At 44.7% G+C, this 288358-nt stretch overlaps 3 protein-coding genes across 14 annotated transcripts; all 3 read left to right on the top strand.

Annotated features, from left to right (window-relative positions):
- Window positions 1–98513: 98513 nt before the first annotated feature.
- Window positions 98514–160358, top strand: TFPI (tissue factor pathway inhibitor). 4 transcript variants are annotated; one of them, XM_084815559.1, is made up of 11 exons: window positions 98514–98563; window positions 98852–98965; window positions 121848–121970; window positions 132988–133188; window positions 142315–142353; window positions 145566–145742; window positions 147021–147104; window positions 148543–148626; window positions 158161–158343; window positions 159110–159206; window positions 159288–160351. In XM_084815559.1, exons 3-11 carry the CDS (start codon window positions 121853–121855, stop codon window positions 159295–159297), a joined length of 993 nt encoding a protein of 330 aa, XP_084671685.1. In that variant the 5' UTR covers window positions 98514–98563; window positions 98852–98965; window positions 121848–121852; the 3' UTR covers window positions 159298–160351. The 4 variants fall into 4 exon arrangements, with proteins under 4 accessions (XP_084671685.1, XP_084671678.1, XP_084671702.1 ...); XM_084815552.1 differs by lacking the exon at window positions 159110–159206 and having other exon boundaries at window positions 159288–160358; XM_084815576.1 differs by lacking the exons at window positions 158161–158343; window positions 159110–159206; window positions 159288–160351 and adding an exon at window positions 151244–151659.
- Window positions 160359–163302: 2944 nt separating this feature from the next.
- On the top strand, window positions 163303–209222 carry LOC146358602 (calcitonin gene-related peptide type 1 receptor-like). The gene is made up of 14 exons (XM_084829887.1): window positions 163303–163545; window positions 166620–166714; window positions 178415–178595; window positions 180086–180196; window positions 183384–183508; window positions 185172–185260; window positions 190449–190575; window positions 194288–194441; window positions 195804–195864; window positions 197655–197721; window positions 201924–202142; window positions 203915–203956; window positions 206650–207232; window positions 208680–209222. Exons 2-13 carry the CDS (start codon window positions 166664–166666, stop codon window positions 206746–206748), a joined length of 1326 nt encoding a protein of 441 aa, XP_084686013.1. The 5' UTR covers window positions 163303–163545; window positions 166620–166663; the 3' UTR covers window positions 206749–207232; window positions 208680–209222.
- A 5487-nt stretch (window positions 209223–214709) lies between these two features.
- On the top strand, window positions 214710–252319 carry LOC146358601 (calcitonin gene-related peptide type 1 receptor-like). Of its 9 annotated transcripts, none has more exons than XM_084815473.1 (13): window positions 214710–214959; window positions 220990–221100; window positions 225701–225881; window positions 229021–229131; window positions 232677–232789; window positions 234903–234997; window positions 237375–237501; window positions 239693–239846; window positions 240063–240123; window positions 240231–240297; window positions 243703–243921; window positions 246829–246870; window positions 248495–252319. In XM_084815473.1, exons 2-13 carry the CDS (start codon window positions 221044–221046, stop codon window positions 248609–248611), a joined length of 1344 nt encoding a protein of 447 aa, XP_084671599.1. In that variant the 5' UTR covers window positions 214710–214959; window positions 220990–221043; the 3' UTR covers window positions 248612–252319. The 9 variants fall into 9 exon arrangements, with proteins under 9 accessions (XP_084671599.1, XP_084671634.1, XP_084671617.1 ...); XM_084815508.1 differs by lacking the exon at window positions 220990–221100 and adding an exon at window positions 219329–219394 and having other exon boundaries at window positions 234906–234997; XM_084815491.1 differs by lacking the exon at window positions 220990–221100 and adding an exon at window positions 219329–219394 and having other exon boundaries at window positions 214711–214959.
- The last annotated feature ends 36039 nt before the right edge of the window (window positions 252320–288358 follow it).

Below are 288358 nucleotides of genomic sequence, written 5' to 3'. Positions count from 1 at the left end.
TATTATTATTATTATTATTATTATTATTATTATTCAGAATGTCTCTAGCTATTAGAAATTGACATTTCTACTTAGCCATGAAGTAATACCTGTATTTTATATCTGCGTTATTGAAAAGAAGCCACCAAGGCCTGCACATAGCTAAAAGTAGAATATTGAATTAACAACTCAGTATTAGTGATGGGCTGAGGATTCAAGAGTGCGGACCTTGCGTGTGCATGTGTGTTTGTTTGTTTGTTTGTTTGTTTTGTAAGCGTACTATACACCTGAATCTGCAAGGCAGCAAAATCCTTCATTTGTGTCCCCAAATGCAATCACTCACTAGTGATCAGCAGGGCTGCTTTTGTAGCTGCATGTATTCTAGTGTTAGATAAAAAGTCCTTGCTTTCGGTTTAGAAGAACAGAATGCCAGGCAGGCAGCAGTGGATCCAACACTATTTTATTGAACGTTTTGCAAAACGGGTGCAGAGCAGTCTGGACCCCGAGACACGTGTGCAAAAGCCTTTTATATCATATCGCTTCTATTGTTCTCACCAGTAACCAATGAAACAGTTAGTACATCGGCTCACTAAGTTAATATCCAATAAACAGTCACTATCAGCTTACCAAGCCGTTAGTCATGAGTGCGTCAGTATGATTCCCTTTTTGCTCCGCCTATATTTTCCCGCCACTCGGGCTCTTACGTAACTTGAGACGCCAATGGTTATGGAGTCTCCTTTTTTCTAACAATTCCCTCCTTTAAGTCTTTATTCACGTCTTAAAGCATTTAAAACGGAGTTTCTTTATCAGCACAATAAAGCAAGAGCATCTGTTTTGACAGAGCGGTTTCAATTAACCGCTGGGATAAGCCTCTAGCGCAGGGGATAATGCAACAACCAAATAACACTAAAACTCCTATCATCACTACAAGCGAAATAAGGATTGAGGCTGCTAGGTGTTTCCATTTTCCAAACCATCTCTCCAACCAGTCAGTCACGGGGTTGTTAATCCCTGAATTCTCGGCTAATTCTTCAGACAAGGCGGTGAGACCCTGCAAAGCCCTTGTTACCGTGCCATCTGGGGCAGTGTTGTTAGGGATGAAGGTGCAACACCGTCCACCTAGCATGACACAAACCCCTCCTTTTTCTGCTAACATCATATCAAGAACACGCCGATTTTCCCAAGCCATTTGGCTGGTGGCATCTAGCTGCTCAGCCAATCCTTTTACAGCATCTCGAGTATAGTTTATAAACCTCTGCTGATTATAATAAACGTAATTGATCCAATCTACATTTTTGTTAATGGTCACCCACCAAAACAGGGTAGATTCAAATCCTGCAGAAATTTGATTTCTTCCTTTGAACTCATCTGGCACTCCCCTTGGTACTCCTATGGAGTCAATATATATTTGATCATCAAAAGGGGTTACTGATCGTTTCTGCCGGGGTTGGCCAGTCTTCTCTGCTGGATGGTATGCAATTGAAAAGGGGACTGCCAACTGAACTAACCCACAAGCTCTGGACCAATTGGAGGGCAATACCTCATACAACTCTAGGCCACCACAATACCACCAGAGATCAGCTCGTGGGATTGAAAGGGAATTATTCCTAAAGCGGGTAGAATTAACACATCTTACTTTACTCGTCAGGTTCCCTATACGCCCCTCTGTGTCTGCAAGGTTTCGGTGTATGCATCCGGTATGGTTTCTTCTTTGCAGGAAGACTGTGGAAGGTCTGACACGATCCTTTGATTTGAGTGGGGGGTATAATTTATTGAGGGTTTGGCATTCCTCCTCTCCCCATGCATCAGGGTGTTGGAACAAACGGATCACGCAGGTGAGGAGGGAAGGAGTGTCCCATCCCAGTGGAAAGGGCAGCACCTTTGCCACAGATCTCCCTGTGGCACAAACAAAACAGTCAGACTTATTTAAAGACTTGGCTGTATACTTTATCCACTCTAACCACACATTATCAGTTTCCTCTGTTATTGGGATCCCTAACCTGGTTCTCCAGGGACGCCTCTCTTTCTCAGGGATCTGTACCAGAAGTGGTCTGAGGGGTGTTGGTGTGACATTTCGGGGTTTTATCTTAAAGCTGTCAAGCCCAAGTCCTTGAGGTATCACCATCCACGTTAATATTTCTTTAACCAACATTACCAACACCACCCACAATACTTGCTTCATATTACAAGTTTTTTGTAATTCGAACCCGAGCTTTTCCCAGATGTTGTGACTTGTATATTACAGGCGATTGTGGCTCCTGGATGGCTTCTTCGCCTGTGTCCTTGGCAGCTTCCAGAGGGGTGCCAGGGAGCAAAGGACCGTTGCCTGTGTCCTCCTGTTCTTTCCAAGTGACAGAAGGAAGCGAGGGTCGCTTAAATGGCTTTATCCGGCTGCAATGTGTCCATTTACTAGAACCCACAAGCTTTACACACGAGTGGCTGGTTGGTCCCACCAAATAAGGCCCCTCCCACCCTTCCTTTAAAGCTTCTTTATTCCACTTTTTCAGCAACACCTCGTCTCCCGTCTGGAAGAGATGGATAGGTGCATCTAACGGCAGTCTCTGAAACGGAACGGAATAAGCTCGTAGCTGTGAAAGAACAGACTGTAGAGAAGTCAACTGATCCCTTAGCATCTGATCACCCACCTCCCACTTGACTTCCTCCCTCCTTCCGCAGTGTACCCGAGGCGGGAACCCAAACATCAGTTCTAAGGGGGACAATTTTATGTCCTTTCTTGGCATCCTTCGAAGCTTCGTTAAAGCTATTGGCAGAGCCTCAACCCAAGTGAGCTTCACCCCTCGTTGGAGTTTGGTTAAAGTCTCCTTGAGGCTCCGATTGATTCTTTCAACCTGTCCACTTGCCTGGGGCCTCCAGGGGCAATGTAAATGCCACTCTACTCCCAGAGCTTGTGCCAGCCCCCGTGTAATAACTGAGGTGAAATGTGAGCCCTGATCGGACTCTATAACTTCGGGCAGGGAGAACCGGGGCACCACCTCCTGTAACACTTTAGCAACAACAGTTTTAGCTTGGCAGTTCCTACATGGAAACGCCTCTACCCACCCTGTCATTTGACATACTATTACAAGCAAATACCTGTAACCCCTACATGGTGGCATCTCAGCAAAATCAATCTGCGCCCTCTGGAAAGGATAGTAGGCCCATGGTCGCCCTCCTTTTGGAGGAGGGGGTGCCCTGGGAGGGTTGGTTTTCTGGCAAACTTCACAGGTTGCGGCTAGTCGGTGGGCGCATACAGTTAAGCCAGGGGAGACAAACAGCCTCTTGCAATAGTCGATCATGGCTGATGCTCCAGGGTGTCCAAGAGAATGGTGAACTTGCTCTAGAACAACCCTCTGCAGGGTCTGTGGAAGAAGCAGTCTTCCATCTGTCATCTGGATCCATCCATCATCGCAGGGACTTATTCCGTGTTCTTGTGCCATCCGTAACTCAGCAGGGGAGTATGTGGGGCGCTCTTTTCTTTTGGGTAGAATGAGGAATGTTTCTTGGATTCCCTCTCTGGCTGCTCTTTTTGCGGCCTCATCTGCCTTCTGGTTTCCCTGTCTCCATTTTTCCTCTTTTTCTTTCCCATGGGCTCAGACGTGGACAACAGCTACTTGTGAGGGTAGCTGGAGGGCATCCAGAAGATCCACTATTAGGCCGCCATTAGCCACTGGAGATCCGTTTGCTGTAAGGAATCCCCTCTCTTTCCACAGTTGCCCATGAGCATGCACAACGGCGAAGGCATTTTTGCTATCGGTATAAATATTTACTCGCTTTCCCTTGCTGGCTTGCAGGGCTCTTGTCAGGGCTACCAGTTCAGCGGATTGGGCGGAGAAATGAGGAGGCAGCCTTTCCTCATGCACACTCTCCTCTAGAGTAACGACAGCCGCGCCTGTGTAGCGCCTTCCATCCAGCATATAGCTAGATCCATCTACAAACAGATCTCTGGCTCCCTCTATTGGTTCATCCTCAAGGTCCGGTCGGCCTTTGGTGTCCAGGTCTAATACTTCAAGGCAGTCATGATCTGGGAGTCCTGATCCGTTTGTGCCCAGTAATGTTGGCAGCAGTGTGGCGATATTAAAGCTGGAGCAAGCCTTAAAAGTGAGGTTTTCGTTTGTTAGTAAACCTATTTCATATCGGGAATGCCGGGCTGGGTTGAGAAATTTGCTTCCTCCTCCTGATCCCAAAATTTGTGGCACTCCATGCGGCACCCAAATTTCAATGGGTCCTCCCATTGTCAATTTCTCCGCTTCAGCGCAAACCAGAGCCATTGCCGCTACTGCCCTCAGGCAACTTGGCCATCCTCGCGCTACGACATCTAGGACCTTGGAGTAATATCCCACTGGTCTCCAAGAGGGCCCTTTTCGCTGGCAAAGCACTCCCGAAGCTATGCCCTTATTTTCATGCACATAAAGTCTAAATGGCCGGCTGGGATTTGGTATGGCTAGAGCAGGTGGTGACACAAGAGCAGCTTTAAGACTGAGAAAAGACTTATTCATTTCCTTAGTCCATTTCCATTTATCCAGTCTATCTTTCTGCAGCGCCTCATACAGCGGCCGCGCTGTCTCCCCATAGTTTGCTATCCATAGTCGGCAGAATCCGGTCAACCCCAGGTAGGCCCTCAATTCGCGGGGGGACTTAGGGACAGGAGTGTCACGGATGACTTCAACTCTTTCTTGCCCTAGGCTCCGAGTCCCCTTAGTTATGTGGTAGCCTAGGAATTTTACAGTTGGTTGGGCCAACTGTACTTTTTCTTTTGACACTTTATACCCCCCCCGCTAGATAGTTGAGGAGGGAAACCGTCCCACTCAGGCACGCATTCTTGGCCTTGGCTGAAATCAGGAGGTCGTCACAGTACTGGAGGAGATGCACCTCTGAGTGCTGCTGGACCCAGGGTTCGAGATCCTTTTGGAGCTGCTGGCCAAAGACCACCGGTGAGAGATTCAGCCCCTGAGGGATGACTGTCCATGCTAATTGAACTTTTGACCCCCCCCCCCCTGGGCTTTCCCATTCAAAGGCGAACAAAGGCCTTGAATCAGGGTGGAGGGGGATGCTGAAAAAGGCGTCTTTTAGGTCTATGACAGTGAACCAGGCGTGCTCTTCCGGAATTCCTACAAGGAGGGTGTGTGGGTTGGGGACCACAGGATGGGGGGCCTCGATCTGCTGATTAATGAGCCGGAGGTCTTGCACTAAGCGGTAGCCCTGGCCCCCCCCTCCCCTTTTTGGCACAGCGATGATGGGCGTGTTATAGGGAGACATTATCTCAATGAGCCGGCCTTCTTCTCGGAGCTTTGTTATTACTGGTTGTAGGCCCTCCTTTCCTTGGCAGGAAAGGGGATACTGTTTCACATGAACAGGCCTTGCTCCCTCCTTGAGGGGAATTTTGTATGGTGCTGCCGACTTGGCACGAGAGGCCCCTCCAATCCCGGCCCAAGCTAGAGGGTTGACTCTGTTTTCTATTAAGCTCCAGTCCTCGGTGGCCTCTGGGATGGATTCTTCTGCAACCTTCAAAAGGGCCATTTGGTAGTTACTACTCTGCTGTTTAGGGAGCCGTATCTCCATCCTTCCGTCAGGAGTAAAAGCAATCTCAATTTGGAGTTTAGTCAATAAGTCCCTCCCTAGCAATGCCACCGGACAGGAGGGGGTACAGACAAATGCATGTTCTAGGTGTGTTTTCCCAACCTTGGTGAACAGGGGACGAGAGAGGGGCACTTGAGTTGCCCTTCCTTCGACCCCCATTATGGTGGTGAACCCCCCACCTCCCGTTGGGGGCTCACTGAGGGGGAGGACGGACAGGGCGGCCCCTGTGTCCACAAGGGCTTTGTAGGAGTGGCCCCCAACCTTTATTTTGACCATGGGGTCCCGTCTTGCCTCAGAGACGGCTAAGAGGGGGCCGGGCCCCAGTCTGCCCTAATCTCTTTCCTGTTCATACAGAACTCTCTGCGCTTCTCCCGTATTTTCCCCTCTCTCTTTCTGCTTCAAAGCCTCACAGTCACGCTTCCAGTGCCCCATTTTCTTACAAAAGGCACATTGATCTTTCCCCAGGGGAGATCCTTTCCTTCCCCCTTTCCTCCCCTTCCTAGCTCCCTCCTTGTCAGGTTTAAGAACCGCAGCAAGGAGCTTGGCCTGCCTCTTGTCTTTTTCTTTTCCTTCTTCTTCTTCTCGCCTCTCATAAACCTTTTGAGCTACTTCAACTAAAACTCCTAAGTCAGCTGCCAACCCTCCTTCAACTTTTTGCAACTTCTTTCTGATGTCCTGGCAGCTATTTCCCACGAACTGAGTCGTGATGATCCTTAAATTATTTGGATCATTCAAGTCAATGTCAGTATATTTAGCGAAGGCTTCCCTCAGCCTTTGGAGGAACACAGCAGGAGGTTCGTTTTTGTCTTGCTTTAGAGTCAGGACTTTTTGCAAATTGGGGGCCCTTCTCGCGGCTTGCTTCATGCCTGCTAAAATAAGTCGAAAATAGTCAGCATGTAAGCGTCTATGTGCCGCTGTGGCCACCCCCCAATTGGGTCGCCCTGTGGGCAGAACCTCCACCGTCTCCTCCTCAGTTGCTTGGGGATTTTCCTCCCTATACTTGGCTCGTGCCCCCGCAAGGATGGTTGGCTTTTGGCTGAGAAAACAGGTGTTCAATAGCATTTGTGTATCGTCCCATGTGGGGTTGTGAGTAAGCCTCACATTCTCCATCAGAGACAGGAGTGGCCCGGGATCCTCTTCAAAGGAGGGGTTAAATTGTTTCCAATTATACAAATCAGATGTTGTGAATGGGACATAAACAAACATCGTCCCTTGAGGATGTTGGGCGGTAGGGTCGGGGACTTCTCTGATGGGGAAGGTGAACTTCACCGGTGGTTGGGGGTCCTTTCGCAGGTTGTAGTTAGGTCCCCCTTTTGCCTCTCTCTGTAGGACCTCCAATCTTTCCTCTAGGGAATATAGACGATCTTGGAGAGTGTCCTGGCGTTCAACTAGAGGGGTGGGGTCCTCCGGTACTATTTCATGAGAGGGGTCCTTCTCGGGGGCATCTAACCGCTGGGCGGGCCCCTCAGGAGAGGGTGGTGGTTGCAACGAGCGCCCTGCGACGGCTGTCCCGTAGGGAGGAGGAAGCAGTAGGTCCTCCGGTGCCGTGGCCACGACCCTGGGTGGTCCTTCTTTTGGTGGTTTCCTTTTGACCACCATGGGAAGGGCAAGGGACATGCATTTAACAACCCACGGAGCAGGCCTGCCGCCAAGGGGCACACAAGTTGCCCACGAATCAATATAAGGGAACTGGTCCCAACTTCCCCTCTGTGCTACTATTGTTCGCACATCAGATACCAAGGTTGGGTCAAAAGACCCCTCGGGTGGCCATTTGGGTTCTAATATTGGCCATTCCCGGGTGCAAAAAAAGACAAGACGATCCTTTGTCATCTTAGTTCCATAATCCTGCTTAAAATGTGACCAATTGCGCAAACAACACTCCAAGGGCGTATGGGACTTCTTCGCAGACTTAGATTGGGACCCGCCCATGACGGTGGGAATTTCAGTCAGCAATTCTTGCGCTTCGCCCTCCTCTGACCTAGCCCGTCTCCGGGGTAAGGAAATGCAGATCGGGGCTCCTCACTCGCTTCGCCCGTAGGCGTCTCACACAGTCACAAACACACCACCGTCCCGCGTTTATCCCCTAATGTAAGCTGTTTCACTTACCCCAAAAGCCTCTTCTGTCCCGCCCGCAGCTGCGTCCAGCTGCTTTATTGATCCACTGCCGGTGCCTAAAAGGAGTGATCACGTCTCCCTCTTCCTCTGGCGTTGGTCCCCAGGCGCTTCTGCCGCCACCGTCGTGAGGAGAAGGCAGTATAAAACAACCGCCTGTGGCCACTTCTCCTCCGCAGCCCCTCGGCTCAGCGCGAAGGGGACGCGCCCCGAAGCAGGATCCGAGTCACGGCACCAAATTGTTAGATAAAAAGTCCTTGCTTTCGGTTTAGAAGAAAAGAATGCCAGGCAGGCAGCAGTGGATCCAACACTATTTTATTGAACGTTTTGCAAAACGGGTGCAGAGCAGTCTGGACCCCGAGACACGTGTGCAAAAGCCTTTTATATCATATCGCTTCTATTGTTCTCACCAGTAACCAATGAAACAGTTAGTACATCGGCTCACTAAGTTAATATCCAATAAACAGTCACTATCAGCTTACCAAGCCGTTAGTCATGAGTGCGTCAGTATGATTCCCTTTTTGCTCCGCCTATATTTTCCCGCCACTCGGGCTCTTACGTAACTTGAGACGCCAATGGTTATGGAGTCTCCTCTTTTCTAACACTAGCCTGTTTAAAATCCTAGGTTACTGTTCCACATCTGCCTAATTCAGTCTGAATTTGAATTGAATACAAAAAAAAATAAAATACTGAGGTTATCCAATGTAACCGTGGGGTTCTTGCTGCAATATATCCTCAAAAAGTCCAGTCTAATCTATTTTAAACAAAGCTATCACCCTTTCCTTGGAGGCAGGGGGATTTTTTGTTCACAGTTAACCAGATTTCCAAAAAAAAAAAAGTTCTCTTTCATGCTGTTGTTTCTAGTAATATCCCCTCTGGATGTCTCTGAACAACTCCTGGTCCTTCTTCTGGGTTCACACAACTCTTCTGTCAATACATATTGAAGGCAGTTACGCTACATTACACTTCTGCTGAACCTTTAAAATCCATCCACCGTTACTTTGCCATCCTAATGTTCCATGAAGTAATGATTTTGCCTTCTCACTTTGTCCTCCAAATATGCTCTTATGTGCCAAAATATTAGGCCCCAGTGCCTACTTGAAAGCCAAGCAAAACTCTTTAATAAGAGTCTTCCTTCAATAAAAACTCTACTGCCTTTTTGGGAAGGCTAGACTATTTCATTCTGGCCTGTAAAGAAAGAAATCTAATGACTAAAACAACTGACTTTTGATCTCTGCTTTATGTAAGCTGGTTTATCCCCTGAACTTTTGATTCCCTGCAAATGAAGTAAAAAATTTAAATTAGTTCAAACTGGGCTTGTGGATCCCACACCAGGTGAATATTCGGGTAAGGACACATGAAGCTGTGCTAAATTATTCTTCTAGCCCAGCAGTGCAAAACCTCAAACCCAGGGACAAAATTCAGGCTCCCTGGGGTCCCATCTGACCATGCCTCTTTCCCCTGACCACTGATCATTTCATAGTTTCCCAGCTTTTGTGCAGTTTCCCCGCCCCCTTCTAAAAGGTTGAAATGCCTCTCCTACAGCTTCGTTACCGGCTGTAATAGCTCTAAGCTAAAATATGCTGGTATTTGGGGCCTTACCTCTTTTGCCTATGGCTCCACCCACCACTCAAACGTGGCCCCCAAGAAGTTATCCAAAATGGAGTTCAGCCCTCAGGCTGACGTCTAGAACCCCTGTTCTAGTCACATCTAGAACTCCTGTTTTAGTCTAGTCCTCTTGGCTCAAATCAGAATCTTTTCAGTAATTACGATGAACATTTGGGGGAAAGGCTGGCTCATCTGCCAGATCTTAATGTTGGCACATGCATACCATTACTGCCATGAACTTTATATTACCCTCTGTGAACTGTTGTTCTACTTCCTAGCAACAACCATGGCACAGAGCATCATGGATATAGCTGTGCACAAGCAGCCTCTCAAAAATTCTTCACCCTGTTTCTGCTGTTTGTGGGCAAAGAAATTGGTAGAACCATTTCACCAAATTTCTCCAGCGGGAGGAGGAATTCTCCAATAGTTTCTTGGAGGTGGCTCACCATTAGCAGTGGCTGTAGCACAGCTTTTCATTTTTTATAAGGTTTTGTGTGTGTGTACAGCAACTGTGTTGGGAGTCTGGCCCTTATTGTACCACAATGCTTCATACCTGGCATTGTTCCAGGGCAGTGTGGGGGAAGGGGTAAAAGAGGGCACCACAAAGAAAAATTGGCGAACATCCTGCAAATTGGCCTTCTATTTCTGAAGTGGAGTGGGTAAGAAAAAAAAATCCTTTTTTCTCAGAAAAAAATTATTCTGAGACATTTTGGCTCCGCTTTAGTTGTCATACTTCAGGGTTCAGCATCTTCTCCAGGGTTTCCCAAATATTACATTTCTGAAAGCTGATTATGGGTACATTCTTTCCTCTAATGCAGATATATATAATACTGCTACTTCCCTGCAAGTCCCTGTACCTGGTGTGAGCGGGGTGGACAAGCGGTGCTGTGTTCTGCTCTGGGGAAGAGGTGAAGATAGTGCAGTGCCAAGATCGGTCCTCCAAATACCTGAACTTTTTCTTCTCTCCATTTTTCCGCTTCATTCTCAAGGCACTTTAGAATTTCTTTTGATGGCATTTTGAGCTTACGTTATCATTGTGAAGTGGCCGAGGGTGCTGTCTATGTTTTTTCTTTCTAGTACACATCTCTCCATCACTCCGCAGCCTTCCTGGTCACCTGCCTTTCCTGATCTAAAAAAGCCCCATGGAGAAGGAGTTATCTCATGATAACTCGTAGGATAACCTCGTAGGGACACACACTGACATTTGTTGCAGTATATTGGATAGTGTGGAATCAAAAGCCGGAAATAACACTATGATAGTAGTATATCGAATGTGTAATGTGCCCCAACAGTTATCAGTGCACTTCAATACCGCTATAAAGCAGTAGTGTAATCTAGCCCTAGTTGCATCATCTTTGGGACATGAAAAAGGAGTTTCAGCTGTAGCCACTCTTATAAAAACAATGAACAATCAAAATCCAGTTGTTAGGAACTATGTTTAATGTTTAAATATTGAATAAATGCAAATATTTAATACAACTGTTTGTAAAATATATTTATATATTAAATAATGCACATATAATCAATATATAGTATTAATTGCCTACCAATTCAACTGGTATACTAGGACCCATAGTCATTGTTCAGAAACCTACTGGGCAATAATTCTCATTCAGTGATGTGGAACATTTGCTGCACATAATGCAACCTTAGAGGTGTGCATTTGATTCATAATGAATGAAATATGGAACCAGATGGGCTCACAAGTACATACAGAAACAAAAATGGATATGTTTCCCCATACTCCCATTTGTGGTTGCAGGGCTTACCTGTCTCTGGTGGTAACTATGGCAGGATCTGAGCCACCAATGCAAGGACAGGTACAATTTATCTATTTTCATGGTGGTTGCCATTTTTTTTTTTTTTTTGCCAGAAAGTCCCAGAACAACGCAACATCCAGGCCAGGGATGTCCACCCAAACCAAAACAAGAAGACAAATGTGAACAACTAAACAAATATAAATTAACAAATGAAAATATGAAATTGATTTGTACAAGTGTATCATCAAATAAACACAAAATCCATATAGTGAAATACCTTTATTAGGCCATCTCAAATGTCACAAAGATGTGCAGGCTTTTGAGATCTCCTGATCTCTTCATTAGGCAACATGTTACAAAAAATAGGTTGGCAGGGGGCCGAGGATGGTGGGGGGGGGGAGAGAGAGAGAGAGAGCGCTGATTGGATGTAATCAGGATATCTGCATGGTCATAGTCTTCAGATGATATGGAGGAGGAGGATTTGCAAATATTCAAATTGGGCTCTGCCAGGTAATGTGATAGTTTCAGGTGTTGCTGCCCCTAGGACTACTGGGAAGAAGAAACTGGCAGATAGTTGCAGATAATCCATTTTTAAAATATAAACTCCAGCTATTAACTCAAAACTGCCACCATCCTGGGTAAGCCAAACAAGTTATTTGGTTGGTGGAAAACAGAAGTAGAAATCAAGTAGGCAGCTTTATATTAACAAAGCTAGAGATAAATCTAGATGCTTTGCTAGGTAAAGAAGAGGCAGTAGAAAGCCAAATTGGGTCATTTTACCTAGTAGTCCTCAGAGAATAAAGTCCCACCTACAGGTCATGTAAAATCTTCCTCCTCCAGCATAGGATCACACTGAATAGTCTTTAATCACAAAAATAAATACCATTATGAAACATTTTTCTTGCCACCCATATGCAACATGTAAGGGGGAATGTTTGATATATGTGTAATGCCCTGATTCATGCAATTCTTCCCTGTCAAAAAAAGGGGGCATACTATTTCACAAATCTGACCATTGTACATATGGGCTTCTGCATGGAACACCCATCTCATGCACAGCACTGCATTATGTGCATGATGGAGAAAAAGAATGCATGCTCATTCCTCCACTTATTGCTGCCTGCCTATGGTGTTTGGACCAGAGGTGCCAATGCCTTAGGTGCATGTTTATACAAGGGAATGTCAACTTTATATAACTATAGCATGTATCATTGAACTGATTAACTGTGTGTTTATGACCAGCCATTGCAGAAGATGGGTAGAACACAGACTAAAATAAAAATATTACCATCTCAGTGCCTAACAGAAGGGAGCCTATACAAAATGGAATATGCTGAGGAAGGCAAAAGACCAGAGAAATTGGAGCATTACATAGGAAGAATGAAAGAAAAACAAAACATTGGAATAGGAGGAAATGTCCAGGAAACAGGAAACCTTGCAGCTAGGAAACAGTATATATTGCTGGATATATCAATCTTCTTTCTTTAAAGAAGAAGTAATTCTAGGAGATATTGTGACAGAGCCCATGAAAATAATGTAACTGCTCGTGCAAATTATTTTCATTTCTCTTGCTTAAGGGAAGTCTAGGCCTGACATTTTATAATCCATAGGATTGAATTGGCCCTCAGAGTGTCTTCCTGAACTTTGAACGTAACAGTGTGACAGACTTACTGTCACAGAGATACCCAGTGAACTAATTAAGAATAATGATTCATTTTTTTAAATATGAAATTCATCTTGAGTAGAGAAGTGGCCACAGCTTAGAGGATAATATTCCCCACCCCCAAATAATTCATTTGGAAGAAATAGGTTACATCTGGAAGAATCCAAAAAGGTTGGGTCTGATATATGATGTGATACAACATTCTTATTGTGTCATATAGAAGGTTTACCTAGCTAATCTCTAGATTAATTAGACTAAGTTTTGAAGTTAGAGATACTGCAGTACTTGTATTTCCTGCAGTCGTGTAGTAGTAAATTTTGATGTGCAGGCACTCATCGCAACAATCCCCATAGCCATGTCCCCAAGGAGAGTCCAAAACTGCAGCCAGTTGTGTTGATCCATATCAACAAACCAGTTCTTCCTCTTTTAGGAGCAGGTCTTTTGTAAAGCTATTGGGTCTTAATTGCCAATTCAATGACCATCACAACAAGGAACGATATATTGTTGCTGGGAAAATTCATTTGTCCCCAGCTACTGTGAGGATTGCAGTTAAGCTCAGAGAGAACAGAAATTCTGAGAGGGTGGCAGATAATGTCAGCATCCCGGCTAATAAAAAATTACTGGTGCTACTGCTACTTCCTTGTGAGCCTGGGCTCAACAACACCACTGATTTCCTGACTCAGAAATATGAGCCATACAAGATGAGCAAAATGATAGGGCTGGGCAAAGATCGCCCCGCTTTGTTTCCAGTGATGGTGAAGGTTGAAAAATTGGTGATATCCATCTGATGGTTCAAGATCTGAAATGTTATAGTCCAGTCTGCCATAACACAACAGCCAGTTCCAGGGAAATATGGGAGAATGTGTAGAAATGTTTCTTTTGTAACACATTAAAAACATTTAGGGCCCAATCCTATCTAGATAGGTGGCTGCCTCCGAACTCAGAGGCAACCACCTATCCAAAGCAGAGCAGGAGAAGCACGGAGGGGATCATGCTTCCCTCCGCACTTCTCCTGCCCTCCTTTTTCGGCCAGACAGCTGATTGCAGCTATCTAGCCGCAGGAGCATGGAGCAGGGAAGGAGGCTGCTGTATGACACATTTGATGTGTTGTACAGGCAGCTACGATCTCCCTGCCCCAGAACACCCCTAGCCATGCCCCTTTCTGGCCCCTCTGTGTTCCTCTTGTGAGCACAGAGGACAGGGCTGTTCCGAGGTTGGTTCCTCGAAAACAGCATATCCTATGGCCATCTCGCTGCTGTCTAGCAGCCATAGGATTTCTCCCTCCATGTTCAGAAAACAAAACAGCTTGCATGACTTACATTTGTTTGCCCTGATCACAATCTTTATTTTTAATCTACCTTTTCATGATATGCTTGTCTAACGCTTAGGGATGTCAGAGAATTCCGTGACGAATCTCGGTGAGGTCAGAATGCCAGTGCATTCGGCCCCCCGAAATCCGTTGCGGAACGAAGCCCCTGCCCCCCCAAACCACAAAAGGTGCGCGGGATGAAGTCCCCACCGCCCCCACTCCACGAAAGGCGTGTGAAACAGAGCACTTACCTACTCCCATCCGCGCTGCTTTGCAAATGGCGACCGTCCTGGCCGCCATTCACTTCCTCCTCTTCCTAGCTGTGATAGGCTACGTAAATATTTACGTAGCCTATCACGGCTCAATAAAAAGGTAAAGGTGTCCCCAACCAGTCGTGTCCGACTCTAGGGTGTGGTGCTCATCTCCATTTCTAAGCTGAAGAGCCAGCGCTGTCCGAAGACGCTTCCGTGGTCATGTGGCCGGCATGACTGAACACCGAGGTGCACGGAACGCTGTTACCTTTCCTGCCGAAGCGGTACCTATTTATCTACTTGCAATTTCTTGCTTTCGAACTGCTAGGTTGGCAGAAGTTGGGACTGAAGACGGGAGCTCACTCTGTCACGTAGCACTCGGGTCTCGAACTACTGTCCTGCCGACCTTCCGGTCTGCAGTTCAGCGTCTTAACCACTAAGCCACAGCGGCCCCATCACGGCTCAACACAGGGACGCAAATGGCGGCGGCTATGACAGCTGCCATTTGCGTCCCTGCAGGGCTGCCCAGTGGCTGGATGTCCAGCTGCGGGCGGCCGGAGCGAGCCGGCGGCTCCGCGGCTTGGCCGCAGAGCGGAGCTGGCCGGGCAGGATTCCGGGGGGAGGGACGGAGCGCCTCTCCCCCCGTTGAAGATTCCAGGGGGAGGGACGGAGTGCCTCCCCCCCACCGCAGATGCCCCTGCGCAGAGCCAGGTAAGGGATTCATACATCCGTACTAAAGCTTAATGATTTCTGAATTATGACCATGTTGTTGTTCGGTTGTTAAGTCATGTCCGACTCTTCGTGACCCCATGGACCATAGCACGCCAGGCCTTCCTGTCCTCCGCTCTCTCCCGGAGTGTGCTCAAGTTCATATTCATTGCATCAGTGATGCTATCTAGCCATCTCATCCTCTGCCGTCCCCGTCTCCTTTTGCCTTCAATCTTTCCCAGAATCGGGGTATTTTCCAGGGAGTTTTCTCCTTGCATTAGGTGGCCAAAATATTTGAGTTTCAGCTTCAGTATCTGTCCTTCCAATGAGTGATGGGGCCAGATGGCATGATCTTAGTTTTTTTAATGTTGAGTTTCAAACCAGCTTTTGCACTCTCCTCTTTCACCCACAAGAGGCTCTTTAGATCCTCTTCGCTTTCTGCCATTAGGGTGGTATCCTCTGCGTATCTGAGGTTGTTGATAATTCTCCCAGCAATCTTACTTCCGACCTGTGATTCATTCAACCTGGCATTTCTCATGATGTACTCTGCATATAACTTAAATAAGCAGGGCGGCAATATGCAGCCTTGTCATACTCCTTTCCCAATTTTGAACCAATCGGTTGTTCCATGTCTGGTTCTTACTGTTGCTTCTTGACCCTCGTACAGGAGACAGGTAAGGTGGTCTGGTACTCCCATCACTTTAAGAATTTGCCAGAGTTTGTTGTGATCCACACAATCAAAGGCTTTAGCGTAGTCAATGAAGCAGAAATAGACGTTTTTCTGGAATTCTCTTGCTTTCTCCATGATCCAGCGTATGTTGGCGATTTGATCTCTAGTTCCTCTGCCTCTTCGGAACCCAGCTTGTACTTCCAGTAGTTCTCAGTTCACATACTGCTGAAGCCTAGCTTGTAGGATTTTGAGCATAACCTTGCTGGTATGTGAAATGAGTGCAATTGTACGGTAGTTTGAACACTCTTTGGCATTGCCCTTCTTTGGAATTGGAATGTAAACTGACCTTTTCCAGTCTTGTGGCCACTGTTGAGTGTTCCAAATTTGTTGGCATATTGAGTGCAGCACTTTAACAGCATCACCTTTTAGGATTTTAAATAGGTCAGCTAGAATACTGTCATCTCCGCTAGCTTTGTTGTTAGTAATGCTTCCTAAGGCCCACTTGACTTCACTCTCTAGGATGTCCGGCTCAAGTTCAGTGACCGCACTATCATGGCTATCAGGGACATTCAGATCTTTGCTGTATAGTTCTTCTGTGTATTCTTTCCACCTCTTCTTAATCTCATCTGCTTCTGTTAGGTCCCTGCCTTCTTCATCCTTTATCATGCCCGTCTTTGCACAAAACGTTCCCTTGAGATCTCCGATTTTCTTGAAAAGATCTCTAGTCTTTCCCATTCTATTGTTTTCTTCGATTTCTTTGCATTGTTCATTTAAGAAGGCCTTCTTGTCTCTCCTTCCTATTCTCTGGAACTCTGCATTCAGTTGGATATATCTTCCGGTTTCTCCCTTGCTTTTCACTTCCCTTCTTTCCTCAGCTACTTGTAAAGCTTCCTCAGACAGCCACTTGGCTTTCTTGCATTTCTTTTTCTTTGGGATGGATTGAGTTGCTGCCTCCTGAACAATGTTACGGGCCTCCGTCCATAGTTCCTCAGGCACTCTGTCTATCAGGTCTAATTCCTGAAATCTATTCCTCACCTCCACTGAATATTCATAAGGGATATGACTTAGGGCATACCTGAATGGTTTAGTGGTTTTCCTACGTTCTTCAATTTAAGCCGAAATTTTGCAAGAAGCAGCTCATGATCTGAGCCACAGTCAGCTCCAGGTCTTGTTTTTACTGACTGTATGGAGCTTCTCCATCTTTGGCTGCAAAGGACATAATCAATCTGATTTCGATATTGACTTCTGGTGATGTCCATGTGTAGAGTCATCTCTTGTGCTGTTGGAAAAGAGTGTTTGCTATGATCAGCGTCTTCTCTTGACAAAACTCTATTAGCCTTTGTCCTGCTTCATTTTGTACACCAAAACCATGCTTGCCTGTTATCCCGGTGATATCTTGACTTCCTACTTTGGCATTCCAAATCCAATCCCCTGTGATGAAAAGGACATCTTTTTTTGGTGTTAGTTCTAGAAGGTGTTTTAGGTCTTCATAGAACTGATCAACCTCAGCTTCTTCAGCCTCCATGGTTGGGGCATAGACTTGAATTACTGTGATGTTGAATGGTTTGCCTTGGATTCGTACTGAGATCATTCTGTCATTTTTGAGATTGTACCCCAGTACTGCTTTTCCCACCCTTTTGTTGACTATGAGTGCTACTCCATTTCTTCTAAGGGATTCTTGCCCACAGTAATAGATATAATGGTCAGGTCACCTGAATTAAATTTGCCCATGCTTGTCCACTTTAGTTTGCTGATTCCCAAGATGTCGATGTTCAATCTTGCCATCTCATGTTTGACCACCTCCAGCTTACCTTGATTCATTGATCTGACATTCCAGGTTCCTAAACAATATTGTTCTTTACAGCATCGGATTTTCTTTTCACCACCAGACACATCCACAGCTGAGTGTCCTTTCGGGTTTGGCCCAGCCGCTTCACTCTTTCTGGCGCTACTTGGAAATACCCTCTGCTCTTCCCCAGTAGTATATTGGACACCTTCCAACCTGAGGGGCTCATCTTCTGGCATCATATCTTTTAGCCTTGTGATACGTTCCATGGGGTTTTCTTGGCAAGAATACTGGAGTGGGTTGCCATTTCCTTCTCCAGTGGACCACATTTTGTCAGAACTCTCCGCCATGACCTGTCCGTCTTGGGTGGCCCTGCACGGCATAGCTTATGGCTTCACTGAGTTACGCAAGCCCCTTCGCCACAACAAAGCAGTGATACATGAAGGGGTATGAACATGACCCTGTTAATAAAATAATCCATTTTCCCTTAAGAGATAAACTACTAAAATTTTGCTTTATTTTGATGGCCCACACCTTCATTCAGCTAGAACATTTTCTCAAATAAATTTACTGTTTGAGTATTTATTTTATTATTGCATTTCTATAGCTGAAGCTCTCTGGGTGGTTCACAAAAATACCTCTGCCAAAAATTAAAATAGATTATTTCTACCTAATTAGCTCAGCTGCTTTGATAAAACCAATTTCCACTCTAATCCACTACTTAGGTAAACTGGACATCTTGAATTGAAGCAATACTGCACTTAATTTCAGAGAAATAGTTATGGTTCCATCTGAGTCATTTTGTTTCATTTAGGTTAAATATTTGGCTATATGGTTGCAGACATTGAACCATTAGCTTCGATTTTGTTACCTATCTTTCCTAGGATCTTTTTTCCAGGATAAAGGGATTCAAGATTGGTCTTCTAATCTTCATATCAGTCTTCAATCTGATATAGCAAAACAGGCTATAGCTGGAAAAAAATATGGTTAACATTCATATACGCCAGGGGTGGGCAACCTTTTTTTCTGTCAGGGTCCACAGCCCCCCATTGATAATCTGTTGGTGGTCACATGTTGGTGGTGGGCAGGGACAAACCATCAATGGGCAGGGTCAGAATCAAAAGTGGATGGCTCACCCTTTTTCTCCCTCTATCTCATTGCTACCTACTTTTCTCTCTCCTTCTTCCTTCCCATTCAACAGGCTGCCAGAGAAGGGACAGGTAACTCTTGCCATAGATCTGAACTGAACACTCATAGAGGGCTTTTAACATCAGGCTGAGGGCAGCATGAAATTAGGCTGAAAGCCATGATATGTGGCACTAGGGCTGCAAGCTGCCCACCCCTAATATACATGATAAGTTGTTTTATATGTGAGCAAAGAGTCTGTGGATTTTGGCTATCATATTTAACTTTGAAGCATAAACCCATTGCAGCCAATATAAAGGTGAGGACCACATTTCATAGTGCGAGTAAGCTGAAGTCAGGGCCAGTCCAAGAAATTTTTCTGCCTGAGGCAAAAGACAAGATGGCAGCCCTTGCCCAGTCCATGTACAGAAGCTGACAGAATTGGCAATTGAATCTTACTGCAACACCGGTGATGGGATAGCAACCTCCATCACTGCGGGGGGGGGGTGTCCAATAGAGGTTGTCTCTCATATGCCGCTCTGTCCTCCCACAGACAGGGACATCCAAAGAATTCATGAGAACATCCAGGGGGCTGTGGCTGCTGCCCCCCTGCATCTGCCGCCTTAAGTGATTGCTTCACTCGGCCTAATGAAAGGGCCAGCCCTGGCTGAAATATTAGACCAGTGGTGCAGAACCACTGCCTGTGGGCCAAATCTGGCCCTCCAGGGGCCTAATCCAGCCCTCTAAGGATCCCCAGATGATCACATCCCTTTCCCTTCAACACCATTTAGTGGTTTACTGCATTTTGGTGCAGTTTTTCCCCATTCAAAATGGTTGAAATGCCTCTCCTAAGGCTTAGTTACTGCCTGGCAGTAAGAGCTTAGCTTTATTTAAGCTAAAATATGCTGCTATTTGGGCCTGCCTCTTTTTCCTCCCCACTCCCCACGACCACTGGAATACGCCTTCTGACATCTTCTCCAAAATGGAATTTGGCCCTTAGTCTAAAGGAGGTTCAACACCAAATAAGCCGCTTTTTGCACACACTGATTTAAATCTTAGAATGGTCTCTTACCTGTGTTGTGGTTCATGCTGGGAGTGATCTTAAATTGTGTCTGTGCTAAACGAAAGTTACAAAAGAACTTGCAGAGACAAAAATGCTATTGCTATCAATTTTAACATCGAACAGGTTGCATTTGTTCTAATAAGCTGTCAACAGCAGTATAATTTGTATCTACAATTACTATACTGTTCAAATAATTATATACTTCTTCTAGTAGAAAACTTCCACTTTCATGAGATAAGATGAAAGGGAAGTTGAAAGAAAAGAACAATAGTGCCTGGAATAGAAGAGCAGGGAAATCAAATTGCTTCCCAAAATGGATCTGTGCAATATTCAGAATGTTCACTCTTTGTGCCACATCTGGGACATCATAACAATTTTTGTTATCCGCAATGTTTTTGCAGCATCTGGATCTCTGGAAATCAAAGGCACAAACTAAAGAGAATTTGCTTGGTATCCAACCCTCTGATGTTGTAAAACGTATCCCTTTGATTCGGGCTGAAGACACTTTGATGCAGAGTTATAGCTAATTTAACAGGATTAGTGATGATAGTAAAGTTTATTGCTTTCATTAAAAGACAAATGGATAAGCAAGGTAGAAACAATCCCATTAATGAAGAATCAGATTTAATAAGATGAAGGGAAGTAAGGTGTAGTTATCCTTGTTTCTTATGCATGATGGGACTTTATTCCTCTTACCTGAGAGTTTATTTGAAAGGGAGGTCATGCTAATTTTTACTCCTGTAGCTCTCTCAATCAGCTGACTGCAAAATATACTGCAGACGTGTAAGAAATCACCAGGGACCTGTTTACCTTTGCCTGGTGGAGGATTTTCCATCTGTGGTGGAAGATGTGCATATGTGCTCTTGTTCTAACCACACATGAGGCCATCCAATTCAACTCAGGGACCAACCCCAAGTTGAGATTCAGAAATCCAAAGCTTCTGCTCCCCTTTGATTATCATGGGAAATCAAACAATGCCTATCACTCTTTTTTTCCTTATTAGAATTGTATGAAATCTGCTGGCATAGGGGACTTACATCTATAAAACATGAAACAAATAGGTCCAGTAGATTTTCTGATATGCACCTTCATATTTTGATTTTTTTAAGGGAACTGCTGGTAACTTTTTTATTTCTTTGCAGAATTTGATCAAATTTGCAGGGATAGTTGGCCCTTCTGAGGGAAATCAAGCCTGCTAAGTTTTGAACAAGTAGGCTCGGGGTTTTGTGTAAGAGCAGCCTTTACATTTTGAGGGTATGCCAAAATAATGCTTACCTCCCTATGTCCCTTGTGGACCATTGTTCTGAAAATGACAGACTGTTTAGGGGTGGCTCTAAGTAAGAAAACTGCAAAGTTTCAGAAGGATAGGTGCAGCAATTCATGTGGAAGGGCAGTTCTCAAATTTTGGGTGGCATGTTTTGCTTCCCCTTCCTTTCCCTATGGTTTAAGTCAGCAGGGAGGGAACTTGTATGAAAATGGCACATATCATAGAGGTGTCACTAGGAAAGAAGCATGCAGAGTTTCAGAAGAGTAAGTGCAGGGGCTAGGAAGTTATGACCGAGGTACTTTTGGTGGGAGACAAGGGGAGGTTGGGGGATGTTGACCTGGTGTTGAATAACTCAACAGTGGCGGCGGCTGCGGTGGCCGGTCTTCCGACCGGTTGCCGCCGCCGCCATTTCCAAGTAAAACAAACAAACGTGATAGGCTACGTAAAGATTTACATAGCCTATCACGGCTAGATTTTTAAAAAACACCGTGATAGGCTACGTAAATGTTTACGTAGCCTATCTAGGGATGGCTGTGAATTTCTCCACGAATCTCCACGAATTTCCCCCCAAAATTGTTGGTGAAATTCTCCGCCCCCCCCCCCCGGGATGGGACTTACCTCCCTCGAATGCCCCTCTTGGAGGCGGGTCCTGGCGGCGTTTCAGCGGGGGCGGGGGCAGTGGCCGGTCTTCCGACCGGCTGCCACCGCCATTACAAAGTGAACGAAAAAAAAAACACGCACGTGATAGGCTACGTAACAATTAACGTAGCCTATCATGGCTAGATTTCCAAAGTCAGCCGTGATAGGCTACGTTAATCGTTACGTAGCCTATCACGGGTGACTTTGGAAAAAAAAAAGCGCGTACACAAATGGCGGTGCCCATGGGCGCCGCCATTTGCGTATGCGCTTTTTTTTTTTTTTAAGTCAGCCGTGATAGGCTACATAAACATTTATGTAGCCTATCACGGCTGACTGCAGGGATGCAAACGGCGGTGGCTACGGCCGCCGCCATTTGCGTCCCGGCAGGAGAGGAGGTTTCGCGTCCAGAGGGACGGGGCTCCTCCCCCCCAGCCAGAATTTCGGGGGGAGGGACACAGCGCCTCCCCCCCACCGTGAAGCAAGCTTCGGGATCAGGTAAGGGACTTTCGTCCATCCCTAGTAGTACATGCCCTGGTCTCCTCTCATTTAGACTACTGTAATGCACTCTACTTGGGGTTACCCTTGAAGACATTTCAGAAGCTGCAGCTGGTGCAGAACGCAGCAGCTCGCCTGATTAAAGGCAGCCGCCAGCGTGATCACATCACTCAAGTGCTGAAAGAGTTGCACTGGCTACCAGTTGTTTTCTGGGCCAAATTCAAGGTGTTGGTTTTGACCTTTAAAACCGTATATGGTTCAGGCCCAGCCTATCTCAAGGAGCATCTCCAGCAACACCAGCCAGGCCACTCAAGAAGATCAGCCTTGGATGGCCTTCTGTCTGTCCCATCAGCCAGGACAGCTAGGCTGGTGAGGATGAGGGAGAGGGCCTTCTCTGTGGTGGCCCCCACTCTCTGGAACTCCCTCCCTAGGGATCTCCACCATGCCCCCTCTTTAATGAGCTTCTGCCATGCACTGAAAACTTGGTTGTTCTGTCAGGCATTTGGGGTGGGTTAGGGTATTTTTAGACAATGTTTTAATGTATGATTTTACTGTTTTAAATTGTATTGTACATTGTCCAGAGTGGCCAAGTGACCAGTCAGATGGGCGATTAAGAAATTTAAATAAATAAATGCTTGAAAATCAGTTTAAAGCTTTTTTAAAAATAATGCAAAATATACTAAATGAAATGAGGGACACAAGGAGAATGGAACCAAAATGGATTGGGAATAATAACAACAACAACAACTTTTTCCCAAATTCATCAGTGGGGAAAAAGGCATGTTCTTGTTCTATTAAACTGCTTGCCTCACATTACGTTCTGCACAAGAGAAACCACAGCAAAACACAAATTGACAAATAGGGAAATAATAATAACATGATGATTAATTAGAAAGAGAGTGAGTGAGCGTGCTGAATGACAACAGGAACTGAATTCAAATGAATAATTTATTATCCTTAACTAGGGGAAGGGAGGATGGATTCACTGCCTAAATTCTACACAAAGTCACACAAACAACAACCTCAACTAAGAAAGTTAAACAGCAGCAAACACAGGGTATCAAGGAAGGATTTCAGTGCAGGAATAGGTTTGCGAGAAGGATTGATCTGATATTTGAGGAGGGGAAAGGAAAGGGTTCTGAAATCATGAACAAACAGAACTTCAAGCCATCTCACAATCACAACCAAACACAGAACCACAGACTTGTGCTGCTGCTTGCTAGCTACAGAGCAACGTAGCAACTGAAGAAAGGAAGCTTTAAGAAAGGTTTGCTACAATCCCACATCCAAAGCACAGTGATTGGAAAGCCCCTGGTAGAAGTTTCCCTATGATTAGAAGGTGGACCTGTGAGTCACTCAGTCACACTCCTTTACTCCTTCCTCTCCATCAACGTTTAAAGAGACCAGTTTCAATGCTATTTTGGCAGACAGTCTGCATTTCTGAAGTCCAAATCACAGACAGAAATTTGCACAAGGTCCAGCTTCAGTTCTGCTCCCTTTGGAGGGAAGCCTACTTCAGCTTGGAAAGCAACAGAACCATAGGAATATAAGAGCCATGCTGGATCAGACCAAGAGATGTCAGAGAATTCCGCCACGGATCTCGGTGAGGCCAAATGCCAGTGCATTCGGCCCCCTGAAATCCGTGGCAGAATGAAGCCCCCCGCCCCCCCCCACGAAAGGTGCGTGAAATGGAGCACTTACCTGCTGCCGTCCGTGCTGACTTGTGAATGGCGGCCGCGTCTCCGGCCGCCATTCGCTTCCTCATTATAGCCATGATAGATTACGTAGCCTATCACAGCAAAAAAAACAACAACAGCGAACGCAAATGGCGGCTCAAATGGCGGCCATTATAGGCTATGTAAATACTTACATAGCCTATCATAACAAAATACAGGGACGCAAATGGCGGTGGCTACGGCAGCCGCCCTTTGCGTCCCTGCAGGCTGCCCAGCGGCCAGATGTCTGGCTGCGGGCGGCCCTGGACAGCGGTAGGGGTGGACGAAAGTCCCTTACCTGTCGTCGAAGGACGTTTGCGGTGGGGGGGAGGCGCTTCGCTGCTCCCCCCGCAAAGTTCAGGCCGGGAGGGGGAGGCTTCCCGCCTCGCCCCGGCCGAAATTCAGGCCGGGGGGGAGGCTTCCCGCCTCGCCCGGCCGCGAACGCGAAAGTTTTTTTTTTTAAAAAAAACGCCCCCTGATAGGCTACGTGACGATTCACGTAGCCTATCACGGCTAGATCTGCAAAGTCAGCCGTGATAGGCTACGTCAATCGTCACGTAGCCTATCACGGGTGACTTAAAAAAAAAAAAAAAAGCGTGTACGGATAATGGCGGCCCCCATAGGGAGCCGCCATTCCCGTTCCTTATTTGGTCGCTGTAGTCTACGTAAATGTTTATGTAGACTACGGCGACCAAATAAGGGCAACGCAAATAGCGTTGCCCTTATTTTCGCCGTAGTCTACGTAAACATTTACGTAGACTACAGTGACCAAATAAGGAACGGGAATGGCGGCTCCCTATGGGGGCCGCCATTATCCGTACGCTTTTTTTTTTTTTTTAAGTCACCCGTGATAGGCTACGTGACGATTGACGTAGCCTATCACGGCTGACTTTGCAGATCTAGCCGTGATAGGCTACGTGAATCGTCACGTAGCCTATCAGGGGGCGTTTTTTTTTTTTCTTTGATTGCAATGGCGGCAGCGGCAGCCGGTCAAAAGACCAGCTGCCGCTCCCGCCCCGCTCGAACACCCGCCGAACCGCCGGCCGGACCCGCCACTGGGAGGGACATTCAGTGAAGGTAAGTCCTGTCCCGGGGGGGGGGGTGCGGGGGGCGGGGGTGGTTCGGAGGATTTCTCCCCGAAACTTGTTCGGGGGGCCGAACACGTTGGCGCTCGGCCCCCCGAAGTTTCGGGGAGAAATTCTCCGCCATCCCTAGCCAGCGGCTCTGCAGAATCTGCACGGAGTGGAGCCGGCCGGAGAGAATTTCGGGGAGAGGGACTGAGTGCCTCCTCCCCACCGCGAATGTCACCCTTCAAAAAGGTAAGTGACTTTCGTACATCCCTACTAAGGATCCATCTTGTCCAGCATTCTGTTCACACAGTAGCCAACCAGCTGTTGACCAGAAACCCACAAGCAGGACACAAGTGCAACAGCACCCTCCCACCCATGTTCCCCAGCCACTAGTGTACATATGCTACTGGAGGTAGCACACATAGCCATCAGGACTTGTAGCCATCCTGCCTTCTTCTCCAGGAATCTAACTAACCCCCTTTTAAAGCCACCCAAAGTGGTGGCCAACACTTTATCCTGTGGTAGCGAATTCCATAGTTTAAATATGCGCTGTGTGAAGAAGTGCTTCCTTTTATCTGTCCTGAATCTTCCACCAATTGTCTTCATGGGATGACCCCAGTTTATGAGAGAGGGAGAAAAAAAATCTCCCTATCCACATTCTCCACACAATGCAAAATTTTGTACAACTCTATCATGTCTCCCCTTAAACTCTTTTTTTCCAAGCTAAACAAGCCCAGATGTTGTAACATTCCCTCATAGGGGAGATGCTCCAGCCCCTTGATCATTTTAGTTGCCCTTTTCTGCACTTTTTCCAGCTCTACAATATCTTTTTTTAGGTATGGTGACCAGAACTGGACACAGTATTCCAAGTGTGGGTGTGCTATAGTTTTGTGAAAAGGCAGTATGATATTGTCAGTTTTATTCTCAATTCCTTTTTCTAATTATGCCTAACATGGGGTTTGCCTTTTTTACAGTAGCTGCACACTGGGTTGACATCTTCATTAAGCTGTTCAGCACAACACCAAGATTTCTTTCCTGATTGGTCATCACTGGCTCAGATCCCGATCAGGCTATACTTGAAGTTGGCATTTTTTGCCCCAGTGTGGATCACTTTACACTTGCTTACATTCCACCTTTGCCATTTGGATGCCCATTCTCCCAGTTTGGAGAGATCCTTTTGGAGCTATTCACAATCCCTTTTTGTTTTAACCACCCTCAATCATTTGGTGTCATCCGCAGACTTGGCCATTTCACTGCTCACTCCTAATTCCAGATCATTTATGAACAGGTTGAAAAGTATTGGTCCTAATACAGATCCCTGTGGGACCCCACCATTTACTTCCCTCCATTGGGAGAATTTACCATTTATTCTTACTCTCTGTTTTCTGTTCTTTAACCAGGTACTGATCCATAAGAGGACCTCTCCTCTTATTCCATGACCGCTAAGTTTGCTCAGGGGTCTTTGGTGAGGGACTTTGTCAAAAGCCTTTTGGAAGTCCAAGTAAACAATGTCTACCAGATCATCCCTGTCTACATATTTATTGACACTCTCAAAGAACTCTAAAAGGTTAGTGAGACAGGACTTACCTTTACGGAAGCCATGTTGATTCTTTTTCAGCAGGGTTTGTCCATCTATGTGCTTACTAATTTTACCTTTAATTATGCTTTCAACCAACTTACCCAGAGCAGACATTAAGCTAACTGGCCTGTAATTTCCTGGATCCCCCCGGATCCCTTAAAAAAAAAACTGGTTTGAAGGGGTCTAATTTGATCCAGGATTTGGGCCTTGGCCAAATCCGATGCAGATGCTTACATTTAGCTCTTGCTCTCTATTCCATCAGGGGGTATAACAACTTATGCAATGTCACTATTATTGTTGGGAGATGATGATGTGTGCATGTGTGTATGGAGTTTTCAGTCAACCAGTGGAATTAAGTGAACAATTCCAAGTTGTTTAAATGCTAGAATGGTTTGCTGATATGTTTGAATTCTGCATAGCAAGCTAAAGCTGGGCAGTTATTTTTCCAGACAGTTGGAAGTGGTATTATAAAGGCATTGTTCATGCGGTGTGCATACTACCAAGACAACACTCCATTCAAATAATTAAAATGTGCTCTATGGTCAACAATCCTTTTTTTATACCACCTGTAACACTAATTATATGTCTAATTATTATTTCTAAACTTTGTAGAAATGCCAAGATGTACTGTGAAGTTAATAGAAATGCAAAGTATGGAGCTCCTGGTGAATATATTTATTCTTGCTTCAAACAGTGCTTAATTTCTTTACCCAGGACAGATTTGCCAGGGCTCTTATAGTATAAGATAAAAGACTTCCTGAATACTTTAGCTTTGTAAATCTGATTCCTAGCTACCAATAATTGCTTTCATGAGCATTCCCTGGAGTATTTTTTTTCCCATCAGTGAAGTCAAATGCACAGCAATTTCACTTTTATAGATGGTTTATGCTCATTATAGAACAGTAATTAGGCCATTTAAGTAGCACGGTAGCTTTGGTATATGACACTTGAAAATGCAAACAAAAAAATTGGACAATTCGATGTAAGGGTTTTAATATAGCCTTTTAAAAAATCTTTTGGCTTAATTATAGCTCCTACAACCACTGACAAGCTGCTTTGTTCATATTATTTTTCACTCATTCCTCAGATTTTCATAACTAAAAAAGGTCACCAGATACAGTGTAGGCAGGCACCTGTGACTACCACGAAGTGTCAATGTTAAATTATTAAGCAATTTCATCTTAAAACAATCTGTAACATATTATATTTGTCCCTTAGGTATATCAAACTTTTACCTTCTATTAATATCTTGAGATATTAATCTTGAGGGGAAGAATTTTCCACAAAACCTCATTTCCTCATCTGTGGGTGGTCATAAAATGGCTCTTAAATTAAGCCTTCTTAAAGATGTGGAAACCTATTTCACCACACATTTACTTCTCTATTTTTTTTTTTTACACTAATACCTTGTATATGTGAGATCTCATAAAGCTTCTACACCCAAATCCACTGATACCGTCTTGGACCAAAGAGCCCCACTCCAGCTAAACTTAGCCATGATTTAAATCCAGGTTAGTTGTGGCTAACTTCTGCAATTAGTATCTACTGGCCTTAAAACACAACTAACTGTAACTGGATTGAGGGCAGGGGCTCTGTTGTCTCCAAGGGCTTACTTTGCACTTCAAGGAGCAGCTCCAAATATGCACTGTGAGTGAAGTAGAGATGGATCTGCCTCCCCCACTGAAATGAACAAAAGAGCCTGTGTCCACTGTAATGTTTTATGTGTATTGTAATGCCTGTGGGACCCTGGACTAGAATGATAAGCTATAGCTAGGTTGGAAATACTGTGCTCACTTAACTGATGTGTACAACTCCCATTGATTTCAATTAGGGATGGACAAATTTATCACTTCTGCTTTCTCCCACATTCACCTTTTTAAAATCTCAAGTTCTTTCCATCCCAAATATAAAGAAATTTGCAAATGTTGGTAAATTCTTTTCAAAATGAACTGAAATGAATTCTTCCCCATCCCTAATTTCAATAAATGAAAGTTCTGCTGTGTTCAAAAAATGGTAGGATGTACATTGGAAGCATCTCACCGTTGAGTTTTAAGCAACCTAATCATGTGCAAAATGGCGGCCTCTAGACCTTCTTAAAGCACTGCAGCCTTTAGAGACACTGACAGTTGGAATCTGTGATGTTTCTACTCTGGAGTTATACCTTTTCCAGCTTCCACCTGTTGAAACTGAAAAAACTCTCAGGACATCTGTCTCCACTTTGGTCAGTTGTCCTCACTCACTGATACACAGAGCTTCAGCTCTTTTAGTTTGGGTCAAGGAGACACCCAATATGGTTAATTGGTTTTGTCTATCCAATACAGGAGAAGTAAGTAACAAGGAAATAGGATTTTAAAAAATCTGGTAGCATAATAAAATAAACAAACATGTGGGATTTTGTATTTATAACAAAACAAATAAAATGTATTAAACACAAAAAAGAGTTACATATACTATAATTAATAAATCTACCTCCCTACTCTATCCCTTTTAAATCCTATTCCCAAAATCCCACTCACTAGATGAACACTCCTTTAATCCCTAATCCCTGTCTGACTGTTTAACTGCCAGTTCACCTATCTTTAAACCTCATTCTCACTCACAAGCCCCTCCCACCTTTCACTCACTGTTTAAAATAGCATTAAACTAGCAAACACAATTATTGGGAAAATCTGAGGCATTATAGTGCATTTTCATCCTAATTTCTTTCCAGTTGCCATTGTTTTAGAACTGGCTTGCTGGCCTTCTCATTTCAGCAGCAGCTTGGGTCTTTCTGTGGCTTTACATTTGCCTACCCAACCAACAAAGTAAGACCTATATTTAGGCAAAACAGGTCCCCTTCTCGTCCCTTCTCTAAATCTGTGTGTGTGTGTGTCTTTGTCTCTCAGAGTGAGTGTTTGGGGCCTGCTTTTAATTGGTGTAACGCTTTCAAGGGTGTTCATATAATCACCCCTCATATGTTGATGGAAGGAATGGAGTTGTGCTTGGTGACTACACCCCTCCCTCCACCACTGTGGGTGCCAGTCACACCCCTATGCCTACCACACATTCAGCCAGTGTGTGAAGCATCCCTATGGGCACCCCCATGCCTTTGCATGAAGGGGGATCCTGACTGGCCCAGGTCCCTCCCCTCCCCCCCGACACTGAAGCACTCTATATACATAGGGCCGCTTCACATGGCTTCCGAATGCATGGCTGGTACAACCCTGCTCCACCTCCCCCATCAAAATGTAAGAGGTGTCCATATGAACACCCCTTGTGTGAGCCCTGTACACTTGATCAAACGCAGGGGTAATCAACACATGGAACGGCACATAAGGGATTGGCTCTTCTGCACAGGACCTATGAGCCTTCACACTGTATGCATGTAGGCTGACTTCACAATCTGCAGGATGCAGACTGTGCATACGGCGTCTACTGCTGTGGAGAAGAGCTACAGTGTGGAGAAGGAGGAATCCTTGCTCTCCCACTCCCCACATTGGTCACCATGCTTTCATGGATCAAGCCTTGTAAACTATTTCTGCTTCAGGAATTTATCAACACTCTTGCAATCCTTTCTGCAACAGAGAACGGATTATCCTGCATTCTGCCTAGGAAAGTGCCTTGGCTGATCAAGCTGAGAAGATGACAGGAGAAGAAAGTGTCAGTCCCTTGAGTATTCTGTCACTGTCTGTTAGCACACCTTCCTTTGCTGCTGTAAGAAAAATCTACATGGAAAATATACCCATTTTTCCAGTAAGCCATCTGGTAATTCCACTGACATGGTCTACAAGGCTTTGCTGCTGCCTGGAGAAAGCATGTTGGAAGCATCACTTTCTGTAAGCAGTTGGCCAAAGCGAAAAATCCTAATTTTTTGCCACTGGCTAATTGAGCTAGTGTGTAGTGCTCTGGCTGCCTGTTATATTTCTCTCCCAGGCAAAGTCACTGAAGCTTCAAGGTCCTTATGATGTTGCCAGTGGGAGGAAAGGCAGGGGGCATGCACTGAATAACAAGAGCTGAAATATAAATAAATAAATCACGAGAGCTCTTGAAGCTACACTGAGCTCTCCGACTGGACAAGTGTAACCCCTTTTATTTATATTGTGCTGTAATATTTAAGATGGAGGCTGCTGACAAGAGGTGACAAATTTGCTGCTGAGGCCTTCTGAATGATGGAGGTAATACGGCTGAAAAATGCACTTCTAGCTCAGTGGGGCTTGCTTTCTTATAAGCAGCAGGGGTAATATATTTTCGTCATGAGTCTGGAATATGATTGTAAACAAATTCTGGTTATATATGTCCTTCCTTTCTTGTCAGGAAAAGTCCATTTCTTCCAGTGCAGAGGATGGTATTGATGAAAGCTCTCTGCCAAAAGCGGAAGGTCTGAGGTGTGTGGAAATGGGGAAAGATGAAGGGGGGTGCATTACATGCTTGAATTACAGCACCCAAATTCTGATGAAACTTACTTTCCTTAAATGCTGAAGCCACTGCTGCCAAATGTTAATTGTTTGATGCCCCGGGCAGCTCAGGGCTGTTGTGCAGATTCCAAGAGGCAGGAGTGGGACTGTACGTTCCATGGTCTGTAACCTGCGGATGGGGAAATTCATCCATCTCTCTATGATATGTGATTTCCCCTCTTAATACTTTACAACGCAAGAGGGGAACAGACAATGCATGAATTAATTAAGCGCTCGTCTTTCACTGCTTCTCTTCCTGTAGCTTCTGTAAGCATCTAAGCCAACCGTAGAATGGCCATGCTGACTGGAAATGTGATGGGAGTTGCAATCCAACCCTTCTGGAGGGTGCCAGGTTGGGGTAGGCTGTTCTAAGCTATGGATTTCACAGGACTCAGCCCTTTTGTGTTGATTTTTGCCATTCTCCTACCTGTACCACATAGTTGTCTTCCGTCTCACTATTAACGATTAGGAACCTGTTGCGAAAAAAGCAGGCGGCAATCCTAATTTAACGCTAATATGGTTGTTTACACAGGGATTTCAACCCAAACTTTTAAGAGCTAAGCACTCAAAGCTCTGGGCCTGGATCCATGAATCTGTCAGCTTTGGTTTCTCCTGCATTCATTCTTTGTAATCATACCTTCTTTACCTTACCTTACTGCCACAGGTGTTGCTCAGAAGAACATCCACAGGTGTCATGGGTACTACAGGTTTTGCCAGCAGTGCTACTACTAGGAGATAGGGATGTCTGTTGTGGGGAAACTCAGGAAGTTTGCTGGCTTTTTTTTTTTTTTTAAATGCAAGTCATCGTGCGATGAGTCGGGCCAACTCTGGGATGCGCGAGATGGAGTCGGGGGTGGGGGGGCTGAGCTGGCAAAAACCTGCCAAGCTCTACCCTCTGAATGGATTCCTCCAACATCCCCACTAGGAGAAAGTCCAGGAAGGAGAGTGGTAGATCACCTGCTTTGCATGGGGAAGGTCTCAGGTTCAGTCCTCAGCATATTCAGTTAGGGCTGGGAAAGAATCCTGCCTGAAATCCTGGAGGGCTACTGCTGGTCAGTGTTGGTGGTACTGGGCTAGATGAACCAAGGTCTGACCCAGTATAAGGCAGCTTCCTAAGGACCTTGTGTTTTCTTTAGCTATCATGGGTGTAGTATACAGAGGGAGGGCTACATTCTTCCTCAATCTGCTTTTATGTTTATTTTTTTAAAAAATGTGTTGGGTTGGTTTTTTTAAAGGTTCTTGAGCACTTTGTTTTTGAATGGGAAAGAGCTGATAGAAATGTCCTAGAAAATGTGTCTGTTTAGTTTTAGCAGGGTTCCCAAAACTGACACTTATCACCCTCAAGAAATACCTGTATGTACATTGATCCTCCTGTGCGATGGCTACAAATGTCTAAAACACAGGTGTGTGCTTTGGAATCTAAATCAAAATCTGTTAGACGTTCTCCATAATCAGTACCATTCCTGGAACAGCTGTGGGTTTTTTGGTTAAGGCAGGGGTAGGCAACTTGTGGCCCTCCAGATGTTCTTCCCTACAACGCCCATCAGCCCTAGCCAGCATAGCCAATGGTGAGGGATGATGGGAGTTGTAGGCCAAAACATCTAGAGGGCCACAACTTGCTCATCCCTGACCTAAGATAAGCACATACCAGCGGAGGCTGGTGGCTTCAATTTGGTGTCAGTCATAAACAGACAAAACTGTAAATGAGCTATCCAGGGTGCTGAACCCTATCTCCAAAATTGGTTCAGTGCCTTGGACAGCTCCTTTAGAGTCCTGGCTGATTCAGACTGAAACCCAGAATGGATTTACAGCCCCACCAAAATCAGAACCACCAGCCTCCACTAGCACACACAGTAAATACCAGGGGGGTTGAACCTCAGGCCCGTGGGCCAAACTTGGCCCTCCTTGAGTTGCAATTCAGCCCTCCACAGTCCCCACATTGGCCATATAGCCCCTTCCCTGGCTCTGCCCTCATTCCCCTGACTGACAATCATTTGGTGGTTTCCCAGTTTTTGCACGTTCTTTCCCATTCTAGGAGGCTGAAATGCCTCTCCTGTAGCTTACTTACTGGCAAGAAGAGCTTGAAGCTACAAGATGCTGGTATTTGGGCCCCACCCCCTTTGCCTTTGGCAGCACCCACCACTGGAATGCAGTCCCTGAGAGCGTCTCCTAAATGGATTTGGCCCTCAGGCTGAAAGAGGTTCCTCACCCTTGCTAGGGCAGACCCAGGAGGGCCAAATTTAGCCCCCAGACTTGGGGTTCAAATAAGATAGCAACAGCAGATAAAAAACGTTCTTAGATAGCAGCCATATACTGGGACAAAAAAAAGTTAAGATGAAAGCCCTTCCACCTACCATAATACTTCTTCAGGTCACTGTGTTCTAAAAGAAGTCAGGAAAGTAGGTTTGCACGTTCTGTCACAGGAGCTCTGGAAGGATAAAGTTCAGAGATTTTCTGTAATTAATTTCCCCCTCTTCCCTGTGAAAAAGCAAGAAGCATTCCACATAAACATTTCACATAGACATCATTAACCCTCAGCGTACTTAGGTTGGTTTAGATCTCTCATGTGACCAGTCAGAAAAGCTTTGCTCCAAATCAGCTTCATTTCTTGTTACTGATGACAGTACATAGCTACATCTGATTGGCTATGTAGCATTGTGATAAAATAACTTTCACCATGTGGTCCCTGAATATAACAATAGTTGTATTTCATCAACCCTAATAATCACTGATTTTTGCAGTTCTACATTAAGATACTACAGATTTTAATTATTTAAGCCTAAGGAATAGAAGAAAAGTCAATTTAAGTGACCTCAATATGAAAATGATACATTAACATGTCCCATATTATTTTACTCTAATTTCTGAGAGGGTGTGCCCCATGCATATGTCATTGTCTCTTGTCTTTGTGGGGAAGAATGGTTTCATTGCTGAATCTTGATAGCTGAAATGCACTGAAAACTTACAATTTGAATCTGTAAACTGCAGATTTTACATCTGATTTTAAGTAATAGTAATATAGATCGCTGCAGCTTCAGCTAATAATAATAATAGTAACAATTACTAGTGTGAAGGCAACAGGACAACTACAGTAAGGAGATGAAACAGGAACATATGGATTTTGTTAAATCTCTTCCATCTGTGTTTTGTGGATTGCCAGGTGTCTTTCATTCCTTTGTCCACACATTGATGGAATCAGATTTTTTTTAGGGATGTATCAGAATTTCATTCCATTTACACTAATTCACATTAGTGCTAATTCACACTTATGCTAATGGTGGATTTGTGCAAATCTCTCAAAAACGTAAAAAACTAGTCTGCAATTGCAAACCTGCATAGCTCAGAAAAAGTGAATCTGCTGTGGAATTTGCAGGTCGGATTCTTAGATATCTGAACTCATTTGAATCCATAGTGGATTTCTTCCACCCCCCTAAGATGAAATTGTATTGGCTTCATCCTAAAATTCTACAGCTTCTGTCAGTACAATTGCTGCCTATGAAGGCCTTAAAAAAGCAGGAAAGATGAAGCAGCAAATGTTGGCCTTTTTCCATGGATAAGGACAATTAGACTCAGTAATCTGCCTTCACTTGACACAGTCCACTGGTTGACTCATGAATATGTAGATCCTTTTTTTCTTTGGGGTAGAGTTCTTGCCAAAATTACTCTGGAATGAGGGTGGTATCAGACACTTCAATAACGCAGCAATAGTGGATGAATGAGTTACACTTGCATCTCCTTTTTTGCACATTTTAGTGTAATGTGCTAAGAGAGAAATTGTGTCTCTGTGCTACAGGGAGATCTATGGGTATTAATATTAAGTACCTGTGAAAATCACACATTTGACCATGGGGGAGAAAGCACAATACTGTTATCCTTGCACATTATACTGTGATCATAACATCCATAGTCACTTTGACACAGATGTGTATAGGCAAGGTGCCATCTTTGTGAGTGGATCTGTCTTGATCAATGAAATGGGATCCAAATGTTCAAGGTACCAGGGACAAATCACCAGACTGGATAACGGATAAATGGTTTTCATTATGCCAAAGATAACAACACACAACAGACCCCTGCCCCCCACCCTCATCTGTTGCCGTGGGACGCTTGGGATATTTTGCATGGGTTAATGTGACACATCTGTTGATTCTGATAAAGGTTAACAGGCTGAACATCTGAGATGTTTAGGAGAGTTTTCCTTCAGGGAGATGAGGCATGAAGGTGTGTAAGTAGCATTTTAGCATTATTAAGATGCACAAGTAGCATTGCAAAGTACTGTTGAAATTATGAATATGCAATTAAATATTTTGTAGAGGGCTGAAGCTTGGCCACTTCTCAGCTTACTGTTTAGAGACATGGATGTACTTTTGTGGTTGTATGGGTGGAAGTACATTTTATGCACAACACGGGGTGCTTCTGAAAGCAGCACCACCACACTGAGTTCCCCTACTCTCTCCTGTAAAGTGTAGGATCATTTATCGCATGCCATAGCATCATAACACTGTGTATTTCCCTACCCCACCCAGAAAAGTGGCTTCTGCTTGAAGGGATGGGGAAACATATACAGTGTTGAAGTCATGACAGAGGGTAAGTGATCCTGGATATTACTCTCAGGGCCAAAATAGCCATTGCTTTAAATCTTTCTTTCTTTCTTTCTTTCTTTCTTTCTTTCTTTCTTTCTTTCATTCATTTTTTCTAGGCACAGGGGGCCCAGTCCAGATTTTAAAAGCCTCCCCACCATGCTACGGTCCCAATCTGGATCAAGCCTCCTGCACTTGCTCTAAAGTAAAAATGCAAAAAGATGTAGCTGCAAGATATGAATTTAAAGTAATGTTTGCTTTGGCCCTAACAGAGCAATCCTTGACATATCTATTCAGAAGTGAATTTTAACGTGTCCGATGATGTTTGCTCCCAGATCAGCATGTGTAGGATTGCATACTAAAAGAAGGGTATCTTGACATAAGGTTGCCATTCTTGGCTGCAGCCATGTGTCACATGCATGCAACATGCATTTTCACTCGTAGATATGCAAAAATGCAACAATTAGAATGCATGCATGTATAAAAAATATCTGTGACTCTTAAGCCTATTCTATTTTTTACATTAATGTCACAATCCTATGCATGTTTAGACAGAAAAAAGTCCTACAACTCCCATCAGATGATGGAACGAAGGGCACCTGACATCCACAAAATGCAGATGGAACAGATTTTACAAAATCCGTACATCCCTAATAGGATTGCACCAAAAATATACATTTTCAGACATGGGGATAACATGAAAGGGACTTGGGTCTTATGCATCTCCAGGACAGCCTCTTTCCATGAGTTTTATCATGAACTTTACAGTCAGTCATGGGTGTGGCTTGAATCCAGTACTGGTAACGAGGGGAGGTTGAAAAACATTCTCAGTGGAGGCTTTGGGATTCTTTTCCTTCAAATGTCCATAACCACTTTAACAGCATTCACTGGGGATGTAAGGCACCATTTAATCAACCACTTGGGGGATAGGAGAATTTTAGTGGCTTACAACATTCTGTCATATTATAAAAGGAACACTAGTGAAAGTGTAAAAAAAAATAATAAATCATTTTTAAATAAACTGAGCAATATTGAAACTGTGTAGAACTATAAACTACACAAAATTCCAAAATTACACTACACATTAAATAACAACTTGTTTGCTATTTTTCCTGAATTTTTGAGGTTTATTGAATAATATAATATCTGGCTTAGATTTAGTTATTTAGTTGTATTTTTGTCTCATTATCTAACCAACAACACACACACACACACACCACTCTATTTATGCTTTGGTTTTGCGTTCTTTACTGTTCCTCAGCCCACACCTTCAGGGAAAAGGCAGATTAAACATCAAAATAAATAAATAAAAATATTTTATAAATAACCTGAGAATTGGGCCTTAGTCTTCAAATACTGAAATGTTTTCTACCAACGGAATGTAATGTACTATAGTGTTGATGAACAAGATAAAATATGTGGGTGACAAGAGCGCCTTTCAGGTGTCCTCCATGTAACTGGAGGAAGGGAGTGTGGCCACCCACCCACTGTCCACACCCCTTCTATTGCATCCCCACCACCCACACACTGGGCAGAAAGTCTGATGTGGAAAGCTTGCTATTCATGCATAGGGTCCCGCCCTAATTTGGAACCCTGTATGATTAGAGTTCCAAATAATGGGGAGATTCTATGTATTTAGAGTAGCCCCCCCTCTTCAGAACTCCCCTCTAATATTTGAATGGGGGAACAGCAATGTAATGTGGAACCCCCTGGTCTCTCCCATCACATGGAGGAGATGGAGAACTCCTGAAGGGGACAAAGAAGAAGCGTTTTCCTCAATTCAATACAAATACATTAAGACTTCTGAGACTGTGTTGACACGCATGCCCCAAACCTGAAAGTGGTTCTTGCTCTTTGAGGTGACCCGTTTCAGGCTAGCCTTGTAATGTGGATGTGTTATATAAGCAGTGGCTATTGACCATTTCAGCTTTCCCAAGAATGATAAGCACTGAAACTGAAAGGCCAGGGGGCACCGAAATGGGTGCACATGCTCTGCTGAGCCATGACATCACTTTTCGAAACATGGAAATGAAACATAATATTCCCTTAAGCATCACAATGAAAAGTTAGTGTAGTTTGTCCTCTTCTTTTATGTTCTACAAATAATTACTTAATGCTAGCTCTGTTACTATGCGAGACTTGCTAGAGGAGAAGATGACAGAGATCGTTTATCACTCCCGTCAATAGCACAAATATTTTCTCTGCAGACAATAAAATAGAACTATATGTTTTGCAATGGAGGCAGTGGTTTATGTGAATAATTTAAAGAATGGCAGGCCAATCAAAATACCTTTCAAACCCCCAGATAAATCATTCAGAACAGGAGGCATTTTTATGATTCTAATAATCCTCATTTGGTAACATCCTATAAAAACCCAAAGGCTGACAAACACAGATTTTCACCGTAAAGCCTTCCCGTCTGCTGAATTTTAAAACAGTCTATCCCTGAGCTCAATTCTTTTTCAGGCATCTACCACAATCCAGCATATGGATATACTCTCCCAAGCATAGTGATGTTAGCTCAGAGGCAGGAGCAATCTTCTGCTCTCTTATGATGTAGACAGAAAGAAGGAGCATTAAGCTGGTGTCACCAGATGGAAGATCAGCACAGACAGACATGTCTAACTAGGGATGGGGGAGGAATTCATTCAGTTCTCATTCTAATGCAAAATCACCTACTTTGGGACTTTCAAACTTATTATATGCGTATGCGAACTGAAATTCAGTGATCCTTTGTCATCTGCGGGTCTCTGAGTTTTGCAATGGGGTTAGCCAGGCAAAATATGTGTACAAAGCGCATATAATAGGAGGAAGTGCACACAGAATTGCACGTGTTCGTGAAAAAAATGATCAGAAATGCATTATATTAGGAAAATTGCTTGCAAAAAAATGTGTATACTAGGCAATATTGTGTACAAACATTAGTGCTGTGCCGAAAGCCCATCTGCCCTTTTGCAACCTCTTTGTTTTCCTGTGAAAGGGGCAATAGTTTTTCTGCCTCTTTCACAGGGATTTTGGAGCAGTGACTCAGTGTGCAGGGCTTCAGTGCTTATCTTACTGTAAGAGGGGGAGGATGTGTTCCTTCTTTTACCATTTTCCCCCTTTTGTCCTTGCAGCCTCTCGGGCTGCTTGAGCTTCTTGGAAAGCCCCCTGGAGGACTTAACCAGGACTTCCTCCTTTGCAGTTTTCCAGTGGTGCTGCCTGCTGAGCACCTGAAAGCTGAGCAAGGTATGGTTTGGTTTGGTTGTTGTTAGACATCCTTTTAACAAGAAGAAGAAGTTGTCATCACTTTTGTGTTAGATGCAGCTTCATGTAAGATGGGTGTGTGTGTTCATTTCCACACTGGGTGTTTACTGTGGAATAGCTTCACTTTGTTTACTCACTTTTGATGAGGCATATGCATGACATCAGGAACAAAGCATCTGCTTCCTGTGTTTTCTCCACCCACCCAGAGCTCAGAAAAAAATGACTTTTTAACCCAGTGGAACAGTTACACAATCTCCCCAGGTGCAGACAACCCATCGTACAGCTGTTCAATGGCATTTTTGGCCTTTTTAGACTGCTCTACCATTTCATCTCCACGGTTTGTTCCTAGAAATAAACCCTATCACTTTAATTGTTCCCTTTCCAAATAGCATAGCCTTTATATCCATTTTCCCCACCCCACAAAAGGCAGCCACTCCTAAATTTGCAACTTCTTAAACTGCAACCCTCTAAATTACAACCCTGCTTAAATTTCAGGCATAGGTAGGGGGCAATCATGATTGGAACAGCAGAGTGGAGAAGGCATCTTTGACCTTTCCTCCCTGTGCCATGGTCCCAACAAAAATCCCTTCTTCTCAACATCTGGGGCTGGGGAAGGGAAGACTGCTCACCTGGGTACAGAATATCATTTGGATTCCAGAGGTCTGGAAACTGAGTTGCTCTTTGACTTGCAGCTTGAAACAGAGCAGAAACTGGCTGCATCTGAATCACCCATTTCTAGAAGCACCAAGGGTCGGCTGGGTGATTTAGATACAGCCATAATTGCTGCTCTGTTTCAAGCTGCAGGTCGAAGAGCGATCCTGTTTCCAGACCTGCAAATCTGTTACAATTGCAGAATATGCTTTTAGTTCTTTTTCCAGAGGGAAAAATAATGCGCACGCATGAGAAAGACAACAGAGTATTTAAAAATATATATTTTGAGCTAAATGTTTCAGCTTCCACCCTTATCAGTAGCTGTGCTGTTAAATGGATATCAGGAGTGGCAGTTTGGGGAACACCTGCAGATGAAAGTTCCTTAGGAGAAAAAAAACCAGGTATGTGTGGTATAATGCCTCCAGATTAAGGCCATTGGGACTAAGAGTTCTGAGTCTGTAGGCCCAGAAGTTTTCCCTTTTGTCAAGCATGACAGTGTCTTTTGTTTGTTCTATGGAACATTTTCATTAATAAAACAAAATGAAAATTAGTTCTGTATCTTAAACTGCTTTTATCTGATTGGTACTGCAACTTGTATCCCATTTCATGTAGTGGTAATGATAACAGAGAATAAAGGTCACACCTCTCCTTTCTATGCTTTGCTTGGCATTAACACTAAGATATAGAATTGTGCCATGTAGGAGATATTTGTTCTATGCGGTATTTTCCTGAAAACATAAAACCCATTTCTCCTGCTGCAAAAATAATAACAAATCATATGTACATGAAAAGCTTTTCAAACAGATTTGCATGTAGATATGATGAGAGGGATACAGACATTCTATTTAAGGTATTACCAGAATTGATGCGAACAGGAAACATGAGGCACTTATGCTTCTTGTCCCCACCCCCAACTCCCCTGAATGCCCGTAGCCACGCTCAGGAATATTCTTATGCTCACTCTGCCTTGTTCACTAATTCTAACCTTCTCCTTGCCATCTCTTTCTTTCAGCCTCTTCCTTCTTTCTTTCCCTTTTTCATGCCTTTAATCTCATCTATCCTTGCTCTGACAACTGTGGTTCTACACAAAACATCGACTTTCCTAGAACTGTTTTAATGAGCTGAACTGTCTTTAAAATTATATTGAAAATCTCATATTAATTATTCCTTCCTTCTTTCCTTCCGAGCATGACTAACAGTCACACTGGCTAAATAATTCCTTAGCACCCTCATAAACTATTAAATTTTATAGAGACTCTTTCATACTACCTGCCTGCTTGTATTAAGAACCCCACTGGGGGCGGGGAGGGGGAGACAGGCAAAGGTTAAGTTTCATAGGGTGAAATCCAGTGTTGTTCACACACCTGTGGAACAGCATCTGACAACAGAAGGGAAACTCCCATCCCACTGCAGCCTCTGCACCCTCCAAAATCTGATCCAGAGGGTTAGGAGACCCTCCAGAGCAGATTTGGGGGGCATGTGAGTGGTTGCAGGGGGAGGAGAGCAGGGGAAAGTTCCTCTGCATGAGCAGAAGTCTGCTCAAAGTGATGTTGGATGTCATCCATAATGTCTGGGTTCTTTTCAGAAGTAGCCGAATTTTGACAGAGTGTCATGTCTTCCTCATAATCAATCAGAATCGCTGCCCAGCGTCTTTTAAATGCCTTATTGACAAAATAGCCTTTGCCCACAGAAATAAACAGTGGATTCATTGTATCTTGCTTTGCCTTCCCAGTTCACTAGGGTGTGGGATCCCTCAGCATCCACTGACCTTGTTGCTGCAATGCTTGCTTTGGTAATCAGGATGGAGGCAGGTACCCAATATGAACAAACTAAGGAAGTAACATTCAGTGTTTGTTGCCCTCTTGAGAGAGGAAAACCTGTCACGTAGCAATACTGATGGGATTCCTGTCCATTACAGATGACTCCTCATAGAGCATGCAGAATGAAGGCAAGTAGCTGATGTTAATAAAATGTACCTGCAAGGAAGAGCTGGTGGTGTTTTGTACCTGGTTTCATTTGTAGGCAACAGGGTGGGCAAAGGTGCCTGGTGGATGCATTGTAGAAGATTATTATGGTGCGGGAGGTAATTATATTACAGAACAAGGCAACCAATACATAAGGGATGGTGTGAAACTAGGAGTCTTTAATGTTTCATTCTACAATATCCCTACATCTGAGTGTGCAACACATATACCCACGATGCAATATATGAGTGTGTGATCCTCCCCATTATACACAGGTATACAACTGTTGGAGTATTGTCTAAAGTAGAGAACTTAAAATGGGACTCAGTCTTGAGACTTCTACAAAGCCCCATTTTATTTCATTTGTTGAGCTACTCTTTATTGCTGGCAATGGTACTATGCTGCAATATTTGTATGATGCCATTTGTATGCATTTATCCGAGTCAACTCTTGGTTTGAGTGTTGCTGTATATGCACGAAAGTATATGCAAATTTCTGTGTGGACTAATTTCTGTGTGATATATATCACAGTCCAGCTGAGTGGAAAAATGAGAACGTGTGCAAATTTTTGGGAAAACGCGTTAGGGTCCCAATCATGGATCTCCTGCATTGTCTAGTTTGGCCTTTAGAAAACTTTTTCCTTCACTAACTTGGGACCTCAAGGGGACACTTGCCCCAAATGCCTTGCCTTGTGTCCTAATAACAGCCATATGTAGGTGTTCAGCCTGTTACGTGAGGACTACAGGGGGGTGAAGGCACACATACAACCCTGCTCCCAATGTCCCTACCCCACTCACTCAGTCCCCAGCCTCCCTATGTGGAGCTGGGAGGTCTGAATGGGGCTTCTTTTTGTATTGTTTGATCAGAGTTCCCAATTACACAACGGTTTCTACTCTCATTCCAGCAAATGCAAATAGAAGCCTCCATTCAGACCTTCCCCATCCACTTGGGAAGATCAGGAAATGAGTGGGTGGGAACACTGAGGGTGAAACCTGTGTGTGCACCCCACCCCCTCCCCTTTGGCCCTCACATGCTAAATGCCTAGATAGGTCTAATGCTTATGCAATACAGGTTGACATGCCTTTGGGCTCAGAACTTGGGATATTTTGTAGGGCTGTACACTGCTTCGGAGCTGAATCCAAATACCAAAATGAATCGGGCTGCTTCAGGGGTGCCTCGTTGAGCTCCAAAGTGGGTCCAGACAGCACTGAGGCAGTCCGAAAAGAAGTAGGTTGCCCCCAAAGCACCTCGGTCCGCCTCAGAGATTTGGAGCTATTCTAAAGCCATTCCAAAGCCCACACAGCCTGTCTCTAATATCAACTTGTGGAAGATCAGGGAGGGGGCGAGGAGGATGGAGGGGGGAAGGGGAAAGGAGGAGGGGAGGGGAGGGGGGGGGAAATGGTGAGCCTTGACGAATGGCAACTTTAGTTGCCAAATTAGGGCTGAAGTTAACCCAGCAGTCTCCAATCAGTGACAGTGGTGAGAAGAGGGGTGGGGGGTGGGGAATTTTGTATATATTGGAGATCAGCCTGCTTCGTTTCAGCTGGTTAGAGTTGGTTAAAGAGAGAGCTGGCTAGCTAGATCTGTGTGGTGTGTGTTCTATTACAGCTTTGTCGTTCTTTTTCCTTCCCACCTAGCCCTTCTCATTTCAGCTATTCTTAGTCTTCCCATTCTTTCTTTTCTAGATTCTTTATTTAAAACAACAACAACAAAACCTTTTAAAAAGTGCTTTAGTTTCCTTTCTTTGTTCTTTGGCTTCCGCCCCTCTCAATTCTTGTATTCCTTCCCTTCCCATTTTTGACCTCTTTATCTTTTCCCTAAGAAAGAAAATACAAAAAAAAAACCCTAAAAACCCTTTTCTGTTACAACTATAGATAGTGTACTGTACTCCCCCCGCCACCGCCTTTGCTTGTAGGCAGTTCTATATTTGCTTTCCTTTTGCTCGTGTGTGTGTGTGTGTTGTAGTCAAGCAAACAGTGTGGGGCAAAGCACTAGACACAAATCCACATTTTAAAATACAGTGGGCAAAGCAAGCACTACACACATTAACATATATCATTTAAAGCTACACTGTGTGGCAAAGCAAGCCCAACATAAGGCATCTAAGTGGTCCTCGGAGGGGCAGAGGTGGGCAAGGTGCTGGTGGGACCAGCAGCACCAGTAGCCAGGCTGCCTCGCCCCCAGTCCAGATAGTGCGTCCTGGTCTAGGACAGATCTGTTTTCCCAGGTAATGCGTATTCCATTCAGGCAAAGAGAGGTTGAGGTCATCCAGTGTTAAGCTGAATAGGAAAGTACTAGGGGAGAGGAGTTATTTTGCACTTCAAAAAAAACTTTATCAGAGATTAGGGATAGCGACCTCCTCCTAATCACCACTTAAACACCTAACGCTCTGATTATCCCTTTATGACCTTTGGTTTGAGTTTCTGAGAACAGCACATTTTCAAAAGGCAAAGGCAAAGGTGTCCCCAACCAGTCGTGTCCGACTCTAGGGTGCGGTGCTCATCCCCGTTTCTAAGCCGAAGAGCCAGCGCTGTCCGAACACGTTTCCGTGGTCATGTGGCCGGCATGACTGAACACCGAGGTGCACGGAGCGCTGTCACCTTTCCCGCCGAAGCGGTACCTATTTATCTACTTGCAATTTCTTGCTTTCGAACTGCTAGGTTGGCAGGAGCTGGGACTGAAGACGGGAGCTCACTCCGTCATGCGGCACTCGGGTCTCGAACTGCTGTCCTGCCGACCTTCCGGTCTGCAGTTCAGCGTCTTAACCACTAAGCCACCGCGGCCCAAAACTCCTGGGCCAAACTGTCTGCAGTTTGATAGGTTCAGTCATCTGCACTGGGGCTACCAGGTATCCAGATTTCATGCACTTCTGTAGAAACAGTGAAAAGTTATAGCTCTTTGCTTTGAGAGCTTTTGTTGAAAAAATCAAATTTTACCTGTGCCTAGCACAGGAACTATTGGGCCAAACTGTCTGAAATTTGGCATGTGGAATCACCAGTATGGGAGCTGACAAGTCTCCAAATGTCATGTATTTATTGTAAAAACTGAAATGGTCATAGCTGTTTCTGTTTTCCAATACAAATCAATGGGAAAACATAAAATCTCAATAATTCAGATATCCAAATCTTGCTTCGGATCTGAATCCAAAGCGAAGTGGATGGGGTCTGAAGTGAAGCAGGGCCAATTCAGAAGGTCCAAATCAGCATCGAAAGTGAATCAGGGGGTCCGTGCACAGCCCTAATATTTTGTACCCTTCTCTGGGGAATCCTTTAGGACCTATTCATTTGTGAGGTGATGTAGACCTCATTCAAGGGCAGTGCCAATTCCTAGTTATACAAAAAGGCTTTGTCTCAAATGCCAGTTGTCAAATCTTCCCTGTGACATCGTAATTCCACAATTCTCTTGATAATGATAGGGGAAGGCTGTGTGGTTTCAGACAACCATCTCTCCCCATGAAAACTGAGGTTGTTCCTCATAAGAAGACTTGTACCTCCTCACAAATCCCCAGACGCATCGGTAGCTTAGACTGCACTAGATAATTGAAACAGCAGGTGATCTCCAGCCAAAGGGAGGAAATTGTCCAGCACTAAGGACCACACTGAGGACATTATTCAGTAGAACTTGCTAGTGCATCACTAATGTGCAATCCTATGTAATGTTAATCAGGATGTGGGACATGAAAACTATGTAGCTGCAACTGTCGAAAGAAATTGCTGCTTGGAAGCTGTGCTGTATCCATGATTGCTCTGAGTTACATACTATATTTTTCATGGAAATGTGTCTGGGGTCACAGACAAGATTTTGCGTGTCTGAGAACTAGCTCTCAGTGGAATGGCCAAATGGCAAACATTAACTTTTCTTGTGTAACATAGTGGATAGTTGGCTCCCATTTCCTCCCTGGCTGCTTTCTTTCTCACAGCCCATATCTTTCTTTCTGAGGCTGTGTTGACGAGGGAAGTAGCCCGACGTTCTTTACCTGTGGGTTAGATCCTGAGGAAACAGGGTCATTCCATTACTGCAATTCATCTTTCTATCTTTATGCACTGCAGTCTGCAGCCCATGAGAGCCATGAGGAAGGGGAGCTTTGACAGAACAGTCAGCTGTAATAAAAGCCACTGAAGTAATATGCAAGCAAAGAGACCCCACAACAAGTTGCTTTTGATTCATACCCCCTTAAGAAATAGGTGACTTATAATCGGTTCATCGTTCTCTCTCTCTCCAGTAGAAATAAATCAGGGTAGCTGACTGAAAAGTGCAAAATGCGGAGGCACTGAATATGATCAGTACTTCATTTCCTTTCAGATAGTTTTTCACCTAATGTGGTGACCTTGCCACATTTATTTATCTGTTCTGAGACCAGACGAAGCCTCTGGAAAGATACCTTGTTTACAATAGTTCTGAAAAGCAAGGTAATAATGTTACTGAAGATGGTAAGAAAGAAAATTTCCCCAAAATGAGTTCTTACCATGTTGTATCCAATGTTAGTCCTACTTAGAGTAGACCACTGAAGTGAATGGGACTTAAAGGTAGACTAACTTTGCATACAATTCTCTCTTTGAAATATGTTTGCCATGCAGCAATACACAGTCGAGAAAATTCATGCTATGCTTTTATATTCAGGATGGGTGAATCAACAAGGGTTTTGCTCATCGAAGTTCTCTGAGTTCCACCTTAAAGCTTGGTCCACCTCACTCCTGTCCCCAAATGAGATCTGCTTCTTCTTCTTGTTGTTCAAAAGAGAAAAGTGCACATTTGGGTGCACATGTTTTTAAAGTGCGCTCCCAGTTGTGTTCTTCACCCCATTGGCTGAAGAATGAAAATGCTTATTTTTTCCCTCAAAATGTGGGCTTTTAACATGTGCATTTTTCTAATAAACTCATTTTGCAAACACAATCACAAACTTGGGGATATGCTGTCTTTGCCCCCCAAATGTGTTCATGTTCACATTTGGGGGTGCAAAAGGGGCATATTCTGATGTTTAACAAGTTGAAACAATGTTCTCCTACATTGTCAAGCCCCCACTGGAGGAACCCTCCTCAGACGAAGAGCTGGAGCTCCTAGAAAGTGAGAGTATCCCAATTCAGTCACTGCTGCCAGACCAGGAGGAGCCTTAGGCACTCAAGGGTGCTGTCTATTTTTTTAATTACTGTTTTTGTGTGTGTTTTTATGGGCCTGTTATATGTTATGTTTTAATTAAGATGTTGTTTGTAACCTGTATTTTATTATCGTTAGTCAGTTTGTGTGCCATTTTTGGTGGAGAGGCAGGATATAAATCAATCAAATAAATAAATAAAAGACCATATCTGGCCATACAATTTTTCTCATTTGCTCCTTTTGGGGAGGGGCTGTAGCTCAGTGATAGAGCCCATGCTTTGCATGCAGAAAGTTCCTGCTTTAATTCCCGGCACCTCCAGGTAGGGCAGGAAAATTCCTGCCTGAAACCCTGGAGGGTTATTGCTAGGGACGGTACAAGAGTCCAAGAAGGAGGTAGGTGCCCAGTGGACTCCCCCCCCCACTTGCTCTCTCTGGATTTGCTTGCTGAGCCCCTGCACTCACCCAGACCCTCTGGCCAAGCCCCTGCGTTCACCTGGACCCTCTCACTGAGCAGCCGCACACCCGGCGAGTGGGTCCAGCAGGCACCTGTCCTCTTAGCAAGCCCCCATTTGTGCAAAAATGACTGCTTCGGGATTTCCGTAAATCTAATATTACATTAATGGTAGCCATAAAGGACCATTTACGCAACATTACAGGTGTAAGTGGTCCATTCACACCTGTAATGCTGCATAACTGGCCCCTTTACAGTCCGGGGGAGTGAGTGGCATTGGAGGCTCAGTGAGCACTCAGAGAAACCAGGCAGCGGCGAGTCCATCCATCCCTAGTCATTGCTGTGTTGACAATACTGGACCAGATGGACCAGCGGTCTGACGCAGTATAAGGCAGCTTCCTATGTTCCTAATCCCACACTGTCATTTAGATGTCTATTCATGCAGAGACTATACTGTCTAGGAGGAAAGGTTGGCCTGGCTACCGCCTGTAGGCATTATGTTGCCCAGTCTTGCTCCAAATACATTAAAACCTGATGATTTGATGAATCTCTTTTTCCAGTGAAGTTGCTTCTGAAATGAACATAGGCCAGGATCCAGATATCTACTTTTAAGGGTACCACAAGGACTTTGGCATGCCAAATGAGAATTTTCTGTTTGGTCTGTGAATGTCATGCCCCTGCTGGAGCAAGAGCTCCCAGAGATGGATGATGCCACTGAACCATCTATATCAGGAGACTTGAGGGTGCCTGGGCCCTCAGAGGAGAGGACCATGGGTACATCCCCACAGGAAGAGGGGGGCCCTGCTTCAGAAAGGCTGAGAGCATCATCGCCTTAAGAGGCTAATAAGCAGGGTTCCTGTAAGAAGTGCCCAACTGCAAGGAAAGACTCCTCAGGAGAAAGTGACTCCTCATGAGCAGGGCTCTAACTGGAGAGCTCCAAGGTACCATAGCTGATCTCTGGGTGAGGCTCAGCAGGCTTGGTGTAGGGATGTACGAATCCCTTACCTGGCTCCGTTCAGGGGCATCCACGGTGGGGGGGAGGTGATCCATCCCTCCCTCCCCCTGGAATCCTCCCTGGTCAGCTCCGCTCTGCGGCGAGTCCACGGAGCTGCCAGCTGGGGCTGCCCACAGCTGGACCTCCATCCGCTGCCGGGCTGCGGCCACAAATGGCCGCCATTTGTGTCCCTGCGTTGCTGTGATAGGTTACGTATATATTTACGTAGCCTATCACGAAAAAGAGCAGGGATGCAAATGGCATAGCGGACGCTATTTGCATCCCTGCTCTTTTCGTGATAGGCTACGTGAATACTTACGTAGCCTATCACGGCTAACATAGCGAGGGAAATGGTGGCCGCAGACTGGGGCCGCCATTCGCACCTACAGACGAGGGCAGCGGACAGCTGACACAAGGTAGGGTCTGTCCCGGGTGTTAAAAATCTTCAGTGTCTGCCTAGCCAGTGTTGGAAACAACACTGTTCTTTCAGCTCCCATGTCTTCTACCTTGCCTCCCAGACCTTGCCCTCCGATTGATGCTCTGTGCTACTGACCATTGGACTCCTTCTTCACTCCGCTATGTATGTGTTTTGCCTAACTGTGTTTTGACCTCTGCCTGCTATCTTGATCGCTCTTGCCTAGGGGTGGGAGGATGCCATACCCCTGGGTCTGGGGGGGCATCCACGGTGGGGGAAGGCAATCTGTTCCTCCCCCCAGAGTCTGTCCAGGCCAGCTCTGCTTCGCAACAATCCTGCAGAGCCGACCACCTGCTCCGCAGTGTTGGCGATACAGCCGGCTGCCATTGCCGTGCTGTATCACTATGTTAAGTATCCAGACACAAATGGCGTAATGGGCACCATTTGCAGTCGTAAAGCTGGTGGGTTAGCCTAAATGCAGCCATTTACGGCTGCATTTAGGCTAATCCACCAGCTTTACAGCCACAAATGGCTCCCAAGACACCATTTGCATCCAGATACGTAACATAGTGATACGGCACAGCAATGGCAGCCGGCCATATCACCAGCACTGCGGAGCCAGCGGCTGGCGCTGCAGGATTGCCACAGGGAGGTTGCTGAGCTGACCTGGAAGGATTCTAGGGATGTCAGAGAATTTCGCCACGAATCTCGGGGAGGCCGAATGCCAGCGCATTCGGCCCCCTGAAATCAGTGGCGGAATGGTTCGCCACCCCCCCACCCCCCCGGGATGGGACTTACCTTGGGCGGATCGTCCTGGCGGTGGTGCGGCAGCAGTGCGGCGGCGGCAGCCGGTCTTCCGACCGGCTGCTGCCACCACCATTTCCAGTTAAAAAAAACAAAAAAACGTGTTAGGCTACGTAAAGATTTACGTAACCTATCACGGCTAGATTTTTAAAAAACACCGTGATAGGCTACGTAAATGTTTACATAGCCTATCACGGCTGATTTAAAAGAAAAAGAAAAACACGCACGTACGCAAATGGTGGCGCCCATAGGCGCCGCCATTTGCGTTCCTTATTTTGGCACGTCTTAGTCTACGTAAATGTTTACGTAGACGAAGACAGCAAAAATAAGGGGAATGCAAATAGTGTAGCGTCTACGCTATTTGCGTTCCCGTTATTTTCGCCGTCTTAGTCTACGTAAATGTTTACATAGACTAAGACGTGCCAAAATAAGGAACGCAAATGGCAGAGCCCATGGGCGCCGCCATTTGCGTATGCGCATTTTTTTCTTTTAAATCAGCCATGATAGGCTATGTAAACATTTATGTAGCCTATCACGGCCGACTGCAGGGACGCAAATGGCGGCGGCTATGGCCGCCGCCATTTGCATCCCTGCTAGCCAGTGGCTAGATGTCCGGCCGCTGGCAGAGCCGGCCAGCGGCTCCGCAGAATCCCTGTGGAGCGGAGCCGGCCGGCCAGAATTTGGGGGGAGAGGGACAGAGCGCCTCCCCCCCAGGCCAGAATTTTGGGGGGAGGGATGGAATGCCTCCCCCCCTCGAATCAATTTTGCTAAAAGATAAGTGACTTTCGTACATCCCTAACGGATTCTGAGGGGAGCCAGAGGTGAGTGCTCCATTCCACCACGGGCCCCAATGGGGTCAGATTCTTAGAATCTAGCCTCATTGTGTCCGTGGCGGAATTCAAGGACATCCCTATTCTTGCCTTAACCTGACTCCACATATCTGACTGCTTGCCTGTGCTTTGACCTTTGCCTGGCCAATTTTTCTTCATGGTTAGTCCCTTTACTTAGAGTCTGTTGCAGGCAGCCAATGCAGGACAGTGAACAACTGACCCCATTCCACTCAACATAACCTCACTGCCAAAGGTGGTTTGCCATGGGTCACAAGAAGGGGCTGCTGTTTGAGAAACACAAGCTCAAAGTCCCTTCGGATATGGAAAACTAGTTCCATGTGTCTTTGGAATTCAATTATAGTCCTTATCGGAAGATGCAGTGTGCACATATTTTTAATTGCAAAATCATATTAGTTGCAGACTTATACTTGAGCTCCACCTGTAGGAAATTTGAGAGAGAAGTATATAACCATTTACCTTAAAATTGATTAAAACAGAGGAACTAGATTGAAAAATGCTGAGCTACTGGTTATTATGATGCTCATTTACCTGTTTAGCAAGTTGACTAATTGGATAGTTTATATAAACAGCCAATCTTCCCCTTATATACTTGCCATAAAGCAGACTGAGTCAAAGATTCATTGCAATAAGAAGACTTTGAAATAATATGCAGCTTGGAAATGGCATTTTAGGTTTTAATGCATTTCTTCTAAATCTTAATGGGTACGTTGTAAAACAACATGGTTGTATTGAAAGAATTTGACAGGCATGCTTTCCTTTTTGCTTACTGGATGTTTTAAAAATGTAGCTGATTAAATGATAAAACCTCCTATAGAAATATATGGCTTCAAATGCCAAGTATGAATTTGATTTAGTGTTTCATGTTAAGGGATTGGAGCATTCTATCCGTACTGAGAGTCCACAAAAGCTGCCCTTTTTTTCAGCACAGAATATAAGATTTCTAGCTGCTTGTGACTCAGAGAAGAGGCCTCCAATAATGAGTTCACTGCCTAAAGAACATGTAGGCAGGGGATGGGAGAGAGAATGTATAGAGGTGCTTTTTGGTGAGAGCAATTGAAAAGTAGTTTGAAAATGCAATGTTGTTTCAAGTCAAAAAGAGCCATGCAAAGTATTTGTTCTTGAAACTTGAAATAAGATAAGGTTATCTTGGTGCAGATGAAGAGGTAAAAGATTATTATTAGGGAGGTGCAAAGCCCTTAACACCCAAGAAATTAACATATTGATTGAGGAAGAAGAATCTCTGTGTGCCTAGAATTTCACTTTGTCACTGAATATGACCTAATTTAGGGGCGCTGTTCCTCCACACTGTTGAGAAACTTGTTAGGCTAAAACTAGGCAGAGCGGAGACAGGAGTGGGAGGCAAAAACCCTGCACCATCTGGCCAACCACAGCAAGATCCAGTTGACTTACAGATCCAGGAGTGGTGGGTGGGGAAGCCAGCTCTAGTACTAATGGAGCAGCAGGCCTGGGCTGGAATGTATAGCCCAATGGTGGACCAGAGAGATAACATTCTCTTTCCAGCCTGCCCCAAGGCCTTGTCTCCCAGGGAGCCAATCAGTACAATGACTGGAAATGTCAACCCACCCAGCACTCAAGGCAGGATATAGTCTCAGCAAACTAATTGGGGCCCAGGGTTTAGTTAACCCCACACATTCACTCCCTTTGCAGATCCTTGTTGAGTTCAGTAAAATGTGGCCCTGTTTAAATCCAGCTATGCTGTCTTGACTTACTTCCAGATCAATCTACAGGTGGCTTGATTAAACCTTGCCTAAGTCATGACTTCAGCAGGTGGCCTTAAACAAACCACTGTTCTCTCAGTGTGCATGTGCACACACACTGGCAAGACGGGAATCATAATACTGACCTCACTTACGAGGCTCTTTGTTTTAAACACTTGAAATGCACTATATAAATGCTAACATAAATACGGAACATATGTGTGAGGTTATTGAGGGAAAGACACTGCATTTGCTTGACACTCTGCTATGTCCTTCTTTGATTTCTTCTACAGCTAAGGCCCAGGAGTAAATATGGATTCCTTAGATCACTGTGCTGAAGTAACTGAAAAGCAGTACAAGCAGAGAAGGGCTAGTTAATAATAACAATAACAATAACAACAACAACGTGCACATTTTTGCAAGTGCAAATTTGCGCAAATGTGAATTTACACAATTTCAGGATTGGGGAAAAATCCCATTCTGTCACTGAACAGGTGACAGAACAACAGGCACCTGACAATCCATGAAACGCAGAAGGAACAGATTTTACAAAATATGTACATCCCTAGCTATGCATTATCCAATGCAGATAGTACTCACATGGATTATGACACAGCCCTGGCAACCTTTAATCTTTTAATGGATTAGTTTCTCACATTCATCCTGGTGGTGCTTGGAGATATAATCATATCGTGACGTGATCAGATCAGAAATCCTGAAAGCAAGCTATACATATTTTTTTTTCAGCTCTCATAACTTTGGAATTCCCCCTCCCCTGGAGGGGCTTGCTGAGCTGAAGGCTTTTCACATTTGGAGTTCACCATCCCAGAAGAGATGGTGGTTTGGCTGTTTTGTTTTTGTGAACAGGTGAGCTTAAAAACCTGCAGTAGCGGCATTTGCTAAAGACTCAGAAAAGAGAAGACAAATACAAAGAAGCTGAGATTTATTCCTACCTCCCCTGGCCTAATGTCTACATCTGGAATGATGGTCACAATCTTCAATGTTTTGTGTTCAGTCTAAGGAAATATCCATTGATCCCTAGAACATTTAGCTGCATCTGAAGTCCAGTATGTCTCCTACATTCTTTTCCCTGCCGTTTCAATGGGAGTGTTAGCCTTGGACATTTTCACACCTGGAGCACGAAGTCAAAATGACACCCAGTCTCCTGCTTATTCTATACCCACACAGAGGGAATATGACAGCAGGACAGTGTTGCCTCCTTGGAATCTGCTGCCAAAAGCAACTGCTCCACATCACTTCATGAAGAGGTCAACCCTGTTCTTCAACTGAGAGGTCACACTGCCAATTAACCTTCCCTCATGATTGCTGTTTTCAACTTTGCAGCTTACACAGGCTATTGTGACTTTGGTTAGATGTGTTGTGGTGTTCTTCAGAAGTAGCAGTGCCAGTCAAATCCTTACTGACTTGAAGTAATGTAACCAATGGTGTAGTGGTCCATTTTAAAGAGTAGGTGCCCATCATGATGGACTCCTCCATAACCACGCCCTCAAAAAGAGTCCAAAGATTCATTCAGGAGGCTGTGCTGATGGATTGGATATCAACAAACCAATTCTAGCAGTCTTTGTCTCCAGCAGGAGCAGGTCTTTTGTAAAACTATTGGGTCTTAACTGCCCATTCCAGATGAAGCCAGCCCCCAAATACTTTGCATTACAACAAGGAACAATATAATGCTACTGGGAAAATTTATTCCCCTGCCATCACACCACAAACCAGCTACTGTGAGGATTGCAGCTAAGCTCAGAGGGAACAGAGAATTCTGAAAGGGGATGGCAGATGACATCTGAGTCCCTGCTAATAAAGAGCTGGCACTGCGTCCCTATGAGCTCTGGCTCCACTATACCACTGAATGTAAGTGTAGACTAGGAATGGGTGACTGGGCTCCTGGGCCAGCCAGACCAAGCCCATTCAGGGATAACAGTATCTTTCAGGACTCTGGTATTAACAGTGATAACAGAAAGTTTTAATGTAGTTCTACTAGGGATGTACGAAAGTCACGTACCTTTTCGCAGGGGTGCTTCGCGGTGGGGGGGAAGCGCTTTGCTTCTCCCCCCGAAGTTCAGGTGAGGGGGGGGAGGTGTCCCGCCTCGCCCGGCCGAAATTCAGGCCGGGGAGAAGCGCCCCGTCTCCCCGGCCACGAAACAAAGTCTAACCCCCCCCCGGTGATAGGCTACGTAACGATTTACGTAGCCTATCACGGCTAGATTTCCAAAGTCAGCCGTGATAGGCTACGTAAATCGTTACGTAGCCTATCACGGGTGACTTTGAAAAAAAAAAAGCGTATGCAAATGGCGGCGGCCTATGGGCGCCGCCATTTGCGTTCCTTATTTGGTCCCGGTAGTCTACGTAAAGATTTACGTAGCCTATCTACGATTTACGTACCCTATCATGGCTGAATTTGGAAATCTAGCCGTGATAGGCTACGTAAATCGTTACGTAGCCTGTCACGGGGTTGTTGTTGTTTTTTTTACACTACGTAATGGCGGCGGCAGCAGCCAGTCAGAAGACCGGCTGCCGCCCCCGCCGAAAGGACAACGAACCGCCGCCGGGACCCGCCGCCGGGAGGGACATTCGCCAAAGGCAAGTCCCATCCCGGGGGGGGGGGTGGCAGAGAATTTCACCGCCGATTTCGGGGGGCCGAATGCATTGGCGCTCGGCCCCCCAAAGATTTGGGGAGAAATTCTCTGCCATCCCTAAGTTCTACATGTTTCAGAGTAGAGACTCCTTCAGGAGCTTGCAGAGAAAATGCAGACATTCCAAAATTAGGAATCTCACTCCTGCATACTCTCTCTGACTCTCTCTCTCACTCTCTCTCTCTCACACACTTTAAAATCAATTTAAGAAAACCAAAGGAGCTTTCTCTTTCTACACTTGTAAAGTATCAGTGCAAGCAAAAACAGAAAATAAAAAGACAATATATGACAATGATACATGTAAAGATGCACATGCTGTAGCCAAAAATCAGTAAACAGGTCACATTCACTGAATCCCAAAGTGCGCTGGATCTGAGATGCTGAGATCTCCAAATTATATCCTATTTCATTGCTCCATCAGAACCACATTAGATGCAATCCTATACATGTCTACTCAGAAGTAAGTTCCATTGAGTTCAGTGGGGCTTACTCCTGGGTAAGGGGGTAAAGGATTGCAGTCTTAAAGAAATGTTATCATGGAAGGCAGCTGAAAATAACCCTCTGGCCGCTTGAATATCTCTCCCAAAAACTGTTGTTATCTTTTGAAAGAACATGACTACAAAGAATTAAATTGAGCCGCAGCCTTCATCTGGCCATATAAGAGCCAGCCAATTAAAATAAATACCTAATATAAATGATAAAGAATATCTTAACCTTCCCAGCTGACAATACAGAAAGGTGGACGTGAGGCAGCAGCAAGTGTGGAAATGAGATTTTTTTTTGCTAACAGTCCTTTAGGGTTCAATCCTGTGCATGTTTAGACAGAAAAATGTCCTACAACTCCCAGCATTCTCCATGTCTTTTTTTCTGGTCCATTTACACCTGTAATCTTGAGTAAATAGCCCCTTTATGGCCACCATTTGCATTAACAGGCATTTATGAAAAAGGCCAAACTGCGCATTTTTATGCAAAATGGCGGCTCAGTGGACCAGCAGGGCTGGAGTCTGGGAAGCTGATTGGGGGGAAGTCTGCCAAACTCCAACCTCTTCCTGGACTCCCACGACATCCCTACCCTTCAGTAAAATAGCTGGCCTCATCATGCAATATGGTGTTTCATTTTGTTTATGGTCAAGCAAGCACATCATATTTTTAAGGGCAGCTTGGAGGAAATGGCCAAAGCATGCATGTTTCCAAATTTTGCAGTGGTCAGAGATCAGTATCGTGGAAAATTCCTCACACTTTCAGCCCAGTTCATGGATCACATGCTTGCATTCAGATGTGACAAAGACTTGTGCCTGCAGCCATTTTAAGGACCCCTGCCACCCTAGTTTTCATATCATGGTACAGCTCTTACAAGGCTACTGTGAGAGCAGCAACATTTAATTAACAAACACCGAATAGCAAGTTTTGCAACCTGTGTTTCACCCTGCACTACAAATGAAATCTATTTTTACTCATTCTCTGAGCATTACAGTCCCCTAATGTCATTTCAGGCTAATGAAATGGATTTCTACCAGGTCACGTCTTCATCATGTCAGACTGTAATTGACTTCTGATTAACATTTTACCTGCCCTTTCAAGCTCCGGAGAATGAGATCAGGGTTGTGAAATTTAACAGAGAGAGCTTTTCGCTGTGGTTGCTCACTGAGTTGTTTTGCTGGAACACTTTGGTAGGGATGGCAGAGAATTCTGTCACAGACTCCGGGGGGGGACAGATTCTTAGAATCTGCCCCCCCAGAGTCCGTGGCAGAATGGACCACCCCACCCCGCCACCCCACGAAGTCCGACCCGGCCGGCTCCAACCTGGCACCGCCAGGTAGGGATGTACGAAAGGTACTTACCTTTCGCGGATTATGTTGATGGTGGGGGGGAGGCGCTCCGTCCCTCCCCCCAGAATCCTCACCGGGAGGGGAGGCGCTCCGTTCCCTCCCCCCCCGGAATCCTGGCCGGGCGGCTGTGCTCTGCAGGGATTCTGCGGAGCCGCCAGCCGGCTCCACCAGCAGCCGGACATCTGGCCGCTGGCTAGCAGGGACTAGGGATGGCGGAGAATTTCTCCCCGAAACTTCGGGGGGCCGAGCGCCAACGTGTTCGGCCCCCCGAACAAGTTTCGGGGAGAAATCCTCTGCCCCCCCCGCCCCCCCCCGGGACGGGACTTACCTTCCCTGAATGTCCCTCCCGGCGGCGGGTCCGGCTGGCGGTTCGTCGGGTGTTCGAGCGGGGCGGGAGCGGCAGCCGGTCTTTCGGCTGCCGCCGCCACCATTGCAATAAAAGAAGAAAAAAAAAGTCCCCTGATAGGCTACGTGACGATTCACGTAGCCTATCACGGCTAGATTTGCAAAGTCAGCCGTGATAGGCTACGTGAATCGTCACGTAGCCTATCACGGGTGACTTTAAAAAAAAAAAAGTGTGTACGGATAATGGCGGCCCCCATAGGGAGCCGTCATTCCCGTTCCTTATTTGGTCGCTGTAGTCTACGTAAATGTTTACGTAGACTACGGCGAAAATAAGGGTAACGCTATTTGCGTTGCCCTTATTTTTGCCGTAGTCTACGTAAACATTTACGTAGACTACAGCGACCAAATAAGGAACGCGAATGGCGGCTACCTATGGGGGCCGCCATTCGCGTTTTTTTTTTTTTAAGTCACCCGTGATAGGCTACGTGACGATTCACGTAGCCTATCACGGCTGACTTTGCAGATCTAGCCGTGACAGGCTACGTGAATCGTCACGTAGCCTATCAGGGGGTGTTTTGTTTGGTTTTTTTTTACTTTCGCGTTCGCGGCCGGGCGAGGCTGCAAGCCTCCTCCCCGGCCTGAATTTCGGCCGGGCGAGGCGGGAAGCCTCCCCCCCCGGCCTGAACTTCGCGGGGGGAGCAGCGAAGCGCTCCCCCCCACCGCGAACAAGCTGCGAGAAAAGGTAAGTGACTTTCGTCCACCCCTAGGGACGCAAATGGCAGCAGCTGTAGCCGCCGCCGTTTGCGTCCCTGCAGTCAGCCGTGACAGGCTACGTAAATGTTTACGTAGCCTATCCCGGCTGACCAAAAAAACCCACACACACGCGCGTGTACGCAAATGGCGGCGGCCATGGCCGCCGCCATTTGCATTCCTTATTTTGGCACGTCTTAGTGTACGTAAAAAACATTTACATTTACGTAGACTAAGACGGCAAAAATAAGGGGAACGCAAATAGCGTAGACGCTACGCTATTTGTGTTCTCCTTACTGTCGCTGTAAATGTTTACGTAGACTAAGACATGCCAAAATAAGGAACGCAAATGGCGGCGACCATGGCCGCCGCCATTTGCGTACGCGCGTTGTTGTTGTTTTTTAAGTCAGCCGTGATAGGCTACGTAAAGATTTACGTAGCCTATCACGTTTTTTTAAAAAAAACCTAGCTGTGATAGGCTACATAAATCTTTACGTAGCCTATCACGTTTGTTTGTTTTTAACTGGAAATGGCTGCCGCCGCCGAACCACTGCCGGAGCCGCCGCCGCCAGGAAGATCCGCCCAAGGTAAGTCTCGTCCTGAGGGGAGCGGGGGGGGCAGGCCGTTCCACCACCGATTTCGGGGGGCCGAATGCACTGGCATTCGGCCTCCTCGAGATCCGTGGTGGAATTTTCGTACATCCCTACCGCCAGGTCCGGGTCTGGCTGGGACCACACAGCCGGTCTTCAGACACGAATGGCATCCTGCCTAGCAGACGCCATTTGCGTCCCTTCCCCTTACCGTGATAGGCTACATAAGATTTACGTAGCCTACCACAGTAAGGGGAAGGGAGGCAAATGGTGTGCACTACGCCATTTGCGTCCCTTCCCCTTACCGTGATAGGCTACATAAAGATTTACGTAGCCTATCACAGTAGGGGGAAGGGACGCAAATGGCGTCCGCTAGGCCGGTTGCCATTCGTGTCCGAAGACTGGCCACGGCCAGAAGTTTGGCTGCGGCCGGCCCTGGCCGGTGGCTCTGCGGCCTTGCCGCGGAGCGGAGTGGAGCCAGCTGGGGAGGATTCCTGGGGGGGGCACTGGATCACCTCCTCCCCACAGACCCCCCAGTGGACTCCAGGTAAGGGAGTTTCATACACCCCTACACTTTTGGCTATGGGAATTCAGGTACATATTTTATAAAACATACCAATGTGCACACTGATGTTCAGCACTTGGTTCCATCAGCTATAGTTCTTGCAAGGTGATTTTGTGAAGCCAGGATATTCCATATATATATATAAAATCTCAGGAGTGATTGCCTTTGGGTATATTAACAAAAGCCTTATTCAAGTTTTCCCAATCCTTGTATAGCAAACATGTGAGGAGAGTGAGCATACCGGCCCCGGCCCCTCTCATTGCATTCATTGCTCTCTACACATAGAATCATGGGGTTGGAAGGGGCCTACAAGACCATGGAGTCCAACCCCTTGCTACATGCAGGAAGCCAGATTCCCAGGCGGTCTCCCATCCAAGTACTAACCGGGCTGATCCTGCTTAGCTTCCGAAATCAGGCACGTCCAGCCCTTGTGGAGGGCAACTTTTTGAAGAGGAGAGCCTCTTATATCTATGGAGGCTCTTCATGGAATACAAAATGCTGGAGAATCAGTGTTCTGAATTGTGTGGAGAGCCTCCAAAGATAGATCCTCCACAGACACCTCTTCAGAAAGTTGCCCTCCATATGTAGAGGGTGAGTAATGTGACGATGGAGGGGACGGGCCTAGCACATTCCCTCTCTTTTTGTGTTTGGTATAAACAAATTGGGAATGCTTGAATAGGGCTAAAGTCTTTATTAAAAAGAAAGAAGGTTTTGACTGCAGTGAGGGAGAGAGGGGAATGACAAAGCCATTCAGCAAGCAAGTCAATGGCATGCTTTCACCTTGACTGTAGTGTCCATGTCCTCTCTCTTTGTAGAAGAAGGATACAGTCCAGATAAAATAGACATGAGCAGCTAATGCAATTAGTGACATGAAAATCCTCCCATCTGAGGTGAGATTAAAAAGATATTACTGTTTAGCCTGGAGAGGAGATGAATAACCTGCCAGAGGTATAAGAAATAACTAATAATCGAGAGAAGGTCATTTGGGAGTACTTATCCTTTTCTGCAGCAGAAGAGACCATCAAGTATACCAAAATGAAACAAAGTAAAAGCTAACAAGAAATACGTTATTTTAATGACTCAAAACAAAAGTCGGCAGAAATGGCAATTGCATGTTCTACCCCCTCCCTGTAGGCCAGCAACAAGGGACATGGCTATTCTTTGTAGTCAAGGTGACTTTGCATCTCAAATTTTGTATGTCAGAAGTTGGCAACCCTACACTGGGAAGAAGTGGGGGCATCAGGTAAATGGGGTGATGGAAAGGTAGATAGAGTTGTCTGCCTGATCTTCACTTCTTCCCTCTCTTTTCACTGAGCAACAACAGTGTGTGTGTGTGTGTGTAGGGGGAGCAGGCCTGCACCTCCTGGACCACACACCTTATAGGGCTGCCTTGCCATCCCCAAAGTCCATGTGTTGAGCAGGGTGGGGATTTCACATGGTACATCTACATGTATTCAGCCAAATGCAAGTAGGCACCTTTTTGCAGATATCCACACTTCCCATGGATCTGGGTGTCAGGGCTAGTATGGCCAGAAGGCCATACTAAGGCCATACTTAGCTCTACACATGGAGGATAAATTCTAATTATGTCTTCTGTATGGCACAGTATTGTCAGACAGTCAGACTATCGATTTAGACTCAAAGCAGACATTACTTTATTCTTTTTTATTCTAGTGTAACGACAAGCCCCCACCCCGATCTGGATTGGGACCCTAGCATAGGTGTATGGGGGCTTTAACCTTCCCCACCACCAGTGCAGTCCCAATCTGGATCGGCCACCCATGCTTCCAATTCATAGTGATCCATTAAAGCAAATCAGTTAAAGTCCCCCTACTCTGATGCTTGGGTCCCAATCTGGATCAGGCCCATTACATTTAAAGTAATATCTGTTTTGGTCCTTAGAATCATTGCCTCAGATGGTTAAAAACCATTGCCTTTTGTTCAGAACTCTAGCATGGCACTGGGGGAAAGACTCCAACCTTCACATCCAGCCTTCTTGTTTCTTTTGCAGCTCAGCAGCACCACAAACCACATTACTTCAGGAAAGTGCTTTGGAGCAGCACAGTTAGAATAGAATCATAGAATAGTAGGGTTGAAAGGGGCCTACAAGACCATCGAGTCCAACCCCTGCTCAATGCAGGAATCCAAGTATTGCATGCTCCTCAGTGATTTCCCCTACTCTCCTCAGGCAGCAGAGATTTGCTTCCCCACCTAACCTGGATTTAAAGAGTATATGTATGTAGTGGTACAGTGGAGGCAGGGCTTGCAGGGACACAGTGCCAGTACTTTTTGATTAGCAGGGATGCTGATGGCATTTGCCGCCCCCCTCAGGTTTCCCTGTTCCACTGACGTAGCTGCAATCCTTACAGTAGCTGCCTGTGTCTATGTGTGGGTGGGGTGGGGGTGAAATTTCTCGGCAACAATATATAGTTGTGAGCTATCCCTGTTGTAATGCAACACATTTCAAGGTGGTCTGGAACTGAATGGGCAGTTAAGACCCAGTAACTTTACAAAAGGCCTGCTCTTGGTAGAGAAAACTTCTAGAACTGCTTTGTCGATATGGATCAATACCACTGCCTGCATATTTGGCCTCATGGAGTCTCATGAGGAGTATCTGCCCTTCAAAATTAACCACTCCACTACTCAGTATATGGTTCTCCCCTTTCCTCACTCTCTTCTTCCACATCCACTTTGTTACAACCACCACCACACCAGGGGCGGCCAGAACCCCCCCATGCCCGCCCCATGCTTTGCCTGCTGAACCCCTGCTACTTACCCGACCTGGTGAGTAGTGCAGGGCAAGCCAGTGGGGTCATTGGGGGAGGGGGCACAGCAACACGAGGTGTCTGAGCTGCCGATCCAGTCTCCATGTGAGCTCCCTTTTACCGCAAGATGGGGGCTCTGTATGTTTCATAGATCTACTGCAGCAAACAATGGTGGCTGTGAAGGGCCATTTCAACCATATTAGAAGCTCTAATATGGCTGCAATGACTTTTTATGGCCACTATTGTGCACAACAGTAGATCTCCAAAAATACAGAGTCCCCATCTTGCACTAAAATAGGGCTCATATAGAGACCAAGTGGCTGCCATAGTCCCAGCCTCTTGCAGGGGGCTGGGGGGGGGGTGTTGCCAAGCCAGGTTCGGGAGCGTAGATGGGGGGGGGATTCAGCAGGTTCCTGGATCCAGTTGGGTGCCTACGCCATCCCTACCACAAACATCTGCCTTATCTACTGCACTCCATACCACTATTGGCATGAGGGAAACGGATTACAATTCATCAAGACGTCAAGAACTTTGTCTTTGGTGGAGAGTGTATCTTCATCCAGGACAGGTAAAACTGTCAGCCCACCAGCCATAGATTGGGCCACCATCATAACTGCTTTCTTCTCTTCTCTGAATTAAGCTTCTGTGTTTGTTGACTCTCATCCAGCGCATATCATAGCTGTGTTCAGGCATTCATTTAGGGTTCGAACTGATGCTTCTGGATTGGATGAAAATCAGGAATAGAGGTCGTTGTTAATTGTTATCCGTATATTGATTTGGGCTATACATTGCCCTGTTTTAGGATTTTAAAAGTTGACGAGTTCAAAAATTAAACATTTATCTTCATCATATCACTATGCACTGGTGAGAACGGCAAGAAGATTATTTTTGTATGTAATGAAATGGCCACAAATCCATTTTCATCTGTTGTGTCTGTTACAGTGGTATTTTGAAGTCTCCCTCGTGTGTGCCTTTTCTTAAATTATTGAAAAAATAAGATACAACAGCACATTCACTGAGTATTTTATTAACCCCTGCTGAGCTGATGTTATCATTATATATTGGACCTTGCTAAATTCGCCTACCATCCTGATTGTAGTTCAATGCCTAAATTATTAGTACATTGTTGAATGAACCCACTGTAGTCTTATTCAGAAGTCCCCACCCCTGCATGCAGTAAGAATTGCATGAGAGAGAGAGAGAGAGAGAGAGAGAGAGAGAGAGAGAGCAGGAATGAGCCTGTTGGCTCTGACCAATTAGTGTCATCACCCATCCTTGCAACCTTCCTTGTGCTAGAGTGGTAATTTGCAAGCAGGAAGCCTTCTCTACCCATGAAGGTTCTCCACATGATTTAGAAACTGCATAACCAGGGTCTAATCATGGGAGGGGGGAGACTTCTGAATAGGGCTTATTTACACTGAGCAAGGTCTATACGTTCCTGAAACAATGGAAAGTCTTACTGCTGAATTCTAAGGAACAGAAGCTGGGGTTTGCAAAAATAAGCAGCAACCCCCAAATCAATTAGCCTTCTGGTTTAGTGAGCCCTCAGGTGCTCTTACTTCTGAGGGCAGCTTCTCAGGCTGCGTTTTATTATCCTCAGAGAAGGAGTTAGAGCTAGCACTGTGCCAAAAATTTTGACCTGTTTATTTTTGTGTGTGTGGGGGGGGGACAAACTGCACCTGGAAATTGTGGGAAGGGGTGAGAATTTCAGAGAAATTTCTCAGGGTGCAGGGCTTCCGTGCTTACCTTACTGGAAGGAGGTGGCAGAGGGGCTCCTGTGTGCTCTTTCTTTTACCATCCCCCCCTTCCTGTCCTTGCAGCCTCTCCGGCTGCTTGAGCTTCCCAGAAAGCCCCCCTGGAGAACTTAGCCAGGACTTCCTCCCCTGGGGCTTTTCAATGCTGCTGCCTGCTGAGTATTTGTTGTAGTAGTAGTAGTTGTTGTTAAAAGAACTTTTAATAACAATAAAGCATTTTTTTAAAAAATGCCCGTCTTGGCTTTCAGGCATTCAGCAGGCATTGAAAAGCCCCAGGGGAGGAAGTCCTGGCTAAGTCCTCCAAGGGGCTTTCCGAGAAGCTCAAGCAGCCGGAGAAGCTGCAAGGACACAATGGGGGGGGGGGTAAAAGAAAGAACACAAAGGAGCCCCTCTGCCACCTCCTTCCAGTTCCAGTAAGGTAAGCAATCAAGCCCTTCACCCTGAGAACTTTCAGAGAAAATGGCTGCCTCTTTCACAGGGAAACAAAGAGGCTGTGAAGGGGCAGGTGGGGTTTCAGCACAGCACTAGTTAAAGCTCCCAGAGACAATCGACATAGAGGAGCAGCCCATGCCAGAAGACCAGGAGGAGCTTGGGCCCTTGGAGGAGGTGGCCAAAGGTCCATCCCCACAAAAAGAGGGGGGTTCTGCTTCTGAGGCAAGTGACCACCTAGCCCCTGAGAGCATCTAAAGAGGTGGGACAGAATAATCCCTGTGAGAAGACATACCCATTGCCAAAGGGAGGCTCCCTGTGAGTAACTGACTCCTTGTGAGTAGGGCTCTCATATGAAGGACGTCTTCAAGAAGCCCCTGGTGTGCTGCAGCTGAGTCCTGGGTGGGGCCCTGGAAGCTCCAGTTTATAAGCCTCAGTTTTAGGCAGGGAAAGCTGCTGAAGCAATATCTCTATTACAGTGTGTAGTGCCTTGAAACCATGTTCCTTCTTGGACTGGTTTCTTGTGCCACTGACTTCTGTACTTCTGAGAAAACCCTGCCTTTGGACAGTCCTTTATGCTGGTCTAGTAATACTGTGCTTCTGACTTTCTGTTTGCCTCCTTTCTTGGTGGTCACTGCTGTGCATTTTAGGAGGAAAAGCAATTATATATAGGCATGCATTCTTCACAATTTGAATGGAATGTATGTATTTCATATTTAGACATCCAAGTGATAATTCTGCTGAGTATGGAGGGTTGAGAAATTTGCTCCACTGAGGGTATCTTTTAAACGGATTTACCTGAGGACTGAACGCAGAAATGGATGCAGATTGCAGAATGTTTTTGACAACATGTGCACTCTTGAAAAATAAGCAAAAAAGACTACATTTCTCAACTGTATATTAAGCATACTTTAGTCAACAGGGGCATGCATCCATTAAAGCATCCATTCGGGGAAAAAATGCACTCTAGAAGTGCTGGGGGGTTTTCTGTTAAAAAAATACACAGAACTGGTACTGAAAGGATGTGGAGGTGGGAGAAGGAGGAAGTGGACTTGGAGGTTGGATAAGTTGACAGAAACAGACTTGATGGATCTGCCCATCCTTGCTATGGAGGACGATAGAGAATGGTAGATAGAGTATGGTAGAGAATGGCTTGCTGTAATGAGCTCATTTCTTTATTTTTAGTATTTAGTCATCATGTTTCTGATAAAATACCTGCAGTTATATAGAGAATACTTAAAGACAAAGGACATCAGGTGCCCATCAGCTATGTCTGTGCACTGCCCGCAGCTCAGACATAAAGGCACAGAAGGAGCTTACTTGAAGGAGATAGGTCTTCCCCAGTAAAAATACCATTAAATACACTCTGAAATAAGAACCCAAATGATAAAATCATTATGAATTTCCATTTATAATAATTTAGCACAAAACCATTATAGGTAGCATCAATTAACAGAACAGAAATTAACATAACCCATCACAGTCCTGTAAATTACTCTGAAGTAAGCTTACACTTAATTCTTCCAGCACCGCAGCTCTCCGCAATCATCTCAGTGAGTGTTTTTGAGTCTGCAAGGCAATTGCTGTTAGCCAGGTTCATATAATTTCCTGCCTGGCTAAAATATCTTCAGCATCAGTCAATTACTATGCCACATACATTCCACACTTTCATCCAGATATCTTATGTGGAGGTTTAATAACCTTGCATTTCAAGCCGTTGTTTATATCTTATGGGCAAAGCCTTTAATATTAATAAGCTCATATTGGCTGCCATCTTCTAGACAGATTTCAGTTATCTGTAGCAACATTTTCATATGGGTAGGCCTCCAGCCTTTCTTTCCTCTTTGATAACCTTCTCGCACTCTATTTGTAACAAACACAATAACCCTCCATTTCTTTCCTCACTTTCTCTGGGATCAGTTTCCCTAAATCTTCAATGTATTATCCAATTTCTTCTTAACACACCTGTCTTATGGCATTCTTCCTTTACACAGCCACCTATACATACTTTTTCATCACCGTTACTGCTTTTTTTCTTTTTCCTTTTTTTTTTTTTACTGCCTTACTCCTTTTAACTATTTGAAAGAAAGCATTTGCAGGGAGAAGGAATGAACAAGAGACACAGATAGCAGAGATGAAATAGCTTATAACTTTATTAAAGGAACATGCAGAACATACTACCTATTAAGACCGGTGTGGAGGGGATGGTTATAACATAAGAAGAGCCATGCTGGATCAGATGATGGGTCCATCTAGTCCAGTGGCCCAGCTGTCGACCAGGAACCCACAACAAGTAGGGCATGAGTGCAACAGCACCCGCCCGCCCATGTTCCCCAGCAACTGGTGTGCATAGGTTCACTGCCTCTGGTACTGGAGGTAGCACAGCCATCAGGACTAGTAGCCATTGATAGCCTTCTCCTCCAGGTATCTGTCCAACCCCCTTTTAAGCCATCCAAAGTGGTGGCCTTCACTACATCCTGTGGTAGTGAATTCCATAGATTAACTACGTGCTGTGTGAAGAAGTGCTTCTTTTTATCTGTCCTGAATCGCCTATCTTCATAGGATCACCCCAGGTTCTAGTATTTTGAGAGAGGGAGAAAAATGTCTCCCTATCCACATTCTCCACACCATGCATAAGTTTGTAGACCTCTCCCCTTGCCCCCCTTTTTTCCAACTGTTGTAACCTTCAGAGAGGAGACGCTCCAGCCACTTGATCATTTTAGTTGTCCTTTTCTGCACTTTTTCCAGCTCTACAATATCTTTTTTTAGGTGTGGTGACTGGAACTGTGTACAGTATTCCAAGTGTGGCTGCACGATAAATTTGCATAGCAGCAGTATGATATTGGCAGTTTTATTCTCAATTCCTTTTCTAATTATTCCTAACATGGAGTTTGCTTTTTTTTATAGTGGCCGCACACTGGGTTGACATCTTCATTGAGCTGTCCACCACAACTACAAGTTCTCTTTCCTGGTCGGTCATCAGTAGCTCAGATCCCATCAGGCTGTACTTGAAGTTGGGATTTTTTGCCTCAACGCATGTCACTTAACACTTGCTTAGATTGATCACATTTGCCATTTAGATGCCTATTCTCCCAGTTTCGAGAGATCCTTTTGGAGCTATTCACAATCCCTTTTTGTTTTAACCACCCTCAATCATTTGGTGTCATCCACAAACTTGGCCACTTCACTGCTCACTCCTAATTCCAGATCATTTATGAACAGGGCGAAAAGCATTGGTCCTAATACAGCTCCCTGTGGGACCCCACTATTTACTTCCCTCCATTGGGAGAATTTACCATTTATTCCTACTCTCTGCTTTCTGTTCTTTAACCGGGTACTGATCCATAAGAAGACCTCTCCTCTTATTCCGTGACTGCTAAGTTTGCTCAGGAGTCTTTGGTGAGGGACTTTGTCAAAAGCCTTTAGGACGTCCAACTAAACATTGTCTATTGGATCACCCCTGTCTACGTGTTTACTGACACTCTCAAAGAACTCTAAAAGGTTAGTGAGACAGGACTTAACTTTGTGGAAGCCATGATTTTTTTTCAGCAGGGTTTGTCCTTCTATGTGCTTACTAATTTTATCTTTAATGATGCCTTTAACCAATTTACCTGGAACAGACGTTAAGCTAACTGGCCTGTAATTTCCCGGATTCCCCCCGGTTCCCTTTTTGAAAATTGGTGTTACATTGGCCACCTTCCAGTCCTCTGGTATAGAGCCTGATCTTAGGGACATGTTGCATACTTTGGTTAGAAGATCAGCAATTTCATATTTAGTTCTTTGAGAACTCTAGGATGGATACCATCTGGGCCCACTGATTCATTTGCTTTCAATTTATCAATAAAGTTGAGAACATCATCTTTTGTCACCACTATTTGCCTCAGTTCCTCAGACTCCCTTCCTGAAAAATCAGTTCAAGCACAGGTATCTGTCTTATATCTTCTGCAGTGAAGACAGATGAGAAGAATTCATTTAGCTTCTCTGCAATCTCCTTGTCCTCCTCCAATACTCCTTTAAGTCTAGGGATGTACGAATCCCTTACCTTGCTCCGCTGAGGGGCATCTGCGGTGGGGGGGAGGCGATCCGTTTCTCCCCCCGGAATCCTGCCCAGCCACAGCTGGACTTCCAGCTGCTGCTGGGCTGCGGCCGCAAATAGCGGCCGCTGCACCGGCCACCATTTGCGTCCCTGCCAAGCCATAATAGGCTATGTAAGTATCTACGTAGCCTATCATGGCAAAAGGCAGGGACGCAAATGGCAGCCGGCGCAGCAGCCCGGCAGCAGCCAGAAGACGACCCGGAGCTGCCGCCACCGGAGCCAAGTAGGCTTCGTCCTGGGGGGATTCCACGGGGTGGCGGGGGGATTGCTCCGTTCTGCCACGGACTCCGGGGGGCCAGATTTTAAAGAATCCGGCCTCACTGGAGTCCATGGCAGAATTTTCCAACATCCCTATTTAACTCCATTGTCATCCAATGGTCCAGCTGCCTCCCTAGCTGGTTTTCTGCTTCTGATATATTTAAATAATACTTTATTGTTGGCCTTGATGTTATTAGAGATATGCCCTTCAAATTGCTTTTTGGCATCTCTTATTGTCTGCTTGCATCACCTTTGTGCAAGCTTGTGCTGCATTTTGTTTTCCTCACTTGGGCAAGACTTCCATTTTCTGAAAGAAGCTCTCTTTCCCTTAACACTACTCGATAACCATGCTGGTGACCTCTTGGACTTGGTGCTACCTTTCCTAAACTGAGGTATACATTTTATCTGGGCTTCTATTACTGTGGTCTTGAGTAATCTTCAAGCATTCTGAAGGGATTTAATCCTCTTGACTCCTCCTTTTAATTTCCTTTTCACCAGTTCCCTCATTTTAGAGAAGTTTCCTCTTTTGAAGTGAAATGTGACTGTGTTGGGCATCCTGGGCCAGCAGGGATTTTAGGTGTTCTATTCCACTCGACACTATGCCCTCTTTGACGTACAGGGCAACACCTCCCCCCGTATCCCCTTCCCTATCCTTCCTATAGAGTTTATATCCAGAGATGACCGTATCCCACTGGTTCTCTCCACTCTACCAGGTTTCTGTAATGCCCACTATACCCAGGTTTTCCTTTAAAATCAAGCCCTCCAATTCTCCCATTTTGGCTCGAAGGCTCCTAGCATTTGCATAAAAACACCTCTACATGGTATCCCTCCCCAGATGCCTCTGGTGTGTGCATTTTTTGCTATGGGACATTGGCCCCTTTGATTGGCTACTATGTTTTTCCATGTACTCCTGGCCTATTTCCTCCCCCTCTATATTTGGGCAATCAAAAATATTTTCATCTTCATCCCTTTGGGATGATTTAACACGAACCGGATGCTTCTCATCTTCTGTCGGCTCTCCTCCAGGGTTTAGTTTAAAAGCTGCTCTGCCACCCTTTTTATGTTTGGCACCAGCAGTCTGGTTCCATTTTGGTTCAAGTTGCATTGTACCGGGGGGAACCGGCTAAGATCTCCCCCTGGTACAGTACAGCTCGTGCAGCAGCTGAACCCAATGAAGTACCCATCCCCCTTGCAGGGGGAAAGAAGTGTGATTTCCTATTGGAGCCACCTGAAATTAGGAATGGACAAATATGTGAATTTTGGTTTCTCTCAGTTTATCATTTTTCCAATTTCAGTTCATCCCGAGCTTTCATATTTTTTTCAATGTTAAGTTTGGTTCATTCTGAATGCTGAGGGTTTTAAAAAAGTTTTTATGTTTTAAAATGTGCACAATCCTCCTACTTCATGCATATTTGAACACAATTTTGCCTAATATAGACATTTTTTGCAAGCAATTCATCTAATAAATGCATTTTGAACATTATTGTTTTTACTAATGTATGCATTTCCCCCTAATCTATGTATATTGTACACATCCTTTGATTGGAGAACTCCATTACAAAACTTGGGAGAAATGCAAATTTTGAAAGATAACAGAGTTATGGTTCGGATATTGGTTCAAAAGTGCAAAATTAGTAAGTTATGATTAAAATGAGAACTGAATCAATTTCTCCCCCATCCTCTTCACCACCATGTTAGACAGAAATCCCACAGCTGGGCTTTGTGAGCATATAAGTAACCCCCCGCCCTTCAGTGGAGATGGGCATTTCTGAGCCCCTTCCCAAACTGTCCATATTGCTAGCATCTTCCCACAACCACACTGCTCCTTCCACTATAGGAAAGGGCCACTATAGGAAAGGGCCAGCCTTGAGCTAGGCTCCATCCTAACCACTCCCAGTTATGTGAATACTCACTGTCACTTGAAAACCAACAATATAATTCCTTGTGCCCCAAGGCCTAAAAATAAACACCCCTCTACCAGCATTTGCCTCGACATGCCTCCTTGTCCTGTCCAAACCATCAGGATCAAAGTCACACACCATTTTTTTTAAATTAAATTTATTAATCGCCCATCTGGCCGGCCACCATATCCTCCTAGACACCCTTTTTCCCCAAAACCATTCTAAACCTGGGAAATAAGCACCTTAGAATGCAATCCCTAGAAGCCAAGGTGCCTCCTGTTAGGAGCCAATCTAGGAGGCTTCCAAGTATCCCATGCACTTTGGGGCCACTGCTAGCAGGGCAGGAGGAGCGATGAAGGGGATTTTTGCCTCTCTGTCCTCCTTTTTGATGTTATTCTCTTTTTCTTCTCCCTGCATTTATCTCAGGATGCTATGAGGGTTCAGGGGAGGGATCAGAGCCCAGAGTCCCACTCCTGAGGTCAAGCAGTGTCGATGGCCTTGGGAGGGGGACTCCCAAAAACCCTGTGGTCCCTCTGATGCTTTCCCAGGACCATAGGATTGCTCTGTTAGGAACTCAGTCTCTCTGAAAATAATGTTATAGCTGCTTTTGGCAGAGCAGCAGTAACTGGTTCCATAGCATTCCTTAATAGCCAAACTAATTTTAATAGCTTAAACTTAATAGCCAAACTAATTTTAATCTTGATGATAAAACTCTTTCTTCCACTATTTAACCACTCAATTATCTAGGGATGTAATGCTTGTTTGAGGAAAACTGTGACTGCATTCCATTTATTGTGGGATTAGTTTTATATCAACCCATCTGTTATTTCATCCTAGGCCTCAAGCCTAAAAACTGTTCAATGTCTGGAACAGATGTATTGCAATCAGTGGCACCAACTGGTACCCACTCCAAAGAAAATTCCCTTCATACTTGACTTCCCTCAAGACTGCAACAAAAACAGCTCAGTGAGGATATCGGGAGAGGATTGCAATATGTTCATGACCCTGTAGCATCAGAATACCACAACCAAGGCCATGATCAAGGGTAGGCTTGGGTGGGCACCTGCCAAGGGCTCCCATCCCAGCAGGGGCCCACTGAAAACACTCCCCCGGAGCTTCTCCTTCTCTTCCCCATTACAACCTGCTTGTTCACCTGCCTCTCACTTTAGCACAGAAAATGGTGGGGGGGGGGAGTAGGTGGAGCAGTAGATGCCACTGCCGTCTTGCTCCCTGGCAAGCAAGTGATAGCAATGGTGAGAAAGAGGAGGAGGAGCAATAACGGCTGGTGACAGTGGGGGTGAGAAGGTAGATTCACTGAGCAAAGGAACCTCTTGACCAAGGGACCTCAAAAACATTCAGCCAGAGCTGAGCACAACCATTCCCTGAATCCCCTGCTGAATGCTGATACAAATCCCCATTTGTGCTTCAGTGCACAAATGAAGCTCTTGCATGAGTATTTTTTGTATATTCCATTTCATGCTGAGGTCTCTCTGAGTGCATGCCACTGCGAATGTGAAAATACGTGCACATTTTTGTGAGCATTTCTCTGAATGTGTGCTTTTTTGTATGCCATTTTCCCTATATACACATTTTTGCTATATATTTTCTTAATAATAACGCATTTTAACACCATTTTCACGAACGTGCACATTTTCATGTCCGCTTTCTCCTAATGCATTTTTTGTTACTAGAGAAGTCCATTGCAAAAAAAAAAAAAAAGGTGCACATTTCAAAGGATAACTGAGTTTGAGTTCACATGTTGGTTTGAAAATACAAAATTAAGTAAGTTCACATTAAAATGAAAACCAAATTAATCTATCCCACATCCCTATTCTGTGCACATAGGTGCATGCTTGGGGGATCTGTCTAGGTGCTCTAATGAATGCACATAGGTCACTCCATAGATCGACTGGGAACCACAAGTACCATGCACTGTGAAAGTGAAGAGAATAAGTCCTCACTAGATCCTACTTCTCTAGCCTTTCCCAGTGGCACCCTTTCTGCTTTTTGGAAGCTTAAGAGTCCTGCTGCTTCTAACAGTAAACTGTATAAATGAAATTTAAAGTAATAAAATGCATTTGCTTACTTTTCTTCATTAAAACAACACTCACACATTTGCTGTGCATAAACAGTGACATCCAGTGACTGGTGAAAGAAATGCCTACATGTGAAATGTAACCTAAGCTTTTAAGAATGCCATTCTATCCATGTAGCTAATATGATGAAGCATTGCTCCCAGCAAAAAAGAGACCACAGCCAGATCTATACCTCATGCCATATTGATACAATGCCATCACGGTGATGCTATATCCCTCTTCCGCATTTATACCTAGTAGCACACACAGTGGCATCTGTTGCGGTATTTTGGATAATATGGATTAAAAAATGGGAAATAATGCTAGAAAATCGGTATACTGAAAACATAATGTGCCCCAACAGTTATCAGTGCATTTCATTACCGATAAAAAGCGCTAGGTAGATCTAGCCCCAAACAGAGGAACTCTTGAAATTCTCCACTCTCTTTCACCAAGTATCACCTAGGGGAGGAGAAATTCTCCAACAGTTTCTCAGGTGGGGCTCACCCTTGGCAGAGATTGTAGCACAGCTAGGCATGGCGGAGAATTTCTCCCCGAAACTTCGGGGGGCCGAGCGCCAACGTGTTCGGCCCCCCGAACAAGTTTCGGGGAGAAATCCTCCGCACCCCCCTGCCCCCCGCACCCCCCCCCCGGGACGGGACTTACCTTCACCGAATGTCCCTCCCGGTGGCTGGTCCGGCCGGCGGTTCGGCGGGTGTTCGAGCGAGGCGGGAGCGGCAGCCGGTCTTTCGACTGGCTGCCGCCGCTGCCATTACAATGAAAGAAAAAAAAAAAACGCCCCCTGATAGGCTACGTGACGATTCACGTAGCCTATCACGGCTAGATTTGCAAAGTCAGCTATTTGCGTTGCCCTTATTTGCATTGCCCTTATAGCCCAAAGGGCTATTTGCGTTGCCCTTATTTTCGCCGTAGTCTACGTAAACATTTACGTAGACTACAGAGACTAAATAAGGAACGCGAATGGCGGCTCCCTATGGGGGCCGCCATTCGCGTACGCGCTTTTTTTTTTAAGTCACCCGTGATAGGCTACGTGACGATTCACGTAGCCTATCACGGCTGACTTTGCAGATCTAGCCGTGATAGGCTACGTGAATCGTCACATAGCCTATCAGGGGGCGTTTTGTTTTTGTTTTTTTACTTTCGCGTTCGCAGCCGGGCGAGGCAAGGCGCCTCCTCCCCGGCCTGAATTTCGGCCGGGCGAGGCGGGAAGCCTCCCCCCCGTCCTGAATTTCGGCCGGGCAAGGCGGGAAGCCTCCCCCCCGGCCTGAACTTCGCGGGGGGAGCAGCGAAGCGCCTCCCCCCCACTACGAACGGCCTTCGACGACAGGTAAGTGACTTTCGTCCACCCCTAAGCACAGCTGTCTTTTTTCCCAAGGGTTCATGCTACTACTGCAAGTGGCAACAGCAGCAACTGTTTAGGGGCATAAAGGTGGCTGTCATGCGAAAGTCCCCTTCATGGATCGCTGCCTTGTTGTGGCGAAGGGGTTTGCGTAACTCAGTGAAGCCATAAGCTATGCCGTGCAGGGCCACCCAAGACGGACAGGTCATGGCAGAGAGTTCTGACAAAATGTGGTCCACTGGAGAAGGAAATGGCAACCCACTCCAGTATTCTTGCCAAGAAAACCCCATGGAACGTATCACAAGGCTAAAAGATATGATGCCGGAAGATGAACCCCTCAGGTCGGGAGGTGTCCAATATATTACTGGGGAAGAGCAGAGGGAATTTCCAAGTAGCGCCAGAAAGAGTGAAGCGGCTGGGCCAAAGCCAAAAGGACACTCAGCTGTGGATGTGTCTGGTGGCAAAAAGAAAATCCGATGCTGTAAAGAACAATATTGTTTAGGAACCTGGGATGTAAGATCAATGAATCAAGGTAAACTGGAGGTGGTCAAACATGAGATGGCAAGATTGAACATCGACATCTTGGGAATCAGCGAACTAAAATGGACAAGCCTGGGCGAATTTAATTCAGGTGACCATTAGATCTACTACTGTGAGCAAGAATCCCTTAGAAGAAATGGAGTAGCACTCATAGTCAATAAAGGGGTGGGAAAAGCAGTTCCGGGGGTGGTGGTTGTTGTTGTTCAGTCGTGTCCGACTCTTCGTGACCCCATGGACCATAGCACGCCAGGCCTTCCGGTCCTCCACTCTCTCCCGGAGCGTGCTCAAGTCCAAAGTCATTGCATCATCGGTGATGCTATCTAGCCATCTCATCCTCTGCCGTCCCCTTCTCCTTTTGCCTTCAATCTTTTCCAGCATCAGGGTCTTTTCCAGTGACTTTTCTCTTTGCAGTAGGTGGCCAAAATATTTGAGCTTCAGCTTCAGTATCTGTCCTTCCAATGAGCACTCACGGTTGATTTCCTTTAGGATGGACTGATATGACCTCCTTGCAGTCCAGGGGACTCGTCAGAGTCTTCTCCAGCACCACAGTTCGAAAGCATCAATTCTTCGGTGCTCAGCCTTCCTTATAGTCCAGTTCTCACAGCCATACGTTGCTACTGGGAAAACCATAGCTTTGATTATACAAACCTCTGTCGGCAAGGTGATGTCTCTGCTTCTTACTATGCTGTCTAGGTGTGCCATAGCTTTCCTCCCAAGGAGCAAGCGTCTTTTAATTTCATGGCTACAGTCACCATCTGCGGTGATCTTGGAGCCCAAGAAAGTAAAATCTGTCACTGCTTCCATTTCTTCCCCGTCTATATGCCAGGAAGTGATGGGGCCAGATGCCATGATCTTAGTTTTTTTAATGTTGAGTTTCAAACCAGCTTTTGCACTCTCCACTTTCAGCCTCAGCAAGAGGCTGTTTAGATCCTCTTTGCTTTCTGCCATTAGGGTGGTATTGTCTGCATATCGGAGGTTGTTGATAATTCTCCCGGCAATCTTAATTCCGACCTGTGATTCATCCAACCCGGCGTTTCTCATGATGTACTCTGCATATAAATTAGGGGTGAACGAAAGTCGCTTACCTTTTCTCGCAGCTTTTTCGCGGTGGGGGGGAGCGCTTCGCTGCTCCCCCCGCGAAGTTCAGGCCGGGGGGGGGAGGCTTCCCGCCTCGCCCGCCCGAAATTCAGGCCGGGGAGGAGGCTTCCCGCCTCGCCCGGCCGCGAACACGAAAGTAAAAAAAAAAAAAAAGTCCCCTGATAGGCTACGTGACGATTCACGTAGCTTATCACGGCTAGATCTGGAAAGTCAGCCGTGATAGGCTACGTGAATCGTCACGTAGCCTATCACGGGTGACTTAAAAAAAAAAAAAAGCGCGTACGCGAATGGCGGCCCCCATAGGGAGCCGCCATTCGCGTTCCTTATTTAGTTGCTGTAGTCTACGTCAATGTTTACGTAGACTATGGCGAAAATAAGGGCAATGCAAATAGCGTTGCCCTTATTTTCGCCGTAGTCTATGTAAACATTGACGTAGACTACAGCGACCAAATAAGGAAGGGGAATGGCGGCTCCCTATGGGGGCCGCCATTATCCGTACACACTATTTTTTTTTTTTAAAGTCACCCGTGATAGGCTACGTGACGATTCACGTAGCCTATCACGGCTGACTTTGCAAATCTTGCCGTGATAGGCTACGTGAATCGTCACGTAGCCTATCAGGGGACTTTTTTTTTTTTTTCTTTCATTGCAATGGCGGGGGCGGCAGCCGGTCGAAAGACCGGCTGCCGCTTCCGCCCCGCTCGAACACCGGACGAACCGCCGGCCGGACCCGCCGCCGGGAGGGACATTCAGGGAAGGTAAGTCCCGTCCCGGGGGGGGCGGGGGGGCGGAGGATTTCTCCCCGAAACTTGTTCGGGGGGCCGAACACGTTGGCGCTCGGCCCCCCGAAGTTTCGGGGAGAAATTCTCCGCCATCCCTAATATAAATTAAATAAACAGGGCGACAAAATACAGCCTTGTCATACTCCTTTCCCAATTTTGAACCAATCGATTGTTCCATGTCTGGTTCTTACTGTTGCTTCTTGACCCTCGTACAGGTTTCTCAGGAGACAGGTAAGGTGGTCTGGTACTCCCATCTCTTTAAGAATTTGCCACAGTTTGTTGTGATCCACACCATCATAGTGTAGCCAATGAAGGAGAAATAGACATTTTTCTGGAATTCTCTTGCTTTCTCCATGATGCAGCGAATGTTGTCAATTTGATCTCTAGTTCCTCTGCCTCTTTGAAACCCCACTTGTATTTCCGGTAGTTCTCGGTTCACATACTGCTGAAGCCTAGCTTGTAGGATTTTGAGCATCACCTTGCTGGCATGTGAAATGAGCGCAATTGTACGGTAGTTTGAACACTCTTTGGCATTGCCCTTCTTTGGAATTGGAATGTAAACTGACCTTTTCCAGTCTTGTGGCCACTGTTGAGTGTTTCAAATTTGTTGGCATATTGAGTGCAGCACTTCAACAGCTTCATCTTTTAGGATCTTAAATAGTTCAGCTGGAATACTGTCATCTCCTCTGGCTTTGTTGTTACTAATGCTTCCTAAGGCCCACTTGACTTTACTCTCTAAGATGTCGGGCTCAAGTTCAGTGACCACACTATTATGGCTATCAGGGACATTCAGATCTTTGCTGTATAGTTCTTCTGTGTATTCTTTCCACCTCTTCTTAATCTCATCTGCTTCTGTTAGGTCCCTGCCTTCTTTGTCCTTTATCAAGCCCATCTTTGCACAAATGCCCTACCTGGCGCCAGCTTGTCTGGCTGAAGGGGGGGGGCATTGCGGGTGGGTGGGATGATAAGACGTATGGGCCTCTGATTGGTGCAACCCAGTCGCACCACCAGTCAGGGAGGAGCGGGCCGAGTTGTCTTAAACTCGACCCCCCTCCCTATCTCAGCTCTTTGGCGCGACGCAACTGTTGAGAACTAAAGACTCGCCTGGATTTGACGAGGGATTCTCGCCTGCTGGAGACCGGCTTCGTCGTCGTCTTTCCAGCCACCTGGACTCAGTGTGCTTCTGCGCGCCAAAGCTTCTCTTCACGCGCAGCTATCGAGTTGCCGACACTCGCGGCAGGTCTCATGCGCTCCGGCGCCGCTCCCTTTCGGACGGCGCCTGCTGGCCGTCAGGAGAGCCAACGTTACTGGTGATATCGTCTCCACCCCCCCTTCCCTCCCTCCCTGCCGGCTCCTTTCCTCGAGCGCCCACCGCAGCCCCGGTTTGGCCGGCATCGCAGCGGCGGCGCTCGAGCACGTGATCCCTCTTCTTCGCGTGCCTGGGTGAGGCGCCTTACTCCTTCCTGGGGGTCCGGGTGGGGTGGCGCGCACCCGCCCGCCTGCCCCCTCGGCCTTTGTTCACCCCCCCAATCACCTCGGTCGCCCGCATGCCCCTTCGTTCCTTTGCCTGCCTGCCTGCCTGCCGGCTCGATCGCCCGCCCCATCGTTCCTTTGCCTGCCCGCCCGCCCGCCTGCTCGCTCACCCGCTCGCTCGCTCACCTGCCCGCACGGTCTCTCAATCGCCCACCCCTTTTTTGTTGGCCGGCTGGCTGGCCGGCTCCTGGCCTGTCTGCCGGCCGGCGTATTGGTCTGCCGGGCTAGCCTTCCTCCAGCCTCCGCTGGCCGTGGCCTTTCGCTTACCTCGCTGGGCCTCGGGGGCTGGTGGCGGCGAGGTGCAGCGGCGGTGCGCGTTGAGCACGGCTCACGCGTTTGCCAGCTCCGGCTGTCCCGGCAGCTGCGTGCCTGCCTCCCCCCCCCCAGGTCAACAGTTTAGGCTGCCTGGTGGGGAGGGGAGTCTGGCGGCAGGGCCAGGGACTAGGTGTTTCCCCTCCAGTGCCTTGCTATTCTCCTGTTGGCATCTCCCCCCAAAAAAATAAAAAATTAATTAATTAATTAATTAATTAATGTAATTACTCAAACTATTGAAGCAGCCGCGGCTGCCTCTTTGGCACCTCCTGAGCTAGGGCGCCCTCAGCTGAGGGTGCCCGGGCTCAAGCACGTTTCCTTCAAAAAGAAAAAAAACTTTGCTGCACCTCTTAAGCTTTAATCTTTCGGTCTGGAACGCGTATCTGCTGATTGCGAAGATTGTGTGATAGCTGCCTGTTGCCCGGCATGCCCACTTGCTTACTTCAGTCGGTAGCAGCTAAGCTTAACTTACCTTTTGCATCATGCCTCCTAAGAAGGGCCAAGGTGGTAAGAAAGGTAAAGGGAGGGCCCCTCCCCCCCTCCCCCCCTCCCCAAAAGACCGCTGCCAAGGCCTGATTCTGAGTCTGATGAGGACTCAGACCCAGTATTGTCATCAATTCTTTCTCGTTTGGAAGCTGCTGAGCTTTTCTCAGGGATACCTCTCCCTCCCCCAGCCAGGCCCCAAAAACCCTCAGCGGTCCAACCTAAGCGAATGCGGCAGCAGACCCAACGCTCATTGCTTCTTTCTATTTCAGCTCGTCTAGACGCTATTGAGGCATCCACCTCCTCTTCCTCGGCTCTTCCAGAAGGCGCACCGCCTTCAGTGGAGCTCCTCCCTTCTGTGGCCTCATCTTCCCTGGGCGCACAAGCAGCAACGTCGGTTTTTCCAGCTAGGGATCAGAACACACCTACGATTGATACAGGTGAGACTGCTTTGGCACCTCAATTCGCATGGCCGGGCATGGGACAAATCACCCCATGGGGTTGGTTGCCATGGTTTACTCTTCAGGGTGGCCCAGTTCCCCTCTCTCACTTCCTTCAGTTACTTCAGCCTCCCCAGTTAGTACTCCCCAGCCCGTTGCCTCGGCCTCAACTCTCAGCTCAACTGCTCCGGTGGCTAGCCCACCTAATTCAGTGGGGCCTGGCGCTTCATTCCCCTTAGCAGGAGATGCCACCACGTCGGCTCCGCCACTGCTCCAGCCTCATCCAATTAACGTCGCCTCTGCCAGTGTTTGGCAGGGGCCCGCCAGTTCTTTTCAGAACCCCCTGGCTTCCCTATCTCCTCCTCTCCTAGCCCCACAGTTGTCCGCGATTGACACATGCGCCAACCTGAGTAGAGGATCTATGCCCACTGGTGCTACTTCCTCCCCTATTGGTTTTCACTTAACCATTGCCACCAGAGAAAAAATTCTGCGGGGTGAATTTACTGATGTCTTTGCCCTGCTCTTTCGTGAGCCCGAACCCAGTGATAAAGATAGGTCCCGAGACCGAGATCCTGAGCAGAGCAAAGCCCGCAAAGTGCCTCGCACATGGGCGAACTGGTTGCCAGGTTTTTTAATTTATGCTGGCATCCTCCAACAGAGATTCCCTGAGAGGGCTTGGGTTCTCACCAAATACCTTGACATAATATACAGGGCTTACACCGAATATGAAGGGAATGCATGGCTGGCCTACGATGAAGCCTTTCGTGGAGGGCCGCCATTAATCCCTCCATGCGCTGGGATCTGAAGGACCAGGACCTTTGGCTCCAATTCATGACCCCTTCTAGGCCAGGCTTCAGCGACAGGTCCGACAGTGGCCACATCCTGGCCAAGCTGTCGCCCGCAATAGCCATTAGGCCTATTGCGGGTCCAGGGGTTCAACACCGCTGGCGGTGCTGGGAGTTCAGCTCCAAAGGTTCCTGTTCCCGAAACCCATGCTGCTTCCGGCACGAGTGCTCTCTTTGTGGCGGTCAACACTCCTGCTCCTCCTGCCCGAGAGCCAGAGGTTGGAGAGGTTCCCCAAAGGATGGCCGTGGTGGCAGAAAACATGGTGATGGGCACCCTCCCCCTCACAAAGGGCCCCAGCCCAGTTAAGATTCTTCCGCTCCTTCAACTTCTAAGGCGTTACCCAAATCGTCGGGCAGCGATCTACTTGGAACGCGGCTTTACCCTGGGTTTCAGGATCCCCTTTATGGGTCTGCGAAAGCCGTATTTGACCGGTAACCACCGGTCTGTTCTTAGCATGCGGCGCTTAGTGCAAGACAAAATTAACTAAGAAGTTCAGTCAGGTCGGGTCATCGGCCCCTTTCCCTTGCCCCCGCTACCCAACCTGCGGATTTCCCCTTTGGGAATTATCCCCAAGAAATCGCCTGGTGAGTTCAGGTTAATTCATGACCTCTCTTTCCCCAAAGGTCAGTCTGTTAACGATGAAATCCCAGATTCCCTATGCTCCGTGCGTTACACTTACTTCGACACTGCGGTAGCCATGATAAGAGCCCTGGGCCGCGGGGCATTGATGGGCAAATGTGATATCAAATCCGCTTTTCGCATTTTGCCTATCAATCCTCTGGACTTTGATTTGCTGGGATTTTCCTTCCTGGACAAATTTTACATCGACCGTGCCCTCCCTATGGGATGCTCCATTTCTTGCGCCATGTTTGAAACATTTAGTACCTCTCTGGAATGGGCCATACGGGATAAGACGGGCTGCGGCGATGTGGTTCATTATTTGGATGACTTCTTGTTTGCTGGAACCGGGGACGGCAGTCAATGCTCTGACCTGATTAAGGAATTCATATCCCTGTCCTCAGATTTAGGTGTCCCTTTGGCACATGAGAAGACAGAGGGCCCAGCTGTTACTTTTGACGTTCTTAGGGATCGAGCTCGATACCCTCGCACAGTGTTCTCGTCTCCCTCTTGATAAATTGCTGGTACTTAGGAATAAGATCCAATCCATCTTGCATCTTCGTAAAGTCTCCCTTAGAGCCCTCCAAGAGATCGTTGGCCATTTGAACATTGCTTGTAGGGTAGTGGCCCCCAGCCGCGCATTCCTGCGACGGCTCAGCTGGGCAATGCGGGGTCCTCGACTACCGCATCATCGCACCAGAGTCACCTCCGCTATGCGCATGGACCTGCGAGTATGGCTTAAATTTTTGAGAGACTTTAACGGCATCTCCTTTTGGAGGCGTGAGTTACTTCTACGAGCCGACATGCAGATCCATTCGGATGCAGCTGGCACCTTTGGCTTTGGGCTAATTTGGTGAAACCGGTGGTGCCGGGGCCAGTGGCCAGAGAGCTGGGCTGCCAGCAGTATCTGTCATGACCTCACCTTCCTGGAATTCTTCCCCATTTACGTGGCTGTACATATTTGGGCAGAATTGATGGCCAACTCTGTCGCTGTCTTTTGGTGTGACAATTTGGCGGTAGTTCACGTCATTAATACTTTATCCTCCAGAAACCAAAGGGTTATGGAGTTAGTTAGAGCATTTACCCTCCAATGCCTACGCCACAACATATGGTTCCGTGCCCGCCACGTGCCGGGTCTGAGGAACCCTGTAGCTGATGCTTTGTCACGAAACCAGATTGACTGGTTCCGTGCGTTGGCTCCGTGGGCACGTCCGCTGCCAGACCCCATGCCAGACGAACTGTGGGAGATTGGCGCTCTCAAGTCGAACACGCTATCCTGAATTCTATAGCCCCCAGCACTAGAGCTGCCTACGAGAGAGCAGGTAGGGAGTTTAGCGCCTTCAGGTGTGGACTGCAGTTGCAGGATGTGTGGCCCTTACCTGTGGACCACTTGTTACAATTCTGTGTACATCTGCATAATAAGGGACTATCTGCTAGGACCATTTCGGGGAAGCTCGCCTCTGTGGCCTTCTGGGCCAAAGTGCAAGGGGTGGAGGACTCCACCTCAGATTTCCGAATCAGGAAGGCTGTGCAAGGCTGGGCACGGATGTCTCCTGCCCCGCCAGACTCCAGACATCCTTTGTCGCCAGTTATTCTTATAGGGCTTTGGGCATTGTGGCCCTCCATTTGCTCTTCTCTGTACGAAGCCTCCCTCTTTCACGCTGCAGCCGTAACAGCCTTTTTTGGGGCCCTTAGGATTTCAGAACTGGTCTGGGCATCCAAATCCAACACCATCGGGAGGGCCTTGAGGTATTCCGATATCCTGATCCATTCTAACCTGATTCACCTCCATATTCGATGTTCAAAAACCGATCAGTCAGGCAAGGGAACATTGGTGACCCTTAACCAGGCCCAGGCTGACGAGTTATGGCCTGTCAGGGCCTTGCAGGCTTTCTTTGAGCATCGCGGGGCAAAGGAGGGTTCCCTATTTTGCCATGCTGATGGTTCACCACTGACAAAGTTCCAATTTTGGGCAGTCACCAAGTTAGCCTTGACCACACTGGGTCTGGGTAGGGGTGGACGAAAGTCACTTACCTGTCGTCGAAGCTTGTTCACGGTGGGTGGGAGGCGCTTCGCTGCTCCCCCCGCGAAGTTCAGGCTGGGGGGGGAGGCTTCCCGCCTCTCCCGGCCGAAATTCAGGCCGGGGAGGATGCTTCCTGCCTCGCCCGGCCGCGAACTCCAAAGTTTAAAAAAAACCAAAAACGCCCCCGTGATAGGCTACGTGACGATTAACGTAGCCTATCACGGCTAGATCTGCAAAGTCAGCCGTGATAGGCTACGTTAATCGTCACGTAGCCTATCACGGATGACTTTAAAAAAAAAAAAAGCGCGTACGGATAATGGCGGCCCCCATAGGGAGCCGCCATTCCCGTTCCTTATTTGGTTGCTGTAGTCTACGTAAAGATTACGTAGACTACGACGAAAATAAGGGCAACGCTATTTGCGTTGCCCTTATTTTCGCCGTAGTCTACGTAAAGATTTACGTAGACTACAGCGACCAAATAAGGAACGCGAATGGCGGCTCCCTATGGGGGCCGCCATTTGCATACGCGCTTTTTTTTTTTTAAGTCACCCGTGATAGGCTATGTGACGATTTACGTAGCCTATCACGGCTGACTTTGCAGATCTAGCCGTGATAGGCTACGTTAATCGTCACATAGCCTATCACGGGGGTGTTTTGTTTTGTTTTTTTTTACTTTTAATTTTGCGGCCGGGCGAGGCGAGGCGCCTCCTCCCCGGCCTGAATTTCAGCCGGGCGAGGCGGGAAGCCTCCCCCCGCAGCCTGAACTTCGCGGGGGGAGCAGCGAAGCGCCTCCCCCCCCACCGCGAAAAGCTGCGAGACCAGGTAAGTGACTTTTGTGCACCCCTAGTTACCCCTTTGCAAATATTTCAATAAAATGTGGCCCAATTTTCAACCCAAGCTTGTTGTCTGTGTCTTCTTTGACCCATCTCCACTCGCAAATGCCCTACCCAGAGCCAGCTTGTCTGGCTGAAAGGGGGGGGCATTGCAGGCGGGTGGGGTGATAAGACGTATGGGCCTCTGATTGGTGCAACCCAGTCGCACCACCTGTCAGGGAGGAGCGGGCCGAGTTGTCTTAAACTTGACTCCCCTCCCTATCTCAGCTCTTTGGCGCAACTCAGCTCCCTCCCACCCTCCCCTTAGCAGTGTGGGTTTTGCCGGTTGCCCCTTTGGGAGCCATGTAGGAATTTTTTGGTTCACAGCCAGATTGGCCTAGGACTGTGAGTCTTTTTTGCCTACGTCACACTGTTATGCGGGTTGTGTGTGTCCTGTAAGGGAATACAGTCTATATCATCGGTCACATTCCACTTGGTGGCTAGGACAGGCAAAACAGGAAAGGGAGTAGGGATGGTATGCACACAGAGGCACCTTATGGTGACAGGTGACTTCTGAGGCCCCCCGAACGGGTTGTGCGGCTCGGCGGGGGGATAAGGGTTGCCTGGGAGACCAACCCTACTCACTCACCCAGGTGTTTCGCGGCACCGGGTCGGGGGTGACACCGGAAGGTCTACCTCCCCCAGAAGGGGCAGTCCGGAGGGATGGCGAGATCACCGTCACCCCTCAGGCTGGGTGTGTTTTCGCCCTAGAAGTGTCAGCTAGACGCTGACACAGTTAGATGCCTGTCCTAGTTACCCCTTTGCAAATATTTCAATAAATGTGGCCCAATTTTCAATCCAAGCTTGTTGTCTGCGTCTTCTTTGACCCATCTCCGCTCGCAAAACGTTCCCTTGATATCTCCGATTTTCTTGAAGAGATCTCTAGTCTTTCCCATTCTATTGTTTTCTTTGATTTCTTTGCATTGTTCATTTAAGAAGGCCTTCTTGTCTCTCCTTGTTATTCTCTGGAAATCTGCATTCAGTTGGGTATATCTTCCCCTTTCTCCCTTGCTTTTCGCCTCCCTTCTTTCCTCAGCTACTTGTAAATAGGGATGGCGGAGAATTTCTCCCCGAAACTTCGGGGGGCCGAGCGCCAACGTGTTCGGCCCCCCGAACAAGTATCAGGGAGAAATCCTCCGCCCCCCCGCCCCCCGCCCCCCCCCCGGGACGGGACTTACCTTCCCTGAATGTCCCTCCCGGCGGCGGGTCCGGCTGGCGGTTCGTCCGGTGTTCGAGCGGGGCGGGAGCGGCAGCCGGTCTTTCGACCGGCTGCCGCCCCCGCCATTGCAATGAAAGAAAAAAAAAAAACGTCCCCTGATAGGCTACGTGACGATTCACGTAGCCTATCACGGCAAGATTTGCAAAGTCAGCCGTGATAGGCTACGTGAATCGTCACGTAGCCTATCACGGGTGACTTTAAAAAAAAAAAAAAAAGTGTGTACGGATAATGGCGGCCCCCATAGGGAGCCGCCATTCCCCTTCCTTATTTGGTCGCTGTAGTCTACGTCAATGTTTACATAGACTACGGCGAAAATAAGGGCAACGCTATTTGCGTTGCCCTTATTTTCGCCGTAGTCTACGTAAACATTGACATAGACTACAGCAACTAAATAAGGAACGCGAATGGCGGCTCCCTATGGGGGCCGCCATTCGCGTACGCGCTTTTTTTTTTAAAGTCACCCGTGATAGGCTACGTGACGATTCACGTAGCCTATCACGGCTGACTTTCCAGATCTAGCCGTGATAGGCTACGTGAATCGTCACGTAGCCTATCAGGGGACTTTTTTTTTTTTACTTTCGTGTTCGCGGCCGGGCGAGGCGGGAAGCCTCCTGCCCGGCCTGAATTTCGGCCGGGCGAGGCGGGAAGCCTCCCCCCCCGGCCTGAATTTCGGCCGGGCGAGGCGGGAAGCCTCCCCCCCCCGGCCTGAACTTCGCGGGGGGAGCAGCGAAGCGCTCCCCCCCACCGCGAAAAAGCTGCGAGAAAAGGTAAGTGACTTTCGTTCACCCCTACTTGTAAAGCCTCATCAGACAGCCACTTTGCTGTCTTGCATTTCTTTTTCTATGGGATGGAAAGTACTGGGGTACAATCTCAAAAACGACAGAATGATCTCAGTACGAATCCAAGGCAAACCATTCAACATCACAGTAATTCAAGTCTATGCCCCAACCACTGATGCCGAAGAAGCTGAGGTTGATCAGTTCTATGAAGACCTACAACACCTTCTAGAACTAACACCAAAAAAAGATGTCCTTTTCATCATAGGGGATTGGAATGCCAAAGCAGGAAGTCAAGAAATAACCAGAATAACAGGCAAGCATGGCCTTGGTGTACAAAATGAAGCAGGACAAAGGCTAATAGAGTTTTGCCAAGAGAACACGCTGATCATAGCAAACACTCTTTTCCAACAGCACAAGAGGTGACTCTGCACATGGACATCACCAGATGGTCAATATTGAAATCAGATTGATTATGTCCTTTGCAGCCAAAGATGGAGAAGCTCTATACAGTCAGTCAAAACAAGACCTGGAGCTGGCTGTGGCTCAGATCATGAGCTTCTTGTTGCAAAATTTCGGATTAAATTGAAGAACATAGGGAAAACCACTAAACCTTTCAGGTATGACCTAAATCATATCCCTTATGAATATTCAGTGGAGGTGAGGAAAAGATTTAAAGGATTAGACCTGATAGACTGAGTGCCTGAGGAACTATGGACAGAGGTCCGTTACATTGTTCAGGAGGCAGCAACTAAATCCATCCCAAAGAAAAAGAAATGCAAGAAAGCAAAGTGGCTGTCTAAAGAGCCTCTTGTTGAGGGTGAAAGGGGAGAGTGCAAAAGCTGGTTTGAAACTCAGCATTCAAAAAACTAAGATCATGGCATCTGGCCCCATCACTTCCTGGTATATAGAAGGGGAAGCAGTGACAAATTTTATTTTCTTGGGCTCCAAGATCACTGCAGACGGTGACTGTAGCCATGAAATTAAAAGACACTTGCTCCTTGGGAGGAAAGCTATAGCAAACCTAGACAGCATAGTAAGAAGCAGAGACATCACCTTGCCAGCAAAGGTCTGTATAATCAGAGCTATGGTTTTCCCAGTAGTAATGTATGGCTGTGAGAGCTGGACTATAAGGAAGGCTGAGCACCGAAGAATTGATGCTTTCGAACTGTGGTGCTGGAGAAGACTCTTACGAGTCCCCTGGACTGCAAGGAGGTCAAATCAGTCCATCCTAAAGGAAATCAATGCTGACTGCTCATTGGAAGGACAGATACTGAAGCTGAAGCTCAAATATTTTGGCCACCTAATGCAAAAACTCCCTGGAAAAGACCCTGATGCTGGGAAAGATTGAAGGCAAATGGAGAAGGGGACGGCAGATGATGAGATGGCTAGATAGCATCACCGATGCAATGAATATGGACTTGAGCACGCTCCGAGAGAGAGCAGAGGACCGGAAGGCCTAACGTGCTATGGTCCATGGGGTCACGAAGAGTCGGACATGACTTAACAACTGAACAACAACAACATGCGAAAGTATGGTGAAAAAAATGGGGAGAAAATTATGCAAAGTGGCATTTTATTTCTAGGGGGGTAAGGAAAGAAAGTATTCAGAACTTTTTTGAGAAAAATGTCTTCCTGAGAAGTTAATCCCACAGGAATAAATGATCTTACTATTAAACCAACATAGCATGACTGAGATGCATGTTTCTCAAATGTATACAGCTTTTTCTGTCTCTTCAGAACAACTTTATCTTCAGGAACATATTTGCATTAGCATTTCCAAATCCAACAAATCCTTACCAAGGATGTTTATTATGTTTACTAATACAGGGACATTTCACATGAAGGTAAAACACCATGAATATTTGGCCTTTAAATCTGCTTAATTGCTTCCATTTTGTGCCAGCCCTAGGAACATTCTTTGAAGTAAATGGACTAATTTTAAGGAGCCATTAAGAAAATGGGTCATTTAAAAAAGCTATTCCATGGAATGAGGCAATTTAGATAAAGCACTAGGGAGAGCCAAATTACATAAATAATTGTATTCACTGTTCTCATTTTTAATGTTCCAATGATGCTCCTAGATAGAATACAGGAACCACTAAAAGGGCTAGCTCCAGAGGTTGGCAAGTTCAGGCATTTACTGGAGCCCAAAGAACAAAACTGGAGGCACAAAAATCCACCCTGAAAAATAGGCTAAAAAAATGAATTCCTAAGCTCCTCCCCTAAACACATTATCACAATATAATTAGAAAAAACATAATGATGATATTCAATGAACATGACAAAAGATGACACACTGAAAATACAAATATCTCTAGAATGCATGCAACACATAACTAGAAAAATCAAGGTCTACAAGTTAATGTGGGTGTAGAATCCATGTGTGGATTTCTCTAGTGTTCAAAGGTGGGTGAAATGCTCAGTGCCTCATCATTCTGGTTTAAAGGGAGCATGGAAAATGGCCAAAGGACAGAGTGAGTGGAGTCGCAGGTTCCCTGCTTTGCCTCTTGCATGTTAACGAGCCCCAACAAGGGAGCTTTACTTAAGGTTCCTCACAATTCTGGTGCCAGCACTGTCGACTAATGATACTGAATGAGACCCCTAGAAATCCATGTGTGGAAGAGCCAAATGACACGTTGCGGTTGCATTAATCATGTCGCATGAGGCTTAGGGTTAGATTTTTATTTACTCCAATGTAAATGTTCTGGAGGTGACGGACTCGAGCTTGGGGGAGCTTGGTGGCGACGGCCGACAGGAAGCTCTGGCATGGGCTGGTCCATGAGGTCACGAAGAGTCAGAAGCAACTGAGCGAATAAACAAAAACACAAAGTGTGAATGGCCCTGATTCAGACTGGGACCACTGCACACTGGGATAGGAGGATTAAACCTCTCCCACAACCTTTTCCCCCAAATCCCCCTCTCCCTCAAAAAGACTTCTTTTTTTTCAATCCCCCTCAAAGGTGGTGGAAGGGGGAATTGGGAGACAAAAACTTTGTGGGGAGGAAAATTTAGTTCTTTCCTCCTCATGTGCAGTGGCCCCAATTCAAATCGGGCTCACATGTGCTTATTCTTGAATAAATAAAATGCTAACCCTCAGCTACGTGCAACACAGTTGGTGTAACAGGTAGTTTACCTCTCAGTGGATGAAATATGCCATTCTCCTTTTTAATTATTTCTGTGTAGGCTGTAACTGTGTTCTTGTTCTCTTAGATTATTCTTTCAGAATTCATGAAGATGACCCAATTACCCTGAGGTGAGCTAAGGCTGGACAAAACTAGGGATGTACAGAAGTCACTTGCATTTTCACAGATGTGATTCGTGGTCCATCCCTCCCCCCGGAATCGGCCCTGGCGATTCCTGCGAAGCTGCCGTGATAGGCTACATAAGTATTTACGTAGCCTATCACGGCAAGCCAAAAAAAAAAAAACAGCATACGCAAATGGCGGCGGCTGTGGCGGCCGCCATTTGCGTTCCCTATTTTAAGCCATTTTAGCCTATGTAAATATTTACGTAGGCTATTATGGCAAGAGAGAAAAAAAGGAATGCAAATAGCGCCCATTACGCTATTTGCACTACCCTTTTTTTCGCCGTCATAGCCTACGTAAATATTTACGTAAGCTAAAATGGCTAAAAATAGGGAACGCAAATGGCAGCTGCCATAGCTGCCACCATTTGCGTACGCTGTTTTTTGGTTTTTTGGCTTGCCATGACAGGCTACGTAAATACTTACATAGCCTATCACGGCCTCTGCAGGGATGCAAAAGGCACCCTGTGTTAGCCGTGATAGGCTACGTAAGTATTTACGTAGCCTATCATGGCTATGATGAAGAAGTGAATGGAGGCCGCAGGGCGGCCGCCATTCGCAAGTCAGCATGGACGGCAGCAGGTAAGTGCTCCGTTTCGTGCACCTTTCGTGGGTTGGGGGGGCGGTGGCTTCGTTCCACCATGGATTTCAGGGGGCCGAATGCACTAGCATTCAGCCTCATCAAGATCCGTGGCGGAATTCTCTGACATCCCTAGACAAAACACCCCCCTCATCTTCATTAGAGATTACTTCCCCATGAGGATTAAGGAGGAGCTTCTTTATTTCTTTCCCTTCTTTCTACCTCTTGAAAGTGCTGCTACAACCATGTTTTTCTTCATGCAATGCTATGGGAATGATGTAACATAATCAGGCAGCATCTTCACTTGGGCATTTGCAGTCCTGTTTCCAAAGCCTGAAAATTCATATGCATTTTTCCTAATATAAGCATTGTGATTAAATGTCTGTCTGTCTACACTGATTCTCTACCTATTTTTTCCTTTTTCTTGGCTGCTATCTGATCTCATGGTATCCTGAATTGAGTCTGTTCTTCCCTTTCTGCCTCATGCCTCACAATAAATTGCGCAGAAGTCTCTAAGCTGCTGTGATGATGCCATTTTAAAATGTTCAAACCATGTGGATACAGATGTTATGGAGCATTACCTCATTCACTTACTTTGATTTAACAGCCAACCTGACTGATTATAATTTTTGGGAAGTGTACTAATTAAATTTATATGTGGTCTGTTGAGAAACCAGCTGCCTTTGGCTCTTTTCCAAGTGTCAGACAGTAGCCATTCCATCAGGCTTCAGCAAAGGGAGAGATGGGAAGCAAGGCACTCTAACAGCTCTGCTGAGTAACTGGCTTTGGGGGGGGGTCCTTCTCTCTCTTAATTGTTTCCATTCAAGCTGGTCATTATAAGAACTTCATAATGTTAAGAACTGGTGCCTGAGTTTGCTTGCTTTCCTCTTCCCTCCTCCTTCCTTTTTCCTTTTGCGTCCTCTTTTAGAGTATAAACCTAAGGGCAGGGACTGCCTTATTTGTTACCTACCTTCTGTAACCTGCTCTGGGACCCTTTTCAGCTGAAAGCAACAACAAAGAGTCTTGTGACACTTGAAGGACTAACCAATTTATTATGGCATTATGGCATAAGCTTTTGTGGACTATAGTTGTTGTTGTTGTTCAGTCGTTAAGTCGTGTCCGACTCTTCGTGACCCCATGGACCATAGCATGCCAGGCCTTCCTGTCCTGCACTCTCTCCCGGAGCGTGCTCAAGTCCATATTCATTGCATTGGTGATGCTATCTAGCCATCTCATCCTCTGCCGTCCCCTTCTCCTTTTGCCTTCAGTCTTTCCCAGCATCAGGGTCTTTTCCAGAGAGTTTTCTCTTCGCATTAGGTGGCCAAAATATTTCAGCTTCAGCTTCAGTATCTGTCCTTCCAATGAGCACTCAGGGTTGATTTCCTTTAGGATGGACTGATTTGACCTCCTTGCAGTCCAGGGGACTCGTAAGAGTCTTCTCCAGCACCACAGTTCGAAAGCATCAATTCTTCAGTGCTCAGCCTTCCTTATAGTCCAGCTCTCACAGCCATACGTTCCTACTGGGAAAACCATAGCTTTGATTATACGACCCTTGTTGGCAAGGTGATGTCTCTGCTTCTTACCATGCTGTCTAGGTTTGCCATAGCTTTCCTCCCAAGGAGTGTCTTTTAATTTCATGGCCACACTCACCATCTGCGGTGATCTTGGAGCCCAAGAAAATAAAATCTGTCACTGCTTCCATTTCTTCCCCTTCTATATGCCAGGAAGTGATGGGGCCAGATGCCATGAATTTGCCACAGTTTGTTGTGATCCACACAATCAAAGGCTTTAGCATAGTCAATGAAGCAGAAATAGATGTTTTTCTGGAATTCTCTTGCTTTCTCCATGATCCAGCGGATGTTGGCGATTTGATCTCTAGTTCCTCTGCCTCTTGGAAACCCAGCTTGTACTTCTGGTAGTTCTCGGTTCACATACTGTTGAAGCCTAGCTTGTAGGATTTTGAGCATCACCTGGCACATGTGAAATGAGCGCAATTGTGCGGTAGTTTGAACACTCTTTGGCATTGCCCTTCTTTGGAATTGGAATGTAAACTGACCTTTTCCAGTCTTGTGGCCACTGTTGAGTGTTCCAAATTTGTTGGCATATTGAGTGCAGCACTTTAACAGCATCATCTTTTAGGATTTTAAATAGCTCAGCTGGAATACTGTCATCTCCGCTAGCTTTGTTGTTAGTAATGCTTCCTAAGGCCCACTTGACTTTACTCTCTAGGATGTCGGGCTCAAGTTCAGTGACCGCACTATCATGGCTGTCAGGGACATTAAGATCTTTCCTGTATAGTTCTTCTGTGTATTCTTGCCACCTCTTCTTAATCTCATCTGCTTCTGTTAGGTCCCTGCCTTCTTTGTCCTTTATCATGCCCGTCTTTGCACAAAACGTTCCCTTGATATCGCCGATTTTCTTGAAAAGATCTCTAGTCTTCCCCATTCTATTGTTTGTGGCGAAGGGGCTTGTGTAACTCAGTGAAGCCATAAGGTATGCTGTGCAGGACCACCCAAGATGGACAGGTCATGGCGGAGAGTTCTGACAAAATGTGGTCCACTGAAGAAGGAAATGGCAACCCACTCCAGTATTTCTGCCAAGAAAACCCCATGGAATGTGGACTATAGTGCCTTTCCACAAAACAGTTGGTGGGCGCATTCTACATAGGACACCCAGACCTGTCTCTATACAAAAGAAAACAACCAGGAGGAGGGCACTTCAGCCTTTCAGGACATCCTGTCATTGATCTCAAGGTGGCCATTCTTGAACAAAGGAACTTCAACGACAGATTGCAGTATGAACCAGCTGAGCAATAATTCATCAAGCAGTTCGGCTCTATCTCTTGTGGCTTGAATTGGGTCATGTATTGGATGAAGTGGTCTGTATTCCACAAAAGCTTATGCTGTAAATACATTTATTGGTCTTTAAAGTATCACAAGACACTTTGTTGATTTTGCTGCAATGCACTGACCTGGCTACCACTCTGGAAATGAAGAAATGGGGCGGGGGGGGGGGGGATGCTCGAAATAAAGAAATTAAAAATGAAAACCCATGATTTAAAAGTATGCAACATTATATATGGCACTGAATTAAAAAAAAACCCTAGGAATTATTCATAATAATGACAGTGTGTTGTTTTTTGAATCATGAGGTAACTCACAATCATTAGGGTTAAGCTTGCATATAGTTCTGTGTGTGTAGAAAGTAGCAAGGGGTAGAAATCTTGAATCTTTAAAGTAACAAAAGAACTGTGGTGCTAAAAGCTGTCAGCAGAGGGCCACAAAAGGTAACAAATGTATGAAGACAGAGAAATATACAGTGAGAGCCAAACTACTTTTACCTTAATTGTATATTGTGTAGCTGAGGCGAGGGGTATGTGGGAATGTTCGTTTTGCTCACCAAACATGTGAGCATGGCCCATTTGAAGCTCCAAACGTGAGCGTGAGCATGTTTCCACCAAAAATATTCATAAATTGTCGAACACGTGTTCACAGTTTGTCTCGTTTCTGATTCCCAGTTTGATTTGTGTAAATCTCCTCTATAGACTGCATCAGCCCCACCTTCCTCTATGGAGGGAACTTGCACACATTTGGGGAAACGTGCACAAATCACCCCTCGATCGCTGCTCAATTTGTGCTAGTTTCCTGTTCACACAGAGCAAGCAGCGATTGCGACGCAAACACGAACAGGAATCTGGCACACAAGGTGAGTGGCAAGACAATGTTTGGAAAATCCTCGGAATCTTGAACATCATGCATTTGGCCATCCCTCGCTGGGGCTTGCCATTTTTTACTCTAGCATAAGCACTGCCCTGATTTGGATCACTGTGCTCCAGGAAAGGAGGGTTAAACCTTCCCTACAGACCATTTTTTCCAAACTCCCTCCCCCATTGGGGGGAGGTAAAAAAGAAAAAAGTCTCCATTGACATCAATGGAAACTTTGTTTCTTGTTTTAATTCCCATACGGGGCGGGGGTGAGGTCAGGAAAAATGGTGGGGGGAAGGTTTAACCATCGCCTCCTGGAGTATGGTGGTCTAATCCAAATTGGGGCCGCACATACTTATGCTAGAGGGGTTTTTTTAAGCCTCAGCTACACGCTACATGATTAGCGTAACATGTAATTCTGCTCTAAAGGTACATCCAGGCAAGACTTTTATCAGGCCATTACCCTGCATCATTCATGGGGGGTCCAGATATCCTCTTCCACGTGCGACCCTCTCATGTTTTCCCACCGCTTCTTCCATTGTTTTTCTTATTGTAGAAAATCTATTAAGGAGGAAAAGATGGAATAGCAGCAGCATGCCTTCTGGTAGCACTAAGAGCCCTCTGTCTGGAAGCACCCTGAGTTAGAAGCAAACTACACTTTCTACAAATATGTAAGAAAGCCCCAATTGCAGTAGGGATGGGGAAAGGATGTTGTTCTATTTGCATTTCAGTAAGAACTTACGAAGTTTGTACTTCCCAAATCAATATACGAACTGGAACAAAGTTACCCTTTCGTATTTGTGCATCTCAGTATTTGGCAATACAGTTGTCTGAATCCCCCCCCCCCCAATGCATTCGAAATTAGCATATTAGGGAAATGTGCACAAAACATTACATCCCGGCGTAGGGATGCAAATGGCGTTCCCTACACAGGACGCCATTTGCGTCCGCACCAGCCCAGCAGCGGCTGGAGGCCCCACTGCGGGTTGGCCGTGGAGCAGAGCCAGCTGGGCAGGATTCCGGGGGGGGAGGAACGGATCACCTTCCCCCACTTGCAGAACCCGTAGGAGCCAGGTAAGTGGGGTTTTATACACCCCTACATACCACCTGAGCCCCCACTGCTGCCAATCAGTTTTCCCTCCCTCCCTCCCTCCCTCCCTCCCTCCCTCCTTTCTTTCTTTCTTTCTTTCTTTCTTTCTTCTTTTTAACCTGGTAGTGACAGCTCTGTCTCCTTCCTCCTCCAGCTGGCCCAGCTGGCCAAAGGAAGTGCACCAGCAGCCCGCCTGCAGGGCCTGTGCCACTCCGTTTCAGAATTATTATTATTTTTACCTCACATTTTGAGTAGCACAGATCTGAACCAATCAGATGCTGCCTTGGGGCGGGGCAGGGGCAGCCAACAAGGGCACAGGAATGGTGAACAGACAGTCTCTGTGCACTCCTCCACCCTTCTTGACTAAAGCAGGAAAATGCATTATTTTTTGAAAAATGCACATGTCAAAGTGCACATTTTTCAACAATTCAAATGAAGTCATAACTTGGGAGTGTACTAACATTTTTTGAAAAAATACACTTCCATTCACATTGCAAACAGGGCAAGTCCGGGTGATTTGTGAACTGAAAATTCTCATATATCCTGCCCATTCAATGGACCTGTGTTAGTTGTGCACATGCCAACACACACATTCCTTCATTAAAAAGGGAAGGGTGGCTTTTTGACCTGATATTTTTAACACTGCAATAACTATGATGAGAAATTAAAAAGTAACCACAACAAATATGGACACTTTTTCCCCTAATTAATCTTGAGATATCGTAATAGCAAGGCTTTCAACCCTACTGAGAATCTTGTCCTCTCCCACTGAGATCTGAAATGGTGCCTCAGTCTCTGCCCTTCATTCCACACTTGATATCCACAAAAAGGAATTTAACCTCTGCCTTTCTTTTATTGTTCCTCATGATCCATTCCCACTACCCTGAAGATCAGTAATATTTCACTCACTGCTATGACGCTGTGAATGTGTGTGAGAGTAAAATGATGTGAGGCTGAAAATATTTCAAGATCACAGGGTTTCTGCTTAGTCAGGTTTAAAACAGGTTTTGTGTAACTACCTCATCCAGTTTTTCTGTTTCAGTCTTGGGCTGTATATACATAATCCATTTTTCCCCTTTGGGGTTCTATGAGGCACTTGTGGGGGGAAAATGTTCACACGTGGACAAATAACTAACCTTGTTGATTCTGGTGGAATTATGCTGTTATTTTGTACATTCCTTCTACCTCAGATCAGCAGGAGGGCAATGTTATTACTTAAAATGTGACCTCTCATATTTGTTCAGCTTTTAGTCCATCATGGTGCTAGCCAGGTTTAATGAGTAAATGCATTTTCTCACATGCAGCTCTTGCTATCATTTTCTTTACCTGTCCCCCATTTATTCCTATTATCTATTTTAGATAGTAAGCTGCTTGGGGTGGGTGGGCAGGGCCAGAGAGCTGTATGTGCATGTGTGTATTCATGTAAATGCATAAGATGTAAATGTTTTGCAAAGCATCATGTTTGTTCACTTAAATACATAAATACATTTTCCGTTTCCATTTTATATAATTGCATTAAAATAAATTGTTCAGCTTGTGTGTGAATGGGTGTTCCAACATCCAAAAGTATGCATATCTTTTTAAATAATAAAAGTTTTCTTCCTTCTGTTGTTTTAAAGAAGCCAACATATTGTCATGCCTGACCCAGACCCAGGCCAGGAAGACTCTGCAGATGAAAAGTCTGCCACTGAGAGCCTGAGGACCACATGGGCCTCTCAACACCAGTGCTACACCAGCATCTGGGGAAGCTACACCAGGTCCTTCAACAGTGATGGACCCTGAGGAACCCATGGACCCTGAGCAATGTGCTTCACCCACGGTGTCAGAGGAGGAGGCTGAGCCTGAGGGAGCGCCAGCGCCAGAGGGAGCAGGTACTAAGGATGTACGGATTTTGTTATATCCTTTCTATCTGTGTTTTGTGGATTGTCAAGAGTCTTTCATTCCATCATCCTCTCATAGACAGAATCAGATTTTTTTTTACCAAAATTCTGTTCTATTTGCGCTAATTCACATTAGCAATAACATGCATTAGCACAAATTCACATTAGCACAAATGCAGTAATGTGCATTAGTTAACACGAATCAGTGCTGATGCACATTAGCGCTGATGTGAATTAGCACAAATCCACCACCCCCCAAAGTGAAAAACTGGTTCACATGTCTACAGAATCTGTGTGACTCAGAAAAAAACAGATCCACTGTGGAATCCACAGGTTGGATTCATAGAAATCTAAACTCATTTGAATCTGTTGCAGATTTCTTTGACATCTGTACCAGGTACAGGCCAGTACTTGGTAGCAAAGCACATGCCTCAAGACCCAAAACAACCAGGCCCCTTGAGAGTTAATGTCTACTCATGCACAAGGGTTCCTCAGAAGTAGGAAGACTGTGCAGCTTATGCTCATGGCTTGAAGCTGTACCTGGGTGTGGACTAGGAGACCTGGCTATATAGGTCTTCAGTTGAGACCTGCCAGCTGCTGGAACAACATCTTATTTCAGCGTACTTTGAAACCTTGCTTCTTCTTGAACTGATCTCTTGTGCTGGACTGTGCTTTGACCTTTAGCCTGCCTGCTGACTTTGCTAAATGGGTTTTCCTCATGTCATAGTAACTGGCCTCAGGGCTGAGCGTGACCCAGCCATATCAGGAGGACACACATTCATTTAAATTAAAAAACATTCATTCATTTTTTTCATTTGTTATTACTGTAGTTTTTTGTATTTGGTGTTTTAACTGGTGTTACACTGCTCCAAAATCTTTTGATGTGGAGCGGTTTTTCAATCCCATAAATATAAAATGCAAAAATATAGGATGCCATAAGGATAGATCCTCAAATAATGCCTAATTTCCCCCTGATTCTCCACTCCCATTGCAGCTCCCCACTTCACATCCCAGGCCTCTCTGACATTCAGGAAAACTGGACTTCCAAGGGGAGGAGGTGGTGGGGAATTCTCCTTGTTCATACCTAATTGCCCTTTCGTAGCATTAGAAAATGGAACGTCACAACAGACTGCGGTTTCCCTTTATTTTTGAACAATGCTTACAGCCTTTTTGCCATCCTATTTTTCACATACTTTTCTGCAACTATGGAAAAAGACACTGATGGTCAGATGCTGAAGCCAGGTAGCTGTGGAACCTCAAGCAATAGATGGCACAGCTCCAGGCAGAACGATGGCTGAATCAATGGCTACTGATATCCTCTGCTAGGGAAACTCTCCTCTCAACTCCTCCTGTAATCAGTCCTACTGTAGCTTGCTGAATCTTACCCTGCCATGAGGTACATGGAGCTGGCTGCCTCAAGCAGCAAATCTTGGGTTCCACAAAAGGGGCAGTATATAGTTGTTGTTGTTTTTAAATGTGATAGATCAGGCACCGTCATGACTTGAGCTGGAGGTCTTGAGGCTGGCACAGGTTTGCATAGTTTTCAGTGACTCTGGTCCACAAAAGGTCAAATAAAAGTGCTATATGTGCCCTCATCCAGGTGATGTGGCAGCAATACTTTTATGTCAGGGATGCTCTGACTTGAAGTCCTGCATTGAGCAGGGGGTTGGACTTCCAACCCTACTATTCTATGATTCTATGTGGCGCTACTGCCATGGGGCTACAACTGGGTAACTCCCTGTTTTCCCTGAGTTCTGGTGCTGTGCTGACACTGGAATCCTGATGTTTTTCCTGTGAAGGCCAGAGCAGTTGCACGCCAAGTCATGCTATCAGTGGTGTGTTTTTCCTCCTAATGGCGATGCTTGCTGTTTTAACAAGCCTCTGTGGGCTGTGTAAAACAAGAGCGTTGTCCAGAATGAAATCTCATCTAAATTCCAACTTTTCACCATTGAAAACAGGAGTGCATATGTATTTATTAACATCTGTTGACACACGAATGACAACTACCAACTTCTCTCTGCATCCTTGCATTTATTGGCCCCGTAACAACCTGTTTTGTCCTGGCTTCTGAAGGAAGACTTTTTGTTTGTAGCCATCTTCACAATTTCCCTTTTTCTTCCTGAATGTAAGAATGTTCAGTCTCATAAGTATTATGCATAATGAATGTGACTTATAGGGCTGCTGCAACTAAACACATTCAGCAACATTTACTCTTTGCATAAATATGTGTGGGAGGAGGGGAAAGGAAGGCGTACACCTGGCATTTTGTGTTTTGATAAAGATGACAGTTACAATAAATTCATGATCACATTTAATGTGTTTTCCTTTTAAGTAGCAGCTCTGGGGAGACCACCACCCCCTCCCCACCAGCAGGATTAGGAGTGTGTTGTACAGGGAAAGGGTGTTAACTCACCTGTGGCACATCATTCCCAAAAGAAATCAACAATTTCCCCTCCATGACAAACAGCTGTTTCAAGGGGGGTGATTTTCATCATGATTGTCATGGGGAGAAAGGTTAAATCCTTTTCCTTGCATACTGTTGTTCTGATCCTGATTCTCTCCCCACGTACCATGGTTGCAATGAAAAAAAGAGAGAGATTAAATGCATAATGTGTTCTTTGGCACTGGGTAAATCTGCATTCATGCAGAAGTGCCAAGATGCATCCATACTAGAGATGGGTGAGTCTCGGTTTTGCTTTCTCCCGCAATAATTTTTTTTTTAAAAAAAAAAACTCAACTTCTTTCTCTCCCAAATATGAAGAATTTTAAGAATTTGGTAAATTCTTCTCAAAAGCAGAGTGAAAACATTTTCTCACCCATCTGCACCAGCCAAATAGCCAAATTCAGTAGGTACAACCACTCCCAGTTTGAATAGGACCATGACGTATCTGCCTGCCATATAGCTGTTACAGATGAGGATCCCGTGTCCCCCCCAAAAAAAGAGTTGGCAACTCTCATTGAGCACTATCATACACAGGGATTGAAACCTCGACTTCTAAGAGCAAATCACTCCAAAGTGTGGTTCTGGATGGACAAATCTTTCGATTTCGGTTTCTCTCACAGCCAAATTTGTTTAATCTCAAGTTCTTTTTGTGGTGAACATGGAGAACTTTGCAAAAATCTTGGTAAATTTTTATCAAAACCAAACCGAGATGAAATGTTTACCCATCCCTGATTCACATTCCTGTTAGAGAGCTCAGGAGCATAGGGCCGAAACCAGAAGAGCTCCAACTGCAAGTGTGTACATGCTCTGTGCTAATTTCTTTAAGGACAACACACTGTTCTTTCAAAAGGCGAAACAGGAACAGCATTTTGCCACGGACAGCTACTAGAAAACATAGGCTGCTCCCTGATAAACAGGGAGAGCTGGAATTCATGGAATCCAGTACAGTGCAACCCAAGCCTGAACATGTTCTAAATGTAGCATTTATCCTGGGACCAGAGATCTGTTTACATTAACTCTTTGGGAAACAAAGAGGGGGTAACTGGGTATGCAGCCTGAAGTTCGTCAGCAGGTCTTTGTTCATCCTGTTTCCCATACATCGAAGACATGCTATAGAGAGAGAGAGAGCAGGAGGGGAAGGGGGTGTTTATCCCAGAGGCTGGGTCACTGAGTTCTGAACAGGAAGTTGTAATGTTTCCTTGTTGCAGCTGATCCTTTGGAATCCCAACGCCTCTCCAAGAGGGGCAACTTCAGAGCTGTGCAGCCACATCAGGCTTTTGCAGCTGTACTAACAGAGCTCAAGCAGGAAGATCAGATTACATTTCTCACATTGTCTTCTCTCTCTCCCTCTTTCTCTCAGTTCTCCTCTGCCCCCAAGGTCTTCTTTCTGGAGCAGAAAGGGGAAGAAGCAAATACAGCACTCCTGGAATTCTCTTGTCCCTCTTTGAAAGTCTTTGGCACTGCAGATTGCTTGGTGAGTAGCTTGTGATATTCTGTCTGTCCATTTCAATTTGCTGGATAAGCATCTTTTTCTTTTCCCATGTGGATTTCAGATATTGGATGTGAGCGTCAGTGTTTTAATCTGCTTGCTGTGTATTAGGTGCAACAATTAAAGGTGCAATCATGCCTATTTATTTATTTATTTATTTATTGTTTCGTTTCATTTCTGTACCGCCCAATAGCCGAAGCTCTCTTACCTGGAAGTAAGCCCCATTGAACACAGTGGGACATATTTAAAAGTAAACAAGGTTAGGAGCACTTTGGCTAATGGGTGGGATAGAAATGTAATAAATAAAATGAACGAATACATAATTCGACAAGCTTAGGATGCAAAATGCAAACAGTGGCAGAAAGGCAGACTTAAACCCTTAGTTCTGGGGGAGAATGGGTTGCTCATGCAACTACTTGCATATTTTGAAGCAGTACTAAACAGAAAGGTCTGAACTGGACTTCTAGGGAGAAAGCTGTCAATTATTATATATACTTATGGACAACTGCAACTTTATAAATGAGAATTGCTTTATTTAGCTGGAGATAGGTTAGTGGCAATCCTTACTGGGGGGGGGAGGATCCCATTGAATTGAATGGAGCTAGGCACCTTAAAAAACTGATATTTTAAAAAAGCAAACTGCCAATAACTCTTTTATTTCTTGGCAGAAATGGATGAAATTTGCAGGCATAGTTGCCCCTTCTGAGGGGATCATGCCTGCTAAGATTCAGATTAATAGATGCAGGGTTGTGGTTTTTCCCCCCCAAGAGCTGCATGTAGAGATGGAAGGTGACAAAAAGATCATGTACTTATCACTCTGTGTTCCTTGTGGGCAATTGTTATGAAAATGTCATACAGGATAGAGGTGGCCTTAGTTAAGAAACCTGCCAAATTTCAGGATACTTGCATTGTTTTTTGTGGAAGGGAAGTCTTCACATTTGGGGGCAGGGAGTAATTCTTTTCCCCTTCACCTACTCCATGGTGTTTCCTGTTTTGCTTTTTTCCCATTTCTGTGAAAATTGTGTACACCATAAAGGTGTCCCTAAGGAAGAAGCCTGCAAAATTTCCAAAGGACAGCTTCAGAGATTAGGGAGTTATGGTTAATTTTTTTTAAAGACTTCTTTGTTTTCTGCTCAGTTGGCGCCAAAGTCACCAAAAGTACAATAGGATGCACCCAATAGGTGGGTGATGGATGTGGAGCATAGAGCAGCAGAGGCAGCATCTCATGAGTCCACAAGATTGCACCCTAACACTCTTAGGGCGGGGCACAATCCTATGCATGTTTAGACAGAGAAAAGGCCTCCCAACTCCCAGCATGCCCTAGGCAGCATGGCTGGTTGAGAGGCATGCTGGAAGTTGTAGGCCTTTTCTCTGTCTAAACATGCATAGGATTGAGCTTTTACCTGTGGAATTAAGGCAAAGTCTGGAGGCAGCGTTCTGTATAATCATTCAGCAAGAATTAATCCTGACTTCCAGTATCCCAGCCAATAAGTACAATTCTACAGGAACAAGCACTATGCATTTAATTGAGAATGTTATGAAATCATATTTCATTGTATTAAGTATTAATGCAATAATTTTAAACATATTGATATTAGGCTACCTGTACTTAGGCTCAGGTAGCTGTGTCCTGCGGCTGCCCCTGCCACCCATGTACCATTAGCCACCCACATTACAAAATTTCTGTCTATGGACCTGCCTTAGCAGGGAAATATGTCAAAGTCTGAATGACTCATCGGCCTTGACATGTACCGAAAATAATTCATGACAGGAATACAAATAATTAACAACGTACGTGAGTATGACACAGAACGACAGAGTTAATAAAAAAGGAAATAGGACATAAAAGAAAGGTTAAGCAATATGATTCAGTTTTTCTGGAAATTGGTCATAAACGTACATCCAGAAGATATGTCAAACTGTATCCCCATGTATTTTAGGGACAGAGGTGGATGGAAGGAACAAGGAAGCTCAGCAGTCTATATATATTGAAGGAAAGGGGATGGGCCACCACCAATAAATAATATCTAGAATGGTGATGTAATGGCAGAGTTTGACTGGAAACATCCAGTTTAATGTGCATAAACTATTGGCGGGAGCTCTTGGACCTTTATAAATTACTTCCCTCTTTTACAATCACCAGCTCCAATCCAGAGAAAGATATTTTTGCTTCAGTCCCAAGGGAAAAAAGAATGAGACAAATTCGTGGAGACTCACTGTTACTAGTCAAACAGAGCTAGGAGAGGAAAAAGAAAATGTAATGATGGTACCCCCAAATGCTGCCAGGGTGAGAACATAATTTCAGAGGGCAGTATCCAGGGGTGTCATTCTGCAAACTCAAATAGCACTAGCAGAGCTCTGCCGAATCTTCCTGTTGCACAAGCACTTGTGCACCCACTTTGACTTTAGTAACTTTTGTTGGATTCTGTTCTTGCGCATAGTTCAAAAGTAGAGCTGTCAGCTGTGCAGGGACCCCCCGATCTGACTCGGAAGCCACTTTGCGGCTTCCAAGGTGGGCCCAATTCAGCTTGGGCAGATTCGGGGGGGTCCCAACCCAACTCAGCCCCAAACCCAAAGTGGGATTTGGATGGCGAACCCCACTTCGGGTCCCCCCCGATGCCCCCACACAACCCCCCAGCTCCTTACGTGGGCCACCTCCTCCTCCGCCACAGCCATCGCCTTCTCCGCTGCTGCCGTGCTGTCACCTTCTCCATTGCCACCATGCCGCCTTTGCCACTGCCGCTGCCTTCTCCGTCATTGCCGCTGCCAGCTCTTGAGGTCTGGATGCACAGCAACTCTTCTTGCAGGGAGTTGCCATTTTAGAAATGGCAACTTCCTGGAAGTTCCAGGAAGTTGCCATTTTAGAAATGGTCACTCCCTGCAAGAAGAGTAGCTGTGTGTCCAGGCCTCAGGAGCTGGCATGGCGGCGAAGGCAGTGGCAGCAGCAGCAACAGAGAGGGCAGAAGCGGTGGTGGAGAAGGCAACTCAGGTAAGGAACTGGAGGCACCAGGGGGGGGGGCTGGGCTGGGGGAGGCGAAGTTCCGAAGCACACCGAGTGCTACAGGTCACTTCGTGCCCCCTCCAATTCACCTCAGAAGTGACCTGAAGCAGCCTGCTTCGACTTGGGGTTTGGGCCTCGGGCCGAAGTGGTGCACAGCCCTATTCAAAACCTAGTTTCTGCTAGCTCAACATCTTTTGCGCTTGTGGAATGGCACAGTTGGATACTACCCAGAGTACCATCTCTGTGTCTCGTTATGTAGCTGGGCCTGGAAGTGATGGTATAGCTATCCTGTCAGTTAAATTCAAAGATTACTGTCTGTGCATTCACGATAGAATGCTTAGTTTTCTATCAGTTGTCTTACCATAAATAATTATTAGGGATGTATGATAAATTCATTTCAGTTCATTTTTAATCAGGATATACCTAGTTTGCACATCTGGGACTGAACATGGACTTGAACACAATCTGCAGTCCATGTCTGTACATTTCCCAAGGTTGCAGTGTGATTTGCAGACACCCCCCCCCCCTGTAATTTCACAGAGTACCTTTGAAAAATGTGGACAAATGCTTTAGTCAGTGGGAGAAGGATGTGTTCAAGATGCACACAACTGATGTGTGCATTTGGGGAAAAAAAATACAAAGATACGCATGATTTTTCATGCAAAAGGTAAAAAAAACCAAAGCTCACAATCTGATATGCACAAGAGACAGAACAAGCTTTGAAGTAGAATTAGGAGAACTTTGACAAACTCAAGTTTTGTACTTGTTTGTATACACATCCCTAATTATATCTTTTTGTGACAATTAGTATTGCTTGCAGAGTTGCTCTGCAAAGGAAGCCATCTTCAGCTGTGAGATGCCTTTTTGTGCTCTACCTTTATATCAGTGGTAGGCACGTTCTCGGGAACATATAGTGGTTTTCCAAGGAAACAAGGTGCACGCTCCCATACACTTTATTTGCAACCAGGATCATACTCCCGGGAAGCTTCCAAGAGCAAGATTGTGCTTGCAAACAAGGCGCGTTGGGAGAGCACACCTTGTTTCCATGCAAAATCACCACCAACTTCGCTACCACCCTCACAGTAAATTCAGCAGGGGGGGGACTGCAAAAGCAACCAGGGGGCACCACCCCTGTTTTATATCAAGATGATTTTGTCTCATTTTAGATCAAATTAATACATTATGTGGTTGTGACGTATTCCTTGTGGCAGCAGCCAGTTCCTGTACTGCAGAAGTGCGATGTTTAAGTCAGGTAATCATGCAGGATTAGCCTCATACAGTACCTCTGGCTTGCAGGGAAGTACAACAATGGCATGATAATGTGTCCATTCAACATGATTATTGAATTAATCTTATCCTATACTGCAGTAATGTGATCTCTCTGGTCACAGGGAAACACCAGACACACTGAAAAGGAAAAATATAAATTGGCCCAAAGAATCCCTACCCTAAATCTCGTTTAACAGGTTCTCCATCCTGAACATGTTCATTGGCAGATGCAGAAGTATCTAAAAGGTTATAGGGGATCTCTACACCTCAGGTTTATTTATTGAGCATTCAGGGTTGCTCACTCACTGAATTGTGCGGGTTCATTACATGACATCATCATTGTCCAGTCATTATTCCACTATTTCCTTCACCTATCCTGTGTTTTCCTCAAATGGAAAAAATGGGGTAATTTTCCAGATATGTGCAAATGGAGCGCCATGTCCTTGCCATGTATTTCTCCCCTAGTGTGAATGAAGCACTGAGTGTGGGTGTTTGGGATGTGGTCATGATGTCCAAGGTGGTGATGGGCATTCAGCCTTCCCACTCGTGCGCCATTTTGGCTCCTCGACATTTTCAGCCTGCCTGTTCAAAACAGAGCGGCAGATTGGCGGAGCAGCAGAACGGCAGCGGGGGGGGGGGTAGAGCAGAGGAGCAGCAGAGGGGCTGAGTGGCAGGGATTTGCCAAAAGCATGGAAAAGGGAGGCAGGGCCCGGGGAGATCCGTGGGGTGCTGTTTGTGTCTCAGTCCCTAAACACCAGTGATGCACAACAGGAGGGAAGGGGGCAGAAACCTAGGAGCAAGTATCCTAAACCTGGAACATGTGTAATGCCTCTTCACAGAAACAATGCTGAACAGCCATCTACAGAGAAGTGGAAAGTGGAAAGCCCCGTTTTGAATGCAGGATTTTAGGCTGGTGTAGAAATCCCCACAGCCTGAGGGCCAAACTAGAACCTACTCACACTATTAACAATTGTGTGAATTGCTTCTTTAAAAAAAAAAAAAAAGTAAACTGAACTGTGGGGGCCCTGATCCAGATCAGGAGCCTTGTGCAGGTTAGAGGCCTTAAACCAGACTGGGCTGCACAGCTGCTATTGGGAGCGGGGCGGGGGGATGATTCTCATTTACTCGGGACTGCAGTGGGGGGCAAAGGGTTAAAACCTTTCTAAGCTCCACACCTGGGTCCTAATCCAGATTAGGGGCCCCCAGTATCACAATTTGCTTTTAAAAGGATATTCACACAGTTGCTAATAACATAAATGCTGTTGCATTCATGGTCATTCTAGTTTGGCCTTTACTGCTTAAGGTTTAAAATCTCTGTAACTACACATCCAGAATGCTTTGAATATTGACTTGTTGGTATGTATGTTGATTCTCGCTCTGTACGAAGCATCATTTCTATAGACACGCCTTCAAAAAGTAGACTGCAATTTTATTTCAGTGGCAAATTACCTTGAAGTGTTTTACCAGAAACAAGGAGAAATAGGTCCTTTGGATGGGAGGGCTATCACTCACTGGTAGAGCACCTGCTTTGAGTGCAAAAGGTCCTAGTTTCAATCCCTGCCATCCCTAGGTAGGGCTGCCAAAGACCCTTGTCTGAAACTGTGAAGAGCCAGTCAGCGTGGACAATACTGAGGGCATGGTCTTAAAAGCATATTAGGCCACCACCTTGCTGAAGCTAAGCAAATCTGGGTCTGGTCAGTGCTTGGAGGTGAGACCACCTGGGAACCGCATGTAGCGTAGCCACCTTGAGTTCCAAAATGGAAGAAAGGTGGGATATAAATGTAATAAATAAATAAATAAATAAAGACCAATGATTTGACTCAATGCAAGGCAGCTGCCTATATTCTTAAGATGGGCAGGCATAGTAGAAAGTATATGGCGTGTTAGCACCATAAATCCACATCTAAAGCCACTCCCAGCTCCTACATTTTCTAGTCATTGTTAATTTATTTGTATACTGCATTTTCCACAGTAGACTGTGCTCAGTGTGGTTCACCCAAAAATAAGACCCAGAAAAACAAATACAATAGCTGTAATTATAATACAATATTAACTCAATTACAGTTCATTTAAAATGTATCAAAAATTTAACATCCAATCCTAGCGTTGGGAGCAGAGCACCGTGCTCTAATGGCCCGTGGTCTGATTATCACCATCTGTGTGTAACTTTCCTAACTTCTTTAGACTGACCTTGTTTGTTTAGAAATAAATCTCTATAGAGAAAACGAAGTCATACATGAAGACTTGTTTTCAGAATCGAAATATTAGTTCCAAGTAGAACGGAAAACCCTAAAGGATGCTGCTAAAGGTTTTTAAGTCCATTTAAGTTCAGTCTAATATTTAACCAATGTTAATTGGTGATTAATTACTAACGAAAAACACAGTCTGCTTTAAAACAGAGGCCTCCTTTTCTCCTTATTTATTTTCTGATGACTCTTTCCCATTGCAAAGTGAAGTGATGATTTGTCTGTGTGAATGGGCCACCACAGATAAACCCCACACATTAAAAAAAAAGAAATATCTCTTTTTTACATCACTTTGAACACAATCTCTTTCAGTAGATTCACTTCACACACATCTTTCCACACCATTCTCGAAGTGCACAGTACTCAAATGTAGAGAAATCAAGGGATATACGTGCATGTATGAACTGTATCCTGGTTTTGCCAACTATGAATTGGGGAGGGGGAGCTTAATAGACCCCATGGCCCAGCACTATCCTAAATGCTTCTTGTCACATACTTTGGGTAGTTATGTGTAGTATTTTACAGAGGACAGTCCTCCATTTGAAGGGCTTCCAATGGAGAGTCCTTTATTTGAAGGCATCCTCTACTTGCAAGGCTGTCTCAGTTCAAGTCTCATTTAAAGATAAAGAACCATAAGAAGGGAGAGCAAACAGGAGCCTTGAAGTTGCCCATCAACAGGGAGCACCTGGGCAGCAGACCAAGCAGCAGGCCGACAGATTATCTATTGACCTGGTTCATACAATCACCGCAGCCCACTGTGGGTTATTTAAGCCAAGGTGGGTTGCAGCACTCATGGGTGCTGGTTTGCCAGTTCAAGCCACACACACACACACACACACACACACACCATAGCTTCTCATGTTGTCCAAACCTGGCAAGGGTGGCTTGTTGGAGTGGTTAACAAACGACCACACAACAAGCCATGAGTTCTGGGTGGTTTGTTAACCACCCCAACAAACCACCCTTGCTGGGCTCGGATGACACAAGAAGAAGCTGTATCCAGGGAGGGTAATTATGTAAATCAGAGTGGCATGTGCAGGGTGGTCAACAAGCAACAGTGGATTATTAACCACCGGCGTGGCATGCAAACCGGCCCAGTCACAGTCTTCCCCACTATGGTGGGATGTATTGCATTTCTAATTAAATGATGGTACTTTTTTTCTAAATGTGTATGTATGCAAATACATTAGCACATGTATGCAAATCTGTGTCCTCCTGTGTCCTTTTTCTGGGTGATGGGTTTTCTCTTTGGGGTAATGTGTAGGGTGGCCGCTTATGCATCTTCCACACTGCTGGAGACTAGTCTCCCAAGAAGAAGCCCAAAAACTATTGCACCAGGATCCGATTTATTTTGCAATATTAAAGTAAGAGGTAATGAGTGATGAGGGGGAAAGTATGAACTGTTCTTGTAAAAGATATCATCCCAGCAAATTAGAGTTGGTAGGAATAACACCTTCTGAAAGAACAGTTCACATTTTGTTGCAAGTAGGGATGGCGGAGAATTTCTCCCCGAAACTTCGGGGGGCTGAGCGCCAACGTGTTCAGCCCCCCGAACAAGTTTCGGGGAGAAATTCTCCGCCCCCCCCCCCGGGACGGGAATTACCTTTGGCGAATGTCCCTCCCGGCGGTGGGTCCGGCCGGCGGTTCGTCGGGTCTTCGTCCGGGGCGGGAGCAGCAGCCAGTCTTTCGACCGGCTGCCGCCGCTGCCATTCCAATAAAAGAAAAAAAAAAACGCCCCCGTGATAGGCTACGTGACGATTAACGTAGCCTATCATGGCTAGATTTGCAAAGTCAGCCATGATAGGCTACGTAAATCGTCACGTAGCCTATCACGGGTGACTTAAAAAAAAAGCACGTATGGATAATGGCGGTCCCCATAGGGAGCCGCCATTCCCATTCCTTATTTGGTCGCTGTAGTCTACGTAAAGATTACGTAGACTACGGCGAAAATAAGGGCAACGCTATTTGCGTTGCCCTTATTTTCGCCGTAGTCTACGTAAACATTTATGTAGACTACAGCGACCAAATAAGGAACGCGAATGGCGGCTCCCTATGGGGGCTGCCATTTGCGTACGCGCTTTTTTTTTTTTAAAGTCACCCGTGATAGGCTACATGATAGGCTAAGCTCCGTGGCGGAACTTTCATACATCCCTAGATGAATTTGTCAGTTTAGGGTTTTTTACCCACATTCAAAGTTTTTAACTCTCAAGTTTAATTTTTCATCCTGCTTATGAAAAAAATGCCAATGTTGGTAAATTTTTACTGAACACTACCTGAAACATCCATCTCTACCAGCCAAATTCAATAGGTACAGGATGAAGAGAGAACCCTGGGGCCGATGTACACTTACGGGGTTTTTTTGTTTCCAATGAGGTTTCACTTCACACTATGCAGTACCCACCTGGAATTGGAGCCGGAATTCCCGCTTCCGTGCTCCCTCTTTCAATACCCTGATGTCCCAGTATTTCCCCTTAACGTGCTCTGATTTTCCGCCTTCGCTACCATATCTGGTCGTAGTCCCCTCCCCTGCCTGTCCATATACAGCGGTGTTTCTATTTCCCTCCTGTCCAATCACAGCTCTCAACAGCCCCATGTCGTCTTCCACCTACTGATCACATAGCTAGGGATGTCAGAGAATTCCGCCACGGATCTCGGGGAGGCTGAATGCCAGAGCATTCGGCCCCCTGAAATCTGTGGCAGAACGGTCTGCCCCCCCACCCCCCCGGGACGAGACTTACCTGGGGCGGATCTTCCAGGTGGCGGTGGCTCTGGCGGCTGTGTGGCGGCCGGTTTTCTGACCGGCTGCCGCCGCTGCCATTTCCAGTTAAAAACAAAACAAAGACATGATAAGCTACATAAAGATTTACGTAGCCTATCACGACTAGGTTTAAAAAAAAAAAAACATGATAGGCTACGTAAATGTTTACGTAGCCTATCACGGCTGACTTTAAAAAAAAACAACAATGCGCGTATGCAAATGGTGGCGTCCACTATGCTATTTACGTTCCCCTTATTTTCGCCATCTTAGTCTACGTAAATCTTGACGTAGACTAAGACGTGCTAAAATAAGGAACGCAAATGGCGGCGGCTGTGGCCGCCGCCATTTGCGTGCACGTGTTGTTGTTGTTGTTTTAAGTCAGCCGTGATAGGCTATGTAAACATTTACGTAGCCTATCATGGCTGACTGCAGGGACGCAAACGGCAGCAGCTACGGCCGCCGCCATTTGCGTCCCTGCTAGCCAGCGGCCAGATGTCCGGCTGCTGGCGGAGCTGGCCGGCGGCTCCGCAGAATCCCTGCAGAGCACAGCCGGCCGGCCGGGATTCCGGGGGGGGGGGAGGGACGGAGCACCTCCCCCCCACCATCAGCATAATCCGCGAAAGGTAAGTGCCTTTCATACATCCCTACACATAGCTTCCTCAGCACTCAGTGTTTCCTCGGCAGCAAGCAAAGGGCTGGTTGTGCACATGCTTGTCTGATCTCAGAAGCTAAGCAGGGTCAGCGCCGGTCAGTAGTTGGGTGGGCGACCGATGGGGAATCAGGCTTCCTGCACTGAGCAGGGGGTTGTTCTATCCCTTCAAATGAGACTAAGTTTTACCCCCTCCTATCCCCCACTTCGGATTTTTTTTTTTTAATTAAGGCGTTATCTTCAAAGAATCATGGCTTCTCTGCAGTTTTTTTTTCTAATTCAGGCATGATCTTCAAAGATTCGAAAATTCAAAGATCATTCATTGCCATGGCAGGTGCAATGTAGATCGGCCCCTGGTCTACCTGCCTGCCAGGTAGCTGTTCATGTTGATGAACCTGTCAGAAAAAAGAGGTAGCAGCCACAATTCGGCACCACAAACCTGGTTGCATCCACAGGGATTCAAACCCAGACTTTTAAGAGCTAAGGACTCAAAAGCCCTGGCCCTGGTTTGACTAATCTCTCAGTTCTGCTTTCTCAAACATTTGGTTTTTTTTAAATCTCAAGTTCTTTTTGTCCTATTCATGAAGAAATTTGCACATTTTGTTTTCCCTAATGTTAAACCATTGGGAGTCAGAAATCCTTGCTGATCTACTCCAGTATATCTCACTCTACCTCTTTGCACCCCTGACTCACTGCACTGGTAGCTTTTATTGCTCATATTACAGTTCTTAGGATTTGTGTGCTGCTTTCAAAAGGGTTCAGACATTAAATGTGCTATCTGAACATGCACCTACTGGGCCTACTGTTCCTTGTGCATGGTCATCGTAACTCTTGAGCAGAGCTTACATATGTACAAGCTGTCCACAGGGGCATGAGCAGAACCTATGAATGTACATGGTGTGCATTTCAGTTCTGTTCTGAAGCTATGATGAATGTGCATAGGGAGACAGGCCCAGCAGGCATAATCCATACCAACCCCCCATTCCAAATATGCATTCTGGGTGCTTCCAGATTAGGCTTTTTTGGGCCATTGCTCTACCTCACTCACAGAACTTTCCAGAGGGTCCAAACATCATTATGTTCCCCTCGTAACCCTCCCACATTTTCGGACCGCTGTTTTCTCTTTTTCTTATTGCAGGAATTCCATTGGGGATGGGGCGGGAACTACTGTACAATACCTTTTGATTGGTAGTGCTAATACCCCTCCATCTGGAAGCACCCTCAGTCTATATATATGTGTCTGTGTTGTCTCAAAAGGACTTCTAGCTTGTTGTGGATTTGGACACAATCCATTGTGCGAGCTTCATTAAAATGCATGGGGTTTTGGCAAGAGCACAGTGGCATTGCTGTTTTAATGATAAAGAATTCCTCCTAAAGGAATTAGTCCTTTTTTTTTTAGAGGACTGAAGTCACATTTGTTGTCTGCATGGACCTTTTAAAATCTTTAAGTTGTCTTTGTGGTGACTTCAGACTTTGGTCATGTAATTCCATCTCTTATCTTTTTTTCTGTTTGTCCTTTTACCATATCCTTTCCTCTGAGCCTTGGCCACAAAAGTGACTCATTCAAAGTGACAGTACAGGAAATGGAAACGAAAAAGAAAAACACAACCCAGTATCATCCAGTAACATTTGCTAAGGCTGTCTGCTGTAGGCTCATAATCAATGTGGGATCCTTTGTTTTGCTTTCCATTCCATCCAACAGGAAACACACACACACACACACACACACACACAGAGAGAGAGAGAGAGAGAGAGAGAGAGAGAGAAGAAAATGGCTTTTAATGTCTCCTTACTATGGAAATGAGACCTGAACAAAGCTGCAAAAAGAAGAACATTCTAAAGGCTTGTCACCGCGAGACACCAAAGGAACATTCTCAAAGCATGTTGCTAAGGAATGCACCAAAATGTTCCATGTATTTCTCTCTAGAAAAGATCTGTACACATTTTCTACAAATGGAGATGTGGAAGCCATTCAATAAGGGCAATCTCCTTGCCTGCACTAGATTTCCTCAGTGTTTCAACTGAAAGGAGATAGTTAGTTGGAATTGCATTAGCCCGATGCAGGTGTTCAGCCTGCTTATGCAAGGGCTAAAAGTATAATGAGATCATATATGCAAGCCCCACCACCAATGCCCATGCACACCCAACTCCTCTTTAGACCTTGGCATTTTTTAGTTCTAAGGTCCAAAGGGGGTGTGTAAGAATGTTCAACTGAGTGCACACACAACCCCCTTCATCCCCAATGCTAAATTCATGACAGTCTAATGAACAGCCAATGTGCGCATGGAGCCAGGGTGTGTGTAACCTTTCCACACATCTTTAGCCCTCATGTGAGCAGGCTGAATGCTTGACTAGTAGGGCTACTGACATCTGGCTGACTCGGGGTGGGTGAACATGCAATGTTTGAGCTTACTGAGGTTCTTCGAATTCCTCCTCAAAGCTCAAGTTCACCTTGTTTTTATTCCCACATGTGACAGTGAGTGTTTTCCTCCTATGAGGAAAAAATGCACATTTTCAAAAATGTGCATGTTTCGCAATTGTTAAAAAAACACATCTTTTAAAAATGCATATTTTCCCTGATCAAAAAAGTACATTCTTCCCCATAGGCTAAAATATGAAAATGTGGATTTGAGGGGTAATGCACAAGTGCACACTTTCAAACATGAATGCAAGTCTGGGAAATTGCAAACATTTCCTGAGAAATGTGTTCCTGCTCACACTCATGTTTGGGGAGGCAAATGGGACATGTGCACATGATTTGCAAACAGGAACGGATTTCTTGTACTTCCGTATGGCTGATCCAGAATTTACCTGGGTAAGCAGCATTCAGGCTGAAAAATACAGTATGTTGTACTTGGGCATTACAGTCTGAATGGCTCCATTCTGGCTCTAATGATTTTGTGAGGCAAATCCATGCATCCTTAGTCCCTATCTGCCCTGGGTTTTAAAGGGACATAAAAATATGCTAAAACTTCATTACTAAGTAATGGAGGGCCATTTGGAAGTCCACTGCCTAATCAGTAGGATGTTCTTCCAGGAAAATATGTTCAGGATTAAGGCCTAAGACTGTAGTGAACAGAACTATATATTCCCCCAATGACCCTGCTGACAGTTGTTTCACAGACACTTTTTAATACTGCTTCAAGACGTACAATTCACATTCTTTGTCTTATTTAGCTTATCATTTATTTGGATTCCAACATTTGACAATATTCATAGGAACCTAGGATGCTGCCTTATGCGGAAGGAGACCATTGGTCCATCTTGCCCAGTATTGCTGACACTGGCAGTGGCTTTCAGGCAGGAGTTTCTCCAACTCTGCCTGGAGATACCATAGACTGGAGCTAGGACCTTCTGCATACAAAGCAGGTGCTCTACCACTGAGGTACAGGTCCTCCCAAACAATGTTAGGCTATCTGGAATTTTGTGTTGGTCCAACAAGAGAAAAGACAACACGATGAGCCTGTTTGGATGTCGTGTCAACTATGGTTTGGCATTATACAAACAAGACTTGTGCTCATGCTCTCCCACCTTTCCCTCCTCCCCTCCCCTCCCCTGCCCCATTATGTCCTCCTGACTTCTGATTTTGCTGCAAACCTTTACATCCAAACTCTACAAACTATGGTTTGCCCAAAACATCGTTTACCTGTGAAAGAGAATTGCGAACCACAATAAAAACAACAACATGGATTCTACTTCTGAGCATGTAAAGGGAGAAAGAGGGTGAGCACATGAATTCAAAGCCTGTTCACATAATGTTAGACCATGGTCTGAAACGAGTCTGCTCCAGTTCTAGAGAAGAAAGACTGAATTATAGAGAATTAGGCCAGGTAAGGATAAAGGTTCTCTCATTTCTTCTGGGCTTTGAATTATTTCTAGGGATGTGCAAATCAGCAAAACATGAGCTCATCAAAGTTCTCTGAATCCCATCTCGAAGCTCATTCCAACTCAAGTCTGTATCAGATTGCAAGCTGCTTCTTTTTTTTTACACAAAAATCCATGCATATTTTTGTGTGTATTTTTCCAAATGTACACATTAACTGTGCGCACCTTTGAAATGTATGGCTTTTTCTCCCATTGATTAAAGTGTATTTGTGTGCATTTTTCAAAGGTGCACTTTTTTTTCATGCTCGTTTTTCAAATGTACACAATGCTATTGAATGCCTGTGAATCACACTGCAAGTTCAGAAATATACGGACTTCAACCACAGATTGCATCGGAGTCTGTGTTCACTCTGGAAGGTGAGAACTGGGTAAATCCTGATCAAAAAAGAACTGCCATTAATTTCTCATACATCCCTAATTATTATGAAGATCTGCAGAACACATTCATCTCAGTTAAGCTGGGGACATGTGTGTGCAGAAGCAGGCTTCCATTCTTAGCTAGATCTGGAATTACATGCACAAATTAGTGTTGCATGATCAATTCCTAGCCTAATCTAGCAATGACGGCTACATGTATATAGTAAGAAAATTAGTGATATATTGCTGACCTGTCCTCCTGAATGAGCTAATCAGTGCTATCACCAGAGCCATGGGCATATGCAGCTCAGGGCCGGCTCTGCCATGAGACAGAGTGAGCTGGCCACCTTCGGCAGCAGATTTTGAGTGTGATGGAAGGGCAGCAAATTCTGATTTAATTTATTGTGGTTGTTTACTGCCAAGAAGGGGAAGAGGCACTTCTGAGATTTTCTGCCTCGTGTGTCAAAACAACTTGAGCAACTCAGAGTACAATGCACCTTGACTTTGGGTGGGGGGAGGCAGCTCCATTTGCTGCTCTGCCTCAGGCAGTAAAATGTCTTGGGCCAGCTCTGACGCAGCAGGATTCGGATGAAAATGTCAGAAAATGCCTGGATATATTCAATATAGAACATAGAGAGCCACCTTATGTGCCCCATCATTGCTCCCCCTGACCCAGCAACCTGACTGTGCTGAAGTACATTATTTTTAAACCCATTGTGTGGCCCCGGCTGTAGGCTTCCAACTCTTAATTTAAAGGTGCTAATATAGTGATAAACCAGACTCAAAGGTTTGCTTACAAGGAGACTTTATTGAGTAAATTACAGCACACAGGCATACCCAATGGTTGGATCAGACAGCTTCTCTGAACCACGAGCCACTGGGTGCAATGGGTCTTATACTCTACAGGTTAGCAATAAGCAGCGGTTCAGCAGCACACGCCTCTAGCGTTCATTCCCCGCAGAGCAGAGGCTAGCAGTGTTTGGTTCTCAGGCACAGCCACCTGTAAACAGACTTTGCTTCCCAGGCACATCAGAGATAAGACATTCTCCTCATTAGTAAGGAATGCACTGAGAAGGCTGTTATTGGCCTTTTGCCTCATCTGCACATGCTCAGAGGCTTACTGGCATGGGAATTGCACCAATAATGAACTCAATTAAGCATTATGGATCTCTAGGCCCCTCTAACACTACAAATGACTTGGCTACACTCCTGGGGCCAATACACCCATGCTTTGTGCAAATATGTGAATGCTGGTTTTAGTTTCAACAGTGTCTTACATAAGACTAGAAGAAAGCCCAGAGTGATTAATTTATGGATTCCTCACCTCCCTGATCCTCTTCTTCCCAAGTGGTGCAATAGTTCAGGAATCTGAGATGAGGAAAATGAGTAAGAAAGATAAATGAAGTTTCGGTATCAACTTGTGCAGTGTCTGACAAATGCGTAATTTACTGATTTCCAGAAATTTATTCACACACCCCCCCGCCTTCTCTCCAACCAACATAATGCATTTTGAAGGAACACAAATGTTGCACAACATTCACAGGAATAAATGAGGCAATTCCTTCATGAAATCCAGCTACTTGTAATGGCCATTAGATCTATTCCATGAATGTTGTGCAATTTATCCTGTTCTTGCTTGCAAATGTCTTTTCATTGTGTGCTACTGTTGTTTTAAGTTGCTGGACTAAGAATTACCTCTGCAATCCTTCTGCCACATGCAATCCAAAATCTCCCAAGGAGTAGTTTGCATTATGTGTTGCATCCACTGGGGTCTTTAGGTATCACTGGCAGATTGAATTTCCTCTCCCCCTCCAACACCCTCACTGTGTACCTCCAAACCTGTTCTGGAGCAGATCTGGGAGGGGCATGCAGGGGGCTTCAAAGGGGAGGAGGGGAAGGGAAGTTCCAGCTCCATGTGTGGAAGTCCACTTGTGTAGCATTGGATTGAGCCCAATATGTTCAATATATGATCTAATATGAAATGGTCATTAACAATAATATGTTACATTAGTGGCTGGTTCAAGCTAATTCTGCTCCTCAGTACATTCTTAGGAATATTTGTTCCCAGATAATTTCTTTTGAAATCACAGCTGACTAAGTAAAAACCTGAAACCGTATCTCGGACTTTCATAGAATAGAAGGTAATCTTAGCATTATAGTGCCTGAGCATGGTTGGGGTCTAACTGTTCAGTAACATGGTCTAGACATTTGATCAAGTTATTTATGACTAAACCTTCTTTGGGAGCAAATGAAAGGACTTGTAGTAAATAGAAAGTATGTAAAAAAAAAAAAAAGAAATAGGAGGGGGGGATCATAAGCTCTTGTTGGGAAGACCTTGAAGTTTAGGATTACAGTTTGGGAATCCCTTTAAGGAATTTTGAGAGGTGTGGCTTCAACATGCTTCCCAGCATGGAGAAGCTGGTTAGTTTGCCACACAGGGGCATAGGAGGGGGCTCACAAGAGCGGCTTGAGCCACCATGAGCCCTGACACCTGAGCTCCCCGTCGTGTACCCTGCACAGTGAGGATATTGACCAGCAGGTGGGCTGGCCAGTGGCTGGATCCATGCCCTCTGCCCCACCAAACTTCCTTTTTTATGCTGAAACCAATAAAGGTGCAGCCAGTTTATTGACCACATCAGTCTCAGTATGTTTTGTCACCCAACACACCTTTCCTCCAGCTTCCCACTAGGTGCTACCAACACAAATTCCTTGCAGATTTTTCAAAGAGCCCATCTATATTTCCCAGTTAAAACCATTCAAAGTTCTGTAATGGGAGAATTCAAATTGTCCGGAATAACTTATTCAAATACATTCAAAAATGCTTAATTTACATATGTTCTCATTGTATCGTCTAGTCAGAATAAATGTTGTCCACCATCAAGAAATACAGGATGGCATAAGAAGTCATGCGGAGGGATTTGTGGGGGGATGGAGGTAGCGATATAACAATTTCTGCAAGTTTTGAAGCCATGGAAAAACCCTGAAACGTTGGTAAACATGTAAAGTTATGCTGCAATACTTATTTTCTTATCAAAGATTGCTTATTTTACTGCTTTAACAACATAAGATGCAGCATTTATAATTTTGTTGTTTGGTATATTTATAAAATTTACAGAACTATTTTTGTTTTTTTTATTTAAATATTTTAGGCCACTTTTTCGGTTAAAAAAAAACAACCCTCCCAAGGCAGTTTACATAAAATAATCCTGTTCATGTTTACTCAGAAGTATGACTCACTCTGTTTAATGGAGCTTACTCCAAAGTAAGCAAGCATAGGATTACTTCTCCAAAGGTATAAATGCCTTACAATGGCATCCTATACATGTCGACTCATAAGCCCAATTGAGTTCAGTGGGACTTACTCCTAGGTAAGTGCGTTTAGGATTGCAGCTTTAGTTTGGTACAAGCAAAATTGTGAAAATATACCCAATATGAGAGCAGAGGAGGGGAGTGAGGGAGCGAGCTACGAACTGCAGAACCCTGTACATGTAACTTACCTTTTGCTAACTGAGAAGCAGCAGGTGGGTGGGGGATCAAAAACAGAAGCCACACGTTTGGTAGTAAACAAATGAAAGTGTGTTATTTAGGCAGATGCACTCTCTTACAGTCACAATATTAAGTTTATAAGAACATTAGAAATATTGTACTCTACACTATACATCAGAATTATCATTGTCTAATGCTATAGATTGTATTACATAAAATGCTTCAGACTACATACTTTGAGTGAGTAAAATCTTTTCTAAAACGACATTCATTTATTCTAAAAGAGAAAATATTTCATCGGAGTTTTTTTCAGAGTTCTCCCAAATATCCAGTTTTTCCATTGGAAAAACTGGGAAGAGAAGCCCTTGGGAAAAGACTGGGGGTTTCCTCTCAATTTTTTCCCCAGTTCTTTTCCCCAGGCCTTTACATCTCTAGATGGGGGTCAAATACCATTGTAAAGTGCACCCATCTGGTATATGAGCTTGATCAAACACTGTCCAGGTGATTCAATGTATATCCATGCCATTATGAAAACTACTAATTTTCCAATATTTTAGAATATTTTTTGAGATACTGAAACTACTGAAAGATAGTTCTTTAATACACAAATCTATCAGTCATTTGTGTGCAAAGATTGTGTGAATCTGTCAGTTTTGTGAATCTTGTCAGTTTTGTGAATCTTGTCAGTTTTGGTTCCTCACACATCCAATTTTTTAAAAGTCTGAAGTTCTTTCTGTCTTGAATACAAAGACATTTGCAAATCTTTGTAATTTCTTATCATAAATCAATGGAAACAAAAATCTCACCCGTTCCTGGTTCTTTTCTTCTTCTTTTAGCTTAAATTGTATACAAACAAACTACCTCATTGGGTCATTTTACCAATTTGTTGCAGCCACCTTCAAAGAGGCTTGGTCAAAGTCTTGACAATTCTCTTGAGCATGAAGAACAGAGAGGGACAATGTTGAAATGAATGGGCTTCCTGCCTGATTTTTTTCATGCACTGGGCTTCATTCAAAGAGAGAAACAGATTATTTGCCTTCTTGTCTGATTTAAAGTCTAAAAATAATGGGTGAGCAACCATAATTTGGGGGGAGGGGCTTCCGAGCCATATAACATCAGAGATAAGGCCATGCCCCCTGATATCAAAGGTCATACTCATACATAATTTGGTTCCTGGAGGTTGCATTGGGAGGATCATCCCACATCGGGATTAGCACAGGAGGGCAACCTATCATGGGCCTATTGCAGCATGCAGAAGTTGCCCATCTGGCCCATGGAGACTTAGACTCCTCCATGGGTTCCACCCCCTCCCCTCCTCAAGCCCCATGTCCTTTCAAAGCTCCACCTCCTGGCCTGGAGGCTACCATGGATAGAACTTGGCAAGGTGGGGTGGGGGAGACGAATCCCCTTGTTATCTCCAATTTCAGATTGGAGTTAACAAGGGGATTGGAAGAGGGGCAGCTTCCCCTGCCCTTCCTTCTGCCGTTAGTGGGAGAAGGTGTGGGGGAGGCAAAACTGGTTCCCAGTGGTCATATTGGGAGGATGGTCCTCCTGATGCAGCCACCAGGAACTGGTTTCCCCTCCTGTACTAACCCCTTAACTAAATAGCTCTGAATGTCTCCCAAAGACATGGGTGCTCCAGGCAATCCTGACCCATTCTAGACAGTATATTTTCACTTCATGATGGTGGATAGCTATTTTCTCTTCAACCTTCAACTATGATCCAGTCTTTGCATTGAATGAGAGGGCAGTTTCCAGGCTTTTCTTGGAACATGCATCTAATTTTAGTTTTCATTCCTCATCAGCAGCCGTCACAGAAATGACATCAGTCAGTGTCTTCTTTCTATAGGCCAGTTGTGCTTGCTAATACCAACACTTGCTGTGCATCCGGAGAAGCTGTGTGCTTGACAACAATACCTGGAAAGGAGGGGAAGAAATAATGTTGTAAAGCTTCTGCCCCTTCCTCTTAAAAAAAAAAAAAATCATGATGATGATGGGGAACTGCCATTCTAGTGGCTTTGCCTTGGCATCATTCCTGTTCAGGGCTTGCTATTTATAGGTTTCAAGGATCGTGCTGGAAATGGTGCAGGCGGATACAAGAAATAGCCCTGAAGCACTTCTCAAAGTAATTTTAGAAACAAGACAATGGCTGGGGCGATCAACTTGGTGGGAACAAGTCAATGCAGGACAATGCTGGAAATTGCTAAATCATATCTAGGTGTGATAATTGCATGGTTTCCACTAATTCAATTAAACTGTTCTATTTAGGGAGTGGTTCCAAGATATCTGTGTGGTAGGTCATTTAAAAATCCTGGTAGTGATTCCAGAAATCCAATATGCTCAATTCACTTGTGAATCTAACTCACACACACACACAAATGAGTTGGATATTCCCACAATGATATCTTATGATACTTTACTCATTTTGCAGCAAACTGTTTACATCCTTGAAATATTTTAAGCTTATTTGTGCCAAACCACAAATCCTCTCAAACCATCCCTGTTCTTCCATTAGTAAAATATGCTGAGTTAAAATGACTGCAAGGCATTATAATTTTTGCTGTCATGTAGGAAAAAAAAAATCTGGGAGCTTTTCTATTTGAGGCATTTATTGTGCACTCATCATTCCCTACTCATGGCTATTTACAGGTTCTTTAGACAACATTGTGACTCTCCAATTTCTGTTCTGTGTCTAAAAAGCACCTTCGGCAGGTTTTTCTAGAGCAGGGAAAATGCAGTATTATTTGTGGAAGTGAAAGTAAAAGTATTTTCCTACTTGTGTAATTATATTTTGTTATCACAGTGCCACCTAGAGGTTACCTAGCAGAAAAGCAGGAAAGGAAATGCATTTCATGTAGTGCTCAGATTTCAATTCTGCAACGAAACTGAAAGTAGATACAGTGCCTTGTGTAAATAAGCCCTGAGTTTTGTTTGTCTTTTGGCCACTTTTTTGGCAGTTCTCTTGGTCTTGTTTCAAACCATATTGACTTGTGTCAGGTGTGTGTCAACTAGGCATCAATTAGAATGTGATGCATGTTGTTGGATTTGCCGTGCATCCAGATTGGCAATGACAGAGTGGCAAATTCCGCCCCCTCCAAAGCGCCCTATAGGAGGTTTGAGGATAGGGAGGTAAATTCCTCCTCCGCTACTCCACCTGCCCTGCCAGCTTCAGCCCAGAAGGGCATAAGAACCTTGGAAGCCCCCAAGTTCTAGTATTGTGCCCCTAGTTTGCTTTATTGCCTTATGTCTTCATTCATTCTTTGCAAAGAATAGAAGGTGAGAGCAGCAGAGACCTGTATTCATATATACTTCGCTTTTATGTGAATAAACTGGAGTGGCTTCAATCTATTTCTGAAGAACTGATACCACCAGAATGTATGCCAGACAGTTCTGTTGGCAGCACGTCTTATAACAAAGAGAGATTTACACATTTCCATTTATAATCCAGTGCACAAGCTCTTGATTTGGGATAGATGAATTTGTCAATCTCGATCTTATCGAGGTTCTAGTTTTTCCAGTAACAAGCTTGGCCCATCTCAGTTCCATGCAAGTTTTCCTTTTTCCACAGAAATTTGTATGTATTTTTGTGTGCATTTTTCAAATGTACACAATTTTGTACACATGCACCCCTTGACTAAAACCTGTTTGTGCACATTTTAAGAAATGTATACATTCTTCTTTGTGCATTTTTCAAATGTAACAATTTTGTCATTGGATTTCATTTATTACATTACTATACCACCCAATAGCCAAAGCCAAAGTTTACAAAGATTAAAAACCTTAAAAATACAATATTATACATGGTATAAACACCATTTACATACAAACATATAAGAAGACAGCACACACACACACACACACACCCTAAGCAATTTATTGAACACAGGTTATTGAGTGGGGGGTGGGGATGGCATTGCAAGTTCAGAAATGTACAGATTTCTAACTGGAAATTGCATTTGGGTCCATGTTTGGTTCCAGGAGGTGCAAATTGGGCAATCTTGCATAAAAATGTGAACTAAATGAATTTCTCAGCCGTCCCTACTCCTGATGTGGGGAGAACTTGCATGTTTGACCATGAAAGGAGATATACAAGCGCCCTTTGAATGCTACAAGAAGTTCTGTTAGCTGATGTGACTGCAAATTCAGCTTCTTCATTCCAGTCTGAAGCCACTCTCAGCAGTCATTGGCTTGGATCAAGAGTTGCCCATCTGCTCATGGAAGGTCTTTTAATCTAGTGGAGGCTCCCACTGATGGAACAGGGAGAGGCAATTTTCACTGATTTCCCCTACTGTCCTTATGCCACCTCCCATGCTGTTCCAGAAGGTCCCTCTATCCTTAGGAGCAGATGTTCATGGGTACAAGGTGCTAAATTTCCCACCCATACCTCAATGCTAGCTATGCCTACACGGACTTTGCTCCCCTCTCCCAATCATTGGAAGGGCTTCACCCACCCCCAGCTCCAAATGGGGAGAAATTCAGCTGTGTCAGCAGTTCCGGCCCATCTCGAAATATGAACTTGCTTCAGTTGCACATGCTTAGTTCATATAGCTCCTTAAATATGCTATTTGTTCAACATAAAATAATGAATAAAGTCATTCATTAGCTAATGAAGAATATATTTATAAATTCTTAAGGTAAAGAATTCATGACCTAGCCACAATGCATTAGGCCATTTATTGTGACAAGAAAAAACATCTTTCTACATTCACCAATCACATAATACAAAAACAAAAAGGAAAGGAAAGGGGAAACCCAAAACAAAGCTAGCATGTTGACTTGCTTCTTATTTACTCGGGATTGGGGACACCTCTCTCCCAATCCTTTTATTTCCCTCCTCACCTTCTAAGAAGGCAGTGGTTTCTCTTGCCAAATCTGAGTATGTGATTCTAGGGTCATTAACATACCTCATTTGGATTGTACAAACATTCTGAGGATAATGCTTCAGTAATGTTATTGTTGCTAGAATGATCCAAAGAGAAAGAAGATCCTGTCAGTTACTATAATCAAGTTCTTATATAATACTTCTCAGAGCAGGAGTGTCTTTGTGTCATTATCTTCATTCCAGGCCAGTGTGATAATTAGGCTAAGCTGAGAGCCAGTGACTTTCCCAAGGCCATTAAAACTAAGCCACAAAAATGAAAGTGGGTACTTCAACCAAATTTGAGTTTTTAAATGTATCATATACATCTGCATTGTATTCTCTTCTATTCACTCAGGAAAGATGAGCAAAATGAGAATGAATGTGCTCCTAGCTGCCACCTTATACGTTCTGTTCAGTTTTGTGACTTGTCAAGTCATTGCAGCTTCAGAGGATGGGGAAGAATATGAAATCATTGAAGGTAAGAGATTTGACTTCTTCATTATCATAATCTAAGTTACACTGAAATAAAATGTCCCTGCTTAACATATAAAGTCTATGCCAAAAAGAACACCACTTTGGGCCAATTCACAAATTACCTTTGCTTAGTTTTTCTGTTTTTTAGGGATGGATGGATCCATCTGTTTCTGGTGCCAATTTTGCATATGCTTTCATTAATAATTTCATTCAGTTTTGGTTCTGCATTTTTAAAATCCGCACCAAAATTCATATTTAAATCTGTAGTTAAATATGTATTTTTGAACGTATTCTCTCACAAAATATGTATTCTAAACATATTTTTGAGATAAACGTATTTTATATCAAGATATGTATTTCTAGAGGTATGCTATCCTAAAATACAAATCCATTTGTAAATGGATTTTGGTACACAAGTAGAACTCAATTTTGATATATGTGTGTTTTTTATGTAAATGGCTTTTAACCTCTGTATACTGTATTTTCAATGTTTTTAATCTTTGTAAACCACCCAGAGAGCTTTGGCTATTGGATGGTATAGAAATGTATAACAATAACAACAACAACAACATCATCAACAACAACAACTCCTGTTGAGACCTTGCCAGTTCAACATGGCAGGTCCAAACTGAGGGAGGCAGACCCAGTATGCTCAGGCACATAGGGGGCGGGGCAGTTTGCCCAGCCCTGTCCCAGTACACACTTTAAGCCCTCATACCTGAACAGGGCTATAGTGTTGTAGCATTCAGTTCTGCCTCACTCGGGTATCCAGTAATAGTTTGAATAGTGCTTAATGCCAACACGATATGGCAAAAGGCAGGAAATTACTATTGAACTGTGCTGAGGATACAGATGTATGCCAAGTATTATAGCTAGAATAAAAAAAAATCCTATGAACGCACATTATTTTATTCATTGCAAAGAGAACCCCAAAGTACACTAGGTATGTCCAAGCAACCTTTATTGTTCCAGCCACAGGGAATGAGTCAAAGCAGTTGAAATGCTGCCTTTCTTGTAAATGAAGTATTGGCATCACAGTTTGAAGACTCAGCTTGTCTAACAGGAAAAGGTTTTAGCAGTGCGTGGGTGGGTGAGTGGGTACGTGGGTAGCAGGATGTCAAAGCAAGCTGGGGTGGGGGGGAGAAAGAAGAAACCCATTTTCTCGCAATGTGACAAGCTGTTTTGCCTTGATAATGTTCATCCACACCAAGTATTTGATATTTGAAAACAGCCGCATAACTGTGGCAGACTATAGTATCTGTATAAATACAAATATTCTAGTAGGACTAGAATATCTCATTCTAGTCAGCAGAAGGATAGGAGTATTGAATTGTTCCTATTTCAAGCCGATTTCTCATTGACAGATGAGCATTTAGTTTTACCTGCAGAATAAAACTGCTGGCATATCCAAGAAATAGGTTTGGTTTGGCCAGATGGGGAAGCTTGCAATGTAGCAACAAGATGATGTACGTGGTTTGTTTTATTACACGTTATGAGAGGCGGGGAGAGAGGCAAGATGGCTGCTTTTGGTGACAGCCACATGGAAAGTCTAGTCCCAGTCTGTCTTCTATGATAAATTCTAATGCAGTGCTCCCACTATATTATATGTTATTAGCTGGTTTGTGTACAATTCTGTATAGCCATGCTTATAATGACCAATGGGCTTAAGGAAATAACTTTGCCTCTACTTGGCTTGGCTTGAGTTCCAGCTGTAACGCATTCAGCAGCCTTATGGAATCATTGGTAAATGATGTAATCTACTTTCATCACTGAACTGCACATTTGGCGGCGGGGGGGGGGGGGTCCTTAACCACATACACTCTATGAAGAGCCAAGGCTCACTTTGGCTCCCTGCAGGGTGTTACTGCAGTGTGCATGCCACATGGGTATGCGTGCTTCATTTCTACAGAGTACATGCTATGGTTTTGACTTGTTCTGTAGCCAGTAAAGTACCCTCAAAAGGCTTGCAGCTGCTCAGAAAAAAAATAGATACTGAATCAACCATTCCTTCAGTCGCCGATTCAAAATGTAGAAAGTGATATGATAGTACTGCAGACACTCTTGGTCAGATGCAGACTAAGGCTGCAGTCCCATACATACATACCAGGAGTTAGTCCCATATTGAACTCCTGAGTAGACATGCATAGGATTGTGGTGAAAATTATATGAATTTAGGTTCCACTGAAATCAGTAAGACAACTTCGTCATCATGACACAGGCCCCATTGATTTCAATGGGAACAAACTTCAGATAGTCTGTATCCAAACCATTGTGTGCAATTAAAATAATAATAATCTACCCCAAGGAACAAGAAATACAGAAACCCTGCATACATGTGTACAAATTAGCATTTTTGCATCCATTGCCTGATTTTTCATACCTTTTTCTGCCTACATTAGTCATGGAGAGGCGCCCAGAGAAAGATAGCTGCAAACAAGAATAAAAAACTGATAAACATTTGTGTAATTTAGGGCTTTTTAAAAGAAAAAAGAAAGGAAAGGAAAGAAAGCATTTCATCCAATCCCCAACACTACTTTTATCACCACCCCCAACAAAGTGAAAGGGATAAACATTCAGCACAGCCCTAATCTTTACAAAGCATAAGAGCTAGAAACTTGCTTTTAAAATTGAAATCTCAGATGCTCAGGATGCTATGTTCTGTGTCTTTCCCTTTGTTTTCCGTGCTTCTACACATACAGTCCTAACTATAAATTCATATTCAATAAAGTGGATTGTTTCAGGTGTAAAATACTATCCTAATCAAGAGCAGCAGATAGATTTTACTAATCTGGTGTGGAGTTGAAAATGCCACCTCACTTTTACAGCTCCACATATTAGGCTCAGGCAAATCTGTCAGTTGTGCTTTCTCCTGCGTTCGGATTGTTTCAGTCTAAAGTTGCTTCTCTCCCGAATGTAGAATGTAAAGGATTTTGTAAAGTTTAGTAAATTTGTATCAAAAATTAACTGAAATATGGAAAATGTGAATTTTGGTAAATTCATATTAAAAAAAACAAGTGAAACTAATTCCTCCCCCATCTGCACCAGCCAAATTCAATTAGGACATCTATAAGAACATAAGAAGAGCCCTGCTGGATCAGACCAAGGGTCCATCTAGTCCAGCATTCTCTTCACATAGTGGCCAACCAGCTGCCCAGGGGAAACTGGCCTGCCATAATATAGCTGTTAAAGATGAGGAGCCTGTCTGAAAAAAGGGGTTGGCAACCCTAATTAAACACCAACATGGTTGAATACACAGGGATTCAAACCTGGACTTTTAAGAACTAAGAACTCAAAGCCCTGGGCCTAGATGGACAAATCTGTCAGTTTCGGTTTCTTCCACATTCAATTTTTTTTTTTTAAATCACAAGTTCTTTCTGTCCAAAATATGGACAAAATTGCAAATTTGCATGGAGAACTTTGCGCATTTTGGTAAATTCTAATAAAAACTGAAATGATTCTCACCCATCCTTACCTGGGAGGAGCTTACTGTGACACACAATGGTGGTGGCAGCAATAGCTCTGTGTGTGTGTGACAGGAGGGGGGGATATTTCTTTAACAAATTGTTCCACCACCACTTGCAGCATGGATAGAACTGTAATGGTTGGCCTGGTTGGCTGCCATCTTCCTCTCCATAACAGTATTCAAAGAGAGGCATTGCAGAGGAAGATGGTAGCCCACCTGGCCACCCATTGCAACTCCGCCACTGACACCACCATTCATTATGCTAAGGCCCCCTGCCCCTAGACCATTTTTAAAAAATATTTCTCCCAACCCTGGAAATGTTATTTTTCAGCCCCCCCTTTCTCCCTGCTGTCACCCCATTGTGGTGTGTGTAGGGTAGGAAGCTGAGCCTACCCCAAACTGGCCCAACTCTATATTCTCAGCAAGTTCATCTGGTGTCTTAGGCCCTGCAGGAAAAATCTATTATCTCCAACCTGCAGCTGGTTGAACACAAATGCTTTCCCCTGCTAAGCACTGGGAAAGGGAGTCTTTTTCAGTCTAAATCAAGGAAAAGCATTTTTCTCTCATCAACTTCTGGTTGGAGTGAAGAGATTTCCCCTCCATGGCAGAGTGGGTGAGGCCAAGGGAAGAAGCTGCCAGGCTGGATGAGGAACTACCATGACCTGAGTGTTCCCCATCTCTGACCTAGTCAAACCCTCATTTATTAAGGTTTTTATTACCAAGGATGTGTTGACCTCTTGTGTCTCCTTTGTGTTCACACTGAGAAGGTGGGGCAGCGGGTGGGGCAGGGAGGACTTTAATTCTTGAAAAACAGTTGCGATTTCATGCGCTGCCCAAATACTGGCCAGTACGGTATGTACATTGGTGGAAATAAGGCAAAGTTAGGAGAATGCTGATTCTAGTAACTCCCACGAAGACAGAGACAAGACTTTGTTTTATGCCTTGGGATACAGACTAAAGTAAATGTTGTTGTATATGGTTTACTGGGACAGCCTCCTGTTGAATAGCAAAATTAATCTCAAACTATTTGGGAGTGAGATTTTATTTACTGCGTACTTGCTGTGTCATAAAATCACACTGAATACATTGGAAATCGTGTAAGCATTACAGGAATATGATGCTATATATGAGGTAAGTGAGGCTGGATTTGTGTATCAAATTGCCCTGAGCCTATGGACAGAAATAGGACATGGAAGCCCTTTGCCACAGAATGAAACTACTGTGAAAACCTGCAATAAATCAGTAACAGTTTCGGGAAAGTGGAAGGCAGCAGTTAGTCCTATCTAGACAGTATGTCTAGTAGTATATACCCAATAGTGACTAATCATATATTCAGAGGTTGGCAACTCCTGCAATTGCTGACCATTGGCTGTGCTGGCTGGGGCTGATGAGAATTGTAGTCCAAAACATCTTAAGGCCACCAGGTTTCCTTCCCCTGCAGTAGAGTATCAGGAGTCCCTTGCCTTCACAAAGGTTGGAACGGATGGGTCAATACTAGGGATTTCAGAAAAATCTACAACAGATTCAAATGAGTTTGAATTTCTATGAATCTGACCTGCGTATTCTGCAGTGGACATGCTTTTTCCAAATCATGCAGATTCCACAGACCAGTTTTTTGTTTTGTTTTGTTTTTACTTTGGAGGGGAATTGCAGATATGTGCATTTGCACAAGTACACAGTTGTGCTAACGTGCATTGGTGCTAATGCATACTTGTGCAAGTTTGCATTTGCAAACAGGAATGAAATTCTTGTACATCCCTAAAAAAATCCAATTCCATCAGTGAGCGGATGACAGAATGAAAGACACCTGACCTTGACAATCAGCAAAACACAGGTGGAATGGGTGTAACAAAATCTGTACATCCATAGTCAACACCATAACCTTCTGCAAAGCAGAAGTTAAAATGCCAGCATATGACAAGGGGCACTCTAGAAGGCAAAGGCTTGGATCCAAAGAACCACGAGCAGAATATATTAGGAGTTGTGTAACAATATAGAATTGAATTATCTTTATTGCTAGAAGTGATAAGCCATCACAATTTGATATATGTAAAATAAAAAATAGAACTAAGACAGTAAGCTAAAATGGAATGCCAGAAAAATAGTAAGATAAAATACAGTAAAAATGGTAAACAGAAATACAAGAGTAAAAAGAGTATGAAAATGCAAGATTACAGTGATATGGCTCAAAAGCTCCACAACAGGATACTAGGCTGACACATATAAAGGAGAATGAAATTTATATGGGCCCCACACTGGGATGCAATTATGGATAGTTTTGGTGCCTAGCTCTTAACTTGCTTGCAGGCTGCAGCCAGGGCAAATTTTGCAACCAGAGTAGTAATATATACATTATCATCAGCCCACAAAATACAAATTTGATCAAGGGGAGGTCAATTAGATAAAGAGCAGAGAATGTATTCAAGGAATTTTTGTCTAGGGGAGGTATATAGACGGCATTGTAACAAACAATGTTGAATGTCCTCCACTTCCCCTGGGTCACAGATGCAGAGTCTTTGGTGCACAGGAATATTAATTCCTTCGAAATAGACTCCAACTTACCCAATAGATATTTTGAATACAGTTTAGACACAATATTCAATAGACTAATAGGTCTAAAATTCTTTGGGTGTGCCTTGGAACCCTTTTTTATGAATGGGGACAACTATGCTTACTCCCCATCTCTGAGGGATTTTCCCATGCTGGTTAATATGAGTAAACAATGTAGCAAGGACTGGAGACCACCAGCCAGGTTTTGATCTGAATAATTCTCCAGGGAGTATATCTTCTCCGGGGGCTTTTTTAACCGATAAAAAATTAATCAGGGTGTCTATTTCATCAGGGGTTACTGGTTCCCATTCGGTACACCAGGAAAGCACAGATATGCCCATGCTATAAGGTGGGTTCAAAATGGTCCCAGATGACTGACTAAAAAGGGAGACCAAATGAGTGTGCCATTGCGCAGAGGTGATTTGGTTATCAACAGAACCGTTTGCACTTCTTGTCCCTGTTGCCACCAGAGCCCAGAATCTAGTTCAGTCCCTTTCCATGGTTGCCCAGCCTAACTCCATCCATCCAAGAGTATTGAAGGTACTCTGCGTTGTTTTTTTGTTTTGTTTTTTGGCCTGAGTAATTTGTTATACTATCTACACAGATGTATATAGAGCCTGGCTAATGAATCTTCCTGTGACGGTTTTCTTATAGCTCTGACTAAGATGTGCTTCTGAGTGACACATTGCGCAACAAACCAGCCAAAGTTGTATTGTTTAACTGGATACTTGGCTTTAGGGCTAACCACAAAGGGTCTAATTTCTTGGACTAGTTTATCCAAGGAATCTGTGTGAATCAAGAGTTGGTCTCTTAGAAAAAGAATCTTAGGGGACATTAGAAAGTAATTTATAGTTGTCTGTAACCTCCCATTCCAGCATACCCTTTTATCTCCTTGAATTATTAAATTCTTAGTTGGAGTCATCAAATTATCTGGAGGGGGAATTGAGCTAAACAAAGGGGGAAGAGTTAGCTGCATTGGCATATGATCACTCTCAGGTCCGACTAGAACTTTAAAATTGACAAAATAAGAGATGGCTCCTTGCAAGAGGATCAGATTATCTATCACACTTTTACCCTTGGGTCCTATGTAAGTACATAAATCCGATTCAGGTTTTCTGTCTGACACATTACATAGAAATAGATAGAATTTAAAAACAAGAGGAAAAAGAGATTGGCCAGCTTCATTGATCCCCATATCCTTAGAATTCCTAATGGCGAGATGGTTCAGGTCCTCTAGTGTTCAGCCCATTTTCTCAACCATTTTATGATTATTTATTTGGACCCACTCTAGCATTCATATCCCCTGCTATTAAAATTAATGGATCAGCGTAGGACTCAAATAAAGATGTAAGCACTTGGTCTAAATCAGTCCACCTGAAAACTTCCTCATATTTGGAGTTCAGGGAGGGGGGGCAATATACATTAATCAGAAAAAGTTTTACCCCACTAGGCCAGTCAATTTGAAGAGTTAGGATTTTACTGCTAGATCCAACATCCATCTGTAGAATAGATGGGTTAGAGACAGAGTCAACTGAGATCATAGTTGCCAAACCGCCGAGGGGTCGGCCCTTACCATCTGATTTGGTAGCAGGGAGAGAGTGTACTGGGAGACAGGGAAAGTCTGTTGAAACAACCCAAGTTTTTTGGATGCAAAGAATTTCAAAGTTTCTGCAAAACTCTATAAAATTCCCACCTGCTAACTTGGAAGAACATCCCACCACATTCCATGACAGGACCTTAAATGAGTTAGAAGCTTTAAGTTGATTGTAGGGCTGTCCTGCTGGGTTCCTTGTGGAGGCTTTAACTTAATGGTGTAGGACAAATTTTGAACTTCATGTTTTTCCCAGAAACCGGGGTAGCAAGGGAAGTGGGGAACGCTATTGAACTGTTCATTACTGGGGATATTATGTCAATCTAACTGTTTGATTTGGTTTATCTCACCTCTTTTGTCCACAAACACAGACCCACTGCCTATTGTAAGACCCCTTTTTAATGGCTGTAATTTGGTTTCTTGATTTAGGGTCAGAATGTCCTAATTCTTTAGGACTAAGAAATCTTCTTTGCTGCCATTCAGCAGTGGACATAGGACGGTTTAGAGGCCTACTGAAGTTATACTCTAGAGGGGGAGGGTCTCTCTTACCAATTTAGTTATCTTTATTTACAAGAGGATTTTTCTTGACATGGATTTTTCTTAACATCCTCCAGAAAAATCTTGAGGATTTTTCTCTATAGTGATGTACAACCCCGCCCCCACTGTCCAGTCGGAGTGGGGGAGGTCCATGGAGAGGCAACCTGGGCTACCTGAAGCCCCACGAAATCCTCCAGAGCCCAGCTGTGTCTGCTGGAGTTGGTGGAGTGGCTCTCTGGCTCCCTGTAAGGTGCAACATGCTAATGGTGGCTGCCATTAGCCTATCACGGGAAAAAATACAGCCATAAATGGTGTATTGTACACCATTTGTGGCCGTAAAGCACTGATTTTGACCTAAATTGCAGCTATTTACATCTGTATTTAGGTCAAAGTCAGTGCTTTACGGCCACAAATGGAGTACAATATGCCATTTATGGCTGTATTTTTCCCCGCAATAGGCTAATGGCAGCTGCCATTAGCATATCGCATCTTATAGGGACCCAGACAGCCACCCCATGGGAAATCCTCCGGAGCTGGAGGTAACTGCAGCCTCTCCGCCGTGGGCTCTGGAGGTCAGATTCTTTGGCAGAATTCTCCAGCATCCCTAGTTCTCTATGTTCAACTCTAACTTCATTGGGCATTATTTCCATAATTCTATCCAAGGCTGTATTAGCTTTCTCAGGGGGCTGGAGATAAATAAGAGTGTCTTGCAAAGAAGTCAGTCTGTTAATAATTTCATCCTGCGACTGGAGAGTGAGGGCTAAAAAAGAATTTAATCATCTCTTTTCATCTGAGGCAAGAGAATCACTTGACTCTTCTGTTGAGTGATATATTTCTTGCTTTGCACTGGACTGTTTTACTTGTGTAACTATATAAGGAAGAGTAAATAAGGAAAATACAGGCAGTAGTGGGCCATAAAAAGGTATTGAGAATGAGCCTGTCCAAGGTATAAAAGTTTGCACAAACTGTAAAAACATGCACAAACTTATCTAGTTTCGGAATCACTTTTCTCATGCAACACCCTTCTCCTTCTGTTTCCTTCAAAAATAGCCCTTCCATGAGCAGAAAGCCTTTCCACTAGTTGAAGAGTACCTTTGGAAGTAAGCCAAAGAGGATATAAAATAAGGGGAACACTCAGGGGTAAAAATGATATTAAATCGTTGTCTGGCTCCCATGACATGGCTGGTGGTTCCCATGACTCCAACCTACTGGTATCCATCCAGTTTTTCTCATGTAAGGAAATGGTCCACTTCAGTCAGCCTTTTGCAGTTCACCAGAAGCACAAATCACCCAAGCTGCTGTGTGAGACAAATCCACGTAGCTAACTGTGGTAAACGTAAACCACTCAAGGCTGATTCACAGGTCTAGGTCAGAATGCAAACCACACACTCCAGTATTCACAGGAACAAGTAGGTAGTTCAAATTTGCTGGTGCTTTCAATCCAGACACTGTATTTTTGTCATTTATTGTTTATTGAAAGGTTTTTGAGATTTTTACAACAGAAAAATCACCCCTCCCCCATTCCCTTTGCTACAGGTAGTAACCTTGTGGGCTGGGGATGGTGGGAGTTGTAGTCCAATGCAACTAGAGGGCACCAGGTTGGGAAAGGCTATAGACACTATTTTAAAGAATAATTCAGTCAACATCAGAAAAATGGGAAAGATCTCTTGCTCAAGAAATACAGAAGCACCTGTGCACATGAGCAGTCTTTACCATTTTTGCAGAGCTTCCATTCAGAGGCTGCCCCCTCCCCATCTCCCACAAAAGCCTCCAACAATTTAAAGGAGAACCTCTGAGGAAAACACCTCAGGCCAAAGCAGCAGTTCCCTTAAATTGCTCTGATGCCTCAAACTGCTTTATGAACTTGGGCCTGTATTGGAGGGCAGTTTGAGATCTGTCAGCTTCTAAGTAGAAAACTGCAAAAACAGTGGGTGTGACTCTTTAGTTCTGTATGTTCCAGATGAGTTTTTTATTTTATTCATGCCTTCCTGCTGATGTGTTATTTGCTGGGGTGATACTGCCCTCTGGAGAACGTTTCATCAAAATTCAAGGCTGATGCATGCTCATTTGACTTGTTCCTAGCCCCTCACAATAAATGCATGTATATATTTGGAATATAAAGCATAATCTGTATAATTTTCCCTGGAAAACTCGTCACACCAGATTACAGTATTGGTGTACTGCTAGTGATACATCAATAGTGTAAGCAGACCGGCAGTGTGGGTTACTTTCCTAAGGCTATAAGTAATGGATTTCAGTGTTCTTTGGGAGTAACTGGTAGTGAACAGGATGGAGTAGTTGGTCTGCTAGTCTGGTGTAGATGGTATAGTCTTTTCATATGTCATAATAAGCATCCATCTTCTGCTGTCTACAGCATATCGCCAGCACATGTAAGACAAGTGGAGACTTTCCTCAGTCCACTGATGGATTGATGGGGTATCTTTATCTTTCCAGTGCTGCTGAATGATATGCTTGGTGCGCAATAGAACAATGTTCTTTTCCTCTAACTGGGCATGAGTTCCTAGAGTGCAGTTGCTGGGGAAAAAAACTGATCCTAATGACCAAAATGAGGGAATATGAACAAGTGAACCCAAATAATGACTGCACTTCCAGCAACTGGTATGCTAATCAGTTGCTTATGGAACAGGCATAGTGGTGCCCAATATAAGTGGAGTTTTTGTTGAATTAAAAACAGGCTTAAGTCATGTGTGGACATTTTACAGATTTTCCAGTTCTTCTAACTGGGAGCAAAATCAATTTCATTGCTCATCATAGATGCTAAAAAAACAAAGCATACAGCATGTAAGCAAGATACTTTCAGGATGATGAATATCCTTGTAGGGGTAATGCCATGCCTTGCTTTCATTTACCATCTTCCAGGTCCTGTTTTGCCCCCATTGAAACTTGGTCTGTCAGTCTGCGCCTACAAAGCTGATGCTGGCTCTTGCAGAGCAATACACACCCGGTATTTCTTCAACATTCAAACCCGCCAGTGTGAAACATTTAACTTTGGTGGATGCGAAGGCAATGCAAACAACTTTCTAACTCTAGAAGAATGCCAGGAAAAATGCATAGTACGAGGTCAGTATGTTCCTTTCACCAGTTCTACCTTTTTAAAGGTTTGTTTGTTTGTTTGTTTGTTTGATTTGTATCCCACCATTCTACCAAGAAAAAGTGGCACTCAAGGCTAAATCCAGTATCTCTTTTTATGTCTACTGTTAGAGCCAATACATACGACAGCTTACAATATGGTAGGGTTGTCTTCAACATGGCTGCTTGGTTGCATAATTACAAATGTGTAAGTGGTGTTTGTTTGTTTATTTGTTTTCCTGATAAACATGTTTGTCTGTGGTAAAGACTGGAATCTTCACCATATGATAAGGCTTCCCCACATTTCTCATTTGGTAAAGTAGTCGTATGTATGTAATGTATAGGTATGCATTTCAAAAATGTATATGCCTTAATTTAAAAGGTGGGATGGAATAGCCATTTATTTTATCAGTCATGGCATTTACATGCTGACTTTCTGCTTTTCAGTCGCCATCAAAGCAAGTTATATAAAATTACATAAGCATCCATAACAATAATTTTATTCTAACTATTTTATTCTAATAATTTTACCCTAACCCCTAACCCTAACCCCTAACCCTATAATTTTATAATCATAGTAATTTTCAGCTGAATATGTGTATTGCTTCCATGAAAAGGTATTCTGTTGGAAGTGACATCAGATTACTCCAGCCCTTTCTGTGATCTAGAACAGCCATTTCACCATTAATCATTAATCATCATTAATATCCATGATCATGAAACTATGCCACACACAAAAAGGCACATAAGACAGGAAACTGTGGTCAAATTCATATTGTAGATAAGCTTTTGACAATCAGTCAGGAATTCATAGCATGTGGGTTTGGGAACTGTTTTAGAACACTCTGGCTGGGCTCTGGATTCAGGTTTCAGCTGAAACACCAAATTCTGTTATCACCTCCCATTCACCCCTCTTCTTGCACTAGACTCAGTATGTCCACTTATACCACAGTTGAGTTGTTGGTATTTCATATGAGCCCTTAAGCCTTAAACCTGATCAGATATGAACGCCAGAAGAATTATGATACCACAGTGACCCAAGAGGAAATTCTCATGCTTGGGAGAAATTTGACTGAACCCACTGTGAAATTAGGTGATGGAGGCTGCAATCCTATATGCACTTACCTGGAGGTATGTTCCATTGAAAATTACGAAACGTACATCTGAGGAGACATGTATAGGATTGCACTGTTAAAACTCGGTTGAGATCTCTAACTAGGAATTTGAAAATTAGGGATGGGTAAGAAATTCACTTCAACAAGGTTTGTTTTAAAGAATTTACCGAATTCGCATCTCTAAGCCTTTCAGTGACACACTGTGTTCTGGAATCTGCATTTCTGCAAACTTTCTGATACAGCTCATCTAAGTCATCTTGGGGGAAATGCACCTAGAAAATGTGCATTATATGGAAAAAGTGTGTAGAAAATGCATATATTTGAGGAAAGTGTGCTAAAAGGAGCATATCAGCAATATAAAATACTTGGGAAATGCATAAATTTAAAATGCACACAAAAATGCAAACTTGAATGTGTTCGTTAGGGAAAAAGTACACACAAAAACCCTACAAATTTCTGTATATTTATTTAAGCACAAGCTCATGCAGAATAAACTTGACCTAAGAATCTGACAATTTTGGTGAGAATGTGATTGACAGATCCATCAATTCCTATTGAAAATGGAGAGGATCCTTGTAAGGTTTGGCCACTTGCGGAAGTAGTTGTGTGGTTTCGTGAACATATACTCCTCTTACATCTCAACCCAGTGTATGGATGTTTATAGGGATGGGGGAGAAATCCGCCACAGACACCAATGAGGCTGGATTCCAAGAATCCGACCCCATTGGGGCCTGTGGTGGAATGGAGCACTCACCTTCACCTCTGTGCAGAATCCTTCTAGGTCAGATCCATTGCTGCGTAGCCTATCATATTTGTGTAGCCTATCACGTCTAAGAACAGGGACTCAAATGGCATAGTGGACGCCATTTGCGGCCGTAAAGCTGGTAGATTAGCCTAAATGCAGCCATAAATGGCTGCATTTAGGCTAATCTACCAGTTTTACGGCCGCAAATGATGCCCACTACGCCATTTGCGTCCAGAGCCTGACTTACAGTAATACGGCATGGCAATGGCTGCTGGCCGTATCGACATTTGCCAGCAAAGCAGAGCTGGCGGCTGGCTCCACAGGATCAAGGCAGAGCGGAACCAGCCTGGATGGATTCCGGGGGGGGTAGGAATGAATCGCCTCCCCCCCGCGGACCTCCCCACTCCTGGAACAGGGTAAGTGATCCGCCCATCCCTAGATGTTTAAGATGCGTGCGAATAGGGATGGATGAAACTGTCTATTCCAGTTTCTCTCAATTTCTCATTTTGCCAATCTTAAATTTGGTTCATCTCAAACTTTGATAATTTCTCCAGTCTTAAATTCAGTTCACCTTGAACTTGGAGAATTTTTGTTTAACTTTGCATGAAAATCCATAAGCATTTTAGAGCAGGTTTCTCCTAATACATGCATTCATGTATGCCTTTTTGCCTAATGTACACATTTTTGTAGGCAATTTTCCTAATACAACACTTTTTAACATTATTTTCCCTAATATACGCAGTTTTGTATGCATTTCTTTATTGGAGAACCTCATTGCAAAATTTGGAGAAGTGTGCATTTTGAAGGAGAACCGAGTTTTGGTTTGCATAGTAGTTTGAAAGTGCAAAGTTAGATAAGTTCACATTAAAATGAAGGAATTCCTGCACCATCCCTAGTTGTGAGCTACACGTATACTGATTCAATCAAATGACCTCTTTAAAATGCACTAAAAATGCAATAAAAATCTATTTGGCCAACATTCATGTGTGAATCAATTGAACCCCAGTGTGAAAAAATAGTCATGTTCACAGGGCTGATATGAAGTAGCATGAAGTACTTGCTGTAAAGAACAAATTCTGAAGGGGGAATCATTTTACTGTCTCTAGTCTCCATCTCTGAGATTATGAGATGATTGTAATAAAAAATGCACTCTAGAGCAGATCAGGGTTGTGTGTCATTTTGACGTTTTGCTTCTGGTGCAAAATAATATCTTTTCCACTTTTTAATTGCAGTTAATTACAACAATATAATGGCAATTCGTTATTTTATACAATATGCAAATACCTCTTCCAATAATCTTCGATTTAAGAATAGACTTTAATGGAATAGAGGAATTTTTAAAATATAAGATATAAATTGTTAACACAAAACTTTCAACAGGAATGTAAATAAAATAGTAGTTCATGTTAGAATATACTGAATTCATTTTCCAATAATCAATAAAAGTTTCCACTTTTCTTTAAAGACATAGACATCCCATCTTTTGTTCTAATATAATGAGTTAATTTAGCCATCTCTGCTAGGTCCCACATTTTATCATACCACCTTTTCACAGAAGGAAGTTTTTGAGATTGCTAGTTCTTCACATACAATATCCTAGCTGCAACAAACATATAAGACATCAATTCCTTGTTATTCTTGATCTACTGACCAATTAATAAAGTTCAAAACAAAAATTACCGGGTCTGAAGGAAATACATATCCAAACATCTTTCCTATAAAAAGTTTCATTCATTTCCAGTAATTTCTGAGCTAAGGAACATCTCCATCCATCATAAATGAAAGTAGTCTACTAGAGCTGGGGTGCACAACCTTTTCTGTCCCGAGGGCTGCATCAGGTGTCTGCTGGGGTGGTGGGGGCTGCACATATATGCTGATGCACACACATGCACTCACACAGAATACACACAACCTTCTCACACACACATCTAAGCAGCAGCACATCTTGGTCTTGGAGCAGCGACATCAAAGTACTGAAGCCTCCTCTTTGCTCCAGTCACCACAACATGATCACCAACAAAGCCTTTTCCTAGAGTGTTTTTTCTTTCTCCTTCGCACCTCCAATTTTTTCCAACAGGTTCTGGGAATCTGGGGGCAGCCAGACAGGGCTTGCAGGCCACCCGCAGCCTGTGGGCAACACTTTTTGCACCCTTGCGCTAGAGGTATAAACATACCTGAGGTCAGCACTACATATTCAGAAAGGAGGGAAATCTTCTTGGGAGTTTGTGGACTTATTATGCTCATCGATGTTAGGGAGGGCATATTCAGGATGGTATTATGGAATAAAAAACAAAGATTAGCATAAGACTTTGGGAAAGCATTTGTTAGCTTGTGAGCCCAGGGCCATATCTATTTTCCCATCAGGAAAATCCATAGAGTGATGTGTATCTATCTGTTCTTGGATGTCATGGGCATAACGGAGGTCAGGAGCGCAGACAGCGTAAAGGAAGTCTGTCAGAAATGTGACGCACCACATTATCTACAAATACTGATTTGGCAGTTTGCACAATGAGCTATTTCAGGACTCTTTGCTTTGCTTTCAGAGTACTTAAACTTTAGAGTTGCCCCCTTGCTGTCTAAACAAGATGACTCATAGTGCAAGTAAAAAATCAGTTCTTATCACAACTCTGGTGATCATAAAACCAAGCTGGAGAGGGAGGAGCTAATGGGGAATGTAATTTACTTACAAAGAAGAAATTAACTCTGCAGGGATTTGGTTATTCCAGAGTTTCCAGCAAAGAAAATAACTGTCAAATTGGCTGCTGATTCAGAAAGCCCAGATGTGCAAGTTGCAAAGCAATAAATCTTTCTGCCATAAAAACCAAATACACTTGCTCAAGCGGGGCTGACGAGAGCTGCTCCACACTTTAAAGGCCAACCGTGTGGTTGCTGATAAAGTGTGAATGAAAGACATGCCTTCAGGTGCAGGTGTTGGGAAGCTAAACTAAGTCAGGGTTCCCAGCCATATGCACATGGGTGGTTAAGGATATGTGACTGTGATCTACACTTTAAGCGTCTAACTGCAGATGATGTTAACAACATGAAGAATCACATTGGGTGTTTTTACAAATTAGATGCCAGGCATGGGGTGGCATGGAGTGATAATGATTGCAGCATAGAGGGCAGTTTAAATGCCCTCCCTCAGCCGTAATCTCCATAAAAGTACCTCGTGGATGCAGTAATTAGCATGAGAAGAAACACTGCCATTATAACCATGGCAAGTACAACTGACACATTAAAGTGTGGAGCCACTCCGAATGTGGTATGAGTCTTCTACCCGAAAAAGATGGTGCAGTAGAATTTTCTGATGCATCTGAAAGGAAAAATGGAAAAGCATCCATTGACTGAACAGGATGTGTGTTCATCCTGTGTGTGTGCGCGTGTGCGCACATACATACAAGTCAACAAATATGCTGATAAATGGTAAGGGCCCAGTTATTCTTGGAGTTTTCTTCACTGGAACTGTTAAGGAGTCAGACCACTTTTTTTCCATGCTGGGCTGCACATTGGCTATCAGCATTAACCAGTCCATGGGCAGCCAATCCTAGTCATATATGGATGCTGAGAGATTGGAGTCAACTAGATTTCAACACTATTGAAGTAGGAACTTCCTTCCTGGAGATAATAGCAGCTTAGGGGGAGGGATATTTATTGGGACAGTGCTGTAAGTCGTTAACCCCCACTCCCTGGGTGCCATGGTCTCAGTTCTGTTCAGCTCCCTCTACAGCTGCTGATTTTAAAAAAAAGAAAAAGAAAACAAAAGAAAACAGATATGTTAAATAAAACCACATATTTGATGTATTATCTAGTTTGGCCTATATTTGGCTGTAATCTGGGGCCAAAGGAGACATCACTTTAAGGTAATGTCTTTGACTTGTTACTCTAGCGTAGGCAAAGGGAGCCCAGTCTGAACTGGGACCCTAGCAGGAGGGTAGGGGGCTTTGACCCTTCCTTCCACTGCTATGGGCTCAATCCAGATCAGGGCCCCATGCCTGCAATTTCTTTTGCAGAATAGTTACCCACAAAGCAAGTGGCAGGCATGATGCTTTGATCCAGAATGGGGCCAATAGCAGTCAAGGAAAGGATTACAGCCCTCATAAACCCCATGATAGGGTCTTGGTCCAGATTAAGGGCCCTGCACTTACTCTAGCATCTAAAGTGATGTCTGCCCCTAGTTCGTGTTCTCTGTTGCAACTTGCAAAGAAAACTTGTTGCAAGGATAACTTGTTGCAAGGATAACTTCAAGAGCAGCATAAATATGAATGATAGGATTGGCTTTTCTGTAAATTAGGAACCTTGAGACATTCAGTTGTGATCATGTTCAGTACCTATAAATTAAAATATGCAATTCTCACTCGTATAAACATTCTGGAAGCATGAGAAAGTGTTATATTCACTGTGTAAAGCATGTGCATGAGCAAAACTGTTTGCTTGTTTGTTTGTTTTGCTTAGGTTCTCCTTGTATGTTTTGTATATTAGGCTGATGCATGTCACTGTTTTATTCCAGGACTGAAAATTCCACATTAAATGTAACTATTGAAGGCCTGATGCATATGGCCCACTAAAGCCAGCAAGAGCCCTTTCAACATTAATGGTGCTTAAGATGTTTCTAGAAAAAGAGAAAATATTTAGGGTCTTGGGAGAAATCGAGTAAGGGCACTCAAAAAATCAAATGTCCCTGCTCAATTTCTGCAAGGAAATCAAATGTCCCTGCTCAATTTCTGCAAGGAAATCAAATGTCCCGGCTCGATTTCTGCAAGAAAATCAAATGTCCTCACTTGATTTCTGCAAGGAAATCAAATGCCCCTGCTCAATTTCTGCAAGGAAATCAAATGCCCCTGCTCAATTTCTGCAAGGAAATCAAATGTCCCTGCTCAATTTCTGCAAGGAAATCAAATGTCCCTGCTCAATTTCTGCAAGGAAATTAAATGTCCCTGCTCGATTTCTGCAACGAAATCAAATGGCCCTGCTCAATTTCTGCAAGGAAAATCAGCGTGAAAAGTACAGCCTGACTTGAGTGGGCTGCCCACCCCGGTTCAGCTCATGCACCCACACCCACTACAGCCACTCCTGTGATGCAAGAGGTGTGTTTGGTCTCTCCCTCCTTCCCCAGCACTTGCTTATTTCAAAACATAAGGAGATACTTGCAGCATCTCCTAATTGCCTACGATCGTGGGGGTCAAACTACAACTGTGATCACCGGCCATAGGCATTTTCTGCAGAGCATGATGGGAGTTGTAGTTCAATACCCACAGGCCAAAGGAACTTCAGGACAGTGCAAATGTCTTCAGTTTTGAAAGAAGGAAGCATGGAGGAAGGAAAGAGAGGTTAGGCAGGCCTGCCCTGTCAAAGGTGGAGGCAGCTGCCTGGCCTGTAAGGTAGGGATATCAGAGGAATCCTCAACAGATTCAAATGCATTCAGATTTCTATGAATCCAGCCTGTGGACCATTTTTTTCCCCTAGTCCTGTAGATTTGCAGACTGGTTTTTAACTTTGGGGGGAGATGTGTGCAAACAGACATCCCTACTGTAAGGTACAGTTTTTTTTCCCTTGTGGGCCAGTTGGGACTGGCGGAGTGTCTATTCCTGAGCTGAACCAGGGAGGGCAAGCTGCTCAAGGTTTCCTGTGTTGCCCACCCCAATTCTGCTTGCAGAAATTGAACAGGGGCTTTCACCTGTGTGAGAACTGCTACATTTCCCATGCTGCTTCTAATTAGGTTCACATCTGGGGCATTGTGCTAGATCTACACTAGTGCTTTTTATCAGTATTGAAGTGCACTGATAACTGGTGGGACACATTACGCATCCCATATACTACTTTTCTAGCATTATTTCCTGCTTTTTATTCCCTATTATCCAAAATACCACAATAGTTGTCACTGTGTGTGCAAAAAGGTATATAAATGTGCAACAGGGATATGCCATCACCATGATGGGATGGTATCGATATGACATGATGCGTAGATCTGGCCCTAGAGAGGTATTCTGGAGGACTATAGACAGTTTCAGTTTCCACACAAGCACTGAGGCCAACCCAGAGCAGTCAGTCATACCATTGGCTCAGTCAGAGACAAATAAACAATTGATGCTACCCTCAGTGAGCATTGTCACATTAGGGCTCTTCAGATGAACCCCTTCCTGCATTGAGGAGGGGAAGGGTCTCATCCACCAGCCGTGCCCCAACAGTGTGCCTGCTGGTCATGTCCCCTGTCAGCCACACATTTGACATCAGTGTGAAAGGGGGCTTAAGCACAGGGCTCCTCCAGAAAAACAGGAAAGCTGTGGAAAGGAGGAGCCTTACAATATACATGCACGCTGATACCAAATGTACAGCTGCTGGGGACTTGGCCAACAGGCATGTCAGAGGGGTGTTCAGCCGGCTCCGCTCCGTGACAATTCTGCGGAGCCACTGGCCGGCTCCAAAGCGCTAGCGATATGGCCGCCATGCCATATCGCTGGCTGAGGAGTATTGACTGCGGACGCAAATGTCAGCTAGGATGCCATTTGCGGCCGTAATGGTCTTAGTTTAAGGTAAATGCAGCCATAAATGGCTGCATTTAGCTTAAACTATGACCCTTATGGCCGCAAACAGCATCCTGGATGCCAATTGCATCCCTGCTTTTTTTTCACGCAATAGGCTATGCAAATATTTGTGTAGCCTATTGCGTGAAAAAAAAGCAGGGACACAAATGGCGTCCAGGACACCATTTGTGGCATTAAAGGTCTTAGTTTAAGCTAAATGCAGCCATTTATGCTTAACTAAGACCTTTACGGCCGCAAATGGTGTCCTGGATGCCATTTGCATCCACAGTCAATCCCCTTCAGCCAGCAATACAGCATGGTGGCCGTATCGCTGGTGCTCCAGAGCTGGAGGATCCAGCCGAAGAGGATTCCGCAGGGAGGTGGAGGTAAGTGTTCCATTCCGCCACAGACTCCAGGGGTCCCTGGCGGAATTCTCTGCCATCCCTAGGTGTGGCTTACAGCTGAAATCCCGCTCCCGCTTCAGTGCATGATGGCATTTGTCCAAACAGCTCTTACGTGAAGATTTTGTGAAGCAAAGTTAAAAAAGAAAAGTGAGAAGAGACATTTGCATGTTTGGTAAGAGCCTTTCTGGATGTTCTTACCCCAACATGGCATTATATATATATATATATAGAGAGAGAGAGAGAGAGAGCAGGTTTGAAACTAAAGGTACACAGTATGACTCTTACTTTCATATTTCCAGGCCTACTCTAATGATATTTGGTTTCAATTGCAGATGTGCCTGAAAAGATAAAGAAATCAAAATTTAAGACAGGTAACTTACCTTCTGTTGTGTTTCATAGCATTTTGTCACCAGTGTGTTATCATCTAATTTCCCAAGAGGAGTTTGGTTGAGCTAAGTTACTGTAAAGAGCTCGCCCAAATGTTTCCAGGACAATTGCAGTGGTTGTAACAGACTGTAACTGGCATGATACTTTTCATTTCATTTCTTCAGTAGGAAGGACAAGTATTTGAGGGAGCAATTCTATTCAGATAGGCAAGTGCCTCCGAAGTTGGAGGCAACTGCCTATCCAATGCAGGGCAGGAGAAGCACAGAGGGGATTGCTCCCTCCGCGCTTCTCCTGCCCTGCATTTTCAGCTAGACAGCTGACTGCGGCTGTCTAGCCACGGGAGGGTGGAGCAGGAGAGGAGGCTGCTGTACAACACATTGGATGTGTCGTACAGGCATTTCTGTCCCTCTCCCCGCCCCAGAACACCCGCAGACACACCCCTTTTCAGCCACTCTGCGCTCCTCTTGCAAGCGTGGAGCACAGGGCTGTTCTGTGCTGCCTCTGAGGCAGCGCAGAAGTGAGGGAAGGTCAGTTCCCGGAAAACCAGGTATCCTATGGCCGTCTAGCTGCTGTCTACCAGCCATAGGATTGCTCCCTAAATTGATTTCTCAGGAACTGTTCTAAACTGAAATAAGAGACAGAAATGATGTAGTGAACAAAATGTGGACTAAAAAAAAAAAAAGCCTGGATTTTTTATTTCCAGACTTTCATAAGTTCAGTTTTTAGTTGAGAGGGGGGAAAAAAGAATATGGTATTATGTCACCATTTTGCAACTTGGACAGTAAAAAAAAATCCACCTGATACACCAATGGTATTCACAGTTCCACCTCCATACTCTGAGTGTGTATATGAGAGCCTTTTCTCTTGATGTTGTATTTGGAGACATTTTACAGGAAGAATTGTAGCCCAAACTACAAGTTATGGTGGACTACATAACTACAAGTTATGAATGCCATGAACCCATGTCCACTCCCATGTCTCCCAGTAATATGTAATTCTTAAAAAAAAAAAAAAGTGTCATCACTGCATTAACATTTCCCTTCCCCCAATTCTGCTTCATTGTCTGCCACTTGTGGGTGGGACAAGCAAATACTATGTCACATGATGTGAAGTTTTCAAATAAGTGTCACTACAGAGACCTGGAAGGGAACATAGGCCAGACTCTTATCCACATGACACATTGCCTCAGTAGCTGTTTCCCAGATAGTCCAGGAAGAGCGTCTCTCCAGTTGCCAGGACCCCAGACGCTTCTGCTGAAGTAGACTCTTTGGGTCTGGCTCCTTGCCTGGAGGGTCATGAAACTAAACAGCACCCAGACATTTTCCTACAACATATAATGGGCCTGATTGCCTACAGCTAGGGATGGATTCACCTCCCTCCGGTTTCGCTGGACGATCGCTTGGCTGCCCCTCACCCCTGCTTGCTGTGCAGCACGAGCTACTGGATGGCCCAGCGAGGGCCTGACAAGTGCCATGGGGCTGCCCCTCCCCTTAGCGAGCTGTGCTGGTAGTGCCCTTCCTGCTGCTGCTGGTCATTGTGTGGAAAAGTCTCCCTTCTTCACTGTCGGCATCCCAGCAGGGAGAAGAAGAGAGACTTTTATACACCATGGCAGGCGCTGGAATTGCCCACTCCCTCTCATTGTGCTTCTTCTCCCTCCTGGGGGGCCGACAGGGAAGAAGGGACACACGCAATGACTGGGCACTGGAATTGCCCGCTGCTGGTCATTGTGCAGAAGTCTCCCTTCTTCCCTGTTGGCCCCTCAGCAGGGAGAAGAAGAAGAAGACTTTTATGCACAATGACAAGTGAGAAGAAGACTTTTATGCACAATGACAAGTGCTGGAATCTAATGGGGACTAGAGAACCTGAGTATCCCAAGTCCCAACCCAGTACTCTAACCACTACACCACACTGGCTTTCTTTAATGCCACCTTAATTTTCCTCTCTCAATTAATCTGAATCTGAGTAGCTCTCCTCCTGGCTTCTCATTGAGAGTGTCTTGCCCATGGGCCTTCAAAAACCTAAAGCCGGCACTGTTGGGTTATGACACCCACAGACTGTAGCATAAGAAGCTTGATGGCTGAATTACAGAAGTAGCTAGATATCATGAGGAGGTAGGGATGTTGGAGAAATCCACCGCAGATTCAAATGAGGCCAGATTCTTTTGATGGACACATAGACTTATACGCAAGATTCATGGCTCTATCTGCGTATAAGTCTATGGGCACATCCTGCTGATGGCCTTTTTTATTTTTTTAAGAAATAGCGATTGGCAGGGAGGAGGCGAATGGCTCTGGCCGGCAGGCAGCAAGGTAAACGGCCCCCAAACCAGGATCCCCCCCCCCCGGAATCCTCGCAGAGAGGAGCCACTCCAGAGGATTCCAGAGGGGGAGGAATGGATTGCCTCCCCCCACACACAGATTCCCCACCGGAACTGACGGTGGGGAATCCGTACATCCCTATGAGGAGGACATCTTACACATGATCCTTGAAGCATTTGGCCAGGATATTTTGAGTTATTTCGGTTCTTTTCACACTAGATGGAACAGTTTTGAGAGTCCAGGAAATTGTGGTAGGGTAAAGTTCACTGTTCTGTTCATGTCAGAACATGGGTAGCTTGAAAATTGGGGTAAGGGGCACACAATACAACTCTTTCTCTTTTTTACTTACTTGCCTTTGCGTAAAAAAAAAAAAAATGGAACCATATGGGCTGTGAAATTAAGTATTAAATGTTATGGCAGCATCAAAGATTTACTGTCAATTGTGGGTGATTGCATAAGTGTGGCTAAAGGTAACAAAACTTAGCCTCTAAACCAGGCCTGTGCAATCTGTGACACACCAAAGCAAGTGCAGTTCACTAGTCATAGATTATAGCCTTCCAAGAACTCGACCCACCCACACACTTCATTTTGCAAAGCTAAGCAAAAGGCTTATCAAGTGCCAGATGCTCAATAGGCTGCATTCCAATTACATCATGTACTTGAACTATATGAAAATCTTCCATATTAAATTTGGAGTATTAAGCAATTGCTGAAATCTGTCCCATTGAAATCAATGAAACTGAGAGGAGCATAACTTTATTGATCATGCCCACTTTTGCTAAACAAGGTAATTTAATCAGGTAACGAATGGATATCAGTAATGGTAATAATGGAAAACTGAACATGATTTTTCTTCCTGAATTGATCCTCATACTCAGAAAAACCTTCTTTCTGCCTTCTGGACAATGAACCTGGACCCTGCCGAGGATTGATTTCCAGGTATTTCTACAACAAAGAGTCCAAAGAGTGCGAAAAGTTCTACCATGGTGGTTGCCTAGGAAACCGAAACAACTTTCGCTCAATTAAAGAATGCCAGGATACCTGCCAGGATAGCCGTAAGTGGTCTTGTCTTCTGGTACTACATGTCTTGTATCTCTTGGTGCCAATGGTATAAGGCAAGGGTGGGAACCCATGGCCTTCCAGATGTTGCTGGATGACAGCTCCCATCATCCCTGTCTCTTGGCTATGCTGACTGGGGTTGATGGGATGTGGAGTCCAACATGTGGAGGGACACAGGTTCCTCATCCCTTGTATGCCACTCAAGGTGCAATCCTACCAATTGTGCCCTTGCTGCTCAGAGGCTTCCGAAATCTCTATGCCCTGCCAGGTTGAAGCTGGTAGGGTGGGAGGAGTGGTGGAGGCGATCTTTGATTCCCCATCCTCTGTCTTTCCTGATTTTCACTAGATGGGCTTTTCAGCTCATCTAGCAAGGACACTTTGGAAGGGGAGAGGAGGAGGCTGGAGGTGCCTCAGGATAACTCATATCCTGGCCTCTCCGGTCTCCTCCCCTGCCCATCCACTGGAACACCTCCTTTTGATTTTCTGACCTCAGAGGGCATCTGGTGCTGTTTCTGTGCCAGGTGCAAGGAGGCAGGGGAGTAAGTTCTGATCTCCAGCTCCCCCTTCCGAGGTTGGAGTGCTGTCTCCAACTTTGGAAGGGTTCTTCTGAGCATTCCTATGGGATGCTCTCACAGGGACCATAGGACTGCTCCCTCCATTATGGTTGCAGAAAAATTCAAGTTCCATTTGAAATGGTGCTGTAGGTCTGATAGTCTCTTTTTCCTTAGCACATTGGCCAGTTCCTATAACTCATAGGAGGGACTGTTCCACTTTACATTCCAAGTGAGGGGTCACATTTGAATGCTTCTCCACATTATAGAATTCAAAGCACATCGATAAGTCAGCATGTCAGGGAGAAGGCTTGGCTGCAACCCTGCTCCCTGAAATTAAAACAAGCAACCCCCCACATCTGACATCATGACCTCCTCCCACCTTTAGTCTAAAGATTTTGTACGCACGTGCTGTAGCTACTATGGTTTTTCTTAGTCTGGGATTAAAGCAAAGAGGAAGACGTGTATTTAAGCCCTCATTGAAGAAGCTGTGTGAACAACATGGTAGCAAAGTAATATACTGCTGAATGTAAGATGGGAATGAACTATTGCCTTTGTAAAATGTCACTGAAATGTAAATGAACATAAAATAATGTATTATGTTTAAATAATATGGTAAGGAGAGGGTACCATTATTATATTAAATATATGTCAATCACAGTTTTCTCTGCCTACTATACACCATGTTTAAAACCCCTTTTATTGTTGTTTCATTCCATTCAGTCCCTTCAGCCAATTCCTTGCAAACAGGTGATGACAGCATGCCTGTTAGCATAACAAACAATAGCACTCCAGTTGCTAAACAAGGTATGTATTAAAAATGTATTGTTAAGTAAGATCTAGGGTTACTTCTGAAATTCTTCTTATCCAGATTTTTCTCTGGAATTCTGATTCATAGGAGTTCGTAGGAGGGACTGTACCAATTTGCATTCCAAGTGACTGGTTGCATGTTTGAATGCTGGGCTACAGTCCTGCTCCCTGAAATGCAAACAAGCAACCTGCCACCTTTAATCTGAAATCGTGACCCTCCACCCATCTTTAGCTTGAGTATTTTTTGGACACATGTGCTGTGGGCTGTGGCCACTACGTTTTTCCTTAGTCTGGGAGAAAGCAAAGCAGAAGACCAGTCATTAAATCCCCACTGAAGAAGCTGTGTGAACAGTATGGTAGCAAAGTAATATATTGCTGAACATAACATGGGAATAAAACATTTATTTTTACCTCACATAACCTCACATCGATGTTAAACAGCACTGGGGACAAAATAGTGGCCTGTGGCAAGGCACAGATAAATGCCAGAGGGCTGAAGCACTTTCCAAACACCACTCTCTCAGACTGACCCCATAGGTAGGAATGGAACCACTGAAATACAGTGCCCTTGATACCCATCCCACAGAGTTGGTCCAGGAGGTTGCCATGGTCAGTGGTATCGAAAGCTACAGAGAGATGAAGTAGCCACCAGCCCCCACAAAAAAAAAAAAACTCCTGCTCTCAATGAAGATCATCCAACAGGGTGATGAAGGCCAATTCAGTCCTCAAATCAGGCCTGAATCCAGACTGGAACAGGTCTAGATAATATAGTAAGAAGAGGTTTTCAAAGAATGTTTTGCTATTATATTAATTATAGGTCAATCACCATTTTCTATGCCTATCAAGCACAATTTTAAAAGCCTCTTTTAGAGCAAGCAGGCTCTTTGTTAAGCATAGCAAACAATAGTACCCCAGTTGTTAAGCAAGGTGTGCATTAAAAACTTATTCTGAAGTAAGAATTAGTGATACTTCTGAAATTCTCCTTATCTGAATTTCTCCCTGGAGTTCAGAGGAGGGACCATACCACTTCACATTTCAAGCGAGGGGTTGCATGTTTGACTGCCTCCCCCATTTATAGAATTCTAAGCACGTAGAAAAGCCAGCATGTTGGGGAGAAGGCTTGTTGAAGGCATTGCTTGTCATGACTGAGGTTTTTGTATGCATGTGTTGTAGCTACTATGTGATCTTACTCTGGGAGAAAAGCAAAGAGGAAAACTAGTCATAAAAACCTTACTGAAGAAGCTGTGTGAATAATTTGGTAACAAAGCACTATATTCCTTAACGTAAGGCAGGAATAAATTATTGCTTTTGTAAAATGTAATTGAAATGTAAATAAAGCGCCACTGTTATATTAATTATATGTTAATCACTGTTTTCTCTTCCTATTAAACCCATTTGTTAAAATCTCTTTTATCGTTTCTTTCTTTCCATCCAGTCTATTCAGCCAGTTCATTGCAAACAGAGGATGACAACATACTCATGAGCATGAAGAACAGTAGCATTCCAGTTGCGAAGCAAGGTATGTATTAAAAGCTCATTGTGAAGTAAGAATTGGGGATACTTCTCTGCAATTCATCTCCTCTGAATTTCTCCCTGGAGTCCCAATTTACCCTGTCTTATTTCTGAAGGAATCAATGCATTCCATTTTTTATGGAAGCATTTTGTACTTAAACTGTTGCACATGCAGCAGTTTGTTCCAGCTTTGAATTCTTTCATATCGTTCTCACCTCTACATCATGGGTGGGCAGTCTCTGGGTGATATGCAGTAGATCAGCAAAATTCTGACTCCCTTTTTTTAACAATAGCAGCAATAAAGTGTTTTTCCTCTGCCTAAAATTGGGTTGGTGAAATGAAAGATGCACATCGGTAACCAAGAATGGACACAAGAATGTGTGTGAAAAGACTGTAAGCTCAGTTCAGTTCTGGTACTGAAAACAAATTCCTAGCCCCAGAATGTGCTCAGAGACACCCTGTTCTTGTGGATGTCTTTTGCACCTGGCTCTAGTTGGCAGATCTTGGGGTTCTAGTAAAAAACAAAGTAGATCAGACAATGATGTTGTGAATAGATATTGTGAATGGATATGCTTTTTTGTTATGTTCTTTTCGTTGGTGTTATTGTTTGTTGTTCCCCTGCCCCTTTTGGGGGGGGGGTGTTTATAATTGCAAATTTACAAAGTAGATCTGACAAACCTTAATTCTGCCTATCCCTGCTCTACATCACCAACATGCCTATGCGCTTTGATCAAACATAAAAAAAAAACCCAATCTTGATGTGACTGTATTTATGGTTGTATCAAGATTCTTTTATCTGGTGTGTTACCAATGTGCAGGCACACTTCTGTACATCAGGAAAACACCAGCCTTTTTTTTTTTAATGTAATCATATATATAATCACATAAAAAAAAAATTGGAAGAGATTTTTCAGGCTGTGCTGAAAGTTCCAGATGGAACATTATCAGCACATTCATGGAGGGAGCGTGGAGATGAAAAGGGTGGCAAAGATGCCCACAATCACCCCACGCCCCCAGAGTGCAGAAGGTTCATTGGGCTGTGAAAGTGGGGAGGCAGTGGCACTAGTGTCTTTATCAACATACGCATGCATATTGGTGATATAAAGAGGGAGAAAGATGGAAGTGAACGGAAGAAACTGAAAGCTGCAGCAATTCTGGAATGTCTTTTTTAATCTTTTGGCTGAAAACACGGTATACATAAAATAAAATAAAATAAAATAAACAATTAAAATATATTCTTCTCATGAATACACAGAGAGGATGAACCTTTTCTTTGGCTGTGTCATCTCCCATTTCTTTCCCATCGTTCTTAGGTTAATTAGTGTTGAATTCTGCGTTGCTTATCATCCCGCCAAGAATTTAATCTGACACAACATCCAGTCCAGAAGAGGGCGATGACATTTGGTAGAGAGAATGACTTGAGTTGACCATTAGAAAAGCAGTTTGGCACTGACTATTTAGGGCCCCTTCTGTCTTTCCTCCATGCTGTGAGAGCCACTGCTGCATGTGTCTTTCCCCTGTTAGTCTAGTGAAGTATGTGATCATGTGGAAGGAGGTCATTAATGAGGCACCTCCTCACATCTGCATCACCTCAGTTTCTGAAAGCGGCAGTGTTGAGATGGTAAGGAGCCATGCCATATGATACTGCCATACATTGAGGTGGGCCGTAGATCCATTGGCCCATGTAGGCCACTGTATTATTTACTCTGACTGGCAACAGCAGAGCACATCCACAGCCCTGCTAACTGACAGCAGAAATGCCAGAGATTGAACCTGGAAACTTCTGCCTAGACAGTTCTACCACTGAGCTATGGTTGCAACTTGCTCCCAGCTTCTCCTATGGGACCTCACATTTCTGATGTGCAATGCAAAGCTCGCACACTACAGGCTAACTCATATACTCTTTTTGGATGGATGATTGCCTCTGAATTTGTCAACCTTAAATCTTATTTATGGCATTTGCACATAATGCTAGGCCACTGTTTATGTTAACTATGGTTTATTTCTTTAGCTATGACTTGTCTTGCCGACAAGCAAACAAATCGTGGCTTATTTTTCTGATTTCTGGTTTGTTTCTCTCTGGCCCATTTTGCCAGCTTTCAGAGCAGTTTTCAGGTTGTTGCTGGGCACCAGTGTTTCAGGGTGGACAATGGTGTAAACAAGCCAGAAACATCATGGCTTGAGACATCATGACAAGCAATGGCTTAAACATGCCAGAGCTTGTAAGCCAGCAACAAACCATGGATCCTATTTTTGGTTTATAGGTGGTTGACAAACCATGGTTTGTTTGTGGGAATGGGGTTGGACACAATGACAAGCCAGAGTTCATCAGACCACACCATGGCTTAACGTTAAGTGTGAACCAGGCCGTTATCTTCTGCCTTGACGATTTGATGGTACTGATGAGCCCCTGCTGCCCTTACGTTAATGAAGTTAATGCACATACTCCATAATGCACATAAATGCACATAGGAATTAAGTAAGTGAATTAAATTTATTTTCATCTTAGTTGTTTACTCATTTCTAATCTGAGAGTTTTAATTTAAGGGTGTGTTGCAGATATTTCTCCATGGGTCTTTTTCACTATGTTGGAGATTGAGGCTTGTCATTTTTGTGATCCACAGTTGTATGGGAGGGAGAAAACAACAGCTGGAAAAAGACTGATCACTTTCACCACGTTTTTCTGCTGGCAATCTGCACTTGCACTCACTTGTTGTGCTTCTGGGGACTGGCAGATAGTCTGTGGATTGCACATAGTGACTAGAAAACATGGAATGTGTTTGGGAGCAGTCCAACGAGATTTCCTTAATAAAGTTTGTGCATGCACATGATTGGAAAATGTTCTGTGATTTTCTGCATCGTGGCTCCGTTCATCACAAAGTCTGGAAATCACTCACGCCAATATCATACAACCCAGTAATGGAAAAACATTATATGTTCTTGTAAATACCAAATCCACACGCTGATGGATGGTATATCAATGTTCTAAATAAATAAATATGGCAATGGAATAAAAATTCTGTCTTGAAATAACTGAGCAACATTATGACAAATCAATACTTTTTTCTTTCTTTTTTTAAAGGACCAAATTTCTAGCTTTGGCATTTGCACATGTATAGAGATTTTGCGCATGCACATTTTGATGCTTCAGCATTAATTTTTTTCCTTTGTAGTAGACATGTATCCTAATCCTGATTTTAAAACAGACAGACAGGAGAGGGTCACATGCAACAAGGTGTGCACAGCTAGTATCCCATGTGGGAAAACACAATATATGTGATCACATGCAAATGCTTGTTCATATATCCACAGTAAGGAAGAGATGGGATGTAAATGGTACATTGCACTAGTCAGATGAATGCAGATATCTTCATCTGAATGCACACAGAAACCTACACACAGAAACTTTCAGTGCCAACCTACATGTTAGAAGATTGATCTTTCGATCTTCCCTTCATTGCTTGCACTCAGCAATCCCCTTAGTATATGGGCAAATCAATTGCTGCATTGAGATAATCATATATAAAATAACCAGATGTAATTTGAAGCAAGTTGCTGCGGCTGATATTAAAAAGGTTACCAATTACTAATTGATGTCTAATGGCCCTAGAAAGGCTCTAAAGGTTATACTACCCAAACACAAAGGGAATGGGTGGGAAAGAATGTTGGCAGATGGTTGAAACCAGAATTATCACACACAAATGGATACGCTTGTAAAATACAGGAGAGACCATACCACTAATCATTTCTTGCTTTATCTTTATAAAGACATGGTAGCCATTATAATGACAATAGGTAACAGTAATTACAGCAACACAGACTATTGAAAGTGTCCTCCCAATGATTTCAATCCAGATCTATTTTTAGACAGCAATCCTGGCCAATGTATTCAGCCCAGAGTTTTTCTTCTAATTTTAGAAGAAGGTGGGGTGAAGGTGGGGTGAAAATAAATGTCAAGAAATTCTCATTGTGGCTTTAAACACACAGTGACCAAGGGTCTCCGTTGGTATCTCTTTTAAAGACAAAATAAAAGCTTGTGCTGCTTTCAAACTACAACTTGGCTTCAGCTGCATTCCTGGGATAGAATGCTCCTGGGAATGATGCTAGATTATGATATAATAGCACTGGGTGTTGTTTGGGGAGAAAAGATAGTTGCCTAATTTTGCCACAACACAATTTGCAAGAGAATTGTGTCAAGTTCCCTGAAGTATCCGTGTTTTCAAGAACTGTGGTCTAGAGGCAATTGTTTGCATATCTGGAGTTGGTCTCCAGAATTCCAACTGAACTCTGCTGAACTACTTCAGTCTGTTCTGCTGAACTACTTTAGTTGGATACAATGGTCCCTATCATTCTATCTCACTGGAAGAAGCAAGCACCCATCAGCCATGCTCTTGGGTAGGTGAATATCACAGATACTTTAGTGCTGTGTTAATAGTTAATTGCATGTTTTCAATGACATAACTCGCCGGAAACAATAGGTTGACAAACCCCCTTTACAAACCTGTATTTTGAAAACAGTCTTTTGTGGGAATTAGAGTCTTCCTTGTTTGGTTCACCACCACCACTATCTCATCATAGCTATCACAAGACTTACTAATATGGCTTTGGGGGGTCATTTTAGCCCCAGCTCCAAAACTCCCCCACAGTGTTTTGTACCATACAAGAATGTTGCAGTTGGTGAGCCATTTAGTTAGTGCCATTTTGTAGAAAGTGCCCAATAAGGCTGCCCTGCAATTCCCAGACACCAAACACTACAGGGCACCCTGCCCTTCCTGATTTTTTAAACATTTTAAATAGTTTGTTAGTTAAATAGGGAGGCTGACATGCTGCATAGCAAACTTCCAGGCTCAGCACTTATTCCCAAGAATGTCTCTGAGCCTGTTGTGGCAGGGAGCATCCTGGAGGGCTAGACAGGGTAAGGAGCAAAGGGTGCTTTGCCTGTGTTTTAGATTGTTGGCCTGAGGGCACGGACTATCTTATTATTAATCTGTGTAAGCCGCTCTGGGAACCCTTTTTGTCTGAAGAGTGGGGTCAAAATGCTATAAATAAAGTGTGTGTGTGTGTGCGCGCATGCGCGTGCGTGCGTGCATGCATGTGTTTTAGCTGGTTTGTTTGCATCTTTATCGTGTAGTGGAGATTCTAATGTGATTTAGTGCCTATGAATGGTAGGAGGATGGATGACTGGAATATATTATCCTTTTGTGTGTGTGAAAGTGAGATTGAGGGAGAGAGAGAATATGGGTGGAGGGAAGAAAGGGTGTAGGGGGTGGGATTGTAAGAAGGGAAGAGGAAAGCAGGCTCTTTGTACCTAGAAAAATTGGTAAAAAGTTGAGATGCAAGTAGATAGGCTGAACTAGGGGTACATTTTATTTTAACTTGGTCTGGATAGGAAAATAACTCTGTGGGACTGACTCATTAGTCTAACAGGCAACTATGCCTGATGTTCCCAGAGCCAGCCCCTGCCTGGGGGAAAAGGCAGCGTTTATTCCCCATTCTCCTAAGCTGCTCCTCTCTAGGTGAGGAGGAGGGGCTTCCTATCTATGTCACACACCCCTTCAGAACCCCACAACTTCAAGTGAATGAGGCAAGCTAGCCCCAAAGGTGATCCCTGTCCTGCCTGTGGGTTCTAAACTAATCCCCATCTGGGCCATTTACTCACACATCACTGCTAATGTGACCAATTAACCTATTAAAGCAGGTATCCATCCTCCAACACCAGAATTCACCCAATTCACACTTCCTGGAACTGAACTCAGACCTGAACGCAACCTGCTGTCAAAGTTTGTCAGAGCTTGCAGTGTGATTTGCAGAACAAACACAAAGGCATTCAAAAATGTTTCCATTTGAAAACAATGTGGATGAAAAAATGCATACTTCTGAAAAATGCATACAAATATGCTTCATCAAAGGGTGAAAAATGTGTAGATTTCAAAAATGTGCACAATTGATGTGTACATTTGGGGAAATGTGCACAAAAACACACACACACACACACACACACACACATTTTCACACAGGGAAAGATCAAAACAAAGCTCGCAACTTGGTACAAATACAAAGCAGAACGAGCTTCGAGGTGGAATTTGGGGAACGTCAATGGGAGGACAGGATGGCTGCCACCAAAATGGAGAGGCCAGGGATGGAATATAAACCCCAGCACACCACTGTGTTTGGGGGAAGGGCTGCCTGCTTGTCTCATTCCCTCCCCCAGCTGCAACTCCATCCCTGCCTGCATCCTGTTTGGATTGGATGGGCGAATGGCACTGAATAACAAAATGAGGAAAGGGCAGGAAAGAGGGAGGGGAGGAAGAAAGGAGGTCTGGTCCTTTTGGTCTAGGAGTAAGAATTGGCTTTGGGAGAGTGGCTCACAAAGTGAAGAATGAATCACAAGATAGTATCATTTTTAACATGCTTAAAATAAACAGCTGGATCCGTTTATCTTGGTTCAATCCATTATCTGGAGGGATTGGCAAGAACTGCTGTATGGAAACTTGTATTGAAAAGTTTACCACAGAGGTGGGGAAAATGTGACCTTTCAGGTGATGTTGGACTGCAAATCCCATCAGCCCTAGCCAGAAAAGCCAATGGTGAGAGCTGATGGGAGTTGCAATCCAACAACATCTGGAGGCCGCATGTTCCCAGCCCTGTTTCAGCAGCTGGCTTTTATCCCAAAGTTATTGCAGCCTGCTGTGATTCAGATGCTTCATGAGAACTCACATACAAGTAGTTCAGCACCAAAGTAAATTCCCAATTCCAAGAAAAGTAAAAAAAATAAAATAAAAATAGAACATGAGGGTTAGTGAGAATTGAATTGACTACCATGGATTCAATGCAGGGGTGGGCAACTTGTGGCCCTCCATATGTTTGGGCCCACAACTCCCATCTGCCCTAGCGAGCATAGCCAATGATGAGGTATGATGGGAGTGTTAAGCCAAAACATCTGGAGTTCCACAAATCGCCCACCCCTGATTTAGGGCTTGGCTTGCTTTGTGAACCAGAGTGGCCTGCTTTTCATGGTTCTGTGGCCATGTCCATACATCCCCTAATTATCCAGTGAGTAGGCTTACCTATTCACATAACGTGTTTGTTCTTGCTTTGTGCTTGTGACACAGCTGGAGTGTATTCCAGTGCACATTTACCAGAGAGCAAGTATCATGGAAATCAGTGGCTTATTTCTGAGTAAGCAACATGGCTAGGATCAGGCTGCAGTAAAAATAGTTCCTCATGGGTAAATGCAGCAAAAGGAGTGGGGCAAAGCATAGGACATACTTATTGCAAATATTTATCTCTGGTTCCTCCTGAGTTCCTTGGGTTTTGGTGGTGCTATATCTGTGGCTCTAAGGGGAGTAGAAGCAGGCAACTCTGCATTTTCAGAGGTACTGTATACCTTAACTTTGGTGAGGTGCCATTTGCTGCTCCACCTCAGGTAGCAAAATGTCTTGGGATGGCTCTGGACTGTACATTATATATGGGGTGATTTTAAGCACTATTGCCAAGTTTGTTAAAGTTTTAAATCCTTTTATACCATGTCGGAACAACAGATGTAAGCATGATGATGTTGGAACTAGGGATGCTGGAGAAATTCGAGACAGACTAAAATGAGCTCGGATTTCTAAGAATCCAACCTGCGGAATCCGCTGCAGAGCGACCCTCTCAGGCCACGCGGAGTCCATGGACTTTCGGATATTTTTTACTTTCCAAAAATTTACGCATGTAAATTTGTAGGAAAATGTGTAAGTTTCTGCTGAGGAAACGTTGAATGGAATGGGGGACAATATGCGAAATGTTACGTATTGAGGTAAATTATGTAAATACTTAACGTAACTATTTGTGTATTTTTCCGCATGACGAAAAATAAATATTTGCATCTGTCTGTGGGTAGATGACAGAACAAAAGGCACCTGACAATCTGCAAAACACAGATGGAGCGGATTTTACACAGTCACAGGAACTCAAATGCTGAATTTAAGTTTTTTAAACCCTATTTGGTGTGATATATTTATTAGCGGGCCTTGTCATCTTAGTTCAATTATTTTGCCTGATTTAGTTATTATTCTTCTCCCCAGCCCCCTTACATATGTATATCTGTGTCTTTGGGTAAAATCCAGTGTCGCACTAGCGGACGTTCTGCAGTAGGCATGTACAAGAGTTTCATTTCTGTTTGCCAGCCATGCGGACATGTCCCATTCACAATACCAAACACAAATGTGAGCAGGAGCATTTTTTTTTCAAGAAATGTTAGTAAATTCTCAAATTTATGATCACATTCGAACAATGCATTTTTTAAAAATGTACATTTTGAAATATGCATTTTTCAGCAAATATGCAATTGAACACTTTGGTCAATGGGGAAAGTGTGCACTTTTGAAAAATATGCATAGAAATTTGCACTTTCCCCATTCAAATGAGTGGAAAAACAGGTCAAAAATTAAAACGGGGGCAGTCTGAAATGAGCTTTGGAGTGATTTTCAGCGAATTTAAGCATGCTTGAAAATTACGGGTTCTCCTATCCCTATATGACAAGACTCTCTCCTTCACCCTGAAAATCTGAAATTCTGCTCTGGAAGGTTTCCCCATAGATTTTGAGGGCATACAGAGGTCTCCAGATGGGAGGAGAACAGCCCTCCCTCCAGTTCCACTGGTAGAATAATATAGTTAGATACAACCATTTGTATTTTTATTTTTAATTTTTTAAAAATTAAAAATGCATAGCCATATATATTAAATAGTAATTAGTCTTTTGCCCATCTTGTGAATGTGAGCCATATCAGGGATGGGCAATATGTCTGTGTTACATTTGCATGTTTTTACACAGAAATCTATGCCATTTCTACATTTAGGGATGGCACAGGCACCCAACTGGGTCCAGGAACCCACCAAATCCCCACCCCCACCCATGACCCCAAACTCAGCTCAGTGAACCCCCACCCCCACCCCACACATGAGGCCGGGGCTCACCACAGTCACCCAGCTTCCATGTGAGTGTCCACTTTTGTGCAAGATAGGACTCTGTATTGTAGATCTATGGTTTGTACAGTAGATCTATACAACGGTGGTCGTAAAGGTTCATTTCAGCCATAGAAATGAACCTTTACCACCACTGTTGTGTAGATCTATTGTGCAAACAGTAGATCAATGAAAATACAGAGCCCCATCTTGTGCAAAAATGGAGGCTCGATGAAAAAACGAGAGCTGCCAAGAGCCCCCCGGATTGCCCAGTGGCTCGCCCCATGCTGTTTACTGGGTCAGGTAAGTAGCAGGGGTTCAGTGAGCAGCATTCGGGGCAGACAGAGGAGGTTTCATCTATCCCTGTCTACATTAATCTGTGAACTTTTTTAAAAAAAATCCTCTCAAAATACTGATTTAAATGTGCATTGTTCTCTGAAAATACACATTTAAATGCATATTTGAATGCATTTAAATTGCTGAGAAGTGTATTGCAACGTTTGGAGAAGCACATGTTTTTAGCAGGACAAACCTACAACAGCAGCATTAAAGACTGAGCTGTTTGTTTCTCACAATATTTTCTTCATATGTCTAGAGTCACCCCTGCTCCCCTCCCTCTGTGTGATGCCTATGGACAAAGGTCTTTGCAGAGCCAACGAGAAAAGATACTTCTACAATTACACCACCAGAAAGTGCCTTCCATTTAGCTACACTGGATGTGGTGGGAACGAAAATAACTTCGCCACTAGAAAGGCATGTCTGCGGATGTGTAAGAAAGGTACAGACTGAGCTGCAAGGGTGAATATTTTCTATCCAGCAGGGGGGAAACTTACTACCTGATACACATGTCAAGCTAATTTCGTCCTGTTTTTGACCTTAAGCACTTTGGTGGCCAGGCCACCCAAGGTAGCTTTAAGCAAAGTAGAGTTAGGAAGAACACAGAGCTCCACCCAGGGCCCTGATGCAATTTTGGTTGTGGCAAGCCAGCTATTAGCCTGGCCCACAATTATCTTCAGACTCACAGTTTGGATGGATTATAATCTGCTTGCATGTTCAGTGCTATATAAATTACTTTGATGTCTCTGACATGGAGTCATTTGAGGCAGATCATCATCCAACAACAAGGAAGAAGTCTGCTCCATCTTCTGCATGGCACCCTTTCAGATATTTGAATACCACTATAATGTCCCCCCTTTATCTTATCTTCTCCTGGCTAAACATACCCAGTTCTTTCCACTGTTCCTCATAGGACCTGGTTTCTAGACTCTTCACCATCCTGGTTGTTCTTTGCTGAATGTGCTCCAACTTGTCAATGTCCTTCTTAAAATGGAGCACCCAAAACTGGACACAGTAATCCAAATGCAGCCTGACCAATGAAGAATAGAGTGGAAGCATTACTTCCTGTGATCTGGGCATGATCATTGTCTCGGTCATATCATTTTCAACTAACAATAACTATTGTCTGTCTGCAGCCTTAGGTTATACACAGGTGTATATACACAGCAGCATCTATTTATTACCTTATTTGTTGTTAATTTGTATAGCACCATCCATGAACATGGTATCGTACGATAAATGGGAGCACAGGTCCCTGCTGCAAGGGGCTTACAATCTAGAATTAGATAGAAGAGAAGCAACAAGGTGAGGGAAATGGAGGCAGGGGAAACAGGGAAGAACAGGTAAATGACTGAGTACATTATATGCTTTTCTTGTTCCCACCAGATTCCATTAAAAAGCAAGGTCAAAAAGGCATAATGAAAATCCGCCGGAAAAGAAAGAAACAACCAGTGAAGCTGATCGATCGGGAAATTGTCATTGAAAGGATATAACTTCCACTCTTCCATTAAAATGATCTGGAATTTTTTTCATTTTGAAGCATAGACTCTCATGTGTATTACTTACCTGCCTTATTCAACAGCATACACATTATTTGTACAGCTTTTATACTGTTGCGTTTGTTTGTTTTTCTCTTTCCCTTGTACGTTTTGTAGAAGGTATGAGCTAAACATACTGTTAAAATAATATTGTGGTCCTATCCTATCTTAGTTGCATAGAAGTCAGGGGAACTTATTTACATATCAAAGTTGTTAGAGTTGCAAAAGGTAAAGCTGTGATCCTGAATGTTTGTATCTTCAGTATCCTTCTGACTTGCCTGTCTTAATCAAAACGCTAATCTGCATCTACCAGTAACCCAACCTAATAATCACGGTGAGGGGTGGAAGGCCCACAGCATGAGACTTGCTAGAGAAGTGGCTTTAGGATTGCAGACATACTCCACTTTATCCCTGCTAGGAGGTGACATTTTGTGCTTAATAGGCCCTCATAGAACTCTGTGGATCATAGGGCTAATACAGATTGGGAATTTATGATGATGATTATTTTTTTGTAGCTTGCTAAACTTGTATTGATTTTGGAACTCTAAACCAATTCCAACTCTAATTCACATGTGGGAGCTTTTCTAGTTCCATGTAGTTTTCCACCTTGAAGAGACTGAAAAAATAATGATTTGCCACAGGGCCAGCTCTAGGTTTTTGTGGGCTGCTGGGCTATAGAGTATCAGCGAGCATCCTTTGGCAACCTCCCCTTTCTCTAATAATCACACCCTTCCCTCTTTCGCCATTCCCTTCTCACCCCATTCCTTAAAACTAAAATAAATCATGTCCAACATGACAACTGCCCCCCCGCCCCGCCCCGGCTCCTGTTGACAAATAAAAATACAGTCTTTTGAACTCCACTGGTTGCCTTTTATAATTTTTTGTAAAAAATAAAAAAGGTGGGGGGAACATAGATATGACTACGGCTATCTACTGGGGGTCTATGTGCTATGTGTTATAAACTTTTCAGAGTTTCCAAAAGCCTAGTATTTGGGCTGGTGTCACAATCTCAGCAACATCAAATCAAGTCCAGTTCAGTTTCCCACAGTTGTTGGCTGCCAATGGCAATTTTCTGAATCATGCTGGCAATATATCAAGGATCCTTGACATGCTTCATAATCCTGCTTCATGAAACATCATAATCATCATCATCATTATATTTATATCCCATCTGAAAAATGAAGATTGGTGGGGCAAAGGTAGGTTTAGGGAGTGACCTGAATAACGGGGAGTTGGGAGAGATTCCTACGAGGAATATGGGGAGGCTGCTTTTGCCCTCAAAAATGGGTACTGATATGGGGAAAGGGTAATAATGGGGATTTAATATGGAGTATTGGGTGTATGACAGGATGTGTGTGAAAAGAGAATGGGAGGTTCCTGAGGGGATTATGGAGGAATCTTTGACCAGGAAAATGACCATTGGAGAGAAGGATGCTCTGAGGGGAATATTGGAAACCTAATAAGAGAGTATTGGCAGTGTGTGTGATCAGGGGGCTAAAAGAACAGAATGAGGGGTGGGTGGGAAATATAGGTCTTTGACCTGGAAAATGGGTATTGGGGCGGGAATTTCCTGAGGTGAATATAGTAGGGATTTAATAGGGGATATGGGAACTATGATTGAAGGGGACTGAAAAGATAATGAGATAGGTAGTACAGGTTTCTGGGGAAAATAGGGAGTCTTTGACTGGGAAAATGGGAATTGGTGGGGGAAAGGAAATAATAAGCACATCCTGAGGAAAGTGTTGGGGGTTATAAGTGGAGACTATTAGGATAAGTATAAAGGCTTCTGTCCAAATTATTTTAAAATAATTCACATACAATACAACTAATGCTATATATATTCTATAAAAAGCTTGTCCGAAAGCACATCCTAACTATTACCTGGGTGCCTGGTTGTGTCGCTGCTGTGGCTGCTGCTGCCCCCTTTCACTTCTGGAGTGAGTTCTTCGCTCACAGAGAAATCCCATATTTACCCAGAAATACGTCCCACTGTGTTCCGCATGGGTTCCTCCATAATAAGTGTGTTTGCAGATTGCAGTCAGTCATTTTGTTGTGGATGGGTGAGTGCATGTGCCAGGAATCTAGGGATGGCGGAGAATTCCGCAACGGATTTCAGTGAGGCCGATTGCACTGGCATTCAGCCCCCCGAAATCTGTGGCGGAATGGCCTGCCACCCCCCCGCCACCCCGCGGATCCACCCCGGGACGAGACTTACCTGGGGCGGATGTTCCGGATGGCAGTGGCTCCAGCGGCGGCTTTGGTGGCGGTGGCGGCTGGTCTTCCAACCGGCTGCCGCCGCCATTTGCAGTCGCGTCTTTTTTCTTTTTTTTTTACATAGACGTGATAGGCTACGTAAAGACTTGCGTAGCCTATCACGTCTGGGTTAAAAAAAAAAGTGTATGCAAATGGCGGCGTCTATGGCGGAACGCTATTTGCGTTCCTTATTTTTCGCCGTCTTAGTCTACGTAAATATTTACGTAGACTATTACGGCGAAAATAAAGGGAAACGCAAATAGCGTAGTGGGCGCTATTTGCGTTCCTTTTTGAATCACTGGTTTAGCCTATGTAAATATTTAATTTTTAATCTATGTAACCCTGTTAAACCTGAGCACAGCTCACATTGGTGCCACCAGTTCCCTTTCATGCTGGAATGATGAGGGTGGGGCACTGGTGTTAGGTACCTTCACATTGTGGGGCTATTATCGAGGACCCTGCTATTTCTTAAAGGGAAATTCAATTATTTAGGGGTGACAGAGCCAGTCTTTCTAATTGGAGATGTGATACACTTAGTTGGAACTGCAGAATTGCAGTGTATCATTAAAACCAGGCAAGACAGAGTCAAAAAGCTAACATCCTAATCTAGGGAGGGGCAGATCACTTGGCTTCTGGTCCATGTTTCTTTCACCTGCCCTAAATCTATTGCATCTCATTTCCACAATAATCTGTGATTTTTAAAATTCACATTGAAATATGCACTTAAATACAGATTTTTATTTTTTAAAGGGAGGCTTTTATTTTAAAAGGCTTTTATTTTTAAAGGCTTTTTATTTTTAAAGGGGAGCCTTTTATTTTTAAATAACATGTTTTAAAATGTATTTTGACGCATTTAAACTGCCAAGAGCTGCGTTGCAGCTTTCCAAGAAGAGTGAAATCCAGTGGACAGCTATGTCCCTATCCATATTAGTCCATGTTAGTCTTAAAGATATGGATTACATCAGTTCATATTGCAAACTGCAGAGATTTAATTCCTCAAGCATCCATACAGGAATCAGGAAACAGAGGCAAGGCTTTGGGCAGTCCTCACACATGAGATGAATTGCTTGTACTGAAGGATAAGGTCTGAGCCGAAGGCTTTATATAGCCTGGTGCACGGGGATTGGTGCTTGGGGTCAGCTGACAGTGCTCAGGCAGGCTGGTATTGTGGCCTAGTTGGCACCACTGAAGCACAGAACTCTGGCTGCCAGCATCGAAGTGTGCCATAAGGGAAGGAAGGAAGGAAGGAGAACCAGCATCCTTGGTTCTTACAGCATTTCAGGTGCCAAGGAGGAAAGGGAGACATCTTCATCGTTCCTGCTTGCCATCACCAGAGAACCAGGTAAGTGGAGTGGGAGGGAAAGGAAATGGGGGGGGGGTAGTTTCAGAGCTGTGGGAAGACTTAGAAATAAACTTGGATTATCTCAGAAATAAGCTGAGCTGCTTCCCAAACTTTTGGGTGAGAATTCAACTTGTTCCTAGCTAATCCAAATCAAAGAGGGGAGAGCTCGCCCTTCACTAGTGCTGTTTGAGAAAGATAGTGAATGTAATAGTTAAAATGAAGTGGGAAGGGTCAGACGCATGTGACCAGAAGTAAGAATGTTTCCCTTGTCCTGTTGGTAAGTTACACTCTGCCAATGCTTCCAGGGCTTCTCTCTCAACAGCACAGTGAACGAGCAAGCTCTTCTGATGTTAGGGATGTTGGATGGTGCCCTGCTCACAGGATCGCATTTCAGGGTGTTTTGTTGTCCCATCTGCCTGTCCAATTTGTGTTTGGAGCAAAAACTATAAAGAACAAATTCAACTGGAAGTTATACTTCTGGTTGCTTAGAATATTTCAGGAACAGCCTTGGGTGAGTACAGATAAAGAAATAGTGCCTCTGTTCATCTATCTATCTATCTATCTGTCTGTCTGTCTGTCTGTCTGTCTGTCTATCTATCTAGCTATCTATCAATCTATCATCTATCTATCTGATGCAATTCTTCTAGTTTCTGAAGCTATTTCCTCTAAATGTGTGTGTGATCAAAAAGTGCAAAGACAAAATTACTTTCGAAATGTCAGCATTTGTTAGAAAATATGGAGTGGGGATTGGGGAGGCCTCTTTTAACAAAAAAGTCAATATTTGGCATGTCTAGGAATAGTGCTATCAGGTTGTATGCTAGGAAACAGATGAAATCTTAATATGAACTATTTAATTTTTGCTCCTGTCATGTGGAAACCTTCAGAGCATGAAAGCATGTGAAATCGTTACGTCAAGCAAATTCTGTGTGGAGTAGGCTTTGGAAAAAGAAAATAGCAGCCAAACGGATATTTCGGCCTACTCCCATTGGCCATAATACAGTGTGATCTTCTCCTGCAAAAAGGGTTACTGTATAATGGAGTGTTTCGATTCTACACTCCCATTCCCCATTAGGGATAGGGTAGGACATGATCTCCGCTCAAAATCTCTTCCAAAACTGCTTGTGGGTCTATTTCCAAGATCCATGTCCCTGCATCACATGCCATTTTTCAAAGGAGGCCACCTACCCCAGAGGGAAAGAGGCCAGACTTTACCCTTTGAATCCTACATCTCTAGACCTATTGCAATTGCACACCCATTATATCTGGCAATACCACATCACTGTGTGCTCAGCCCTGCACACATGCTTGTTGCATCTAATATATGCTTCTGTCTAGGGAGTTTCTCTTGCCATCTGGGAAGCAATGACCCAGCTTAATCTACCATGGCATCTGGCATCATCCACTTGTACACCAGATTATGTTCCTCCCCATTACACCCTCCATACATAACCCATTTCTGACCTTCCATCTCAATATTCTAATCAGTCAGTTCCTCTCTCTCTCTCTCTCTCTCTCTCCCCCTTTCCCCCCAACTTGGTGGTGATATTCAGATATGTCTTCCCATTCTTTCAGTTTGCAATTTATCGGTTAGTAAAGCCAAAGCCCCTACAAGGATCTTAATTTGGCCCTATCCAGTGTAATGGCACAATGACCCTCCATGACACTGAATATAGTAGGACTTAAGAGATGGCCGTTCCTCATGCATGCATTGTCAAAAGGTTTGTGTGGAGGCAGCATGGCTGAGATTGAGTTAAAAATGAAGCACTAGGTAAGACGTGATTCTGAGGAATCTTATAGGGGACAGCCTCTGAGCGAGGTGAGGGTGTAATCTGGGGTTATTATGTGCTAAAGCAAGTTGCACTTTTGGCCCAGGATCATCTTGGTGCCTCTTGATGGGACAGTGATGATATGGGAGATGAGTGATATGGGATAACCCCCAAAAGGCCTGTTTTAGGATGCTAGGTTTCAGTTCCTTATTCAGGCTGCTCATTCCACTCTGTGTCAAATGTTAAACTGAGAACTAGGACTGGGGAACTCGAAACTAGGGACTCTGTTCTGTGAAAAAGGTTGGGTGCTCTTGTTTTGCTGCTGCTGCTCGGCTCTCCAGAATTAAAAGAAAGGTGCCCTGGTGACCCAAAGTGCTAAGACCAAAGAGGAAACGAAACGAAGAGGCAAGGTGGGGCAGAAACCCTGGAGGAATGTCCCCTTGTTTATTTTCCCTATGTTACAAAACGCCAGGCTGTCTGAGCAGTCCAGTTAGGACCAGGGGAAGTAGAGCAGCAGCTGTGTGGGAAGGCAGGTGAATCCTAGCGTCTCATGTACTTCGGCCCTCAGTGTGCATCTTGTGAGGTGCTGTCCTCGGAGCTGTGATCTGTTTGGGGTTCATATACCAGAGGTGGTGTGCTGTGAGTGGGTGCTGAGCGACACAACATCCTCTGTCATGGGGTAGTCATCAATATGGGGGCAGATTTTGAAAATTAATTTCTGCCTCCCTTTAAGTCACTGCACAGATAATTTCTTGTGCCAGTTGTGAGGCTGGGATAAAGTTCTGCCATCAATGGCCACTTGGCTGTGGATTGAAAAGGTATGAGACGTGGTGCAAGTGTGCTCCTCCCCCATGTCATCCCCATGTTGGCCACATATCCACCTCATTTTGGTCACTCCACCAGCATATAGTCCCCAAGAGTTCCGCCAGCAGAGTGTTCCACTGGTGCATATGGGGTGAATCCTGCTGGAGTAGTGGTCATGCCAGTGGAGGACCCGGCATAGCTAGTCTTCTGCCAAATTCTGAAGCCCCTCAGCCAGCATAACCTCTGTAAATGATTGTGCCCTTCGTGACCCATTGTCCTCACCCAGTTTTCCTTACCCAATTGTCCAAAACTCCTTTTTTGGAATGAAGACAGGGGGAGGTCAGTCTATTTCTGCATATCCCCATGGACCTATGGCCTGACTAGAGTCCACCCAGAGAAGAGCCTTCAGTGTGGTGGCTCCCTTCCTAGGGAACTCCCTGTCTCTGGAGATCAGGCAGGTGCCAACAAAAAACACACCAAAAGGTGTGTTGCTTTTGGCGTCTCTTGAAAACAGCTGTATTCCAGGAAGCCTTCCCTGACTGACCAGCCATGGTTTTTATTGGCATTCTGTTTTTAAAAAGAATAATTTTAATACGATGCTTTATTCTTTTTATCTTTGTACTATTTTATCTTTTATTGTTCACCACTCCAGAATCTGTGGAGCGCTATATAAATTTAGCGCTATATATATACATGTGGAGCGCTATATAAATTTCATAGAATCATAGAATAATAGGGTTGGAATATCTGTTCTTGCAATGGATTTTTTTTTATACAAGTGCATGCTTCATGTAGATAATCCTAAAACGTAAGATATTTAGCATTTTATTTATTAAATATTAAATGCCCACACCTAGTTAGAAGCAGTCTCTTCTAATAGGGGTATTAACCATATACTTGAATCTCTCCCATTAAAATCAAAGGGGCTTAAAAGTACTTAATTTTGGCTGGATCATGTTCTTAAAGTCTATAATATCTTTTGTGTGTCTGTATACAATTTTATGTTTCATTTCAGCCACACTGTGCCTTCTTTCAAAACTACAGTGCACAGATTTACTGATGGAGATAATTCGGATCACACAGCTCCTACTTCCCTTGGCTGTTACCATGGTGAGTTTCTTCACTGGAGGTTCTCATATAATATGTCATTTTTTAAAAAAGAGAAATTAAAATATTTCTCATGCTTCAGCACTGTTGTATTTTTTGTTAAGTGGTGCCTGGTTTTAACATAGGTAACTGGAGAAGCCAAACATTCCAGTCTTGTGAACTATAAGGCAGAATTCCCATTATGTCCTCCATACTTCTTTCACCAATGCAGTCCTAACTGCTGTATTTCCTTCTCAAGGACATGTGCAGTAACCAATCACATCACATACCATGTTCAAGTGTAAAACTATAAAAATAAAGAGAAGATACTGGGTGGGGTTGCAGAAAGCAGTAACAACTGGTAGTGTATGTTTTTCTAAGCTTTTAAGTTGTGCCTTCATCTTCTTGTTCTAAGCTTAACATGATACCATCTTCTTTCTAGAATTGTTTTCAAAAAAATTACTTTTTGTTAATAAATGTTTTAAAATACAGTCTAGGAATGTGGGCATCTATTTATACAGTGACTGTGCTGTTTGAGGGTGGATTGCAAGCTGTGAATCCAGCTTATCCCCATTATGCAGGGCTGTAGGGATCTGCTTTTGTAGATCACTGTCATTTAAGTTTAAGAAGTCCAAATAGATTTTTGGACCAAAAAAATGTTGGACCTACAATTCATATCCAAAACATGCAAACCATAGCACCCAGTCAATGCAGGCTTTCTCTTTGCTGGCCTCAGATCCCAGAATATTCATCATCTGCTTCACACATTGTTTCACTTGATTTAACACACTATGGTTTCCAGGGGCAACTTCCCTTCTTTACTTGGGGGTCAGAGCTCTGACTCAAAAGGACTGCTTTCCCTACTCCTAGGAGCAGTACTAATCTCAAAAGGGCTCTTCCTGCTAACTAGGAAGAAGGAAAGTGGAACACTGTATCCAGGGAGCCCCTCATCTTTGAGGCACTAACCAATAGCCAAAATAAAGGGGAAGCAAACTACAAAACTGGGGGGAAATCAGGGGACCCATTAAGGGTGGATGAATCTGTCAGTCCTCTTCTCTCCATTTCTAATTTTCCCAAATTTAAGTTTGGCTCATTCAGTCTTAAGCTCGGCTTATCCTGAACTTTAAGCACTTTTTTTTTTATTTTGCAGGAAAATTCATGAGCATTTTTGTGCATATTTCTCCTAATGCATGCGTTTTTGTGTGTGTTTATGCAAATGTATACATTTGGCAAGCGATTTTCCTAATATGTGAACGTTATTTTCCCTAATCTACATGTTTTTTGATGCATTTTTTTATTGGAGATTAGAGAACGCCATTGCAAAATTTGGAGGAGTGCGATAACTGAGGATAACCAATTTTTGGTTCACATAGTGGTTTAAAAGTCTGAAAGTTAGCATTAAAATGTGAACTGAATGGATTTCTCCACCATCCAGAGGATCCATGCACTACTTGGATCTGTATCCAAGTCCAGAGGGATTTAAAAAATGCCTTTCCCAGATCCCTGCCCCAGATAGTATACTAAAGCTTATCCGAGTCAGTTTGATGTAGATATCAGAACACTCAAAGAGGATGGCAGACATTATGCTACTGGAATGGCCTACTACGAGAAATTTCTAAAACACTAAAGTCTATAAATTCTCAGCCCCTTATCTTAAAGGAGTACTAAATCTCTAAAGTAGGAGGCCACAACCTCTAAACAGTTCCTAGCATACCAGTTCTAACAACACAGTTCTAGCAGTTCAGCATTAGCAGATTCTAAAAACACCTAGCAAAGCACTTTCTAGAAGCACATCATCTAGTGAAAGTCATTTAAACTAAGCAAAGCATTTAATGTTTCTTCCCGTTCCCAACTGAGGATGTGATAGTGCACCAGAAACAGAAAAATATTGGATCTCCCTTGCCAAGACTACAGCTATGCTAATGTGTGAGCAGTCTAACATGTGTTTGACTGCATTCTTCCCCAGAGCTCTTACCAAATGTGCTCTCTTAGACCCCTTTATATACTTGTGGATATCCCAACACCCTCATCCATTAAGGGATCTTTTAACCTTGGCAATAGCATGTCTTGGCAGAAGGGGACCCAATGATACAAATACAAACAGGTTTCTTTGAAAATGGGGAAATTTATTAAGTATACAAGAATCAAATCCCAAAATACAGAAACCCCAAAATATCAGCAGATTACAAATAAAACATGCAGACCAAACCACTAAAGACAATCAAGGAATGGATGGTGAGAAGAACCATGCACTGGGTTTGCATAGCAGAGAAAATAGCTTTAGAGGCTAAGCTGAGGGTGGCGGTGTGTAAGCAAGGCCCTGGACATGCATGTAGCAACTGGGCTCATCTGGGATGAGCTTATGATTCTAAGGAGAGTTGGGGAGTTCAGAGCTAGGCAAATCTGGGGCCCTATTGGGGGGGGGGAATGGAGAGAAAAGGGCTTGAAAGAATGAGACTGCAAGAGTGGGGAGGAAAAAGAGCTCATGGCAACTTGTTTTTCATAGCTGGTGGTGTGCCGAGCTAGTTGGTCCACAGGAGCAAAAATTGATAGTTTTAGGAGGCTGGATGGCCAGGGGTCATATACATGCATGCAACACCAGTCCTATCTTAGTGTGCAGGGATGGGGAAGTTTAAACATCCCCATTGAGATCTAGGGATCTCTGGGTGTTGGGAGAATAACCTCCACCAAGACTCCTGATTCCTGCTGCACAGAGACAGTCATAGAACTGTAGGACAGCAACTGCCAGAGTGTCTTCTAGAAGAGGCTCTGGACTCCAGCTTTCAGAGGATAGGCCCTCTAAGACCAGGTCCTAGAGCATCTGTAGCGATGAGGGGTTGCAAGCCCCCTTTTCCCCACTAGCTCAGCCCCTTCAGCTTACCTTGCCTACTAGGGAAGGTGACTCTCAGATTCTCCTGAGCTTGACAACTCACTCCACCCAACATCAACCTGTATCTCTGGCAGTGGCCACATAAGTCAACTCATTAATGAATAGCCTCAGCTTCCAGCAAGGACCAGGAGGGAGGCAACCGGCCATTGCTGTGTCCAGGAGTGAGAAAAGGGCCCTCCATCATCAGCATGACGGAGTGGGGACTGGCAGGGGGAGGGGAACAGACCAAGCCAGATGGGCTGAGGTGAGGCCTATCCAGTCTACCTGGTGGATAGGCCTCACCATCAATGGTGGCTGCAGCCCTGAAGCTCCCATCCTGGTGGAAACCTGTGCTCCCCCTCTCTGCATCTGGGGCCGCTGCTGTCTGTTCTGAGGAATCCAAGGCTTTAGATCGGGGGCCACATCAGTCCCTCCAGGGGTCCCAAACCAGCCCTCCAAGGTTCCCCAGAAGGCCCTCCCCCTCCTCCTGTCCCTGGCCCCTCCCCCACATGCTATCAATCATTTGGCGGTTTCCTGGCTTTCTGCAGTGTTTTCCCCATTCTGCAGTGTTGAAATCCCTCTCTTAAGGCTTAGTTTTCGGCAGGAAGAGCTTTAAACTAAAATATGCTGGGAGTGGAGTTTGTTGGGCCTGCCCGCGTGTCTTCAGCCCCACCCACTGCTGGAGTGCCAGCTTGAGAGCTTTAAACTAAAATACGCTGGGAGTGGAGTTTGTTGGGCCTGCCCGCTTGTCTTCAGCCCCACCCACTGCTGGAGTGCCAGCTTGAGAGCTTCTCCAAAATGGAATTCAGCCCTTGGGCCGAAAGAGGTTCTGCACCCCTGTTTTAAATTAAAAGGATCCAGAGGCCTCTAGGAGGAGAACATTTTCTCCTGAGTTTTGTTGTGTTTTCTAAGGAACTATGAGCCAGCCCCTATTTTCTTTCGTCCTGGTGACAAATTCTTTGTTATAACTCTGTTGTTTTCCTGGCTGCTTCTGAGGCAGGAGACAACTCGTATGTTTTCACTGGGCACAGTGCCCAGCACTAAAGCTTAATTTTGTTTAAATTAACCCGGAGGGAACCCAGCTGTGGCCGTGGGCCCCTGCCAGGCTACAAGAAAGAAAGAAAGAAAGAAAGAAAGAAAGAGAAAGAAAGATGTACTCGCTGTACAGTTTTTTCTGTGGACAGGCCTTTCCAGTATTAGCCTAGAACCAGTCAAAGCATCCTCCTGGAAGTGGGAACAGCTATGCTCAGCATTGTTGGAGGGGACTGGCAGTCCTAAGGGGTGTCTCTACAGTCGATATGCTGCAAGCTGGCTCCATTTCAAGGTTCTTTGGGGCACATGACGTCATGGCCATCCTGCAGCCACCCTGGAGCTTATCAGGGAAAAACCAGATTTCCTACGACTTCTTAAAGTCCGATTCTTTTCCTTAAATCAGTTCTCCGCAGTATAGTCTTGTGTGCCCCAACCCCTGCAGTTAGTTCGGGTATGCCAGCCCTGCCCAGGTGTGCCGTTCACCCTGACCCTGTTCAAGGGATGTTTCCTACCTCAATGTTTCCCGGCCCTGTGTTTCCCAGCACAAATCAATTAGTGTCTACTCAGAAGTAACTCCCATTGTGGTCCATTAAGCTTGTTCCCTGAATGTGCACTTCAGAATTTACAGAGATCCCCTCAATCTGTAGCACATTTTAAAGCACTAATTCCCTAAAGACTATAAAGCACTATCTCGAAACTGCACTTCTCCACTGTTTGGTTTATTGCTGTTCAAAAGTAACTAATTCACACCTTCGACCCTGCACTGCATCGGGTTAGAAAGGCGGCTGGTTTCTCATCCTGTGTTTCCCATCCCTGTCTTTCCCAGAACAACCATATGCGTGTCTACTCAGAAGTAACTCCCATTGTGGAAAATGAGACTTGTTCCCAAAATGCACACTCCAAAAGTTCCCAAGATTCCCATGCATCGAAATAATACATTTAGGAGCCTTATTGTCGAAGCCTATCATGGCAAAAAAACAAAACACCAGGGGCACAAATGGCGTAGCGGCCGCCATTTGCATTCCTGTTTTTTTGCCGTGATAGGTTACGTACGTATTTATGTAGCCTATCACGGCAAAAAAACAGAGGCGCAAATGGTGTAACGGCCACCACCACCTTTCAGCCCCCCGTCCCACCACCCCGCGAAAGGCGCACGAAACGGGACACTTACCTGGTGCCATTCATGCTGCTTTGCGAATGGTGGCCACATCTGCGGCCGCCATTCGCTTCCCTATTTTTGCCATGATAGGCTACGTAAATATTTACGTAGCCTATCACGGCCATCACATGGACACAAATGGCGTCCCTGCATTAGCCGTGATAGGCTACGTAAGTATTTACATAGCCTATCACGGCAAAAATAGGGAAGCAAATGACGGCCGCAGATGTGGCCGTCATTCACAAAGCAGCGTGAATGGTACCAGGTAAGTGTCCCGTTTCGCACGCCTTTCGTGGGGTGGGGGGGATGGGGGGCTGAGTGCACTGGCATTCGGCCTCACCGAGATCCGTGGCAGAATTCTCTGACATCCCTAGCTTTTCAGAAGTAAATAATTCACAGCTTTGATCCTGTGCAGCATCGGGAGCTTCAGCGGAAAGTAGGGATGTACGAAAGTCACTTACCTTTTCGACGAGGCGATTCACGGTGGGGGGGAGGCGCTCCGCACCTCCCCCTGAAATCCTTCTCCAGCCAGCTCCACTCCATGGAGATTCCGTGGAGCCACTGGCTGGGGCCGCCCGCAGCCGGAAATCTGGCCACTGGGCAGCCTTCCTTCCAGAAGAAAAAACAAACAAACCCAAGTACGCAAATGGCGGCGGCTACGGCGGTTGCCATTTGCGTTCCCTTTTTTTCCACAGTGTTAGCCTACGTAAATATTTACATAAGCTATTATGGCGAAAAAAAGGGCAACGCAAATGGCATAGTGGGCGCCATTTGCATTCCTTTTTTCCCCGCCGTTTCAGCCTACGTAAATATTTATGTAAGCTATTATGGCGGGGAAAAAAGGAACGCAAATAGCTCCCACTACGCCATTTGCATTGCCCCTTTTCTCGCCGTAATAGCTTATGTAAATATTTACGTAGGCTAAAACTGCAGAAAAAAAGGGAACGCAAATGGCAGCCGCCGTAGCCGCCGCCATTTGCATACGCGGGTTTTGTGTTTTTTTTCTTGATTTGCTGTGATAGGCTACATAAATACTTATGTAGCCTATCACGGCAAAGGGCAGATGGCAATGGCAGCCACGGCAGTCAGTCAAAAGACCTGCCGCCGGAGCCACCGCCAGAGCTGCCGCCGTCCAGAACATCCGCCCCAGGTAAGCCTCGTCCTGGGGGGAATCTGCGGGGGGGCGGGGGGGCAGGCCGTTCCACCACGGATTTTGGGGGGCCGAATGCCAGTACATTCAGCCTCACTGAAATCCGTGGCAGAATTCTCCACCATCCCTAGTGGGAAGGACAAAGGGGTTGGCGGGAGCCACAGTGCTTCAAGTATTCAGAGGGTTAACTTTCCGAAAGGCTGTGAATTGCTATGTTGAAGCTATTTTCTCAACTGTTAGGGAGTAATTAATGTGAAGGATTGAAGCTTCAATCATTTGCAGCTTTGTCAGGTGTAACGAAGGATGGGGGAAGCCTCTCGCATTGGAGGGAGGGAGCCTCTCACATTGGTTGATCAGCCCCTGCCAGTCTAATGACATTCACCCCAATCCCCCCACCCCACCCAGAAGTATGTTCCTGTGAAGGGACTTAGAATGGTTAGGTGCTCTTGTTCATGGAGCCTTGCACGAACCAAAGCCAGCTCCTTGAAAAATCTGGGTAAACCACCATTGGCTTCTCCTTCTGTTGTCATGGAGACACCTCCCTAGAGACTCAGAGCAAGGTAAAAATTAAATGACTAGAAATACAGTGTTAACCCATCCTTTTGCTTCATGAAATTTAATTTAATTTCGAAATAAAGTTAACAAAGTAAAGGCAACAAAAAGAACATACATAACAATAAATCATGATCACTAAAGAAACAAAACAATTCACTAATTATAATTCTTAGTCTATAACTGATATGCTTATGGAACATCAACAGTAAACAGGCTAAGAAGGAGCTCAATGCCAAATGAAAGAATAAAACTACAGTTTATACAGCATATAAAAGGAGTGTATGTGAGTGCATGTTATTTTGTGCGAATGTGTGCATTAGTCAGAAAAAATTAGGGATGGACGAATCCCTTACCTGGCTCCGCACAGGGGCATCCATGGTGGGGGGAGGCACTCCGTCCCTCCCCCCGGAATCCTCCCTGGCCGGCTCTGCTCCATAGCGGCTCCATGGAGCCACCGTCCAGGGCCATCCGCAGCCAGAGGCAGCTGTCGTAGCAGCTGCCATTTGCATCCTTGCAAGCAGCCGTGATAGGCTACGTAACTATTTATGTATCCTATCACGGCAAAGAGCAGGGACGCAAATGGCGTAGTGGCCGCCATTTGCGTCCCTGCTCTTTGCCGTGATAGGCTACGTAAATACTTACATAGCCTATCATGGCTGCTAGGACGCAAATGGCAGCCACAGCAGCCCAGCCACGGCTGGCTGGGAGACCAGCCACCGTCGCCACTGCTGGAGCCGCCAGCGGAGCCACCGCTGCATCCGCCCCAGGTAAGTTCCGTCGCAGGGGGATATCGCAGGGGGGCGGGAGGCCGTTCCGCCACGGATTCCGGGGGGAACTCTCTGACATCTCTAGAAAAAATATAGGCACTTGATTGGAATTTGATCAAAAGTTTGAAGAGTTTCAACCTAGGAAATAAATGGAAACCATGGTGCCATATATCTTTTAAAGCTCAGGGCAAGGTAAAAAATAATTTAACTGTGACTAGAAAATGCAGTGTTAAGCCCTCTACTCCGCTCATTCTTTTATGTATTATAAAGATTTGCCCTCTCAGTTTAAGAGGGCACCCCATCAGCTATCTGCTTTATAAATTTGGGAATGGCAGTAGGTTCAATAGCAATGGGGGGCTCAGAAACTCCTGGGGGGGCACCTGTGGACCATTGGCCATGGGTTGTTCTTCCCTGTCCTAGGCCATGCTTTCTGGAACAAAATGGATTCTTAAGCCAAGGTGTTTGGTTAATGCCAGTTAAATCCTTTGCACATAATCCATACCAGCACATCTGTAGCAGTGCTATCAGGAAGCCAAACCATTGCCAAATCAATGCTTCCCACCACCATTCTGCAGCCTTGTGTTTTTTTAGAAAAGGGAGTCTCCGTCAGCAGCTGGGACTTCTGGGAGCATGATCACTACTGCCCATACCGTGAAGGAGGTGAAAAGGGTAAACAGGATGGTTTCATGGCTCTTTCAATCCACCCCTAAAGCTCCCACTTTTGAGTTTAAAAGTTCTGTCAATTTATTCAGTTTTGGCTTAATGATTATAATAATAAACATGAAATCTTTATTCTTTAAATGCAGGATGATATTAAGAAGGGAGGGGAAAACCTAAAGATGAGGGGATGGGGGGCGGGGGGGCAGATTTACTGTTCATATTGCATTGGAAAATGAAAAGAAAACTAATGAACTGTTAATAACCAAAAAAATGCGGAAAGTTCCAGCTTTGCTATAGTCATGTAAGTTCAAATCATTTAACAGTGATTTCGCTATTATAACAAACCAAAATACCTCAACTCTATGTGCTCTGTGGTATAGCTTTAAACGCCCCCCCCCCCCAAAGAACATAGGTTGTAGTGGTTGTTTTAGATCCAAAGTACCACGCAACTGGCTATGTTAGCCCTCATGAGATTTTAGACTTTTCATGAACAGCAGCCCTTAATGCCATGTTGCATAAAAAGGCCTTTTGGAATGAAAGGGGGTTTCAAAGTAGACATGATGCAACAGTGCAACAGGTTCGATTTCCAAAGTGAATATTTATTTGTTTACAACATTTATATACTGCTCCACATCTAAACAGATTCCAGAGCAGTGAACAATAAAAGATAAAAGATGAGATAAAAGGACAAATCTCCATGTTATAAATTATTGTTGGTTTTTTAAAAAGAAATGGAATTCCGATCAAACCATCACCAGTCAATTAAGGAAGGCTTCCTGAAATAAAGATATTTTCAGGAGGTGCCAGAAACGGCACAGTGTTAGCACCTGCCTGACCTCCAGAGGCAAGGAGTTCCATACAAAAGGGGCCACCACGCTGAAGGCTCTTCTCTGAGTGGACCCCAATCAGGCCAGGAGCATGGTGACATTGCAATTCTGCTGCTGCTGCAAACAAGTATTCGAAACCCTCCTTATGCCTGATTCTATCTGATTTAATTTTAATTGGGAGTGAGAGTTATTGGTGACTGGATGAAAAAAACCTCTCTTATTCATGTAACTCAGAGCGAGACACGGAGTGAGAGAGAGATAGTTGGGTGTGTCACACATATCCTGTGAAAACTGGAGAATTATGCACAAGGGCTGCAGCAAGCTTTCCATCCACATCTGAGGAAGGTAGAAAGACTTTCCTCCACTTTATAGGTGAAATTGGCACTGCAGCAACCTCTACAGTTCATCTCTTTTTCTCCATGCTGTCCCCTAAGCAGAAGATTATTCCACACCATCTGGCTCTCTTACATTTCCCCCAGTTTGTCAATGGCTAAAGTCTATCCTCATTGTGGGAAACCTTTCTGTATCTGTCCCTCCTTGCTCCCCCAGGTTTCCTACTAATGAGTTCTTCCCTCTGTAAAACCTACTGTTATTTAAATAGATGTATTAGTTACAGGTAGCGCTGTGCCAAAAATTTCTTCCACTTGTTTACCATTCTTGTTCCATTTGATAGAGAGAAAATTGCTTTCAAAAGGAAAATAAAAGGAGAATACAAATTCAGAGATGGGATTCAGGGTCCTGGTGCTTCCTTTACTTACAAGATGGCTGAGAGGAAAGTACATGACTGTCCTGTCTTTCATAGTACGGTCATCTCTCTGGAAACCTGTAGCCTCCTTGGCATTCTGCAATTCAGTTAAAGACCATGGAAATACGTCATGAGGTAACTCCTCTCCCATGAGGCTTTTCCAGATCAGGAAGCATGGGAAGCCAAGGAGGCTGCAGAATGATAGGGTCATATGTAAGGCAAAGAAACAAACAAAAAGCAGCCTCTGCCATCTCACAGTGCTGAGGCAGCTTGAAAACCCCACCCAAAGAACTTGGGAATAAATTCTAAACAGCCTGAGAATGAGGCAGAAAAACAGAACCTTCTTCCAACAGGGGAGAACACTTTTGGGAAATCGGAGGACAGATTTTGACACAATACTTGCTCTACTTCTTTCCCGGAGCCAGACATAACACTGACCCCTACACCTGCTACAGGGCTTTCAGGGAAGGAGCAGTATTAAGAGTAGCTGCATTCAAGACCTTTTCCTGGGGAAATGTCCAAGAATTTCCCTTTTTTGCTCCCCATAGAAATAGGACACCGCTTTGCAGAATTTTCTGCAAATATTCCTCACCATTTTTGTGGGATGTGGTAGCCTTTCTACCCCTCCGCACCGAATACCCTAGAACGACACTAGGTGTGGGAGATTGTGGAGAGTGCAAAATGGGAGTCAGGCTGCCAGCACAGCTGTTGCTGTTGCCATGAGAGGTACCAATACAAAAACCAAAACTCCTCAAGAAAAATGTAAGAAGGGGTGCTACAGCCACTGCTAATATTGAACCCTAACTCTGAGAAACTGTTGGAGAATTCCTCCTCCCCCTGAAGAAATTCAGTGAAATGGTCCATCCCCTACCCCACTTCCTCTGTCTACAAACAGAGTGTTCAAGAGCCCATTTGTGCATTGCCCTAGTTATAATTTCTCCTTGTTAAGCCATTACAGGTCCTCCCCCCTTATGTGGACTACTTACCATACATACATGATGCCAAATTACATAACAGACTTGCATGCAATTAGACCAAATAATCTCATTTTGGTAAAAAAAAAAAAAAAATCATGTTAGTTTTTCATGTAAATCCATCAAATGAAACGTTTTCTGGCCTACAAACCAAAACTGTTAGAATGTTCAGATATGTATAGAACAGGGGAAGACATTCTTTCACAGACTGAGAGAATTGCTCTTACAGCACAATTGTATGGATGTTAACTCAAAAGTAAGGTTTATTGAGTTCTTACACTTCATTAATTGTTGGAGTTTGGGGCTGCAATACTATCCACAGTTATCCAGGAATAAGCTCCAGTGAAAGCAGTGAGACTAATCCCTCAGTAAACAGGCTGTAGCTCAGTAGCAGAGACCCTGCTTTGCGTGTAGAAGGTCCCTGGTTCAATCCCCAGCATCTCCAGGTGGGGCTGGAAAAATTCCTACCTGAAACTCTGGAGGGCCTCTGCCAATCAGTGTTGACAGTACCGGGCTAGACGAGCCCATGGTCTGACTCAGTGTAAGACAGCTTCCTATGTTCCTAGGTGTAGGATTGCCCAATTAAGTAATAGTACAATCCTAAGCATTTTTTTTGTTCAATGAGTGCCAATGAGTTCCAATAGGATGTAGTTAAAGTGTGCTCGGAATTGCAATGTATATCCGCATATACATCTGAAATTCATTCTGAATACCAGACTGGTGTTGCAGCACCAATCATTTTTGAAGAGGTATTGGTCCTGCAAGAGAAGATGGGAGATCCTTTTTACAAGCTGATTCCTCCCATCTGATTTTGCAAATACTTGTACTAAAGTAGTCAATTACTTTTTTAAAAAAACCTACTGCCCAGTTAATTGGGAACAACATTTTGTAATTGCTTGGAAGTTTTTAAATTAATTGATGAATCAACTGAACATTGTAGCCCCAACAACAATGGCAATTTGCACTATATTTCCTTTTGTTTTCAGGTTTGTGTCAAATCAATTCCAGAAGAGTGCAGTGGGGATTTGACCGAAGAAAGCTTTATAAGGGAAGATGGGGCTGTGACGGAAGATCTCCCTTCAGTCGGGCTAACAATAAATAAAATCCTGAAGGCACAGTTTGAATGTTACCAGAAAATTCTACAAGCTCCTTTACATAAGAATGAAGGTTTTAAAAAGTGTTATTTTATGTTTCAAACATATATATTTTTTTATAAAGGCTTCATTCACACAAACAAAGGCAATCCTAAGGAAATCATGCAACTATCATTCATACAAACCTCTTGAGACCACTTTGATAGCGTGTATATTAAGGACCCCTTGAAAACAGTTTAAAAAATTTAGGTGAGTGCAGAATGTAACAGCCACTTGTTGGTAAAGGCGGGTAGAAAAGAGCAGAACACGCCTGGTGTGCTTGCACTAGCTGCCAATTCCAGGTACTGGATTTATTCATTTATTTATATCTGTATTTATTTAATTTGAAATATCTGTACCTCATGTTTCCATCCTATTATCCAAAACTTTTTACAAATAAAACAATGACAACAATCCAAACTTCATAAACCAGTCTGGCAGCAGGAAGAAAATGACAACAATCCAAACTTAATTAATCAATCTGGCAGCAGGAAGAAATAAAACACAAAGACAGCACATGAACAGAAAGCTGCAGCAAACCATGCATGCTCCAGTTCCAAGACTAATGTAAGAAATTCACCCAGTTTAACTGAAGTGAAATGCAGAGTTAGAGTGAACCAAGTTAACAGAATGGGACAAATTCTGTTATCCCTGTGTGTGTTTTTTTCCCCCCTTGGGGGGATTTTAAAAAGTCTCCGAGTCATTTTTTTCTTTGTTTGAACCCCCCTCCTGTGTGTGGGGGGGAAATGGGGGGAAGGTTTAAGCCTCCCTTCCCAGAGTATGGTGGGACCAGAATTTACACTAGAGTAAATAAAACAATCAGGCTCAGCTACACAGCTGAGCTACCCAGCTCAGCTAGTTTTATCAGCTAAATAAAACTATCAGCCTCAGCTTTGTAAACTGCCCAGAGAGCTTCAGCTATGCGGCAGTAGAAATGTAAATAATAATTATAATATAATATAATAATTAAAATAAATATACTATAAATAAACTGGCAAAGGTGAAAACAAAACAAATGTTCTTTTTTAAAAAAGAAAACCAATTCTTGAAGTTTGAGGTTGAAAACACGTGATGTAAGATTTTGTTCCTCTTTTCTCCCTCTGGTGTCCTTTCAGCTCTCTTCTTCCTCCTCTAACTATCACAACTGAATTTTCTTCAGCCCCTTTCCCAATTTTCTGTGCCTGTCCTTTCATTGGCTCAGCACTATAAGACCTGACAGGAGTAAGCATTATTACACATGCGTACACACACTGTGTCACATGTTACATTACATGTACAGTATAAGGCATATGCATTAACCTCCCCTTTGCCTCATCCCTCTCCCTTTTCTCTTCCCAAGCTGCCCAAAGCTCAAGCTTTGAACTTTTTCAAAGTTTCAACATTTTCTGCATGTGTACACTGCTCAAGCTTCAGTTTTAAAAAACATGAGCAAAATCGGTCTGATAGACCTCTAGTAATAAGCCTTGCACTACCATATTCTTATATAAGATTAGGACTGAATGTGATTTATCTAAATTTTTGTAGGCTCTCACTGCAGTAGATCATGGGATGGCTGGCTGTGCTGGGATGATGTTGATGCAGGAACAACAGCAGTGCAGAACTGTCCTGATTACTTTTATGACTTTCATCCTTCTGGTAACTTTTTGAAATTATGTATATAATATATGCACTGTGAGTTGTCCGCATGGGAATCATGAGAAAGAGTAATTAGTAATGGTGTTCTCTTGGACTTTAAAAAAACACCAAATAATTATGACCAGACTTTGACTGACTTGGGTTGTTATTACACCAACATGACCAGAAACAGAAGTTGAAAGTCCATAAAATGTCCTGTTCCTCCACATCATAATAATACCGTAAACACATTTTGGGAACATTTCTCCTAAGCTCCTGGGCAGGGAAAGCTTGTGCAGTGCTGGCTCTAGGTTTTTGAGGGTCCTTGGGTGAGACACCCTCAATGAGCCCTCTCCCTGTGAGTCTACCTTCTCACTGCCATTGTTACCAGCTGCTATGGTTCCTCATCCTCTTTCTCATCATTGCTACCACTTGCTTCCTTGACAGGCAGAGAGCCAGTGAGCAAGCTGGCAGTGGTATCTACTGCTGCTCCTCCTCACTACCATCATTAACTGGGTGAATGCGAGCCATGGCAGCCGCCAGAGACCCTATCACCACGCACCAACCAGGTGAATGGTGAATAGGAAGAGCAACTCCAAGGGGCTGTTGTCAGTGAGCTTGTGCTGGAGTGTGGACCCTCAGTAGAAGCCCAACCATTGTTACCCCTGATGCTTGCCCCAAGCTTGTGCATTAACTGTTGGAGGAGATATGAAAAAAATATTTCAGGCATCAGAGTGGTGTGTAGGAACTGGAAGTGCAAGGCACATGGGGTGTGAGAATTTGTGTTGCACTGTGAAAATTCTGTTTGCTTTTCTTTCTTTTTTTAAAAGAAAATAACCTGTACCCTAAATAGGAGATGACATGCAGCTAGGTAGAGGCTGGATAGTCAGCCTGACTTAATTGCTCATGGATAGTAGTGATTTAAAGTAGAAAATCTCTATTTTTCATACAACAGCCATGGTCTGTAACTGGGTTACCTAACTGTAGGGATGGGCGGACCCGCCCACACCTGGCCTCATCAGCTGCTCGTCGAGCTGCTGTCACCTGCCCCTCCTCATAGTGCCGCATGAGATTCTCAGCAGTTTGGTGAGCAGCCAGTGAGGTTGTGGGGTGCTCTGCCCTCATCGCAAGCCACTGCCATTTTGTGTCAGGTGCTGGAGTCCCTGTCGCTGTGTGCGAACCGCTTGCCCACTCCTCCTTGCAAGGAAGAGAGGACAATGAGCGATTGGCACACAACACTGGGGACTCTTGTCTTGCCCCTGCCGGATCTGAAGTCCTCATGGTCTCTTTCCTTTCAAAACGAGGGCTTGACAGCCAAAAATAAAAAAAGGCCACAAGGACTTGGCAGCTGGCAGAGGCAGGAGTTCCTGTCGCCGCATGCCAGCCACTCAGCCTCTTGTCCTTGCAAGGAGTAGCTACAAAGACTCCTGTCCTGCCCCTGCCGGCTCAGAAGCCCTCACAGTCTCTTCCCTTGCAAAGAAGGAGACACGAGGGCTTGCAAGGAAAAGAGAGGTGAGTGGTCGGCGCACGGTGATAGGGTCTCTGGCGGCTGCCATAGCTCGCAACGAGGATGGACTGCTCCTGGCCATTCACTGTGACCAGGTCCGCAAGCGCCTCATGGCTCAATGAGCGGAGTCCAGGGGGTGGATGTGGGGGAGTCCACCAGACTCCCGGACCCTGGCAGGTGCTCACTCGCTCGCAACATCCCTACCAGTGTATCTGCTCAATCTGCTGTTCTGGTGCTAACCGTTGATGGGCAACTTTAAGGCCTCTGCTCTGTTTTCTTATTGCTGTCTTTAAACTGGACTTGAACTGAACAGCCCTTCAAACAGAGGAAGTAGGGCACATAGCCACCCTAGCAAGTTATTGTTACTCAGGTCTCTTTTCCCTAGTTGCCAACCGGAAAATTTGGTTCTGGATTTGTGAATGCTATGTTGGGGACAGAAACCTTCAGGGACAGTTTCGCATTGTTTTAGGCAGCTGGTGTTTTTCTAGGCCTTACACAGGCCTACACAGGAAGACTCCAGGCTCATGGAGTTGCTAGCTGCAGGGAGTAACTAACAATGTAACTTTTTCTCATCCTGGTCCATTGTTCAACGGCTTGGCCACTGCTTTGTCAGCAAGATTGCCTGCTTCTCAGACTTCAAGCAGCAAAACTTTCTGCCCTCAAGGAGAGACAGGCCTGCTTATGAAGCAAAGTTTCACTCCCATTCCATCCCATGTCTTCCTGATAAGCCCCCTATTCGTAGCACCTGAACTCAAACAGGAGCTGAGTAACAGTTATGATCCATCAAGCCAAAGCAGCCCCACTAGCCACATATTTATTTGTGCCTGTCAAGTGCTTGGTCATCTCCAGTTTGGGTAGTCCCAGGCAGGTAGCAAAAACTGAGCACCAATCAAACTCCTGTTTGGCTATGATGCTTAGCTGTTGGGCTGTGTTCAGCTTGGTGGGTCATACATTGTGTTGGCTAGAACTATATTGTGCACTTGAATCTTTAGTAGCTTTCTCTATAGTTTTAACACGCTAATCCATTAAGCCAGGGATAAGACACCCAGTTAGGACAACCAAGCAATTAGTTCCAATCCTCTTGCAGCTTGTTGGAACCTGTTGGAGGTGGGCACGTATGCAAGACAGACTTATTTGGGACTGTGATTTGGAGCTCAGTCCTCACACTCTCATCCAGTGGAGGCTGGTAGCTCCTTTTTCAGTGGGGCTGTGCATCCACTCTGGGTTTCAGTCAGAACTAGTAAGAACTCTAAAGGAGCCATCCAAGATGCTGAACCCATTTTGGGGATAGGTTTCAGCACTGTAGATAGCTCATTTAGAGTTCTGACTTGTTCTGACTGAAACCCAGAACAGATTGACTGCCCCACTGAAGGAGGAGCCACCAGCCTCCACTGCTCCCATCTCAGGTCACTGCTTGACCAGAAGGACAACAGGTTGAACTTTATACTTTAACTCAAGACTTATTGGAATTTCTTTTGCTATGAAATCTATACTAGGACAAGGAGCTTTCATTTTATTTAACAAGTTGTATTTTAATCCAGCATTTTAGTACATGTTTCACTATTTCAGTATAAGAACTCTCTTTGATATTACTGTATCAGCTTTTCCCCTTAGTTGATTTGTTAAATATTAAAGAATAGAGTATTGACTGGCATATGTGTGTGTGTTCTGTTTTTTCCCTCCTGATTTTTTCTCAACAAGAAAAAGTGTCTAAGATCTGTGAAGAAAATGGACGGTGGTTTGTACACCCTTTGAGTAACAGAAGCTGGACGAACTACACACTCTGTTCTGGAGAACACCTGGGACTAGTACCTGCTCAACTGACGGTAGATTAGAAAATGAATGTTATCAGAAAAAGAAGTCATTTTAACAGATCTGTAACTGACATAGATTTTTGCAACATGAACCCTACGATATGCAACATTTATTTTCCTTGTCACTGAATTTGTGGAGGTTGCAGTGAGTTTTAAAGTGTATTTAGTATTTTAACGAGTGTATTTAGTATTTAACTAATCTGCCAGTTTTGCTTTCTCCTGCATTCAAATTTTTAAAATCTCGAGTTCTTTCTCTTCTCAATATGAAGAACTTTGTGTATTTTGGTAAGTTCTTATAAGAAACGAACTGAAACAAAATTCTCAGCCATCTGCAACAGCCAAATTCAAAAGGTACAGCTATGTTTCCCTTATTTCTCTGTAGCCTATACATTACCCCTCTCAACCAGGCACATAGTCCTGCTTGCTGTACAGTTGAGACTCAATCCAAATATTGGGAGGGGCAAAACCAATGCCCATTCCTGCCACATTATATATTCCTGTGCTTATTGCTAGAGCTGTCCCTGCAGCTGTGTAGTACATACTCACACACTAAGGGAGCAATTCTACCAGGATAGGCGGCCGCCTACGAACTCGAAGACGACTGCCTATCCAAGCAGGGCAGGAGAAGTGCAGAGGGGATCATCCCCTCCATGCTTCAGCTGCCCTGCATTTGCAGCTAGACAGCCAATTTCAGCTGCCTAGCTGCAGGATGGCAGAGCAAGGGAAGTGGCAGCCAGACGACTCATTGGATGTGTCGTACCAGATTTCTGACTTCCCTGCCCCAGCACGCCACCAGGAATGCTCCGTTTTCACTGCTCCACGCTGCTCTTCCAAGCACTGAGTGCAGTGCCGTTCCGTGCTGCCTATGGGGCAGTGTGGGCCGAGAGGGGGTGAAGGTTGGTTCTCAGAGAACCAACCTTGGAACGCAGGCTCCAAGGTCAGTTTCCAGGAACCAACCTATCCTACGGCCATCTAGCCGCTGACTAGCGGCCATAGGACTGCACCCTAAGGGATCATAGGGGGAAAGAGAAACGTTCAAGGAGATTAGACTGGGAGGGGGTGATTGAATGCTCTGTGACCTCCCCCTCCGATCCTAATATACCCTCATGATCCTTATGCCAGCCTCCTCCATGGAGGAGGAAGGCACCAGAAGCTGTTCATACCACTGCCATGTGGCTGCTAAATCCCAGATTGTCAGCCCCTGGGCCAAGCAGCCCTGCAGCAAGGAGAGAAGAAGGAGCACAGAGGTTCCACGAAGCTGAAGAGTAGAAGACTTCCCCACTTTGTTACAATGAATATGATCTCTGGGAGGGAGGTTCATTTACCCCTTTTGCCTACTTTCAGATAGGCTCTTAACATTCTTGTATTCCAGTGGACCCTGTTGTCTTAAGAGAGGCTATTCTGCGATAAGCAAAGGGTTTCAGCTACAGAATGCTAAATATGGACCCATGCACAGCTTTATGGAGAGAGATTCGCACGTGCTTTAGGATTTAATTGAGGTCATCATTTGACCTTAAGTATTGATAATGTTCTTCTACTAAAGAGGTAAATTATTGTAAATGTACTGTTTTGATAAGTCATATTTTGTATGAAATATTTGGAATAGGACCTGCATTGTACTCAGTTAGTTTGCTGTATTTGGGGGCTTCATCCTTATTTCTGTGTTTTATTGCAGCATGCTCTGAATTTGTATTATCTCTCTATCATTGGCAATAGCCTTTCGATTGTTTCACTTTTGATTTCTCTGGGCATATTCTTCTTTAAGTAAGTATAATTTTACATGCAAATTTATATGCAAGGTGTGCACATATTTATATGCAAATTTTAATTTGCATATACCGCACACTGCTTTTGGTTGCAACCTCTGTATGTAATTAAATAATTTGCATACTATCTCTTATACTATGTGAAAAATGGAGGTACAGCAGGGACAGATCAGGCATTACGTTCACACTGAGAGAACATGGTGTTCAGGTTTTTTTACATTACATCAGAGAAGTCAGTGGAACAATATTATTTCCCAGAAATCATCTGACACTGGTGGAGACACCCAGTGACGCGACCATGAATAGTCATTTCTTGATATAGTGATTGGTCCTTTGGCTCTCTCTCTATACATATATATGAGAGATTTTTCAGGCAATGGTAAGTTACTATCTCAACAATTGTTTTTATGGTGTGTCGGCCACCTTGAAAGCTATATTTATAGGGTGGTATATCATTTCTTATACCATAAACAAACAAATAAGCATGTGTTGTTGTTGTTGTTGTTGTTGTTAATTACAGTTCTATACCACCCAATAGCCAAAGCTCTCTGGGCAGTTTACAAAGATTAAAAACATTGAAAATACAGTATACAGAGGTTAAAAGCCGTTTACATTTTTAAAAGAATGAACAGACACAAGGCAACATATATCTAAAACAACTTCAAGCACACAATCTCAAGCAATCAACCATAACCATAAGACAAATCAGGGATCGATCAAAACTCGTAATATTCTGCCAAATTCCTGGGTCTGCCAAAAAGATAACAATGTTGGCGACAGACAGGCCTCATAATTGAGGGGCCACCACTGAGAAGGCCCTCTCCCTTGTTGCTGTTTTCTGAGCTTCCCTCGGAGTAGGCAGCCAGAGGAGGACCTTTGATGTTGAGCATAGTGTATGGGTAGGTTGGTGTCAGGAGAAGCACTCCATCAGGTATTGTGGTCCCAAGCCATGTAAGGCTTTATAGGTTAAAATCAGCACTTTTAATTGGGCTTGGAAACATACAGGCAGCCAGTACAAGTGGGCCAGAGTCGGTCCTATATGTTTAGACCTTCTGGTCCCCGTTAGCAATCTGGCCGGTGCATTTTGCATGTGCTGCAGCTTCTGAACCGTCTTCAAAGGCAGCTCGACATAGAGTGCATTGCAGTATTCTAACCTGGAGATTACCAGAGCATAGACAACTGAAGCCAGGTTATCCCTGTCCAGATAGCAGCATAGCTGGGCCACCAACTGAAGTTGGCAGAAGGCACTCCATGCCACTGAGGCCACCTGAGCCTCAAGTGACAAAGATGGCTCAAGGAGAACCCCCAAGCTACGAACCTGCTCCCACAAGGTGAGTGCAACCCCATCCAGAACAGGTTGAGCACCCTCCATCCAGCCAGAAGAGCCACCCATTAACAGCATCTCAGTCTTTTCTGGATGAGTTTCAATTTATTAGCCCTCATCCAGTCCATTGTTGCAGCCAGGCACCGATTTACCGCATCCACAGCCTCACCTGAAGAAGATGAATAAGAGAAATAGAGCTGTGTGTCATCAGCATATTGATGACAACGCACTCCAGTACTCCAGATGACCGCACTCAGTGATTTGATGTAAATGTTTAATAGCATGGGGACAGAACCAAAGCATGGGTGGAACCCCATAGTAGAGAATCCATGGGGCTGAGCAATATTCCCCAAGCACCACCTCCTGGAGCCCACCCTCCAAGTAGGAGCGAAACCACTGCAGTGCAGTGCCCCCCACTCCCAGCTCAGGCAGTTGTCCCAGAAGGATACCGTGCTCGATGGCATCAAAAGCTGCCAAGAGATCAACTAGGTCACACTCCTCATGTATCTGTCCCAACCTAGGTCATCATACAGGGTGACCAAGGCTGTTTCCGTGCCAAAACCTGGCCTGAACCCGACTGAAATGGGTCTAGATAATCAGTCTCATCCAGGAGTGTCTTGAGCTGGTTGGCAACCACCCGCTCAACAACCTTGCCCCAGGAAAGAAACCTCAGAGGGGTCTACAGTGTCCTTAGGGCCAGCATGTAATTGCCCCCAGACGACCCTGAAAAGTCCTGCTGGGAGGCAGATAGAGCGTTCAATAGAGGCAGCAAGATGTTGGTTTTTGCTGCCTTCACTGCCCCAAATATACTTTACCATAGGCACATGTTGTTGTTGTTCAGTCGTTAGGTCATGTCCGACTCTTCATGACTCCATGGACCATAGCACACCAGGCCTTCCTATCCTCTGCTCTCTCTCGTGCTCAAGTTCATTTTCATTGCATCAGTGATGCTATCTAGCCATCTCATCATCTGCTGTCCTCTTCTCCTTTTGCCTTCAGTCTTTCCCAGCATCAGGGTCTTTTCCAGGGAGTTTTCTCTTTGCATTAGGTGGCCAGAATATTTGAGTTTCAGTGTCAGTATCTGTCCTTCCATTGAGCAGTCAGGGTTGACTTCCTTTAGGATTGACTGATTTGACCTCCTTGCAGTCCAGGGGACTCGTAAGAGTCTTCTCCAGCACCACAGTTCGAAAGCATCAATTCTTCGGCGCTCAGCCTTCCTTATAGTCCAGCTCTCACAGCCATACCTTACTACTGGGAAAACCATAGCTTTGATTATACGGACCTCTGTCGGCAAGGTGATGTCTCTGCTTCTTACTATGCTGTCTAGGTTTGCCATAGCTTTCCTCCCAAGGAGCAAGCACCTTTTAATTTCATGGCTACAGTCACCGTCTGCGGTGATCTTGGAGCCCAAGAAAATAAAATCTGTCACTCACTGCTTCCATTTCTTCCCCTTCTATATGCCAGGAAGTGATGGGGCCAGATGCCATGATCTGAGTTTTTTGAATGTTGAGTTTCAAACCAGCTTTTGCACTCTCCTCTTTCACCCTCAACAAGAGGCTCTTGAGATCCTCTTCGCTTTCTGCCATTAGGGTGGTATCATCTGCATATCTGAGGTTGTTGATAATTCTCCCGGCAATTAAGCCTATCACGGGAGACTTAAAAAAAAAAAGCGCGTACGCAAATGGCGGCCCCCATAGGGAGCCGCCATTCGCGTTCCTTATTTGGTCGCTGTAGTCTATGTAAATCTTTACGTAGAGTACGGCGAAAATAAGGGCAACGCAAATAGCGTTGCCCTTATTTTCGCCGTAGTCTACGTAATCTTTACGTAGACTACAGTGACCAAATAAGGAACGTGAATGGCGGCTCCCTATGGGGGCCGCCATTAGCCGTACGCGCTTTTTTTTTTTTAAAGTCACCCGTGATAGGCTACGTGACGATTTACGTAGCCTATCACGGCTGACTTTCCAAATCTAGCCGTGATAGGCTACGTTAATCGTCACGTAGCCTATCACGGGGGCGTGTGTTTTTTTTTAGTTTTATTGGAATGGCGGCGGCGGCGGCAGCCGGTCGAGAGATCGGCTGCCGCCCCCGCCCCTGACGAAGACCCGACGAACCGCTGCCGGGACCTGCCTCCGGGAGGGACATTCGGGAAAGGTAAGTCCTGTCCCAGGGGGTGTGTGGAGAATTTCTCCCTGAAACTTCTTCGGGGCCCGAACACGTTGGCGTTCGGCCCCCCGAAGTTTCGGGGAGAAATTCTCCACCAACCCTAGCCTCCGGGGCAGACCATTTTAATAGGTCCTCCACCCTTGCAGAGGGGAAAAGCTGCTGTAAGTCTAAACCTCAGCAGGCAATGATCTGACCTTGACAGGGGGACTGATGCAAAGCCCCCCACCTTCAGACCACCATCTACATGTCCACTTGAGAAAACCAAGTCTAAAGTATGTCCCGCTACATGCATTGGGTCAAGGACATGTTGGGACAGTCCCATGATTGATATGGAGGCCATGAAGTCTTGAGCCTCCCCAGACAACAAGGTGTACTCAGCATGAATGTTGACATCCCGCAGAACCAACAGTCTGGGGGATTGCAACTGTATACCCAAGACCACTTTAGTGTGTTTGCGCTAATGATGAGACAAAAAGTTAGCCCTCACCTCACAGCCCTTTTGCCGGTTTTTTTTAAGGGGGAGGGGCTAATTTGTACCATACACAACAGCAGATGCCAAACCAAAAATTGTAATTTGTGGTTACTTCATCTTCCCCACTAGTTTAAGATGGTTGTGTATCTCCACCTTCAGGTTGGCCCAAGCTGTGGAAAGACCTGACAGGTCTGTGAAAGAAAAAAGTGCTCAGACATGAGTCATTCTGGCCTCTGCTTTTTCTGCTTCTCTGTAATATATGAACAAGGCCTTCTTGCCATTACAAAACCAGAGAACATATAATATCCTTCAGTGCAGGGGTGTTGCGCTACTTTGCCTTCTAACCCCTTCCAGGAATTCATGTAAACAGTTCCTAAGGCCACTGTAGAAATCCATCCCATTTTTCCTGGCTAATGTATTTTGAAGAAAGTTTTCCCACTGGGGGTGGGTGGGGGAATGTACAGACTTCGACCACAGATTGCATCTGAGTCTGTATTCAATCCAAAAGTTGTGAAATCTTGATCAAAAAATGAACTAAAATGAATTTCTCATACATCCCTAGATAGGATGTTCACAGAAACAGCTATTGCTGTCGTTTACAAGTTTCCTTGATGGATGCAAGTTCAGTAGTAATATGCATTGTGCCATGAGGCTTTTACAGTTCACACAGGAGCAACTCCAGAGGATATAGCCTTTTTTAGTTATGACTGAATATGGAAGTTGGCTGATCTTTCTTCAAAGGGTCACGAAGGAATATCCTTCTCACCATGAACTGTTATAATTGGGTGAAGTTTTTCTCCACCTCCTTATGACTGCAAAGCCTGGATACAGATGGAGTTAACCGATATTCTCTAGAATTGGCCTGAGATGGCCTCTCTCCATTTCCCCTGTCCCATTTACAAGTAACAAACATGGGAGTTGGCAGTGTAGTCATTTGGAAAGCATGAAATGGAGCTTCTTCAAGGAAGCTTGGCATGAATGAGCTTGCTAGTTAATTCTTATTTTGCAGGACTTGTACCATATCAGTACTGGGAGAAACCACCAGATCAGGATATGAAGCAATTTGGTATTTGGGGTGGAGGCATATGCATGCTGGGGTCACTACTGATACCCTTATCAAATAAGCACATTTGCTAGCAAGTTACTGTTTTGTGCTACTTATGCAAATCAGCAGGAAATCTCTTGACCACCCACATTCGTTTTCTCTTGTGTCTTTACTTTCAGGAACCTGCATTCCCAGAGGATCACTTTGCATAAACATCTCTTTTTTTCTTTTGTTTTCAACTCCACCATTACAATTATTGGTCTGACAGCAGTCGCCAGAAACCCACACCTGGTTGTGGCTAATCCAGTAAGTGGACATAACCTTTGGTTGTTTTACTGCTTCATAAGAAGCAACATTCCAGCGACAGAAACAGTAATGCAGGCTGCAATCCTACACACACAGTTATCTGGGGGTAAATCCCATTGAACTTACTGCAGCTTACTTCTGAGTAGACATGTATAGCATTGCACTGTAAATAAGAAATGTATAATCAGTGAAATGAGGTATGATGACACTAGAGCTTGTTCATACAAGGCCTCTTATGCTACTGTGGCGTTCCTGCCCCTTCCCAGTGAGAATTCACCTTCTCTAAGGCCTTTCTCACCCCAAGCAGGAAACACCTTCCCCACACGCAATCATGCTGCCACTAGGGCCTTTAAGGCTCAGGTCCAACCAAACAAATACACTTTATTAATTACAGCAAATAAGTTGTTGAACCATAAGTAAGAAACACTTAATGGTACTATTAATGTATGTTCTCTCATACACCATATCACACTCTCAAATTACTTCACAATCACCACAGACCTCTTTCTCTCACTTCTAAAATGTTAACATGTCGATTCCCTGTCTCTGTTCTAAACCCTGTCTGACTCACACAAGCACAGCACCCAGCTTTTATAGCACACACACATCACTCCCCCCTTTCACTCACTTAAATATGCAAATCCGCCATTTCTCCTGTCACTCATCCCACTCCCACCCTAGAGAAGCATAGACTTGTAACAGGAATACATTATTATACTTACAAACTCCATATATATTAGTGCTGTGCCAAACATTCCAGTTCTTCCATTTTTGCCATTTCGGGGGAGGGGTGTATGAAATGAGAACTCTGGTGAAAAAGGCTGTGAGAGGTGAGAATTTTGAAAAATTTTCTCCTTGGGGAGAAGGACAGGATTTCAGCTTACCTTTTTAAATGTAGGCAGTGACTGAGAGGTCTTTCTATTTTCTTTTTAAAAAACAACAACAGCAACACCCCCAGCACTTGCAGTGACCCAGGACTCTTCTCCAGCTAGGCAGGTTTTTCTGAACTCCCAGGAGACCACATGGCCTCTCTCTCTCTCTCTCTCTCTCTCTCCAAAAGGCATTCAGGAAAGGCTCCAGGACTGCAGAAGCTGCTTTGCAAAGCACAAGCAATTGGGGATTTTAGAGTTTTAGAAAAATTCTGCTCTTCCTTGCAGCAACACAGAGATAAGCATTTTTCTAAAGCCCGAAAATTCGCATTTGTTCTTTGCGAAGAAACTGTTCGCAAAGACGCTTCTCCAACCCCCGGGGATCTTCCTGAATGCCTATTGGAGAGGGAGAGGTCACGTGGTCTTATGGGAGTTCAAGAAGTACTGTTGGGCTGGAGAAGGGTCTTGTGCTGATGGAGTTTTTCAAGTAAAAAGAAGAAGACTCTTTAGCCACCTTCCAAACTTAAAAAGGTATGTGGAAACCTTCTCCCCCTCCCCAAGGAGAACATTCTCTGAAATTCTCCTCCTCCCTGTGAAAGAGGCAGAAAAAACAATGCCTCTTTTGCAGGGAGAGAGAAAAAATCCCTGAAAATAGGGGGCAGGATTCGGCGCAGTGTGTGTGTGTAGCATCACAGTTACATTCATGCAGTCATGATTATTCCCTAGCACACATTTGATGTGCACAAAATAATATGAAAACTGGGTGGTGACAGATACAAACAATTCCAAATGCTGTGATAGAGCCAGAATGGGCCTTAGGACTGTAGTTGTAACTGATGGCACTAGTCCATACCGGAAGTAAGACTATATGCCCAACCTTCTAGCACCCTGCTAATTCTAAGATGGCTAATCGTCAGGGAAATCATGTGTTTGTAAGTGAAAGCCAGTGGTTGCTAGACCTCTGACAACAGTCCTGAATCTTGGCCATGATGGGTGAGACGGCCACATTTGGCAATTTGAGAAACTGTCCTGGGCACCCCCACAAAATGGCTGCTATCGGAGGTGCGGCTAGTCACAATCAAGGGGTAACCTGCCTAAAAGACTGAGCATAAGATAAGAGGTGGGATCTGAGCCCCATCACACTAAACCACTGCTTTGAACCCATAGTTTGCGGTGTCAACAGAAACCTATTTCACAGAGGGCAAACTCTGCATTCATACATGCCTCATGCACATATGCCCCTCCCTTCTCCTTCTCCCTGCAAGCACACGAAAAACCATACTCTTTTTCAGGATCCCTCCAAAATCCTTTACTAAACCCTTTCTCTCTCCCTCTCTCTTTCTCACACCGAGGCAGCCCCTATCCATGCAGACATACAAGCACGCAACCCTCCCAAATCCTCCCCCCAGGTTGCTCCCAGCTGGCTCCCCCAGCTCCCACTGGCTTCCTCCTACTCTCCCTACCTACCTCCTTGCTGGCTTTCTGCTGGATTCCCTGACCTTCCTGGCTCATTGCTGCCCTCCCTAGGCCCCCCTGCTCCCTTTAGCCCCCAGCTTACCAGACAGAGGTGTCAGGAATCCCTTTTTCTCTTTTCCCTCATTGTTGTTGGCTGGGCACACTGTGCTGGCCAGCAGCCACCCACCATCTTCATATCCTAAGAACGTCTCTGAGCCCCACTGTGTAGCCCAGAGGCATTCATGAGAAATGAAGATGGCAGTGGCTGAAGGCCTTCTCTTCACTTTGAAGTAATCCTAGCTGCCAGTAGGAACAGGATGGATGCTAGATGGATACATGGATAGAAGTGGGAGGCATAGGGCACCTTGGTGGGCACCAAGAAAAGGATCCAAGGGTGCACTGGACACCATGCTGCCTACCCTTGCTTTAATGTGATTCGCTAATAGCATAATTAAAATGGCTTTATGCAGCTTAACATCTACCTCTGTTTGTTATGTTCTGCTGTATTAATATTTTATTAGTTCTGATGATTGGGAGGGTGTCATTTTAAAGTGATGTTTCTTTTCATCGTTAGCCACTCTGGGAACACTTTGGAGTTGAACAGCAGGACATACATGTATCTATACATAAATATTGGTATACATTTTGAGTTCATCATGCATTTGTCTACATCCCAGTGGCCAAAGTATAGCAACTAGCATGGTTTTGTGGCAAATCCCAGCAATGCTATTATTTGCAGTAGTAGTGGGCCACCTTTCTCCCCCCCCCGAGGGCTGCAGGCAGTGGTGGATGGTGGGTCAGGGGGCACATGATGATGGTGGACATGACCGGAGCCGGTGTTAGTGGGGACTAGGCTCCTCCTCTACCCTTTCTTTTCCACACACACACAAAGACACGCACAGCCAAACACACACAGAGCAGGGAGGTGGGGTTCACGTGATAAGATTGCAAAGGGTGTTTCTTCCCCACTGCCTGATTAGCGATGGAAATGGCTGATAAGCACACAGTTTGGTGTGCTCCTCAACTGTGCCCAGTGCTAAACACCTGGGTAGCCAAGCGGAGAAGCAAATCAGCTAGGGAGGGAGGCTTCAGGCCATGTGTGGCTCTCGGGCTGTGAGCTGCCCATATGCAATACATAGATCTGCACTGAATACACTGACCAGTAGGATGGCATCACTGGTATAGCTAAGTCTAGCAATGGTGGTGGCATAGAACAGTGGCTGACAAGGCCGTGTTGGAAAGGAAAGATATCAAAATAGTTTAGGGAAATTCTCTTCACATCTGAGTTGTTGCTAAATCAGCTTATAAGTACGCTTATTACGGAAAATACACATGATTTGAAATGTATATAAAGCCTACTGTATGTTCTTTCTGCCCACTCCCCATAGGTTGGATGTAAAGTGCCTCATTTCTTCCACCTTTATTTCATGACTTGCAATTACTTCTGGATGCTCTGTGAAGGCATTTACCTGCACACTGTCATTGTGGTAAATGAATATGGAAAGAAACAGCTTTTAATATGGTATTACCTTCTTGGATGGGGTATGCTATTTTTCTCCTCCTCCGCCTCCTCCTCCTCCTCCCAATCATACAAAAATTAATGAACTGCATCGAGTCCTTGTTAAAATAAAAACAACAGTTTTTTTAATGGGATCCTCTGTATGAATTTATCTCCTTCCTGCAAATAAGCATGCTACACATGTACCACAGGGCTCTTGGGTCCCGTGTTCAATACGCTAAGTACTTAGAACTGAATTCTGTGTCCTGTTGTGCCCACTGGCATTTTACTTCTTTGATGCTTTGGCTTAGATGCCGAGAACCTTATGCTATGTATGAGAATTTATGTTGCCTAGCTTGGAATATCAAGTCTGTTTTTAATCAAAATGTAAGACATTCACATCAACCTAGCTTAAAGCATACAACCTTCTCGAGTATTTGTTTTTGTTCTTCATATGTTGTTGTTGTTGTTCAGTCGTTCAGTCGTGCCCGACTCTTCGTGACCCCATGGACCATAGCACGCCAGGCCTTCCTGTCCTGCGCTCTCTCCCGGAGCGTGCCCAAGTTCATATTCATTGCATCCGTGATGCTATCTAGCCATCTCATCCTCTGCCATCCCCTTCTCCTTTTGCCTTCAGTCTTTCCCAGCATCAGGGTCTTTTCCAGGGAGTTTTCTCTTCGCATTAGGTGGCCAAAATATTGGAGCTTCAGCTTCATTATCTGTCCTTCCAATGACCACTCAGGGTTGATTTCCTTTAGGATGGACTGATTTGACCTCCTTGCAGTCCAGGGCACTCGTAAGAGTCTTCTCCAGCACCACAGTTCGAAAGCATCAATTCTTCGGCGCTCAGCCTTCCTTATAGTCCAGCTCTCACAGCCATACATTACTACTGGGAAAACCATAGCTTTGATTAGACGGACCTTTGTCGGCAAGGTGATGTCTCTGCTTCTTACTATGCTGTCTAGGTTGGCCATAGCTTTCCTCCCAAGGAGCAAGCGTCTTTTAATTTCATGGCTACAGTCACCGTCTGCGGTGATCTTGGAGCCCAAGAAAGTAAAATCTGTCACTGCTTCCATTTCTTCCCCTTCTATATGCCAGGAAGTGATGGGGCCAGATGCCATGATCTTAGTTTTTTTAATGTTGAGTTTCAAACCAGCTTTTGCACTCTCCTCTTTCACCCTCAACAAGAGGCTCTTTAGATCCTCTTCGCTTTCTGCCATTAGGGTGGTATCATCTGCATATCGGAGGTTGTTGATAATTCTCCCAGCAATCTTAATTCCGACCTCTGATTCATCCAACCTGGCATTTCTCATGAGTTCTTCATATACATTTAGGTTATTTGGCTGAATGAATAAAGCTCCGTTTTGTTTAGGATTTTTAATAAGTGCATAATATTCTGTTCACAGGATTCCCATTATTTCCTGCCTGCATGTATGCTGTAGCAAGAACCATATATTTCAATGACAAGTAAGTCAAAAATAAAAGTTTTGATTACTGCAATGTTCTCTATGTGTGGATGCCTTGGAAGACAGTTCAAAAACTGCAGCTAGTGTTAAATGCAGCATCCAGACTGATAACAGGGACCAGAAGTTCCGAGCATATAGCACCGATTCTGACTCACTTGTGGTGGCTGCCTGTACATTTCCAAGTCCAATTCAAAGTGCTGGTTTTGACCGATAAAGCCTTATATGGCTCAGTCAGGTCTGCAATAACAACGATGGCAGAACACCTCTCCCACTATGAGCTAGGCATGAACGGGTTTTGTTTAATCCATTCCTTATGTGTTTCAAGATTGTCGGGCATCTTTCATTCCATTGTCCACTCATTCGCAGAATCACTTCCCCCCCACCCTTCAGAAAAGTATGCCAAAATGTTCACTGCAAATTTATGAAAGTTTCACTGTCATGTAGCATTTTACATATTTTCCTTACCTCAGCATAACAATTCCTGCAGAGCACGGGGGGGGGGGGGAAGAGTGCTACGCAGTGGAGGCTGAAGGGAGATGAGAGACATTCAAAATGTTGTGTATGTGTGTTTTGAATGGCACCTCTCTTAGGGTATTTTCCACCAACTTCCTTACTTTCCTACAACTACATTTGCGTACAATTATGCAAACTAAAAAAATGGCCTGCGAGTCTGCACAATCCACACAATTTGGAATATTATGATCTGGTATGGAACTCATGGTCCAGATTCATAGAAATCTAAAGTAATTTGAATCTGTTTCGGATTTCTCCAGCTTCCCTAGTATGAACCTTCCCATACACTGCGATCAACACCTGAGGCTCTCCTCAGAGTGCCTCCTCCAAGGGAGGTTTGCAAGCCAGCAACAAGGTGGTCCCTCAGTTTTTGGGAATCCCCAGTGGTGGCCTCCTCACATGGAATGCTCTCCCCAATGAGGACCACCTGACACCAACATTGTCATCTTTTCATCACCAGGCCAAGATTTTCCTCTACTCCCAGGCATTCAAAGGCATTTATTTATTTATTTGTACCCTGCCTTTCTACCAAAAATGGCACTCGAGGCAGCATATGATGAGCTTTTCATTCTGTATTCATGTTTGAGTTGTTTTATTATTTTGCTAATTTAATCGAAATTGTTTCTGGCTATTTTATATTTTCAATGTTTTAATCATTTTGATGTAAGTCACCTTGGGACTTCTTAAAGAGAACGGCAGCTAAGAAATTTGATGATGGTGATGGTGATGATAATGATGATCCTCCCTGCTACCTTTGTTAAAGAAGTTAGTAGGGAAGAGTAGAGATGTGCAGGTTGTAGGGATGTACGGATTGTAAAATCCATTCCATCTGTATTTCATGAATGCCAGGTACCTTTTGTTGCGTCATCTGCTCAGCAACAGATACCCAACAGATTTGGGTAGTTTCCAAATTTTGCAAATTTGCACTTGTGCAAATTCACATTTGAACATATTTGTACTAGCAAAAATGCACAAATCCCCCCAAATGTGCATTTTCACATTTTAGCCTATAGGGGAAATGTGCATTTTCAGCCAGTTTTTGTTTTTGTTTGTTGTGGATATTTCTATAACTAAATTCACGCAGAATTCTGGAAAGTTAAAAAGATGGTCTGCAAGTCCACAGAATCCACCTGACTGGGGAAAAGCCAGTCCACTGCAGAATCCATGAGTCAGATTCATTAAAATCCAAACTGATTTGATTCTGTTCAGATTTATCTGCCATCCCTAGGAGAGAAACAACAAATAGTTCTTCTCTAATGCTAATTTATTTTCCTGCAGCTGCTGGATCAGTTCAGAGACTCATCTATTATATATCATCCATGGGCCTATTTGCACTGCTCTGTTGGTATGATTCTTTTAAGATTATTCCTCTTTAAATATAGTTTTCCTGATTTTTACATGTATGTGCAAGGAACAGTCTAATATTCCATTATGTGTGCATTAGAACCCAGAATTCACTACATTGCAAACATGAATGAACACTACATTTGAATTTGGAAGTTTGTTGTAGAGTATTTGGATATTGATACATGCATCACATCAGTATTGTGACAGTGAAAAAGTCAAACTCGATGGCTGGGACTGAAAGCTCTGCACATGCATTTGGGTATGGAGGGGCGGGGTTCAGCTCCTCCTCCTCGCAGCCTTTCCCTCCAACCCCACCCTAAAACACACAGAGAGAAACAAGATAGAGGGGGCAGAACAAAATATCACAATTTGTGATGACGTGAAAGCCATTTCGGCACATACATGGGGTGGTAGCGATTGGGTCCCAGCTACTGGCTGAATTTATGAAGAAAGAGATTGAAAATAAAATGGCACACACATCATAGCATCGTTCATAATTTTATTTTATAGCATATGAGTTTTTGATTACTTTTAGTAAACAAGCAACTAGGAAAACAAGATTACCAAGGAACGATCATTTATTAAATTTGCATCTTGCTTTTCCGAAAGTGACTTACACAACAAGAAACAATAACACATAGAAAGCAGACAAATATACATTGTCAACATTTTAGTTAAAACAATGGTACAAGCATATGCATGTAGGGCTTTTTTTTCTGTTTAAACAACTCCCAGCATGGCTGGCTGGGGTAGGCTGGAGTTCTAGGAGTTGTTTTTTTTCTGTCTAAACATGCATAAGATTGCACTCTAAATAAATACTATAGAAGTATATTGCAGCCACGATTGAGAATATTGGGAGTTCTAGTCATTCAAACTAAAAAAGGATGTGTCATAGAGCTGGAACTGACTGAGAAAGAAAAGGGACAATGAAAATTATCACAGGCTTTGGAGCTAAAACATTTGGAGCTTTTGACTTTTGAGTAAAGAAAAAGGGATGACTGAGAAGTGATATGATAGAGGTATGATTAGTACTACAGATTCAGAGGAAAAGTGCAGCATTCTGCCTGCCCATGTTCTGTCAGAAACTCAGGATGATCACACTGTTCACTGCTGAGGATATGACTGCTGCTGCTCAGACTCCATTCAGACCATGCCTGTGGTGAGAAGGCAAAAGAAATTCAAGACAGAGTGGACTTCTAACCTGCAACCTTGCAGCGTAGGAAGATAAGGTACTACTTGTCACCCATGGTGACAGTTACTCATCTGTTTCTTTGTCCTCTAATTGAAAACTGGGGTTCCCTTTCAGCAATGGCACTGTGTTTTAAAATACCTTCAGACTAGATCAATGAGTTAAAAAGCCAAAATACATGGGAGAGCACTGAAGTGCAAAGTTCTAAAGATTATTCCACATTTAAAAGGGAAGTGGGAAGAGTGTTAATTTTACCCTAGGGAAAAAAGACATACTGCTGGATGTACAAGAGAAGTTAGATGAAGCAGATAAATTATCTTAAATCCTATGTGAAGGATTAAAGATTGTGTTCAGCTAAGCAAACTTGAGGAGTTTGTCCTGCCCATTGCTGGAACGAGCCCCATAACACATTTGTCTGAAGCCACTTTGATCCTCAGGTCAAAATATGTTCCCTACCCCTCGAGTAGAGGATGAGGAAGCTGTTACCATGGATTATATGTGGTACCTTATCTAACACTACAAGGAACACAACAGGAAGTTAGATTTGGCAGATAAATAATCTTAAATCTCATGTAAAAGAAGTTGGTTGAAGCTTTTGTGAAACAGCGGGACCAATGCCTTCAGTAGCTTCCTATGTAAACATTTCAGGTGACCATGACTGACTTAGATTGGGGAGAACGCATGAACCATGGCAGGATGAATCCCTTTCAAGTAGGGATGTCAGAGAATTTTGCCACGAATCTCAGGGAGGCCGAATGCCAGCGCATTCGGCCCCCCGAAATCGGTGGCGAAACGGTCTGCCCCCCTGCCCCCCCGGGACGGGACTTACCTTGGGCGAATCTCCCTGGCGGCAGCGGCGGCGGTTCGGCGGCGGCCGGTCCTCTGACCGGCTGCCGCCACCACCATTTCCAAGTTTAAAAAAAAAAAAACGTGATAGGCTACGTAAAGATTTACGTAGCCTATCACAGCTAGATTTTTTAAAAATACCGTGATAGTCTACATAAACATTTACGTAGACTACGGCGAAAATAAGGGGAACGCAAATAGCGTAGCGTCTACACTATTTGCGTTCCCCTTATTTTCGCCGTAGTCTACATAAATGTTTACGTAGACTAGATGTGCCAAAATAAGGAGCGCAGATGGCGGCGCCCATGGGTGCCGCCATTTGCATACGCGCAGTTTTTTGTTTTTGTTTTTTAACTCAGCCGTGATAGGCTACATAAAGATTTACGTAGCCTATCACGGCTGACTGCAGGGATGCAAATGGCGACGGCTATGGCCGCCGCCATTTGCAGTCCCGGCAGGACAAGATTCGCGGCGGGAGGGACGGGACACCTCCCCCCCGGCCAGAATTTCAGGGGGAGGGACGGAGCGCCTCCCCCCCACCGCGAATCAACTTTCGTAAAAGGTAAGGGACTTTCGTACATCCCTACTTTCAAGGGGTGAGGAAGATATCCTTGTCTCTCTGGTTCTACAGGCGAACTCTTCGCCTGACTTTGTTTTTTTCCTATACTGATGGTCCAGTCCAACCAGGAATATTCTACGCCCCTTCCCTAAATTTTTAACATTCTCTTTTTTAAGAAAAAAAAGGTAAGGTTCTCCTCCTTATAATTCTGGAAATACAAAGAAAAATATGCAACAGGTAACCAACACTGCTGCTCAGTAAGAAGAAAACCTGCTGCTTCCAGTATTACTGCCAATGGGACTGCTTCATTAGTATTAGTATTATAATTTTAAAAACATGTAAATAGTAATATTATTAAACACTTTCAAGAACTTTAAAGCATATTAATCTGTTTGACCTTGAGTTTTTGCTGTGTTTTTCTATCTTTTTTCTTCACATTGAATTCTGGTGCCCATCTCCATATAGTCACAGTGCTGCGAACATGAAATTTCAGGGTTTGTGTAGGGTGGCCAGTTATGTATTGCTGAAAAAGAGGGCATGCACCACTAAAAAAGAGACCAAAAGGGGATGCCAATTTACATAAAATATACATATGCTGATATGCAGATTGGGAGAGAATTACTAAAAGTTGGACATCACAGAAGACAAGCAAATTAATTTCCCATCCAAATCACCCCCAAGATTCTTAAATTAATTTTAGGCCACCCCAGGTCACCTAAATCAGTTCTCTTATTCAATTAATTTATCCCAGGATAATCCAGATCATGCTTCAATTTCCCTTCGACAAATTTCCCCCCATGAAATTCAAGAATTCATATACTTATCTTCCCTAAATCCCATTAAAATCATGAGTAAAGCAAGTAGGACGAGGCTGCACATGTCTACTCAGAAGTAAGCAAGTCTGAATCCCTCAACAGCGCTTTTGAATAGCATCCCAAATACTAAGCCTCTGCAGGTCTCCTCAGAAGTAAGCATGAACAGCATGTCTACACAGAAGTAAGCAGGACAGGCCTCTCCATGGCTACTCAAAAGTAAGCAGGGAAAGCCTGTGCAGGACAAGCCTCAGAAGGAAGCCGGACTCAATCACTCAGCAGCTTTCTTCCCATGTCCCACCTCCCCTCCCAGGTCTGAGAAAAGCTCTTATCATTAGCTGACTGGAGATAAGAACTATTTCCTGCTGAACACTGAGAAAGGACCCACCTTTTACAATGTAAAGCAAAGGGAAACAACGTCATTTCCCTCCCTACCCAGAAGCATTTGAAGTTATAAGTCATACTTGGCGGCAGGCAGACCACATCAGGTTAACTGCTCTGCTGGCTTGCCTTTCCCTGGCTTAACGGCATTAAAATGGAAAAGAAAGTTGGATCAGCAGCTGTCTCCTTTCCTGTCATCCTTTGTGTTCTGTATCAGACAGATCAAAACCAGATGCTTTCCTGGGCAACTCTTAAAATACCAGGTGGTCTGGTAGATAAGAAGACACCTGGCCACACTGGGCATGTGCCTGCAGGTTTGCCTTAGTGCTTGTATTACAGCATTACCATAGATGTAAATGTTGTAATATATAATTACCAAAATGATCTGACCAGGAAATTTCCTTTCCTTATAGGTGAATCTCTTTTTCTTGTTGAACATCGTTCGAGTTCTCATAACCAAACTAAGAGTCACCCACCAGGCGGAACTCAGTACCTACATGAAGGCTGCCAGAGCCACCCTCATACTAGTGCCACTTCTCGGCATTGAATTCCTGCTGTTTCCCTGGCGACCAAGTGGCCATATTGCCGGAAAGATTTATGACTACGTCATGCATTTCTTTATGCACTTTCAGGTATCAAGTCTCAAGATGCATGAGCAATTTACAGCTGGTATAGGAATGCAAACAATATCAGTGACGGACAAAATTGAATCCATTCTTTACCCAACACCAGCCTGGCAGAATGTAGTCCAGTTTTTCCTTTTGTTTAAATTTGCACTCCGCAATGAATTCTCAAGTTGATATCTGCAGTGTAGTTCATGTAGGGCTGCGCTGACATTTCATTCATTCATTCATTCATTTATTACATTTCTATACTGCCCAATAGTCAAAGCTGTCTCAGCAGTTTACAATTATTCATGGGTGTATATGTGAATTTTCACATATATTTCTCACCTGGAAAAATGCATACCCTTTTAGCACTCTTCAGTAGGGATGTACGAAAATCACTTACCTGTTCGCGGATTATGTTTATGGGGGGGGGAGGCGTTCTGTCCCTCCCCCCAGAATCCTGGACGGGGGGGAGGTGCTCCGTTCCTCCCCCCCGGAATCCTCCTTGGCCGGCTGTGCTCCGCGGCAGCTCTGCAGAGCAGCCGGCCAGGCCAGAGCCGTCCGCAGCCGGATTTCCGGCTGCGGAGGGCCCTGGGGGGGGGAACGCATACGCAAATGGCGGCAGCTACGGCCACCGCCATTTGCGTTCCTTATTTTTGCCAACTTAATCTACGTAAATATTTACGTAGACTAAGACGGCGAAAATAAGGGGAACGCAAATAGCGTAGCAGATGCTATTTGTGTTCCCCTTATTTTCGCCGCCTTAGTCTATGTAATTATTTACGTAGACTAAGACGGCCCAAAATAAGGAACGCAAATGGCGGCAGCCATAGCCGCCGCCATTTGCGTACGCCTTTTTTTTTTCCCCAGACGTTTTAGGCTATGTAAAAACTTACGTAGCCTATCACGTGGGTGTAAAACAAAAACAAAAAACCTGCAAATGGCGGCGGCGGCGGCCGGTCGGAAGACCAGCTGCAGCCAGAGCCGCCGCTGGAGCTGCCGCCGCCCGGAACATCCACCCCAGGTAAGTCTCGTCCCGGGGGGATCCACGGGGGGGGGGGCAGACTGTTCCGCCACAGATTTCGGGGGGCCGAATGCACTGGCATTCAGTCTCCCTGAGATCCGTGGCAGAATTCTCTGCCATCCCTACTCTTCAGGGGTGGGTGAAAGTATTTGTGTAACCCCTGTTCAAACCATGGGCACAGTTGCACAGCTGAAGTGTGACCTGCCCCCAGTAGCTGCCACTCATTGAGGGGTTCCTTCAGTACCTGACATTTAGGTGACATTGTGTCAGAGAAGCTGCTTTTTTGAAGTCCTGGTCAGCTGCTGCTTTGGAGCCATCTCCTCTGCCCCCCCCCCCCACACAAGACCTCTCCTTTTTTCTAATCACACTGCTGTTCTAATCACTTGCCCTCTCCTTCAATTGCCTTCAGTTTTTCCTCCCCCCCCCCGCCCACCATGACCTTGTCACATGGCCAAGGCAGATTAGTGATACTGTCAGAAGCTGGGAAGAAGAAGGCCTACATTTTCAGATAAATAACAGCACAAGAGCAAAAGTCTAACAGGACTACAATGAACAGTGAAATAGGGCCAAAAAAAAAAAAGACGAGTAAATTTTTGAGCGTAATCCAGACAACATTTTAGGGCCCTCTTTTGTGCTAAAAATGTTTCCTCCCTAACAGTTGGCTCAGCCTCAAGTTTATAATTCTGGTTCTGAACATGACTGTTATTAAGTATCTTGTTTATATCAAATCCAAACCTAAAATAAATAAATAAATCCCGGTTTTATTTTGCAGGGTTTCATCGTGTCAGTCATGTTCTGCTTTTTCGATAGAGAGGTACAGTAACTGATACCTGTTTCTGATACTATTGATTTGGGGCCTTGCTTTGAAAATGAGCTTAGTGAGTGGTCTGAGAGCAGGGTAGATAACCCAACTCTTAACTCATCAGGATGGAATGTCTTTCACTGTGCTGAGCATCTAAACTTGGCCAATATAGTTATACATTTTTAAAATTACATTTATACACTCCATTCAGGGATTCTCAGAATACACCAGAACTGTCTTTAAAGACCTCAAGAAAAGAGGTCCCAGGGAAGGGAGGCAGCTCAGTGACAAATATCAGAGCAGTTTGATTGCCCCACACCACTCTGTCAAGACAGCTGTTATGGCGACATGCAACTGTCCAAGGCTAGATCTACACTCACCGCCTTTTTTCGCTTCCAGTGAGGTTTCACCACCCACCTTTCACACTACGCAGTAGCCGCCTCGAATTGGAAACAGAATTTCCCACTTCCGTGCTCCCACTTTCAATACCCTAATATCTAAGGGGATTTCCCCTTAATGTGCTCTGATTTTCCGCCTTCGCTACCATATCCAGTCGTAGTCCCCTCACCTGCCTGTCCATATGCGGCGGTGTTTGTATTTGCCTCCTGTCCAATCACAGCTCTCGACGGCCCCATGTCTTCTTCCGGCTACCGATCGCATAGCTTCCTCAGCAGCCCCTGTCTCCTTAGCAACAAGCAAAGGGCTGGATGCGCACGCGCGCTTGTCTGATCTCGGAAGCTAAGCAGGGTCGGCCCCCATCAGTGCTTGGATGGGCGACCGCCTGGGAATCAGGCTTCTTGCACTGAGCAGGGGGTTGCTATATCCCTTCAAATGAGATTAAGTTTTACCCCCTCCTATCCCCCGCTCTAGATGTTTTTTAAAAAAATTCAGGCATTATCCTCGCAGAATCGGGGCTTCTCCGCGATGTTTTTTTTTCTAATTCAAGCATGATCTTCAAAGATTCGAAGTTGTGAAGCATGTCTTCTTGTCTTCTGAATCCCTTCTGATTCTGGTAGCCGGAAGAAGACAAGAAGACATGCTTTACAACTTCAAAACTTTGAAGATCATGCCTCAATTAGAAAAAAAATGTCACGAAGAAGCCCCGATTCTGTCTGTGAGGATAACGCCTTAATTTAAAAAAAAAAACATCCGGAGCGGGGGATAGGAGGGGTAAAACTTAATCTCATTTGAGGGGATACAACAACCCCCTGCTCAGTGCAGGAAGCCTGATTCCCAGGCAGTCGCCCATCCAACTACTGACCGGGGCCGACCCCGCTTAGCATCCGAGATAGGGATGGACGAAAGCCCTTTACCTGATCCCGACGCTTGCTTCATGGTGGGGGGGAGGCGCTCCGTCCCTCCCCCCGAAATTCTGGCCCGGGGGGGAGACGCCCCATCCCTCCCCACCGAAATTCTGGCCGGGGGAAGGCGCCCCTTCCCTCCGGCCGCGAAACCTCATCGTCTGCCGGGATGCGCAAATGGCGGCGGCCATAGCCGCCACCGTTTGCGTCCCTGCAATCAGCCGTGATAGGCTACATAAATGTTTACGTAGCCTATCACGGCTGACTTTAAAAAAAAAAAAAAGCGCATACGCAAATGGCGGCGCATTCCCCTTATTTTCGCCGTAGTCTACGTAAATGTTTACGTAGACTGCACGTGCCAAAATAAGGAATGCAAATGGCGGCGCCCATGGGCGCCGCCATTTGCGTACGCGCTTTTTTTTTTTTTTCAAAGTCAGCCGTGATAGGCTACATAAAGATTTACGTAGCCTATCACAGGGTTTTTTAAAAATCTAGCTGTGATAGGCTACATAAATCTTTACGTAGCGTATCACATTTGTTTTGTTGTTGTTGTTTTTACTTGGAAATGGCGGCGGTGGCAGCCGGTCGGAAGACCGGCCGCCGCCGAACCGTCGCTGGAGCTGCCGCCGCCAGGGACATTCGAGCAAGGTAAGTCCCGTCCTGGGGGGGGGGGTGGCAGACCGTTTCTCCACCAATTTCGGGGAGCCGAATGCACTGGCATTCGGCCTCCCCGAGATTCGTGGAGAAATTCTCTGACATCCCCAAATTCTGAGATCAGACAAGCGCACGCAGGAAAACAGCAGGAAAACAGCACAGCACTCGAGTGTGAACTGAGCTTGCGCATTCGATGAAGCACTGCAACGGGGAAAATGGGTGAGTGTGAATAATCACGTTTTAATGCAAGAGTGTTAACCTGACAGGACACCAAATTCATTGTGATGGCGGGCGCAATGTAGATCAGCCCCAAGTCTCAGGGCTGTGGAAATGGGAAAGCAGGTAGTTGAGGGGAGGATCCCTCAGGAACTGACAGCTCACTTAGGAACTGCTTAAGGAGGCTTACTCCACAGTTTGAGAATATTGTCACTAAACACACAATCCTATACATGTTTATTCAGAAACAAGTCCCACTGTGTTCAATGAACCTTACTCACAGGTAATGGGCCTAGGATTGCAGCCTTAATTATTTGCATTACTGGGAGGAAGGAGTCAGTCAGTGGAATGAATGCTTCTGGTTCTTGAGTCCTTGCTCAACTCAAATATTTTACTTCTTAAAAATTAGTTGCTGACCATGGTATAGGATAAAGAATGGACAAATTTGTGTCCATTCTTTTTTCCATGTTCTACGCATGAGACACTTTTTCCATTTGACATATCTATCATTTGTTTTCCTCTTTGTTGGAATAGGTCCAGACTGTTCTGAGGCGGTGGTGGAATCGATCACAGGAATCCACTTCAGTGTTTTCTTCTCAGCTTCCTACAGATGAGTTTGAATGCCGGCTCTGAACATATCAATAGGAAATGATGCCACAACATGCGGAATGGTTTTCTATAAGCCAAAAACCTGTTTGTATGATTGCAAAATATACTAGGGGTGGGAGAGAAATTTGTTCCGTTCGCATGTTCATGCAAATCTACCTAATTTTGCATTCAAACCAATATGCAAACTGAAGCTCAGTTATCCTTCAAAATTCACAGTTCTTCAAATTTTGCAATGGAGTTCTCCAATTAAAACAAAAAGAAAGGAAAGGTTCCTCCTGTGCAAGCACTGGGTCATTACTGACCCCTAGAGGGACGCCGCTTACACTGGCGTTTTCATGGCAGACTATAGAGGGGTGCTTTGCCATTGCCTTGCCCAGTCGTGACTACCTTTCCCCCTGCAAGCTGGGTACTCATTTTATCAACCTTGGAAGGATGAAGGGCTGAGTCAACGAGGGATGTACGAAAGTCACTTACCTTTTCGTGGATGTGATTCGCGGTGGGGGGGGAGGTGCTCCGTCCTTCCCCCCGCAATCCTCGACAGGGGGGAGGTGATCCGGGCCTCCCCCCCGGAATCCTGCTGGGGGGGAGGCCCGCCGTAGCCGCCGCCATTTGCGTACGCTGTTTTTTTTTTTTGCTTGCCGTGATAGGCGACGTAAATACTTACGTAGCCTGTCACGGCAAACAGCAGACGCAAATGGCCACCGCTGGAACATCCGCCCCAGGTAAGCTTCGTCCCGGGGGGGAATCCGTGGGGGGGGCGGGGGGGAGGCCATTCCGCCACGGGTTTCGGGGGGCCAAATGCCAGTGCATTCGGCCCCACTGAAATCCGTGGCGGAATTCTCCGCCATCCCTAGAGTCGACCTGAGCCAGCTCCAGAGACCCGGCTTCCGCTGGGATCGAACTCAGGTCGTGGGGAGAGTTTCGGTTGCAATACTGCTGTCTACCACTCTGCGCCACACGAGGCTCTAATTAAAACAAAAACTGTGTACAAAAATGTGTGTAGTAGGGGAAAGTGCACACAAAATGCAGATATTAGTGAAAGTAAATGTATCATATTAGGAACATTGGGAGCATAACAAATTAGGAACATAACAAATTGTGTATATTAGAAAGGGATGTCAGACAATTCCGCCACAGATCCCAGGGGTGCCTAATTACAGTGAATTCGGCCCCCTGGAATCCGTTTGCGGAGCAGAGCCCCCCGCCCCTCCACCCCGCGAAACACAGCCTACCTGATTGCAGCGGCGGCGGCTCCGGCTGCTGCTGGGCTGCTGCGGATGCAAATGGCATCCTGAGTAGGGGACGCCATTTGCATCCCTATGGTAGCCCATGATAGGCTACGTAAATATTTACGTAGCCTATCATGGCTAAAGCAGGGACACAAATGGCGTCCCTTACACCATTTGCATTCCCGTTTTAACCGTGATAGGCTACGTAAATATTTACATAGCCTATGATGGCTAAAAATGGGAACGCAAATGGCGTAGGGGACGCCATTTGCGTCCCTGCTTTAGCCATGATAGGCTATGTAAATATTTACGTAGCCTATCACGGGCTACCATAGGGACGCAAATGGCGTCCCCTGCTCAGGATGCCATTTTCATCTGCACCAGCCCGGCAGCGGCTGGAGGCCCCGCTGCAGGTTTGCCCAGCCAGTGGCCAACTTATGTAGCCTATCACGGCAAACAGCAGGTATGCAAATGGCGTAGCAGCTCTTTGCCATGCTCTTTCCCGTGATAGGCTACGTAAATACTTACGTAGCCTATCATGGCAGCCTGGCAGGATGCAAATGACGGCCGCAGCAGCCCGGCCGCGGCCGGAACTCCGGCTGCGGACGGCCCTGGCCAGCAGCTTTGCGGAGCTGCCGTGGAGTGGAGCCAGCCAGGGAGGATTCCGGGGGGGAGGGACGGAGCACCTCCCTCCCCCACCGCGAATCACACCTGCGAAAAGGTAAGTGACTTTCGTACATTCCTACAGAAACCACAACTAATAGATTCATCCATCCCTGCAAAATACCCTATGTAAGAAATTTACATTTCTACTAAACAAACTGATTAAGACATGTTACAATACACTAAAACAATATTGAAATTTCTGGATAAAATCCAACATAAATCCTACTTTGAGTAGACCCACTGAAAGGAATAGGGCTTAAGTTAGCCATGACAAACTTAAGTCCCATTCATTTCAGTGGGTCTACTTTAAGTAGGACTGATGTTGGATTTCACCCTCTATATATAAAGAAGCAGATTAAAAATCAAAATACAGAAACAAAGATGATGAGAAAACGCAGTAAACTAAAATATATGAACAGATGGAGAGCCAATGTGGTGTAGTGGTTAGAGTATTGGACGAGGACTGTGGAATCCCAGGTTCTCTAGTCCCCTCTCTGCCATGAAGCTTACTTGGTGATTTCGGGCCAGTCACTGGGTGTCAGCCTAATCTTACTGAAGAGGGATTTGTGTAAAAAAATTAATAAATCCGTAAATCTGTATCAGACTTTTGTTTCACCTAGGCAACCATCCTGACTGCGTTCCTATGGGCAAAAGTACATCTGGCTACAATTGCTTGATCTTTGCTTCACTCTGCCCTAAAGCAGATCATGCCAATGTGTAGGGATGTACGAAAGTGACTTACCTTTCCGTGGATAATGCTGATGCTGGGGGGGAGGCGTTCCGTCCCTTCCCCCAGAATCCTGGCCGGGGGGGAGGCGCTCTGTCCCTCCCCCCCAGAATCCTGGCCGGCCGGCTCCGCTCCGCAGGGATTCTGCAGAGCCGCCAGCCGGCTCCGCCAGCAACCGGACATCCGGCCGCTGTTTGCGTCCCTGCAGTCAGCTGTGATAGTCTACGTAAATGTTTACGTAGCCTATCATGGCTGATTTAAAAAAAAAAATGTGCGTATGCAAATGGCGGCTATTTACGCTACGCTATTTGCGTTCCCCTTATTTTCGCCATCTTAGTCTACGTAAATGTTTACGTAGATTAAGACGTGCCAAAATAAGGAACGCAAATGGCGGCGGCCATGGCCGCCACCATTTGCGTACGCATGGATTTTTTTGGGTTTTTTTAAGTCAGCTGTGATAGGCTACGTAAACATTTACCTAGCCTATCACGGTGTTTTTTTAAAATCTAGCCGTGATACATTACATAAATCTTTACGTAGCCTATCACGTTGTTTTGGGTTTTTTTTACTGGAAATGGCTGCGGTGGCGGCAGCCGGTCGGAAGACGGGCCGCCACCGCCAAAACGCCGCCGGAGCCGCCGCCGCCAGGAAGATCCGCCCCAGGTAAGTCTTGTCCCGGGGGGGCAGACTGTTCCGCCACCAATTTCGGGGGGCCAAATGCTCTGGCATTCGGCCTCCCTGAGATCCGTGGCGGAATTCTCTGACATCCCTACAAATGTGGCCATACCCAGAAATGAAGACACAAGACACAGGGAAAGCAGTGTGGATGTTAATGCTAAACTCTTGAGGGGACCTGGCTCAGCCCTAGGGCAGAGGCAGCCAATCTGCCATCCCCAACCTTTGGCCACACCTTGAGGTATGGAGTGGTGCCTTCTTGTGCCACGCCCCCCCCACCTCTAGATGTGTGTCCTACTCAGGCTCCAAATGGGAGTTCTTTCCCTAGACCCTAGGAAGCAAGTCCCAAGAGCCCCCCATTCAAAATGCCTCCAGTTGCTCACTGATGACCCAGTTGCAATTTCCCGACCCACACTACCTGCCCTACTGAGACCAAACAACCTATTTAAAACACGAGCATCTCTGAACAGCCAATTAACACCCTGGTGGTTAGTATGGAGTAGGCCAATCAGGCTCTTTGGCAAAAAAAACAAAAAAAACATTCCCACTTGGCTCAGTTGCAACCAGCACTGCATGCACTAAGTCCTACCCCAGAGTGGGTGCCGGCAAAACAGCAAGTGCAGGAGTGTCGGGGTGGTGCAGGCTTATATAGGGCCTTATGCTGCCCCCCTTTCATGATCACATCGGTGTAATGTGCAGATGCATACCAGTGACATGGTTGCGTCATTGTGGGATCAGCCACAAAGGATGCCTCCCCTGCAACTGATACAGCTCACAGATTAAAATTGGGCTTGAATAAATTCCACAGGTAAAGTCCGGGAATGATACAGCCTAGTGTTCTGTTACAAATTTTCAGGTGGAATTAGCTAGCTATCCGCCCTGGGGAACATGCTTTTTCTTCTGCCATGGATATGGAAAAAAGACCTCTGGTTCCATACTCTGCTATTGCATCCTAAAATGGTTCCCCTTCAGCATGTAAGATACGACCTCCCTACCTACTTATAATACCAGGCAGGGCACATATAGAACCATTGCCTTCATATATTTGATTGGAATATTTTTATATTCCATGTGCTTGGTTAATAAATGTAGCCTTTTTGATTAACTAATCCAGTAAATTTCGATCTGGGGGGAATCTCACCTGTCTTACCTCTCCCATGTTATTGCTTTGGTCCTCTTAGCCAAGCTCCAATAAAAGTGTGTGCTGATCCTCTGGTGGAGATGGGTGGGGGCAGTGGGCAGAGGGATTAGAAGCTGGTAGAGTCTTGACTTAGTTCCCCAGTTATATCTCTTCCCTACCCCCCTCATACCTAAGGGCTCTACTACTCTTCAACCTAGTAGGTGGTTGTAGCTATTGATTCTTTGGAAATTTAAGGGTGGATGTGGTCACAGTGATAAAACAAGAGCCACTAGACATCTAATAGGGTTTAACTAGTGACCCCCAGGGCTGCCATAATGAGGAGTGGTGTAATAACCATCTAAACAGTCCCTGGGATGTTGCAGACCTGCCCCGATCCCAGCAATGGTAGCCAGGCTTTACTCTGCAACTGGGTGGGGTCTCATACAGGTATTCATATATATCACTTGGCCTGTTTGTTTTCTGTTATGTGGACAAAGTGGGCCATTATTTTGTATAAAGGGAATCAAAAAATATTTCTTACTTTCTCCACTGTTTCTATCATAACTTTGAGGTCATTTTTTTTGCTCATCAAATTTTGTAGCTACTATATCACATTGTCTTTAGTAAAGAAAACAAATGCAACCTAAATAAGTATTGTAAAGGATTACAGAACAATGTTCAGATTGACTGTGAAACTTTTTTAAAAGCATTTTATTAAAGAAGGTTCTCTACCAGTACATACAAAGCATTCATTTTACTCTGCTAAAGATAGATAACAGATATGAAATACAGACATTGACCTTAATCCATTGACACTATTTCACTCATTCAGCTAGACCAGGCATGGGAAATCTCCAGCCAGATGTAGGTGGTGGAAGCGGCCTCCTCCAAGTCCCTGCCCAAGCCCACCCCTGGAGACTAGCAGGGAGAAGAAGAAGCCCCACTGTTACCTTCCATCTCTGATCAGAACTAATAGCAGGGATTCCCCTTAGTGCACATCTTGTTGTCCCAGTTGGGATGGCAAGTAGTGTGTGATGCTGTGAAGGTTTGAGGCATACAGAGACAAGGTAAAAAGGTCAGGCCTAGAGGGACAAGGGTGGTGGTGTTGGGAGGGGTATCCCTGAGAGGAGTCCTTTCATTTACCTGGTTGTTTCATTTTCCTGAGTTAGGTTTCATTTCTCCAGGTTTGAAACAGTACTTTCAGTTTGGGGGAAGGAGGGGATAAAAAAGGAGAGAGAGTCAGTGACAGAGATTGGGAGATTAGAGATAGGAAGACCAGAAGGACAGGAAGACCAGAGCATGAAGACAGAGCAGGAAGGAGCAGCCTGGAGAAGTCTAAGTGCAGCTAGGGTAGAGGAACTTGTGTACTTGCAACCTTTATTTTCTCTGAACTCCTTTTGTATCACTCATCTCTATCCTGTAAATACCTTTAGTTGTAATTTGCTGGCTTTAATTTACCAGTAAACTGTTGTGGTTAACGCCCAAGTGTCTGAAGTGCCAATTACCCTATGTCTACATCCTAAACCGCACATTACTGGGAAGGGGAAGTTTAAAAGAAGGAAGGTGGGACTCTTAAGGAGGCCAGAGATCCTTAAGGAGTTGTTCAGGGGGTCCAGGTCATAAGGGGAACCCTGACAGATACCAACTACTGTGCTTGTCCTTTTCTCTGTGTAGGGACTGGTACAGAGCTCCATGCTTCTTTCTGCATGAAAAAAAGCAAGATGGGGGTGTCATGGAGGTTAACGTCATAGAGGGATCAGGCTTTGGGAATGGGGCCCTACCCCCTGACATCCTCCAGCCTGCTGGATTGATCCAAGGGAAATACTCAAAATGATCAACAGCCCTGGCCTAGACCAATGTTTAATTCTCTTGCCAATGTCATTTGGCAGAATCTGAACCTGGATACTTCATAATACCAGATTGTGCATATTTCATAATCTCATCTCAAGAGTCCTTGTGTTTTGTTTTGTTTCCCTTTTTGGAAAACTGGATGAACATTATTTGGGGAGGGGAATAGCATTAGTAGAAGAACTAATCAGAAACAAAGGACAAGGGCTTATTAGCTGGAAAAAGAGCCTTTTTTCAAACCATGTTGGGATTTTGATTTTTCTAATAAAAACAGAATAAAAATTAAAAATTAAGCCTGCATTTTTCTGGAGGAGGAAATGCTATCTACATATTTGGATGGTGAGAAGCAAAACTGATAAAATGCAAGAAGAGAACTGCTCCCAACTGAAACCACTTAATAAGAGATTTATAGGGCTGCAGCCTATAAGAACAGACAATGTCAGTTAAAAAACAAAATCTCTCCCAGGCTTGAAACTTAATAGGCTCTGAAAATGAGGCCTAAAATATGCTTCTCAGTCTTTCTTTCCAGCAGCTAACATGGAACAAAATTTATGGCTTTTCTCTCATCACTTCTGCAGGTCCAACTCTGATTTCTAGGAAAGGCCTGTGAGTCCAAGATAGGGGTGTACAAAACCTTGCTTACCTGGCTCCGTTGGGTTCCGCTGGGGGGGAGGCGCTCTGTCCCTCCCCCCGGAATCCTCGAGGGGGGGAGGTGCTCCGTACCTCCCTCCAGAATCCTGCTTGGCCGGTTCCGCTCCGCGGCCAAGCCGCAGAGCTGTCGGCCGGCTCCGGCCGCCCACAGCGGGACATCCAGCCACTGGGCAGCCCTGCAGGGACGCAAATGGCAGCTGTCATAGCTGCCATCATTTGTGTCCCTGTAGTGAGCCGTGATAGGCTATGTAAATATTTACATAGCCTATCATGGCAGGGGGAAAACCCCAGTGTACGCAAATGGCGGTAGCTGCCACCATTTGCATACGCTGGGTTTTTTTTCCCCATGCCGTGATAGGCTACATAAATACTTACATAGCCTATCACGGCAGGGGGGGGGGAACCCAGCGTACGCAAGTGGCGGTAGCCACCACCATTTGCGTACGCTGGGGTTCCCGCCCCTGCCATGATAGGCTACGTAAATACTTACGTAGCCTATCATGGCCTACGCAGGGACGCAAATGGCATCCCTGCATTAGCCGTGATAGGCTACATAAGTGATAGGCTGAAGAGGTGGAAGCGAATGGCGGCCGCAGGACGGCCGCCATTCGCAAAGCAGCGCAGACAGGAGCAGGTAAGTGCTCCGTTTTGCACGCCTTTCGTGGGGTGGGGGCAGCTGGGACTTCGTTCTGTGCGCCTTTCATGGGTTGGGGGGGCGGGGGCTTTGTTCCGCGATGGTTTTTGGGGGGCCGAATGCACTGGCATTCGGCCTCACCGAGATCCATTGCGGAATTCTCTGACATCCCTAGTCCAAGAAGCAGTAGAGAAAGGCAGATATAAATGGAAATGGATGAAAGGCGGGATATAAATGTAATTGTAAGCTAAGGTGTTTACCAATTTTGGGGGTGAGAACACAATTTAATCCCAGCTAATCCAGACCAAACAGGGAGGGGAGAGCTCGCCCTTCCCTAGTGCTGTTTGAGAAAGATAATGAATATAACCACCAAAATGAAGTGGGAAGGGTCAAACTCATGTGACCAGAAGTAAAGAATGTTTCCCTTATGCTGCTGATAACCTACACTCTGATAATGCTTCCAGTTCTATTCAAAACAAGCCATCTTCTCTCTCAAATGCACAGCGGACTAGCAAGCTCTTATATTAGGGATGTTGGATGGTGCCCTGCTCACAGGATTGCATTTCAGGGTGTTTTGTTGCCCCATCTGCCTGTCCAATTTGTGTTTGGAGCAAACACTATAAGGAACAAATTCAACTGAGAGTTATATTTTTGTTTGCTTGGAATATTTCAGGAACTGCCTTGGGTGAGTACAGATAAAGAAACAGTGCATCTATCTATCTATCTATCTATCTATCTATCTATCTATCTATCTGATGCAATCTTGCTCTAAATGTGTGTGTGATCAAAACGTGTAAGAGGGAGCAGTACCTCTTATAGCAAAAAGGCCAGTCAATATATGGTATGTCTAGAAATGGTGGTATCAAGTTGTATGTCAAGAATCCAATGAAAAGATAGATTCTGAATAGTGCTGTGCCAACCCTTGCCCTCTACTTTCACGAAATTCTTCCCCCTCTGCAAAAGAGGCATTGTTTTTTATGCCTTTTTTCACAGGGAGCAGGGAGGCAGGGCTTCTGTTTACCTTATTCAGTGTACGAGGTGGCTCAGGACACTTCTGCAGAACTTCTTTTATGTTTAAAATGTCTCCCATGCACTCGCAGAATCACAGGGCTCTTCACAACCGGCTTTCAGCTCAGCAGCAATTCTTGGAATGGCCAACGTCACATGGCCATCCCAGGAACTGCTGCTGCGCTGAACGCCTCTGTGAGAGCCTGCATTGCTGCAAGCAGGAATGGGATTTTTTAAAAGCTTTTAAAACTTCAGGAATGTTCCGTTCCTGCTTGCAACACTGGAAACACTTAATTAAGAAACCCACCAGTTTCCATTTCCACTATTTTTGCCTATCAGGCAAGGAGGACATGACACAGAAGATTCAAAAAACAAGACACACAAACAATAGCAGTATACCTCATTTCAATAATCTCATGCGAAGACTTGCACATACACACACACTGCGTTCCCCCTCCTCCCCGCCCATGCCACAGTACCCATTCTTAAGCAAGAAAAGGCCTCGTTTATTTTACAGTTCATGTATGCGAAGGAGAAAGAGAGTAGTTGTGCATGCGTATGCTTCTGCTGATTACTTTGCAGTGCTAATTGGACCGTGAAGGGAAGCTACTTCATGTAAATGGGGGGAAAGTAAAGAAAAAAAGGGGGGGAGAACTGAGCTGAGTTGGTTTGTTCTCTAATCCTAGACTGCAATTGCTGAGCAATGTGTTAATGTAATGCAATAGCAGCCAGCAACTCATAGGAAGTAGGAACCGCCATTGCACAGGCACTTTCATTTTTGCTACTACAAGAGGCAATTTTCTAGGGATGCACGAAATGCTTACCTTGTTCCATTCTGGGGCATCCATGGGGGGGGGGAGGCGCTCTGTCCCTCTCCCCAGAATCTTCCCTGCCTGCCTCCGCTCTGCGGCGACTCCATGGAGCCACCAGCCGGGGCCGGCTGCAGCCAGAATTCCGGCCACTGCCAAGCTGCTGCGGCCTCAAATGGCAGCCACTACAGTGGCCGCCATTTGCGTGGCCGCCAAGCCGTAATAGGCTATGTAAGTATTTATGTAGCCTATCACGACAAAAAGCAGCTGCGCAAATGGCGGTCGCTATGCCATTTGCGTGGCTGCCTTTCTTTGTGATAGGCTTCGTAAATACTTACATAGCCTATTACGGCAAAGAGCAGGGGCGCAAATGGCGTAGCGAAATGAAGGGGCAGGGCGCAGGGGCACAAATGGCGCCAGAAAGTTCGTCACAACTAACTTAAGTCTCATTCATTTCAATGGGTCTAGTCTACGTAGGACTAACATTGGATACTACCCGAGGCACGCTCCCCGGCAAGATGGAAGCAGCGGCAGCTACCTCCCTGCTTGCGCTGGGAGAGCAAGGCCAGCAGCACTGCCTACTGCCAACATGCCCTGAGCTCGCAAAACACTGTCCCCAACTACGCAGTGAGGTGATTGCAGCTGCTTTCCTCCCAACCATCTCCCTGCCTGACAAGGGAGAGATGATCAGCTGACCGCCAGCACACCCTATGTTTGCAAAGCACTCTGTGCTCTTCCCGCTCGGAAGGGGAGTGGCAGCAACCACCTCCCTGTCCAAGCCTTTGCGAGCAGTGCACAGGGACACCGTCAGATCGCCAACACTCCCTGCTCTTGCAAAGTACTCTTCCCTCTCAGGAGCAGGGACATAGGAGGAATCTGGTTGGGGGGTGGAGCCTGATGAGTTTTCATTGGCTGGGCCTTCCAGACTCCATTCCGTCTTCCACCAGCTGGCCCAACTCAGTGACAATGAGTCAGGCCAGCTGGCGGAATTTCCATATTTTTTTTGCCTGTTTTTTTTCACAAATAACGGCTGTAAATTTTGCACATTTTCAGAGTTTGCACAATTTGGGGCCATAATTTGTGCAAAGTATGCAAATTTGCACAATGTGCAGCCAAAATTTGTGCAAATTAAGCAAGTTATGACCGCGATTTGCAGAAATGGCACCCACAGGCACCACATTGGGGATCCTGGGGAAATGGTGAGTTTAGCGGGGGCGGGGAGTTTAAATTCCCAGATTTGGGAGGAAAGGCCATGGCTCGGCTCACAAATGCAAGCCACGCTGGAGGTTCTGGGGAAATCTGATGAACCCCAAAAGGGGCAGATTGCCCTGCGATGGTCATCCCTACTCAGGAGGGAAGTGGCAGCAATCATCTCCCTGCCCGACAGAGGAGAGAAGAGCCTTTGCGAGTGCAGGGTATGCCGCATGTGGAATGTAAAAGGAAGAAAATCGCACACACACAGCTCTCAGCTAGCTCCTAAGAGTAATGTAAGTGTCAAAGCCCCACATCTAGAAAATTCCTCCAAAGATTCTCACACCTCTCCCACAATTCTCATATATGATTAGTTTTCATTTTTCGAATGGTAAAAAAAAGATCAAACATTTCAGCACAGCACTAACTTCGGAAGAACTAATTAAATTTTACTCCTGTCATTTGGAAGCATTCAGAGCTTTAAGGTATCCAAAATAATTATTTCAAGCAAATTATGTGTGAAGAAGGCTTTGGGGGGAAAAAAAGCATCCAAATGGATATTTTGGCCTACTCCCATTGGCCACAATACAATGTGATCTTCTCCTGCAAAAAGGGTTACTGTATAATGGAGTGTTTCGATTCTACACTCCCATTCCCCATTAAGGATAGGATAGGACATGATCTCTGCTCAAAATCTCTTCCAAAAACACTTGCGGGTCCATTTTCAAGATTCCCTTCCATGTCCCAGGGGCATCATATGCCATTTTTCAAAGGAGGCCACCTATTCCAGAGTGAAATGGGCCAGTCTTCACCCTCTGAATCCTACATCTATATAATACACCCATCATCTCCTGCTATCAGCAGTACCACAGTACTGCGGGCTCAGCCCCACCCTTGTTGCAATCTCTGATAAATACATCCCAAACTAGTGTGTCTGCCGATGCTTCTGTCTAGGGAGCTTCTCTTGCCATTTAATCTGGGAAGCAGATTAAAGCTGCTTTAATCCACAATGGAGTCTGGCTTCATCCACTTGTACACCAGATGATATTTCTTACCGTGAACTCCACCAAAATGGAGAAAGTTGCCAAATTTGGCAGATTCTTAATTCTCACCTGTCCCTAGCATTGGGTGAGTTCTGCTGGTGTAGCCGTTATGCCAGTGAAGCAGCTGGTGTTGTGCCAACATAAAAAGGTAAAGGTGTCCCCAGCCAGTCGTGTCCGACTCTAAGGGGTGGTGCTGATCTCCATTTCTAAGCCGAAGAGCCTGCGCTGTCCGAAGACGCTTCCGTGGTCATGTGGCCGGCACGACTCAACACCGAGGTGCACGGAACGCTGTCACCTTTCCTGCCGAAGCGGTGCCTATTTATCTACTTGCAATGTCTTGCTTTCGAACTGCTAGGTTGGCAGGAGCTGGGACTGAAGACGGGAGCTCACTCCGTCACGCGGCACTCGGGTCTCGAACTGCTGTCCTGGTGACCTTCCAGTCTGCGGTTCAGCGTCTTAACCACTAAGCCACCGCGGCCCCTATGTGCCAACATAGGCTTCTTCCAAATCCTCAGCCAGCTTAAGACCGGTAGAGGATGGCAGGTCACCTTTGAGAGTGACCTGTTTTCGCCATTGTAACTTTCTGACTCTATTTACCCAAACTCCCTTCTTGAAATGAAAGAAAATAAAAAGATCCATCTATTTCTGCAGGTGTGTTTTCCAAATGGGTGTTTGTGTCTGTGTTTCCATTAGCTAATTAAAGCTACGATACTTACAATTCTGTTTATTGAATATTATGACACTGCCCACCCTCAGTTAGACCCAGTTCCATCTTCATCTATCAGAACGTTAACCATTTATATGAATCTCTGCCATTGAAATCAAAGGGGCTTAAAAGTGCTTAACTTTGGCTGGATAATGCCTTTACAGCTTAAGTTTAGACTCATGCTTTTAAAGTATTGCGTGTGAGAGTGTGCACATGTGTGTTTGTGATTTTATTTTAAAATTCAGCTTCTTTCAAAGCTTCTTTCATTCAAAGCTACACTTCCTTTCAAAACTATAGTGCACGGATTTACAGATGGAGATAATTTGGATCACACGGCTGCTACTTCCCTTAGCTGTTCCCATGGTGAGTTTCTTCACTAGAGGTCCTGATATGACATTTTTAAAAAGAGAAATTAAAATATTTATCGTGCTTCAGCACTGTTGTGGCATTTGTTGTCTTTTCCCTCAAGTGGTGCCTGATTTTAACATAGCTAACTGGAGAAGCCAAACATTCCAGTCTTGTGACTCCTTCATGTGAGCTATATGGTAGATTTGTCATTATGTCCTCCATAGTTCTTTCACTAATGCAGACATGCAGTCCTAACTGCTGCCTTTCCTTCTCAAGGAACTCTGCTGCTTTATCTTCTCTTCAAACAGTCCCCTTCTTTCTTCTTGTTCCAGACAATTGCTCCTCAGTTCTGACTGAGACACATATGGGAAAGTCCACATTAAACAAAACTGACACTGGTGCATCTTAATGCAGTTCTCATTGTTTTTAATTTTATGTTAAATGTTATGGGAAATTATTCTCAACTTCCCCATGCTGTTCATAGGATGAGAAGTAAGGGCAGCACTTTGATGGTTTTGTGGGTGGGGCATGAACAAGGGTGAAGTGTGCAGTGAACATCCCAGTGGCACCAGTTCCACCATTATTATCAGTGGAGGCTGGTGGCTCCTATTTCAGTGGGGCAGTGAATCCATCCTGGCTTTCAGCCAGAGCTCTAAAGCTCCCCAAACTGGGTCCAGCACCTTGGAGAGCTCCACTAGAGTTCTGACTGAAACCAGAGCAGATTCACCACATCACTGAAATAGGAGCTACCAGCCTCCACTGAGGATGCTGAGGATGACCCACAAGGCTCCAGAGTAAGGGCAGGAGGCAGTTCTCTTGCTCTGATTGCTTCGTGAGGACACCACATGATGACATGTTGTGTTGCCGCAGGTCCTCATTCACATGGACATGTAACTTGCAGGTATTCAAGTGGAGTCTAAGGGGGCTTTAAGGTGTGGTGCACATACAGTAGATGTATCCATTACGTCCGTACTAAAATGCAGAACAGCTAATTCTAAAATGGGGAAGATGGCACAAACGCTCCTTCAAAGTCCCCAAATATGAACTTCATCAAAGAAGGAAAAAATGGCTTGGTTAGTAAGCACACCCTACTACCACATAGGCCGTTATACCCATTCTAATAGGCCTAGCTAGAAAAGATATAGAAAAGTTGAAGATGGGGTAAAATGGCATTTACTCAGTACAAAGGGGAAGGTGGCACAGTGGAAATGGCAGAGGAGGGGATTGGAAGCCCATATTACCAAGGAAGATCAAGTGCTGGTGAAAATGGTGAGCTGCAAGGCTAGAAAGGGACAGATATAGGAGAAAAGGAAAAGAAATAGTGGCTATAATTTCCTGACTTAGAGGAAGGGGAACACAAAGGACTTTGCTTCCTGGTTGGTTGTCAAAAATTAGAAAACAGAAGGAGGTAAGCATCCAAAGTAATCACAAAGAAAAGAAGCCATTCTCAGGATGCCAAAAAAACAAAACAAAATTATTGTAGGATGCCCAACACGTTTGGTTTCTTTCATCACTATGGAGGAGTCCTGTGCTGGATTCATTAGGATCTTCCTTTCCTCGTGCTTGATATTATTCCAGGGATGTGCAGTTGTTTTTTCTATCTTTCCAAGGTCTTGTAGAACAAGATTTTCAAAGACTTGTATTGCTGGATCCACTGGAGGGGGATGCATAAATTTAGGTCTGAAGTACTCCGACAGCTAGTTGACACAGTCTCATGTATGGTATGTAATAGCCGTCCCATGAAAGTCATTATGAGAGATAAAAACCATCCTAGATAAGGGATTATGCCTGGGTTATATAACTGAAGGAGAATACAGGTTTCTATGTAAAACCAACCCAGGAATTCCTGTATTTTATACCTTGCCAAAAATTCATAAGGGAGTCATTTCCCCTCCAGGCAGACCAATAGTGTTGGGATGTAATTCAGTATTGGAACCACTCTCCCAGTATGTGGATCACTTCCTAAAACCTTTCATACCTTTAATGCCATCGTATGTACGTGATTCTTCTACTTTCATTAATAAAATAAAATCTGTTAATATAGAGAAGGATATTTTGATCACTATGGATGTTAGACAAACCAATATACCTCAAAAAGATGCCCAAAACGTTATGCAACAAACATTGGATAGGAGAAGAGAAAAACATCCTCCTACCCACTTTTTTCTCTCCCTTGCAGAAACAGCACTTTGCCAAAATTATTTTCAATTTGATAATTGGTTTTACTGGCAAATTAAGGGGGTTGCCATGGGCTGCTCTATGGCCCCAGAAGCGGCCAACCTATATATGGCAGAATATGGGGGGGGGGACGTTTTTCACCTGAGGCTTTCTATAAATTATACCAACATACAACAAAATGTTTGATGTGGCTGAGGTATATTGATGATATATTTACCATCTGGAGAGGGAGCAAGGAGGAGCTACAACAATTCATAATGTAGGTAAATACCAGGGATGAAAACATCAAATATGATATTCATGTTAACACCTGGAAGTCCACTTTTTAGATCTCAAGGTGAGAAAGGAAGGGGAACAGCTGTCCGCCACAATTTATAGAAAGCCCACTGACATTTGTGCATATTTAAAATATGATAGCTCACACCCCAGCTCCCTAAGGTATTCCTCCCATATGGACAGTTTCTGTGCCTCAAGCAGGGACCCCCTGATCCGTGCAGGGACCCCCTGATCCGACTCAGAAGCCACTTCGCGGCTTCTGAGGCGGGCCCGATTTGGCTCAGGCAGATTCGGGGGGGGGGGAGCAACCTGACTTGGCCCCAAACCCGAAGCAGGATTTGGATGGTGAACCCCCCCCCTTTGGGTTCACCCCTGATGCCCTCGCACAACCCGCAGCTCCTTACCTAGGCCACTTCCTCCACCACAGCCATCACCTTCTCTGTCGCTGCCTTCTCGGCCTTCTCCGCCACCACTGCTGCATTGTCCTCACTGCTGCTGCCACGTTCTCCGTCATTGCCCACCGCCGCACCGCCTTCACCGCTCCCTTCTCCTCCACTGCCACCACCAGCGCCTGAGACCTAGATGTGCAGCAACTCATCTTCTTGCAGGGAGTCGCCATTTTTAAAAGAAGACAGTGGAGAAGGCGGCAGCAGTGAGGAGAAGGCGGCAGTGGCAGCGGCAGAGAAAGCGGCTCAGATAAGGACCTGGAGGCACCGGGGGGCTGGGCTGGGGGGGTGAACCTCCGAAGCACACCAAGTGCTTCAGAGACCCCCCACCCACTCCAGGTTGCTTCGTGCCCCCTCTGCTTCGCCTCAGAAGGGGCACAAAGTGACCCGAAGCAGCCCACTTCGACTCAGGGTTCAGGCCTCGGGCCAAAGCAGTGCACAGCCCTAATACAAACAGAACATCCTCAGACCTAATCAACTGTGCTTTAACATTTGACCACATTACCAACAAATTGCAAGGGAGCATATAAAGATATTGGCATATAATACAACATATTTCAGATTGCCAAAAGAAACTGCTGATTTCTTTTTAAAAAAACAGGAATATCAGAAATTTTCTGATAGGAAATGGATTTAAAGAACACAACAGAAGTTTAGTCAATGTCTTGCCAGGTGCTTACATGCTTAGGGGCCATCACCCACGCGGACACTGCAGCTGCTGTAGGTACACCTCCAAAATTATAGAATTTGAAAACCCCTCCAACCAACAGATAGACAATTTGAAGCATTTCACTACCTGCAGTACAGTAGTGCCTTTGTAGTTTATGCTGTCTGGTGTAAATGCCCTAAGCTTTATGTTGGAAAAACAGTAAGACATTTTTAAAAACGGATAGGGGAACACCTGAGTAACATTAAGAACAAGAGACCAGGTGTCCCATTTGTGATCCATTTTGCAGAACAACAGCATTCTCCCACAGATCTAAAATTCTGGGCACTGGATAAGCTTGACATTAAGGGAGAAAAATATCTGTTGAGGGGAGAAGCTGACTGGATTTTGAGACTGAACACACACACTCTCCATGTGGTTTAAATGAAGACCTTGAATTTTTACCACTCTTATGACCGATGGGTGATTTACACACACTTCCTAACTACCACAGTACCATTCAGTTTGGAGACCTTGGCTGGATTACGTCAACATGGAAACACCTGAAAGAGCTAGAAAAAAATGGACAAAAGAGTATAAGATAAGATTCGAGAAACGTATTTTCCAGTCACCAGTAGATTGACACAGGAGACAATCTTTTGTGAAAAAATTCTGCTGATGTTTTTCTCTAGTAAGTGTGAACTTATATGTTATTCTTAGTAAATAAGCAGGTTTTATATGTTTTTTTATACATGCATAAGCCCCTGTGACAATTTCGATTTTAGTAAAGTTTTAATTATATGTGTTGTCCTATTTGTAATTTTTATGAGGCCTAAAAATAAGAAAAAGGCCGAAATGTGTTGGGCTTACTACAATAATTTTTTGTTGCATCCTGAGAATCTGTTTCTCTTCTTTGTAATTTGCCAAAAAAAATAGAAAAATACCACGGGCACAGACTACCATTGGCTTTTCTCAGCTTTAGTTTCCAATTCAGAAATTTGGCAATAGCCTCACACCATCCTGGCCTTGTTGACAAGGGGCTCCACCACATTGTCCATTGAAACCCAAAATAAAGCTGTCTGGGAAGAGATGATGGGGAGACCAGCTGTGCTTAGGGACCCTGGAGCCCCCTCAATTTTGGTTTAAAAAAAAAAAGATTTAGAAGGAGAGCCTTAGCAATTGGCCTTCTCGCTTAAAGTTTCCAGTTAGATCCAGAAATTGTATGTTCTACTTGAGATGTCTTCGTAGCTGCTTCCCAGTGTTCTCTGCTTCCTGTGGGACCAATTCCACCTTTTGGACTGAGAACTGATGACTCACAGATAGGTCAAATTCCTCTCCCAGGGTGTAAAGATCTGACATGTTGTTGCTGCACACATGCTCATTCACATGCATATTCCTCATTCACACGTGCACAAGGACCTGCATATTTCATGTGTCCATGGAACGTGGGACCAAAAGAGGACCTTTGCCAGTGGTATCATGTGTACACAGCAGATTTATGCATCTCACTACGACAAAGTGGGGAATAGTCTCTTCTTCTGGTTACTGAACTGAAGTACATCATGATGACAAATTAAATGATGGATTTGCATGTAATTAAACCAAATAATCCCATCTTGGTAAAACCGTATTTGTTTTTTAGATAAATAAACCAAATACAATGCATTCGGAGCTACAAACCGAAACTACTAGAACAAGAAGATATGTATGGAGCAGGGAGAATCAGTCTCTCACAAGTAGAGAAAATAGCTCATTCAGCACAATTGTATGGATATTACTGCCTATTGAGTTCTTACACTTAATTAGTTGTAGGAAGTTTAAGCTGCAATACTATGCAGTTACCCAGGAGTAAGTTCTATTGAAAGCTTCTGAGTAGACAGGTGTAGAATTGCACAGTCAGTTAACAGTGCAATCCTAATAGTCTAATCTTTACTCTGATAAGTCCAAATGAGTTCCGGTAGGACTGCTTCTCCAGTCAAGGTGTGTTTAGGGTTGCAGCCTCTAAGACAGCAGCTTCTAAACAGCTTCTGGGGAGCCATAAGATACTTCAGATCTCCTCCACAGCTGTAGACAGAGCTGTGACCATGGAGGAGGAGATCCAGTTGTGGATCTTCCTCCCACCTCCTTCCAGCTGCTGTGGAAACCTGATGGCTCCTCTTCCAAGCTCACTGCTGCAACCTCGGAAGAGGGCTGGGGAGAGAGGAAAGGGGGTGTGATTATGGGCAGGGAGGGAAGAGGAGAAGCCACATCCATAAGATCCACAAGACTTGGTCTTCATTCCCACCCCCAGAAAGGTAAGCAAGCTAGATTTGCTGAGAGGCCTGTCTAGCTAAAAAAAATAGTACGCAGGAAGAACGGGAGATGAATACACCTCCAGCATTCCTCCTGCTCTGCTAGGCATGGCCTGCGGTAGACAGAGGGCTGCAAGATGGGAGCCCTCTGTCTATAGTGCATCAATCCCATAGGATTGCATTCTAAAGCTGCACATACACGTAACAGTTCTGAGTAACAGAAGCATCCACATCTGTTGAGCACCAACCATCCTTGAAGAGGCGTTGTGCAGGAGAGAGTGGGACTTCCTTCTTACAAGTTGGTTCCTCCCATCTGATTTTGCAAATAGTTGTACTAAAGTACTCAGTTCCTACTGCCCAATTAATTGGGGTGCGCATTTTTTGAATTGCTTGAAACAAAATTAAATTAGGTGATGAATCAACTGAACATTGTAGCCCCAACAACGATAATGGCAACTTGCACTATATCTCCTTTTCTCTTCAGGTTTTTGTCAAAGCAATTCCAGAAGAGAGCAATGGGGATTTGACTGTAGAAAACTTTACAATGGATGATGGGAATGTGATGGAAGATCTCCCTTCATTCAGCCTAACGATGAATAAAATCATGAAAGCACAGTTTGAATGTTACCAGAAAATTGCACAAGCTCCTTTATATAAGAATGACGGTAAAAGGTTTTCTTTTCTGTTGCAAGCAGATTTATTTTATTGAAAGCTTCATTCACACAAGCAAAGGCAACTCCCATCCAACCATCATTCATGCAAAAATAACCTCTTGTTGAGACCACTCCAGCAGCATGTATTTTAAGGACCCCGTGAGAACAGTTTAAAAAACTGCAGTTGGTGCAGAATGTAATGGCCCGCTTGATGGTAAAGGCAGGTAAAAAAGAGCAGAGCACTCCACTCATCATGTGCTTGCACTAACCACCAAATCCAAGTACTGGATTGACTGCTTGATTTTGAAATATCTGTACCTCATGTTTCCTTAGTATTGTCCCAAACCTCCAACAAATAAAAGAATGACAACAATCCAAACTTCTTATATCAATCTGGCAATAAAACACAAAGTCAGTAAAAGAGCAGCAGAATCACAAGGAGCTAGAGCAACCTTCCCCAACCTGGTGCCTTCCAGATAGGTTGGACTACCACTCCCATCTTTCCCATTGGCCATGATGGCTGGAATGATGGGAGCTGTAGTCCAACACAACTAGAGGGCACCAGTTTGGGGAAGGCTGAGGTAGAGCTGTAACCGTCAGAATTCAAACCAAAGGCATGAGAAAAAACAATTTTTTTGCATGGCACCAAACGGTTACAATAAATGCCAGGTCAATATCCTTCGGGGAGCATGTTCCAGGACATGGCAAGTATTACAAAATGCCCTATCTCTACTCATACCCAACAACATCAACAACACCACACACACACACACACACGCACACCAACACACACCTGAAGCTGGGAGGATCCTGTGAAGGGCCTCCCATTATGATTTAATTGGATGGGTTCATATTGGAAGTTCATATTGGAGAAGGCGTTCCCTCATATACACTGGGTTTTATCACTTGAAGCCAATACTCTGAAATCAACTGGAACTGTCCCTTAAATTAGGGGATGCTTGAGAAATTTGAGCTCTACACATTCTGATATGATCTGACCTGATCTACTCCTCCCAGATTGGAACTTAGTGAACCTTCACGCATTCCAGGTATCCCAAAGCAGTTCTTAGCGCCTTCTTTTTTTAAATATCAAAATTCCTTCAGAAATGTGCATTTTCAGAGAAGATACATTTAAAAATGCATACTTAAATATGTATCTAAATGTGAATTTTCATGCTGATATATATATTTAGTATACGTGGTTGTGGCAACAGGACAGAACAGACTCATGAACACAACACATATGAAAGCGACACAGAAATAGACGGATTGGTTCATTCCTACATACAGTGCATAACTGTATCTAACATGCAACATGACCAGAGCATGTCAAACAAAACATACTGGTTACATCCAATGTTATGCTAGCATAAAAATGGCAAGAGTTGAAGTTATTCTTCTGACGCTTGCAGAACTACTAGAAAAACAACTAACACAACCAGTGCAAATAGCGCTTAGCCTAATGAAGTTGTAATAAGTGGTGCAATGCCTTGGGCTGCCCCTTATGGAAGTGGAATTACAGTGCTGGATTTAATACTTGTGCAAGGATGAAAATGGGGTTTCCTCAAGTGTTATAAGCTTTGAACTAGCTGAATGACAACATTTGATACAACCCATCATGTGCCATGTTTGGTCAATGCGCATGCGCACTGATAACATAGAGCAGAAAAAAGGTGTACATGAAGAGGAGGAGCTGAAAGCTGCAGCAAACTGCATGCTCCAATTCTTGGATTAATTTGAGAATTTTTCCTACTGGAAGTGAAATGCAGGGCCAGAGCAAACCAAATTAACAGAGCAGGAGAAATCTGTCATCCCTAATTTGACCAATGGAACTGGAAACTATCTGCTTTTTTGTTTGTTTTAAAATATTTTTAGCTCACCTTTTAGGACAGAGTCCTTACAAGGCAGCTTACAACAAATATGAACCATAAAATCATACTGTCAAAAATACAGCATAATTTAAAACAATAAATTAGAAATCTCAAAGCTTTCAAAAATGACCAGTGATATCTACAGTTAATAGTAACCAAGGATCCCAAAACATTTGGGGCATGTGGGCACATTTGGAATGTTTAAGAAGTGTTTTAGATGTGAGCACAAAATGGTTTCCATTGGGGCTGGGTCACAAAACATTTGAGAGCACACATGGCTTCACTGTGTTTGTTTCTCTGTGTCTGTCTGTCCCTCTTTCTATCACACACAGAGAGAGAAAACAGAGAGAACACACTGAGGGCCAAATTAATCACATAGCTGAGGCATATCTTTTATTTTACTCTAGTGTAACTGTGCATGGTTCCAATTCAGATCAGGACCAACATGCTCCAGAAAGGAAGGATTAAACCTTCCCCTGTCCCCCCCACCCAAATTACACACACATGTCCACCGGGGGTGGGGAGGAAATAAATGTCTCCATTGTAGTCAGTGGAGGGTGTTTAAAAAAAAAAAAGCAGTCCCCAGGGGGGTGAAATTTCGGGGGGGGGGATCGTCCCTTCCTGGAGTGTGCAGATCCTGATCTGTATAGATACACTAGAGTAAATAAAACTATTCTTCTCAGCATTAGCATGATTTGTAATTTGGCTTTCTTCAGAAAGAAGACAGAGAAAACATTCCCCTCATGAAAGTCAATGAGACATTTCTCCTTTGACTTGCATGGGATGTGGAGAAGCTGAATTCCTGAAAATGGCTGGGGGTAATAAAACAATTACAGCACAGCTGAAGCCAGCACAATAGCAATCTAAAAGCCAATAAGCCAGCAACATAAACAAATCAGATAATTTAAAAAAAATTAAAAGCCATTAAAAACCGACGTGTCATCAAAATTCTTTTGAAGGGCGAAGTTGATGGGGCAATCATATATCCCTGGGAAGGGAGTTCAATCAAGTTTGCTCTTATTTGCATAGCCCCCCCCCCCCGATCCAATTCCTTGGTCATGCTATAAGGGAGTTCAGTGCTCGAGAGTGTGAGAAACCAACTTCTATGTATGTAAATACTCATGAAGGATACAGCACCTACTCTAGAAAGTTCCGTTGAAACAGTTGTGGCCTTTTGTTGTTGTTTGGTTTTCCTGTGCCTTCACCTTGAAAACTGATGTATAGCAATAGCAAATGTCTTGTAAATTAGAACTGAATGTGATTTTTCTTAACTTTTGTAGTTCCTCACTGCAGTAGATCATGGGACGGCTGGTTGTGCTGGGATGACACTGTTGCAGGGAAAACAGCAGTGCAGAACTGTCCCAATTACTTTCTGGACTTTGATCCTTCTGGTAATTTTTTTGAATTATTTATTTATGGGCAATGTGAGGGGCAAGGCTGGAAAAGGTCAGTTTACATTCCAATTCCAAAGAAGGGCAATGCCAAAGAGTGTTCAAACTACCGTACAATTGCACTCATTTCACGTGCCAGCAAGGTTATGCTCAAAATCCTACAAGGTAGGCTTCAGCAGCATGTGAACCGAGAACTACCGGAAGTACAAGCTGGGTTCCGAAGAGGCAGAGGAACTAGAGATCAAATCACCAACATTCGCTGGATCATGGAGAAAGCAAGAGAATTCCAGAAAAACATCTATTTCTGCTTCATCGACTACGCTAAAGCCTTTGATTGTGCAGATCACAACAAACTGTGGCAAATTCTTAAAGAGATGGGAGTACCAGACCACCTTTCCTGTCTCCTGAGAAACCTGTCTGAGGGTCAAGAAGCAACAGTAAGAACCAGACATGGAACAACCGATTGGTTCAAAACTGGGAAAGGAGTATGACAAGGCTGCATATTGTCACCCTGCTTATTTAACGTATATGCAGAGTACATCATGAGAAACTCCAGGTTGGATGAACCACAGGTCGGAATTAAGATTGCCGGGAGAATTATCAACAACCTCAGATATGCAGATGATACCACCCTAATGGCAGAAAGAGAAGAGGATCTAAAGAGCCTCTTGTTGAGGGTGAAAGAGGAGAGTGCAAAAGCTGGTTTGAAACTCAACATTAAAAAAACTCAGATCATGGCATCTGGCCCCATCACTTCCTGGCATATGGAAGGGGAAGAAATGGAAGCAGTGACAGATTTTACTTTCTTGGGCTCCAAGATCACCGCAGACGGTGACTGTAGCCATGAAATTAAAAGATGCTTGCTCCTTGGGAGGAAAGCTATGGCAGACACCTAGACAGCATAGTAAGAAGCAGAGACATCACCTTGCCGACAAAGGTCCGTATAATCAAAGCTATGGTTTTTCCAGTAGTAATGTATGGCTGTGAGAGCTGGACTATAAGGAAGGCTGAGCGCCGAAGAATTGATGCTTTTGAACTGTGGTGTTGGAGAAGACGAGTCCCTTGGACTGCAAGAAGGTCAAATCAGTCAATCCTAAAGGAAATCAACCCTGACTGCTCATTGGAAGGACAGATACTGAAGCTGAAGCGCAAATATTTTGGCCACCTAATGCGAAGAGAAAACTCCCTGGAAAAGACCCTGATGCTGGGAAAGATTGAAGGCAAAAGGAGAAGGGGATGGCAGAGAATGAGATGGCTAGATAGCATCACCGATGCAATGCATATGGACTTGAGCCCACTCCGGGAAAGAGTGCCGGACAGGAAGGCCTGCCGTGCTATGGTCCATGGGGTCACGAAGAGTCGGACACGACTGAATGACTGAACAACAACAACAAATGTGAGCTATCTGCATAGCAACCATAAGAAACAGGCATTAGTAATGGGCTCTTCTGGAAGTCGAAAAACCGCTGGAAATAGTTATAACCAGACTTTGTTATTATTGTGACCAGAAGCAGAAGCTGAAAATACATTAAACTTCCTGTTCCTCCCCATCATGATAATGCCATGTCTATGCCATATATATATGCGCATTCCTGCTAAGATTATGATGGGGGGGTAGTTTGTGCATCTCCCTGTTGGAGGAGGTACCAAAGAGGTATTTCAGCCCTGACAATGGTGTGATGGAACTGGATGTTCAAGTCACGGGGGCGAGGGGCGGATTTCTGAGGCCACTGAGAATTTGTGTTGCATTTGAAAATTCTGTTTGCTTACATTTTTGAAAATTAACCTACAGCCTAAATAGGAGTGACAGGTAGTTGTTGTTGTTGTTGTTATTATTATTATTATTATTACATTTTTATACCACCCCATAGCAGAAGCTCTCTGGGCAGTTTACAAAGATTAAAAACATTAAAATACAATATGCAAAATTCAAAAACATAAAAAACATACAACAGACAGTATACACAGAGACAACATATATCTAAAAATGACTTTGAGCAATCAGCAATCAGCCAAACCATAAAACGAACCCAGAATCGATTAAAACTCATGACATGCTGCCAAATGGCTGGGAAAAGAGAAAAGTCTTGACCTGGCACTGAAAAGATAGCCATGCTGGCACCAGGCAGGCCTTGTCTGGAATTGGGGGGCAGCCACGGAAAAGGCTCTCTCCCTTGTTGCTGTCTTCCGAGCCTCCCTCAGAAGCTTACAAGCTATACGCTTGATAGTCAGTGGGACTAGATTGCTTATGGATTGTAGTGATTTAAAGCTGAAAATTCATTGAATGGCCATGACCAGAAATAGCTGTTTAGGGTGTATGAGGGTGGAGGGAAGGCTGCCCATACTTCCCTTACGGCAGCTCAGGCACTGAAGAAGTCATTCATTTTTCAACTTTAAAAAAAGAAAGTGGTTTCTGTTTTCAGCAATGGGAACTGCTGTAGCAAAACACTTTGAATACTCTGCTGAACATGCACCTCTAAGTAGTCATTTTGATTTATGGCCTAAGGAGATGGTTTCTATGATCCCCCTTCTACCCACCCTGAAAAGTGGTTTTAAATAGGGCGGGCTGGCCAATGTTTCCATTCAGATGATAAGATTTTAGCTGTAGGAACAGGTAGGATCTGGGCATGGCTGCAAGCATGAGAAGAGGGTGGCATGAATTAATACAACTATAAAAGTAATTTCTTGGTGGACTATAGGAGAGTGGGCAAGAGTGCCAAGGTGGAAAGTATGGAGCATAAAGGAAGAAGAGAGGATCAAGGGACAGGACTGCCTTCACAGTGTAAGCCTGTTCCAGCACAGACTCATTCTTCTTCTCGGGTAGCATGCATCACTAGGTGAGATTTAACTATTTGAAGCTTGCACAGGTGTGACCCAGTGACCCACCAAGCTGATCGCAGCCCCACCAGCCACCTATTGTGGCTAATCAAGTGCATGGGAAATCTGCAATTTGTGTCGTTTCAGGCAGGTAGCAAAAACAGGAGATTAATCAGGCCCCCAGTTGGCTACCATGCTTGGCTGCTGGGCTGTGTGCAGCTTCGTAGGTCATTCATTTTGTCAGCTAGAACTATACTGTGCACATGAATCTTCAGTAACTTTCTGTATAGTTCTGTCATGCCAATCCTTTGCAAAAAATCTTCATTATGTCAGAGATAAGACAGCCAGTCCTCTTGAAGCTTGATGGAGCCTGCAGGTGTACAAGGCAGACTTATGTGGAATGTGACTTGGCGTTCCTTCTTCATAGTCCCATTTAGGTCACTGCTTGACCAGCCTTAACAACAAAGGTTGAACCTTATACTTTAACTCAGCACTTATTGCAATTTTTTTTGCTATGAAATCTATACTAGAACAGGGAGCTTTCATTTTATTTAACAAGTTGCATTTTAATCCAGCATTTTAATACACGTTTCACTATTTCAGTGTAAGAATTCTCCTTGATATTGCTGTATTTGATATTCCCCTTAGCTGGTTGTTAAATATTAAGGAACAGAATACTGACTGCTGTGTGTGTTCTGCTTCTTTTCTCCTTAATTTTCTTCCACAAGAAAAAGTTTCCAGGATTTGTGAAGAAAATGGACACTGGTTTGTACACCCTGACAGTAACATAATATGGACAAACTACACTCTCTGCAGTTCAGGAGTAACATCTAAGCTGCAGGTAGATAGAAAAATGAATGTATTCAGAAAAATGGGTATTTGAAAAGATATGTAACTAATGTAGATTTTTTCAGTATGGACCCTCTGATATGCAAGCTTTATTTTTCCTTATCATAGAATTTGTGTAGGCTCCAGTGAGCTTTTAAGAGTATTTACAATGGATTCCTATTCTCCTATTTATTTTATCTACCCATTTGTTTCTATCCTATTTGTGACTCCGGTTGAGGGAGGGAGCAATCCTATGGCCTCAGGTCAGCAGCTAGACGGCCATAGGATACCTGGTTTTCCGGGAACTGACCTCAGAGCCCACGGTCTGAGGTCGGTTCCTGGAAAACCAACCTTCCCCCCCCTTCCACGCTGCCTCACAGGCAGCATGGAACAGCCCCATGCTCCGCACTCACAAGAGGAGCATGGAGTGGCCAAAATGGGACGTTCTGGGAGGCGTTTCGGAGCGGGGAGGGTGAAAATGCTGGTACGACACATCCTATGTGTCATCCAGCAGCCTCCTCTCCTGCTCCACTCTCCTGTGGCTAGACAGCCAATTTTGGGCAGGGCAGGAGAAGCACGGAGGGCACAATCCCCTCCATGCTTCTCCTGCTCTGCATTGGATAGGTGGTCGCCTCTGAGTTCGGAGGTGGCCACCTATCTGCATAGGATTGTGCCCTGAATCTGTCAAGGTCGATTTTGCCCAGGTTATCATTATTCCAGTGCTTGGTTCATCCCTACCAATTCTGCATTAGATTTAGGGGTGTACGGATCCCCTAGCTTTCTTATCTGGGGGGGTCCATGGGGGGGAGGCAATCCATCCCTCCCCCCCAGAATCCATCTGGGCCAGCTCCGCTCTGCATGTCGATCCCGCAGAGCCGGCCGCCGGGTCTGCATCGTTGGCAATACAGCTGGCCGCCATTGCTGTGCGGTATCGCTTCACTGGGCTAACTAACTCCGGATGCAAATGGCATCCACTCTGCCATTGGCGGCCGTAAAGCTGGTAGATTTACCTAAATGCAGGTGGAGGTGAGTGCTCCGTTCCGCCATGGGCCCCAAAGGGGCCGGATTCTAAGAACTCTTAAGATTTTAAGATTCTAAGAATTCTAAGATTCCAAGATTCTCATTGGAGTCCATGGCGGAATTCTCTGCCATCCCTAACTAGTTGCAGTTATGTTTCTGCATGATAATTGGTACGTATTTTCATGCACATGGTTCTTTAAAAAATACACCTTTTGTGTGCAGCCATTCAAATATATGCATTTTAAAACAATTGTTCAATGAATAAACGTTTTTATGTGCATTTCTCCCACATGTGTGCATTTTTGTTTCTATCCTATTTTTACTTTTTTGTGAAGTGTATTGCAAATTTCAGAACTGTATGGATTTCGACAGCAAACTATGTTCTGGTTCATGTGTAGGTTCAAAAAGTGCACATTCGGTAGGTTGGAATCAAAATGCAAACCAAACGAATTTTTCACCCATCCCTATTTATGATTCCTTCCAAGTGGGCAAATTGCTTTCTGTGCTGTAAGAATGGAGGGTTCACCCCAGCAATCCTGAAGTTTCTATCATAATATTGGGAGAAAGAACCAACTCCCACTCCCCCAAACTTTCTTATGACCTACACACTTGTGATGGCCTAGTGCTAGAAATGTGAAAGATCAGTGGGTCATTCTGTGAACTGGCTTCATGGAACAGGCAAACAAACACGCAAAATATCTGTGCTCTGCCTCTCAAGGGAAATTCATTCACCCCATTTGCCCACTTTTAAATGGGATCTTAAGATTCTTGCATTCCTGTTGGTCCTGTTGAAGAGGCTACTCTATGAGAAGCAAAGGGTTTCAGCTGGAGAATGCTAAAAATGGACCTATGTATGAGTTTATGGAGAGAGATCCGTAAGTGCTATAATTGAACTTATTCAATTCTATGGTCTAATTGAAGATTAGATCTAATCTTCAAGATCTAACTGAATTTATCATTTGACCTTAAGTAACCTCTTATAGTAATGAGTTGAATTACCACAAATGTACTATTTTGGTAAATCAAATTTTGCATGAAATACTTGGGATGGGACCTGCATTGTATTCTATTTGGGGTTTCATGCTTGTTTCTGTGTTTCGTTGCAGCAGCATGCTCTGAATTTGTATTATCTCACAATCGTTGGCCATAGCCTTTCAGTTGTTTCTCTTTTGATTTCTTTGGGCATATTCTTCTACTTTAAGTGAGTATAATTGTAATTTGCATATACCACACACTTTTTGGTTGCAACTTCGATATGTAATTTGAATAATTTGCATCATCTCTTATCATAAGAGGTAGAGCAAAGACAGGTCAGGGGTTATGCTCAAGCTGAGAGAACATGGTGTTCAGATTTTTGGCCATTTCACCACTCAAGACTGGGTGTACTCATAACAAGTTATCATATACTGTAGCCAGAGGGCTGGTAGGTTTGCTGAGGGCTCCGTTGGCTACTAAGGTGGTCAGGTGTCCTCCATTATACCTGACTGCCCTCTTTTTAAGTTTGTGTCAAAGGAAATACCTTGTATCCTTCTCCAGTAAAACTGGAGTCATCTCCCAGCCATCTCCCCTCCCCACACACATAAAAAAGAAAGAATGGAAATGTTGAACTCACTACAAACACGTTTGTCACTTCCTACCCTCCTATGCCTGTGCCTGATGTCTAGCGTGCAATAAAACTGTAAGTCTTTAAGATGATACAAAACTGTTTGTTTTTTGTTCCAGATGCACAAGGTGAAATCTGGACTAAGCCCTTAAAAAACAGCAACAGTGAGCCTTTTGTTTAAGTTGTAGTGAGCCTTGAGGTTTGGTACATTGTATGCTTTCACTTTGGCCCTCTGTGGATGTGTAAATTTCAATATATCTTATATATTCTGTTTAGAAATGTAAATTTTTAACCCCTGCAAAACAGTTCCTTGCTGTACAAACAAGCTAGCTGTGGAGACTAGATTCCAGAGGTACCTTGCTAGTTGCAGATAGTGGAAGGGCTGGTAAAGCTAACCCGGAATAAGGCCCTGTTGAGGCCTTCTCTACTCAGACAGATCAAACACATGAGGAGGGAGAGCGCTCAAACCCTGACCCTTTGTGTCATCACATCCATCACTCTGTACTCATGGAGGGTGAGAATCTGAAGAGGAGAGTCTCCTGTCTATGTGGAGGCTTTACACACAATCTAGAACCCTGGAAAAACAGCATTCTGAGTTTTTCTACATGAGGCTGTTAATCTGCTGTATCTGTATTAGGTTTGGTTGCAGAATTGAGATCTGAGCTCTATGCAAAGAGCTTTTCCTTTCCTACTTTTCTGCTACACAACCTCTAGATGACACTGTTACGTAACCTCTAGATGGCAATTACACAAGTGGGGAAACGCATTTTGTTTCACTTTCACAAATAACATGCCATTTTCCTTTCTCTAAAAAACCCCATGAAAGTGCTTTTAAAAAAACAGAAGCAAAACTGGAGGGCCACTACATTGTGTAAAGCACCAATAAAAAACTTTGAGTGAGGAATGATGAGCGCACAATAAAAGCCTCATGTAGAAAAGCACACTGGCTCATGCGGAGAGCCTCCATGGATACAGGAGGCTCTCTTCTTCAGACCATCACCCTCCATGGGTAGAGGGCAACGAATGCAATGAAAGAGGGAGGGGGACTGGAGCTCTCTCCCTCCTCGTATGATTGACCTATGCAAGTAGAGAACATCTGAATAGGGCTAAACTGAAAGCTGTTTGAGGTGAATTTAAGGTAAGGAACCATAACAAGGGAGAGCAGGGCCTTGAGAAACACATCAGCAGTTAGCACCCTTGAGTGAACTGGACATTACAGAGTGAGAGGATTCTCCATAACCCAAATTTTGGGGGGCCCAGTGGTAGTTTACCTGTGATGCTAGCTTAGTTATTTTTTAAGTACCTTGTCTACATTGAACCAAAACAATCAGTTAAAACCTGGACAGCGGACTCAGCAGGCACCTGTAGGTCACCTAATCAAAATCACTATGGTGACTTGTATTTCATTACTATTCAAATCAAGTAATGATGTAAAAATTTGCATCTATACATCTACATTAGCACAGGCACATTCTATGCAAATTAGTGTCCTCTTTTATCCTCTGTTACGAGGATGCAAATCCTCTTTCTTGGTGATGTGTACTGACATCCAATGTGGCTACCCTATTAGCTACTCCAGAGGGCCTAGCATGTCCTGCTTCTGCCAGGATCTGAGGATTAGCTGTTCTCCTTTCTACAAATGGTCAGGAAGCAACAGCCCTCTCATCATGAAGCATTACAACTGAGTCTTCTCCCTCTGCTGTGTCTCCCATTCTCTTCAAGGAAGCTTGGCATGTATGAGCCTGCTAGTTAATTCTTATTTTGCAGCACTGTCTGGGAGTAGCCACCAGACCAGCATATGATTATGAAGCAATTTGGTATTGGGGGTGCATGCGTGCGCTTCCCGAAGTCTCTACAGACACCTTTATCAAGTGATTACATTTACCAGCAAGTCACTTTCTTGTGTAAAGGAGAGAAACCAGCAGGAGGTCTCTTGACCGCCCACATTAATGTTCTCTTGTGTGCTTACTTTCAGGAGCCTGAGTTGCCAGAGGATCACTTTGCATAAACATCTCTTCTTTTCTTTTGTTTGCAACTCCGTAGTTACAATTATTTGCCTGACAGGAGTTGCCAACAACCAACAGCTGGTTGCAGCTAATCCAGTAAGTGGATGTAACATCTGGTTGTTTTACTGTTTTATAAAAAGCAACATTCCACTGACAGAAACAGCAACGCAGGCTGCAATCCCATACACACTTACCTGGGAGCAATGCCCAGTGATCTCAGTGGACTGTAAGTAAGAGATATGTAGTCAGTGAAATGATAGGTGACAACCCTAGAGCACGGGTGGGCTTAAAGTAGCTCTCCAAACATTTTGGGCTTCAGCTCCCAAGTTTCCTGGTCATCAGCCATACTGGAAGGGGCTTCTGGGAGTTGAAGTCCAAAACATGTGGAGATCTACTTTCTGTCCACCCCTGCCCTCTTATTCTATGCTCATGAAGTCCTTATTATTCCCCAGTGCACATCTGCTGTGGACAACATAACATGAGAATGGGATACAAGCAATAGAAATCGCTATGATAGATCCCAAGTTTTGCCGAATGAGCCTCAGGATAGCAGGTGTACCTGATGACACCTGTCAGTACAGGTGTCAGTACTATAAGCCCAACCTTCTGGCATCCTGCTCATTCTAAAGTGGGCTGATGGATCAGGGAAACCATGTGCTTTTAAGTGAAAACCAGTTGCTGCTAGATGGTACTGCCAGCAAGATCCGGACTATGACGGACAAGATACAGAAGTGAATAACATACATCACAGGGGTTGGCCAGCTGACAGATTGCCCTTCCTCTCACCCTCCATTCCAAGAACACTCTCACATATCTCACCCTGGGCCTGTTGCTAAATTCTACTGCATGGTCTTGTAGGCCTCGTCTAACCTAGGCTCCATAGGCACTCCAGCACCTTGCCTGCCTTGGCTTTTGTCTCTCTGGAGCCAGCTCCTGAAGCTCAGTTGCTTCCACATTAGAGCCTTAATGCTGAGGCATTTCTTGAATGGGATTAGCTGGAAGTAGGACTAAAATGGCTTTTTGCCATTTTAACTTCTCCCTCTGTTTGTTATATTCTGCTGTTTTAATGCTTTATTTCTGACACCTGGTTGTTTTTCAGTATTTGTTTCAATTGGTAGCCAGCCCGGGGGACACTTTGGGGTCGAAGAGCAGGATATAAATGTATCTGTAATGCAGGTGCTGAATTTGTTACTTATTTGCATACATCAAAATGGCCAAAGTGCAGTATCTAGCATAGTTGTGTGGCAGATTCCTTCAATGCTATTTACATCAGGGCTTGGCAAGCTTTTTGCCCCTGACAGCATGCAAGGCCAGGACCAATGCTGGGTGGTGCCTGGATTCCCTCTCCCTCTGCTCCCCACACCTCTCTCTCTCTCTCTCGCTCTCTCTCTCTCTCTCTCTCACACACACACACAGGGCATCCCACTTTTGTGTTGGAAACACGTGAGTGTACTGACTGGCACAATCCTTAGCTGTTCCCACTGCCAATCAATTGGGGGAGGAACAAATCAGCTGGAGAATGAAAAGGGGCCTCCTGGCTGTATGTGGCCCAGAGGCTGTGAATTGCCTACATGTGATTTACAAATATGCAGTACAATGCATATATGCACTTAATTAAATACACTGAAAGAAAGATGGCATCATTGGTGTAGCGAAGTCTAGCAATGAGAGCGGCACAAGGCAGTGGCTGACAAAGGATAGGAGAATGGGCGTCAGGAGGAACAAACCAGGTTCTAAGTGCTCAAATTTCAGAATCCTAATGAGCAAAACCCAAATCTATGCCCCTAGAAATAGTCCTGCTACAAAATGTGATTCTCAGGATTCTAACAATATCAGTCCGTTCAAAAATGTCAATGGACCACCTGTTACCTGTTGCCGGCATTCACTGATGTATCCAATATCTGATGTCACACTTAATTATAAATAACAACAATGACTTGGCATTTTGAGAGGGGGCAATCAAATAAGTCAAAGCTTAGAGAATCAAATCTTTCCCTTCACGTTTGCAATGTCACTAAAATTGAGTGGAGAGGACGTCCACTCGTGCCATTGGACTTTCTCCTCTCCTCCCCCCTGCAGCTCCCCATGAAAATTCGCTATGGTGGCAGATATTGAGGGCACATGGGGGGGGGGGCTGCTGGAGGGAGGGGTGATCATCCCTCCTCCTGGTTCCACTGACAGAAGCATTTCTGTCAGCAGCACAAACCATTAAAATTATCCATATTATATGAAAACTCACATAATTTGAATACCATATAACGCTGATGTTCTTTCTCCCCCCTGATAGGCTGGATGCAAAGTGGCTCAGTACTTCCACCTTTATTTAATGGTCTGCAATTACTTCTGGATGCTCTGTGAAGGCATTTACCTGCACACTCTCATTGTGGTGGCTGTATTTGTGGAAAAACAGCACTTACTGTGGTATTACCTTCTTGGATGGGGTATGCAATTTTCCTCCTCATCCTTGGAATATCAAGTGTGTTTGTTTTCAGTCAAATTTTAAGGCATTCAAAGCAATCTAGTTTACAACATACCGCCTTTGCAAGAATTTGTTTTTGTTCCTCATAACTTTAGATTATCTGGGGCTAAATAAATACAAATCCTTCCTTTTGTTGTACAGAATTCTTAGTAAGGAGTCCTTCTTTTGCTGTTCACAGGATTCCCATTGATTCCTGCCTGCATACATGCTGTAGCGAGGAGCTTATATTTCAATGACAAGTAAGCCCAAACTAAATTCACCCTGCTCCCTTTCCAATAATTCTTTACAGGAGCTATGAAAGAGGCAACAAATAGTTCTTCCTTAATTTCAATTTATTCCCCTGCAGCTGCTGGATCAGTTCAGAAACTCATCTACTGTACATCATCCATGGAACAAATTGTACTGCTGTATTGGTATGAGTTTTTAAAAATGATTGGTTTTTAAATCTGTTTTTCCTGGTTTTATGCCTACACTTTCATCTATGTGCAAGAACTGTCTAATCTTCCAGGGTGTGCATTAAAGCAAAAGATTCAGTGGATCACAGAGATGAATATGAAAATTTAACTCCGTTTGAATTTGGGGGTTTGTTGCAGGGTGGAAATATATGTATCAGGACTTGGATATTTTCTGTCAGTTAGTTTCAGAGGCTTGGATCCAAAGCCCAGAGTGCGGTTTTGCATTTGTGCATGGTGGATATTCAGTTCTTCCATCTTGTAGACACTCCCATCCCAAAAGCCTCCACAGAGGGGACAGTACAAAGTCTCCTGCTTTGTGAACACATGACAGCAGTTTTCACATGTGTGGGGGGCAGATGCACTGACCCCAATCAATCCAGCTACTGACTGGATTTATGATGAAAGAGTGGCAGCCATCATATCATCATTAGTAACATTATTATTTTTAATAATGTTTTAGTCTTCAATTGCTTTTTGTAAAAAGGTAATTAGGAACACATTATAAATGAATGATCACTTATTAAATTTGTACCCACTTTTCCACAGTGATTGGTGCCCAAAGTGGTTTACATGACAGAACAAAGACACAAAAAAGAACAGTAACAACAGCATATGAAAATACATTATGATTGTTTCAGTTAAAACAATAAATAAATACTATATGTTTTTTTAATTTATTTATTGCATTTATATCCCTCCTTTTTCCCTCTTGCAAGGAACCCAAGGCAGCTTACATTATCCTCCTCCTCTCCATTTTATCCTCACAACAGCAACCCTGTGAGGTGGGTTGGGCTGAGAGTCTGTGACTGGCCCAAAGTCACCCAGTGAGCTTCCATGATCAAGTGGGGACTAGAACCCGGATCTCCCGTCTCCCACTCCAACCCTTTCACCACTACACCATGCTGGCTCCCCACTATTGAGAATATCGGCTACAGCTGTGGTCATCCTGTCTAAAAAAAGGATACAATAAGAGCTGGAAATACAGAAAAAAATAGTAAAATGACCAAGGGGTTTAGAGCTAAAACATTTGGGGCATCTTAGGTTAAAAAGGAGATTGCTAACAAGTGATATGATAGAGATTTACATTATTCATACAGAGGTACAGTGTACCATTTTGTCAAAGTTCTGTCAGAAACTCAGGTTGTTCACACAGTGATATTAAGCTATGAAGGTACAATTGCTGCTGCTGTTAGGCTGCTAAGACCCTGCCGTTCTATGAGAAGACTAAGGAAAATCTAGGGATGTATGAAAGTCTTACCTGGCTCCACGTCGGGCAATCCGCGGTGGGGGAGAGGTGCTCCGTCCCTCCCTCCGGAATCCTCCCCGGACTGGCTCCGCTCCGTGGCGGCTCCATGGTGCCACCGGCCGGGCCAGCCGCAGCCAGAGTTCCAGCCGCAGCCGGGCTGTTGTGGCCGCAAATGGCGGCCGTCAGAGTGGCTGCCATTTGTGTGCTTGCAGTCAGCCATGATAGGCTACGTAAGTATTTACGTAGCCTATCACGGCAAAGAGCAGGGACGCAAATGGCGGCTGCTACACCATTTGTGCCCCTGCTCTTTGCCGTGAAAGGCAACATAAGTATTTACATAGACCTATCATGGTAAAGACAGCCACGCAATTGGCCGCCATTTGCAGCCGAAGCAGCCAGGCAGCGGCCGGCCGGGAGACCAGCCGGAGCCGCCGCATCCGCCGCCGCATCCGCCACCAGGTAAGCTCCGTCCTGGGGGGATTCCGTGGGGTGGCGGGGGGGGGAGGCCGTTCCGCCATGGATTCTGGGGGGCCGGATTCTAAAGAATCCAGCCTCACTGGAGTCTGTGGCGGAATTCTCTGACATCCCTAGGAAAATCAAAACATAGCGGGCTTGAATGCTCTCAACTTTGCAGCATTGGATAAGGTGCCACTTGACATCCATGGCAGCAGCTTCCTCATCCATTTCTTCACCTTCTGCTCTAGTGGTTGGGAACCTATTTCAGCCTGAGGAGCAAAGTGAGCTCCAGACAAACGTGGCAGGGCTTGCTTGCCAGCAGTGGGTGTAACCACACCCTACACCAAAGTAGATGAGGTCACCCTCACTGCTGTCATGTGCCCCTGATACGGTTATCCGGAGCCAGTTCAGCCCTCAGGCTGAAATAGGTTCCCCACCCCTGGAGGAGAGGATGAAGAAATGGATGAGGAACATGCTACTGTGGATTCCATGTGGCCCCTTAACCGATGCTGCAAGGTTGGACACAATAGGAAGTTAGAGATGAGGCAGATAAATAATCTTAGATCCCATTTAAAAGAATTAAAAACCTTGCTCAGCTAAACAAAGTTGAGAAGTTGGCTGAAGCTTTTGTGAAACTGGGCAGCCTACTCCCGCAGCTACCTATATTTAAAAAAATGAGGTGACTATAACTGACTTAGTTTGGGGAGAACACATAAACCATGGCATGATTAATCTACTGGAGAAGTTTTCATTCTTTCTGTGGATCTACAGGCAAGCTTCTTGCCTGACTTTGGTTTGAGGGGGAGTGATGGTCCAGTCCCAGCAGGAATATTCCAGGCCCTTTCCTGAATTTTCAACATTCTTTCTCCTTTTTCTTTTTTTCTTTTTTTAAGTAAGGACACAATCCTATGCATGTTGAGACAGACAGCTCCTCTACATTAAAGAAAAAATTGGGAGCCCCACAGAGCATTTTACGTCCTTTTCTGCGACACGGTGATTGTGATGGTGACCAAACTTCCATGAGTGGCCAATCACAAGCACACAATAAATGCCCTGTGTAGAAACAGCCAGAAAGAATTCCTACAGCTCCTAGCATGCCCCATGCTGGGAGTTGTAGGCCTTTTTTCTGTCTACACATGCATGGGATTGCGCCCTGAGTCTCTAGTCCTTAACATTCTGCAAATATACATATAACATGCAACATGCAACAGGTTTCCTACACAGCTGCTAAGAAAGATTAAAACATGCTCCCAACTCCAGTATTATGGTCAATGAGTGCAAAGGGACTATCATCCCTTTAATTAATTATATGTTTATAATTTATAATTATATGTTTATAATTATATGTTTATATGTTTATAATTATATGTTTATAATTATATGTTTAATTATATGTTTATAATTAAAACATGTAAACATCAGTATTACTAAATACTCACAATAAATGTAAAACCTATTAGTCTGGTGAGATTTTTGCTGGGTCTTTTCTCACTTAATTCTGGTGCCCATCTCAGTCTAGACACAGCCCTGCTAACAAAGGATTTGGGGATATGTGCCTGCAGGTTCACCTTAGTGTTTGTATTATAAAATCTCCTGAGATATACATTTTGTAGTACAAAATTACCAAATTTAGCTTACCAGAAAATTTCCTTTAATTATAGGGGAATCTCTTTTTCCTGTTGAACATCATTCGAGTTCTCATGACCAAGCTGAAACTCAGCCACCCAGGAGAATCCAATTGCTACATGAAAGTTGTCAGAGCCACCCTCATTCTAATGCTACTTCTCGGCATTGAATTCCTGCTGTTTCCCTGGCGACCAGACGGTCGTATTGCCGGAGAGATTTATGACTACGTGGTGCATTTCTTTATGCACTTTCAGGTATCAAGTCTCAAGATACATGAGCAATTTACAGTGGCTGATATAGGAATGCAAACAATATCAGTGACAGACAAAATTGAATCCATTCTTTACCCAACACCAGCCTGGTAGAATGTAGTCCAGTTTTTCCTTTTGTTTAAATTTGCACTCTGCAGTGAATTCTGAAGTTGATATCTGCAGTGTAGTTCATGTAGGGCTGCGCTGACATTTCATTCATTCATTCATTAATTCATTTATTCATTCATTTATTACATGTCTATACTGCCCAATAGTCAAAGCTCTCTCAGCAGTTTACAATTATTCATGGGTGTATATGTGAATTTCACATATATTTCTCACCTGGAAATATACATACCCTTTTAGCACTCTTCAGGGGTGGGTGAAAGTATTTGTGTAACCCCTGTTCAAACCATGGCTACAGTTGCACAGCTGAAGTGTGCCCTTGTTATCTGACATGCATTGAGGTATCCCTTCAATACTTAACATTTAGGTGACTTTGCTTTGGAGAAGCTGCTCTTTTGAAGTCCTGGGGCCGATCTACATTGCGCCAGCCATCGCAATGAATTCGGTGTCACGTCGGGTTAAACGCTCTCGCATTAAAACGTGATTATTCACACTCAGCCATTTTCCCTGTTGCAGTGCTTCATCGAATGCGCAAGCTCGGTTCACACTCGAGCGCTGTGCTGTTTTCCTGCACGCACTTGTCTGATCTCGGATGCTAAGTGGGGTCAGCCCCAGTCAGTAGTTGGATGGGCGACCGCCTGGGAATAGGGATGGCGGAGAATTCCGCCACGGATTTCAGTGAGGCCGAATGCACTGGCATTCGGCGCCCCGAAATCCATGGTGGAACGGCCTGCCACCCCCCCGCCCCCCACATATCCCCCCGGGATGAGACTTACCTGGGGTGGACGTTCCGGACGGCGGCAGCTCCAGCGGCAGCAGCGGCTGGTATTCCGACCAGCCGCCACCGCCACCATTTGCAGTCTCGTCTTTTTTTTTTTTTTCCATAGATGTGATAGGCTACGTAAAGACTTACGTAGCCTATCATGTCTGGGTTAAAAAAAAAAATGCGTACGCAAATGGCGGCAGCTACGGCGGCCACCATTTGCGTTCCTTATTTTTCGCCATCTTAGTCTACGTAAATATTTACAAAGACTATTATGGTGAAAATAAAGGGGAATGCAAATAGCGTAGTGGGCACTATTTGCGTTCCTTTTTGAATCGCTGTTTTAGCCTACGTAAACATTTACGTAGGCTAAAATGGCAAATCAAAAAGGAATGCAAATAGCGCCCACTATGCTATTTGCATTCCCCTTTATTTTCGCCATAACAGTCTACATGAATATTTACGTAGACTAAGACGGTGAAAAATAAGGAATGCAAATGCGTACACGTTTGGTTTTTTTTAACCCAGACGTGATAGGCTACGTAAGTCTTTACGTAGCCTATCACGGTTGAATACAGGGACGCAAACGGCGGTGGCTACGGCAGCTGCCATTTGTGTCCCTGCTACCCAGTAGCCGGATGTCCAGCTGCTGGCGGAGCCAGCCAGCGGCTCCGCAGAATCCCTGTGGAGCGGAGCCGGCTGGGCAGGACTCTGGGGGGAGGGACAGAGCGCCTCCCCCCTGACCGTGATGCAGATCCACGAAATGGTAACTTTTGTACATCCCTATCTGGGAATCAGGCTTCCTGCACTGAGCAGGGGGTTATTCTATCCCTTCAAATGAGACTAAGTTTTACCCCCTCCTATCCCCCGCTTCGGATTTTTTATTTTAATTAAGGCGTTATCTTCGAAGAATCGTGGCTTCTCTGCAATTTTTTTTTTCTAATTCAGGCATGATCTTCGAAGAGTCTGATCTTCGAAGATCATGCCTGAATCAGAAAAAAAAAAACATGCAGAGAAGCTCCGATTCTGTGAGGATAACACCTTAATTAAAAAAAAAAAAAACAGGAGCAGAAGATAGGAGGGGGTAAAACTTAATCTCATTTGAAGGGATACAACAACCCCCTGCTCAGTGCAGGAAGCCTGATTCCCAGGCGGTCGCCCATCCAACTACTGACCAGGGCCAACCCCGCTTAGCTTCTGAGATCAGACAAGCACGCGCACATCCAGCCCTTTGCTTGTTACTGAGGAAACACTGAGTGCTGAGGAAGCTATGCAATCAGTAGCCAGAAGAAGACATGGGGCCGTCAAGAGCTGTGATTGGACAGGAGGGAAATACAAACACCGCCGCATATGGACAGGCAGGGGAGGAGACTACGACCGGATACGGTAGCGAAGGCAGAAAATCAGAGCACATTAAGGGGAAATACCGGAATATTAGGGTATTGAAAGCGGGAGCACGGAAGTGGGAAATTCTGGTTCCAATTTGAGGCGGCTACTACGTAGTATGAAAGACAGGCAGTGAAACCTCATTGGAAGCGAAAAAAGGCAGTAAGTGTAGATCCAGCCCTGGACAGCTGCTCCTTCGAAGCCATTCCCCCAGTCCTAAAATAGCTTTCCTTTTTTCTAATTGCACTGATGGTACATTGCTTGCTCTCTACTTCAATTGCCTTCAATTGCCCCAGTGACGTTGTCACATAGCAAAGTCACATTTAGCAATATTGTCAGAAACTGGGAAGAAGAAGGCCTATATTTTCAGACAAATGATGGCACAAGAGCAGAAGTTTAACAGGACTGCAAATGATAGTGAAATAGGGCAAAAAAGAGAATAAGGTTTTGAGAGTGTTCTAGGTAACATTTAGGAGCTTCCAAACACCCCCTTTTGTGCTAAAAATGTTCTCTCCCTAACAATTAGCTTAGCCATGTGTTCGCAATTCTCCTGGTTCTAAACATGACTGTTAGTAAGTATTTTGTTCTTATTAAATCCAAGTGTAAAATAAATAACTGTATACTTTATTTTGCAGGGTTTGCTTGTGTCAACCATGTTCTGCTTTTTTGATAGAGAGGTACAGTAACTGATATCCTTTTTTTTTTGTGACTAATGATTTGAAATTGGGCCTAAATTGGGAGCAGCCAAAGCTATATAGGAAAGTTAACACAACTCTTAACTTTTAGGAGGATTCAGTGCCTTTCACTGTGCTGAGCCCCTGATGTTGGCCGAAATATTTATAGAATTTTCAAAGGAAAGATTGGTTTCAACTCCCCCAAGTGTAATTACATTAGTGGGCTCAGCTGGTAGAACTCAGTGTAGATACTGGGCAGGTACATCTCTGACAAATAAAGGCGGGATGCCTGGTGTGCTCAGAACCGTACTGAAAGAAATCAATAAAAGAGGTCCCAGGGAAGGGAGAAAGCTCGGTGAGAAGCATGAGAGCTGTCTGACTGCCCCACACCTCTCTGTCAAGACAACTGTTATGGAGTTGCTATGGAGGCAGACATAAGAATGTCCCACTGTGTTCCGTGAGCCTTCCCCACAGGAAACATGCATAGAATTGCAGCCTTATTTCTTTGAAATATCAAACCATCTAGAATTATTGAAAGTGCATTATGTTCATAAGCAGATTGACGTTACTTGAACCCCGTCACATTTTCTTTAAATGTGTGAGCACTGTGAAAGGGCTCTGCCTGTGTACAGATATACTGTATATGCATAGAGATACTCCATGCAAAAGGGGACCCTGTGCTCCTCATGTGGAGGAGCTCCACACATGTGCATCCATACACTATTCAGGCCCTTCACATGGCCAGTGGAGAGCGCACATGTCCATGATGCTTAGGGCTAGTCAGTTTGACGCCCTCATGTATTGAAAGAACACGTGAGGCGGTTCAAATGAACCTCCCTCTACTGGCTGACATCATCTGGAGCCAGTATTCTCAAGGGCCCTAGGAGAGGATTTATGGTGAAAGGGGTCTTTAACCTCTTAATCCCCAATGTAAACAGCAAAATATGCTACGGCACTGGGATCCCCAATGTGATGTCTGTTTGTACCACTGTGCCCAAGGGCACCTCTCTTGACACCCACTAGGCTTTCTGCCCTTCTTATTTTTATTTTATTTCTTTAGATTTTGACTATCTAAAAATGTACTAGGAGCCTGTAAGCCTGCAAAGCTAAGGACTGCCCTCAAGCACCATCTTTATTTTGGTTCAAAAAAGTGGTTTTGTGTTTTGGTACTCAGACTCTACCTTTGCCTTGTACTTAGGTTCTTGGAAAAGTGACTGGTCATGCCCTCCATGGCAGCCATTTTATGAATGGGAAAGCCCCCCTCCCATGGCAGCCATTTTGTGTGAACACCCATGACATGCTCTCAAAATTCCAAATGTGTCCAGCAACTCAAAAAATTTGGGGATCCCTGCTATGGCAAAACACTCCCTTGATGCACCTCAGCTGCTCACTCTCTCTTGCCTAGAGTCAGTTCATAAAAGAAGAATTCTACCCAAGCCTTTCTTGCTGTTCACACTGAGAAGGAAGGAGACAGTGAGTGGAGTCAGCACTCCTGGTCCTTCAGCCCTTGCTCAACTCAAATATATTTCCTATTAAAAATGAGTCCTTTCTTTTTTCTGTGTTCTGCACATGAGACACCTTTTCCATTTGATATATCTATTATTTGTTTTCTTCTTCATTGGAATAGGTCCAGACTGTTCTGAAGAGGTGGTGGAATTGCTCACAGGAATCCACCTCAGTGCATTCTTCTCAGCTTCCCACAGACCCACCTCCTCTGTCACATGAGCTTGAATCATGGCTCTGAACATATCAGTGAATGATGCCACAATATGGGAAATGCTTTTCTTTAAGCCAAAAACCATTTGGCTGATTGCAAAATACTCTCTTTGTTTAAGAAGTATACATTCCACCTTTCTACAAAGAAAAAAAACGCTTAAGGCAGCTTACAATACAACCAAAAACAGTATTGAATTCTCTAAATAGCAGTAAGCAGACAAAAAATTCAAAATGATCAAAATATATCTGCCAAAGAATGCACTCAAAATGCATGTTAGGAACACTGCTTGCAAAATGTGCATATTCGGCAAAAATGCATAAAATGTTTTTTTTAAAACAAATTATCAAAGTTCGGGGCAAACCAAACTTAAGACTGGAAAAATGGGAAACCGAGGCCACAATCCTACGGCTGCTAGACAGTGTCTAGATGGCCATAGGATTTTTTGGTTCCCAGAAACCTAATTCCCCGCCCCTCCCCTGCCGCCTCATGGAAAGTGCAGTTCATTCCCATCTCTGCTCTTGTAAGAGCAGCGTGGTGGGTGAAAAGGGGGCGTTTCCAGGGGCAGGGAAGGGAGGAGACCACTGAGGCTTTGTTACAATGCTTCCTATGCACCGTCTGGCCCCCCCACCCGCTCCAACAGGCCCCAGTTAGACAGCCAAAATTGGCCATCTAGCTGCAAATGCAGGGCGGACATAGCACGGGGGAGAAGATTCCCTCTGTTTCACCTGCCCTGCATTGGATAGTTGGCCGCCTCTGAGTTCAGAGGCTGCTGACTATCCCTGTAGGACTGAGCCCTGAGAGAATCCAAAACTGACAGATACATCCCTTCCTACAAAATACTCTACGTAAGAAATGTACATCCCATTATCCTAATAAAAGAGAAGTGCTTAAGGCAGCATGCAATACAATGAAAATGTTATTGAAATCTCTAAATAGAAGTAAGCAGACTAAAAATCAAAATACAGAAGAAAAATGGCAAGAAAAAGCAGGAAAGCTACTAAAAAATAACAACCCTGAACATTAATAAACATTCAAGCAAACCAGATGAACTTAGTCTGGTGCCAAAAAGAATGGGTGTTAAGATGCATCTCTTTAACCTAGCCTTTTAAACTATTTATTACTGTGCTAATATTTTAATGTTTTAATTGTTTTAGAAAGCAGTACTATGGGGAGAGATCCCCAAACTCAGAGGCTACCGCCTATCCACTGCAGGGTGGGATGGGTGGTGAGGAGCACATCTCCTCTGCACTCCCACCACCCTGCTTTCATGGCTAGACAGCCGATTTCAGCTGTCTAGCCATGACACCTCAGGGCACGGGGTGGGGAGGCCGGATGACACATAAGAAGTGTCGTATCGGCACTTCCATACTCCCCACCCCTCCCTGCCCCCAGGAACACCCTGTTTCCCCCACTCTGAGCTGCTCTTCTGAGCGTGGAGCACAGGGTCAGGTCAATGCGTGCTGCCTACGGGGAGGGGGGAGGGCGGTTCCCCAGGAACCAACCAATCCTATGGCCATCTAGCTGCTGTCTAGATGGCCACCGGATTGTGCCCTTAATGATTTTATTAATGGCTTTTTTGTTTTTCTGATTTGGTTGTTTAAATTTGTTGTATAGCACCTTGGTGGTCTTTTGACGAAAGAAAAGATGGTGTAGAAATACTAATAATAAACAGTATTATTTTACACCTGTAAAATTCTGTGAATAAAAGCCTCATCTGAAACATCCCTTGTCCCTAATATAAACTACATTTCTAGTGTCTGAACAAATGAAAGAGCATCTAGTCTAGATGACAATGGTCCTTCTTCCTGACTGATGGGAAGTTTTACTAAATCCTGTGCAGAGTTCACTCCCTTTAGAGAAGACATTTTGTGTCCTTGTAAAAGTTTCCTTTTATTTTTAGAGATGTACTGGTGGATAAGAGATTTATAGGGTTGCAGCCCATAAGAACAGACAGTGGCACTTCAAAAACAGCATGCACTCCCAGGCATGAAACTTAATGGGCTCTGAAGAGGCCTCTAGTCTGATTCTCAGTCTTATTTTCCAGCAGCTAACACTGAACCAAATGGTTGCCGCCGGCCCCCCACCCCATTTCTGCAGTCTGCCTCTCTGACTTTGGTTTTGTAGGCAGTTTTAAGGCAATTGCCATGCCCTCATCAGAAGACTCCTCCGAGATGGAAGAGTTAGAGGCCCCAACGGAGGCCATTGCCATGACAGAGGCCTGGGCCTGTGAAGGAGCCAGCTGAGGATCCAGCCCTTCAGGAAGAGGGGGAGTCTCCCTCAGAGGAGGAGGCTGCGCACACACACGCACCCCAAATCTCAGGGATCTAGGGTGCCAGGGGAAACAGGCCCAACTCAGAGAACCTCAACCAAGTGCCAGGCTGCAGCAGAAGTCTACTCAGGAGGAAAGGGGTTCCTCACAAGTAGAGAGCTCATAAGGAGGACTCTCTGCAACTGAAGTTAATGATTGCAGCTGGAGCAGGTCTGTTAGCTCCAGGATAAAAAGCCCAGTAGAAGCTTACAGAAGCTGCAGAAAACTATGGCTCTAGTTTGTTATTCTGTCTGTGAACCCTTCCTTCTGCTTAGATTACTATCTGTAAGTACGGATGTATGAATCCCTTACCTTGTTCTGTTCCAAGGATTGGGGGGGGGGAGTGATCTGTCCCGTCCCCCCCCCCCTTGGAATCCTCCTCAGCCGGCTCTGCTCTGCGGCAAGGCCGTGGAGCTGCCAGCTGCAGCCGGACTTCCGGCCGCTGATGGGCTGCTGCAGCCGCAAATAGCGGCTGTTGTAGCAGCAGCCATTTGCGTCCTTGCATTAGGCCCTGATAGGCTACATGAGTATTTATATTTGCAGCTGCAGCAGCCCGGCAGCGGCCGGAGGATGAGCCGGAGCTGCCGCCACATTCGCTGCTGCCGTATCCGCCACCAGGTAGGTCTGTCCTGGGGGGATTGGGGGGAGGCCATTCTGCCATGGACTCCGGGGGGCTGGATTCCAAAGAATCCGGCCTCACTGGAGTCTGTGGCAGATGTCTCCAACATCCCTGTCTCTAAGAGACCTTAGCCTGGGGTTGACTACTCTCCCTATGTAACCACTTTTATCTGTAATGCCTGGCTTGCTAGTTGTTACTCTGGATGTGACTTGGACTGTTTGTGGACTCTGGCTCTGCTTACCTCTGTTGTACCTTCAGCCACTGATTTGCCAGCCCTCAGCACCGCCTGAGCACTTGGGGACTTAGGACAGCAGTGGTAACATGAGGCATATCAAAGAGGTATGGATAAAATGGCCACCTGAACCAAGTTTGCTTTTTGACCTATTGCTGGCAGGAAGCTTGACCTGGGGAAAGGAGAACATTACAAGAAATATTCTTGTCCCTAAGGTTCGTGCCCTTGACAGGTCTTAACCTCAGAGAACAATTTGGGAAATTTCAATGGAACTGTTCAAGTAAAAATATGATGTTGTGCAAATATGAATAAATATGAAATGGTAGAATTAAAAGGGTACAGCAGCCAATCACGTCATATATTATGTTTAAGCGTAAAACTATAAAAGCAGAGGGAAGATACTGGTTGGGGTTGCTTCTGGCAGGGGGATAATCTCTGATGGCAGAAATCTATATTGGTAATGTATGCATTGTGCTTTGACTTGTTTTCTTTTCCTGTTGTAACCTTTGTCAGCAAACAAGGTATCAATTACTTTCTATAATTGACTTAATTATACTTGCTTGTTAATGTTTAAAATATAGCGTATGAGCATCTTTTTCTAAAACCACTGTGTTGAGTATAAAATGACTGAGTCTTTCTCAGCATCAGAAAAACCTCTATAGACAGGAAGTAGAAGAAGCCTGTCAAGGTAACAGGAGGTCTTCTTAATTAGGTTTATTTTCCATAAATTATTTCTCCTATAGTTTCTAGGAAAACCATGTGAGTCCAAGAGGCTAAGGGTCAAAAGAAATCTTATTTTGAACCACTATACAAGCCAGAACTCATTCATCCTTCAAAATTTACACTTTTCCAAATCTTGCACTGAACAGTGAAAAGCACTGAAGCTATCTGGCAAAAAAATAAAAAACACGCACATACAAAATGAATATATTAGGGAAGATAACATTATATTAGGGAAATTGCTTGCAACAAATGTGTATATTAGACAAAAAGCTTACAAAAATGTATGTATTAGGAGAAATGAGCACAAAAATACTTATGCATTTTCATGCAAACTTTAAAAAAAACCCTCAGAGTTTGAGATGAGCTGGACTTAAGACTGGAGACATTCCCAAGGGTCAAGATGAATCAAACTTAAGACTGGAAAAATGAGAAACTAAAAGAAACCCAAACTGACAGATCCTTCCATCCCTGAATCCATCCAATTATCTATGGGTTTGAATTAACCAGATTACCAGTGCCATAGTGTCAGATCCATAATTGCATTAATTACAGACTCAATAGGTAGACAAAAAAAAATCCTTGCTTTAGCTATTACAGTTCTTAAGAGAATGTAATGTAAAGTTTGCTTGGCAGTAGTGGAGACTGTGATGTCACTGTTCAGTTTCTCCATCTGTTTCTGATCAGGCTATAGCTATTTAGCTGCGTTTTCGCTCTCCTTCCTCCCTTTTTTGATAGCTCCCCTATCTCCTGGGAGATCCCAAAATCTTGTCAGGCCCTGAAGGTGTGTAAGGTGACGTCTTCTAGATGAGAGGAAGATGGAGGCTTTGTTCCTCCAGCTTCTGTTACAGAGCTGGTCTCTCTTGCCTTTCTTGATCAATCTGTTGTTATTTTGTAGGCATCTTAGGTGCTCCTACAGCAAAGAACCACTTTCACCCTGAGGGCAATGTTCCATTTTAGAGATGCTCTTGGGGGTCACATTCCAGTGGTGGGCAGGGCCAAAAGCAAAAGGGGTGGTGCCAAAAATACACAGGGAGAAAATGCAAAAATACAAAGACATCAAAAATACTGAAAATGCCAGAATATTTAGCTTAAAAATCTTACTGCCAGTAACTCAGCATTAGAAGCTTTTAACCCTTTTAGAATTGGGGGGGGGGAACTGCACAAAAACTGGGAAGCCAACAAATGATTGATGGTTGAGGCTGGGGGAAAGAATGTAGTCTTCTGGAGATGCCTGGGGGGCTGAACTGGAGCCTCCAAAAGGCCACACACACACTCTAGGCAGAGTCCTGTGGCAGGAGTCCCTCCAGCTAGAGGTCCACACAACCACAGTTGGTCACCAACTCTCCAAGGGGAAATGGCGCACTTTGCTACTGAAAAATTCTACATTTTATACTTTTTGAACAAAACGATTGACAACAGAACCAGTATGACAATCCTGCTAGGCCTTGCAAAACTTCCTCTCCTGCTGGAAATGGTGGTGCTTGCCCAAAGACAAAGACCTGGGTGGCTCTTCCCCCGCCCACGCAGCCGTTTGCACAACAAGAGAAGGCACTTGGTGAGGACAGCTGTCTTACTTAGATGTGTTAAGGAAATGCAGTTAGGATAATAGGCGCATATTGCAAGTCATTGGTCATGTTTTGGAGAGATATCAGTCTATGTCTGAGACATACCTTGCTTAATTTTACCCCTCTTTTCCTTTGGGGCATACGCACACATGATTAGAACTGGTCACTGGATGATGCTTGACCTAGCCTTGTGTATGTGACAGAGCTGCTGAGCAGTGTCCCTCTCTGCCTGTGCTTTACTGCCTTGCCAAGGCTGAATGTTACTGAACAGTAACATTCAGCTTACTGTTTTCTAGCCAAGATGGGTCTGTTTAGTTCACTCTAAAAGTAAGCTACTTTGTTACATTATATATGACTCTCTGCCTCTGCTCTGGACTGGTGTGTTAATTTGCTAGAGTGATGCTGCCCTCTGGCGGGCATTTGTGCTCATCAGAATTCAAGGCTGGTGCATGCCCATTTGATTTGTTTTCAGTTTCTCACACAAGTAATGCATGTAGAGATGTGCATCAAACACAAGATTTGACTCAAACCCTGATTCAGTGCTTCAGAAAATGGTCCAGTTCTGCTTGGACAGATTTGGAGGCTCTCCACTTTGAGTCAGGTACTGAACCTAAGTCGAGATTCAGAAATCTGACGCTCTGTGCTTCCTATTGACGATCATAGAAAGCTTCATCCAGTAACCCATCATCCAGAGGACATGGCTTTACCAGACTCTTCAAACTCAGAGGGAACTCTTCTGATGCACTCCTCACTGGCCCCAGCCATAGGAGCTAGCAGCAGCAGAATTGGGCAATGACCCTTTAAGAGGCAGACAGCTCCTCCAGGGGGTGGGGTTGTATAACAGCAGGTCCAGACCTGCCAGTCTTCAGAAGGCCTCTCCATGTTGCTGAGACAACTGCTTTTCTTGAGTGAGTTCCAGTCAATACCTGCTACAGTGATTTGTCCAGGGTCCTGACAGGCCTTGCTGTAATCTAGCCCTTCTAGTAACACAGCTGTAATCCAGTATCCTCTGGGAGCCTTAAAATGAGCTAGGGACAGGACAGCTGATGTAACTGAATTTATTAATAAGCAAGGCAATCCCAGATGAAGAGTCAGAATGCTCCCAGTTTGGAGCATCTAGTATCTAATGCCCTACCAGGCTTCTGCCAGCAGGGTGGAAGTGTGGGATGAGCTGTGGTCACCTTCTTTTTATCAGGTTTTTCTTCTTGTATACTATTTTTCTCCCATTGCAAGCAAGGGGAAAGAAACTATGCCAGTCTGAGAACTGGTGTAACCCCCCCCCCCCCAATAATGGGGGTGTTGTTGGTGACTGGGAGAATTTTGAATCGTGCAGATCCAAGACCAACCCGATCTGTCCATGACCCAATCCACCCCCTTTTCACCTCTCCTGACATTGCTCATCTCTCCAATGTGGATGTTTTCACAGTGACAGGAAGCCGGGATCTGAGGTTGCATCTCCTCCAGTGCTGGAACTATCCAGCCTCAGAGGGGGAGATCTGCTATAACTTATAGTGCCTATGATGCTGTCCCAAGGACCATAGGGTTATACCACAAATATTGTTTGGCTGGTGGTTTTCTTTCTCATTAAGGCTTTTTTTTTTTTTTTTGGCAGGGAAGAGGAACAGAAAAGTAAAATACTTACAAGGATAAACAAAACAAACAACCCCCAAACAGGCAGAAGTACACCCAGAAGCTAGAGGTTATACAACCGAAGAAACGAGGGTCATTTTAAAATATGAGTTTTTAAAAATTTCATACTGAGAAGTCTGAGTGAGTGGAAAAAATGTGGGAAGAGGTACAGAAAAAGATAGACAATGAAATTGCAGAACAAGCAGAGAAAACAAACATCAGAAGTTGAACTAGATATACAGAAGCCTTGTGGCAAACAATGAGAGGGGGTGGTAGTCCAAAAAATGAACCAGCCGAAATTTTTAAAAAGTTGAATAAAACAATAGAGGGTACCTTAGAGATGATAACAGAGTTGGATAATATGTGTAAAAGAATTATATAATTTTAAAAGAAATTCCAGAATTTGGGTGTGTTGAGATAAATACTGTGGTATCCAGGTTTTGGGGGATATGATGTGAGAAGAAGGGAAGCAAATGATCTCATTAGCTGTGGCATACACAATAAACTCTTAAATAACATGGAAAAATAATCGAGCTAGAGGCACAAGCTTGACTTGTGGTCAAGTGCACAAATTTTAAAACCAAACAGGGCCATTCAGAGAAAAGAGACCTAGAATTAAAAAAACATAAAATTCAAGCTTTTTCAGATATCAAATCAAGAATTCTGACCAAAGGGGAAGAATTTAAAGAACTAACTGAACAGCTGAAAAGATAACAGATCAGGTATCAGTGGGGTTTTCCATTTAAGTTATTAGTCCATTATAAATATGTAATCTATACACTGGAAGTAGGAAGTAGATTCTTGAAATATGTAATCGTAGAACTACTGAAGAAGTTTAAAGCTAAGGGCTGGGTTGGTGGGGCGAACCTAGAGGGAGACACAAGCAGTAGTTAGTCATAATAAGATCAAATCAAGAAGATGATAGGGGAATGGAACAAGAAAGTGAGAACCAGATAAAAGTAGGAGATGAGGAAGTACAAGAACTAGTCATTAGAGCCTGTGGAAACAGAAAATGGATTAGACAGAGTAAAGGAGCTCTTTAGTAGTTTATTACAGGGTAATAATAGAACAGAGTAATGAAATTTGTAATCAGATGCTATTAAGAGGCTTAACATTCCATTAAGAGATGGAATTGGATAAATAGTGTAATTTAAAATGGTCCTGGTATGCAAAAATTACAGCTATCGAGATGAACATCTTGCCTAAAATTAGCTTTCTTCTTTAACATATTCTGATAATAATGACAGAAAATAAGATATGAGAATAGCAACTCCTGATGAATGGTTTCACTTGTGGGGGTTTCTCCATGACAACAGAAGGAAAAGTGAATGGACAATTTCCTGGGTTTTTTCAAGGGAACGGCATTGGTGTGCTTTGGTCTGTGCAGGGCTCCATGAGTAAGTGTATTGCACCAGTATAAGTTGCTTCACAAAACATACTTCTGGGTGGGGGGAGGGGGTTGGAATGAATGTCATCTGACTGGCAGGGGTTGCTCAACCAATAAGAGAGGCTTCCCCCCAAGCCAGGCTCTCCCCCACCCTTTCTCCTTCGATAAAATCCTGGGAGGTTTCCTTAGGGATGTACAAAAGTCACTTACCGTTTCATGGATGTGCTTCGCGGGGGGGGGGGGAGGCGCTCCGTCCCTCCCCCCGGAGTTCATATCTTGACAAAAATCAGTCTTCTTCTTCTGTCTCCTCCCCCCACCCCCAATTCCTTACTTCCTTAAAGCAACAATCATTACAGGAACACAGTGTTCTCCGTGCCCTGCTGCGATCAATCAAAGCTTTAACATTAAGGCTCCTAAATGTGTTATTTCAATTCGTGGGGATCTCAGTAACTTCGGGAATGCGCATTTTGGGAACAAGCCTCATTGACCACAATGGGAGTTATTTCAGAGTAGACCCACATATGTTTGTACTGGGAAAGACAGGGATGGGAAACAGGGATGGGAAACCAGGCTCTTTCTAACCCAGTGTTGCACAGGATTGCAGGAATGAAAGCGCGAAGTAGTTACTTCCGAAGGGCAATAAAACAAACAGTGGAGAATCACAGCATTGAGATTGCGCTTTACAGCCTTTAGAGAATTAGTGCTTTAAAATGTGCTACTTTGAGGGGGAACTCTAAATTCTGAAGTGCACATTCAGGGGACAAGCCTCATTGACCACAGTGGGAGTTACTTCTGAGTAGACACTAATTGGTTTGTGCTGGTAAACACAGGGACAGGAAACACCCCTTGACAAGGGTCATGGTGAAAGGCACACCACTGGGCAGGGCTAGTATACCCAAGGTAAATGCGAGGATTGGGGCACACAGCAACTATACCACCAAGAACCCGACTTAAGCAATAGAATCGGACTTTAAGCAGCCTCGGGAAATCTGGTTTTTCCATGATAAGCTCCAGTGTGGCTGTGGGATGGCCACAACATCATGTATCCATAATGACCTCCAAATGCAGCCAGCTCAGAGTAAATCACTCGTGGAGACACCCCCTTGAAGACAAAAGAGAGCTACGGTAAGTTTTGTGTATTTAGATCATCTTCACAGGCCTTCTTGCTGGTACAGCACTGAACTGTAAAATTGGCAGGCACTAAAGATAGGGTCTTTTCCATGGTAGCTCCTGCCCTTTGGAACTCCTTCCCAAGAGATATACAGCTGGTTCCATCTTTATTTTTTTAAGAGCGTTTTAAAACATTTTTTGTTTTCTTTGGCTTTTAACTGAAAGGTTTTTATTATATATGCTGAGGTTTTTCACTGTGTTGTTCTTAAATTTATTTGCAAATAATTTACGATGGTATGAACTCACTACACTGATAGAGAACTGGGTGTTTTATATTTTAAGGCACATTGGGCAGACTGTAATCTTGAAAGGTGGCTAAGAAATGCATTTAAGTAAGTAAGTAAATAAATAAGAATAACGATGAAAGAGGGTTCGAAGCCTCAGGTTTAGTCCTACATTTCCACGCAAATTATCTTAATTGGTTAATTGCATAGTATAGAGATTGGGTTAGTGCACAAGGAATAACAAAGATGGAACAGATTTTAGTATGATACCTTTATCATGGTTATCTCCTAGGGAAAGATAGAACCTCAGAGTAATCTTCATGGAAGGGGATGGAGGATCTGCTTGACGTCAGGGTGGACACTTAGCCCATAGAATCCCAGAGTAGTTCTGATTCGGAGGAAGAGCAGTTGCTCCTGGGAGAGGAGCATGCCCCTTTTTCCCAGGGTCCACAGCTGACAGAGATTCCTCCCACCAACATTCCTAGATTAGAAAGCAGTCCAGGGAGTGACCCAGCACCTATAGCAGACTGGTTGGATGCGCGGCGCAGACGCAGAGAGCGGCGCCAAATGGAGAGCACGGAAAGGAGGCGTAGCGCCCGGTTGGCGCTCAAAGAACAGTTGCGCCCAGAGGATCCAAGGGAAAAGGGGAGGGATTCTCCCTAGTCCTTATATTTAGGGGTCTGCCAGTAACTGCCTTTCAAACGGGGACCAACTGTTCCAACTTAGGGCATAGGGATGCTGCTGCTCAGATCTAGTTGCTACCTGTAGAGTTATTAAGTTGTAAAAGAAGAATAAAGCTTTGAAAAGAATCCCTTTGTCTTTGTCTGGACTTGGCTACTTGATTAGACTGAGAGAGCCCTCCAAGGAGCCCCTGACACTTACCTTGTTAGCAGTGCTAGGTGGCCAAGGGCTCTGTACTGTTCTTTAAACTTTGGTGCAAGTCTCTCTTCACAGGCTCCCAGCAGTATCTCAAATCTACAAGAAGTTGCAAAGCCCCAGAGAGGCCTCTGAGGAAGTGCTGCCCAGTTTGGAGCCCCTCACACAGCTGCAAGTGTGCAGAAGTCTTCTTAAAAGTTGTTAAAGCAAAACAGACAAGTTGCACAATTAAAATGGTAATCCCAAAATAGCCCCCCTCCCACGTAAACCCCACATCATCATCACCCCCACCCCAAATGTTCATTCAAGTTCTGGTCAGACCTCACATTGCATACTGTGTTCAGTTCTGCACACTACACTTTAAGAAAGATTCAGATAAATTTGAACAAGTTCAGAAAAGGGCAATAAAGATGATCAGAGGACTAAGTTCTGCAAGGAAAGATTGAAGGAACTTGGCATGCTTAGCCTTGAGAAGACTGAGAGGGATATAATAGTACTTTTCAAGTACCGAAAGGGTTGTCACACAGAAAAGGACCGCAACCTGTTCTCTAGGACACGAAGTAATGGGCAGACGTTACAAGAAGGCAGATTTCAGCTGAACATCAGGAGAAACTTCCTAACCATCAGAGCAGTCAGACAACGGAACCAACTGCCTAGGGAGGTGGTGGGCTCTCCATTTCTGGGGGTATTCAAGCAAAGGATGGACAGCCATCTGTCAAGGTTCCTTTTTAAACTGGATCCCTGCACTGAGCAGGGGGTTGGACTCAATGACCTAAATGACCCCTTCCAATTCTATGATTTTGATTCTCCCAGCCCCTGCTTCCTTTGGGGGCGTTTTCAGTTTGCCCCCAACTCCCCTCAAATGGTTGGGGAAAGGGCCATTGAAAGGTTTGGCCCAGCGCTAGAATGAAGTATCTTTTCAGCAAAAGCAAAATAACAACATGGTGGTTAATACCTTATCCAATCCAACTGAAAAACTAAGATCTACTTAAGCCTTTGAACTCAAGAACTTTGTGGATTCTTTTTAATTACAGTGCAAAGTGCTTGAAACACACTTTGTTGTAGCAGCCTGTCATTTATGTGATCATGGGAACTGCAACAATGCAAGGAATTCACGTTATACTGGTGGAAACATTGGTAAGAGGCCCAATTCAGTTTCTTGATTAGTCAGGAATGTCTACTGTGTAGGTTAAGCTGATGCTCAGTATACTTCAGCTGGTCTCTGGATTCAGGTTTCAGCTGTAATATCAAATCCTGGTATCCCTTCTTGTCCACTCCCTTTCTCACACAAGCCTCAAAGTGCTTTGCTGTACTGCAGCTGTTGGTATCATATGATCATATCACATCAGCACATCATATGAGTGCTTCACCTTAAACCTGATCAGATGTGAACCCTAGAAGAATTAAAATGAAATTCAGAAGATGGTGCTTCCACAGAAGCCAGTACTCCTCTTGGGTGTGGGAGATTTGACAGAATTCGCTATGAAAGAAAATGGATTAAAAGGCCACTCTCCATGTCTAAACTGGAATGTGGCCATGAGGATTGATTGAGTGGATCCATGCAAGGTTTGGCCATATGCTGAAGTGTCCATCTGACTGCAGTAGTATGCACTGGTTTGTCAGTCCCAGCCATCCTTTTATAAGGCTGCCAAGAGACTAGAGTCAACTGACTGGTGCATAGATTTCAGCACTACTGAAGCCTTACGCAACACATGAAGTGTAAAACTAGGGAGGGTTTCTGTGCATGCACACAACTGTGTCCCACCCCCAGCGTCCCCATATGCCTGGCTGCTCTTCAAGATCATGCATTTAGCAGGAAGATCTGAAAAGGGTTTGTAAGCATGTTTGGCTGAATATGCTTAGCTACCTCTGTGATTGGGAACCCTGTTAAATTCTTCCATGTGTTGCAGTCAAATGCTTGCATACGCCTTGAGTTGTTTCAGGATGGTGAGGCTTAGAAAGAGGTGTGAACTAGTCTTGAGTTTTCTACTGCACGGAAGAGCAGCCTGTTCTGGAATTATGAACAACAGGGTTCCTTTTTCTGCAAATCAGTAAATTGTAGGGATGTATGAAAGTCACCATTTCGCGGATCTGTTTCGCGGTGGGGGGGGAGGCGCTCCGTCCCTCCCCCTGGAGTCCTGCCCGGCCGGCTCCGCTCCACGGGGATTCCGCGGAGCCGCTGGCCGGCTCCGCCTGCAGCCGGACATCTGGACGCTGGGCAGCAGGGATGCAAACAGTGGCGGCCGTAGCCGCCACCGTTTGCGTCCCTGTATTCAACCGTGATAGGCTTCGTAAATATATACATAGCCTATCATGGCAAAGTAAAAAAAAACACGTACACAAATGGCAGCGGCTATGGCGGCCGCCATTTGTGTTCGCTATTTTTTGCCGTTCTAGCCTACGTAACTCCAGCAAAGGAGATCGTTACCTTATCATGGTGCTGGAGCTTGAGCACCTCAATGACATCATGGGCTAAACCGTGAAGGGACACCCAAGACAGGAAGGTCATGGCAGAGAGGTCAGACTAAATATGATCCCTGGGGAAAGAAACAGCAACCCACCCCAGTATTCTTGCCATGAAAACTAAATGGATCAGTGCAAGCAGAGATATGTCGGTATACCATCGGAAGATGGAACTCCTAGGTCGGAAGATGGTCAAAATGCTACTGGGGAGGAACAGAGGATAAGTTCAACTAACCCCAGATGTGATGACGCAGCTAGCTCATAGTCGAAAGGAAGGCTAGCGGCCGACAGTGCTGGTGGTGAACGACAAATCCGATGTTCTAAAGATCAACACACCATAGGAACCTGGAATGTAAGATCTAGGGATGTCAGAGAATTCTGCCACGGATCTCGGTGAGGCCAAATGCCGGTGCATTTGGCCCCCTGAACTCCATGGCAGAATGACCTGCCCCCCCGCCCCCCCGCGGATCCCCCCCGGGACGAGACTCACCTGGGGTGGATCTTCCGGGCGGCGGCGGAAGCTGCGGCGGCCGGTCTTCCGACTGGCTGCTGCCGCCGCCATTTCCACTCTGGCAAAAAAAAAAAAGAAAGAAAGAAAAAGAAAGATGTGATAGTCTACGTAAAGATTTACGTAGCCTATCATGACTAGGTTAAAAAAAAAAAGACGTGATAGGCTACGTAAATCTTTACGTAGCCTAGCATGGCTGGGTGGGTAAAAAAAAAACAGCGCCTGCGTATGCAAATGGCGGCGGCTGTAGCCGCCGCCATTTGCGTACGCGGGTTTTTGTTTTTGTTTTACCCAAAGCCCTTTGCGGCTGGAAATCCAGCTGTGGATGGCTCTGGCCTGGCCGGCTGCTCCGCAGAGCTGCCGCGGAGCACAGCGGGCCTCGGAGGATTCCGGGGGGGGAGGAACAGAGCGCCTCCCCCCCGAGGATTCCGGGGGGAGGGACGGAATGCCCCCCCCCCCGCCATCAACATAATCCGCGAACAGGTAAGTGACTTTCGTACATCCCTAGTAAGATCTATGAGTCAGGGCAAATTGGATGTGGTTATTGGGGAGATGCCAAGATTAAATATAGACATTTTGGGTGTCAGTGAACTGAAATGGACTGGAATGGGCCACTTCACATCAAATGACCACCAGATCTACTACTGTGGACAAGAGGACCACAGAAGAAATGGAGTAGCCTTCATAATTAATAATAAAGTGGCTAAAGCAGTGCTTGGATACAAACCAAAAAATGACAGAATGATCTCAATTCGAATTCAGGGTAAGCCATTTAACATCACAGTGATCCAAATATACGCCCCAACCACAGATGCTGAAGAAGCAGAAGTAGATCAGTTCTATGAGGATCTGCAGCACCTACTGGATAGTACGCCAAAAAAAGATGTTATTTTCATTACAGGAGACTGGAATGCTAAGGTGGGTAGTCAAACGACACCTGGAATTACAGGCAAGCATGGTCTGGGAGAACAAAATGAAGCAGGACATGGGCTGATAGAATTTTGCCAAGACAACACACTGTGCATAACAAACACTCTCTTCCAACAACCTAAGAGACGACTTTATACATGGACTTCACCAGACGGTCGACACCGCAATCAGATTGACTACATCCTTTGTAGCCAAAGGTGGCGGACATCTATGCAGTTGGTAAAAACAAGACCTGGAGCTGACTGTAGTTCAGATCACCAACTTCTTATTGCACAATTTAGAATCAGACTAAAGAGAATAGGGAAGACCCATAGATCAGTTAGATATGAGCTCACAAATATTCCTCATGAATATGCAGTGGAGGTGAAGAATAGATTTAAGGGACTAGATTTAGTAGATAGGGTCCCCGAAGAACTATGGACAGAAGTTCGCAACATTGTTCAGGAGGTGGCAACAAAAAACGTCCCAAAGAAAAAGAAAACCAAGAAGGCAAGATGGCTGTCTGCTGAGACACTGGAAGCAGCCCAAGAAAGAAGGAAAGCAAAAGGCAACAGTGATCGGGGGAGATATGCCCAATTAAATGCAAAATTCCAGAGGTTAGCCAGAAGAGATAAGGAATTATTTTTAAACAAGCAATGCGCGGAAGCGGAAGACGATAATAGAATAGGAAGGACAAGAGACCTCTTCCAGAAAATTAGAAACATTGGCGGTAAATTCCAGGCAAAAATGGGTATGATCAAAAACAAAGATGGCAAGGACCTAACAGAAGCAGAAGAGATCAAGAAAAGGTGGCAAGAATATATGGAAGATCTGTATAGGAAGAATAATAATATCAGGGATAGATTTGACGGTGTGGTCAGTGAGCTAGAGCCAGACATCCTGAATAGGGATGTACGAAACACCTACCTGGCTCCGCGCCAGGCAATCCGCGGTGGGGGGGGAGGCGCTCTGTGCCTCCCGCCGGAATCCTCGACAGGGGGAGGAGGCGATCCAGTCCTCCCCCCTGGAATCCTGCCTGGCCGGCTCCACTCCGTGGCCAAGCCATGGAGCCGCCAGCCGGCTCTGGCCACCCACAGCCGGACATCCGGCCGCTGGGCAGCCCTGCAGGGATGCAAATGGCAGCTGTCATAGCCGCCGCCATTTGCGTCCCTGTATTTAGCCATGATAGGCTACGTAAATATTTACGTAGCCTATCACGGCAGGGGGGAAAAAAACCCAGCGTACGCAAATGGCGGCGGCTACCGCCATTTGCGTATGCTGAGGTTTTTTCCCCCTGCATGGTAGGCTACGTAAATATTTACGTAGCCTATCATGGCAGGGGAGGGGAAACCCAGTGTACGCAAATGGCGATAGCCACCGCCATTTGTATACACTGGGTTTTTTTCCCCCTGCTGTGATAGGCTATGCAAATACTTACGTAGCCTATCACAGCCTCCGCAGGGATGCAAATGGTGTCCCTGCATTAGCCATGATAGGCTACGTAAGTATTTACGTAGCCTATCATGGCTATGAAGAGGAGGAAGCGAATGGCAGCCGCAGGACGGCCGCCATTCGCAAAGCAGCGTGGACGGGAGCAGGTAAGTGCTCTGTTTCGCGCGCCTTTCATGGGTTGGGGGAGCGGGGGCTCCGTTCCACGATGGATTTCAGGGGGCCGAATGCACTGGCATTCTACCTCACCGAGATCCATCGTGGAATACTCTGACATCCCTAATCCTGAAGAGTGAGGTTGAATGGGCCTTAACAAGGCAGCAGGAGATGACAGTATCCCAGCTGAACTGTTTAAAATCTTGCAAGATGATGCTGTCAAGGTGATGCATGCCATATGCCAGCATATTTGGAAAACACAAGAATGGCCAACAGATTGGAAAAAATCAACTTATATCCCCATACCAAAAAAGAGAAGCACCAAAGAATGTTCAAACTATCGAACAGTGGCACTTATTTCACATGCCAGTGAGGTAATGCTCAAGATCTTGCAAGGTAGACTCCAGCAATTCATGGAGCGAGAATTGCCAGATGTACAAGCTGGGTTTCGAAAAGGCAGAGGAACTAGAGACCAAATTGCTAATATCCGCTGGATAATGGAGAAAGCCAGGGAGTTTCAGAAAAACATCTATTTCTGTTTTATTGACTATTCTAAAGCCTTTGACTGTGTGGATCATCACAAATTGTGGCAAGTTCTTGGTGGGCTGGGGATACCAAGTCATCTTGTCTGCCTCCTGAGGAATCTGTATAACGACCAAGTAGCAACGATAAGAACAGTCCACGGATCAACGGACTGGGAGATTGGGAAAGGAGTACAGCAGGGTTGCATACTCTCACCCTATCTATTCAACCTGTACACAGAACACATCATGCGACGTGCTGGGCTTGATGAAGCCAAGGCTGGAGTTAAAATCGCTGGAAGAAACATTAACAATCTTAGATATGCAGATGATACCACTTTGATGGCTGAAAGCGAGGAGGAGCTGAGGAACCTCATGACGCAGGTGAAAGAAGAAAGTGCAAAAGCTGAGTTGCAGTTAAACCTCAACAAAACCAAGATTATGGCAACCAGCTTGATTGATAACTGGCAAATAGAGGGAGAAAACGTGGAGGCAGTGACAGACTTTGTCTTTCTAGGCGCAAAGATTACTGCAGACGCTGACTGCACCCAGGAAATCAGAAGACGTTTACTTCTTGGGAAGACAGAAATGACAAATCTTGATAAAATAGTGAAGAGCAGAGACATCACACTGACAACAAAGGTCCGCATAGTTAAAGCAATGGTATTCCCCGTAGTAACCTATGGCTGCGAGAGCTGGACAATAAGGAAGGCTGAGCGAAGGAAGATACATGCTTTTGAACTGTGGTGCTGGAGGAAAATTCTGAGAGTGCTTTGGACTGCAAGAAGATCAAACCAGTCCATACTCCAGGAGATAAAGCCAGACTGCTCACTTGAGGGAATGATATTAAAGGCAAAAGTGAAGTACTTTGGCCACATCATGAGAAGACAGGATACCCTGGAGAAGATGCTGATGCTAGGGAAAGTGGAAAGCAAAAGGAAGAGGGGCCAACCAAGGGCAAGATGGATGGATGATATTCTGGAGGTGACTGACTCGACCTTGGGGGAGCTGGGGGTGGCGACGGCTGACAGGAAGCTCTGGCATGGCCTGGTCCATGAAGTCACAAAGAGTCGGAAGCGACTGACCGAATAAACAACAACAAAAAGCCTACGTAAATATTTACGTAGGCTAGAACGGTGAAAAATAGCGAACGCAAATGGCAGCCGCCATAGCCACTGCCATTTGCGTACGCTGCGCCCGGCCGCGGCTGGCCAGGAGACTAGCCGCCCCCGCCGCCGAATCCACTGCATCCGCCGCACCCACCGCCGTCGAATCTGCCGCCGCACCCACCGCCACCGAATCCACCGCCACCACCACTGAATCCGCCGCTGAATCCGCCGCACCTGCCCCAGGTAAGTGCTGTCCCAGGGGATTCCGTGGGGGGGCGGGGGGAGGAGGCTGTTCCACCACGGATTCTGGGGGGCTGGATTCTACAGCATCCGGCCTCACTTGAATCCATGGCTGAATTCTCCGCCATCCCTAGTAAATTGTATTGTGTTTACGCTTATGTCAGGACCGTCCTAGCTGCCACTTAAAGTCCCCTCCAATAGTCAACTCAAGGAACAGACAAAAGGGATTCTTTCCAAGGCTTTATTCCATTACAACTTAATGAGTCTTTCAGATGCTAATTTCCAGCGACTAAGCAAGGAACTGCACTGGCGTAGTTAGCAGAGTAGCCTAAGCTCCAGGTAAGGCAGTTGGTCCCCATTTGAAGGAGAAGGGCGGGAAACCTCTGAACTTATGGGCTATGGAGAGGTCCTCTTACCCATAGGTTCTCAGGACACGACTTTTGCTTTAGCGCCAAGCGGGCAGAGCGCCTCCTCTCGGCGCCCTCCATCTGGCACCACTCCTTGCGTCTGTGCCGAGTGTCTAGCAAGACCCCATCCCCCGTTCTCTCACTGCCAGGGTCACCATCTCTCTCAGGAATGCAGGCAGGAGGAATCTCAGGCCAGAAATATTGGAACAAGGATAACTGTTTTGGTAGTTGGCCTCTGTACCCACCACATTGAAGTTGAAAGGAAACACACCCAGATGGGAGCGAAGTCAGGACTTTCAGCTGTAATTCAAGGGGTTTGACAAAAGTGGGGCACTAACCATTCAGGAAGGACAGCCAGTGGCATACACACACACCCATCGTTGCTGGCTCATAAGTAATGGAACAAATCAACATCACTTCAAACTTAAGGATCGCCTTCAATACCTGGATGAAAATCCTTTGCAGTCAATGACCGCCTGAAGACTGGAACCCATGGACATGACCAAATGCTGAGTGTCCTCCCTCGAGATGCTTTGCCTGGCCTTTACTGCAGCTGCCTTCAGCTGCTGCTTGATTGTGGGTCTTTCTGCCTTCAGTCTTGTCTTCAGTAAGTGAAAAGCATGCTCTATTGGGTCGCGGTCAGGTGACTGACTTCGCCATTGAAGAACATCCTACTTCTTTGCCTTGAGAAACTCTTGGGTAGCTTTTGCTGTATGTTTTGGGTCATTATCCATCTGCAATATGAAGCGGCATCCTATCAGTTTGGCAGCATTCGGCTGAATCTGAGCAGAAAGTATAGCCCTATACACTTCAGAATTCATCCTGCTGCTTTTATCAGCAGTTAGGTCATCAATAAACACCAGTGACCTGGCTCCATTGGCAGCCATACATGCCCATGCCATAACACTGCCTCCACCATGTTTGACAGCTGATGTGGTATGCTTTGGATCATGAGCTGTTCCTTTCCTTCTCCGTACTTTTCTCTTCCCATAATTCTGGTACAAGTTAATCTTGGTTTCCTCAGTCCAAAGAATCTTATTCGAGAACTGGGCAGGCTTTTTTAGGGGTTTGCTGGCAAAGGCTAATCTGGCCTTTCTGTTCTTGAGCGTTACCAGTGGTTTGCACCTTGTTGTGAAGCCTCTGTATTACATTCATAAAGCTGTCTCTTGACTGTAAATGTTGACAATGACATGCCTACCTCCTCAAGAGTGTTCTTGACCTGGCTAGATGTTGTGAAAGGGTTCCTCTTCACCATGAGCAGAATTCTGCAGTCATCCACTTTAGTTGTCTTCCGTGGTCTTCCAGGCCTTTTGCTGTTGCTGAGCTTGCCAGTTAATTCCTTCTTTTTCAGGATGTTCCAAACTGTTGTATTGGCCACTCCCACTGTTTTTGCTATCTCTCTGATGGGTTGATTATGTTTCCTCAGCCTAATGATGGCCTCCTTCACTCGCATGGACACCTCTTTGGACCTTATGTTGGGGGTTCCAGTGAACAGCTACCAAATGAAAATGTAACACTCAGAACCACCTCCAGCCTTTAATCTGCTTGATTGGCCATAGGGCACCCAGGAAACAGGCCACACCTGGCTATGCAACTGCTTGTCAGCCATTCATTACATTACTTATGAGCCACCAACGATGGGGGTGTGTGCATGCCACTGGCTGTCCTTCCTGAATGGTTAGTGCCCCACTTTTGTCACACCCCTTGAATTACAGCTGAAAGTCCTGACTTCACTCCCATCTGGGTGTGTTTCCTTTCAACTTCAATGTGGTGGTGTACAGAGGCCAACTGCCAAAACAGTTATCCTTGTTCCAATATTTCTGGCCCTGACTGTGTGTGTGTTTGTGTGTGTGTGTATATATGTGTGTGTATATGTATATATATGTGTGTGTGTGTATATATATATATAATATACATATATATATAAAATATACTTTATATATTATATATAATATATATAATATAAAGTATATTATATATATAAAATATACTTTATATATTATATATAATATATATAATATAAAGTATATTATACATGCTTGCTTATATAATAATTCTGAAAGCATGAGCAGGGACTGAACACCCTTGTGTGTTGTTTTGTATTTTGAGGCGGTTGCATGCATTTGTTTTCATTCTAAGCTTGGAAATTTCACATAAAATGTAACTATTGGGGCACTGGTGCAGATGCCTCAGTAAGGTCAGTAAGAACCTTTCCAACTTTAAAAGGAGTCTTGATACAGCCTTTTTAATACAGATGTATTATGTTCTTAAAGAGCAGGGAATCCTCTAGGAGCATATGCATGCACTGTGTATTTTGGTGCTACTCATGGAAATGTTACATCATAGATTCCAAAGCACGTATGTTGTCTTCTCTCTCTCTCTCTCTCTCTCTCTCTCTCTCTCTCTCTCTCTCTCTGTCCCTCCCTGTCCCCTCATCAGAGGTTCAGGTCCTTAGTGAAACTCCTGTTAGGAACTTAGGAAGATGTAGCCCAATCATAAAATCCTCCATGGTATTCTTACCCTCTGAAGCAGAAACTGGTCATCTCCCTGGCTTTCTGTCTCTCTTACACTGGCATATTCCATTTACATATTTCCGGGGAGTTTTGTGGTTCTGCAGGAAGACCAGATAACTGTAATGATCCCTAACCTGTACCTATCCTTAGCACAGCTGCCTAATCTTGATGAATGCTCCTGAGATGGTCTGGGGCAGCTGTCCCCCAACCTGGGGTTCTCCACGTTTTAGACTACAACTCCCAGCATTCCTGACTATTGGCCATGCTGGCTGGGGCTGATGGAAATTGAAGTCCAAAACATCTGGAGGGCACCAGGTTGGGGAAGGCTGGGCTAAAGTTGAGACCGGGGAGGCCTCCCACATCTGAAGTTTTCTTTTATAAAAATCAGATATTTTGACTTTGCCTTCAGCTATTTTTGGTTGGTATGTCAATTTTCCAGCCATGGCTGTAAACTGGCACATCTCTGTGTACCAAGACCCCAGTGTTAGAAGTTTTCCAGTTTTCCAGCTTTTAGTTATTACCCTGTGAGCTGCCATCAGCACAAATATGATTAATTCCTTAGAACTAATTCCAGCATGACCAACGATCAGGAATTATGAGAGCTGTACTCCAAAAGATCTGTAGCACAGCAGGTTGCTTACACCTGCTCTAAATTGTAGGATGGATTGACAGAAGATCTCCAAATGAGAGCTTCAGAGAGAGGAGAGATGCCTTGAAATAACAAGCTCAGGTACATCAACATTCATAGTTGGCCATTATGGGAACAGAAAACTGGACCACATATACCTTTGGCTTGCATGGCTCTTCTCTTACATTCTTATGAGAGCTGTGGGTTTATGTCCAAGATGTAGAAAGGAATTGAGTTGTGCTTGTGAGCATGTAGTAGCTATAGTTTAACTTGTTATCATGGCTGAGTTATTCACATGAATGCGGAGGTGTTTACCTCCAGTACCAGAGGCAGTGAGCCTATATACACGTTTCTGGAGAATATGGGTGGGAGGGTGCTGTTGCCCTCATGCCCTGCTTGTGGGTTCCTGCTCAAGAGCTGGTTGGCCACCTTGTAAACAGAATGCTAGACTAGATGGACCCTTGGTCTGATCCAGCATGGCTCTTCTTATGTTCATAGTGTGGACAAGTACTCAGAAACCTACTCTCTCAATCTATATGAAGGAATCAGAGTCTGAGGACATGGGTGAGGACTCAGGAGTACAGGGTGGAGTCAGTCTTTCCTCATTTGTGGTTCAGTGGTTCTTTCCCGAGATGGTTGAAGCAGAGGGCTCCCTCCACTCAGGGTCTCAGGTCTCCCCTACTGAGTTCTGATCCTGGGCCACATTAGCGGCATCCATGCATCTTCTTATGGCTGAAATGCCTCTCGTAATGCTTAGCTATTAGCAGTAAGAGCTTTAAGCTAAAATATTCTGGTATCATTGATATTTTGGATGCCACCCCTTTTGCCTTTAGCTCCATCCACCACTGGAATGTGGCTCCGCAGAGCTACACAGAAATGGAATTTAGCCCTCAGGCTGAGATTCTGCACCCCTGACTTACAGCATGTGTGGGCGACTTGTGGCCCTTGAGATGTTTTGGCCTACAACTCCTATAAGCCCTAGCCAGCACAGCCAACAGTGTGGGATCATGGGAGTTGTAGGCCAATACATCTGGAGGGCCACAAGTTGCCCACCCCTGCATCTAAGGAGCTGTTCTGTATAACTAACATGTCCACATAATTTGTCTTTGGTGGTTCAGAAAGGAGCCTATTTATATGTAGTAAAAGTGAATATTTGAAAATGTCAGTCCATATCCTGAATAGGAATTAGCCCAACTTATCAACAGACCTGATCAATATCCCACAGAAATTTCTTGGGTTAATTTTCTGCAGACGCTGCACCTGTTTGGCAGTCTTTCTGTGAAGGCCTGACCTTCTCTTCCTTGGCTTCCATGATCATAACAGCAGCTACTTTGCTAAGCTCAGCTGTTGCACTTAGTCATCTACACCAGTGTGCAATGTTTACTTGTTTTATAGTAACAGAGATGTGAATATTGGGCCTCCAGGGCAGCAGATTGTTGTTCATATGGACCATAACTGCATTTCTTGAAAGTCATAATCCTAAAGGACCCTTCGTCATCATTGGCCTCCACCCGACCAGCTTCATACCATACTTCTTTGATTTCAACATCATCTGATTAGATTTCATCATGCTCATCTCTGCATGGCATGCCACATGAATTTATCTTTCTTGGTGCATTTAAATTCTCCTGTGGATTTTTTTTTTCCTGGTATGTTTAGGTTTGCAGTCTAAATGGATTTAGGATATCGTATATACACACACCTATTGTCAGGAAAAGGACAACAGAGCCCCAGGATGGGGGCGGGCCCGGGGAAGCCAAACACTATGGACAGTATCCAATACTGTCCACATACTAGCTGGACCTACTGTGAGCACAGTGGGAAGCTAGTGGTTCCCGAAGCAAGCAGAAATGAGTGGAGATGATAATTTCCAGAAGGTTGCAGAGCAGTGGAACTCACAGAAGGGAGCTCCACTAACCAGTGTCATTCTGGAAAGGAGCATTTCTGACTGTTTCCAGGGTTCCTTCCGGAAGTATGACTTCCTGTTGTGCTTGTGAGACTTGCCACGAGCTCAGCGGATCCAACAGAGGCAGAGCGGCAGTATTGGATACCGCCCTATAGCTAGACATTTTTCTAGCTATTATGGGCCATGCACAACTCGTTTATAGTTTGTGTGTGCATGAAAGTGTTATATAAGGACCCTCTGAAAGAATAAATTATTAGATTGAAAATAATTTCCTGATGAGATCTTAACAGAAAGATCTGGCTGGGGTGATATTCAATGAGACCCACTACATCAGGGTGGGGAACCTTTTTCAGCCCAAGGGCTGAACTGGCTTCAGGCAAGTACTGTATGTGGAGGAGTAGATGCCAGCAATGGCTACGGCCACAGCCCAAATTGGGTGGGGCCACCTCACTCTGTTATGTGGCCTCCCAACCTGATTATTCAGACCCAACACAAACTCCCCCCTCCTGGAGATCCCCTCCCCCATGGCAACAATGGAAGCTTTTTTAAAAGCCTAAACACAGCGCAATTTAGATTTTTCCTGCCTGGAGAAAGGGGTTGGGGCCAGGGGGAAAAGCTAGCAGACTGGATGAAGACCCCCAGCAGGCCATATTCAACCCATGGGCCAGAGGTTCCCCATCCCCACACTTTATCTTTCCCCTGGTACCCTCTTTGTTCCCTGATAGAGATGTGCCAGCCTCTGTTTTTCCTCTTAAGCATGGATTTTTAAAAAACTTCTGTGCAGTTAAAGACCAGCCCAGAAACATCAGGGAGTTAGAATTCAAGGCTAGAAATGTCGTTTTGTTTGATTTTTGTTTGTTTGTTTGTTTCCCATGTCCTCCCACCCATGTTCATTCATCTGTAGCAGGGGGCTACAGATATGAGCATGAAGAAAGAGCCTGAAGAACGTCGTAGGAAAAGAAGCAGAACAAGACATCACTAAGGGAATGGAAGTGGCTTAAGATATCACTTAAGATCTAAATATAACTGTAGTCACAGGAGACGTGGCTGAACTTTTGTGAACTCATTGATCAGGGTTCAAGCATCGTTTTGCTGAACTTTGCTGGCACTGCTGAACTGGTTTTCTAACGTCACTACATTGTGTGGATGACCTCAGTAGGATGGCATGGCGAGTAGCTTTGCTGAAAACAGTATAAAAGTTAGGGTAGGCAAAGGGGAAGTGAAGCGAGCAAGCAAGAGAGAACCTAACATAATTAGCTCCAATTATATTTATTTGCAGTGCAATCTTATACATGGCTACTCAGAGGCAAGCCCTTTTGGGTTCAATGGCACTCACTCCCTGGTAAATGGATATAGGATCACAGCCAAGCTCCTTAGGCTTCCAGAGAAAGACTCACTGGTTAACTGACTCCAGGACAGGGATGTCCACCACTGGGAAATCTGTTTCTTTTTTTGGCTTGACGGAGTTCCCCACTATGCCTGACTCAATTTGCATTTGTGGGCCAAGCTGCAGGTTTTTCCCAAACTCCGTGAACTTTTTCCATATTTTTTTTATTTGTGCAAATAGAGATTGTGGCCAAAATTTGCACAAATCTTTATGTGCACCAATATAAAAATATGGAAAATCCACGAAATGGCCCGACTCGATGCAGATTGAGTTGTGTCAGCTCTCAGAAAACAGACCAAAGAGGAGGCCAAACCAAGGGAAGCATGTCGAGCTCTACCCCACAAACGGATTCCTCCGACATCCTGACTCCAGGATGAGTCTGCCTATTCTATCACTGAAGCCTTACCCTGGATTGACTGGGAAAAGATCCAGGACTCACTTTCACCTGAAGATGGGAGAACCAACCATCCCCATTTGCTGAAGATGTAACATTAAATGCAATGAGCCATCATTATGTTGTGGTTGGAGCCTTTTGGGCAATTGAATTGTATTGCATGGGAGCCTCAGGGGTAAATGCACTGAAGTACAGCCTTGTGGGCCAATGTGTGATAGTTGTAATTAATAACATTAAGTTGTCCCTTTTCCCTTGTGTGGCCTGGATTTCCGTTCCTCATTACATGGTCTGTGTTCTGGTAGGTCCTTACAGAGGGACGGAAGTCCTTAAATCCTCATTCAGGAACCCATGTGAGAAGATAAGAAGATATTTTACTGCCTGAGGTAGAGCAGCAAATGGCCCCCACTCACTGCAGTCAAACTCAAAATACTTAGTACCCGAGGCCTGACGGTCAAGTTATTTTGGCACCTGAGCCAGAAAACCCCACAACTATTTCTCCCCTTCCCTGCCAGTAAAAAAATAAAAAGGTAAAGGTGTCCCCAACCAGTCATGCCCGACTCTAGGGTGCGGTGCTCATCCCCGTTTCTAAGCCGAAGAGCCAGCGCTGTCCGAAGATGCTTCCGTGGTCATGTGGCCAGCATGACTGAACACCGAGGTGCACGGAACGCTGTTACCTTTCCCGCCGAAGCGGTACCTATTTATCTACTTGCAATTTCTTGCTTTCGAACTGCTAGGTTGGCAGAAGCTGGGACTGAAGACGGGAGCTCACTCCATCACACAGCACTCGGGTCTCGAACTGCTGACCTGCCGATCTTCCAGTCTGCAGTTCAGCGTCTTAACCACTAAGCCACCGCGGCCCGACAGTAAAAAAATACAACAATAATAATACAAAGTGGAGATAAACTACTGCAAATATAGGAGCTGATCAACCTAAAATAACACATTTCATTTGAATAATATAGCTTGAAGAGGGACTACTATTGATTAGATGTCACTCACTGTTTTCTTTGCCTATCACACAGATTTTTTTTTAAATAACTCTTATTATTGTTACTTTCCTTTCAGTTCCTTCAGCCAATTCACTGCAACCTGATGACGATAATGACAGTATTCTTCAGCACGGTGAATAGCAGCACTCTAGCTGTAAAATATGGTACATATCAAAAGCTTAAAAAGAAGAAGCAAGAACTGATTTTCTCCAGTTTGCATTGATGAAATGTGTGAAGATGACACATTCATTTAAAGCTGTTGGATAAAGGAAACACGCTATTTCTCTATGAACCATCAAGAGTGGGCTGTATAATATTAATAAAAATAATGTTAGTTTTTTTTCCGTTTGTGGTAAAGTCTTAAGAGTTTTCCTCCTGCTGCTTTTTTTGTTTGCTGTATATGAAAACATGTCAGATACCCTAAACGTTGGTGTCTTTTTAGATCAACTATATAAAAGAAGCACTGAGAGGCAAAGCTTGGTTGCGTCATGGTGATTAAAGTGTGGGATTTGAAAGGAAAGACTATAGTAAGGAGTAATTTTGTCATGAATATACACTGAGGATGAAACTGCTCTTAGGCTGTGTCATCATACAATTATTTCCCACAGTTCTTCTGAGACTCATTACTGACAAGTTCTACCTTACCAGTTATCCAGAAAAGTTTTCATGCTAGTGCAATGTCCAGCATGTCTCAAGACTAGAAGAGGACAATGGTATAAGCCTAGTAGGAAATGACACCGGCTTATCATTTACTTATTTATTACATTTCTATTTTACCTTCAGCCTGAGAAACTCAGGTAGGGTGGCCATGTGTACTACTTTAGCAAGGAAAGGCCTCTATTTCAAGGGCTGTCCAGTCCAAGTCCAGTTTAAAGATAAAGAACCACAGGAAGGGAAAGCTTGAAGGGGCCTTGAAGTTACCCATCAACAATTAGCATTTGAGCACCAGACTGAGAAGGCGCACAGGTCACCTGGTCACAGTCTTCCCCACTATGGTGAGAGGTATTGTATTTCTATTTAAATTATAGTAATTCTTTCTAAATCTGCATTTTATGCAAATCCGTGACCTCTTTTGTCCTCAGTTGGGGTGAAATGTAAGTTGTATAGTACAAGTTCAGGTTCTCTCTCTCTCTCTCTCTCTCACACACACACACACACACACACACACACACCGCACTTCTTTTTTAGCCTCACATCAACACTGTGACGTAATCTATGCTGGGAGAGAGTGACCTAGAGCTTCATGGTTGAGTCTGTCCACTGCACCCTTAGAAAGTTCCCTGCAACAAAGCAATTCTACACTCATTGGCACAGCTAGGGCTAGACATTCGGGCCAAAGTTCAGGGCCCCACAGCAAATGGGCAACTGACACCCAAAGAGTGGCAAGTGATGAGGGGATCAGAAACTAACTCCACTTTATTCTTGTAGTAATGATGGTGCTATGATTTAAGTGAGTTTCACATGCAAAACTGCACATGCTCAGAGTTTGTTTTTGTTTTTACACAAAATCAGGGTTGGAAAACAGCTGTGTTGTTCTTGTTCTAATATATCAGGAATGTAGAAGCAGTTGTAAAGCATGGAATGGTGGCTGTGGGAGTGGGGCTGGGGGAGAGAAATGTTAGTCGTGTGCTTCGTAAGTGAAGTAATACACATGATCGTCAAAAGGCATGCCCCATGAGATCATTAAGTCCAGAGTCTAAAATGACCTAAGGATGTATGGATTTTGTTACATTAGTTCTGTCTGTGTTTTGCGAATTATCTGTCATCTTTCATTCTGTCGTCTGTTCATTGATGGAATCGGATTTTGTTAGGGATGTATGAGAATTTCGTTCCACTTGTGCCAGTGCGCATTACCACTACTAATGCGTATTAGCACAAGTGCAAATTTGCATAACACACACACACACACCGCAAGTAAAAACTGGTCCGCAAGTCCACATGACGTGGAAAAAGCCAGTCTGCTATAGTATCCGCAGATTGGATTCATAGAAATCTGAATTCATTTGAATCTGTTATGGATTTCTCTGACATCCCTAGCTGCACCACTGTCTCTCCTGTCCATTTGTAGCATGGAAACATCCATTTCAACGGATCTTTTTATGTCAATGCGAATTGCAGATGTGGGCACACACCCTGGTCTGGAACAGAACTGCAATATCCTGATATAGATCAAGGCCCGCTCCACTGGCAATTTGATTTAAAAACAACCACCACCATCACCATGCACTCAAAACCAGAACTCCACAGCAAAGGTAACATGTTGCTTGGCCCTGAGTCAAAAGTTCCTGCGAGAACATGGTTGGTGCTGTTCAGGGTGGCGGATAGGGTGAACATTGGGGGTGAAAAGAGAGGGAGAACAAGGCAGCAATAGGGATGGATTATTCAGGGGCGAATTGCAACATGTTCAGGGAAATGACGCTTACATGCAAAAGCAGCAGCGGTGTGTTCTCCTTTTAAAAATAAAAATAATTCAATGCTGTGTTTGTCCCCATGGCAGCAACATTCCAACAAGTGGCCTGGCAGCCCTTTTCCCTCCGTTTTGGCTCTGTTAGAAGGATGCTGTACTGAGATGTAGCAAAAACAACAAATAGTCTTGTGGCACCATATGCCAGATTTATTCTGGCATAAGCTTTCGTGGACACTGTCCACTTCATCAAATGCATGAAATGTTAGCCTCAAATTGGCTGATCTATACACACATGTGTTTAGAGGGGGCGGGTGGATGTAAACTGTGTTGTCAAAGGGAAATGAAATGCAAAAAGTACAGGCAGTGATTATTACCTTAATGGTTGCCATTCACGAAACGTTGTTGGGTGATAACTCAGACATAATTGCATCATGATTCAATTAGCACATGTAGAATGATTTAAAACAAAAAAATCTGTTATCCTTATTCAAACCACAGGAAATAGCGGGGGGATGTAAGCTGTGTTGTCAAAGGGAAGTGAAATGCAAAAAGTACAGGCAGTGATTATTACCTTAATGGTTGCCATTCACGAAACGTTGTTGGGTGATAACTCAGACATAATTGCATCATGATTCAATTAGCACATGTAGAATGATTTAAAAAAAAATCTGTTGTCCTTATTCAAACCACAGGAAATAGAGTTGAATCCCTGGATAACTTCAGCTATTTCATGTTGATATCTGTCTTTAACATTCCTTTGTTCAAGAATGGCCACCTTAAGGTCATTGACACTTTGACAGAACGTCCTGGGAGTAGGGATGGATGAAAGTCCCTTACCTGGTCCCGCAGCTTGCTTCACGGTGGGGGGGGGAGGCGCTCCGTCCCTCCCCCCGAAATTCTGGGCCGGGGGGGAGGCGCCCCATCCCTCCGGCCGCGAAACCTCTTCTCCTGCCGGGACGCAAATGGCGGCGGCCATAGCTGCCGCCGTTTGCGTCCCTGGCCTGCAGTCAGCCGTGATAGGCTACGTAAATGTTTACTTAGCCTATCTCGGCTGACTTTGGGGGGGGAAAAAGCGCATACGCAAATGGCGGTGCCCATCGGTGCCGCCATTTGCGTTCCTTGTTTGGGCACGTGTAGTCTACGTAGACATTTACATAGACTACGGCAAAAATAAGGGCAACGCAAATAGCGTTGCCCTTATTTTCGCCATAGTCTACGTAAATGTTTACGTAGACTACACGTGCCCAAATAAGGAACACAAATGGTGTCGCCCATGGGCGCCGCCATTTGCGTACGCGCCTTTTCTTTTTTTCCCCCAAAGTCAGCCGTGATAGGCTACGTAAATGTTTACGTAGCCTATCACGGTGTTTTTTGAAAATCTAGCCGTGATAGGCTATGTAAATCTTTACATAGCCTATCACGTTTGTTGTTGTTGTTTTTTACTTGGAAATGGCGGCGGCGGCAGCCGGTCGGAAGACCGGCCGCCGCCAAACCACTGCCGGGAGCCGCCGCTGCCAGGGACATTCGACCAAGGTAAGTCCCATCCCGGGGGGGGGGGGCAGGGGGGCGGACCGTTTCTCCACCAATTTCGGGAGGCCGAATGCGTTGGCATTCGGTCTCCCGGAGATTCGTGGAGAAATTCTCCGACATCCCTACCTGGGAGTTTAAAATGTTACACTGAGATGAACTGTCATTCCTAGGACATTGATTGGAGGGTGGGCATTCCTTCCCCCTGCCCCACCCCCCACACACAATGCCCATATAATGATGCTACATCAATATTTATTTATTAGTAATATTTATATACTGCTTAATATAATAAAATGCTATGTGATTCACATATAAATATGAAAAAGCACATTTATAATACACTGTTAAAGCAATGTCAACTGCAGTAACAATAGGAATTGCATTTAAAATACACAATTAGAAACAATTCCACTTCCAAAACCAATACAAATCAATACAACAGTAAGATAGAGCAGCATATGATTAATTGCAATTACGTACAAGCCAGGAAAAGCCTAGGTGAACAAGTGTGTTTTTAAGAGGCGTTTGAACCATACCACATTTTTTGCCTCCCAAACTGCATGGGGGAGGGTTTTCCAGAGGGTGGGTATCACCAACAAGTAAGCTTGCCTTCAAGATATTACATGGCAACATTCTGTTGGTCACAGAATGACCAGTAAGGCCTCCTCATATTAATGGTCAGCTGGGTATATATAGGGGAAGGTGGTCTGCTAGATATACATGGCATCCTTACAGTGGACGTATGGGGGGAGATGGAATGGCCACTGGACCATTTATCAGAGTGCTGCTGCCATGGTGGCAAACACTCCATTAAAGGAAAAGGGGGAACAAGATTATGCTATGGTTACGTTCACATGTAAGCCCACCTGTCCCAATGTGTCAGACCTTTTCTTTTTCTTCTTTGCTTGAATTGTCAGTCCAACTGTCTGCTAGTATGTGTGGCTATGCCCCTTGGTCAATCTTGCTGTCAGCCTTACTTCCAGGATGCCTTGAACCACTAACCCTCCAAACAAATGCAGCTCAGGATTTCCTTGCCTTCTGGAAATGTTCAGCTGATACTGCAGTGTGATTTATAAGATGAGAAGCAGAGGTTATATAGGGGGGAGAAGCTACTATTAAATCAAGCGTATTCCCATCAACAGATCAGCACACCATGAAGCCTACATTCTGAGGTTCAGAGTACTGACATTCACCCATCCATCACCCTCAGAAAAGACATGGCAGTATTAGCATTCTCCTGTACTATCTCCAGCGTTGCAGAGATACTACGGGTACATCAGTTATCCAGGATTTAGGTCACACACTGCTGATAAGAGCTGGTGTGTGCAGACAGGTGGCTGGACAGTGCTTAAACACTAGATGGCAGCATGACATCACATACCAATTCTTTTTCTGACTTATGAGTGTTGTGCTGATTCTTTTATCCTTGATCCAAACCACTCTGGTCTTTTATTCCTGGTGGGTTGGGCTGAACATGAGCAGAAAAACTCTGCTTACTCAAGTCATATTATATGTAAGTATATATATGGTACAGTAATGGGAGCATGTATGGCCCTGTCATATGCCAATCTATTTATGGGACAACTCGAAGGAACTATCTGCAGAACATCTGCCTAAGTATGGCAGCATTACATAGATGGCATTTTTGTCATCTGGAATTATGGAAGGGATAGCTTGGAGATTTTTACCAAGTTTATCAACACTATCCACCCAACAATAAAATTTGCCAGTAGCACCACAACTGAAAACCTAAAACTACCTTTCCTGGATGTCCTCTTAACCATTGAAAACCACCAAATTGTCACAGATTTATACTGTAAACTTGCCGATTCCCACCTGTACCTTAATTTCCAGGCATGTCATCTGCCATCCAAAGAAGAATATTATATATAGCTTGATTCTTAGGATAAAATGCATTTGTAATAACAAAGAAAACTTACCAAGAAGATGTAATGACCTTATAGAACATCTCCTACAGTGCGGATATCCTAGTCACATCATTGACTACAACGTCAATTGAGCATCAGTAATATCCAGGAATACCCTTCTTCGTGATGAAAGAAAATCACATTCCATTTGTTGTGGACTACCATCTTGCTGCCCCTAATTACCACAAGATAATTAAAGATAGATTATATCCTATTGTGCTTGTTTAATGGAAGCCATTAATTCTCCACCATGCATCACATTCAGAAAACCACCCAATCTGCATAAATTGTTAGTTAAGGCTGCACTTAAACAAGATACTTGCAACCCAGAATCATACCACTATAAATCAACGTGTTGCATTATCTGCAGTTACCTCCAAGAACCCACTTTTTTCAGGAGCACAAGTTACTAACAAAACTTATTGCATTAGGTAATCGTTAACATGCGCTTCTACTAATGTGGTTTGTTTAATTGAATTTTTTTTTTAAAGGATGTTGTATGCAATACGTAGGGAAAACTACAATGGACCTAAGAACAAGATTCCATAACCACAAATCTGCAATTCTTACCCCAAAAAACTGGAGCAGCCTGTTGCAAAACATTTCAACTCACCTTCGCATAGTCTCTCGAATGTACAGTTCCTTCCAACAGAACAAACAAAAGACAATGATGTATTTGACCAAAGGGAAAATTTCTGGATCTATAGAGTGAGGACTCTTAGTCCCAATGACCTTAATCTGGAGGACAATTCGTAGGCATTATACCACTCATGCCTCTGGTTTTTTTCTCCTAAGGAACTTTCATCTCCAGGCATTCCAAGCTGCCACTCCTGATACCCATTTAACAGCACAGCTACTGACGAGGGCAGAAGTCGGAATGTTTAGCTTAAATATATATTGTTTTGAATACTTATTGTTAGTCTTTCTCTCTCTCTCTCTCATACACACACACACACACACACACACATATATATATATATATATATATATATATATATAAGATTTATCTTGATTTGCTGCATAAATAGGGCAAAACCCTGTGGACATTTACAAGTTCCAGTTGATGTTCAAGACATCATTATGAAATCTGCCTGTGTGAAAAAAAGAGCCAAAAGACCATAGCATTCCAAAGTGTAAATGTAAGTAATTGGTAATTTAATAAACATATAACATCTCTTTGGGAGAATACAAAGATGCAAGCAATTCAAGAGAATTCTAGCTAAAGTCTGCTGTTAAGGCTGCAAAAATCCAGATACTCAGTAACCACTGGAGCCTAACAAAACCACCCCTTGTGACTGGTACCTGGATTGCTAAAAGTGATGACTTCCATATAAGCTTCAGCCCTGGGCCTTGTCAGTCAAGCACTGCCTGAAAGAGGTGCCTTGAGAGGGAATGGCCAGAACTCATAAAAAAAAGAAGAGGATCCTTCCTCTCACTGACATGCCCAGGTTCCACTTCTCCCTCCCTCCAACTTGACTCTGAGTAAATCTTGCTGGCTCCTATGTTTTGCCAAAAACAAATGCACCCAGGTTCGCTGTGTAGGAGGAAAAACGTGCATCTTAAACTGCATCACCAAAAGGTTTAGTCTGAGGTAGGGCTCAGTTCTGGAATATATATCATTTAAAAAAAAGAGCACTTTTGAACATGTACAGAGTTGGGGAGTTTCACTCACCACTAAGAAGAAGTCAGCCCACACAAGGGAGCAGAGTTTCTGAGCAGCCTTAAATCCCACAAACATTCTTTTTTGGTGACTCACCCATGTTGCCCCAACTAACCATGGGAGAGGCAATGCAGTGTAGAGGTTAGAGTGCTGGGCTGGGACTCTGGAGATCCAGGTTCAAGTCCCCACTTGGCCATGAAGCTCACTGGTGACTTTGGGCCAGTCACTGACTCTCAGATTAACCTGCCTCACAGGGTTGCTGCGAGGATAAAATGGAGAGGAGAGGGATCATGTACACTTCCTTGGGCTCCTTGGAAGAAAGGTGGGAGATGAATATAAATAATCATAATATCTAGCTAGAGTGGAGAGAGAGGTTTCGGTGTGTAATGGCAAAAGTTGCCTTTATCTGACTGCCAGATAAGCTACATTTGGTCTAACTGACCTCTGCTCCTGGAGAGAAGAATAAATCCCTCAAAATAATTTACACTTCCATACAAACATACCTGTGCTGATTCCCCTGCATGTCAAAGATAAAGAAGACCGCCTAAGAGAGCCAGCTTGTTGTAGAGGCTAGAGTGTTGGGCTGGGATTCTGGAGATCCAGGATCTAGTCCCCACTTGGCTATGAAGCTCATGGTGTGATTTGGGCCAGTCACTGACTCAGCTTCTCTCACAGGGTTGTTGTGAAAATAAAATGGAGAGGAGCGGGAGAATCATGGCAGCCTCCTTGGGTTCCTTGCAAGAGGAAAAAGGCAGGATATAAATGTAATAAGTAATAGGGAGCTAATAACATAACATATTTCAATTCATTGATGTGCCATATATGTCAAATATGTGCAATTGCTGGCAGACTGAGGAGTTTTTAGCAGCTATAAACTACACCAGGAGTCCCCAGCCTTTTGGCATCAGCAGGCACATTTAGGATTATGAGAGATGTGTTGTCAGCACTCACACAAAATGGCTGCCATGGAGGGGGGTTGACATTCATAAAATGGCTGCCACTGTGGGCATGGCCAGTCACAAAACAGTCATTCCCAAAAGGAAAACTGGTGAGACCTACAGAAAAGTAACTTGCCCAAGAACCCAAGTACAAGCCGCTTTTACTTCCATATTGTCTCCATCTCAAGGCTTCTCTTACTAGAGGGCAAGGAGAGGAGCAGGGAAGAGGGTTAGGCCTATGGCAGTGTATGTGCAGGAAGCTAGAAGCTGGTGGCTGCCAGCAAATTTTCATGGATTGAATTGCCCTGACATTCCCAAATACAGTGGGTGTGTCTGCCAAGGAATTTTGCACATTTGGCACTTGAACTTCAGAGCTATATAAGAAGCATGGGATGTTCCCATGCAAAGAGCATCTAGCTTGGGCTAAAAATAAGTGCAATATGGTATGGGGATTCCCTGTGCTGCTGACACCACGGATCCCTTCTACGTGAGTCCTCCCTACAGACAGGCTGAAGTTTACCATGGGCTCATCATGTGCATTTGACGCACTGGCAGCCTGAGTCTGTACATGTTTCCTTAGAAGAAAATCCCACTGTGCTCAATGGGGTTTACTTGGAAATTAATCCCACCAACTTCAACCAGTGGGAATTACTCCCAAGTCACTGTTCACAGGTTTGCAGCCTAAACGACATATGCAGATCTCAGAAAGGTCAAATCTTCTTTCTGTGCTGCTCAGTTGATAGTAAAAAATTTCCACCCTTTTGGAAAGCTTTTGTGTGAAATAAATGTTAAAACTCTCTGTACAGCAGGGATGGGGAAATGCGTGGCACTCCAGATATTGCTGGACTGCAACTCCCAGAATTCTTCACCATTGACTATGCATGCCAGCAAGGGCTGATAGGAGTTGAAGTCCCGCAACGTCAGGAGGGCCACACATTCCCCAACCCTGTTCTAGAGTGATTTGCCAACAATTTTGGACTTTGGTTCTTTGTAGGCATTTAAGCACCAGAAGATATAGATAGATATGTGTGTGTGTATGTGCCTGGTGCTCTCCAGATGTGAGAGCTGTCCATCCTGCCTTCTGTCTTACTCTGACGGGGTCCTCAGGGCGAGATAGGAGGCAGGCATCTGCTCTGGAGAACCCTGCCCAGTGCCAGCTATTCTTCTGCTGCAGCCAGCAGGGTTCTCTGGGGTATCCACTGTACTGCTGCCTTGCTCCAGTAGGGAAACTGGTGGTGGTGGTGGGGAGAGCACAATTCAACAACCCTCCCACTTTACCACCTGAGACAGGAGATTCACCCCATCTCATGTGGGGTGGCCCTGGTGCTCAGGAGCTCCACCACTCTTGCCTCCCATGTGTTTTCACTATAGGTGTAACCACGCAAGCCCCTGAGGTGAGTGGGCTAAAGCTGCGTGCCCCACTTGCTAAGCGGAAGTCCCTAACTCCGCAGATTCCATCTTCTGGCTGCCATTAGGGGTGATGCCTTGTCTGTGCTTCCAACTCATTTGGAAAAGCAGCTCTCTCTTTCCATTCTTCAGTGCTTAATTTCCAGAAGGAGAGATGCCAGGCTTCAAGACTGCCTTGGAAAACTTTGCTCCAACTGATCATCCCAGATATACAGCAAACTATTATGTATGTATGTATGTATGTATTTATTTATGTGTATCCCACCTTTCTTCCATGGTGGAACTCAACATGGCTACATGTGGTTCTGAGGTGGTCTCCCCTCCAAGCATTGACCAGACCCAGATCTGCTTAGCTTCAGCAAGGTGGCTGCCTCACGTGCTTTCAGACTATGCCCTGGGACTAGCTAGTTGCGGTTATGCAGCAGGGAGGGAAAGGCAGTCTGCACATGCTCAGAGGCAAGTGTGTTTAGTTTAGAAGTTCCAGGTCTGAACCATGGGTATTGAGAGGAGGTTTCAGGGCTCTTCTCAAGCCTTAGGAAGGCTGAGACATCTTGGCTCAGGTTAAAGTCAGCATCTGCAAAATAAAGATAACAGTAGCTTACCATGCAAGTTTGTTCCAAAGCTAATCAAACAGAGTTTGTAATTCTATCCACACTCATCTGACATCAGGGACACTTACTTCTGAGAGAATATATATTATCATAATTATCCCAATCAACCCCCAAAGAGCTCAAGGAGACCCCTTTAACTTCACAACAACCCTGTGAGGTAGGTTAGGCTAAGAAAGAGAGAGTGTTGCAAGGTCACCCTGTGAGTTTCATAGCATGCTGTATTTATTTCATATTTATTTACTACATTTGTGAATAGCACCTCTTGCCTAACTGGAGTGATATTCAGGATAGAGCCTTACAGGGCAAAAGGCAGCTTTGGGAACAACTGAGATTGGGGAAACAGTATGGTGGAAAGGGTGCCCCTCAGCACGGCCATTGATTCAGGCTCCTGCAGCTGAGTGATTTCACCTTTGGGGGAAAAAACCCTCTCACAGAAGATCCAATCACGGATCCCCCAACACCACATCTAGAGTTTGGCTCCGAGAGAGGATCGGAACCCTGAAGAGCTTCCAGACAGAAGGTTCTTGATGCTTCCGATCACTGTGCAGCTACTTGGAGGGGGGGGTGTCTTTCTCTTTGACAGATCTTATGCAGTAAGAACAAAGACGGTCAAAGTGGTTGGAAAACAATGGTGGTTTACGAGTGGAAAATGACAACGTCTGAACTTCCCGTCAAATTCTGTGGATGAGGCAGGCAGAGCGATTTCACAATAACAGCATCATCCAGAAGCACCTCAAAACAGCACGCTAGCAGGAACTTGGAATGTCTATGTCTACTTACGCTATGTCTACTTGGAAATAAGTTCCATTGAATTCAATGGGGCTTACTCCCAGGTAAGGATGTATAGAACTACAGCCTAACTCTCCAGTGGCTCCTCTGCCCCACTAGCCAAAAAGCAGGCTCTAGCCTCAATCTTTTTGCTTTCATTGGTGTCAGACTTCATCCCAATTGTGGACCCATTCAGGACAAGCCATGGGGGCTTTACAAATAGGCTTTTATTGTGCAATCGCCCTGCCCCATTCATGGAAGTCGTCTTCAATTCGTAGCCCTCCCCTGTTTCCCCGCAACTTCTGCCATCTTTTTTCCTTAGGGCATCTCTACACCAGCCTAAAATCCTGCATTTAAAACATGGCTTTCTGCTTCTGTTTTAAATGCAGGATCACGACGACTCCCTTTTTCACGTGCTTCCTTTCCCCCCACCCCTTCCCCTCTCCTTCTCCCCATGTCTGAGTCTTCCATTATCTTTCATTCATCTCGCTCCTTTTCTTGCCACCTTTCCTCTTTTCATGGAAGGAAGGAACTCAAGTGGAACACAACAGGGTAATTTGAAAGCTCACTATCCGCACTCTATTTTAAAATGGAACAAAGGGCATTTAGTGCAGGAGACGCCCTGGAGGTTCACGGCGTCATCTAAAGAGCCCGCAAACATCCGAGAGAGAGCAATTGCAATAGCAGGATAAAAACTCCGTGTGAAGAAAGCCTTACTCCGAAAGAAAGATCTGTTAAGGAGGAAAAGAGAGCATACATGCACAGTACCTTCTGCTTGGTAACCAGGAGCCCTCCGTCTAGTAGCACCCCCAGAGTCAGTCCTCTTATGCGATTAATCTGTGCCTGTGCTTCCAGATGGAGGCCTCTGTGCACTAGCAATCCAAAGGATTGTGCAGCACATCCGTCCTTTTCTCTCTTTTTAACAGATGTCCTGCAGTAAGAAAGAAAGAAGCCCTGGGACAGTTATGAGAGGAAGACGAGCAACAGATCTACACCTCGCGTCATATCAATACGATCCCATCGTTATGATGCCATATCCCTCCTGCGCATTTATACCTCACAGCGCGCACAAATGACTTCTGTTGCGGTATTTGGGATAATACGGAATAAAAAGCAGGAAATAACACTAGAGAAGTAGCATACAGAATGCGTAATGTGCCCCAACAGTTATCAGTGCACTTGAATCCTGATGAAAAGCACTAGTGTAGATCTACCCCAGGACGTCCGGACGCCCCTCACCACCACCCTTAAAATGTCATGAATGTGTCTGTCAGGGCAATGGTGTGATAAAAGCCTGGTCTGTAAGCACCCTATATCTTCAGCTATTGGACGGTACAGAAATGTAATAACTGAAATAAGACGTCATATTTTAAAATGGCAATGCAGATATATAGATAGCACTGGAGAACTCACACACACACACAACACGCGCGCGCGCTCTCTGCCACAGTTCTGCCTCTTGCTCGCTTGTGCGTGTCACGCCTGCATGTTGCTACAGATCGGGGAATAAAAGGCGGCGGGGGGGGGGGGGCAGCCAGCCAGCCAGCCAACTCCGCGCATACGCCCGGAGAACGCGTCGCTCGCCCCTTCTCTGCGCCTTGTCTGGGAACCGACACGGAGAGAGGCTCGCCTCGGTTGTGCGCGCGCGTGTGCTATTTGAGCAAGAAAGTAATTTAATACTCGAATCGGGCGGGGTCTCCGACTGATGTCACAGGAAGCGGGGATGTTTCTCTCCTGCTGCCGATCACTTACAATCTGACAACGCTTCCAATTCTGTTCAGACCCGGCCAAGCCGTCTTCCCTCTCGATGGCAGAGTGGGCTAGTAGCAGCAAGCTCCTGCCTTAAGGACATCTGTTAACTGGATTGTACCCAGCTCTCAGGATCACTTTGCAGATTTATTTATTTTTAGAAAATAATTTCCACTTCCCTCAATTTTTTTTTAATTTTTTTTTTTTTTTTTTGCGGGGGTGGACAAAAATCTTCCTATAAACCGGGAGGAACAAATTCAGTTGAGAGAGTAACACATCTCGTTCCTCGAGCGTATCACAGAAAGGAACAGTTTTGGGTGAGTACAGATCCGAATCGACCGTATTTTATTTCATTTTAAATAAAGCGAGCTTGCTAACTTCCGAAGTGACTTGCTCCGTAAGGGTGTCGGATTTTAAAAAGTGTCAGGAGGAACTTACTTGAGAAACCACCGCCTTTGTTTTTT

Source organism: Heloderma suspectum, chromosome 1 (genome assembly GCF_057233095.1).
Source record: "Heloderma suspectum isolate Gila_16-S chromosome 1, 16-S_ref, whole genome shotgun sequence".
Taxonomy (NCBI): domain Eukaryota; kingdom Metazoa; phylum Chordata; class Lepidosauria; order Squamata; family Helodermatidae; genus Heloderma; species Heloderma suspectum.
The sequence above is the reverse complement of the archived record's forward strand: the minus strand, read 5'-3'. Positions and strand labels throughout refer to the sequence as shown.

Coding starts and splice junctions, on each gene's coding strand:
- TFPI (XM_084815552.1), top strand. CDS start 121,853: ATGAGCAAAATGAGAATGAATGTGCTCCTAGCTGCCACCTTATACGTT. Junction 133,189..142,314: donor GGAAAAATGCATAGTACGAG/GTCAGTATGTTC, acceptor TTTCAATTGCAG/ATGTGCCTGAAAAGATAAAG. Junction 142,354..145,565: donor GAAATCAAAATTTAAGACAG/GTAACTTACCTT, acceptor CCTCATACTCAG/AAAAACCTTCTTTCTGCCTT.
- LOC146358602 (XM_084829887.1), top strand. CDS start 166,664: ATGGAGATAATTCGGATCACACAGCTCCTACTTCCCTTGGCTGTTACC. Junction 178,596..180,085: donor TCCTTTACATAAGAATGAAG/GTTTTAAAAAGT, acceptor AAATTTTTGTAG/GCTCTCACTGCAGTAGATCA. Junction 194,442..195,803: donor GTATTACCTTCTTGGATGGG/GTATGCTATTTT, acceptor TTCTGTTCACAG/GATTCCCATTATTTCCTGCC.
- LOC146358601 (XM_084815473.1), top strand. CDS start 221,044: ATGCATAAATTTAGGTCTGAAGTACTCCGACAGCTAGTTGACACAGTC. Junction 221,101..225,700: donor TTGACACAGTCTCATGTATG/GTATGTAATAGC, acceptor TTTTCTCTTCAG/GTTTTTGTCAAAGCAATTCC. Junction 229,132..232,676: donor TCTGGACTTTGATCCTTCTG/GTAATTTTTTTG, acceptor TTCTTCCACAAG/AAAAAGTTTCCAGGATTTGT.